The 286,171-nt window shown below is 52.8% G+C and overlaps 2 protein-coding genes across 4 annotated transcripts; both read right to left on the bottom strand.

Moving 5' to 3' along the window:
- Positions 1 to 124,692: 124,692 nt before the first annotated feature.
- OSBP2 (oxysterol binding protein 2) lies at positions 124,693 to 263,173 on the bottom strand. Of its 3 annotated transcripts, XM_054219224.1 has the most exons (15): positions 262,834 to 263,173; positions 255,208 to 255,285; positions 230,649 to 230,857; positions 162,766 to 163,016; positions 142,695 to 142,893; positions 140,173 to 140,290; positions 139,406 to 139,472; positions 138,851 to 139,018; positions 134,640 to 134,885; positions 131,364 to 131,484; positions 130,342 to 130,445; positions 129,849 to 129,944; positions 129,227 to 129,411; positions 128,158 to 128,378; positions 124,693 to 127,997 (listed from the first exon to the last, which is right to left on the bottom strand). In XM_054219224.1, exons 1-15 carry the CDS (start codon positions 263,112 to 263,114, stop codon positions 127,855 to 127,857), a joined length of 2,487 nt encoding a protein of 828 aa, XP_054075199.1. In that variant the 5' UTR covers positions 263,115 to 263,173; the 3' UTR covers positions 124,693 to 127,854. The 3 variants fall into 3 exon arrangements, with proteins under 3 accessions (XP_054075199.1, XP_054075200.1, XP_054075201.1); XM_054219225.1 differs by lacking the exon at positions 255,208 to 255,285 and having other exon boundaries at positions 262,834 to 263,172; XM_054219226.1 differs by lacking the exons at positions 230,649 to 230,857; positions 255,208 to 255,285; positions 262,834 to 263,173 and adding exons at positions 228,157 to 228,326; positions 228,558 to 228,684.
- Positions 263,174 to 266,224: 3,051 nt separating this feature from the next.
- IQCD (IQ motif containing D) lies at positions 266,225 to 271,801 on the bottom strand. Its single transcript, XM_054219899.1, has 4 exons — positions 271,029 to 271,801; positions 269,538 to 269,771; positions 267,759 to 267,830; positions 266,225 to 266,512 (listed from the first exon to the last, which is right to left on the bottom strand). The coding sequence occupies exons 1-4, from the start codon at positions 271,692 to 271,694 to the stop codon at positions 266,225 to 266,227; spliced, it is 1,260 nt and encodes a 419-aa protein (XP_054075874.1). The 5' UTR covers positions 271,695 to 271,801.
- Positions 271,802 to 286,171: the final 14,370 nt, after the last annotated feature.

The following is a 286,171-nucleotide window of genomic DNA, read 5'->3' as shown; positions in this document are numbered from 1 at the left end:
CCCGGCTCTCGGTTTGTATGAAAGATGCTGCCATCATGTAACCATCCTCTTGACCCTTCGCTGGGCTCCTGCTCCCATGACAGTCAACAGATGTGCAGGAGGAGCTGCAACCACGGGAGGGGAGGCAGAGGAGGCTGTGGCACTGAACACCTCCTGAGCCAGGGCAGATTTACTCCTCCTGGCAAGTGTTCTGAACCCAGTTTGGGGTCCTGAGGCATCAACTAAAACCTCAACGAGGCGCGGTAAGGAGTGGGAGCTCCCCTCTGCTGTCCCCAGTGCTTCCCCGTCCCCATCCCAGTTAGTGTCATTTGACCACGCTCAGCCACATGGTATTTTCTTTGCCTGGCCAGTGCTGCAGCAGCACAGCCAGGAGTTATCACTTGCACGGCCACCTCCAGCAGCTGTTAGAAGAAAATGGAAAAAAGGAGCCCTCCGTCATCCCCTGGGGACCCACTGAGACAGAAACTCCACGCATCCTTTGTGAAGATGGACAGTTTTAATATCATACAAGAGCCCACAGACACTCGCCCTGACTGCGGTGTGTTCGACAGTGCTTACTTTGCCGGCACGTGCCTGCTCTCCCCTCTTGATATTTTTATTATTTTGCTGTCAGTTTTTCTTTCCAGCTGTTTCATGAGCCAGACTTTTCATTTTGGTTAAAGCCCAGGAAGCGTCAAGCAGGGACAGGGTTAAAGGAGGCCAAAGGAGCAGGCAGGAATTGCAGTCTGCAGCTCGGATGCTTTATATTCTCCTTAGACCTGGCTGCCAGCTCCTCCTGCCATTGCCGTGTGACGGATTTCCTCTCGGCTCCTCACTGGACACCTTGCACAGCAAAAGCTTTGGGAGAGAGATGACGTCCGGATCTGGATGGGTAGTTTTAGCACAAACTGGCAACCGCTCGTAGCTCAGCAGCACCGATGGTGGGGGTGGAGCGGAGAAGGTGGGAGCACACACACCTTCTTGTGCTGCCGGCTGTGGTCGGGAGGCTCAGGCAGCTCCTTTGCTTGAACGTGAAGATGGTGGGACATCAGAACGGGAGACCCCTCCTTCACTAGCCTGCATAAGACAGAGCTGCGCTAGCCACCGATGACTCACTCTCCTTCTTAACTGAGTGGTGCATCGGTGATGTCCCTGTAGGAAGGTCATCCTGAGGTCAACAGGACCCACTGGAGCATGCCCACGCAGGCTAGCCTCCTGGACAGAGAGGAATGACACCAACCTTCCCCTTGGGCACAGGGGCTCTGCAGGATTCATCTGTGGATTCAGTGCCAGAGACAGCCTTCGGCAAAGATTCGGAGTCTCTGGCCTGTCTGTCTCTCACCCGTCTCTGTCTCTCACCCAGTTCTTCCTACTCCAGATCAGCATTGCATGAGGGGAAGGGGACCGAGGCATAGTCTTCTTCTGTCTTTCATGTGCCATACATCCAACAGGGAAGAAGACAGTGTGGAGGACACTCATCTACTACACACCATCTACCACCAGCACAGAAGTGGACCAGGAGCTCCCATGGAGTTTGGTGGTCCAGGTCACATGCTTGTTACAAAGCACCCAGAGGACAGCAGATAAGCTCCATCACTGTCAAGGTCGGGTCTCCTCTGGACCCTCCACACTTCCTATTTCCCATCGAGAGAAAAGAAGGAATGGGTGAGAATTATGCTTTTTTCCAGAGCTCTCCACTGCTGCTGTCCTCCAACGGTACTGTAGCAAAACCCACAACCGTGGCAGTGACATGACACAGGCAGAGTTTTAAGAGCAGATATTCACCTCCTGGACAGCCAAACGTTTAGCATCATGACAGCTGTGAAAAAAATGCCTGGATATTTCCACCACTGATGGTACACAAGAGAGACAGCAGAATTAGGAAACATGCAAAAAGGAGATTTCTTTCCAGCGGAGCTGTTTATTTGAAAATGTGCCATTGATGAAGTTGTTTTTCTGTTCGGTTTCTTATTATGACACAGCATTACAGTCATTAGCACTTCACATTTAGTGACAATCTCCTTCCTTTGGAGACCGTTATGATGTGAGATTATGAGGCAGAAACGATCTGAGTGCTTCTCAAAGGGACCTGGTTATCTTGTCCAAAGAAACTTGTGTTAATGTTAAAACGTAGACTAGAAAACCAACAACAGCAGCCATCAGGATCAAAACCAAGACCCTGTTTTGTTTTGCTGGCCAGACTGGCTCAGTAGACTGAGCCGTGGCACAACATCAAGGAAATGAAACACTTTGGGGTCTCTCCCTGCAGCCGTGGTTGGGTTTCAGTAGGCGAGATGGGAAGAGTCAGGTAAGGCAACGGAGCAGCCTGTTACCCCAGCATTCATTTTCTCAAATTGCTGAGCACCTGCTACTGAATAAAAACAACAGTTCCTGCTCCTAGACATGTGTTGGGAGTAAGGCTGGGTGAATAATTGATTTTTCAGTTCAACTACCAAGTTAAAAAGTGAAAAAAAAAATAAAAATCAATTTGATCCAAACTAAAGCAGATTTTTTTCAAGTTTCCTTGCCAAAAAGAAAAATGAAACAATTCCACTTCAGTGATTAAAAACAAAAAAAGTTTTATTCCAGTTTGGGCCATTTTGAGGAAAATGCACATGCAGTTTGGAAACCAAAGTTATAGAATGTTTTTACACTCAACAGCCCGTTACATCCAGCATCAGCATAGCCGGGAGCCGTGTCTCAGTGCTCAGCCTTCACACAGGGGACAATGTCCCCACGTTTCATGGTGAATCTGTTCCACTTGTGTTTTACTCGCTGCAACAAAAAAGGAAGGCAGGTGTCTCCTCTACTACCACATCCCTCTGAGATGTAGGGTCATCCTAGTCCCCAAACTAAGTATTTTGTCTTAAGTGGGACAGTCAGGGTATCATACCAAAATCGGCTGGGAGGTAGAGGACTTCAGCAGAGAGGTGGTCCACCCCAGCAACTTGGAGGTCAACTTTGAATTAAGCAGAAAGTGGGTTTCAATTGGAGAGTGCAATTTAACCTGGTAATTGAAGAAAATTGGTTTATCTTTTTTAAACTATTTGTTTGTTTGTTCCCTCTTAGCAGACTGGACATTTTACAAAATAGTTACTTTGAAATGCAGATCAGAGCATTTTAGATCGGTTCATTCCAACACTGAGGTTCACTTAGCTGAGTTGTCACTGATCCTCATGGAGACAGCCTATCAGGTCGCTTTGCCTTGTCCATTTAAAAACTTGCCCACATCCCAGAATTGTTGAGATTAAGTTTTAATTCAACGCCGGTAGCAGCAGATGCCACTAAGGGCGCTGTCAGGAAAGGCAAGGCTGTTTCATTGTCCACCTCGTACCAGAAGACAGGACTCAAGCATGCCTCTTGTTTCATCATAATGTAGATGAATTGTATTATCTACAAAGAAAGTCCTTCTTGAACATCTCTAAAAGAAAGGGATGTGGGGGACAGCAGGGACAGTCACGTGAAAATACATAATAGCAAGTGCTAACACTAACCAGCCTTTTATCTTAAATCAGAAACACTCATCCAGGCTGCAAGAAACATGGGTATTTATTTGCTCTTCTGCTTTCAGAATATCCCAAGGCACATCACCTCCTTCCCAGGGAAGGAACTCACTGCTTCTCAAGTGGCTACTCGGAAAAAGGTAGCTGGGAGGGAGGGAATAGGGACTTGCCTCCTACTTTGTGGAAGATGGCCCCCTAAAATAACTCAGAATTTAGACTGTGGGATGAAACTGAGTTTGCTTGTGTAGTTGAATGTTTGGGGTACATCCTTACTGCAGGAAGGTACTTTTGCGCAACTAATGGGCACTTCTTTATCTGAAGTATCTCAGGACATGGGGCCAGGACATCCCCATCCCACTGGGACTGAACTAACTGGAGTTACGCTCCAGCTTTTGGGCCACCAAATCTTGATAGTTCTTCAAAAGGACTGGTCTGGCAGTTGGGAAGATGCCCCGCAGTGAAGAACGGCTTCCAGTTATTAGCTGGGTCACCCTTCAGGGGTAATGGAAGAAAATATGGTTCAAGGAGATCTTTGAGCAAATAGAGAACTTCAAGGTAGAAAACAAACAAACAAAGCCAGCATATTTCAGGCAGATGAAAAGGATCAGAACACCGTTAAGATTTTTGCTATAAGTAGGGTTACAGATTTGGATTTTGCACCTACGTTTCATGTCTCTATCCAAGTCTTCAGGCAAAAAGATTCTCAAAACATCTGAGGCAGCAAATACACCTACACTGAGGTCTCTGGGATTGCAGCGCTGACATTACACGCATACTAACAGCAGGCAACAGCAGCTGGTGAAAATACTAACATTCTCCCAAGTGAGAAAGAGGTGCTTCTCCTTCCCCTCTGAGGGACCATGTTACAGAGTCACAGAAGCATCTGCTGGCTGTTACTTGACCCACCAGCCTTCCTCCCCCGTGACTTGTGGTCTCCTTGTCCATGACTCCTTCCTACCTCCATCCCAAATAAACCAAGGGAGAGATAGCTCAATCCATAGCACAACTGCCAAGTGACAGCAGACGGATGAGCAGTCGGGGGATTCTCACCAAACTGGTACAAGCACCAGTCAAAGCTCTTCTTCTCGCTAGAGCATGGGCCACCTGAGTATGTCCACACAAGTGGCCCAGAAGTGGGCCAGTGACAGTGTGGCAGGAGGTCTGCCTTCACGTGCACGAGCACGTACTCAGCAAGGCTTTGACTTCTTTGCTTGGCACCGTCTGTCTCAGGCTAATCCCATTCCCCACCTGAGCAATGCTCCGTTCAGTCCCACTGCCAGTTCTGTATTTAATTGTTGCCCAATTCTACTGATTAAGATCCTTGGAAAATTTTATACATGCCAAGTGCAGGGAAGGATGCCGGGCTCAAAGGGGATCGCTGTGGATCCATACAGACAGCCTGCTTTACAGAAGGTGGCGGAGGCAGAGCAGTAACACATGCAAAACTTCTGAAAACACAAAGAGCACTTATGGAGAAATGCACCGGGAGTGATTTTTTTTTCAGAATTAATGCTAAAGGAGACAGCCATCTCTACGTTTCCCTTACTGCTAAAATGGAGAAATTTTGCTTGCATTTCAGACCGTGCTTGACTGGGGACGCATTTTGCTCTTTTGAGTATGGGAGCTCTGGATCAAGCCTCTTAGAAATATCATATCGTTGTTCTCAGTGCAGCCCCTTTTCTGCCTCAGACTTTCTGGCCAGCAATACGTGCACATACATGTCTCAGTGCGGGCTCGGAAAAGCCAGGTGCTGTGGGAAGAGTCTCACTTCCCGTATCAAAAAAACCAACCCTAAATTCATAAATGGTACATCCAGTGCTTCTGGAAGGTGTGGGACCTCGGGCTTACGTGCTCTGCAATTGGTATGGGTCCATGCGGTGGATGCAGATGGGCTTTCTGCGTCCCAACAGTCCAGTTTGTGCTAGTTCAGAGAACCTACTCCTGGGCTGCTCTCAGCATGGGGGAAAGTTGTTTGGATGCAATTACTGGGTGGAATAGAGGGTATCTCCCAGCAAATCTGGCTAGACAGCAGCCTGGGCCTGGCAGGACCTTCGAGGAGGGCAGTTTGGAGAGCTTGTTCTTAGGGGAGGAGAAATCAAGCCCTGTGGCAGAGGGAAAATCACCTGGATGGGTAAAACGTCAGGACAGTGTGTGTGACGTGGAGTTTTCCCCCAGCCCAGCCAGCAGCAGGGCAGGGTAAAGCACAAGAAATTGGGGAGAGCTGGTCCTTGAAGGAAGGGCTGAGGTGCGTCACCGAGGCCACCTCTCACCAGGGTGGTTGCTCCCCGTGTCCCTGCATGCTGGTGAGCAGCCGGGCAGCTGCGTCTTGAAACGTGAGCGGGGGCTGGCGCAGAGGCTGCCTGTCTGCGCTCCCGCTCCGCATCTGCGGCGCAGCGAGAAGACGCTGCTTTCCAAGGCTGCCAGTCTATCACCTTTCATCAGCCCAAAGTATGTTTCGATAAAGAAACGAAATAGGCAAGCTGAGGATAATTGCAGGTTGTAGATGGCGATAATAGCTGTAATTTGGATTGTGGAAGCAATAAACCCAGGCTCAATCACTGGCTGCTTTATTTGGGAATGAGCCCAAGCTGCAAACACTGAAAATGAAATTTATGAAAAAATATATATTTCAAGAAAAGTAATTAGCATATGTCTGTTGCTGTGGTTGCAGGGGGCTGAGTGCTTCCAACTTTCTGCCGGCTAAGCCAAGATGTTTGCTTGAAGATAGGCAGGCTGGGAGGGAGACGGCTCATCCCAGGCTACCCTGGGTGGCCAGCGCAGGAGGGATGAATCACCTGTCAAGGGTGTGAATCCTTCCCTACCAATTAGTTTCGTAGCTTGGACATTGAATTTTTAGGCGGCTACAGGTAGGTGGGATAAACTTTACTGTCGTTTGATTGACATCGGGTCATCAAAGGGACGCCGTCAAAAAAAATAATCATCCCCACCGAAGTTGCCGTGTTGGTGCCTGTGGACTGTAAAACATTTCTAATTGTGCTGCGCTGCTGACGGCTGACTCATTTCATGCTGCTCCAGTTTATGACATGTGCTCAGCAGGTCATGCGATGTGAGGAAGATAAGGAAAATCCCATCTCGGCTTTCTGATTCTGTCTTCCTTTTTTCTTTTTTCTTTAGCAGTCTGGAGCTTTCCGTTACCTTCTCGGCGCCAGCGTGCCGCTCAGCTATGTCTAGGCTCGTTTTAAGCCCCTCAAGTAAAACAAGACCAAAAAAAGAGGATGCAATTAATAAGCAAACTGTTTCAAAAATGGGATGCAGAGTGAATGAAAACTACATATCATTGTTGAACAAATTCAGTTAGTGTTATGGACATAAAGAAATGGAGGAAATTGAAAATGCACAAGTGTTCCATCTAGACACTTTCAAACCAAAAATGCTGTGCTATGGAAATGCAAGAAGAGTTCAATTATTTTTTTTAAATTAAATTGCATCTTTTTGATGCAAAAGTGGCCGGTGTCAGAAGATCAAGACTTCCATAAATCAGGCAAATAGCCCAAAAGTAAAGTACGATATTTATCTGCCTCTCAATGGAAACACTCCAGACTGCCCCAAAATGTTTTATTTTTTTTTTAAATCCTGTGCTTTCAACGAGAACAACAAAGATTCCTTCCAAAACAAACTTCGCTGGATTTTTAAGCTTGGTCACCAACATGAAAACTCTATTATTTTCCTAGATCATGTCTGAAGAACTGAAGTTTCAATCATCTCCCTCCCAGAACTTCTTCCCCTGTAAAATTGATCTCCAGGGAGAGTTTTCCTGACAGTCAGCTTAACCATCCTTTCTCTCATTTTCATCCCATTACTCCTAGCAAATTATTTTGTTAGGGTTATTGCGATGAGCGATGGGTATTCATGAGACCATTCTTACTCTGATCTGTGTATTATGGGATGGGAATATGGTCGGGAAACTTCTTACTGCTGATGGAGCGATAATTGTTTTGCCTTTCAACATCTCTTCAGCAAAATATCTCAGGTCTGTCCATTTTATTTGTGGACAGGGGGCTGCACCCTCATGAAATGGAAACTGCACAATTAATGGCCTGTGTAGCTCGCTCTGGAGGTGGGAGGTCTGTCAAGGAACAGAAAAAGAACAGAAATTATAACTCCCGTAAGTGCCTATAGAACCCCATCAAAACAAAACAAACAAACAAAAGATTTTCATCTTATTTCCCTGTGGGAACAGGGGTCATCTCTTTGTTTCACAGGTGTTAAGCAGAACCTCCCCGTGGCTTCCAATCCAGACGTAGTTTATTTGAACATAAACTCGTGTTGATCCAAGTATGGCGTTTCCTGAAGAAAGTGCACAGACACAGAGACAGCTTCACACTCATCTTGAACACGTTAGAGCAGACCCAGCTGCAGTTTCACTCTCTGGACGCGAATGGGCCATGCTGGAAAACTAGTTGCCAACATTTGCTGTGGCCAGGCAGCCCATGACCCCTTGCAGACCGCTTCTGCTCCACCAGGAGATGGCCTCTCCTGTCAGCAGAGCAGCAGGCACACGCTGTGAGGAGCGGGCGTGCAGAGCATGGGCTTGCAGGGAGACTCCAGAGACCTTGCGCTGCCCTGCCGTGGGTTTTCCAGCTGCCGGAGCATTCAGAAAGCTCCTGCCTCGCATAAATGCTCTGTGCAGGGTCAACAGAGGATGCTTCTGCTCAGGCATTCTTTCATTCATTCATGGCGGCAGCGAATGTCCACTCCTGTCTCTTTCTGACACAGCCATCGTCTTTACCACGTGTGCCCATCACCTTGGCTCTCTAACATCAACATCAGGCACCAATACTACTTAAGACAAAAGCTGAAAATCATCTTTTTTTGGTTCTTAGGCAAACAGATCAGCAATCCCTTTTCACAGCTGTTCAAGTGGTCCCATCACCAGCTTCTCTCCTTGCATCAGATCAGGCTGAGAGAGTTGGAATTGTTCAGCCTGGAGAATAGAAGTCTCCAGGGAGGCCTTAGAGCCCCTTTCAGTCCCTGAAGGGGGCTACAGGAGAGATGGGGAGGGGCTGTTTGCAAGGGCATGTAGCCATAGGACAAGGGGCAATGGTTTAAACTAGAGCAGGGTGGGTTTAGATCAGACATTAGGAAGAAGTTCTTTACACTGAGGGTGGTGAGACACTGGCCCAGGTTGCCCAGAGAGGGGCTGGAGGCCCCATCCCTGGAGACATTCAAGGCCAGGCTGGATGAGACTCTGAGCAACCTGATCTAGTTGAAGATGTTCCTGCTCACTGCAGGGGGGTTGGACTAGATGGCCTTTAGAGGTCCCTTCCAACCCAACACATTCTGTGATTCTGTGATTCTATGATTCTGTGATTTTTCCATGTTCCCTGAAAGCCAGGGAATGGGAAGGGCGTCAAAGGCCCTGGCTGAGGGTCTGGCCCTGGCTTTACAAGAATGCTATGCACTAGGAGACAGAATGATGCCAAAGCCTGCCAGGTGAAGACACTCAGCACTGAAAGACGTTTGATCCAAGAAAGCCAAACTGAGGCAAAGTCTCACTCAGAGTCTCGGGCACCGTAACATTGGGTGTCTGGTCCATCAGCTCAGAGAGATATTGGTGCAAAGGTGCTGAAAGGACACAGCCCCAACTCCATTTTCAAGGGAACTGGGTGACGTCCTGAGACAGGAATCACAGGGATCAGCAAGAAAGGAGGAGTAAAGAAAAGGCTGAGGTCTCTAGGGTAGTTGTGGTGCACCTAGTGAACTCCAGCATGGTGTGTAATCCTTGATTTTCCGTAAAGTCTGCACAAAGTTACATCTGCCTGCAAATCTTCAGCCTGGGAAGTGCCTGCACCTGGGAAGTGATATAATGAGCTTATAAATACTTGTCTTTGCACATCACCAGGACACGATGTCCTTGGCTTCAGCGTACCAGCAAGTTGCAATGGCCTTTGGGGTCTCCAATTTACACAGCTTTAAGTGCCTGGATGTGTTGCTCTCCTCTAAACACTCTGACCACTTCTCAGCATTTTGGCCAAGAGACTTCTGACACCATCTGACACCAGCAAGCCTCTGTGCTCTTCATAAGTACTGTCCAACTGAGACCATTGCTTTCCAGAGGAGACAGGAAGATGTGTGATCTGGTGGGTCCGATTGACGTTTGCTCCGCTCAGTTGCCACCGATCACTTCCTCAGGTTTTATAGCAGATTTAGTCAGAGAGCACTGCAGGGAGCAACACAAACGCGATTTGTGACTGACTCAACAGAAGAGATGAGTGGTTTGGCAGCTATCAGAAAGTTGCCTTTGTCAAAATATCACAGGCTATTTTTGTCGTTCTCACCTTGCTAATTCCACAAAACCGTCCGTGCCTGGAGCACCTCACAGGGTCTCATTTGGCTCTAAGCCACCCCATTCTCATCGCAAGCTGAGTACCCTTCAGGCAGCAACACAAAGGCTCAACAGGAGAAGGGCAGAGCTGTCATGCAAAAGCAGATGCTCAGCCCCAAACTGTGCTGGGCTAAGACAGGGTATAGAGCTGTGAGATTCAGATTTTAGCTAAGTAATCACAAGATTTTTATTCACATCCATTTTCTGGCCACAGGCTCCCAGTCTGAACAAAATTTTATAGGTAAATCTCACAGGGGCACATAAAGTAGGAGCTAGTTAGATTTAGAAGCCCATGTCTGAAATTGTGGTATTCTTCAAGATCCTTTTTCAACTTCTGTCCAACCCTGGAAGTGCTGCTCCAGCTTTCAGTGTTCAGCCCCACCAACCTGGCTTCCAGCTTGGGCAGTTTTGACAGGGGCACCTCACAGATGATGACATCTACTCACCTCTGCAGACCCTGGTCACGTCATAACACAAAAACTAGCCAAAAACTCATGTCTCCCGGTCCATCTACCAGGTCGGGCTCTTCGTAAAATGCAGCTGTTTCTTTTCCTTTTAGAATACAGCTGAGGTAGGATGGACTTCGTGAGGAGAAGTCAGGGATACACAACTTCAAGAAAGGCCTGGGACCAAGGAGCTGCAAGGAAGGAGCCCCATCAGGAAGGTCTCCCATCAGACCCCAGTAAGTGCTCTTGGCCACAAAGCCAGACCTATAACCTGCAATACTGAGAGCACAGAGCCATTTTCCCCTTCTTCAGATCTGGAGAAGTGCAGCCCACAGCTCTCCAAAGCTTCTAGGGGAAGAGAGACAGAGGCTCCTGGGGGAAAGTTGGAGAAGGAAGGAGGCATGCAGAGTGGACCACATCCCCTGTGCATGTCAGCTAGGAGACAGCTTACATTGGAAAGAGCTTGGCATTTCTATTCCCTCTGGAAATATTTGGGTTTGTTGTGCTCAGCACAAGGGATACCTGGACATCTGCTGGAGCAAGACCGCAGAAAAGCAGCCAGGAAAGAGTAGGCATGAAAATTACATCCAGGAACAGATTTTCCTCGGTGGTAAAGACATTGGTATGGTCTTACAGGCCATGAATGCCAATCTGGAGGATGAAACACTGGAGGGTTAACTTGGGCAGCCAGAAGTGCTGTTCCTGCTGTCTGGAGCTGGCTGCTCAGGTTGGTTATCAGTGCCACTGGTGAAAATGAGAACCAGAAGGAGAAGGTGGCTGCCGCAGCAAGGGCAGACACAGAGGACTGCATGCGTTATTGCTTTTTACTTTGTTTAAACTCTTCAGGATTTTTGTTTGGATTCATGATTCAAAGGAGTGTTTATACTATCAGATTGATTTAGTTGCTGGAGTTTCTAGTTAGGAAAGCGCGGTCCTTTTATTAACCTGCATCCCCCAACGAAACAGCAAGGGCCAAACAACCCCATTTCCCCAGAGGAAACGCTGGGACGTGGTAACTCACTTCTGCATTCTAATCTGAATGATTCCTGAGGAGGGATGCAGCCCTTGGCCATGAGAGGGGGCTGCTCATCGCTGCCTTGGGGACAGTTGCCCCCACGGGGGAGGTTCTTCCACTGTGCATTGGTGTTCCCCATCCTGCTCTGCTCAATGCAGCAGAAAGGCAGCCACGCTGCTGCAGCCGCCTCTTCCTCTGCACTGCCCGCTGTGGCACTGCCTCTCCGGCACAAACGTAACAGGCATGTATGACCATTCCAGCTCAGTTCTCGATAGACCATTATACGGTGCTGTCCTCCACTGTCTGCACCGGGGAGGTCTTCTCTTGTACACCATGTAAGAGGAGATCGGTCCCTGGCAGTGCTCCACAGGAAGATCCGTTGATAGCCCTGGAGAAAAAGTTATGCTGGCGCTTACCTGAAATTTAAATTCCTACAGCCACAAGAGCAACCTCAGCCCATTCCAGTAGTAAATTGAAGTTTTTCCTGCCCACTCTCATGTTTGAGCTCTCAGACAAGGGGTACTTTTCACAGTTGTTGACAAAGCAATTCTCACCAGCAGAAGAAGCTGCGTGGGATGCTGTGTCACCAGTTCGTCACCTGCCAGCTCTTATCTGTGGACTCAGGAGCTGACAGGGAGCCACTGTGTGCCTCCGCACTGCAAAGCCCAATAAGAAATAAATATTTTCCTTCTGACGGTTGGGCTTTAGCTGCCCTAATGTATTTGCAGGGTCCACAGTCACACGGTACAGCAGGAGGGAGGACGTGGTGTATAAATCCCATGCAGATACCATCGTTTGTTGTTAATACTCGGACCCAGTGCTAATGCAGAGGGTCGTTGTCATTCATGCAACGTGCTGGATGTCTACAGTCGCACCCAGAATACCAAACAAACACGAAGCAAGTATAAGAAGCTAGCACACAGCCGAACACAAAAAGCAGCAAAAGAAGTATCCATCTTCCTTAAAAACCGCATTTGTTTTTCACCTTCCCTCGAAAAACAGAGTTGAAGAAGCAGGACGAAGAAAGAGAGAATAGGAGTTAATCAACAAAGAAGTTCTGGCAAGAAACCAAGTCACCTTTGGAGCTTCTTGTGTTGAACAAGAAACCATCAATGATAAGGTATAGCCGTAAATGATTTTCACAATGGACTGGCCCAAACACTGAAATTATTCTGCAGGGAACAGCACTTCACAGGCTAATTGGGCTTATTTGGTCTTGAACGCCAAGGATACACCAGGGGCTAGTTTCATTTATTGGGTTTAGAAGAAGTATTTACAAACCTAAACCCCTAAATCTCAGGCTTTGTAGCGTTAGCTAAAGAACAGGAATGGAGCTAAGACTGATGTCAGCCAGGACTTTGCCTTCATCCTTGAGCTTAAGTGATTGATTGAGTTACATGTAGATCATTAAAAAACATATATTAAAAGAAAACTCCTGACTTCTGGGGAGACCAACCCTGAATGCTTTAATGCTAGCGAAAAACAACCACCAGAACTCAGCAACAAAAACCTGTGGCAGCATAGCACCAAGCAGGTAGAAGTAGTTCCAGCCAGAAGCCAAAAATTCCACTCTGCCTCTTTTTGTTTCATGCTGGGCAGATGCCCTTTGCTTATGTGAACTCAGCATCACCACACCCAGACTATGGTGGACCAAGATAGTGACGGGTTCAATCATGAGCGAGGTGGATGTTGAAGAAGGCTGATGTCCAGATCAACAGCCCTTATAGGTCACAACAAACACCCTGTCTGCTGAGCTGCGGGGTTCCCCCCAGCCCAGGGACTAGCTAGACCAGGGCAAATATTCATTCATTCATAAACTCTCCCAAATGGCTGATCTCAGAGAGAGGAAGGTAAGTCACTAATGTCAGTGAAATTTGGCATATGGTTTCAGATGAAAAAAACAATTAGGAAAATTTCTGGAATCTGAAAAAGTCATCAAATAATTTAGGTTGGAAGGGACCTCAGGAGGTTTATAGTCCAACTTCTTGCTCAAAGCATGGTCAACTGTGAGGTGAGATGAGATGAGATGAGGTGAGATGAGATGAGATGAGATGATATATGAGCTTTGTCTAGGTTGTCTTAAAAACCTGCAAGTGTGGAGACTCCACATTCTCCATGGACAGCCTCTTCCAATACTTGGCTATACTGATGGTGAAAAAAAATGCATTTGGGCTTTTCATTTTTGAGTGGTCCTCTTCAAAAGAGCAGGAGAGAGGGAGAAGAAAAGATAAAGCGGACAGGCAAAGGAAAAATAAAACAATCTTATGTGAAGTAGTGGGTCAAGGAGAAGGAACAGAGCTCATTTCACCTGTTTTTTTACATCTCCATTTTGACCTGATCATTCCAAGTTCCTCATTGCCACCAGACAACTAACACACTCAGGATATTATTCAGTCCATCTTAAAGGAAACGTCCAATATGGCTTAGACCGATGCTCCTCAGGATCCTTCTCTCTGGTGACTGTGAGGAGACCATAGGCTACTCATGCAGAAAGACATCTCCGCTGGGATGTAAAAAGCTGGAGCTGATGCTTCCTGCCTTGCCTGCCTGCCTCTTTCACGCCATCCTCCAAACACACTTCTCTTGGTTTTGTTCTCCCCACCAAAAGCTGCAAACTTGCTGTCTGAGAGGAAGGTGGACCCACAATATCAGCTCAACCTGCAAGCAAAACTTTTGGCATCTTCCTCATAGGTGCACATTATAACAGACGAAGATGTGCTTGTAGAACAGCTTGGGGGAATGGATTTGCCCCCCAGTTATGAGCAAAAAAAGGGACTCTGGCCCCTCAGAGAGGGGCTGATCCATGCTCTTTTTCTTGCTTTCTCTCACCTTCCAGTTTCCTCCTTCAGAGGCAGGCCCAGGTCCAGCCTTGCGTGGGTCCCCAAGTCCCCCTGCGAGCTCTAAGTGAGCTTGGAAAGTCAACACATTTGCTTGCACATGCAAGATGCCGTTGGCATCCAAATCGCAGCTGCACAAGGCGGTCTGGCTTGCTCAGGGTACCACATCCGATGCCCTTGTATATCAGCCCAAGCACGTATGCGGAGCTGATTCACGGTGAGCTCGGTATGGACAATAAAATACGATTTGTCATCTAATTACTGCAGACCGTAGTGGCTTGTATACTTTAAAGGGCTCATTAATTTAAACTAGTCTCTTATTTAGCTGTTACTTTTATGCAGCCTCACTCATCTCTCAGTCAGGCCTCAGCATGCCCCGTTAGCACCGTGTCCTCCACCTCGCAGGTGCCAGGCAGCAGCACCCTTTCCAGCTCACATGGACCAGGGGCCAAGGCAGCAATGGCAGACGAGGACGGAACATTAGGTGTGAGCCAGTTGCAAATGTCACTCCACTGCTTTGGCTCCTGCAAGGACAGGCCGATCCAAGTAGCTCTGGGAGTGGTAAACCTGGTTTGCAAATGCAACTGCTCTGGTGACACCCTTTCTGCATTGTGCACAGAAATGATCAAAATGGTAAGAGCCTGAAACAGAAAAATCATTTGATGTAGTCCTCTTTATTTTCCGACTCGTCTGTAGGAGGGATTGTTTGGGCACAGAGCAGTAGAGAAATTAGCATTGTTAATTTGATGCAAGCCAGGGTAGCTATATGTGTTCAAGAAATGCAACACAATTAATTAGCCTCTAAAAAAAGCATTTGAAGTGTTTATTGCGGGATCAAGCTCCTGGTTTTATAAGCAGATGGGGAAATAAAGTGCTAGGAATGACATGGAGAAAACAGCTGCACTGGGACCAGAAGCCTAATTCATAATTCAACAGACTAATCAGTGAACATCTTCTGCAGTTCCTCAGCTGTAATGGAAGAACGTGAGGAGGCAAACGATTAGGCTGCTTTATTTCTTAAAGAAGCTGCTACCAATTAGCTTGCTTTCTCTGTTGCCCATGTACAAATCTAATGATGTGGCCCATGTTATTAAAGAGACAGAGAAAAGTAGGTCAGCCTAAAATAATTGTCTTAATGATAAACACTCTGAGGCACAATTTCAATACAGTTTGCTGAGAATTAATTAAAAGAGTAAAGACCTGTTCACACTCACTTTTCTGATCTTTCCCAATCGCCTGCATGAAGAGAAAGGGCTGATGTTTTGTTGCTGCTGCTGTTTACTCTGTAATTGCCTTTTAATAGTGACTGCAGAGTCAGCCATGGCGGTGGTTCATCTCCATGCGGATCCAACCGGTACAGCACAGCTTTGTGTTTGGGGTGTAGCTTTCTTCTGCCTTGGCTTTGCAGGCTGGATACCCAGAACTCATTGTAGGCACCCAGGAAGATTCATCTCCTCTCTAAAGGGGACAGCTTTGAGGCACCTACCTCTCCGCAGAGACAGAAGGGGAGGCAGCTGTGACCAGCCCAGATTGCGACAGCAACTAGACATCTATGGCTAGATGAATAGATGCTGTGGGGAGCTGACTGTTATCAAGAAAAAGTGAACCCTAGCTTGAATCTGTCCCTGAATCCAACACAAAAGCTTGTTCTAGGGAAGAACCTGCAGGAGGGTTGGAGTCCTACACTGTCTGACCTCCTGGGAATGTGGACTCTGCCTTGGCATAGTCTTAACTCTTGATCAAGAGCTTGGTTTGGAGCACACCTCACACGGTCTGTGCCCTAGGCAGAAACTTTACGCTTTTCTTTCAATTAAAAACCATTTGTCTGAGCTAGGATCCATCAGGATGACCCTGGCATCTGCATTTCAACTTCTTCCCTGGAATCTTTCTTTCTGGTCTAGCCTGGAGGTCATTTCACTGGTAGCCTTGTCACCTGCTGTCTCACTTTCGCTGCTTCAGCATCAGGGTGTTGAGTATTGACTAGTTTTCCATGTCACAGGAGAATGATGGCCTGGCCCTGGTTGCCTCTGAGCATCTCTGTGCAGGTCTGTGCAACTGGATGAGTCCAAGGTCCAAGATAAACTCAGCGGTCTTGGAGGCCCTGTCCTGGCAATAATCTCAGTTGAGATGTAATTTTTCCTTTTCATGGACCCCCTGACTAAAAACTTCAGGTACAATTGGTAGAGTCAACACACTGTAATGCCTCTGCTGCTCTCCCCAAGGTTGTGAGAGTCCAGGTACCATAAAAACGTGGCTGGAGGGCATCGGTCCAGCAGTTCTGGAAGAAATGTGCTTCCCTTGGTGTAGCGGCAAATCCTCTCAGCAGAGAGGAGCTTGCACATTTCTGTTTGCCTCCTGAAACCTTTTGCAAAACGAGACCAAATTGCAAAGATATCTTTAGCTGAGGTTTTAGTCAACTTTGAAAAGTGGAACATTTTCCAACAAAATGTTTTACTTAGTCCTTTCAAAACAATATCTTGTCAGCCTTTGCATTTTCAGATAACAAATGCACAAAATTCAGCAAGGCATCTTGTCAGTTCTTCCTTTTCACACCAAGCCCCAAAACATTCTCAAGTTCTTCCTGAATTATTTTTAAAGGTTTTTTAAAATTTAATTTGATGTAGAAGTCCAATCTTTTTTTCCCAAATCTGACTGGGATAAAAACTGATGTTCGGAGCCCATTGATTTTGTCAGGCTGCACCTGGCTGTTCTGACATTTGTCTAGAGACAAGCCAAAGCCGGAGCCACAGATCAGAGTCGGTGCCTGAAGAACAAACGGCTGAGTCCTCCCCGCTGGGCACTTTGAAAGGACCAAACCTCCTGCTTAGATCTCTCTGCCTCAGAGCATCCCCTGCCAGCTTCTCCCTCTAGACCCGCTCTTGTGACCTGTCTGAGCTGCCCTGGCTCTCACCCAGCTGCAGTTTGTCATCTCCGGCATCTCCAGAGCAATTTGGGGCACCAAAGGCGTTGCCTAGATGGGAGCTGCAAAGCTCCCTCAGTACTGACTTGCGTACAAAGCGTATGCTGCCACCTTCTATGGAGGCAAAACCAGCCCTTCTTAAAGCATCGCTTTCTAAAAAGCCCTCATGGAGCAGAAGGCTCTGATTAAAAGAAAGGGAAGTCATTTTCCACGTCTTCATTCAAGAACTGTATTACTGAGCTTTTCAATAATTACTGAGCTAATCTGACATTCATGATCCTCTCTAACGGATGGACTTGATTTCAGTCATTCATTCGGTGTCGTATAGAACCTGATTAATAAGATGTTACTTAGTGGAACGCAGTTTCTCTTATTCCCCAAGGACATTATATTTTTAGAAATAATTTAAATATTACAAAGGATGGCAGGTAATTGGCGGGAGCACTGATCATGCCGCTCAGTAATTCACGGGCTTCCTCATCACTTGGAGAGGTCTTTCCCAAAAGATCACTTGATATGGTAGTTGGGAGGGAGCAGCTGGGAAGGAGATGGAATTCCTCCATGGATTTCCAATTGCTCACCTTTGATCAAGGAGCCTGCACAGGATCATACCCTTTTAACAACCTATTTCTCCTGGGGTCTGCTTGACCCCATGGATGCTGTTGTGTGACAGGGCATCTCCGCTCTCTTCTGTCCACCCCAGTCCAATCCTATGCATTTTCCAAGATGTTACGTAAAATTTGAAGTGCCAAGCAAATCTGACAAGTAAAGCAACAGCAACATTAATTGTTTGTGGGGTTTTTTTATTTATTTTTTATTACACCCAACCCTAGAGCAGGTGATACAAGAAGGATGAAAATGTTGACAAGACCAACTTACCTCTTTGTTATAATTGTGCTGGGGCTGCCTGTCCTTGTGAAGTTCAGTCCCGTGTCTCAGTGCTGACAGCCTCGCAGTGTATTCCTCCTAAGCCTCAAGCCCCTGCTGTCTTTTACAAAGAGAATATTAACGTTCCTTCTGCCACGCCAGATCCAGGGCTATAGACCTCATGCAGTTCATTATAATTCTCCTAATAGATCTAGAATTAATTTGATACCTGCAAATCTGCTTTTTCTCATGGACATTATTGGGTTAATTAATATCTGGTTGACTTTCACAGAGTCCTTTGTGCAATACGTTTGAATAAAAGCATTAGAGGAAAAATGTCACATCACATAAAAGATGCATGTTAAGTGTACCACATATTACCCTACTTCTGAAAGCAGTTTAGACTACTCACACAGCTTGTGCGGAGCTCTTTGCCCAGCCTTACTCCTGTCTCCAAACAAAGCCCCAACTTTGCATTGCGTTTCTAATGTGAATCTATCAGAAACGGACTGCATCATCCCCCGCTGTTCCCCTGGTAGCTGTGTACAGCCAGTCTAGGGACACGAATTTGGACGTCTGGATATTTGCAGAACATGGTATGCAGAATAGACCTCACATGGGCCTCTCTGTGAAGCACCCAGCACGTCTTGGGCAGACCGATGAGCATTTGTGCTTACCCATAACACATTCTTGCCGTGTTTTGTGAGCATCACTGATGTCCCTGAAGATGAGGAGTTTATCAGCTCTCAGGGCTCAGAGGGGTCGGTATGTGTGCAGGGGTTCTCCCGCAGCTCCCCCTCAAAGGACCCTTTAAAGGTCCCTTCCAACCCAACACATTCTATGAATGATTGATTCTATGAAATGAAATTAAATTAAATGGTGCTTTGCCTCCCAAGCTCCCATAAAAAAGGTGGAGGTGGCAGCAAAGCCAGCCCAGGTCTGTCCAGGATGCTCCTGCCCAATCCCTTCTGCAGTTCAGTTCCCCTGGCGGAGTCTATATATAATTATGTGGAGATATTTGATATATGGTATATACATATATGGTACAAAGTGGATTAGTAAAAAAAGTCTATTTTAAAGGCAATTCACCTAAAACAGCGACAGGAAGATCTGCAGAGGATCCCACGGAATGACAGTATGACTGAATTCAGACCCCAGCCTTGACCCTGCTACCGCCTACGTGTGCTGGTACTTGGCTGGGAGATCACAAGAGGCTCTGGGTGTTTGCTGTCATCTCAGAGCCCGTGGCATCTTCCAGGAAAGGGATGGTGCTGACCTCCGCAGCCCTCCCTGCGCACCCCCTCGGCGGTCTCCTGCCTTCCCGATCTCCTCTGGAATGGGCTTTCCTTGCCTGCAACTTCTCATCCTAAGCCCCCTGTGGCTGAAATATTGCCGTCTACTGTCAAAAGGAGGAGGGAGGTTTAATTAAAGAAATTAAATCAAAACTCCAGAGATTTGGGGGGGTTAGAACCTGAGAACTTTGTTATAGAAAATACTTTTATTACTCAAAACAACAAAAAAGTGAAGAAAAAGCAAGGGAAATTAAGCTAATGGAAATCTAAATAACTTAACTGAGAAAAGAATTCTCAGTAAATGCTGTTTTTTAATTTCCTCTCAAATGTCAGACCTTTTCTCTCCTAAGCTTTCACCCACAGCTCTTGTTCCCTTTGCCACCCACTCCCCAAAGCTCGCCTCCCGCCTTGCTGCGCTGTTTGGAGTGATCCCTGTGCATCGCTTGGTTTAGTCCTCAGCTTATAAAGTCTGTTAAATATTTTTGGATGTCACTGATGTCGCCTGTCCTCTCAGTCGTCCTCCTTAAAAATGATTTCCAGAAACGAGCAAGCCAAATAGGCTGTCACAGACCTCTAGGTCAACCATCGACCTTCTTTGTTTCTTTGAACCCTAAAATGTTTTTTTTTTTCTTATTTACAGTGCAGTAGTGAGCCTGTGCTTCCCACAGTACCATCCTCAGTGACACGTGGTAAAGCTGAAGTGGGAGAAGTGGAATCGGTGAAGTGGAAGAAGGATTATTGTCACATCTTTCTTTTACTAGTGGAATTGAATTAGAGTGGTTAGGAAAAACCAATTCACCTCCATTCCGGAGACATCACAGGCCACCACAGCTTTAGAGGAGGATGAATTGCTTGTTTTCCCTCTGATTGAGCAGATTGACTCAGTACTTCCATAGGTTGTTTGGAACTTCTGCAGTTTGGAGGCTACCAATTCTTGCCATTTCAACACTATAAGGAATACTTTAATTAAAAAAAAAACAAAACAAACCACAACACAGACATTTCACAATTTTTTCAGTTTACTCTTATCTTTTTTTACTTACTTACTTACTTTTTACTTATCTTACTTACTTTTTTCAGTTAACGCTTATCCTTCTCATTATCAAGGAGGAAACATGACCTTCAAAGCCATAAAGCAAATACACAGAGGTCGTAGTTAAATCTCCGTGTGTTCAACCAGTCCCAGTGTTTAGGGGGACTCATCTGCTAGTTTGGGAATGTGCAGGATTGGCAACGGTCCTGTAATGCGTGGAGGATCCCACATCACTATTGATGAAAGCTTTGTGCCAAACGAGGACAAATCAGAGCAAGTTTTTGCAAGGGGTCCCGGACCAAGCAGTCCTCCAAACTGAAAGCAGGAGCTGTATGAGCCCTCCGTTACCATTACAAAATGTGACAGCACTCCCACAGTGACCGTGTGGGTTTTAGAAAGGTTGTGCATGCTTTGGTTTGTGCATGCTTTGGTTTGTGCATTTGGTCTAACTGGTGCCCATTCCTGCAGCATCTCGTGGTGCAATCCTGTCCACACACGCCGACTGTTCACATTAACAGGTCTAAGATACCCTCTGTGGTGCATCATTTAGGACATTGGTTTTAGGACATTGATTTAGGACATTGATGCTTTTCCAGTCTACCAGTGAATATCAGAGACTGAACGTGGTGGTCCTTCAGAAGACGTCATCCTCCATCATGGTTAGCATTCAGCAGCATGGACTGTGATGGCACCCCACTCCCTCCATCACTGCATTCACCAGTTCTTTGCTGAGCGCAAAGTTTTTTTGAGAAATGGAGCCATTTCACGCACATGCAATTTCATATGCTTTTCAGCTGGTTTAGATAAGAATGTCTAATTCTTATGTGTAACATGTAAATTTAGATGTGTAATTCCTTCTACAACAAATGGAAAGTGCTTCCTAGAGCGAGCGTACGCTACTTTGGAAAACCCGGCTGTGATCCCCTGCTGCTTCGTCTTTTGTGGGACAATACCAGGTTTTTTCAGTAGGCTTTCCCAGTTGGACTTTCAGAAAGGAAAGGAGCAGCAGAAGGACATGGATTCTGCTGTTAGCCAGCTTTGATCTGCATAGCAAATGTCGACGCAACATGTGTGGGACACTGTCCACACTGTCCTCATGCACAGTCTGGTGGTGGGGACACTGGGTAAGCCAGATTGGGGTGCACTGCTGTTTCCCCTGGCTGCCATGGACATAATTAGGGAGTGCTGGGCCATGGCTGAATTCAGGTGATGTTTGTCTGCTTTGCTCCAAAGAGTCTCCATTACTGTTATTTTTGCTATGGCCCAGCTGATGTTATAGCACTTGAACCTGCCAAAAGCCACTATGGATCTTGTTTGGTGGCAGAGACCTCTCTGACATTTGCAGATATATAGAAGTCTTTTCCATGGTGCCAATTACCTGCCCAGCTCAACATTTTTTTTCCGCTAGAACAGCAGGTGTTTTGCAGAATTTGCAGATGCTTAGAGTCTGGCAGGGGCTGTAAGAGGGATATTCCTGCCCTAGCCTGATGGTGGTACAGATATGTAGAGATCTGAACCAAAAAGGGAGGAAAGAGATTAAAATACTGACAAGTCACCTGGTATGTAAAACCATATATAATGACGAGTAGGGAAAGCTATCATTACTGTGTGATGTAAGCAACATCTTAATTAATGTGACAGATACTGACAGCCTTGGCATACTGGAGGTGGTACCTGTTTCATTCCTCACTAAGAAACATCCAACATAAGAAGCTGTTGGCTTAATAATTACTTTATATCATCATCAGCGTGCCCGGATAAGGGAAAAGGCACATCCCCTGTCAGGTTGTTAGCTCTCTCTGTCTTTCAGAACCAAATAAGGGCACAGTTTCAAGAAAATAAAGAGGAAGGCACATTTCACAGAATCACAGAATATTTGAGGGTGGAAGAGACCTCCGGAGATCATCGATCCTCCTGCTCAAGCAGGGCCAGCAGAGCAGGTGGTCCAGGGCTGTGTCCAGTTGGGTTGTGAATATCTCCAGTATTTCCTGTTAGTCAGTCCATGATGCTTTCTCCAGTTGCTCCAAGTCATCTTGTTGTGCTGGAAGCAGCAGAGCAGATCCAAAAAGATCGAAAGCGATTAGGGATTCCTGGGAATGATCTCACAGGAAGCCGCAACAAACTGTAGGTAATTATGTTGTTACAGTTTATTGTGTACGTATTAGTTTAAAACTAATTATTAAACCCCACAGAAGATACTTGAAATAATTATTCTCATTTGGAGAGACATGCTTGAAATAACGATTCTGATTTGCAGAATCACATTAGCTACTAGGCAAACGCTAACCGGCCCTGGGAGCAAAGGCACAGACATTCCTGTTACTCGAGCAGGGTTGTGGAGCCTGAACCCCAAAATCACAAGAAACTGGCCCCAGCAAAGGGACGATGAAGGCACCAGCCCGAGTCCAGCTCTCGGGCCGGCTGATGCATGTGACGGGGGGCTCTTCCCCGCGCATCCAGCAATCCCTCTCTTGGGATTTTCCGAGCATATGTAGAACAATTATTCAACACACACGTGGAAAAACAAACACACTTCTGGCCTGAATTTCAATGCAGGGAAGAATCATTTTTACTAGAAACGGTGAAGCGCTCAGAACAGAGACTCCGACAAAACCTTTCCCTCCGCTGCTTATTTATCTTCTTTTCGCACGTGCAGATAAAAATCCCGTACTCAGCCTTCCCTACAGTACTGGGTGCAGGCAGGATGGGGAAGAGGTCACACTGACTGCACCAAATTTGTTTATGTATCTTGCTAAATCAGATTACAGGCGCCAGACAGGAGATTTAAAATAAATTGAATATCAAAAATTTAAATACATTTTATGAATCCTCCAGCTTCTACAAGAGCACAGCATTCAAAATAATTAAGGGATGTAAAATATGCATCCTGGGGTGTTTCTGCTGGCTGTAACCTTTAACGGTGTTCCTCCGCTGTGTTGAGGAGCGGAACTCGTGCATATTCACTGAGCAGGTTCTTGCTATCCAAGCCGCTGCCCCGGCATCGGCTGCGAGCGCTGCTGGGTCGTGCTCAGCCGAGGGCCCCGTTTCTTCAGTTCTGGCTCCCAGCCTTTCACAGGGGGTTGTCCCCACTGGAAAGAGTTCAGCAGATCGCCACAGAAATGACTATAAAGGTTTGAAAATCTCCGCATAAGGATCTCCGAGCAGTCGGTGTTTCGCCGGGTGATGCGAGCTCCCAGGTGGCCGCTCTGGTCTGAGGCAGTGGTCACTCGGAGAAGGAGAGGAGATCGGGTAGCCCTCGCTGGAGGCAGACACCCGAGCTCAGCGGGGCACCCTGCCAAAAGCACTTCGGGCTGATCGTTTTGCTTCCACCTCAGTGCAACTCCCAAAGCTGTTTTGAACAAGGAAAGGCAAGTCGTGCAAGCACAGAAGAAAGAAAACCAGCTGGACTAAAAGCCCGACCTTCTCAAGAGAGTCCATGACTGCTTTGAGCGAGCAGGACGACAGAGGTGTCTGAGACGTATTCCTGAACAAGGTGCCAGGCTTCCCTAGATCACAGTTTGAGAATAAACAAGCTCAAGGGAAGAAAAATACAGATATTTCTTTTTTCTCACTTTGCAAGTCTTTATTCTGACTGTAGGGCTTTGATCATTCTACTAAAGAAGGTTGAGTTGCAGGAAGATTTTAGATCTTTAGCTTCAAATTCCTGAAAAGCATAGCGACAGATGCTCAGACTGAGTCGTATCCTTGACATAGCAGCAATGGACAGTAAGAAGAGGTTGCAGCCTAATGTCCAGCTGAAAACTGGGAAAAACACACTGTACCAGTCCGAGAAAAATTAAATCATGAGGCCTGGGGAGTCTCAGGATTTGGGGAGGTAGAAGAGTAAACTGCGTAACAATGTCACGGTCCTGCTGGGGACAGGCTGAAGGAACATAATTTAAAATACAGAGGAGAAAGCGAGACCACAAATTAATCTTGTATTTGCTTGCAGGGAAGATTTCCAACACTGAAGCGCTGAATCCAGTTGTCAAGAGCAGATCAGGAACCAGTGGCAAAATCCTGAAACCAGACTAATCCAGTTTAAAACTAAAATACCACAGTCAGGGTTGGTGGTTTACCTGCTTCTTGAAGCATGCAGTAAGTTGGATTTCTTCCCAAATTGCATACATCCACAAACGGTCAATGCCTCGGAGGAGTTATGTCCTCTGTCCTGTGGGATGTGGCAGAGGGGAAGATGACATGGGCTCCTTCTGGAGAAGCCACGAGACAAATCTCTGATGTTTTTATACACAGACCAAGAAGTATCAATTTGACTTTCAGGAAAACGTTGTATCAAAACTAAAAAGCACATCAAAAATGATGCTAAACAGTGAAGAAACTGGGTTTGGTGGACACAGGCAAAGCTTCAGAAAACAGCATCAGTACTGGTGTGACTAGTGTTTCAGGAATATCTGAGATAAGAAGTTCTTCACGTGTTCCTTGGTAATGCCATGATGTTAAGACCAAGATTAGGACAGAAACTGCTGGAAGTGGTCAGCGTGTCCCACTGCACGTTTGTCTGACCATCACAACCTAGCACAGAGCGATGGGGACACCAGAAGCAGCCACAGCTGGCTGCAGGTTGGAGACTGGAGTCCTTTCTTATCTCTTATCACTATTGCTGAAGGAAAGGGGTCCAGGTCTTGGCTGGCAGCTGCCTTCCCACAATGAAGTGTGACAATGAAGACCCAGCCCCTGACTGCTCTGACCAAGGGGAAGATGCTCCTTGGCTGGACGAGGACGTGGGTTGGCTTCAGGGAGCGGTGCTCAAAGCCACCCCTGTGCTCAAAGTCACCCCTGCCAGAGCAGGATCTGTCCCCTCCCAGCCTTTGGGAGCCCCCTCTGTGCACGGGTGGGATTCGGGTTGGTGGTGCCTGTGCTCAGTTTAGGAGGACGCTGGAGAAGGGAGATCGTGCATCTCTGCCCAGGTACCGCGGTGCTGCGCAGCGGAGTATGTAAATGTGACTGTCGTCGTAATTAGCCATTAAGCCCAACAACTAATGTTCCCACAAGCCTGTGAAAGGCTATTTCTAATGATATTGACATTATTCTATCCACATTTCAGTTTGCATGTTTTCTATTAAGATTATTTATACACCCCTTAAAGGAAGGCCTCGCGGCCTCTATTTGCCATTCCAAGACAGTTGCATTAACTTCATCTAATGGGACATTTCAGCTATTAAACATGGAACAATTCCAGTTTAAGTATACTTCAGAAAGTTAGACATTAATTACAACAACAAGCTTAAGAGAATTAAAGACAACTAATTAATGGGCTGCTTCATTGTTTGTCAGAAGTGATTTCTTTTGATAGGAAATGGAGCTTAAGACCAACTTTACAAATGTGAGGTAATCATGGATCTGAAAATATATCTCCTTCCAGAAAATGTGGCAATAATTTCTGCTGGGAATGAAAGCTAATCAGAAAGGCACCTCCAAGCCATGCTGAGCTCTGATCCCAATATCTAATTTTAACTCTTATTTTACATTGAACTTTTCCACTTTAGAAAGCAGATTTTTCTTTTTCTTTAACTTCACTATAACTACATTCGCAACATTCCTAACTCATAAGACAATTATTTTTTTTTCAATGAGATTTCTCTTCTTGGCTTTCATCTGTCACTTCCAACCTTTTCTCTTGGTTCCTGTTCTTGAGGGATGCATCTTGTGTATCATTTCAGTCAGCCGTTTATGCCATTAGATAAGACTTCACAAAAGTGATGTTACATTTTTCATCCCAGACTCTTTGCTATTTTGAAATTCTGGGGTTTGTTTTTGTTTTTGTTTTTGTTTTTAATTCTGGAATTTGGGCTTTTCCAATAGAAAATATGTTCATAAGAGAGGAAGAAAAAAAAAAGGAAAGGCATAGAATTTTTTTTTTTTAATGCTGAGATGATCTGTGCAATGCTCTTACCTAGGCAGTTCTGGCCTCGAAGCAAGAAAGGAGGTCCAGGATTCAAGAAGAAAGACCAACAGTGAGCAGACTCTTCCCTTTTGATCCAGCAGAGGCTCTTTTTCCTGCCTTGCTGTAAATATCCCTTCCACCTCTCCATCACCCTCCAATTTATCAACATCCAGTCCCATATGACAGTGAGCATGATACATAGCCCGGTTCCAGAGTCCATATTTCAGAAAGCATCAAAGCTGAAGAATTCAGGAAAGATCTGCAAAAGTTATTTGAGGATCAGAAAATGTGCCTTTTAGCAAAAGACCAAAGTGTTACATTTGTGGTTTTCAGACAGAGGAGAGTCACTGGACTGCCGTTAAAATTTTCTCTCTGTCCATCCAAGTAAGACAGGCATAGTCAAGAAGCTTAGATCTGCTGTGGGAGTTTTTCCATCTTTTCAGGAAAAAAAAAACCCACAGCGCTTTGCAAATCAAAAATGACTGACATGCTCTATGAAAATGTGAAACGAAGATATGATTGTAGTTCCTGGGGACTTACCAGCAAAGGGATTTCTGACCAGAGCCAGACTTCTCATCGCATCCAGCAGGCAAAGGCACCTACGAGCTAGAAGCTGCAGGTAGACACATCTGGGCTGGATACACAATGCAGCATCTAACAGGGCATTAACCACTGGGGTCCATCACTAGGAATAAGTTGAATTCCAGCACTTTTTCTATAAGGTTCACTCACACTCAGCCAGAGTCAATAGGCTCTTGTGCAGGAGGCACCAGGTGGGACTGTCTGGCCTGACCTGCATCTAGCCAGTCATGGGGATCTCATCTGCTTTCAAATCCAGGACCTTTCTATTGTCCCTCAGAATATGTGAGCGTGAGGGGAAAGTGTTGAGCAAATATTCAGGAACCTCCATGGTGACATTGACAGGATGGATTAACATGAGCTCTCTGCCACGTGGGCAAGAGTGTGTACTTCCATGGTATCCACATCCAAGGGAAATGAACAGGATCGGTACTGAAGGGCACAATGGACATCCCTGCAAAGCACAGGGGACTCTTTGATCCAACTCCTTTCCCGGCACATCCAAGAGGGGCTGGCACTGAGGCTGGTGGCGGCTGCACAGGCGTGCTGTGGCTGATGGACGGCTGTGCATTACAGATCTGAGCAGCTCTGGAGCCCTGGGTTACACAGAGATTATTCTAATCCTTTCATTAGCTTAAATCCTGCTTTTCTCCAGCATAGTTGATACTGTTACAAGGAGAAAGGAGTCAGCGGAGCAGGAGCACGCTTACCCTTTTCTGCCAAGGAGAAGAAGCTGGGAATAATCCCCTTTGTTGAACTCGGGTGAATGGTGCGTGATTGGCACCACTGGTCCCTCTGCTAATCACACCGGAGTGGATGGAGATGCTCCATGCACACGCAGTAGCTTGGGAAAGGAGAAGCAAAAGCCTCAGAAGACATTTCTTAATTAGGGAGATTTCATTTCTGCAGATTAACATATTTATTATAATCATTAATCATCCCTAATCATTAATCATCCCTTCCTGTGTCCTACCAGAGCACAGCTCAGCAGGATGCTGAGGATCAGGGTGCACCACCCTCCCTTGCCACGGTGGGATGGGAGCAGCCCGCCAAGGGGACGGTGTCTTCCAGGAGAGCCTCCCAGCAGAGAGCATCCTTCTGCTCCGGTGTCACTGGGAGTGAGCCAGGAATGTTCCCGTCGAAGTGATACCTGTTGTCACCACTGCCAAAGGGGACTGCATCAGAGACTCCTACCCTCTCTGGACGGGGCGAATTGAGAAAGGGAGGTGTGATCACATCTCCTTTTGAGACGTTCTGGCCGTGAATCCCCCAGGGAGGTGCAGACCCATCTCTGGGATCAATGGCAGATCTGACTCTTGCATTCAGTTTCCAAGGGGCTCCAGGGATTCCCTTGCTGGACACAGGCAATTCCCCACTTATCTCTCAGCCTCTCCAGAGTCCTCCAGGACATGCCCAGCTCCTGGCTGAGCCCAGAGACCCACCTCTCACGGCACTGTGATTGAGCAGCCAGAGACAAGTCCATTGTCACAGCAGGAGACTTAAAAGCAGCAAAGCCGGGGGATTTGGGTTGGTTGGTTGGTTGGTTGGTTGGTTGGTTGGTTGGTTTGCTTTGTTCTTCCAGCACTGAGTGACTCCTCTGGATTCAGGTCCCCTGCCAAGGTCCAAAGCCACAAACTCCTGTCCCACTCTATTGCCCTGTCGATAGGGTCATCCTGCTCTGCAGGGGTGGTGGATCTGAGCATACGTTGCGCACTCAGCAAAACCAGACGTACCTGACACTGGTATCCCATTCAGTAGGGCATACGGGATGAGGATTGCTCCAGGCTTGATTTCTAGGTCATTTCCATCTCCTACAAGCACCACATCCCTACCCAACAGGGGAAGACAGGCTCACCAAGCATCTCCCTCAGCTGGGCTGCAGATGGTGCTGGAGACTCTGAACAGCCCAGACCTGCCTGAACCCTTCAGCTCGCCATAGGGCCAGGAGGCTGCATTTGGCTGCTCTTAGGGCCTTTGTTCATAACTTAAATTGTATTTTAACTCAAATCCAAAATGCAAATGAAGTTAAAGGGACCACTTTGTACTACCGAGGTTTCTCCTGTACCAGATGGGGGGTACCTTCTCCTCTGCGGTGACCCTTCATCTGGGGCTCAGCGTGGGAGGAAGCCTGCCTGGTGCTGCCAGCTGTGCTGGGTGGAAGGGGCTGATGTGTGCTGGATGTGACAGCCTGCCTGCTGACCCTGGCCAGCCACGCTTGCCAGCACCGCATGGTGAAGCCTGTGCTCTCTACCCTCCATTCATGACTGTTTCTTTCATCTTTTCCCCTTGCTGGTGCTAAGCTGCAATCCCTCCAGGAGATTGTCTAAACTTTGAAGTCCATGGTGACCGTGAAGCGTTCAAATACAACCAACCTAATTATTGTCCTATTGTATTTTTCCTGCTAAACTGCATCTGCTCTGCTCCTGGAAGAGAAGCAGAAGGATGGCATTTGCTTTCCTCCCCGTAGCGCTGTGCACAGCCATCAGCATGAAAGGGAACCCGTTGATCTCTCACTTTCTGAGTCTGACCTACTTTCTGAGCCTGGGAAAGGGAGAGGAGCCGTTGTGGACTACAGCTCACAGCCTCCGAGGGCCACATGCTCCATGGAGAAGGGAGCACCTGGGCCCCTGGCGGAGGTTGTACCCCAATAGCAGCGATGGAGGCAGTTTTGGGGAGGACTGGGCAGAGCAGAGGGACCTGGAAGCAGAAAGGAATTAGGATTTCTTTAGAGCAATGTTTCCTCTGGGTACCGAAGGGGCAGATGATGGCTGTATTTGCAGTGATGTGCAGTACAGAGTCTGCCATCCATCACGCTGATGTCTCTACGAGGGATCCCCTTATCAGAGATCCCGTTTCAGAGCTTCGTGCCCATCCACTCTCTGACAGGGTATGAGCGTGGCCCTCCCTCTCCTTGACTCCACCCGAACACATGATTTTTCTTCATCTACTGCTCACAACTGGGTGTCCTTATTGGGAACCGTTGGCCACCAGAAGTGGCTGCATGTCAGTGGTCCATGAGGTAAGAGTTTTGCCAAGGATCTAAGGCCCGTGCAGGCTGGCGCATGGCACTGGCTCCCCCAGTGTATCCCAGTGTCTCCCAGTTCATCAGAACCAAGCTGGATTCAGTCTAGGGACCTTCTGGCAATGAGTCCAGCCTGCAGGCCTAGCACTAGCCAGCTGCAGATGGATATCACATGTCCGGCATTCATCTGTACCATGGATGTGTGCCAAAGCCGTCAATGCTGCCGGCAGCTTTTCTCCCATCCCACCCCCAGGGTCGGTGGGCGGCTGCCCTTCCTCCGAGCAGATGTTCACGGTTGTGTTGCCTTTGCCCCCAGAGCTATTGCCTGATATCAATCTGCATTACACAAGACTTCCATCCAATAAGTCGGCTAATTACATGATTGAATTGCTTCATGTCTTTTAGAAATATTGCACCGTGACCCAGCTGGAGTTAGGAAAGTAGCCAAAGACCCTGAACACACCACGTAGGAAGGCAAATGCTTGTTGAAGGGCCAGGCTGGCTCCTGCCTCACTGCCTAGTGTTTGCTGTGGCGTTGGTCACGTCGGTGTGTTCAGCCGCCGCAGTGGATGTCCTTGCTCTGTGCTACAAAGACCGAAGAGGGGCCGCAGCTGAGGTGCTGGAATCAGCGTGGCATAATTTCGAAGCCTGAGCCAGTCCTTGCAGATGCATTTCCAATCCATCTCATTGCTGAGGGCCATCTGCGGCTTAGAAAGAAGCCCGCTATTCTTCCTGAGTCCCAGGTGCCTCATGATTCATTTTTTTCCCAGAAATGTCATGTCCCCACTGCCAGTCACTCTGTCTTTGGCGAGAGAGACAGAGAGACGGCTATCTATGAGGAAAGAGCACTTTGTTCCCGTGGCTCAGATACAAGCCCTGGTTGTCCTTGGGCAGCCCGGCAGCAGAGATGTTCCTCCCACGGAGAAGAGGTGACCCAGTGGGCTGTGCCTGCAGCACCCAAAAGTGCTGGAGCAGCTCTGTGGTGGCAAGTTGGGGCTCCTGAAGCCTGGAAGAGAGGTGTCCCTTCAAAATTACAGCAAGCACTGACCAGAGCCAAGAGTTCCCCAAGGAACAGTGCAGTTCCTGGCGTTCATTAGCAGGAGGATGTATGGGCAGAGCTGCAGAAGCCAGGAGATTTATTTGGGGAATTCATTTTCTATGTCTGACTTTTCTTAAAACTTTTCTCTAAAGATTTGCTGGGGGTTACTGTCAGAGATACCAAGCTAGATGGACCTCTCGTGGCTATTTGCCTATTGAGCGCATGGAGTTGTGGAGTAAAATATTTGGGAACTTTTTAGGCACCCAGAGACAGACAACCCATTGGATGTTAACCCCATTTGCCCACTAAATAGGGAAGAGAGGGCACCAGATCTGTGGAGGGAATCTCTTCCTGTCTCCGCCATAACTCGGGTAATGATGATTTTGGGAGAGCAACTGTTCCGCAGAATCGAGTCCCAGCACAGAGCACGGGGCTGGCACGAGAACTGGCAGGACATAATCAAATTGTATTCGAGCAGATGCAGTAAGAGAGGAAGATAAATGGGTGGGAGTAGGGAGGGAAGCAGCAACAATGAATAGGGACTGTGAGGCCTGATAGATTAAACAAGATAAAAAGCGATGAATATGTACATTTCTAGTAAACAAGGATTAATGGGAAACAGCGGATGTTGCGAGGAGGGGTTTATTGGATCCAGAAGGAGGAGCAGAGGGTAACAGGACTAATGAGACACTATGAGGAAACAGAAACAGTGGCTGGTAAGCCTTACATGATCGCAGCAAAGAGGAAAAGCAAGGATCAGACTGGTGGGACCCCATTGCTCTGGTAAGTAAAGAGGACAGGAAGCCAACTGGACTATGGGGGACAACAAGAATGACCAAATGGACCTCCCCATGCTTTGGTCTCACCCCTGCCTGGCACGGAGGCAGGCTGTGATGGAGACAGTCATTCCTGTCGGAGCTCTAGTTCCCCCATGCCAGCTCCCTGCATGAAGGGGACTTGTTGCTGCTGGTTATCATGGGAACAAAGACTTTCTTCTCCTCTCCTAGGAAGGATGGTACCTGCAGTCACCCTGAGGATGCAGCCTCCCACAAGCAGCACCAGCTGTTCATTTTTATTGCCAACAGAGAAGCAGAGCTTGAAGCCATCTCTCTTTTACTTTACAGCAGGACCTCTAAGGGTCCGTCATGAGAAGCTTGCAGCCTTGAGCCTACTGCACAGACACTTTGCCAAACACCTTTAGCCAGAGGTTTGGTCACTACCTGCCTTCTGTGGATATTGCAGAGACCCAGAGCAAGGAGGGCAGGTGAAGGAGGATCATTTGGCAGCCTGAGCTTGCGCAGCCTGGGGGCACTTGCAGGGAAGACGAGCTCTGGAGCACGGCAGGCCAAGGACAGGGGTGTGAATGCCTTACCTTGCTAAACTGTCCACCAGGTGCTGAGAGATGGGAGCTATTCATTAAACATAATTTCCCTTTTCCCATCAGGCTGAAAATTCTGCAGTGATAAAATTAATTAACAATCGCAATTAAACCAAAACCTTCCCTGTTTTGTCAGGATGAGTTATCAGGAGCTGGATTTTATAACACCTCCACCATCCAGGGGAGGGCAAGGGGCTGAAGTGTTCGCAAGTTTTGATCTCCTGAGCTCTAAATCACTTTGTTCTCCTTTGGGGAAAATGTATTAGGAGGTTTGGGTCTACCTCTAGGAAGGCAGGGAGCCAAATCGCTTGAACATCCAGGGAGAGGTCCTGATGGCCAGGAGAGCTAGAAGATGGGCCCCAGCTCTGAGATTGCAGGGATCCTGGGTTCACGGCAGAAACCAGAGGATGACAAAGGTCCTGTGTGAAGACCTGGCCTTGTTTCTATAGCAGAAACTGTTTTCAGGATCCCTCCCAGCTCGCAAACAGGTGAAAACTGTCATCAGGCCGTGTGAGGTCATGGGTACATCCTGCACCTATGAGGCAATGTGTGGTGCTCCAGAGACCAGCCCCAGCCTGGGAAGATAATGGACCCAAGCTTTCAATGTGCTGGGCACCAAGGCGAGTGGCAGAGAAGGGATTCGTGTCCCAGTCCAGCATCATCTGAGCACGAGAGCCACAGGGGATGCTATTCCCCATCCTGACTGCCTCGCCAGAGATGGCGGCTCCTCTAAGACACTGTGGACAAAGCCGCAGTGCTTGGGCAGACAGAGGGTGAGTCTGTTCATGCCCCGTGGTGGTGCCAACAGCTTGTGGAAGTCCCTGGATAACAGTCAACTGGATGCTCTGTGGTGGTGCAACCATGCCCCTCTCTCCTGACCAAGAGCTGCTGCCCACAAACCTTGGGGAGAGCTTCAGCTCCTGATGTGCCCCTGAAGCATCTGGACGATCTGCATTGCCAGACACCCCCTGCAACGCGGACACCACTGCAGCCTGACCAGCACTGCTTTCTGTGGGATGGGTGGTGGGAAATTGCCCTTTGCCCAAAGCTGGGGTGAATAAGGAGAGCAAAGGGGTTTTGGGCTGAGCACCAGCAATGTTTCTGTGCTCTCAACAGGAAAACAACACGGACGGCTTGGTGCACTGCATCAGGACGCTGGGCAAGGACCACATAGGTGATTTCTGTTCTGGAGTTTCAGTTTCTCTCCCCTGACAATAAAAGGGGAGGCAGGGGAAGAAAGAAGTATTGACGCTGCGGATGCACAAATTTTCGGTGGTAGGAGTCCTAACTCCTACTTCTCAGAGCAATAATCCCATCTAGTCTGTGCTCTTAATTATCTCAGTTATATTAAGTAAATTGAATTAAGAGCCATTTATACAGAGCCTGGTTATTCTGGGTCTTTGTGGACCCTTTAAGAGAGCAAAGCTTTCAAGCAGGACCTGACTATACCCAGGGATATGTATAAACCTTGCCAGTACAAGACAGAGAGAAAAGCCCCAGCGAAAGCGTGCTGCATGGAGCCGAGAGTGGATTTTGGCTCCGCATTAAGACATCAACACTTACGTGTCCCCGTGCAAGGCAGATGTCTATGTCTGAGGTTGTGCAGTCTCCGACCCTGGAGGTTTCAAGCTCAGATTGAATAAAAGCCCTGAGCAGCCTTGTCTGACCTCAAGCTGATCCTGCTCTGAGCAGGAGGTTGGTCTAGAGACCTCCCGAGGACCCCTCAACCTGAATTCTGCTGTGAGCCCATTAGTCATTAACGGGACCTTGGCTCCCTTGTCTCTTCCACGGCTGCTAACTGTTCATTCTGCAGAAATATTAAGTATCTGTTGGGTGACTCTTGTTTGCTAACAGCACATCTCTCCAGACTTTTTTTTTTTCTTTTTTAAAGGGGTTTTGAATTCCGGGGGCTGGAGGAAGCACGGGGGCAGCAAACCCTGCAGCCGCAAGTAGCAACACCTTAATTACAGGCTCTCGCGACACCGAGGAAACATTTCAGAATGAATAAAATATTTGGGTCCCTTTACCAGAAGCACTTCAGGGTTTTTATATGCTTGGTTTTTAGATAAACGAAGCAGTATTTGCCATGAACAACAAATATACTGTCATTAAGGCAATAAAGGAAAGATTAGCACTTTGAGGGGAAATTTTCAATTTGCCTACAGGTGGCATTTAAAACCTCTTCATTGGGCCTTTCCCTTCCTCATTCTCTGGAACGGGCTGTGTGACTACCCAGCTGAGATAATGAAGGGGCATCAGTGCAGGAATAATAAAATAAAGCAGAATTAATCACGTTCAATTCACCTTAATTTTACAGGAAATAAGCAAAAGGGCTGAGTTCCTACAGACACCGAGCCTGGCTTGGAGCCTGACGGTCTTTCCTATTGAAATGCCTGGGAAAGAGAGAAGTCCTTCTATTTAAAAACTTTGCATTTATTTGCGCTCCCCAGAGACGTGCCTGGCACACCGCGGCCGGGGGAGGAAACCGAATCTCATTGTCTAGTTCCAAGGGCTGTGTTTTTCAACAGACTGATCGGGGCTTAATAACGGGGAGTTAATAGAAATACCGAACGTTTGCCTCACGCAAAATAGGGATCAAACTGAGCCAGAATACTTGAGAAAGGAAAAATCTTCCAGCCAGCCTGTCTCCAGCAAGGGGCTGAGAGATTAATGCTGGCTTGACCCTGTGGGATTATCCCTGCTTGTCTATTTTTAATGTACTCACTGTTATGGATAGGTGCTTTGAACATCTAAATAAATAAGTGATTCAATTGCATAAATTCTCCATCAGATTTAATTTTCACATATTAAAGAATTATCTTGTAATGCCATTTGTGCGCGTGTCATTAAATAGATCTGCAGAAGATTTTAATTCTTTTTTTTTTTTCTGGTTTTACATGTTAGTGACACAAAACGAGAAATCAAGCACTAATGAGAAGGAGAATCTTGTGGGAACCAAATCTCAAAAACAGGGTTCAGTGGGAATGCTTGGGACGAACCTTCGGCTGCGCTCCCCGCTCTGACAGAAACAGGTCTTAGTGCTCTCCCTCCCGGCCTCAGGAGCTCTCAGACCAGATGCCTGTGTCCTCCTTGCTTTTCTGCACCACCTAATGGTTCTTCACTGTCTCACAGATTAGGAGGGGAAAAAAAAAAAAAAAAAAGCCTTCCCAATGCTGTCTGGCGGCATCAAAAGCAGAGAATTGCCTTAAATCTCCCTTGACTCCTGAGACAGAGCAGTGGTCTGTGTGTCTGATGGCTGCGGACAGCCCTATCTGACTTCCTACCCTTTAGTTCAGACAAACGTTTCCTTTCCCAGCTCTGCTGGAAAGGAAAAACATGTCTAATAAGACCATAAATACAATCATAACTACTTTTCGGACTGTGCATGAAACAATTAGGTATAGAAGAAATCTCCTTATGGATCATTAGGGAAGCTGATCCACGTGAAAGAGATGCACAAAAGTGTCCAGGAAGATGTTTGGATTTTTAAGAACAATTGGCAAGTCTTTACCTTTGGAAAAAAATCATGTTCCTGTGGGAATGAGAGCATGGAGAGAGCAAGCACACCGTGGGGACCCTCTGTCAAGACAACTGGTCTCCCCAGTTATCTTCTTTCCAAACAAGCCATATCTGAGGAGCAATGTGGTTTAACGCACCATGTCAGGCTGCAGCGATGCACAGATGGATGGACGCTCAAGAAGGGGAGGGGGATCTTATCAACGCTTATAAATACTTCCAGGGTGGGTGTCAGGAGGATGGGGCCAGGCTCTTTTCAGTGGTGCCCGGGGACAGGACAAGGGGTAACGGGCACAAACTTGACCATGGGAAGTTCCATCCCAACATGAGGAGGAACTTCTTTGCTGTGAGGGTGGCAGAGCCCTGGCACAGGCTGCCCAGAGAGGTGGGGGAGTCTCCGTCTCTGGAGACATTCCAAACCCGCCTGGAGGCGTTCCTGTGCCACCTGCTGTGGGTGACCCTGCTCTGGCCAGGGGTTGGACTGGGTGATCTCCAGAGGGCCCTTCCAACCATTCTGTGATTCTGTGATCTGGACTAGGGACATGCTTCACGTCACAAGGGACATGCAGGGTGTCCCTTGGCACCAAGTCCTGGGACAGCAGCAGAGCCTTGTTTTGCTTCTGCCGTGTCTGATGATGCCAGAGAGAAAGGAAGCAGAGATGGTCCAAGCAGGGCATTTGTGTGGGGGTGGCAGCAGGAGGGCCTGAGCAGAGGCTGGCCAGGAGCCCCCAGACAGGACAGGACCCATGGTGGGACCAGGGAGCAGAAGGCTCTGGAGCACCTGTATCTCCTCGGAGGGTGGTGGTGGCCAGCACCCACCACAAACCCTTGTCCCTGAGTCAGTCTTCCAACACCGTGCTGTGCTGCAAGGGGTTCAGCAATGCAGGGGATAAGCGTGGTATACCCATCCCAGAGTCCCACAGCACCTCCCATGGTAGAATGCGATGTATTTGAATCACAGATTATGTCATGCTGAGATATTTATATTTATTTTATTTACTGTTTTTGTTTTACATCCCTGGGGTTGTTTGTCTCCACCAGCAGGGAAAGGGGACATTGCCTCTTCTTCCTTCCCCTGAAAACAAACATTGAACTCACGCTTACACCACTAACCACCCAGTCTTAAGCAACTCCCCGTCCCCTGGGAGGCATGTGAGATCATGGCAAACACCAACCGCTCTGCATGTAGCCCTGTTTTAAATTAATCCACCGAGCAACAAGCAAGAGAGTGTAGCACTAATTCTATGGCTTGGAGAGACCGTTTGTATCACCTACCCTCCTCTCTGAGAAAAAGCAACTGTCCCCGGGTGAAATAATAGGAAACAGTAGGATAAAGTCCTTTTCAATCCTACCTTGGTGGTCTACCACTGAGCTGTACGGGGTCTGCAGGGTGTACAGGCGCGTCATCTGCATGGCCTGCCCGACCCAGGTGTGCTGCTGAGACGCTCAGCATCAAGCCCAGACAAAGCCTCTCTGCCACTGGGATCAGGGCAGCGTGTCACCAAAGCATGCCCAGAGTCCTCCTGTGCCTGTGCCAGCTCCAGGCAGGACCTCGCGAGCCCTGCCAGTGCCTTGCTGTGATGGGAACGGGAGGAGGAGGAGGAGGATACGTGCAAGGATTTGTCTTTGACACAGAGAAATCATTTGGGTTTTGCTAATTGGATAACAAGGCAATTACAGCCTTGGATGTGTAATTCACTGGCTTGGAGTGTGCTTAGACCATATGATGCGGTTGTCTCAGTGTTGGTGGCGAGGTTTTGGTGCACACACTGCGAGGATCTGTTCAGACACGAGACGTTTTTCTCAGGCACAGGTAGAGACTCACGGCTCTGACCATCCCGGGCATGACCCAAGGCTTGGTGAGCCCTGATTCAGCCCCGTTGCCTGCAGCTTGCACTGCCCCGGCTGCGGGGCTGCCCAGGCGTTGCACGCTCCTGCGAGCACCGGGAGGCTCTCGAGGTGTTCACCCCACCTCAGACATCGGCGCTACCCGTGACCTGCCGCACCATGGATGGAGCTTGCTTCACTCCACGCCCGTGCCTGGGGGCACCCACTGCCCTCCTTTCCCCCGGACAAGCGAGAAAGGACCTTCTCTTTCTTGGCTCCTCCATCATTCTGAAAGACCACACTCCCCCTTTCCACAGCAAAGCACCCCACACTTCCTTTTCATTCACTGCCCTCCAACTGGACACCTTGCCAACATGCCGATTTGATTGCTTTTCTCCCTTTTGCCAGCAGCCAAATGTCTTTCAGACCCGTTTTTCTGCCCCATCCTGCAGTTCTCACCCGAGGTGTAGCAGAACACCAGGCAGCAATCTGCACTGCGCTCAGCGAGAGCTGTGACTCCGTGAGGTTTCAGAAGCCTTCCCACATCTCCTTGTTATTCTGTTTTTTACTCCATGATTAAGACACCCCCTTCCTCTGCACTAGCATCATCTCCATACTTAGCCCATGGAACTGCCTGCTGAGACCCCCGCGTGATGCGCTTCAACGTGTCCACACACTGGTTGTAAAGAGCCTTCCTGCGGTTGCGGTTTGGTCCTGGACTGCAAGGGCAGCCTCCATCGGTGTCCACACGATGCTTCAGCCGTTGCTTCAATTCTGGAAAGGGATTTGGGTAAAGTTTTGTAGCTGTCTCTGAAACTTCAGCCCAGCGCTTGAGCTCTTTCCTTCAGGTATATGGGATCAGGACTGGTAACTCCTCTTTTGGGATCTTCTCTGCAGATCCCCCTTTTCAGTCCTTTGGGTTTCCCAGCAGGGTCCTTAGGTGACTTGTGAATATCTAAGTAGAGCAAGAATTTGTGCCTTTAGCAACATGATTAGTCGGCCTTGCGCCCAGGGAGACCTCTAGGCATGCATTAAATCTTTACTCTCTTTGCTTTTTATTGAAGATATTTTAAAAGACTCTGAGTTTCAGAGTTAGTTATGATGTCTTAAAGAATTTTCTCTGGCCATATTCAGAAATCTTTTGTGTGTCTCAAACTTTGTGTTTTTGTTTTTTTTTTTAATTTTGTTTTGCGCTGGCACCAGGAATACTGTCACTGCTATGCGGATATGTCATGAAACTACATATCTATACTTTTTATGTCCCTGTTGTAAAATGACTTTGTGTTGCGTTTGCATTTCGAGTTTGCTGGTGGAACAATAATACTCCATTTGTGCCAGAATTAGGGTCCTTGTACTATGATAAAATTTTATGCTTAATAGGAATGATTTTGTTTGTTACGTGGGCACTGCAAGATTTATGACGCCCCTAACCATTCGCTTTGTTGCTTTTAAGTGGCCAGGTGTTTTGGATGCTGTGATAAGTACATTGTTGTCAGTCAGCCACCGTAATTGGCTTTTGAAACAAAGACTTCTTGCTTTTGGAATATTTACAAGCAAGTTGTGACATTTTCGACAGATCAGGCAAAGCTGCTGACTCGAAAAAGCTTATTTTTGTGACTATCAGCAACATGACCTCCCTGGTTTGAAAAGAAAAAGAAGTGATTGTTCTGCTTAGAGCTGACAACGAGGTTTCACATTCTTTCTCCTATTCACAGCATATTTCTAATACAACTTGGTAACAGAAACTGCACTTAAAGGGATATATTTCAGCACTGCGCATGCATTCAAACTCAGGTCAGGAAAAGTTTTGGCTTAGGAAATGTATTATTATGATTAGCTGCTGAATGCAGAAATACAGTAGCCCAGGCAGCATCAAAATTCCCACTTCTCCCCGTCACCAAAGGATACGGAGAAGGCTTATATGTCTGAACCGCTGCCACATTTGCAAATGGCATACCCCTTGTCGGAGCACGCATCATTGCTGGCTGCAAATAATTGGTCTTACTGCATTCAATACTAAAAAAGTTGTACTTCTGCTCACCTTGCTGACAGCGATTCCGGAGCCTGCAATTGGAGATAACCTAATTAAATGATTGTGAGTCTTTTTTGCCGTGGTCATGTCTAGAGCATCTTTGTGAGCTGCCACATGACACCACAATTTCTGGACATGAAACCTTTGATATTTTGTCTTTCTCTTGCTGAGAGGCTGCTCTGCATCGCTATCAAAGCTGTGACGGGCACTACAAAAATGGTGGCGTATTCACATCTAAGCTTTACACCTCCAGCTCTCCAGGAGTCTAAAAATCAGTACTAAAGTTCAGCACAGCTGAAAAACTAACTTGAATTTAGGTTCCAAGATGGAAATGACCTGATGTTGGCAAACTGATATTCTAGGAGGTAACCATAGAAACGTTCCCAGCGGCGTGTGTGGAAGATTAAAAGTTGCAAGAAGGCAGAAACATGCTCTGGATTAGTTTTCATTCATGCAAGGGCATCACCCTGGCAAGGGATTATTAATTACATGTTCTAATTCCGCGCTTCTCAGGAGCTGCCTCCATGCAACTGCAGGTGCTTCCTCGACAGATGGAGAGCCCCTCTTCCCCGAAGGAGAAGCCGATGGTGCGCGTGGGCGCATGCACATTTTGCAGCTCTTGCCGTTGCGTCTTTAGGAGTGCACACAGGCATTGTAGTGCCCTGTGCTGGCAGCTCCACCCCGGCACAGCGCGGTTGAGCTGGCACGGGCAGCCACTGAAAGTCAAGGTTGATGTTGGGGAAGGGGTTTCTGCTTTCAAATCCAGGAAGTGCCAAACTTTGGGAGAAGGATGGCTGTCAGAAATTTAAAGTTATTAGCAAGAGGAGGAGAGACTCAATGGAGGAAGGAGAGCTGAGATGTTATCACAAGTTGGGTTTAGTCCACCAAAGGGCTGGACTGGCCTGCCCAACCGCATAGGACTCTGTAGACCATCTGTTGCAGAAATATGGACATGCTAAAGGCTTGGACGTGGGTCTTTCACCGTCCCTGATGAGCTCAGGTGCCAGTGAAATGCAGAAACTACCAGAGCAAAACATGACTCAACGGAAGGACCAAGCTGTTCTGGACACAGTCCTGATGTGAAGGCAAGTGGCTGCCATCACCCTACATCCCCACCAGCACCCACAGCCCTCCTCCAGGCCTGGCAAAAAACTCACAGTCCCAAAATAGTAGGCTTGAATAATTCATTACGTATTGCATCTTTTTGCTTTTAGGATCCTCAGACCCCCTGTTTTCCCACAAAATCCATGCCACTTGTATAAGATGCAAAAACACCTGAGGACAGTGTCCTGGTTCCGGTGGGGATAGGGTTAACTTTTCCTGGTATTCCATGCCATGTGAGCCACGCCCACCCTGAGCTGCCGGGGGAGGGGGCAGGAAGTTGCTGCTTAAAAGCGGGCTGGGGCGGCCCGGGTCCGGCCGGCGAGCGGCGAGCGGCAGGGGGAGCGGCAGTTCCGTAATCGCGTTTGTATATTCCCCTATCCGTGTTGTTGTTGTTGTTGTTGTTGTTGTTGTTGTTGTTGTTGTTGTTGTTGTTTGCCTGTTCCCTTTGCTGTTTTATTAAACTGCCTTTGTCTCAACCCAAGAGTCTTGCCTTTTCTTACGATTCTTCCTGTGTTTGGAAGGCACGAGCGAGCGACACGTGGTTCTTTGTTGCCGTCTGAGGCTAAACCACGGCAGTCCTTTTTGGCGCCCAATGTGGGGCTCGAAGGGTTGAGATAACGACAGAATCCAACTAGAACGTGGAAAAAACGGTTTTGGGTTTTTTTTGTATGCATTTATTTTATTAGGTAAGTAGTCACTGGTCATCATGTTGCTTGGTTTGTTCTCATGGCTGTGTTACATAAATTCCTATATGGCTTATGTACTCCCTGCGATGCTGTTTACCATGTCTGGAACAGGGATGAGGATTATCATTCTGCTGTCCTGTGCGATATCTGTTTATGATATGATAACATCACTGTTCAGACGGCTATTTTGGGGTGTTTATGCGGTTTTGCTGTCCTGTCTGTACATTGGACACCGTCTCTCAGAATTTGTTAATAATTTCCCCAGCCCTTCTGCCTCCCTTTTCTCCTTCGGGTCAGGTATGACAGCTTTTGAGAATTTTGAATATCCTTGGGATACTCAAACTAGCGTGTTCGTAGTGCTATGTCTCCTGAATACGTTCCAGGTCTTGTTTAGGGTTAAGCGACTATTTAAGACTACCACCCGGAGATCTGCTCCGAGGCTGGATAGTCAGGGGTGGCATGGCATGTGGGAGAGCATGGGCAGGTACCTAGAGAACTACTCACCTCCAATGGTCTGGGACTTCACCCCTGAACAATTACAGGACCCTGATAAAGTGGTAGAATATTTGAAGGGAAAATGCTGTGGCTATTCTAGAGAGGCACAACTCACCGCGCTGTGCTGGGCCCTGGCCAGTATCTACCAGGCACTGCTCAGAATTATGCAGCACCCTCAAGGGGAAGAGATGGAAACCAGACCTGCGGCGGCCCCTGCGGCTGCTGCAGCCCCTGCTGCGGCCCCTGCGGCGGCCCCTGCGGCTGCTGCAGCCCCTGCTGCGGCCCCTGCGGCGGCCCCTGCGGCTGCTGCAGCCCCTGCGGCGGCCCCTGCGGCGGCCCCTGCGGCGGCCCCTGCAGCCCCTGCGGCGGCCCCTGCGGCGGCCCCTGCGGCTGCGGCGGCCCCTGCGGCGGCCCCTGCGGCTGCTGCAATCCTTGCGACAGACACTGCGGCTACTGCAACCCCCGTGGTAGCCACTGCCACTGAACCAGGGAACCAACCCATGCCAGTATCAGTTGCCCCCATACAGAAGAAGAAGTACACAAAGAAATCAGTTCGCTTAGTAAGAGATGATGATGAACCAGGGCCATCACGAGAGCAGGAGGAAGAGGCAGAACCAGAGATAATTACTCGATCCCTATCCTTGAGTGAGCTGCGGGATATGCGAAAAGATTTTAGCCGACTTTCAGGCGAGCACATTGTCACCTGGCTGCTCCGGTGCTGGGATAATGGGGCCAGTAGCCTGGAATTAGAGGGTAGGGAGGCCAGGCAGCTGGGATCCCTGTCTAGGGAAGGCGGCATTGACAAGGCGATCGGGAAAAAGACCCAAGCCCTCAGCCTCTGGAAACGACTCCTGTTAGGCGTGAGGGAGAGGTACCCCTTCAGCGAGGATGTTGTATGTCAGCCAAGCAAGTGGACTACCATGGAAAGAGGTATCCAGTACCTGAGAGAATTAGCCGTGCGGGAGATGATTTATTATGACTTGGACAATGCAGACTTACCCACAGACCCTGATGAGGTGCGATGCACAAGGCCCATGTGGCGGAAGTTTGTACGGAGCGCACCATCGTCATATGCCAACTCCCTGGCAGTAATGGAATGGAAAGGTGAAGAGGGACCAACGGTGGATGAGGTAGCTGGCCGGCTCCGGCGATATGAAGAAAGTCTCTCTTCCCCCCTTGTCTCAGCTGTGGAGAAACTGTCGCGGAAGGTCCAGCAACTTGAAGAGAATATGTCCTACTCCCCACCTGCACGGGCCAGCATCTCAGCTATTAGAAGCAGGCATTTCCCCACTCAAGAGAGAGAGTACAGAGGGTACACACCACGAGGCACCCTGTGGTTCTACCTGCGGGACCACGGAGAGGACATGAGGAAGTGGGACGGACAACCTACTTCGATCCTGCGGACACGGGTACAGGAGTTGCAAGGAAGGACAACCACAAAAGGGGATCCCTCCAGGAAAAGTGCCGCCCCAGTTTCCAGTGGGCCATTCCCCAGACAAAGCAGAAGGCTTGATCTTGCTTCTGATCCTCTTGAAGGAACTTCCAAGTCATTTATGCAAGAAGTGAGTAATGGATACTATGACCAGTATTAGGGGGGCCCTGCCTCCGGCCAGGTGGAGGAAAGGGATAACCGGGTTTATTGGACGGTGTGGATTCGATGGCCTGGCACATCAGACCCACAGGAGTATAAGGCTCTAGTGGACACGGGTGCGCAGTGTACTTTAATACCGTCAAGCTATAGAGGGGCAGAACCCATTTGTATTTCTGGGGTGACAGGGGGATCCCAAGAGTGGACTGTACTGGAGGCAGAAGTGAGCCTAACTGGGAATGAGTGGCAAAAGCATCCCATTGTGACTGGCCCAGAGGCTCCATGCATCCTTGGTATAGATTACCTCAGGAGAGGGTATTTTAAGGACCCAAAAGGGTACCGCTGGGCCTTTGGCATAGCTGCTTTGGAGACAGAGGAAGTTAAACAGTTGTCTGCCTTGCCTGGTCTCTCAGAGGATTCTTCTGTTGTGGGGTTGTTGAGGGTCAAAGAACAACAGGTGCCGATTGCTACCACAACGGTGCATCGGCGGCAGTATCGCACTAACCGAGACTCTCTGATTCCCATCCATGAGCTGATTCGTCAACTAGAGGTTCAAGGAGTGATCAGCAAGACTCGCTCACCCTTTAACAGTCCCATATGGCCGGTGCGAAAATCTAATGGAGAGTGGAGGCTAACTGTAGACTATCGTGGTCTGAATGAAGTCACGCCACCGCTGAGTGCTGCTGTGCCGGACATGCTAGAACTCCAGTACGAACTGGAGTCCAAGGCAGCCAAGTGGTATGCCACGATTGATATAGCGAATGCATTTTTCTCAATCCCTTTGGCAGCAGAGTGCAGGCCACAGTTTGCTTTCACTTGGAGGGGCATCCAATACACCTGGAATCGACTGCCCCAGGGGTGGAAACACAGCCCCACCATTTGCCATGGACTGATCCAGACTGCACTGGAACAGGGTGAAGCTCCAGAACATCTGCAGTACATTGATGACATCATTGTATGGGGAAACACAGCAGAAGAAGTTTTTGAGAAAGGGAGTAAAATAGTCCAAATCCTTCTGAACGCTGGTTTTGCTATAAAACGAAGTAAGGTCAAGGGACCTGCGCAGGAGATCCAGTTTTTAGGAATAAAATGGCAAGATGGACGCCGTCAGATTCCAATGGATGTGATCAACAAAATAGCAGCTATGTCTCCACCAACTAGTAAAAAGGAAACACAGGCTTTCTTAGGTATTGTGGGTTTTTGGAGAATGCATATCCCAGATTACAGTCAAATTGTAAGCCCTCTGTATCAAGTAACCCGGAAGAAGAATGATTTTAAATGGGGTCCTGAGCAACGACAAGCTTTTGAACAAATCAAACAGGAAATAGTCCATGCAGTGGCCCTGGGGCCAGTCCGGGCAGGACAAGATGTTAAAAATGTGCTCTACACCGCAGCCGGGGAGAACGGCCCTACCTGGAGCCTCTGGCAGAAAGCACCAGGGGAGACTCGAGGTCGACCCCTAGGGTTTTGGAGTCGTGGATACAGAGGATCCGAAGCTCGCTACACTCCAACAGAAAAAGAGATATTGGCAGCATATGAAGGGGTTCGAGCTGCTTCGGAAGTGGTTGGTACAGAAGCACAGCTCCTCTTAGCACCTCGACTGCCGGTGCTGGGTTGGATGTTCAAAGAAAGGGTCCCCACCACACATCATGCAACCGATGCTACATGGAGTAAGTGGATTGCACTGATCACGCAGCGAACTCGAATGGGAAACCCCAGTCGCCCGGGAATTCTGGAAGTGATCATGGACTGGCCAGAAGGCAAGGATTTCGGAATGTCACCAGAGGAGGAGGTGACGCGTGCAGAAGAGGCCCCACCATATAATAAACTGCCAGAAAATGAGAAGAAATATGCCCTGTTCACTGATGGGTCCTGCCGTATTGTGGGAAAGCATCGAAAGTGGAAGGCTGCTGTGTGGAGTCCTACACGACGGGTTGCAGAAGCCAGTGAGGGACAGGGTGAATCGAGCCAGTTTGCAGAGGTGAAGGCTATTCAGCTGGCTTTGGACATTGCTGAGCGAGAAAAATGGCCAGTACTTTATCTCTACACTGACTCATGGATGGTGGCAAATGCTCTGTGGGGATGGTTACAGCAGTGGAAGCAGGGCAACTGGCAGCGCAGAGGCAAACCCATCTGGGCTGCTGACCTATGGCAAGATATTGCTGCCCGGATAGAGAATCTGGTTGTGAAAGTACGCCATGTAGATGCCCACGTACCAAAGAATCGGGCCACGGAGGAACATCAGAACAACCAGCAGGTGGATCGGGCCGCTAGGATTGAAGTGGCTCAGGTGGATCTGGACTGGCAACATAAGGGTGAACTATTCATAGCTCGGTGGGCCCATGACTCCTCAGGCCATCAAGGGAGAGATGCGACATATAGATGGGCTCGTGACCGAGGGGTGGACTTGACCATGGACACTATTGCACAGGTCATCCATGAATGTGAGACATGCGCTGCGATCAAACAAGCCAAGCGTTTGAAGCCTCTTTGGTATGGAGGGCGATGGCTGAAATACAAATATGGGGAGGCCTGGCAGATTGATTATATCACGCTGCCACAAACCCGTCAAGGCAAGCGCTATGTGCTCACAATGGTGGAAGCAACCACTGGATGGCTGGAAACATACCCTGTGCCCCATGCCACTGCCCGGAACACTATCCTGGGCCTTGAAAAGCAAGTCCTGTGGCGACATGGTACCCCAGAGAGAATTGAGTCGGACAATGGGACTCATTTCCGAAACAGCCTCATAGACACCTGGGCCAAAGAGCATGGTATCGAGTGGGTGTATCACATCCCCTATCACGCCCCAGCCTCTGGGAAGATAGAACGATACAATGGACTGTTAAAAACTACACTGAGAGCAATGGGTGGTGGGACTTTCAAACACTGGGATACGCATTTAGCAAAAGCTACCTGGCTAGTTAACACCAGGGGATCTAACAATCGGGCTGGCCCTGCCCAATCAAAACTTCCACGTACTGTAGAAGGGGATAAAGTCCCCGTAGTGCACATGAAGAATATGCTAGGGAAGACAGTCTGGGTTAGTCCTGCCTCAGGCAAAGGCAAACCCATCCGTGGGATTGCTTTTGCCCAAGGACCTGGGTGCACTTGGTGGGTGATGCGGAAGGATGGGGAAGTCCGATGTGTACCTCATGGAGATCTGATTTTGGGCGAGAATAGCCAATGAATCAGATTGTGTGCTGTTAATTGCTAAGTAACACTGTCACTGTATGTCCTCATTGCTATCAGTTGTACTACAAGTAAGGCACAGGGGTGATGGGATAAGAACTGATCTCAGCAGCCGGCGCCCAGCAGTTTCCTCAAGATCTACATCTTCAGCCTACAGACTGCGTGCATGAGCCACACCAGGTGCACCAGTCACAAGCTCCGAAAAATACAGCATGCAACAGACCAGCACCACCCAGCATCTCACCTGCCCTGAGAGACTGTTCTAACAGATGGAGCCCAAAGCCGTGGATTAAAAGAACTCAACGGACACTTTGGAGGGATGACCCATAAACTAAGGGTATTATATGTGTGTATATATATATATATAACAGGGGAAAGTGGTGGCAATTCATTGGAACCTGCTGGGCATGGCATAGATGGTATGGAATAAGGGGTGGATAATGTCCTGGTTCCGGTGGGGATAGGGTTAACTTTTCCTGGTATTCCATGCCATGTGAGCCACGCCCACCCTGAGCTGCCGGGGGAGGGGGCAGGAAGTTGCTGCTTAAAAGCGGGCTGGGGCGGCCCGGGTCCGGCCGGCGAGCGGCGAGCGGCAGGGGGAGCGGCAGTTCCGTAATCGCGTTTGTATATTCCCCTATCCGTGTTGTTGTTGTTGTTGTTGTTGTTGTTGTTGTTTGCCTGTTCCCTTTGCTGTTCTATTAAACTGCCTTTGTCTCAACCCAAGAGTCTTGCCTTTTCTTACGATTCTTCCTGTGTTTGGAAGGCACGAGCGAGCGACACGTGGTTCTTTGTTGCCGTCTGAGGCTAAACCACGGCAGACAGTATTATTTTTTGTCCACTCTGCACAGGTGCAAGAAAAGGTACAAGATTTGGGGCACCCATGGGCCATCACCACAAGACCTACTTACAAGTCTCTCTATTGAGCAACCTCCATGTGCATGCAAAACCCGAATTAAAGCCATCAAAATCGATTTACTTTAGGAGTGTAGCCCTGTACTCACCTCACTTGTTTTGATAATAACTAATGAATCATTAGGTGTGAATCGGAAGAGCAATCATGGTTTAATTTGTTTCACAATACTCCTGTAAGATTCCATGTATAGTTTAATTATATTGAAAACCACAAATCATTCACGCAAACTTTCTATTAACTGTTGCTACTTTAATAAGAAAACAAAGAAAGAAAAGAAGGAAAAAAAAACCACCCTGCACTCAAAAGAACCCCCCAGTCATTAAAATTAGCTTCTGGCTCAGTTTTCAAAATGCTTATACTTACTAGAAATTGATCCATGTTTTCACCAGTGCCAGGGAAATTGTGACTTGTCCATGGGGACTGCACATGGAGCAGATGGCTCCCCTCTGGAGCAGCAAGTGGACCAGAAAATCTCTACACCTCATCCTCCATACCTACCGCTGGACCCACAGAGTAAGCAGTGTGCCATCTTTTTGGGATCTGGACCAGGGAACCAGATCTACGCAAGGACACAGTCATTATACTCCATGACTTGGCCATGCCCATGCCACCAACACACATGGGCAAGGTCCCTGGTCAGAAGTGACACCCCCGGATATGTCCTAGGCATGTCGTAGTGCCCTGAATCCTCGGGATTCTGGGAAGCGCTCAGAGCTTACACCATCAGATGGGTGGGAAGATGAGGGGACCAGGAAGGCAGATGGCAATGTGCGACACAACTCTGTTCCTTCATTGCCCATGGAAAATCCCGTTCATCTGAGAGCTGTTTCCTCCCAAAGGCAGGGTCAACTGTTGATGCTGGTGTATGCCACCCCTGGTCTAAAGCACTAGGTGTCTTTGCACCAGGACTGAACATGAAGACAACATTCACAGGCTCCAGTGGCTAACCCTGGGTCTTACTGTGGTTTAAGCTGCTCTGAGCAGAGGTAGCAGAGCCCAGAGCTCTGCAGTGCACTGAGGAGACACCTAGCATCCTTACCAGACCTTAGTTCTCACTTACAGAGCAATTAATGAGCCATACGTGGCAAACTCAAAGACGAGGTTTTGACGCACTTGCAGCTGTGCTTCTCTGAGACCGTACGGGCGCAAAGCCCAGGCAGAAGAGCACAGGACATGGTGCTCAGGAAGTGCTCTGCACAGAGATCTTGATACAGAAGTTTTCCAGAAGAAAGGATGGGGGTCCAAGGCTTGAACATTGTTCCTTATGGAACTTTATACTCTGTGGGAAGATCTTCCACCCTACATTACATCTTCAATAAAAAAATACTCTGTGTACGCCCAGAGACCACCAAACTTCTCAAAAAAAACCCTCTACAAACAATAGAAAGGAATAAGGCTTTCATGGCAAGATCCTGTCCCCAGGGGTATTTTTGTGCATTTACTTGTTTTTAATTCTACTTTTAATTTAATTCTTGCTTTTAATTCAAACCACCTACTTCTTGTATGCACCCTGTTGGACATCTGTGAGGAGACCCAATGGGTGAGGACCCCCGTTGGGTAATCACGCATGACCACACTCACTGAAGTCGGCCCGGCTCATTGCTGCAGGCTACAAACCTGACTGTCACCAGGAAAAAAAATTATCAGAGAAAAAAAATCTCATACTTCTAAAATAACAATAATATCATGCTAATGGCACAACACGCAGCAAGGCGTGGATGATCCACATCTCAGTTATTTGTCTTTTCCTTGTGTCAAAGACTGAAAGAAATACCTGGTGGAATGAAAAACCAGAGGAACCGACACTTCTCCCTTTGCAACATATGTTACTGATAATAATTTTTTGCTGATGATCTGTTTGTGGGGTTCATGCTCCCTCCCTTTCTTTGTAGTATCTGGACAGCTTCTATATAAAATTAATAACAAGAATTAAATCCCTGGTGAGCTTCAGGCAATATCTGATCCTTTTCCCTGCCAAGGACAAAGCTCTACTTCATGTGGGTTTAATAAGGCTCTGCTAACCAGAGTAGTGCAGAAGAGAGGAATTGTTTTTTAGCACGAAGATTTTTAAAGATTTTGAAATATAGTCCCAACAGGAATGAGAAACCAAACATTTATACATTCTTCATGGATAATTCTTGAGGGAAAAATTACAAGCAGCCAATGAAAGCATTTAATTTTGGCACAATGTAGTGTGATTTTGATTCTCAAATTGTATAATCAATTTCAATATTTTATATTATAAACCATGTTACATTCCCTGCAGTCTAGAAGACAACAGTTTAAAAATGAAAAGTGAAAACTTTCCATTGCAATATCCTGCAGGAATCAAAACCAATACTACCCTGAAGGACTGGAGGCCTGTGAGAGCAGGAGGCAGAGGGATATCTTGGAGGCTTTCGCAGCGAGTGCCTCCTGCAGAGCAGGATGTGTGTGTGGACGTGGGCAGGAGAGGGTGAATGGCACGGTGGAAGGAGCCCTGGCCAACTGAAATGTGTTGGGTCTTATGTAGCAATGGAAGACCCCTCCAAAAAGTAGGTGGTGGCACACGGCAGAGGGACTGGGCAGCTCTTTGGCCATGCTCATGGCCAAGGCACCCAAGTCATCTCCTCTATGTCAGATCTCAGCTCACTTATGCCACTGCGTCATGCTATGGAGACTTGATACAAAAGTCAACATAAAACATGTCAACCCAAAGGTCCATCTACTCATTACCTGTCTCTGGATGTGTCCAGTAAAAACCACTTGAGAACAGAGTGTAACAAAGGAAAAGATAGGTTTATTGCTTTACCTGGTGTATGTCCCAGTGACTACAGCTTAGGACTCACCTGCCTGAGGGCTTTTGGTGCATCTTTGTGCTTAATAACTCTTAGACTTCCTCCATGAAGTTCTTTAACCACAGATTGAATTCACTGATGCTTTCAGACACCAACTACATCATGGCCGAGAGCTGTGCAATTTAGTCATATTGTGCACAAAAAAAAAAAACAAAAACAAAAAATACATTTAGTCTGTTTTATATCTGCTCTCACACAGTCCTGTTTACTAGCTGCCCATTTTCAGATTGTAAGTGATAGTGGATAATCATTGTGATTCCTATTCCCATGCCATTCTTGCATTAATATACCCTTAATAGAGGCTCACTTATCTGTTCCAGGCTGAATGGGTACAGTCGATTTTTTACTAACGTGGAGGCCATTCCAGGTCTCGGTCACTCTTGTTGCCTTTCTCTGGATCTTTTCCAATCTGTTCCTGCTTTTCTGGGGCGCGGGTCAGAGCTGCACACGTACTCAAGGGGCAGGCACAAGCTGCACAAGCACGTCTTGCGTCCTCTTCATCTTAACACCACCCGAAGTCTCGGAGACATCAATGAACCCTGAGCGAGCGTTTGCAGAGGACTCCCCGGAGTCACTCCAAGATCTTTTTCCTGAGCGGTAATAGCTAGCTCGGAGTACACCTTTGTAAATGATTGTGCCTCGCTTTGCAGTTATTGACATTGCATTTCACCTGCCATTTTTTGACTTAGTCACTGAGGATCATGAGATCCTTCAGCAACTCTTTGCAATCAGCTGTCATTTCTGCCAAGGTGGAAATGTCAGAGGCTGGCAAACATAGAAACATCCCTTTTTGCTGAGCAGATTAGATTACACCTTACAACCGAACTGTGACGAGGTTGGAAGAGATTACTCATCCTAGGTAAAATAAGCTCATAGCAGAAAATGAAAAGTTCTAGAGAACAAATTTCCTAATTAACTTCAAGACTCTAAGCACTAAATCCGGTATATTTATTAATCCTATGATTCAGAAATGCATTTTTTTTATATGTGGGTCATCTGTCTTGTTCTTTAATTCCTGTGTGTCATTCTGTTGTCCATCTTCAAGAATACTTAGCTGAAAAATACTAGATCTATAAAATAAAACTATGTGTGACACCTACTACATTGAGAGAAACTGCTGGATTTTACTGTTTTCTCAAAATTTTTGTAACACTGGAGAATGAAATGAGCTTCCTAGCACAAGGAGGGTAAGAACACTGAGCATACTTAAACATGCTGTATAATAACCTGGAATATTAAAAGTAATTGCTTAGTTGAAATGAATAGGGTGAATACAGCCATAGAACCTCTGAAATGGAGAAAATATAAAAGGGCTCCGATAAGAAAAGGATCAAAGAAAGTTGTTATGTGCTGATGCCATCTCCTAGGTGTTGGGGGAAGGGTGTTATGGAAACAGAGCAGAGAAATCTGTGAGACCAGGAGGAATGAAGGAACCCCCCTCCAGCAGATACAGGACCATGGTGTGGGGAAACTGAGCGCACATAGACACCTTAGATTTAGTAGAGTCTCTGTCATCAGCTTCTTCCCTACTTGAATGTAATCAGTGAAGGGGAGTGAAAACACTCCCTATTCACTATTTGTGTCTTATTTTATATTTTTTACTACAGAAAACTGAAAGGCTCCATGCACACTCCAGATATATCATTCTATATATCCGTATAATTCTAACTTACTCTATCAAAGTGTGCTTATGCACCTGTGTGATACTTCCTGAATTAGTATACATATCCATTGTTCATGAGTTAGCAAATGTACCTGAACTGAAAAATGCTTTTGAGGGAAAGGTGGAACTGGAAGGCCCTAATGTTAAATTTATTGAGCTAAAGGTCCCAATAGAAAGACTTTTGCTTTTTCTATCCTATTCTAGTCTAGTCTAGTCTAGTCTATCCTATCCTATTCTATTTATTCTAGGCTGTAAGCTATGTAAACTAGCTCATCTACTTTTTTAAGACTTTAGCTTCCCCATCTGCCTGGGGATTGCACCTAAGCAATCTCAGAGCACTCAACCTCTTTCCCACTTCCACAAAGGACTCAGGCACCAGCCCCTTTCTCAGTTGCCTTTTAAAGGGCTCATCAGTCTCCCTTCTATGCTCCACTGTTGATGTGATTTCATTAATGAGAAATGAACTGAAACTTCAGAGCTCTCACTCATATGACCCCTGTGACCAAGATTTGGGGTCCATACAAGATGGCCCTTGAGATCCTAGGAGGGATGTTTCTTTTTTCTCAAGAACAAAAATATGATTCCACCACAAATAGCTGACAGACTAGTTTTCAGCAGCAGTATTTCAGCGTTGTGATTTTCTCAGCAATATTGAAGAAATTTGTAGATTACTGAATGAATCACATGGGCGAGCTCAAATGTTTGTTGCATCGTGTCATCTTGAGTATTCCCAGAGCTTCTCTAGGGAGCAGGGGGCAATGGGCCTCATCTATCAGTAGCTTTTGCAAAGCTGTATTCTGTGAGCACATGTGCTCTGGAGGGTTCTTGTCTCTTGTCACTCCAGCTGTCACCTACCCAGCTATGCTCTCTCATCCACCTGTGAGACTGTACTTCAAAATAAAATATATTCGCTATTTAATATGCTTGCTTACTCCATCCCGTAGTCACTAAATACCCTGCAGATGTTTGATGGTAAGAAATGTGCAGGCAAGAAAACTGTAAAGAATCTTAATGCCTAATTTTCTGGTTGAAATGTTAATTTGTTTGAACTTTTATCTCTCATTTCATATTTCTGTGCTGCACTCTTGAAAGAGCATTATTTTCATCTTTGAACTGTCAGACTACCTGTCCTCTTTGTGCACAGTGGACTTCAGGTCACATTTTGCTTGTAGGGACGTGATCTTTGGTTTGAGAGGTTTATTTTGATATCCTGAAACAGTGCACTCTTGTGGTCTCCCACGTAACATTATCACATAATTTAGTCCACTTTCTGGGCACTCTCTCTATATTACCTGGGTGGGAAGAGCAAGGTTAAATCACCCTTATTGAAGAAGCCTGAAAAGCTTCCAGATTTCATCATTATGCTCCTGCCCAAACTACACATGATGGTGAAAATCAGCTTCAACTTTCAGTCTTGAAAGTATTCCTTTTGCTCTCGTGAAAGCATTTGTTCAGAGTCACTGTTGCAGGAGCCAGAGGCTGACCTGGACTTTACAGCAGCATGACATCACACGTGACGTGCACATTACAAAAGAGCAAAAGTGGATGCCAGATACTGGTCCTCCAGTTCGGCAGTGAGAGGGCTGATGTGTGATTACTCCTCTGTCAGCCCCATGGTATTAGGGTGGAGGGGTGGAGGGTTTTGGGGGTTTAGGAGTTTCTTTTGTCAGCACACTTTTTTTTTTCCTCCTCTCTACATACCAATCCTGACAATCAGGGATGCTGCCTTCAGCCTCCGGATGTTGTTGCTCTGGGGGGAAGCTTTGAGAATAGTTTTCCTCCCTGTTTCATCAATGTCTGTGATTGCATTCAAAACAGTTTGTTCAACTAATTTTTGTGCTGTTCCTGGGTGGTTTCCTTATCCAGTTGGAAGCTAGGAAAGAATTTTTCCCTCTTTGGCAGGTGAGAGCTGGCAGCATGTCCCCAGATGCCACATGCCCGGGAGGCTGTGGTTTTTGGCTGCCCTGCCAGGTGGCAAACGCAGATCAGCACACATCATCTGGGTGGTGGGAACTGCCCAGAACCCATCTGTGGTTAAGCCCAACTGAGAGCCATGGACACAAGCACAATGCTTCTGGGTGACCTTTAACAGTAAAAAGTAATTTGCACGTAGAATTATCTTTATTTTATGGAGAGCAGAGCTGGGCTCGGTAGTTTCAGGCCAAGTGTTTGGACCAGAATAACACAATAGACAGTGCGGAAAGGCCACAAGCCCCACAGCTCTCTGTGTGCCAGCTCAAGTCAGCCACAGGGATGTGACATAACCCAGGGAGAACGAGTGAATGCACAAAAAAAAGCACCAGAAACACCCAAGCCTGCAAAATTCAAGTGCACCATGGTTCTCTGCACCCTGTTGAAGAAAATATAGTCCTCCCACCTAGACTGTAGTGTTGTGGCAGGGATCTTGTCACAAGAGTAGCAGTAGGTCAACACCCAACTGGTGTAGACTGTAGGGCAAAGCTCTGCCCAGAGAGAGGGAAGATTTTGGGGATTGTCAACTCCAACATCGCAGTCCCTCAACACCCGCCTGGCCGGAGCAGGGTGAATCAAAAATTGTTGATGGATTCAACGGAGGGATTAGCCAGAGTCTCCAAAGGACAGCTGGAGACAACCTCTAGTTCAGGAAGACCTTAAACCCCAGAGAAGTGGAAGCTGGGAGGGACGGGGGAAGCACACTATTTGCAAAAGGGGGTTCTCAGCAGAGCAGTGCCTTGGGGCGACAACCACGGGGGTGTCACCATGGGGTGACGCAATGATCACAGCAGACCAAGGGAAGGTGGTAAGAGCAGTGGCTGGAGGCAGCAAGCCGGGCAGCAGACCCATAGCCAAGGTGAGCTAGGCCACAGTGGACGGCACACCCCAGTCCCGTCCCTTTGCACTGTCCTGTGGATGGTCCATGGGAAGAAATTCAATGCACTCCTGAGCTATGCTGAAGGAACCTGCCGCAACTCGGCTTATTGTTACTCTATGGGGTTTCCATGCCAGGAGAAATCCCATGGTGGCTGATGAGCCTCCTGTTAGCCAGACTTACTGTGAGGCCATGGAGCCTGCTTTGAGGTTGTTGCTCCAGGCCTAATTTATGCAGGCACAGAGGTCTTTCTAGCAATTTCCTATGGGTTTTGCCTATATCCTTTTTGTGACAATCCTGCCACAGAAAACAGGACTACATCAACTGGGGATGTGGCAGGCTTTAAACACACAAACATACATTTTTATGTCTCTGCAAATAGCCTACTCATTTCAGACATATAAGCACAGAGTCAACAAAGATGTTCCTGGGTTGGACCTTCTGGCCTCCACAGGTGCAGCCCCATGATGGTCATAAAGGTCCACCCTACCTCAGACCTCTGTATGGTGATGGAAAAAAGAGATGCAGTGAACTGCCATGGGAAAAAGACTGAGCTTTGAAAATTTTTCTGCTCTCCCAGGCTCTGTAGGACACTTGAAATCCCTGGAAGAAGGTCCTGTTGAGAAGGGAGACCTGACCTTGTGATGCACGTGTGCAGGCAGGCCGGCCCTCATGCCTCCAGTTTGCCCGCAGCTATGTTCAGGCGCAGGTTAGAAGGCATCTGCAAAAAAAAAAAGAGCAACTCTGAGATCTTTTGCCCATCGTTCCTCGGTTACTCCAAGTTCAGCTTAATGCTCGTGGAGGGGAAGCACCAGACTGAGAAAAGCCTGCAGTTAATTAACTGCTGTGCAGGAGTGATTGGCAGCTTGGCCATTCAGCTCCTCAACTGTTTGCAGGGGCTTGGGTTGAATGCAAAAAAACTTAACATGTCTTTCCTGATTACCCTTTGGTAAGGACCAGTTACAAAGGGGAGCTGGAGGTTGGGTTTCACCCTGCTGTGAAACCTGGGGACCTCGTGCCTCCACCCTCTCCCCATCAACCCCTAGTGCCTTGTGTCCTCAGGTAAGAAGTGCCTCCTCTGCTTCTCTCACCTTAGGAGCACACTTGGCTCCAGCCTGGATAAAGCCTGGTGCCCTTAGAAGCAGTTATTCTTCATCACCAAATCTTTTTTGTGGGCCACATAGTGACTTTCATTGGGCCCTGAATCCTGCAGCTGTGAGTTTAATTCACCAGCCCCTGGTTGGTACATCCTCACCACCAGCCACTGCTCAGCCTCGAAACTACAGGTCTGACCATGAACTTACTCCAGCTTCAATATGGCCAGATCCCACTGACTTCAGCAGTTGAGTCCTGCTTCATTTCCAATTAATTGGAGCTCCAATTAATTCTGAGCTCAGAATCAAACTTTGGTGCTTTTTCCATTCAAGTCCACGTCATGGCAGATTTCCTTTAGGACAGCAAAATAACTCACTTCCCTGACTTTTGGAATAGAAGTTTTGGGTCATTACTATTTTTTTTTTTTTGGTCCACTGGGAGTACACAGCACAGAATCTGAAGTCCAGAGTTTCATAACAAACATGCAAGGAAATGTGTAATTATTGTCTAGAGAATTGCATGATTATGTTACAAAATGGAGATCTCCTTGTCATTAGCAAATCTCTCCATAGGCACTTTTTTACTGGGAAGCTTTGAAACTATTAGCATAATAAGCTGTTCCTCAAATCCTGATTGCTAATTAAAGCCATATATTATTGTCAGGTCCCCCATTGGTATGTGAGCTCGGTTTTACCTCATTATAGTATAATAAATGCTTCTTTTTTCCTAGTCTGTTCTTTCTGTTTCCTTTTTTTTCCTTCTTCTTTTCTTGCAAAAACAAACTTGCAGAAAACTTGCCACTACATAAAATTGGACTGTTTCTTTCCCTCTCTTCTGGAGAGAAACTATACAGTCTATTCAGCATATTTCCACAAATAAAGGAAGCCCAATAGCTGTATTGACTGCTTCCAAAGATATCACACAGCTTTGGAGCTAATTAAAAGTCAGTCTCTGTGCAATTGCCGTGGAATAGGCTAAGCACAACCGAAGTGAACAGCAAAACACTCAAAGATTTTCCTTTGAAACTCAACCCCAGAGCTACTCTGTGCAAATACTAAATGAGGAAGTTAGTTCAAAAAAAAGGCAAGAAAATGATGGTTGTTATCCTCAGCACAGAGGCTATTTAAATAACTTGGGAGTCCCAGAAGGGTTACATGACCCAAAATTACAGAGACAAAAGAAGATGTAAGATGTTAGACTACTACACAACTGGGACAGGCTGAGCGAGCGGAGCTGAGCAGCATCTCCCTGCAGTGACGCTGCAGCCCATTAAACATCACTGGAAGCAATCGCGAGATACCAGAGGAGTGAGAAAAGACAACAAGAAGCCATGAAGTGAAGGAGAGCGTAATAAATACATAGTGGAAAGGCTGGAAATATTCTCTATCACCTAAAGCTCTGTGCCCGGCCCATGGATGTATGCCAGAACACGCTCCCCTGATGGCTACAGGTCGTCTTTAAACAACAGCCTTGAGCTTCCCGGAGAGGGAATCACCCCTCTGTGGGTAAACACGTTATGTTGGGAATACAAATTCAACATAAAGGTAAATCATTGCAAAGGAGTCTGAGCCCCCTGTGAGACGGATGAGTTACAGAAGGGTAATAACAATGCCAAAGAGTAGAGAATTGGCTCCTCCGCTCCTGACAGCAATGCACCGCTCCTGTATTGGATGCTCACTTCTGTCGTGGCACTCTCCTACGTCTCACCACGGTGAGTGTGAGGAGTACTGGCACTATTAATTTATTCCCAGTCCTCATTCCTGACAAGCCCTGTCCTCTTTGTTGGAGACCCATGGCTCAGAGATCATTGCAGCTTGTGACGTGGGAGTATTTTCTGACAAAAAGTGAGAAATCCATAAGGACACCCCTGATTTTTATTTGCAGGAGTTCTTTTGGTGGTGGCTTTAGCTGGGGAGAGGTGAAGCTGGGAATCACCTTTAAGGTCATACAGGAAGAAGAAAGCTCTTCTCTTGTGCTATGCCTGTCATCATTAGACCCCAAACACAAGCAGATGGAAAACTGTGCCATTTGCAGAAAATTACACAATTTAACTCCAGAACAACCCCACGCTCATTGGATTTTGTACTCTCAGGCATGCAGATTTTTGTGTTTGAATGCAGATATTTTGTGTTCCTGCGTTACTCTATTAAATAACTTTGTCTGGAGGAGCAAAATGAAAATCCTGTTAAGATCCTTTCTCAAAAAAACAGACTGGAAGCCCCCTCCCAGGGGTGATGCCTCTTGGAGGAAGGAAAATTGGCTTTTGTAACTTGCAAATCCAGTACAAAATACACCCCTGACAAAATGAAACTCGCGTCAGATCTTAACTCATTTTGAAATCCCAGGTAAATGTCAATTTGAGAATAAAAAACTGACACGTGTTACATTTTATGCAGGAGGGAATGGCCATGCTTCTTGAGGGGACTAGGAGGGTTATGCATAAAGGAGAGAATGAAAATTAATTGAAACGATTTCCAACCTGGGGGCCTCCTCAGAAAGGCTCCATTCATCAGCGAAGCAGTAGAGAGACTCTTTGAAGTAATCCCTAAAGATTAAATGCTCAGGAGGAAGAATATAGATGCTATAATGAAAACTTATTCGACCCGAGCAAGGGAAATTCTACAGGAGAGGGCTGGTCATCAATGAAAGCTGGCCAGGGTCAACCCACCACACCCATCATCTCCAAGGCCTCCTGGGCTGTCCTCTGCTGCGATCCACGCTCCATCATCTGTAATGCCCCTTTGGCCAGTGTCCTGTAACACACCCTGGTGTGCTGAGCCTCAGCTCCCGCATCTCCACAATTCCTGACGTCAAGAGGCTCTTTCCATCTTGTACCAAATGAGCTCTCCAAGCACAGCTCCTCTTCTCCCTTGCCCCGTCTTACCAGTGCTTTACTCTCCTGCCAGGAGATGGCCAATATTACATAGGCAATTCATCGCTCCTAACTTGGGTGCCAGAAGTCAGAAATCTTGACTCAAGAAGGAATATGTTCGACTTGGGTATGGGGCTTTCAGTTATTTGTAGCTGGAGGAATACTTCACCGGGGATGTTGGGGACGTGTCCTTTAATAACATTCACAGAATTGCAGGGGTCACATCTGAACGTTTAAATATCTGAATCATAGAATAGTTTGTTTTGGAAGGGACCTTTAAAGGTCACTTAGCCCAACCCTCCTGTCATGAGCAGGGACATCCTTGGTGATTGGGAAGGGATGTCTCGTGGCCGAGCAGGAATCGGGGCAGACACTTTTCCTATCCTGAGACTAAATACTCATCCCATTCACAGCAGTGTTCCTCAGGCATTAACACAATTTTATCTGAAAGCTACGATCCCACTCAGAGCTTTCAGGCCATGAATCCCCCTCCTCCTGCCAGTCTGAACATGGTGCCTAAACCACAGGGAACTTTCAAGACAAATCTCCATCTCAGGGTCTCCTGTTAGGCAGATCAGGGCCGTTCCTAGCCAGGGCACCCTCTCTCCCATCCCCAGTTTGAGGTACCAGTATCCCATGCAGGGGACTGGCAGCTCCAGGGTAACAGTTCCTCTCCGGTGGGCTAAAAAGTGATGCTTAGCTCCATAACCGTGCTGTGGTACCCCAGAATAAGCTAAGGACAGCAGCAGTGCCCTGCCTTTCAAGGGGGCTATGGGGCTACATACATCTGCAAGTCTGGGACACGTCCAGTAGTGTGTGGAAAACCAGGAGTTGTGCACATGCCCTGCAACAAAAGCAGAAAAGTCCCCCCGAGAAATGCCAACAATGCAGTGTGTTTTTATTTCGCTTCCTCACCTCACCAAATTAAATTAATTAAAAAGCATTAACTGGAGTTATAAATCTCTGAGTAATTATTATCTCAATAATAATGAATTGATTAATGGCTGCATAAAGAATTATAATAATAATTATTAAAATTTATACCGTCCAGTAATTACTAATACTTATTAAATGCCTGCTAATAAGGGGAATAGAATCGTTGAGCCTTCCCTTTGAGGAGTCAGGAAAGTGATAGAAAAGACAAAGTTGTCGGGAGCCAGGGGAATGACTCCTGATGGGCGCCCTTCACTCCAAGCCTCTCCTGACCTCAGTGCTGTGGTTTGCTGCGGAGAAAGGTGGGGAGTGCACTTAGAGGGCCAAGATATCTGTGACATGAAAGATCAAAGACCCTTCTAATCGGTCATTAGAGAGGCCTGTCTTGGTGCAACTCCATGCTCTCGGGGTTTTAGCAAATTGCTTTGATTCAGTTTTGTTTCCCAGGAGGGCTTGGCTGACCTGGGAGGTGGTCTGGTGAAATGCAGAAGTCTTCCAGGCAATGCTCTAGGCATATTCAGAATTCCCCCAGATGGCAAAACCTCCCAGTTTGGAGTGTTTGGGGTGGGGAGGGTGTTTCTGGAGGTTTTGAGAAAATGAGAAATGCACCGGGATTGTTTCTTCAGCAAACAGTTAGAAATTGCCTTGAAGGCGGAGGAACCAGTGAAGTCCCATGGGCTTCTGCTTTTTGTCTCCTGTTCCCACCAAGGTCCCTCTTGCATGTCTGCACTGGGATGAAGGCAGCATTCCAGGCTCACCTGGAATGGTCTTTCAAGGATGAACCTCCTTGGGGTAGATTGTAGGGTTCCTCTTCTCCTCATGCCCATTGAAGCTTGTGCACTTCTTTGGGAGAGAGCCTCTTCTCAAGCAGAAGAGTTTTAAACCAGAGTGGAAGAGTTTTAAACCAGAGTGGTTTTTGAAAGGGAATGTCCCCAGCTGGATGGTCCCCAGCCATCCTTCTGCGTAACCCAAGTCAGACCTTCACCACGAAACTGCAGCTCTGGGTTTTAATCCTTCCTCTACAACTGTCTTGTTCTGTCACACATCAGGAACAAAGGTGTAAATCAACATTTCACTACAGCTTTCTACTGCTTCCTATATTGTAACAAACCACTGCACCCAAGGCATCAGTTGGAAATCGAGCTGTATCTCTTTAAGCGGACTTCTGCTGAAGACCTAGAAATCTGCCAACTTCTTAAGGCAATTAGCTCCAAACTAGGTAGTTAAGAATGTCTACAGTGAAAGGAATCCTGATACCATGATTTTATAGTTAATAATTTTCCTAAAAACACCTGAATGGCCCAGTGAAACAGCCTCATGCTGCAAGCCCCAAAAAGCTGTTAGACAAAAGTCCAAGGAGCTATTGTTTCCTTTTTAATAAATTGCAGGCGTCCCCTCAGTGTTTCTTACAGCCAGCTCTGGTGTCCATTTCACCCCCTTGCTGCAGTCATTCCCAGCATGCAAGGACTTCTTTACCTCACTTGCCCATGTTAGAAAAGCTGCATTGAAAATACATACGTGGAGCAGTTCAAACAATATTCAAAAAATGGTATTTGTATTATTGACATTGTAAAATACTGGTGAGTTGTCCGTTCCGCTCCCCGAATATTCCCTGCCCATGACAGCTGGAGAAGTTAAGGCCAAGTCCAGCAGGCCCAGTCGACTCTTCATGTTCCTAACTTTTGTTTGTGAATCAAATTACTCTTCCACCTCTCTTGATCCCTGCGGTTTCTGAGCAGGCTGAGATCTCCACCCTGTGCAGAAGGAGATGGAAAGCACAGACTTCACACCGCGAACTTTGAGACTTTCAACAATTGCCACTAAAAGGCCAGACACTGAGCACACTGGAGAGGGTCAAATAAGACTCCAGCTGCCTTGTAGTGAAAAGAAAAGAGCAGGTTTATCCACCCTGAAAGAAAAATGAAGCCCTGTTGGCATTGTAGAGGTATCGTTTTTCTTGCAGTGCAATATTTCATGGTATCATACTACCTTCATTACCCTTTTCTATTTTATCAGCATATGCCTGTCACTAAAGGGAAAACTGAGCCCTGGGAAATGTTACGGAAGAGTCACATTTGCCAGCCGATGTTATTTCAATAATAGTAGCAGATCCAGCAGCGTTCATAGTGCAGCCCTTGTTCACACTGATTTTGTTAACGTCCAGACTAACACCTTGGACCTGTGCCGGTTTTCCCTGGGACTTTCACCTCTGTCCAGGTAGGCAAGGAGATGGCCCGTCCTGACTGCTGCAGAAATGCACAGCAGCTGCAGATCTCTGCAGACTGAGGTTGATTGATTGATTGATTGATTGATTTTAAATAGATTGCCAAGTAACTCTCTGGTGACCTAATGTGTTAATATCCTAGCAGGTAGTCATGGCTGAGATCCTTACTGGAACTAGGGCCATCCCAGGACCAAAGAAAGGGGAGATATTGCTGACTCATGGAAACCTTCGCCAAGACCAAACAAGCTTGTTTCAGCGGCATTCTCTCATTTCCTCCTGAGAAGTTCAAGATAACTGTAAAGATTTAAGGCAACCATCCATCTGGCTTGTTGTAGGCACATCCCCAGAGCTGAGTCCTCCCCCATTCTTTCCATAAGCCAGCCCGTCACTGCTTTTTCTCATAAGCTGTCCTCAGGTTGAAGACACTCTCTAACATGGAACTACGGGGCAAATCCTTTCCTTTCTGGTGACACTGGGGAACCCACACTTCCACAAAACTTTAGAAGAGAGGAAAGATATGGACAACTTACTAAAACAGAAGAAAGAACAAAATGAATAAATGACAGATGAATCTAAACTCTACTTTCTCCTGGGGTGACATCAGCAGGACATGCCATCCACAAGGTTGAAGGTTTCCTACAGGGCTTGATAGACCACAGTGGGTAGGCCATCAAAAGAACATAGAATCAAAGAATGGTTTGGGTTGGAAGGGACCTTAAAGATCACCTAGTACCAACCCCCTGCCATGGTCAGGGAAACCTTCCACTAGATCAGATTGCTCAAGAAGAAGGGAGAAGTGGTCATCTAAGGTCAGCTGGAGGGTCTTCAGGGCTGCACAGGCTTCACAAAGAGACAACTGTTATGAGCATTTGTATTGATCTCCCAAGGCAACCCCATTCATTTTGGGCTCCAAAAGACAGTTAATCTTAGTTAAGAATAAATACGCTCAATTATTGGAAAGGAAAAAATAGCAGTGTATTTATTGTGAGGAAATCGAAAGTAATTACTCTGGAAAAGTTATGTTGGGGCCTGGAAGTGCAATACATTAGCTGTCGTGATTTTTAAAGCAGTTGGCAAAGGCCTTTCCAGCACGTCCCTCCCCATGACCCAGGAAAGACTGGAGGAGCAGCAAAAAGGCACAAAATGATCCTGCTTGGACCTGGCAGTCTTTTTTGTAGCTCAATCCCCCAATTCATCTTGACACTCATGGCAGGAGGATCAGTGCTGTTTCTGCAGCTCGCACCCGAGCTTTTTCTCCACCCTCTCCTCCACGTCCCTCTGTACCAGCTCCCCAGACCAGGGAGTCTCCTCTTCTTTCTCCTCCACCTTTCCACCTCACTCTCCCACTGAACAAACCACTGCCTCCTGTTTTCATGCCAGCCCTTTCCTCCCTCCCCAGGCTTTTATAAGAATTGTCTCACTTGCCATGGCAGCTCTTGGGGAGAGCTGCACTGCTTGGGAGGAAGAGCTTGAGGCCTCTGCTTGAGCAGAGGAAGCCCCCTGACTACCTGGGGCACTGAAGTGGGGAGCTGGACAGTGATGCCCCCTCCTAGGTGACCAGTTTTAGGGTCCATTAGGCACACAGTATGAGCCAGTTCCCTTAAAGCGACGCTGAGTTCAAACCACGATGAAGGAAAAGCCAAGAGGAATATTTGTTTGCCAGATTCAAAATATATGGCACAGTTATCTTGGATTATGAAGAGACAAAAGGCCATGGGTAGCTGGACTGAAGATAGTTTATGTTTATCTCCCACTTCAAGAGCTGCTCATGGGTGCACTCAAGAACGAAGTATTCACTGGGTGTCCTAGTTGGATTTGGGACTGTTATGTCCCCTGTCTGTCCTCACAGAAGGCATTTATATACTAGAGACTCTTCCATTTAATACCATAGGACCATCCCTGAGATTTATCCAAACTGGACCCTCTGACACTTCCACCACCCTCTGCACCTCCCACCATCCCAGTTACTTCACTGCAGTAAGGAAGATTTGCCTTTCCCCTGTCTGCAGCCTCGTCTGCTCTCGCTGGCTCTGAATGTGCCAGTGTCCCTCGAGCCTGAGCTGCTGCACTTCTTATTTGCTCTGAAAACAGCCGGTTAAGACTATGCCCATGTTTTAGTAAGCTCTCAGCAAACTGTCAAAGAAAAACACTCCTTCCAGTGATTGTAGCAACCTTTACACTGCTTTAATCTGCTTGCAACCACTTAAACCAGCTAGGAAATGGCAATGCTGATGTTTTAGCACCTATCATCTGCCACAGTGAGGGCTTCTGCTGCCATCCAATGGAACCAGCACTTCCCCAGTGTAGATTTACAACTCTGTTGTCGCCCTGTGGTGGAGTCCAGATTTGTTTCTACCAGAGAGTGTGAAAAGGTTGTTTGGAGGGCTGTGAACCCCTCGGTGACAGTCCCAAATGCACAACATTTGAGTCCGTGTGTGATCGTCCCTGCCTGCCACCAAGCTCTAGGTACCAACGTCCTGGGATGCCCCACTGTGTTCCTGGACAGTGGTTCCCTGACTGATTCCCAGTGCTGCCTGGAGATCCTATACCCATCTTCCTATGGGCAGATTCATAAAAACAGCCGAGAAGCATTTTCAACATAACCCCTCTTATCACTTGTCTGATGCAAGTCATTCTCAAATAAATGTATTCTCCTTTCTCATCAGGCCTCTTGGTAACACTTGTAAGATAAAGTCTTCTCAATGAACGCATCAGTCACTCAGGATAGCATTTGCAAATTAGGATTTCACACTTTGACCTCCTCTAGGTGTTCTCAAATTTCTCCTTCAGAACAGGACTTAATTACAGGAGGGACTGCCTTCATTCCCCACCCACTGTGGCACAGTCAGCATGTGCCACATCAAGTAAAAGAAACCCCACAGCTAGTAAGACCAGGAAGACCACCATGATCTTCCAGGGTGTTATCTGTGTTTGTTCCTCCTCAAGTCTACTACCTGTAGCAAAATCAGACCAGTCCTTTCAGAAAAAGAACAACGGCTAAACTGAAAAGTGCACAATCTCGGTGAACCCAAAACAGCCTTTGGTAAGGTATTGTGGTGATGAATCACACCACATTTATCTCAGCTCTTTCTCTTCAATACCTGTTTCTCATGTGAGGCACCTCTGCATTGATCCGAGTCCCTGCTGTGCATCCCATAAGGATGACGAGGGTGGACCCAAGTGCCGTCATCTCATCATCACCTGAGAAACACATTCAGTCCCTGTTGGCTGTCGTATCACAAGAGTGCAAATAGTCTTACCTGCCATCTGATGAATCAGCTCTCCTCTGAGGGTCATAGAATCACAGAACGACAGGGGTTGGACGGGACCTCTGGAGATCACCCAGTCCAACCCCCGGCCAGAGCAGGGTCACCCACAGCAGGTGGCACAGGAACGCGTCCAGGCGGGTTTGGAATGTCTCCAGAGTTGGAGACTCCACCACCTTGTCATATCCAACCCCTCTGCCCTCTAAAGGGGCAGAGGACCTCCAAAGCCCTGCCTTCGGAAGAGCCAGGCGCTCACTCCTGACCCCTGCGAGTGGGCGAGCAGCAGCCGAGGGGCCGCAGGGGATTCAGGCAGAGGCACCTGCAAAGCCCCCTCCCACCCACCTCCTCCTTGCTCCAGCCACCTCCTCCTGGCCATGGCCCCTGCTTGGCTCTCCAGGGTCTCTCCAGGAATGTAGGAGCCAGGCGCCACATCCTCTTTATCCTGTCTATGAGCCTTAATCAGTAGGACACAGACACATGCCGTCCATACTCGCTTCCCCTTCGGGGATGCAGGATTGCTGTGCATCATCCCAGAAAGCAAGAGGCAGGTGCTGTTGTCCTCAGCTCTAGCTTTCTTTGTCAGTGCACATAACTATTGCGGATGTCCTCTGTCCCATTGCTGGCGTGTGCTGGCCATGTCTGGGAAACTGGATCCCTCGAGGGATCCCTTTGCAGACCTTTGGGGTCTCTCCACCTGGTCACTACCCCTCTGTGGATCTAAGCAGGGAAAATGTTTCAGCCCCGGCACTTCTGCACTGTGGAGATGTTCAGACTCCCGGGGAGCTCTGCAGCCCTGAACTTGTCCAGCAAATGCATTTAACAGTATCTGCAGCTGCAATTTTCTGTATCGCAACATAGAAACCTCTGTCCTGACTAGTTATTCTGGTGGATCTCGCTTGCATTTCTCCTGAGAGACAATACTGTATGATAGCAGGTCAAGCACTGTCCGGAAGAGCGCTGTGTCTCAGCGTAGTACTATACGTCCCATCAAAAAGAAAAACTGTTGGTCACAAACCAATTTCAATAAACCAGAATCAGTCATCAATTATTATCAGTCTTCGTTTCACCCTGCATTACTCAGCTGCCCTACTGCTTATTGTGGTTTTCCCCGTGGCTGGAGTTACCTGTAACAGTCATTTACCCTTTCTCCCAGCTCTCTGGAGCTTCCCCATTGCTTCGTGTTTACTGGAAATCTCCATTAGGGTTTCAGAGAATTCCTTGGCCTGATCTTTTTAAAGCCTTTGATGCAATTATCTGGATACACTGATTTTAAAATAACCGCATTTAGCTATCGCTGTTAAACAACCCCTTTAAAATAATCCCTATTCAGACAGTGATTATCATCATCATTTCCTTTTTTCAAAATACAACTAGAGAAATGCCCTCTCTCCCCCAGCACTGGCTGAGTACAGCTGGTGCCCGCAGCAGAGCGATGCTGCAGGTGGGGTCCCCTGCTCCTCCTCCGCAGAGAAGATACCTGTGCTCGGCGAGGGACTGTCCTGCAGCATCTCACCCGGGGCCATCTTCTGTCCTGACAACCCAAAGACCGAAAATAAAGGCAAAAGCAGCCAGGATGTGGTCCTGCATGGACCAAACCTCAGGCACAGCGGGGCAGAGGAGACACTTCTCAGAGGAGATCAGAGCTCCGTCTCTGTCGCTCCGTTAACGCTTCCATCCGGGTGTTTGAGAGCACTATGCTAGCATTGGCGACAAAGGGCTCCTCGAGGACGGAAAGCGTTTGCTGCGTAGGTCGGGGCTGGGAGAAAGAGGGCCATGCACGCTCTGTGCTTCCCGACGGAAAGACAAATCTCAGCCGGCGCCTCTGCCTGTGATATCGTGTCTCTAATGACTGTGGCAGCTGAGCATGACAAAATTTCACTCGTGTTGAGAAAAAAAAACCAAAACAACAAACAAAACAACGGGCGGTTTTGTGGATACAACACTGTCCTGCTTTACGGGAGCTTCCAGGCTACCCACAGGTCGGGAAGCACGGCAAGAGAAATCATTTCAGAGCTAAACCATTACACGGCACCTCGCAGGGCATTTATTCACAGCTCGCATTGCAGACAGAAACGAGCACAACAGCAGCAGACACAAAACGATGCGGCGGCTATGGCCGGCGTTGAGTCATGCCGCTGCTACTGATGTGATTTAGAGCCCTGCCGCCGGAGAGCAGGAATAGCGCCTGGCTCCGTGCTTTGCACAGGCGCTGCGGGTAGCGCGGGGCTCTCTGAGGTGCATCATGTCATACAGTCCTGAGCAAGGGGAACATAAAACCAGGAACAATTCAGGTTGGAGGGGAGCTCAGGAGGTCTCTCAACCTGCTGCTTAAAGCAGGGTGAACGTCGAATTCAGACTAGGTTGAGCAGGGGTTTTGAAATTACCGTGCCTAATAATACAGCTTTGACGGTGCCAATGTCTGAAACATCACCTTCTGCACGTGGTGAGCTGTTAAGGTAGCAGAAAGTCCCTGTAAGGAAGATCCCGTTGGAATGGTCTTTCTGCAGGACAGGCAGGTTTGGGACAGGCCGAGCTGGAACAACGGCTGTGACCAGCACTTAGGAATGGTGCAAAACCAGGATAAAGCGATAAATTAGTAAACTGCCACGCGTGCTGCGAGGAGCTATTCCACTGCAAAGGCGCATTCATAAAGCGTGAAAGATAGTATCGCTGTGTGGTGTTAGTGTCGTTGGTGAGACAGTTATAGAAAGATGTGACTGGGAAATGCCAGAATATCTACGTAAGGCTTCTGTGAATGGAAGTGTACATAAAGGCTGTAATATAATTTTCTTTGGATTAGAGCTTAAAGCTGCATTCTCCCCTCAGTTAAGCAACACAATCGGCTCAATTGTCGTGCTAAGATAAACATGTCTTACCCTACAGTTAGTGTAAGTGTACATTTAAATCATGTTGCCGCAGGAGCTGGTCATCCCCCTTCAACGCGCTGTAGCGGTAACGCGCAGTCCAATATTCCCCTTAGTCACGAGGGGATCCTGGAGTATTGAATTAAAACTGCACGCCAACTCAGCAGCTCTCCGCTACCTGCGTGCATACACTTGCAACTCTTTAAATTGTGTCACTTATCGAACATAGATTATATTTAGTGAGTTGTCTGAAGAACGAGCTCCAGGGCTGCTAGCATTCAGGAGGATTGCATCTCTCCCGAACGCCGCTCCTGCCGTGCGGAGCCTCCGGACCGGTGGCCAAAGTCGGTCTGCTGGCCAAGCCCCTGCTGGGTGCAGAGGGTCAGTTGTGCTCACGCCGTTCCACCAGAGCCCCTGACACCTCCTCCGGGAACAGGACTGAGGAAAGAGCTGGCTGTATGGGTGAGTTCATCCACCAAACCAAAATTCAAATTAATTTGCAGCCCTAGTATAGAAATTATGCTGCCTGCTCCTTTCAATACAACATTAAAATCTGTTAGAGATTGATGCCTTTGAAGAAACTCAACTTATAGAATCACAGAATTGTTTGGGCTGGAAGAGACCTTTAGGATCATCAAGTCTAACAGTTAATCTGACTGTTGTTAGTGCCCAAACCATCACTACCCCGTGTCCCTCAGCACCACATCTGCCCGGCTTTTAAATACTTCCAGGGATGGCGACTCCACCACTGCCCTGGTCTAATGCTTGATAACCCTTTTGGTGAAGAAATTTTTCCTAATATCCATCCTAAACCTCCCCTGATGCAACTTGAGGCCATTTCCTCTTGTCCCATCGCCTGTTCCTTCAGAGAAGAGCCCGAACCCCCCGGCTACCCCCTCCTTTCAGGGAGCTGCAGAGAGCGAGAAGGTCTCCCCTCAGCCCCCTTTTCTCCAGGCTGAGCACCCCCAGCTCCCTCAGCCGCTCCTCACAAGACTTGTGCTCCAGACCCCTCACCAGCTCCGTTGCCCTTCTCTGGACATGCTCCAGTACCTCAAGGTCTTTCCTGTGGGAAAAACTGAAAAAAAACCAGACCAAAACTGAACTTCCTAGTCCTGCTGGCCACACTATTTCTAACACAAGCCAGTATGCTACTGGCCTTCTGCATGTATCTCCCTAAGAGTGGTGGCAGAGATAGGACTTCTCCTCAAATGGACTTCATGGTGCTTAGGAGGTCCATTGACCACCATGCCTTTGCACATACTGAAGCAGTATTTTTACAAGGGTGGCAGAGATCTTACTGCATTTATTGTATCATAGAATCACAGAATGGTTTAGGTTGGAAGGGACCTTTAAGACCATCTTCTTCCAACCCCCCTGCCCTGGGCAGGGACACCTCCCACCAGCCCAGGTTGCTCCAAGCCCCATCCAACCTGGCCTCGAACCCCTCCAGGGATGGGGCAGCCACAGCTTCTCTGGGCAACCTGGGCCAGGGGCTCACCCCCCTCACAGCAAAGAATTGCTTCCTCACATCTCATCTCAATCTCCCCTCTTCCAGTTTAAAACCCTTCCCCCTGGTCCCATGGTTCCCCTCCCTGATCCAGAGTCCCTCCCCAGCTTTCCTGGAGCCCCTTTAGGGACTGGAAGGGGCTCCAAGGTCTCCCCGGAGCCTTCTCTTCTCCAGGCTGAACCCCCCCAGCTCTCTCAGCCTGTCCTCCCAGCAGAGGGGCTCCAGCCCTCCCAGCAGCTCTGGGGCCTCCTCTGGCCCCGCTCCAACAGCTCCACGTCCTTCTTACGTTGGGGGCTCCAGAGCTGGATGCATATGCTACAGAGCTGTGCATCAGCACTCAATTCTGGGACCCAAGGTCTTCTGGAAAACATTTTTATGTTTTAAAAAAACTCACAGAGAGCTAGAAAATATCTTGCAGACTTTACTTAGGTGTGTCAGAAGAGTAGATTAGGAGTTCAACATGACCAGATTGTTTTTTAAGAGGAAAACTGTTGTCTCCTAGATGTAAACATTTCCATCAGAATGAAAAATTCATGTCTGTCAATGCATTTCCTGAGAATTTAAAATTTTCCTGGGGGAGAGATTTGTCAGTCCTCATCGCACCATCCTCCGACTGCCAGAGACAGCACATCAGAGCCCATTTCTCGAGTTGTGGGGGGAGCGTGGGGACCGGAGAGGAGCTGGCAGAGCTCCCCAGGGTCACGGACACAAACCTGGAGCTGGAATATGGTCACACACAGCAGTAGATGGCAGAGCTGGGGCTGTCTTTAAAACAAAATAGAAGACAGCGAGCAATCCTCACTGGTCGTAAATCACTGTGGGGTTTATTGTGGAGAAAGCAGCTGAAACAGAGCACCGTAACTGTGAGCAATGCACAGCCAGAGGAAACGATCCCGCCAGCATTGCTCTGTCGGACCGACGGCTTGTGCTCGCCTGGCTCGGATCCGAAATGGCACTCGGTGGTTCGGCACTCGCACGGAGGTGTGCAGTGGGGAAGAGGGGAGAAAGGAGAGGACCTCCCCCATTTTGCTCCCTTCTTGAGGAAAAGTGGAGGGGGACAACCCTCACCTCCTGGCAAGGGGCCACTAGCCCAAGTGACCACCAGACCAAGGGGTCACTAGCACATCCTGCCCTCAAATCAACTGCAAATAGCATTAATATTTAAGTGTGCAATTACTAATTATGTCACTGGAAGCAGTGAAAAATTATCATTAAAATTAGACATACCACAGGGGAATATCAACCACATGGACCGGATTAACTCTTATTTATTACTGTTTTCTATGTTTACGCAGTCTTTCTCCAACATTTCTTGTAATTTTAGCTCTTTACCCTTGTCTTGCCCTGCGTGCTGCCTTGCTTTTAGACGAGCGAGCAGTGTATCACAGAAAAGTTTCTCTACTTCAGCTCTCACTCGCCAAGGAAGCAAAGCCATTACAGAAATGTCAGTAAAATAGGAGAGTGTCAGTTTTTTAAAACAGACACAGATGCTGAGGAAGAAAGATTTTGAGGTATGGCCCTGAAGTCCCACAGAAAAGCTGTGGTGGAGCAGGAAGAGAGCCAAGGAGCCTCAGACCTTTGTCAGCATGTTCTCTCTCTTTTGGCCATGGTTGCAATACTCCCTTTACATCCTTTTCCAGTCTAGGGTTGGCTGTGCTTGCTGTGTTTGAGGAGGAAAGAAGGGGGGAAAATTCCACGGCCCTGGGAGGGACCTGCCTGGGACTGGCCAGCTCTTCCAGAAGGACTAAGGAGCCTTCAGTCCAGACACATCTGGGACTTTCACGCCTAAGTCTTGGCTGTTGCAGAGCAGTCTTTCCCCACGGTAGACTCCTCCTGGGTGGGCGACCTACGCCCTTCCTTGGAGAAGCTGAGCAGATGCACAGGGGAGATGATATTTGTCCTTTGAATGTGTCTGTGCTGGTGTTTGCTCCCCGTCCCGATGGCTGTCCTGCAGCTGGGGAACGCAGCCAGCACCCTCTCCCCGCGGATATGAAGCTGAACCCAGCTGATCAACTGCTTAATGGCTTCTTAAGTGATAAAGTGAGATCCTGTTTGGATGTCCAAGTACACATGACTCCTCCACATTTTCATCGAGAAGAAATTACTCTTCAGTCTGCTAGCTGTGACTTGATAAATCAGATTAACCTGTCCCAGGAATGATGGATTGGTCCTCCCATTCTTGTACAACACTCCAGAGCAGGTCTAGAATTTAGATGCCCCCAGACCCCTGCAATGAGGAGCCACCTGCCTGCACCTTGGCGCAGGAAAGCCACAGTCCTGCTTTGTACAGTGGCTGAAATGGAGCTTGAGAGCATCTCCACTACAGAATCACAGAATGGTGGGGCTTGGAAGGGCCCTCTGGAGTCCCCCAGTCCAACCCCCGGCCAGAGCAGGGTCACCCACAGCAGGTGGCACAGGAATGCCTCCAGGCGGGGTTGGAATGTCTCCAGAGACGGAGACTCCCCCACCTCTCTGGGCAGCCTGTGCCAGGGCTCTGCCACCCTCACAGCAAAGAAGTTCCTCCTCATGTTTCCTATGCTCAAGTTTGTGCCCGTTACCCCTTGTCCTGTCCCCAGGCACCACTGGCCCCATCCCCTTCCCCCCCGCCCTTTGGCTATTGCTGAGCATTGATGAGATCCCTTCTTAGTCTGCTCTTCTCCAGCTGAACAGCCCCAGGGCTCTCAGCCTTTCCTCAGCACAGAGATGCTCTGGTCCCCTCATCGTCTTGGTAGCCCTTTGCTGTCCCCTCTCCAGCAGTTCCCTGTCTTTCTTGAACCAGGGAGCCCAGAACTGGACCCAGCACTCCAGGTGTGGCCTCCCCAGGGCAGAGCAGAGGGGGAGCCTACTGGTAGGGCAGATCCCCAACAGATGGAAAAGGCACAGCTGAAGCCACTCCAGAATGCCTCACCCTTGGTTGAGCTTCAAATGATGGCATAACACTTAAGACAGCAGTGGTGTGACTGAGAGCATGTTAGAAGAAATGGAGAGCCTCTCCTGGGTTCCTGTGGACTCCGCTCTGTCAGGGTGTTCTTGCATCCCTGCTGCCCCAAGTCTCTCCACTGGAGGAACATCAACAGCAGCATTTCAACTTACAGTTGCATCCAGACATCCACCAGGCCCCGACCTGCCCAGCCCATCCACCATGACATGATTTCATCCAATGCTCAAAGGTGTTGGTCAAGTGCCTGGACACATCTGAAGGACTCTGGAGTTGGCAGGTCTGTCCTCAGAGGCAGCTGTAGGACTTTACACGGTCATGAATTTCTCCCAGATCCTGCCAAGAAGAGATACAACAACAAAATTGGTTAAGTTACCAATTTTAACGCGTTATAGCTCATCATGTGAGCCATTACAACTGACAGCATGCACACCCGGCTGTGACGCCACAGCACATATAGCGGCACAGCGAGCTCCAACCAGTGTAACGTTTGTGGGCTTTATCTCTCCCAAAGTGCCTATACAGGCTTTTGACAAATAAAGCTGGCTCACGGTGCATCACTAGAACGTGAAAGTCAAATGCTCAGTGTGCACACTTTGGGGAGGAAAAACTGATGTTTGTGAAATTATACCTTCCCCCAAATGCCACTCTCTGCCCCTTTCCCTGTGTCTGCCCGACGCTGGGGTTCAGAAAGAAGAGATTAACATCTTTTCAACTACCCAGTAATGGTTTTTATACTAATTAAAACAAATCAGCAGATTTAATGTACACATCTCAGCAGCTGGTTGTCTTTCTAATATTGCCAAGCATTAATCATCAGAGAGGGATGTTTAAATAAGTTACCAGCGAGCCAGTGGAGAACTGAAGTGATGTAAACATCTGCATTAGTAAGACTGAACTATGTATTCAAAAGATAAACATGTACCACCTGCCCTTTGAGAAATGGACCCACCTTGACCCTGAAATATTATAATCACCAGGTGCCGGAAGAAAACTCCTGTATGGGCTGCAATACCATTCCTGCAGGTTTTGGTAGTGAATTCAACGGTGCAGCAAACGGGATGGCCTGGAGTCTTAGCTTGTGTTTGAACAAGGGCGGTTGCAGCGCCTCTGGATTTTCATGCCTTAAATTGTCCCTCCTCTTGAGGATCCTCCCCGAACGCCACATATCCCACTGCGATGGAGGGTATTTTTCTCTTTGTTTGTGCTGAGGCTGTGGGCTCCCTTCCCTTTGGGAGTCTGAGCGGGTCAGGCAGCTCTCGGAGGGAGGGATGCTCCTGCCCCGGGAGCAGAGGGGCACCAGGGGTGGGAGAGCTAAGGGTTTGGGGCACCGGGCAGGAGGACAAGAGGCACATCAGGGAGTAGGGAGCCTGCGGCTCCGAGGGAGACCAAGCAACCACCAACAAGACCGAGGAGCAGAGAATAAAGCTGAGAAGTGGCAGAAAAAGCTCCCCTGGAGACAGGCTGAGCTGTGCAGAGTTCACTGCGAGCAGGAAAGCCCCAGCCCTATGTGAAGCCAAGCCTGGGAGCAGGCAACTACCCGCGGGAAAGATGAAGATATAGACATAAACCTATTTCTGTTCCACCTTTTTTCTCTAGCTCCTTGGAGCTGTCTTTTTTTATAAATTAAATATTATAGGCTTTATTCTAAAAGGCCTTGGGTTTTGGATGTGAAAACTTCTTCTGGCTTCTTTGGAGAGTTCTCTGTAAGAGAAGGTCTGCGCAGACCCACCACAGGGCTCTGTCAGATTCGAGACTTCATTGTGTCTGCACAGACTTTAATTTTTGGCCAGAAGGGCTGAGAAATTTTTCTTTTTCCTAAAACCAAGAGGCCGGTGTTCGAACTTCTGTCTCATTGTCCTAGCGGAGGCTTCCTGGAGCTGTGTTAGGAGGTCAGAGCACTAAACCCCACACTCAAAGCAGCAGCTGGGAAACACCCCGTGTCAAAGGAGAAATTGGCTGAGCGTGGGTGAGTTGGCACATGAGCCTCAGAAACAACCTCCTCCTCCTCCAACACATTGCCTCTGGACAACTCAACAAGAGTGGGAGACTGGAAACCACAAGCAGACTGAAAACTTAGCTCAATTAAATGTGATATGGCTTCCCATAGGAATATTTAGCTTTCGAGATTTTTTATTTATTTATTTATTTTAACTTTTAGGATAAAAGTGAGTCTTGGTGTGGTATAGCAGAGGCCAACAGCTCACCAGATCTGCAGGAGCCAAGGAAGAAATGACCATAAAAGAAAGTCAGCAGGTGGTTTTCAAGGCAGACGTTTTTCGTTATCAGTCTACCAATCTTTCTGATGCTGAATTTCAACCCATGCATTAACAAAATCCCTGCCCTCTACCCCTTGGCAAATTCAGCCAGCTGGTATTTTCCTGCCTCACAATCTTTTGTGTTTCTTTGATACCGAACTTACATGTCAAAAAGGCAGGAGAACTGGGGGTCGGATCTGCCCTCGTACGGTATTTACGCTCCATGGCAGTTTCAGGCTTACAACATTTTAGCAACTTGCTCTTCTTTACTGTAAATGTGTCTTCGGTAAACTAAAGCAATTAATATTGAAGGCAAACAATACTGCAGCCAATTCTTTTGTTTTTTTCAGTTTTCAGGCATTTTTGCAGTTTTCAGGCATTTTTGCAGTTTTCAGGCACTGCAATAGGTATTGTTCTGGTAGCACAGAGTTTATTGATACTGTAATACATCATCTAAAACCCACTATAGTCTTGGGGATAGTCTATGAAACAAGTAGCCCTTTCCTGAAAAGCATTTAAATGTAAGACATAGGATTAGATTTCCCTGCCATGGGTTTAGGGCTTTACCTTGGTGGAAAGCACACAGATTTTCCCACCACATAGTATTCCAGATACAAAGGGAAATCTAAAGTGATTTCATCAGCACATAAGGAATGAAAGAGCTTAAGTTACTGCCCCATGTTTCCTGAGAACAAAGTGTTAATTGTCATCACATCCCGTGGTGTGGAGGCTTTCCCTGGGTACAGAAGGCATTTAATGACAAAATGGCAGGGGATGGGGAGAACAGCAAACCTGGAATAAACACTCCTGGCACCAGAATGCACGTTGGTTCAGATTCGATATCAGCTCCAGCAAAATCAAAATATGTGATGAGGATACAGACGGCTGTAATTATTCAGCGAAACATTTCTTCTGGTCCCAAATTTCAGACTCGTGGAAAGAGTTTTCTATCATAAGGCAAGTCAAGGTCCCTAATGAAACCTCCTCTGGCACACTCTTCGTGGTAGCTTTTGAAATGACCTCTGGATATTTGGTTCTGGGGAATTTCAAGAAATATTGAAAAGTGATGAATTGAAAAGCACCTGAAACTCTGTCAGACTCCTTTTGGATTTTGCATGTAATTGAATTTTATCCTGCATTGTCCCAAAGTGTCACTGAGATATGATGTGTCTTTTATAGCTTCTGTGAAGTGTTATCTTCCTGGAACAACAGCAAGTGTAAAGAGCCGCCGAGATAGGCTGTGTGTAGACACGTTATTAAAAGCTCGCTGCACTTTCTGATCTATGTGCATTTCTACAAGTGGATGGGAGCACTGGTCCCACAGCCCCCTCCCGGCACCAAGACGACTGCCAGTCACAGAGGTTTAAAATGAGATAGAAATTTCGTTCAACTCGAAGGCAATACTCTCGGAGAGAAATGTGACATTTTTGTGTCCTCTGTGTGATCAGAATGAATACGTGGGTAATATCCTTCTGGGGCATTACAGCCCGGTCTTTGTGCTGAAGAGGGTTTGGATGACCAGGGAGGCAGCAGGCTGCTTTCGCATTCTGCGCCCTTTTCCCTTTCTTGGGTGTCTTGTGCAATGTTAATAGCTGCACATCAGGAGCGGAGCAAATGGATCATTTTCTATTGTGAAAAAGATCTATTCTATTCTATTCTACATCTCTTTCTATTTGGGGATGATTTTATTCAAGAGCTGTGTTACCGATACTCTGCTGGGCTGTTAGTCCTCCTTCCATAGCATAATAGGCAGTAGCCAGGAAAATAAATTCCTTTTCCTTTCCAAGGACCCCAGCATGATCTACCAACCATCCCTCACTCTGCGGTGTGTACCCACCACAGCCCACGGTGCGCAGTGTACCCCTTACTGGTGCACATCCCAGCGAAGGGACAAGGGTCTGAATAGCTGTCTGAGACCAGACCACGGCCGTAGCCTCTGAAGGGCATCCTGAGGAAGACCCAACTTCATTGTCCATGTTTCCAGCTTGCTCCATGTGAGGGGGGTGGCTGACACACCAGAAGGCCATGCTGCCATACAGAGAGACCTGGACAGGCTAGAGATTTGGGCAGAGAAGAACCTTATGAAATTCAACAAGAGCAAGCGGAGGGTGCTGCACTTGGGGAGGAATAACCCCCCGCACCAGGACAGGCTGGGGGTGACCTGCTGGAGAGCAGCTCTGTGGGAAGAAACCTGGGAGTCCTGGGGGACAACAGGATGCCCATGAGCCAGCAATGGGCCCTGGTGGCCAAGAAGCCAATGGCATCCTGCAGGGCATCAAGAAGAGCGTGGCCAGCAGGTGGAGGGAGGTCATCCTCCCCCTCTGCTCTGCCCTGGGGAGGCCGCACCTGGAGTGCTGGGTCCAGTTCTGGGCTCCCCGGTTCAAGAAGGACAGGGAACTGCTGGAGAGGGGACAGCAAAGGGCTACCAAGATGCTGAGGGGACGGGAACATCTCTCTTGTGAAGAAAGGCTGAGGGATTTGGGTCTTTTTAGTCTGGAAAAAAGATGACTGAGGGGGGACCTTATCAACGCTTATAAATACTTCCAGGGTGGGTGTCAGGAGGATGGGGCCAGGCTCTTCTCAGTGGTGCCTGGGGACAGGACAAGGGGTAACGGGCACAAACTTGACCACAGGAAGTTCCATCTCAACATGAGGAGGAACTTCTTTGCTGTGAGCGTGGCAGAGCCCTGGCACAGGCTGCCCAGAGAGGTGGTGGAGTCTCCGTCTCTGGAGACATTCCAAACCCGCCTGGACGCGTTCCTGTGCCACCTGCTGTGGGTGACCCTGCTCTGGCCGGGGGTTGGACTGGGTGATCTCCAGAGGGCCCTTCCAACCCTATGGTTCTATAGTTCTATGGTTCTATGTGAAGCTACTCGGGTCTCAGCCAGGTGAGAAGCCACCTCTGAGTCCAGCACTGGGGAGCTGCTTGCTGCGGGCAGCCCTGGGGACGGGTCGCTGGGGGAAGAGAGGGACAGGATGAGGCACAGGTTCGTTGGACAACCTGTGGAGCAACCAGCCGTGGCTGCAGAGGAGTGAAATAATAGCCACATCCCCAGTGGACCGGCTGACAAACCGTCCTTTCCAAAATGGGCCCCTGAGCTGCAGAAGTACAAACCTGCATCGGTCGTTCTGGGGGGGGCCCTGCTGCCAGGGAGGCAGTGGTGGCAACGCTCCCCTGACGCCGGTCATGGCAGCTCTGGCAGGGGGTGGCAGATGAGGGGCTCTGCCCCTCGAGCCAGGCACAGCAAGCCACAGCTCTCACGCCCGCAGCCAGCACGGTGCAAATGAGCACGCAGTACCCGTGGTGTCCCCTGGCTCCTGCCGACCCCCACTGGAGATGTGTGTCGGACACCCCGCTGGGTGTGTGAGCAGCAGGGGGAAGCTGGGGGCAGATGGGCAGACACTGCATGGGGGGCATCGCCTTTGTAGGCGCACGGATTGGGCAGGATGCTCAGGCAGGTAAGTCCTGGCTGGGAAGAAGGGGAGCAGCAGTCGGCAGTGCTGCCAAAGCAAACTCACAGCTCCCCTGAGGAAAGGACACCGTTTTGATGCTGGTCTCACATCCACAACAGTTAGAAAGGGTGAAACTCCTTAGCTGGGACACGACCACACCCTGGTGCCCTGTTCAATGCCTTCCCTGATATCCTTTGCCCTTTTCGAGCGTTGGCCTCAGAGCTGAGAGAGGAGATGGTGGTGCAGGCTGGGTCACCCCAAACTTGCCAACCCTTCCACTACACAGTAGGTCCCATTGGGGGTCACACTGGGCCAGGACAAAGCAACCCAACCACCGTGCATGTGGTCTCCCCTCTGCCTGGCTCGAGAATATGCTGTGGGGGGTGAGGAAAGTGAGACCTACAGATCTTGATATGGGGCGAAAAAATCCAAATCAGGGAAAGGTCTGAGACACATAGAGGGAAACAGGGGGAACAGCAGGGGATGAGGAGGAGATGGCAAGGTCTGGAGCCAGTTCTGCACTGATACGCCCGCGTGCTGAGGAGAGATAAGGAGCCAATGCCTGTCTGCGGGAGGTCAAAGCAGGGAGCCATGTACCCACTCCTCACCGTCCAGCATGGGATAGAAGATATCACAGATGCCCTTTTACTTGTGGTTTTAATTTATCGCTATTTAAATCGGCTGTTCTAGGACCAAGGGGACAGATCCAAGAGGCTGATGTGTCCCAAGCCCTCCCTCTCCTCCCACCCTTACCCTTACCTTCACTCACAGCACACCTTCACACGGCTGTAATGGGAAACATCTCGGCCAGCAGATGCTGGACTTGTGGTGCATCAAAGTGCAGGACAGGAGTCCCAAACCTGCAGCAGAAACTCTCTGGGTGAGGGAGGTGTCTCCAAGGTGGGCATCTCCACCCACGCGCAGCACCCGCTTCCCGTTGGAGATAGTGGAGGCCAAAAATGTGACCCGGGAAGGGCAGTGATGCAGAGCTCAGCACATCATCCTGCTTTGTCTTGGGTCAATCACGTCCTAAACTAAGCCATGTGCTTATATTTTATATATATATATTTTATATATATAATATAATATATAATATATATATTATATAATCACTATATGATTATAGTCACACAGCTGCCTGTAAGAAGGTCCCAGGGTGGTTACCTCAGATGTAGACACCTCCAAAACAGACACCTGATTTTTGTATTCTTGGAGCCAAGTCCCACTTCAAAGGACGTACAGTTCAACACCAAACCCCCCCCAGCTCTGCCCAGCTGTGGGGTGCTCACAAGAACCCAGTGTTTTAAGAGCAGAAGCCAGCGATGCCAGTGCTGCTCCGAGACTGTATCTTCCCTCTTCCCCGAGTTCAGCCCACATCCATCCCCCTGCTGCCACACGTTCCTGCCCTGCCCAGGAATGTAGCTTTGGTATCCATCTCAGTTCCTCTAAACAGGTAAATAACAATAAATCGGAGGGAAGCGTCTTCCAGAATATTATTTTAGTTTTAAACAAAGCCCCTGTTCTCAGAGACTTGACAGATATTTTCTCTTTCCCTACTTGCAGCCAGCCGTATCACAAAGGATTATCTTCCTGCTCTTGCACCCTATAAACAAATTGTTTTCTTAATTTGTCACATGCCAGTGCCTGCAATCGTCTTTGCATTATTCTCTTATCAGATGATTCTCTGCGGCTCGTGGGAAGGGTGTTCCCAGCCAGAAATTTATGTCTGCCTTTCCCTAAGAAAACGGTGGTTGGATGTTTTCCTGGTTGTCTGAGACAAGAAAGAGCCTCTCTCGTCACCCAAAGGGCCGATTCAGCCTGGACCGAGCACACAAAAGCATTTCCAGCTCAAGAATATTTTTAATTGGTTCTATTTCAAAAACTGGGCTGCACAGCTTTTGAAAGGGTCTTAATTCTTATTAATTTTCCCGATAGCAGACATGGCCTTCTTTTGATGTGCAAATTTGAAACTATTTTTTCTTTTTTTTCCCCCACTCAGCGTAGATAGGGATCTCTGGGAAATGAATATTATAGCAGCGCAGGGGGAAGGGAGGGCTGGGGAGGGAGGGACAGGCACAGTGTAAGTGTCAGGAGAAGAAAGCACGCAGCAGCCAGGCAGAAGATGACTGATGGCTGCTTTAGAAATAAAAAGGCGGCAGCTATAACCACCATGATTTTTGACATGTGCCGGGGGAGGAGGCGCGTGGCTGCACGGCTTCTCCCTGCGGTACCGGGGGGTGCTGCAGCCACCCATGTGCTGGACACAGCCGCACGTTGTTCACCAGACCCTGCAACACCTGCCAACACCAGCAGCTCCTGCACCCCCAGGTGTCTGCCTGGTCCATCATCGGCGTGTCATGCCCGGAGGCCGAATGGTGGTCGCTGCTTTTAACCGGAGCTGTGCACCCACTCCTCCCCATCCAGCGTGGGATAGAAGATATCACAGATGCCCTTTTACTTGTGGTTTTAATTTATCGCTATTTAAATCAGCAGTTCTAGGACCAAGGGGGCAGATCCAAGAGGCTGATGTGTCCCAAGCCCTCCCTCTCCTCCCACCCTTACCCTTACCTTCACAGACGCACAGGTCCCCAGCCCCAAAATACTCCTCAGATGGGGCATGTCTTCAGGCAATCCTCTCATCATCATCGCAGGGCTCTCGGGAACCGGAGGCCACCAGGCTCACCACAGTCCTACAAGCAAAACCGGTCTGCAGAAGGCAGCACCTCTCCATGATGCCAAGGTCACCTGGTGGTGGGGTGCTCAGGGAAAACCCGTTGTTGTGTAATTTGTCTCGGGCACTGAGAAGCATCCAGAAGCACCAGGGAGTTCAGACCAACACAACCTGAAGCAATGACAGCCCGGGTTCTGCCCGTGCCAAGCTCAGGTGGTCAGGCCAAGGTCTGAGCTTCTTCCTGATGTGCTTTGTGACCTGGTTTTGTGTATCCTTGGTGCTGCCTGGAGGACATCTGTAATTGAGCTGTGGCACCTCCCACTGCTCCATGAGCACCCAGCATGGCACAAACAGGTCATGGAGGAAGGGTGCTGCTTTCCTGGTCACAAGAAGGGAAACGGGTGGTGTTAAGGTGAGCCGTCTCTGCTACACGCTAACATGTGGGTGGTGGGTTCACACTTGCACGAGCCCTACCTTTCCTCTGTGCTCTGGGAGCCTCTGCGTGAAGACACACCTGAGCTTGTGTCTGCGCAACCTGGATGCGAGGCAGGTCTGAAATCCAGCAACAGCTTAAGCAGATGTTCAGGCAGGAGCACAGGCACAACCACGGAGGTGCCCCCAGCGCCATGAAGGGATAACAAGCTTCGGAGAGACGCGCCTGTGCACAAACCTTAGGGCTGCTGCAGCCTTTCCCCAAGGAAACGGGGAACAGAAACATTTTGGCTTTCAAAGGAAGCTCACCTGAAGCAATACCTCCAGCAGTTAAAGGATGATAGGAAATTCCAGTTTGGGTCACTTCTTTGGAAGCAAGAAAGGTCATCTTCTGGGAAGAAAGAAGCTGGAAAAAAATCATTTAGAGGTGCTATATCACCATTCCCAAATGTGAGAAAAGGAAAGAAAGAATGAACTTGTTAGACATGTCACTGTAAAGAATAAAAAAATTAAAAAAAAAAAAAAAAGAAAAAGAAGCAATGTAAAACTCTGGAGTGATCTTCCAAAGACTCATCAGCTATTTATTTCTCTCTCTTTTATTGGCTGAGCTGTTGCCAATAAATTAAAATAGCTGCAAAACATTCTGTATGGGACCACCGCTATTTTTCCCTCTGTCTCATTGTAACTGCTTATTACCAGCCTGCATCTCTGTGGGCCACATCGGCTCTGTGGTCACTGTATCGCACGTTCGGTTGGGTCTCACCAGCAGCCTCACGCCCAACACAGGGTTTATTCACGGCAGGGTACAGCCCCTCACTTCACGGGTACAAGCTGCTTTCCGTCTAGAAATATAACCTTGCATTTAGCAGTATTACGATACATATTCACTGCAGCCCCTATTGTCAAGTAATTCAGATCATTCTGTAAAAACTGACTTGTCCCTGTGCACCAATTTCTGTCACCTGCAAAATTCATGTGATGATTTAATATATGCTTGGCTCTGGATCATTGACAAGGATTAAGACTTTCACAGCACCCTCCCAGGAACTCGTACCAACTTTGCAGAAGTTTATGACCTTTGGGGGACATTATATCCCCAGCAAACTATTTCAGTGAGGGGACTCGAAGATATCAAAGGACTATATATCAAGTCAACCAGAAAAAAAGTGATACGCAATTTGGGAAAGGCATACCCAACCTGACTATGAAAATTACTTCTGTCAGTTCTGGCCTGTATGAATGAGGGACCCCAAATGGTACAGAAGCCATCCTCGGTGAAGCTCAGTCCTCACAGAGATATGTCGAAATATGCCACTTAAAATTTATACCATACAGTAAAATGATAAATCGAGAGCAATGCAATGGAGCTAACACAGAGAATTCAAGCTTGACCATAATATGGAACTCCTGTAGAAAATAAAGGGATGATAATAAATGTGAAACGGAAAGAATTAATTTTTTGGTTCAGAAGTTTTGCTTTAGAACAAAATACAGATGCCCAGCGTATCTCAAAAGAAACTTTACCTAATCCCACTCTGGAGTCAGCCTATTCCACCGTGCTGTCTCTATGGGCACATCCACGGCTCTGCAAGAGTTTTTCACGTATGCGAAGGGCATCCTGCAAACCCAGGCAGGTGATGGGCATTTCCCATGCATTTTCCCCAAACCAGGACCCAACCCAGCAGAGACAACTGGCTGGCCCCAGGGCTCAGAGAGAGGTTGCCAGCTGGTAGGGTGTAAATAAAAGGCAGCATGGAAAGGTTATAGCAGGAGAGACCAATGCTCAGGAGGGACTTGCCCTTCCCAGGACACTTGGAAGGGTTTTCCCCATCCGCTTTCCTCTCCCTCCCCTCCTGGATGCCAGCACAGCTGAGATCTGGCTGCATACTCACAGAAAGAAAAGCAAAGAGTGTTTCTAGCACACACTTTCCTCCATTGCATCTGACAGACCAAGCCCAAAAAGGATATTTCTAGCAAGCTACACTGATAACCTGCTGGTGGAAGTGAAAAAGAGTGGCAGAGGAGCCAGATGCTTCTGATGTTAGGAAGAAAATCCCATCCTTGCTGGAAGGCACGACCACCATCAAGCACCCTCCCCACCCAATCCCCAGTGGGTCATCTCGCAGTTCGAGGCAAAGAAAGCCACCAAGCATTGCCAATGCAGCCCAAGGAAGCCGAGGGGGGCCATGCTGGAGAAACTGGAGCCATGGCAGTCTGGATGTGCCCCCCGGTGCGGGGTCCCCAGGGCTAGAGAGAGCCACGGGCAGCGGCCAGGCTGCAGATGCTGAAGCTGGCCAAAGCAGGTCTTCTTGTCCAGACTCATGTGCTTGTTGTATTCCTCTGGCTGAAGGAGGAGGAAGGCTTGGGGTTCCCAAGGGGGAGGCAGCAGAATTTCCTGCCGAACCTGACATTGAGTTATTTCTTTGCTGGTGCTGATGTGGCAGCATCATCAGTGGGGGCTACCATGACAGCTGACAGGCAGGAAAACCCATCAGAGGGTCATCGTTAGTCCCTCACACTTTCCCTGCCTTCCCCTCTTGGGCGGGCCTGGAGTAGATTTTAATGTTCTACGTTTTAATGTTATAAACCAGATTTTACGCAGTGAAAATCCCCTGCATTTACTCGCTGTGAATGATGAAATGCAGGGGCTTTGTTTGCGTTTCGGCATCTCTCAGCGGCAGATTTCCCTAGCAACTTTGATGTGATGTCTGTGCAAGTTATTGGGGGTGGATTTTAGCACACAGAGAGGAGGTACAGTCATCTTTGGTCAAATGTCTTTAATCAGGGTTACTGAGAAAGATAACAGAATCAGATCAGTTTCCCCTGATAGCAACTCAGCCTGGGCTGTTGCAAGCACAGAAAGCGGAGGAGTGGCAAATTTATCAGAAAAGTTATACCCTAGGACAAGGCAGTGAAAGCAGCAATTGTTCAGCTATTGATCTCCCAAAATATGTGGGAGTAGACCAAACCTGGACCCAAACTCACTAAAATGGATTCATTTACAACTGGGACATGCAGGCAGTTCACACAAGGGTCCTGCGGACAGCATGGGTATGGATGGGGATGTGTCTGCAGGAAAAGGCCACCAATGTCCACAGCAGGTATTTTCACCCCAAAGTCACCGTCCCACCACCACCACAGCCCCACTGCTCTCCCCGTGGGTGGGGAAGTGGGATGCTGGTGGGGAAGGCTCCATCCTGAACTGGCTCAGTGGGGAAAACACAGCTCGGGCACACCCATGGGAAAGGATTTTCCATTTAAATATAAAAAATACAAAAACTATAACTCTGGACTTATGACTTTGTTGAGAACAGTGGGAAGAAAGGAAGGGAGGCTATCACTAATAAGCATTTTAAACCTTCCTATATCTTAACTGAAGATAGCAGCCTGAAAAATGTAACAGGAAAGTCCTGTTCCCAAACATTTAATTAGGCATTGGCATATAATATACATTAAAAGTTCATACATTTTAACCAGCGCACAGAAAACTCAATATGCCTGAAATATAACGTGCCTCTGTGAACAGCATACCCACGGCACATCTTCCATGGCACATCTTCCCCGTCCCTGGCACATCACCTTTAGCGGATGGGAGTGACTGGGGCTGCTGAGGGAAATCAATTGGCACGACCGACCTGTGACCAAAGGGGCTTGGGTGGCTCCGGGGACCTACAGCGCAGACAGGTCCTCCGAGAAACCACCAGCGAAGTACTCCAGAGAGATGCTTGGAGGCTTCCAAAGTGTAAATGTGTGACTTTCCATCAAGCTCGAGGGCACAAATTTTCTGAAGGCTATAAATACACATCAGCGTTTCAAAGAAAAACTACAATTTGTGAAATCAAAAATCCTCATCTGGAAAAATATTTCCTACCTGTCTGGTGCATTCACCACCCATGGTCAACATCCCAGACCATAGTGAACAACTTCAGGACAGCAAAAAACTGGGAGGAACAAGCCTATAACAAGCAAAAAATTAGCCTTGGAAGTATGAAACCCTGAAGCGAACACGCAAGGGGCTGAAAGGGGCAGAATTACTTTCTACCGCTTGGTTTGCTCTTTCACCACTATGTCCTAGCAGAGGAACTCTACCCAAGGGCTTTGGTTATTTCTTTTTAATTTCACAGACCCCTGCTTTTTGGGTGGCCGAGTCAAGAGGGAACTGATTTCCAGAAAGTGCCGAACCCTTACCCTTGAACTTTAATCCCATTTGAGTTATTAAAGCAGCCGGAGCACCTAGCGACTCGTAACAACCTTGGCATGAGGCCACATCTAAGGCCTGAGTGAATTTTTAAAAGACAAATCTTCCGGCAGAGGAGCAAGTGTGGAAAAGAAAAAAGAGACATATTGCTGGAGCCAGGCCACATTAGAAGACTTTTACAACAAAGCCTACAATGGAAGCGTGGGGGTCTTCCGTTTTTTTCTGGATATTTGCTTGCAGAAACTGTTTGCCGAGGCACCCACCCAGGGACTTGATGGGGCAGCCCCTGGCTCCCCCACAGACAAGGGGGACCATTCTTCAGGCACAGCCATAAAAATGCCTCTGCCATCCATCGCCACAGCGCGCTGGAGTTTATTCTCGTTTGCAGCGGTTAGCCCTTCTGTTCGGATGACACGCGTTTGACTAAAAACACGCCGGCATCCCTGGATTTCTCAAGCAGCCGCCGTGCAAACAGCCCTTCAGTCCAATGGAGCATGAATGTCCCTGGAAGCACAGCTCTGGGCACGCCGCGGCCACCACTGCCCTCCAGCCTGAAGCATATGGGGACCCTGGAGGTCCCAGCCACGTCTCCAGGTCTCGGGGTGAGATGAGGAAGGGGGAATCTGTACTGTGTTGCTTTCCTACAGGCGAAGTGGGTTTGGGATCTGCAGCATCCGATGGTGCCGTGCCCAGGCACAAGATGCGTCAGCGCAGCCCAGTGAGAGCAGGAGCTGGAGGGGCTGTGGGACCACGGCGGGGAACAATAAAACTTCAACCACCCTTTTCATTTCCTCGATGTGGAGAAGGCGCTTGTGTGCTCTTGACACCTGCACGCTTCTCTGGGGGATTCTCCCACAAAAAAAAAAAAAAAAAAAGGATTCGTTTAGAGAAGAAAATAACAAGTGAAAACAAACATACAGGGCTTAGATTTGAGTTGAAAGTGATACCGCAGGCTGAATGGATTGATGCTCCTGTAAAGTAACTGTGGAGTTTGACATCTGCTTGACTAATGGCAGCGCTGGGCAAATGCTGCACCGCGGTGGGGGTGCCACGGCTCACATGCCTCCCCCACCCCAGCAGCCAGGTTTAACAGAGATATTTTTGGTAGCGCAGATGCAGATTCCATGTCTTAAATCTTTAAGGCTTATCAAAGGTTTTTTTTTTTCCCATTTTCAGCCCTGTATATTCTTAACCACCGAGATCTTCTTATGTATAATAAACACAAAAATGCTTCTCTTTCCAGCTTTGCTGCTAAAGCCAAGATGATTATAAAGCTAAATCCTCAGCATATGGCATGGGTAGTGTTCTTGCAAACTTCTCGCTGTGTTTTGCACCGAAGGGCGAGTTAACCCTTGGTAGGCAAAGAGTGCTGTCCCCCCGCAGCTACCCGTGCCAGGAAGGCACCAGGGGAACCCGGCTGACCACAGCGTGGTGGGACCCACACACACACGGGGCAGGTGACGTCTTCTCCTGTGCAGGATTAATCACTTCAGCGAGCACTTCCCCAACATGGGATGGTCAATGTGAGGAAGGGAGGCAGAGGGACAGAGGCAGTGGAAAGGTACAGGTAATCCGAGCACCTGCGTTACCTCAAAATTTTGATCCTGCCTCTCTGAAGCTGGTACAGCCTTGGAGCCACACAAGGCTGGAGCACTGCCCACCAGGCTGCTGGGCTGAGACTCAGCTCAGGACGCTGCTGGCATCTTATAAATCCTGGGAAGAGATGGGCAAACGGGGCTGTCCAAGGAGAAGATAAATCCAGAGAAGGCCACTGCACAGACACCATCCCACAGAACAGGAGGCCACCACAGGGAGCTGGGCTCCTCCAAGCCCAGGTCAGGTGTGCCAGGCTATATCCCAAGGCACTTTGAAGATGCTCCTTACTGAGGCCAGCTTCTAAAACCAGACCTCCCCAAAAAATGCGTGGCTCAGTTGCCTCCTCTGTGGATGGGGATGGGCAGCAGGAGAACCTCTGCCACCGGCTGCACCCAAATGGGTAGCAGAGATGCGACCGGCTGGTGTCCGGAGGGGTCACCCACTCTGCAGATGGGGAAAGCCTGAGACACTGCAGTGCTGAACACCCCTCGAGGGGGTCAAAAAGAGCTGAAAATCAGGGATGGATTTGCCACGAAATGCAGCTGCAGGAAGGGCCGAGCCAGCCTCAGCTTTGGTTCACTGAGGCATCTTTCCATCGGGTGGGATAACAGCCCCACTGTGTGGCTCCTGCGAGATTAAGTGCATCTCATACGCTCTGCAGGAGCGCTGTCAGGAGACTGGGAGCCTTAGCAGAGAGCAAGAGACAAATGCGAGCCTCACAGGTGGAGGAAGGCAAGGCGGATATGTTGTAAACCCTGAGAAGTTTGTGGTTTTCTTTTGTGTGTTTGTGTTTGAATACACAGGTTTTTTTCCATGTGATTTCCAAGTTTTGCAAAGTTTTTGCATTTCTGAAATTATTTTTTTTCCAGTGAAGGGGAAATTTCATATTTTTTTAACATCATCTCTCACCCACTAGTTGGACGTGAGATGCCAGTACAAGTATTTATATCACCAGAAAGAGACAGGGCTCCACAGATCCTTCAAAAATAGCTGAAGTGCCTTCCCACTTTACCTTGCAAAGATAAAAAAATGTGATGCTGGTCCCTAAAGTTAGCTGTGATGGTGATGTGCTCTGTAGAAGGACAGCTCCAGCTGACAAGGAAGGACGTTGAGACACAAGTGGGCAAATGTTCACAGCTTCAACACGCAGTTCCCCCGTGTCTTCTGGTTCATGGGCTACAAGGAAAGAGCAGGAGGAGAAGGCTGCACTCCAGAGACAGCTCAGGAAGAGAACAGGGGGAAATTGTAACTAGAAGGGGGCCTGAGGGAGAAGAGGGGAGTGGGGTGCTTGTGGGTACAGCAGCAAATCATGGGTGCCAGACAAATTGAGGATAAGGACCATGAGTAATAGCACTACCTGAACTCGCCTGGTGGATGAATGGTGTTCAGCATCGCAGTCGGTGATGCCATCAGTTGCAAAACAGCAAAATGGACAGTTCAGCAAGTGCTCTGAAGCTGGGGAGAGGAGCTTTTCCATGATCTTGTAAATCTTTCGCAGGTCTCTGCTTAAGGGAAAGGCATCAGGGAGCCATCTAGAGAAGGCTTCTAGGTGCCCAGAGACAGAGGATGTTTCTCTAAGTAGCTCCCACAAATGAACGGTACCGTGAAGGGATGGGGCTGGAGATTGAGTTTGAATGTGTACCGCTGCAAATAAGCCGTGGTCAGACCCCAGCACTCCCTCTTTGTGTGTGACTTTCCGAGGAACAAAGCGGAGAACAAAGCTACAGCACGGAGCAGTGTCAGCGTCGGGCAGTTTACGTGCTTGATTTGCAAGGAGAAAGACTTCAGCCCAAAGTCGCTGTTAAGGCTCCGCCTATTGCAGTCATTGATGGTGAAACGGATGACTGCACGGGTTCAAACGTGCATTTTTGATCACATCTCAAAGAAAGGGTACGTGTGGTCAGCTGAAGTTGTTACCTGTCAGAAGCTCACACATGGCACCATAAATCAAGCAGTCCTGAAGGCAGTTCAGAGCCAGAGGACTTCGTTTGAAAGTATTCTTGAGTTTCAAAAGCAGGAGGTTGCATATCTAAAAAAAAAAAAAACCCTCTTTTGCCTCTGTTCCTTTGGGATCCTTTAGTACTCTGTTCACTGCACATGTTTTGTGCATATCATCAATATATCACCTAGACGAGTGCTTCACACAGCTCTTTGAACAGTGGACACATTTTGTTCCACAGGTTTCTTTCAAATATATTTTAAACACGGACAAGGAGTTAGATACTTAAAGAGTTCTCTCCCTTACTGGCACTCACCTCTCCACAGCTCTTGACCCCTGGGCCACCATAACAGAAAGGTTGTCAACAGTGAGCAATCCTGGTCCTGAGTGCAGGGGATTAACAGAATAATGTCAACCAAACTTCACGTTTTGCTTACCTTGCTGTCCATCTTCATGGACGAGATGCACTCCCTTGTTACCGGGTACTTGGAGTATCTCAAAGAACAAGGAGACCTGGAGAACCGCTGCCTTTGAGAAGATGGAGGAAGTGCTGAGATATCTAGAAATCAATTCTCTGACTCTGGGAGAAGCTTTGAGTAAGATCTTTTACAGGTAATTTGTCACTTGGTAAAGAAACATCCAGTTCAATGATTTCAAAGGAGCCATTAAATCTCAACAGATGGGAACAGAGGTCACTCAGGCATCCACTTTCTAACGGGCGACAGAGTGTTCAGTCCAAACAGAGTGCCTTTTATGTCTTGCAATATTAGGTATTAGAGGTTTATTCCTAATTGTGCTGGCAGCGCTCCTCCTGTTGAGCCGGCTGTCTGCGCAGGCAGCCTTGCTTCTCTTCAGAGCCAAGTGCTCAGCAGTAATCTCCTTTGACCTCCGGTGAGAGACCATATTCTACAGGAAAGGATGACTGAAATCTTATAAAGAGGCTGTGGTAACCCACCAGGCACCAGATAAAGCAGCTCAACCTGCAGCGTTATAGTGTCCCATGAAAGATGACCTGAGCCAGAACACAACTTCTGGGCATCGGTCTTTTTTATGGCGACTGTGACTATGATTTACTGCTTCACGATCACTCTTTAAAAATCCACTATATTAATAATGAAATCAGCTTGCCTCCCGAACAGGGAGCGAAACAACACAGTGGACAATCCTGCAAATTGGTTTTGGAAGAGGAATGTGAGCCCAAATGCTATAAAATTACAAGGCAAGGAGAGGAAGACAGTGCATTGCTCTTGGGATGTCAGGTAGGAACAGCAAAAGGACACCTGTAAATCACAGGGAGGTAATCACCGAGCAAATCTCGGAGAAGAGAGTGTTAGTGAGTCATTGTGACAAGAGGACTCCAAAACTAACTGAAGGTGGAGGCAGGTTATTTGTAAGAAAGCATCTTAAACGTCAAATGGGTCATCCGTGTTGGTAACACATCATGTGTTGCCTCTGTGAAAACCTCGGAGAAAATGGTAAATTATCTGATCAATAGAAAATGCAGACTCACCAGTGTATAAATCCATGGTTCGGCCATGCTTTGGTTTCCGCATCCAGTTTGGATCTCCTCGTCTCAGACTGGAGCTGTGGAAACATCAGAGGAGGACAAGAGGGTGATCAAAGATCTGGAATGGCTTTTGTATGAGGAAGACTGGAGGACAGGACTCTTCAGTAGGGAAAAGAGATTGCCATCATGGACATATGAAAGAAGTCAACAAAATCCCGAGAGTCCTGAGAGCATGTGTAGGGCTCAGCTTTTCATTTCTCTTCCTACAGAAGGACAAGGAGCATCAAATTAAACCAGCAGGAATCAAGCTCAAAGCAAACAAAAAATGAGCTTATTCTTCATGCAAAAGGCAATAGACTTGCTGACCTCCTTGCCAAGGAAAGCTGCAAGTGCTAAGACCTTGCACAGGCTCAAGGAAAAAGTGGAAAAGGATTTGGAGGAGAGATTCACCGGGGGCTAGTGAACAAGCAGTAGGGTCAGGAGTCTGCAAGATGCCTCTGAAGCAAGCAATTGGTCCCACCAAAGTCTTGTAGAGCATCTAAAATGCCATAAGAGAAGGTCCTCACCTGCCAAAAGGCAGGAAGCAAAGAACTGGAGTAAGTGCTCAGTTTCTGGAGTGCAAGGAGTTGGCTTTTTGAAGGGATCTCTGTTTAAGGCAGGACATTTACACATGATCTGCAAAGGAAATGAATGGAAACATAGCACAATTTGCTGAACTGAATTACTGAAGGTAGTAAAGGCTAGGGCTGACTGCAGAGAGTTTCAGGAGCAGCTCATAATATTGAGAGAGTGGATGACAAAATGGCAGATGAAATTCAATACAGATAAATGTAAAGTGATGCACACGGGAAAAACAAATCCTAACTTCAGATATACCATAATGGGCTCTGAAAAATTACCACTCAGGAACAAGAGCTGGAGTTATAATGTACAGTTCTGTGAAAATGTCAGTGCAGCTCTCTGCAGCGGTCAAAAAAAATAAGAAAATTGAATGTAGGGAACAAACAGAGAAAAAAAGAGACACCACCCTTGTAAAACACTGAGGTTCGCCTGCAAGCAGAAAGTTGTAGTATTCCCTGTCCCCATCCCAACTTCAAGGGGCATATGGCAAAGTCAGAGAATTTACTGAAAAGAGCAATAAGGAAAGAAAACCAAATGTTATTTGATCAAGAGCTACTAAAGAGAGGTCAAAGAGAGGCACAGGCTGTTAGACCCAAGGAAATCACATCTCCACAGGCTGATGCTGCTCTCAAAGGCTTCCCTGAGCACTGACCGCTGCGTTGGCTGCCGCTCTAGGTGAGAAGATCCAGGACAGGACTCTGCGGGGCTGATGCACGTGTCCAGCCCACAAAGCAGATGGTGGAGAGATTGGGGAGGTGCAAGCACCAACATGTGGATCCAGGTGGTCAGCAGGATCTCGTTTCAGGCTTCGTCCTCTCTCGCGTGCTTTGGCCTCATGTCTCTTGATTTCGTATTTTGTTAACGATGCCCCAGATGTATTTTTCACAGGCACTCACTAAGAAGTACATGGTCTGTCCCGACGTGGGACTGTAGGTCTCTGTTTGCATCTTTGCTTACATTTCATTTGTGGACCCAGCCTGGAGCCTGGGTTTTTTCAAACATTATGAAGGTCAAACCTTGTGTAGCTTATCACCATGAAGGATGAGCTCCTAACATCTGTTTTCTAGTCCCTCTGTTTCCTACTGTTGCACTGCTGGAAGGACCTTCCTTCTCATTTCCTAGTGACTTTGGGATCCCTTAAGATTTCTTACAGCTCCTTTGAATACAGAACTTGTTAAAAATCTTTAGGAAATCCAAGCAGATTATGTCAGCTGGATCTCTGGGCCACTTGATCCCTTGCCCTTGCTGACTCCTTCAGAAATTCCTAGGAGTTCCTAAGGTAGGGCTTCCATTCACAAAAGCCTTGTTCAATTTTGCCATAAATCATGTCTCACTTATACACTCCCTAATTCCCCTCCATACTACAGTTTTACCTCATTTGGGCATCAGTTTTAACAATCTGCTGTTCCTGGATCTGCTCAGAAGCAATTTTTAACATCAAGGTCTCACTGCTTTCTTTCCCTCTGATAGTGAGAAAATTTTAAGTGAGAGGTTTCACAGTAGAGTTAATACAGTTAATAGTTTAGCTATTTCACCCTTGAATTCCTTTAGAGCTCTTGACTGAATACCATCCGGTACTACCGAACTGTTACCGTTTATTTTGTCAAGTTGTTTTATAACTTCATCTACTGAAACATCACTTTGAGACACATTTTCTGACTCGTCCCCCATAAAGACGGGTTCCGGGCTGGAGAATCCTGTAAGCTCCTCCGCATGGACAGAAAACATTTGCTCGGCTTCTCTGGTGCAGGCTTATCCTCTTTGTTCAATGCTTTTGCGTCTAGATTATTAGCTGGCCCGAGAGCTGTTCTCACAGGCTTCCTGCTCAGATGTGTTTGAGAAAGAAAATACCATTGGCATGCGACGCCTGAGCTACCAGTGGGCACTGGAGGGATGAGAGAGGCCCTACAGGTGGTGTGGATGATGCTCATGGGAAGCCATCTCTCACCCCAAAGACAGTAAACCTTGTATTTTGAAAGACAAAGGTAAACATGTGCATGGCTGGTGGTGGCTCGCTGTGGGGCTGCTCACAGGGGTGTCCCCCAGCCTTCATGGGGCAGCTCTGCTCTTGGTAGAGGATCCAGAGACCTGAGATGGTGTAGCTACCAGCCACCGTCTTCTGCTGCTGGCCCTTTCTGCAGCCTGCCTTCCCCTCCTGCCATACTGACCATCACCTCAGGGTTAACATGGATCCTGCAGGTTAGGGTAGTCAAATCTTCATGTAGGTGCAACAGATGAGCGGTGCCAGGTGAATGGCAATCAGGCAACTATCAGAAAGGTCTTAGGGGACAGGCAACACGTGGCACAGACAAGGTGGGCACACAACAGCTTTGCATGCCTCAGCCAGGCTCTCCAGAACCAGAGGGGAGTAAAACCGTGTGGTCATTGGGTGGGTGGCTGTAATGTGTGTGCAGGCCACGAGGACTTGTCTGATCCCTTGCCTCAGGGAGGGATCGATCACGGATACCTTCCTCAAACAGGAACCTTCCTCCTCCTCCTTTCCCATCCCCCCAAAAAAGTGGTGTCCCCATCACCAGCCAGAACAACCTGCCTTGGGCCAAGGGGCTGATCTTGGAAAGACCTCACTAAACGCCAAGGCATCAAGCAACCTCCACTTTAGCTTTTTCCCTCACCCCATTCCTAAACCCAACCCAGACACATTAGGCAAAAAATCCTCATCAGGACTGCCAGCTCCCACCTTGTCACCGCCAGAAACAGGAGGCATCCCCTCCTCTAGCTCCAGGTTGGTGGTCACTTCTTCCCAGGGTCCATTTGGTGATGCCAGCATTGCTGTCTCCTGCCTCTGGCCATGCCTGGTGGGCAGCACACCACCTTGCTCTCCATCAGGCAGCTCCAGGTTCTCCCTCTGTCCTCTCCTTCTCCTGCAAGAGCCTCAGTTGTGCTCCCCAAATCTCCCCCCACCTGGCCCAAGGCTGCACATTCCTCCCCAGCTCTTCAGAGCTCTGAGCTGTAGCCTTTTTCCAACAGCTCTAATTCAATTACAGCCTCTTCAAATATTTCAGTTAGGCTTTGAACTGTTTGGTGGAATTTGCATCTAGCAAAAACTGGATTTGCTTCTCTATTACGGGCACTTCCTATGTATGAGAACGAGACCCCACTGCATTAGCATTCTGGTCACCATGTTCAAAAGGTGCCGCTGCTTTTTTAATGCTTTCCTCCCCCTGCTCTCAAGGAAGAAGCAGCCTCCAGTTTCTCCTTGGGGTGTGCTCTGTGCGGAGCCTCACAAGAAAACCTCGAGTGTTAATGATGATTATGATTCATAACCAGAGTATTTAATGCATGATTTTTCCAGCCCCATTTTTTTCTCTCGGATGCTGCAGTCCAGGTGCACAGGAGCCAGTAATGCCACGTGCTGCTGGAAGGCATTGGTCCTGCCACAGAGAAACATCTTCCATCTGCTTTACAGACGAGGACCATAAAGAGTTTTGTACAATAACTCCCTCTCCCAGCTGCTTGCTTTGACTCCGAGCATATGATTGAGTCAGGGAAAAACAGCCTCTGTCCGGGCAGGAGTGGTCCAAGAAGGCAGGGTGCCAACAAAGAGACAAGATGAACGTGAAGGAGAGGAACACGTTCTGCTGTAAAACTCCCTTGGCTCCACTGAGGTTGGATGTATAAATCTGCTGGTTTATAGAAGAGATTTGTCTTCAGGTTGCTTCGGCTGTGTAGGTAAAACCCGTGTGAAGTTTCACTGAGGAAGAGGATGCGCTTTGAGATAGATCTTGTGCTCTGCTCAAGCCCACTTGAGATGTTGGCCAAAGCTTCTCTGCTTGCAAGTGGTGAATGGCGTGCAAACGGCAACTGGGTAGAGAGACCTGCATGGGGAAAGAAGGCAAATATTAATGAAGAGGTGTAACCACGTCTTATCCCCCTTTTGTGGGGCTACATATAAGCCCAAGGCACAGGGATTGGCTTTTGGGTGCTGGCTCCAAGGTTTGGATCTTAGAGATGGCATGTGGGAAGGGTCCTGTGGAATCTGAACCCTGGCAGGTGCTGTTTCTCCATGCCACATCTTCATGGTCTTGCAGAGGTCAGTCTGCTCTCCATCATCAGGTGATGATGAAAACCAAAAGGCAGGGCTTTGGAAGCAGTAGTCTTCTAAGGAAAGGAAGGCTGGCACACTCGAGATGCACTCAGCCATGGCTTCGTGTTGAACCGTGCAGCCCGTTGTGCCAGAAGGAAGAGCTACGTCCCTCCTCGCTAACCTGCAGCCTGATGTGGCCGTCTAAAGCAAAGCCCAGCTGCACGTAGATTTGCCACTTTGGCTTATAGACCTGCTGTTGCTCCATCTCCTGTTGCTCTTGCAGGAGAAAAATCCTCTTAAGTCTCTGGGCAAACAGGACCTGCTGCCTTTGTATAACGCACTTGCCGTTCTCTGAGCTCTCTGCAGACGGGCAGCGCTGAGCAGGGGCCTGGCGTTGTGCAGAGCAAACTTGCCATCTAGTGGGTGAGAGCATCTCTGCAGAGGTGGCTCGCGTTTATTTGCCTGCAACCGTCACCAGAGTGGGATTTATCTCTAATGAGTATCATCTAAAAGGGAGAGCTTCCGCTTAACCTAGCCTTTGGGGTGAGAAGAGTACCTTCCCACACCGACTGGTGCAACTGGTCTACATCCACTAATTGCAAAGAGACGGGGTGCCCAGTTTTAACTCCAAGCTTACTTTTCGCCCACTAGTATTAGGCAAAATACCTGGGGATTTACTGTCTGACTGTGGCTTGCTTTTGGGCTCAGCGGCTGCAGCCAGAGCTCCAGCGCGGGGCTCAGTGACTGCAGAGATTTTCTTACTACTTGCCTGATTGCGGTATTTTTCATAGCTCTAATTAAAGCGAGGACTCTGCGTATTTCCAACACCCATTATATGCATCTCCTGCAGGTAATTGGATTGTTTTAAAAAAAAAAAAGAAAACAAACTGTTTTCTTCTGGCGGCGCCTACAAATTAGCGATGCACAAAGTGCGTTTCCCCGCAGCGTTACAGTGGGGCCCCTCCCTTAAACGCCCACAAATGCACTCAAACTGTAATGTCATGGAGTGGAGAAGTGTTGACTATCCCCAGTTTTGAGAGGAGTTGGCGGATGCTTCACTTTACTGTCCTTTGGTGCAGCAAGCACCAGAAATTCTCTGGGAAGAGTGAAAGCATCCTCTGAGTTCAGCAGCGGTACGTGGGAGCTCCCTCTTGCCATCCCTGGTCCTTTGGAGCAACCAGGGCGAGTTCTGGTTGCAGAAGTCCACGGGGCTGCAGCAAGAACAGGATTTTATCACCCAAGGAGTCGTGCACGATTGCCTTAGCAGTAACACTTACAGAAATGAGGAGTTACTGAGCAGAGAGAGGTTCGAATCTGCAAACTCAGGTGCCATTTGTGCTCCATAAAATGTAAAGGCAAGTTTGAAGTATGAGGTGGAGTGGGGTAAAAGAAGTCCTTCTCGCACTGCAAGCATGAAATATGTTGGGTGTCAGGTTATTACTGGCTTTCGCCGATCGTAAAAACAACTCTTGAAAATCATTTCAAAATTTTTATTGAAGTTGCTGAAAGAACGGGAAAACCAGTCAGTGCATTGGAATATTAAGCGGTAGGGCTCTTCATTTGATAGCAACCATTATTCTCATTCTCTTGAGCCCTAAAGAGCTTTTACGGCCAAGAACCTTCTGTTTGACAGTCTTTTAGACGTGAAACCATTAAACGTGAACTGGTTGCAAGCAGGGTTAAGAGAAATAAGAGAATTAGAAGTGTAAATAGCCAACCAGTGAGGGGGTTGTGAGAATGAAAGGTTCTTGGTCTTCTTGGGCATGGGGAGGAGAGCCTACAAACAGAGGAGGGTAGGAGATCCCAGCGTCTTTGCCTTCCTACACCAGTGCCCTACACATGTTTATTGATGGGCTGATCCATCTCTATGATTCTTTTCTTGTTTATATATTCTTCTTTCTCTCTTTACCATCTTTTTGGCCATTTTTTCCCTCAGGACTGACTTGTCATTAACTTCCTTTTATTTTTCCTCATTTTGTTTTTTTTGGTTGGTTTGTCTCACAGGGAGAAGGGCACGCACGTGCAGCTTTCATTATCTCACCCACTGGTGGGAAAGATGGAGTTTTTTGTCTGCATTTTTCTAGATCTCCTTTCTCCCTGGGAAGGCCAGGTAGCACCTCTTCATTTCTTTTTTTCTTCTCCATTTACTGACAGTTCCCTGTTTTGGTCAAAAGGATTTCATATTTGCTTCTATCCATCATCTTTTTTTCCCTTGAATCTGCTTGATTTTTTTCATACCTAATGAAAAAAATCCTTATTTCTTTTTCTTATATTACTCCATGTTCTTCTTCTGTACTAAAAGACAAACTTCCCTGAAATGTTCGGGTTTTTTTCATTTCCACAGTTTTTCTAATTGAGTATCTAATTTTTTTTCTTCACCTTCTTCATATTTTCTCACTTTTTTTCAATGAAGCACGGTGGAATTTTTTTTCCCAGATTTTCACCTTTTTTTTTTGCTTCACTTTTTCTTTGGGGTAGAGTGAGGGGATTTTTTCCCGATTTCTTCCCATTGGGGTCTGAAAGCAGAGCATTTTCCCTGCATTGCTACTCCCTGGGTGGCAAATTCCTTAAGCACAGCAGGGCAGCAACAGCCTTTATCTCATTTCTTATCATTTTTCCCCTGATGGGCAAAATGGTGGCAAATATTGTTTCTCATTTTTCTCATTTCTTTCCCATCATTTTTCACCTTTTTTTTTTTTTCACGTGATCACTCCAATGGAACAACATGGCAGTGGCTTCCTCTCGTTTTACTTTTCTTTTCTTTTTGTTCTTTAATTTCCTCTCCAGTTTCTCGTTTCACCCAAGTGGCATCAGGTTATCTTTGCTCCCCCTTGGGTGGGTGGTTTTTCTTTTCCTTTTTTCCCCCCTCTATTCTCTTTTCACAAGGCATGAAACAACAGCGTTCCTGATGGGGGTAAAGCCATAAACAGCCCCACACCCTTCACACAAGTCTCCTGGCAGGAGAGACCACATCTGGCATGGAGGGTCCCCATGTCCAGAGGCTCTTTTTTAAACCCCTGCATGCTGAAGGCCATCAGGACACATGAGAAAATGCAAGACATGCTCCAGGCAGACACACAGAAGACCTTCAAGTGTTTTGGCCTGTCTCATGGTGGGATGCCTGTCGAAGCGGTTGGGAACGGGCAAGGAAAGGACAGGGGTTGCTGCTCGTTTGGAAGTGGCTTTCAAAGGGCTCGTAAGACAGGTGTTTTGCTTTTCTCAAAATGTCTTGGGGGTTATTAAAGAAAATTACTCAGCATTTGCAACAATTAAATTAGTAAGGCAAATTTTGAGCAGGCTTCACTTCCCACGGCTCTCTAGGAAGGATAGGAGTTGCAGCCCATGACCAAAGGTTACTGATAACCCAGCCTTTTCCAGAAAAAATGGGAAAGAAATCAGTAGAAAGAATGAACATCTCTGAACACTCACCTTTTCCCAGATTCCTGAGGGACTGGCTGGGCAGGGATCTGCCAGGAAACCATCCATGGCTCTTCAGCTTTCTCCGGGGACGTGGGGAACCGCTAACGGATATCCCCATTTGTCCATCATAGAGTCATCACTCGCAGTTTCCTGGGTATAATGTGGTCAGGTCAGCACAATTGCTTCAAATTAACCAGCTTTTTCTAGAGGGTGTGGGGATTAATATATATATGAGAACATTCACTGCTGTCTTAACCACACTCCTGCAGGAACTGGGGTACATGAGCGACATGAGCAGAAAAGCTCTTGTTGGCTGGTGTTCTCCAACACCAGCAGGATTTAATTGCCATAAATCAAACGTGTTCAGTTAATTACTGTCACTTCCTCAGGGATGGTGTAAATTATTAGGAAAACACCTTTGATTAATCCCCATTACCTAGAATTGATGGGAAATCTTTGTTAAAACCCACCGACGCCTCTGCTCAGCCACTGCTACCCACAATGCACTAGGACAAGGGGTATGACCCTAGGAAGAAATGTCTTCAGTGAAATTCATTTAGAAAGCTGAGAAATTGCCACTACAAGGTAAGTGTGGCTCATCATCACTCTCATTGCTCAAAATTGCCAGGAATAAGGAGAGTGCCTTATCCAGAGTAAAAACAGATATCCTGAACCCCTATAGAGATGATGGCATTTATCAACATAAATTATATGTATTTCCACTGCCTTCAGCCACCTCAGAGTAATTCACACTTGCAGAAAGCCGCTGGTCCCTCCAGCACGCATTATCTTCATGGCAGTCAACCAGCGTCCAACGGAACTGGTTTCCAATCACAACTGTGTCCTGATGAATGAGTATATTAAGAGGCATTGGCTGGAGTTCCTAGGGATGCTGGGAATTAATCAGCTGATGACAAATCTGCTCCTGATCAACCATCATTAGCTCCCATTTCCCCCGGAAAGGGGGGAATTACTCACCATGTGCACAAATTTCCTCCAATTAGCTGACGTCGTCCATGGAGAAAGGGAACAAAGCTGCTTGGGACAAATACGCCGCCAATTGACTGCCAGTGCCTCAGTCATAAATAATAATGGGAATTGTTCACTATAAGTACAAAATGCATCCAATAAATCTAATTACCTAGAAATTAAGATAATTAATTAGCATAAGACAAGCCTAGTTCTGCTTAACAATACCCACCATTCCATGCAAATGACCGAATTATGCTTCATCAACAGAATGCGTACCTGATGAAGCAGCGCTCTTCAGGGATGGTGGGAACTGATCATGGCAGACAGAGGAACGGAAAGAAACACAAACAAAACCCAAGCTGTTGACCATGTGGGTTTCTCAAGGTCTACGGGAGTTTTTGTCACGAGACAAGGAAGTCTATTCGCCACCAAACCCAGAGCCTCCCTCCGGATGAAGTTACCCTCCATGAGCAAAATACTCTTTGCTACTTGCTGTTTTAAGGGGTGTTTAGTAACTAAATGCATTAAAGCAGGTGAACAGCTACAGCTCGCTCCGATCATCACAAACGCCCCAGAAATAGCGGGAGATAGTATAGGCAAAAAATGCTGCTGATTAAGTAGCATCCTATAGAAATTATTGGAATTAGATAGTAGACAGCAAATATGCTTTTAGTCAAGCGCTATTGCACATTGCATTACTGTATGACACTGATAACTAACCAGGAGAAAAAAATGTCTTTTACAGGCTGATATTGTCTCAGAATAGTAGAAATTAATCAGCAGATGGTAAATGTACTTCCATAAAATCACCACGGTCCACACTCCCCATTGATTGGCTGGAGTTAGTCATGCTAATCAAAGGAATAGCGCTGATTAACCAGTATTGCCCAGGAAGAGTGGGAATTAGTTAATTAACATAAGGCAGGTAGATTTTCATTTAGTCAACGCTGACTAGGAGCCGTGGGTATTTCTCATCATAAGCAGAAATTGTCTGCTTACCTGGCACTTCCCAGGAAACTGCTACAATCTAGTGTGACTAAAATTAACTGCCACCCCCGAAAACGGCGAGAGAAGCAGCCTATATCAGCATAAAGTAAATATATCTTCAATTAGCCACTACCTGTAATTCATACAAATGGTGGGAGTCTTTACCGCAGCCCCAAATGGCTCTGATTAACCAGCGTGGCTTAAGAATCAGGATAATTAATGAGCAGGAGGCAAATATGTGCAATATATACAATTAAGCACCTTATCCTCCATTCCGTGGGATGGCTGGTATTCCTGCTGTGCTCTTTTTCTCAGTACAGTTGCCCCGGAGGTGACCGCAGACCCACTGAGCCCCTTCCTCCCAGTCTCCTGGCCAGTCTGCAGGGATGCTCTGGCCCTTTGGGATTAAAGCTTCTGCTGAGGGATGCTGGATGAGACCATTAACGCTGGTCCATGACAGCAGCTTGCTCACTTGCGAGCCCCCATCCTGGGCAGGTTGGACTTGTTCCCATGGCTGGCTCTCCAGCCTTCAAGTCCAGCCTTGCCAATGGCTTTTCCCACCCCACTCAAAGCCTTGTAGCCCTTCTTTCATCTCTAGCCAGCCCTTGGACCAGCACCTCCACTCAGCCTGTGGTGCTGGTCCAGCCCCAGCCTTGGCCAAAAAGGACGTCAGCCTTTTGCTACCTGGGTGAAGCCATTCATGTTTGCAATCTGTTCCCGTCCAGCTACCTCCGGCTTCACAGCACATTTTTCTCGCTTGCAGTTAAGTCCTTTTCAGGTTGCCCTGGGGTCTCCACGCTGTTCTTTGCACATGCTTTGACTTGTAACCTTAACGCTTCTGCTCAGTGATGGTACCAGTGGCCCAGGTGTGTGTGTGTTAACACACACCTGCCCGCCGCTACGCAGGGGGATCCAAACGGTGTCCATCAAGCACCAGGAGAAAGCACAGAGCTCTGGCTAACAGGCTGCCAGGGATGCAGGCACGTGCAGGTGAGTAATGTCCCACATGCCTATGCAATAATTCTAGCTAATTAGCCTCACCTGCGGTTCCTGCAGAAGGATGGGGACGATGTTTTCCTTCTGACAAACTCCACCGATTACACAGACGGCTCTAAACGTGGCCGGGACATGATTACCCTGGTGCAACCGCTCTGCACTGCTCTGCCTGCCATCTCCCTTTCAGAAAAGATGAGAACTGCTCACGCAAAATGAGGATGCCACCAATTACTCTGCGTTTCTCAGAGGGGGGAATTTAATCAGCGCAAAGCAAATATATCAGCCATGATCCACAAGTATCCTCAATCCCCAGGCATTAGGAGATGCTCTCCATAAGTAAATATCTCTAATGGGTGAGTGCTCTCCATAAAAACATACAGAATTTCTCAACGAGAAGGCAAGTGATCTCCCAGCTAAGCAGCGCTGCTGCGGGTGGGTGGCTCTGTCAACAGTAGAAAACATTGAATTTCAAATACCAACCTGGCCTCAGTTCATTTCATCCAAGCATGAGGTGGGGACCATCTTTAGCTTCACCCTTGGAGGCCCAAAAGGCCACCGCAGGCAGTAGGACTGGGGAGCTCCCAGCGAAGGTCCTGAGTCTTTGTGGTTCAACGTGCCCATTTCACCCTCTCGGTTAAGATAGTCCTTTCTTTTTTTCCCTCGGCAAAGCACGCTCGGCATTCCTTATGATCACAGATAGCCAGTCCCAAGGACCTTCAGCCAACCTTCCCCGTCTGCCAGGCAGAAATCTCCTCCTTCTGCAAACATTCAGAGATATCGGAGCTGCTTCCCTGACCTATGCAGACCTGGATACGTATTACATTATTATAGTGGGTTATTTTATTATTGTTATATTATATTAGTGTATATGTACTAGTATACTGGATCCGTATTACATTACATTACACTACATTTATATATTATATTATATTATTGTATCAATATTGGATGAGAACAACCATTTCTATATTTCAGGCCATGCATCTTTTGCTTGGCATAAGCCTCCCAATAGCCCTTTATTGTTACCAAGAATATTCAGCCTCTCGGGCTGCTGTTTTTGTACATCTTTTCAAATTGTGTTCAGATACAAATCAGAGTTTGCTTCCAAATTGCGTGTCATACATCCCCATCTCCAGGAGTTTAGGAGTTTCTAGGACACTGCGTCTCACTGCCAGTCCCGAAAGCAGAGGCTTTGGGACTGGGAATCTCTGTGTTTTCTATCTCAGCTCTCTGGAGGTGTATTTCGGCGCTGACACCGATGCAGACAGGCGGAGGGGACCATACACCGTCCTTCTTTCCTGTTTTCCTCCATTTTCTTTTTCTGGCTGGCAGTGAGCTGACATGAAAATAGCTGGAGTTTCACAGCCAGATGGTGATTTAGAGACCCTAATTTCTAGGGTAACACACCTTTAAGTAGGATAACCTTGGCTGCTGAGGCAGATCGAGTTCAGCACAGTCCTGCAAAGAAAAACTCCAAAAACCTAAAGAAAACACAAGAATGAAAACCTTTAACTTGTTACACTCCCATACACGCACAGTTACCTAGCTGTTGGCTAACACACGGTAGCAACGTAGCAAAAGCTTGCAAGGTACTGATAACATCGAAAAATACTTAATGGTATTTGTCTGTGGAAATGGAGGATTTTTTTTTCTTTTCTGCTGCCTCTGTTTATTAGAGGGGAAAAAGGCTCATGAGAGACAACTTCAATTTGCAGCCCTTGCAAAGGCCATGTTGTTACAGAAGATTTTAAAATAGCCAGGCAAATTATAAACCTATATGGGCTACATTAGAGGAACCTGTTATAACCCCATAAGTTACTTCCTAGGCAATCTAACTGACAGGGGACGGTAGAGAAAACAATCACCCAGAGCCAACCGCAGCGTGCGCGCCCTCGCAGAACGTGAGCCCTACGGCAGACACGTGTGCCTCGCTGCAACACCCACCCGATAGGGATAACGGGGGGAGCCCGGTGCATCCTTAGACCACTGGAAAGATGAAGGAAGATCTGGATCCCAGTTAGCAGAAGCAATATAGTTGACCGGAAGATTCTGTACGTGTAAATATAGCTATAGGTTTGCTGCTGCCTGTTCAAAGGCTGTAGGAGTAAGAGCTATCCTGTCCCGGACAGGCTTTTCAGCGCAGAAGGGCCCAAAAGATGAAGCGTGCTGCTGGCCCTCACTGGTTAACCTGGGACTAACCATCGTCTGACCTGAACTGAGCCATCGTCTGACATGGCGAACCCTCGACCTGGGGGAAAGATACAGCTGTTCCCAAAAGCCCAGTAGGAGCACGCGGTTTAGGAGATCACATCCCTTCCAGGTATTTTTACTATGTGCAAATACAGAGGTGTTTTCTTTTTAAACCTCCTAATTTTATAAGCAAACAAAAACAAAAAAAAAGAATTAGATGGCTGAGATCTGGGGTTCTGCTGGGCTTCACTTAGCTCAGCTTTTCCCTGACACCATGCGAACTGGAAGCGTAATGTGTTTTATTTTTAAATAGAAAAATATTGACTCATACATAAGGATCAGTCCCAAGCATCCCTGGCAAGGGGAAAAGCCGGATCCACAGACACCCACGGACACCATTATCACAGTAAAAATAGTGACAGCTGACAACTGCTGGAATTAGCTTCCCCGATTACAAATACCAGTTTTCCTCGGGGATCTCCTTGTGCTACAGGGCTTCTCCCTCGTGCTTTCGTTTCCTCTTTATATATAAGGCAGAGGTGAACGTTGGTGGTTTGTGTTTTCATATATTATTCCTTTCATCTGACAGCAAGGTTTAAATTTTCGGCTCACCAGAGGACACGTGGAAACCCTGTGCTAGCCCTGGGCATCTCACCGGGGAGAGGCAGCCCAGACCCTTTCTTGGGTCACCATTAAAGGACTGGCAACAAAAAGAGCACAAAAGAAATCATCAGTTCAGATCTCCACTCCGATTAAAATGCGTTATGCCACAAAAAGGCAGATTTGATGTGATTCTGTGGCAGGTGCCAGGAGTGAGTGATGAGCAGCTTTCACCGAGGGATTTTTAAATAGAGGGCTTTCATTCCTTTTCTAGCAGCTTTTCTACAGCAATTTCTGTTAAACAACTTCTCCTCCTGAAGAAAAGGCTTTTTGTTACCCAGACCATTTTATTTCTGAAAGCTCCTCCCTACATCTTCCCCATAATCCAGAGCTCTTCACACCCTGCTAAGAATTCAGTGCCAGCGCCTTCCCGATGTGTGCTCTTTGCACTGAGCAGGTTTCAACAAGGGGCAGCTTTGGAAGCCTCTAACTGAAACTGTGTTTTCAAAAATGTCAGCCAGGCTCCTGCAGTGAAGGGTCCGATAGGGCCCACCTTTAACCCCCCTTTAACCTTTAATCCCCACCTTTAACCACGCAGCCTCACGGTGGTGATGATGTTTAATCACAGAATGATAGAATGGTTGGGGTTGGAAGGGACCTTAAAGCCCATCCAGGGACACCTCCCACCAGCCCAGGTTGCTCCAAGCCCCGTCCAACCTGGCCTTGAACCCCTCCAGGGATGGGGCAGCCACAGCTTCTCTGGGCAACCTGCGCCAGGGGCTCACCACTCTCAAAATGAAGAATTTCTTCCTGAGATCTAGTCTAAATCTGACCTTTCTCAGTGTAAAACCGTCCCCCCTCATCCTATGGCTCCCCTCCCTGATCCAGAGTCCCTCCCCAGCTTTCCTGGAGCCCCTTTAGGGACTGGAAGGGGCTGGAAGGTCTCCCCGGAGCCTTCTCTTCTCCAGGCTGAACCCCCCCAGCTCTCTCAGCCTGTCCTCCCAGCAGAGGGGCTCCAGCCCTCCCAGCAGCTCCGGGGCCTCCTCTGGCCCCGCTCCAACAGCTCCGTGTCCTTCTGCTGTTGGTGCCCCAGCGCTGGAGGCAGCACTGCAGGGGGGTCTCACAGAGGGCAGAGGGGCAGAATCCCCCCCTCGCCCTGCTGCCCACGCTGCTGGGGATGCAGCCCGGGCTGCGGGGGGTTTCTGGGCTGCCAGCGCACGTTGCCGGGGCATGTGGAGCTTCTCATCCACCAACACCCCCAGGTCCTTTTCCTCAGGGCTGCTCTCAAGCCATTTTCCACCCAGCCTGGACCCTGCACTTGGCGTGGTTGAACTTCATGAGGTTCACATGGGCCCACCTCTCCAGCCTGTCCAGGTCTCTCTGGACGGCATCCCTTCCCTCCAGCAGTTCAACCACTCCACACAGCTTGGTGTCATGAGCAAATTTGCTGAGGGTACACTCAATCCCACTGTCCATGTCACCGACAAAGATGTTAAACAGTGCAGGTCCCCGTGTTGATCCCTGAGGAACATGACTCATCACTTGTCATCACTTGGACATCAAGCTGTTGACCACAACTGTTTGAGAGAGACCATCCAGCCAATTCCTTATCCATCGTCAAATCCTTGGTTGAGATCCCTTAAATCCTCCATAGACAGTCCCTTGTTACAGGTGCACAAAATGCTATAAAACAGACATTGTCAGGTAATATTTTGTTATAGAGGACATTTTCTATAGCATTACGAATGACATGTTGCCTCATCAGAACTTTCTGGATTCTTTATAAACACATCGTTTTTTTTCTTTTTTTCCCTACACGGCAGTTCATCATTTGTGGCACAGAGCATTGGCTCTAGGTATTTCCTCCAGCTTTCATCAGGACTTTGGTTACACTAAATTAAAAATAATATCTGCTTTCAGATTCTTGCACATCCTTCACATTTTGCACCAGATGCTTTCAAGGTTGCATCGGTATCCCAAAGCTGTGCTGGCTGATAGACTTTCCAAGCAGAAATCAAGGCAGAAGCATCAAGTTTTATGGTTTCTAATGACACTGGTTGCAATCACACAGTCCGTTCCTCCTAGGATCCCCGTGCACCATGCAGTTCTCCTGCACACATCTCTGCCTGTTCCTTCCCGTTTGTCTCCTCAGCATTTTTCCTTTTCACCATTTTGTGCATTTCACAACGAACAGAAGCTGCTGCATCTCACTGAATTTTTTCACTCTACATTCCAACCAAAATCCTTGTTTCTGCAACGCATGCCATATCTCTATTTTAACAACCCATCACACACTCCCCGTTTTGCCTTTCATCACAGAGCTCAACATCGGCATCACGCCGATCTCACTCTGCTTCCATTTTCAGTCTCATTATGTCTTCTGCATTGCACATACATCAACATTTACATCTCAACCACACCAGGCTCAGCCGGCTCCCTTTTCTTGCACTGCAAGGAGCACATCTCATCCTCACTAGTAGATTTAGCCCCAAAAGCCAGGGAAAGAGCCTCATGGTTACTGTCAAGTGGGACCCCGGGCTGGGACACATCGCCTCTGCTCCCCACAGCTCCTTCCAGCTCAGGAGAGCTGCACATCTCCTCCAGCCCAGGAAAACCAGATACAAACATGAGCAGACATTTCAGACTCTTGGGGACATGAGCATCTGCTCTTCAAGCTGTGTCATGTCCTAACGAGTCCCTTGCAGGTGTTGGGCTCCCCAGGGCGGGGGGGTGTACCCTGCTGCTGTAACTCACATTTCCATGGTGTGCTCCAGTAAACAGGGGGAAAACTTTGCCCACCCGTGAGATGTGGGCTGTGGTTTGGGCCGGACTGGCCACTGAAACGAACAACAGATGCTCTCTTTTACTTCTCTCCCCTTCGGAGGAGGGAGGGCATCTTCCTTCAGGGAGAAAAGAGTGAGAGAGAAAAGAGACTTATGAGTTGAAAAAAGAAACTAAACTACTTTAATAAAAATATTAATAAAACAATTAAGAGAAAATAATGAAATATATACAGTATATACAACCTGCATTGAGCTCCCAGGATGACAATCACGTCACTGTCAGCACTACAAAAGTCCCAGATGGGATTCAGCAACAGACGGGAGCTGGATTCCAAGTCTGGATCCAGGACACACGGATCGGAATCAAAGGCAGACAAACAGACAGAGTCCTCCTTGGATGTCAGCCAGCGAAGAAAGAGGCTGACCCTTTGATCCCTCAGCTTTTATACTGAGTATGGGGCAGGTGGGATGGAACATCCCATTGGTCAGTTTTGGTCACCTCTCCTGTCCCCTCCTCCCCACAGCTGCGACTCCCCTACACTTTTCTGATTCCAACCCTCCAATGGGGCAAATAATGAAGTGAGCTGACCTGGGTTGTTAGAGCAATAAGTATAAGCAAGAGCCTCTATGCATACCATGCCTTGGCGTTAACTATAAACATAGGTCTTATCCCTCTGGGAGTGAACAGTGTCTGAACAATGTGCTGTTAATTGCAGAGTTCAGTTAATTAGAAGAGGTTTAACTGAATAGTAAAATTACAGAACAGAAAACTGGTTCCATTTTATCCCAAACCAAGACCATCAGCCATCTCAGCCTGGTGTCCCCGTAGCAAAGGCTGCGGAGAAGCTGCATCCGGAGCTCAGTCTTGGCCCCGGCATGGCAGCCACTGCTTCCTTCTGTGCAGGAAAACGCTGTGCAGGGGCAGGAGAGGTGTGGGACTGATGCAGATCTACCATCTCCAGTGCTTGTCTCTGCAGTGAAAATAGACCCCGACAGGCCCACAGGACAACCCTCTGCACAGTAAAATCTCCGTGATAAGTTACTCTCTTGCAGACTGAACAGCTCGGGTAACAAATGAGTGGACTGTGACCTGCAGTGTAGGAGTAAAGGGAATTACGGAGCACTTTAAGGAGATTCATCATTCCACTGAACATTGGTAGGTGTCGACTTTGACCTATTTTTTCCCCCTTTTGTAAATTATCTCTTTCCTGCAGAGTAAACTCTTTTGCCGGACAGCAGCACTGCTATTTACTGATGATGCTGGCGACAAACATAGACCAAAGCCACCTCCGCAGGAGCAGGGCTGTGCCTCTTAGCTGTCATTCTGGCTTCAGCCAAGCACCTACACCTCACTCTGGCTGCACAGGGAGGCAGCAAAGCATGAGCCTGCCTGTGGTTAACAAAAATCTTAATCAGCAGCCACGATGGCACTGGCCTGCAGGAATTGGCCAAGGCCCAGCACCTTTTAGATGAGTCGGGAAAGTACAAATGCATAGCACTATCTTCCAAAATTTCAGAAATTCCTTCTTTATTGTTTAGTTTTAAAGCCATTTTGCAACTCAGCTGGCAGGCAATGTTAATCTGGTGCATGGGAGCTGAATACAGCACCAGGACATTGCAGGCTTTCCCGGCTTTGCACCTGATGATGGTTATGGGAGTACGTTCCCAGACATCCATTTCCTACCACCTCATGCCTGCCGGTTCTCCTGGGTGAGGAATCTCTGGGCAAAGACCTTGAGGGGCTGGACCGTGTCCAGAGAAGGGGAACGGAGCTGGTGAGGGGTCTGGAGCACAAGTCCTGTGAGGAGCGGCTGAGGGAGCTGGGGGTGTTCAGCCTGGAGAAAAGGGGGCTGAGGGAAGACCTTCTCGCTCTCTACAGCTCCCTGAAAGGAGGTGGTAGCCGGGGTGGTGGTTTCTTCTCCCAGGGAACAGGCGATGGGACAAGAGGAAACAGCTTCAAGTTGCGTCAGGGGAGGTTTAGGATGGATATTAGGAAAAATTTCTTCATGGAAAGGATTATCAAGCATCGGACCAGGCTGCTCAGGGAAGTGGTGGAGTCACCATCCCTGGGGTTATTTAAAAGATGGGCAGACGTGGAGCTGAGGGACGTGGTTCAGTGGTGGGTTTGGCAGTGTTGGGTTGATGGTTGGACTCGATGACCGTAAAGGTCCTTTCCAACGAAATGTTACAGTTGCATGAAACAGAAACTAAGCACCCTGAGCATGCTGAACAGGATCAGCCAGGCTGTTTCTCATGCTCTAGGTCAGGGTTTGCCTCTGCAAGCCATGAAAACAAGGCAGACATCAGTATGGGGAGCTATCAGCATTGCATGAAATAAATAGCCCGGGTTCAGGGCTGCTTGGAAAGTGTGTGGTGACACACCAGCTCCCATCCTCAGCTATTCTTCCTGGTGTTTGACAGCAAAGCGTCTTCTCCCTGCCATCCTCTGGATGGCTCCAAAGCAAAGCAGTAGGACTTGCTGCAGCGCACAAGGCGGCAGAGGCAACGCCGACAGCATCAGCCAGAGCAGGAGCTGCAGGTGTCAGTGCTGAGCAGGGTCCCACCTGCACCCCAGCATTAAAGAAATGGTCAAAACTGGAGGGAAAAAAGTGAATATATGACTGTTTCAAGAGACAAAACTGCTGCAGTCTAACTCCGTCCACTGCCTCACACCATTCTTTAAAGGCTTCTCCCAGAGACATATTAAACTGTCCCCCAAATGCCAGCACTTCTATGGGACCATGAGTGCTAAGTCTTCATGTAAAACTCCATTGCAAGAGAACTCCCATCCCGGTTCTCATTTAAAAGGAGCACCCCACTCCAGAATCAAATATAATAAAGAGACACCAATTAGATCAGGTAGGTTTCTTTTTTTTTTCCTGTGAAATAATTGCAAGTTCTTGCTACAGGCAGCCTCCAACCCACTCAAAACCTTCCAGCAGGAGTGGGACCAGACTGGGAAACTCCCAGGCGAGGGCCATCCAAGCTGAGTCGTTGACATCTGTGTACTAAAACCAGAATAACAGCATTTGCACTTCATAGCAGCTGAGAAGGTGCTGCCTGGTTCTGCGGGGAGGGAAGGAATTCATGTTCAAGCCCAAGAGGCTCATCACCGAACACCCTCCTGAGCAGCCATCCTCCCCGGGGTATCGCCTGCGGCAGCATCACTCCTGCGCCCATAGGCAGGGAAGCACCTGATCCTTGCTGCAGCTGTGGCAGATTTCACACCTGGACACTGACAACTTAAAGTTACACCAGTTTAAGCTAAAGCAAAACCTTGGTGCTCTGCTTGCAAGACTCTCCCCGAGCCTTGCACCCAAACATGGAGGTCTCCCTGCCGCAGCTGTCTCCTGTCCCTCCTCTTCTGGGCAGGGGGGGACCCATCCTCCAGGCTCAGCTCCGTCGTACCTGCATCGTCTGCGGCACGGGTAGTGCCCCACGCACATGCAGCCCAGGGCTTTGCACCCAGCAGATTGCACCCAGAGCCTTGCATTCAACAGCCAGGACCCTGCTCCCGGACCCTGCACCCCACCACTCTGCACCCCAGCATCTGGGACCCCCCATATGGCAACCAGGACCCTGCACCCAGACCCTGCACTCAGGCACCAGCACCTGGGACCCTCCACCCTCCCACCTCAGACGGTGTACCCCAAAGGGAACACACCAGCGCCTGGGACCCTGCACCTGCACCCAGGGCCCTGCGCCCAGATCGCGCACCCCAACAAGGTGCACCACACTGCCATCCCCACTCCTCCAGGCACACACAGCCCGTGAGCCTTCCTCGTCCCCGTCCCCACAACTCTTAACCCCGCAGCATCCTCTTGCTTCCATTTACACATCCAATGGAGAGCCCAAAAGCAAAAAGGAGGAGGTTTGTCACCATTGGCTTAAAGAAGAGGATCTACCTGGGGTGCTTCGCCCCCACAGCACCTGGCAAACCCACACAGACGGGAATGTCATAGTGGTGACCACCTGCAACACCTCCAGAGGGAAGATGAAGATCAAGGAGGGTTTTTCTGAGGCCCCTCAATGAGAGCCACCTCACCCCTGAGCCTGAGCTCATAACCCATGGCCACCTCCAAAGCCAAAGGGAGAAAGAGGCCCCTCTACAGGACAAATTCTATGTGGAGACGTGTCCAAGAAAACCCCATTAAAGCTTTCTATGTGTTCTGCAGCCATAGGAACATCCTGCTTTGATGAAGTGGCTGCTCCCTAAACCCAGCAGACAGATGGGTCCCCACCAGGCCATGACCCACCTGATTCTTCAGGACTAGCCTTGAAAGTCTTCATTTGTCTGGAAGACAAGCAGAGCCAACAAAGAAAACATTTCACTTGTGCTACAAGGGAGAGCATCTCTGTACACCGAATTGGCAGTGTAGGAGTCCAGGTCCTTCTGTTACTAACAAACATGAAGTGTTCTTCTATGGAGACCTTCCTCTCTTAGCTTGGCTGATGCTGCCTCTGATCCAGCCAAAGCTGTTCTTTGGGTTTATTTCCCTGGTGAACGTGGTGGTGCTGGGGAACCTGAGGGGGGAATCCGCGGGGAACCTGAGTTGCAGGAGTTTGGGAATAAGATGGAGTTAAGCCATGCACGGAGGATCACTGTATAATTTCTATTATTCCTCAGTTACCAAAGGGAAACTGGTGAATGCAAAATTCTTTCCTTGTTTCTATCATAGCGTCCCTGCTCCAGCACCTGGAATAGGCTTTGTCGTGCATGAAACACCGCAGCAGCTTGACTTCGGACATGGAATATCGGACATGGAATAATTTAGAGATAAAAGCGTGAGTAAACAGTGTTTGAATCTCTGCTGTCCAGAGCTTTTCTTTACGCCAACAGGTCCTCCAAAGAGAGGACCAGAAGAATATCTGAGACCTGAATCTCCTCTGAGCATCCTGCAAATTCACAACCCCCTTCCAACAATTTTTACCATGCAAGCTCAAAGCCTCCTGGTCATCCGTCACCATTTCCATCCATCATCCCCAACTCCTCCCAGCCCTGGCTGGAGAAGCAGACGGTGACAAACCAACCCACTTGCTGAAGCCAGAGACCAGAGACGCTGGCAGGGCCGTCCACACCCTGGTCGCCCACCGGCTGGAGGCACGTCTCCAGCTCCAGGGTGACCTGCGGTGGGAGGACAGACACTGGCCCCGGGGCTTGCAAGTAAAAGCTGAGCCAACCTCAGCTCTCTGCTGCTTCAACCACCTGGTGTGACTGACTCCTGGTGGCGCCTTTTCTTCTGCATCAGTGTACTGCACTCTCTGGCGTTTGCGTGCTCCAACAGACACATGTTGGAGTGCTAAAGCCAAGAAGTCAATGAAGGAGAACAAATCTCTGCTGTTTAAGTCCCAACAAAACCTTGTAAAGACGCAGTGTTTTACATACACTTTAATTCGACATGTCATTACATTCCTTCTTCAAAAGAGCAAGACGTACTCTAGCTGTCTGTCAAACTGCCTTAAACCCAATATTTCCATGAATTGTTGAAGGACCAGCAAGTTTCCATCAGTAAAGAAAATTCACCACCGTCGATCTTCCACTTAATACTTCTTCAGCCTCCTCCAGAATCAAAACCTTCACGCACATAACGAGGAGGGAAGGACGGAGGCTCAGACAGGGAACCCCACAGGTGAAAGCGCCAGTGATGAAAACGTTGCTATGATCATTCAGAGATTTGGGAGCCGTTTCTGCCTCAAAAGGATCAGTTTTATCTTTCCTAGTAAGATTCATATGACCAGGAACCTCAGCCTGCTCTTTGCAAAGATGTTCGTGCAGCCTGGCAAGCATTTGGGTTTTAATTAAAAGCTCTTCAGGACAAAAAAAAACCACAACAACATAGCCTGCACCACGGTTCTCTTGTGAAACTTAAAGGGAAAAAAAATAATGCAATAACTTCAGCCAGGGAACGGCTGTACAGCGTAAGTAATTTCAGAAATCTCCTGATCCAACATTGCAGAAAAACATAATGAAAAACACTTCTCTTTTAATTGGAAAAATGCATACAGATATTTCGATTCTCATCCCCTCCCTCCCCCTGGAAGGAGGCGTAGTAATAAATTACTGCAAGAAATTCTCATTATCCCCTTTGCCCACGGAGCAACTCTCCTTGGACACACTCCTGCAAATTAAAAACAGCGTTCTCTCCAATGAGATGTCTAGGGACTGAGAAATAGGTTTCTCCTTTTCAAAATTAAATTAAGGCATCTGAACAGAAGAATTCCCCATTGTTTTTTTCATTACACATTGCTCCCTGCAGCCATCCCAGGGTCAGTGCTCCCAGCTTGGCTGTGCGGCCGGATCCTGCTTGCCTGGGGCCACTTGGCAGCTCCAAGATGCCGTCACAAACAAGCAGCCCTTTTTATTGAGGTCTTTGCAGGAGCTTTGCAATGGCATTCATTGCAGGTTCATGCAACCCTGTAGCTGCGACACCCGGGCTTCATCGCAGCCCCTGCAGAGGCCTTGGTGTCCCCGGGGACAAAAGGATGCAGGTGAGATCGCTCATAGGGAAGGGAGCGTTCCCATGAAACAGCCCAACGCTGCCCCAAACGCCGGTGTCCCAGCGGGGCTGCCGGCAGCCCCAGAGCTGCGTTTGTAAGGAATGGGGACGGCTTCCGCAAGAAGGGCTGAGCCAGCCCCCACCCGGCATCTCCCTGCGGTATCCCCGTCCTTCCCCTGCGCTCCTGCCCAACCCCTGGCACTTGCTCAGACACTTCGTAGAGCCAGCAAAAATCTGGGCTCGCCAGCTTTCTCCAATACCCTCATCCAGCAGAAATTGTCCCCAGGGTGGATAGGTGACGGTGGCGAGTATCAGAGAGAGAAGAGGAAGGGGAGAGCAGAGGAGCAGGACTTCTTCTTTCTCAGGGCAGCCATCTCCTAAGTCATCTTGAGCATCCCTATAGCATCGTGTCCTGACCTTGAGCTGGGCTGAGTCCTCTCGCTGTCCCCAAGAGCAGGCTTCTGCCAGGAGAGTGAGCTGATTCCCATCAGCTGCTCAGTGCCAAGGACAGGCGAGAGGGTGCCCAGAGTCCCCCCAGCAGCTCCACTGCCCGGCATAACTTCACCCTCAGAGGGAAAAATCCTGACCCAGTAAAGAAGTCAGTGACAAACAGCTCCCAAGCTTCCCCACGTCATTTTTGGGGTGAACCAAGCTGAACCCTTGGGCTGGGGCCCCACTACAGAGTGTGGCATGTAAAAAGTCCAGCCAGGAGCCCTGAGGATTAGCACCGTTCCCCTGTCAGAGGTCTGGACCATGGCATTCCTGGCTCCACTGCGACCCCGGGATGCAGTGAGGAGGCATGGCTTCCCCGCACTGGATTTACTCGGCCCACGCACACGTGTGCTCCCTGTTGCCCTCCCCTCCATCCTCACCCTTCCCTGTCCGCGGGATGCCCCAGCCAGCGCATCCCAGTGAGGACAGGCAGATGCTGATGCAGGATCCGGCAGGGACAAACGTGTCTGAGGATCTCACTGCTCCCAAACCTCTGTACAGACATGGAAGGGCAGCAACGCTCTCAACAGGTTGATTGTATTTCCTCTGTCCTGCTTAAGCTCTCTCCAAACAGACACGCGAGTGCCTGGGACTACAAAATTTGTCCTGCTAGGAGATATACCGTAAAGAGGCAATTTATTTCGACAAGCATCTCGTATGTTCTCCCTTCCAAGGGAGGAAGCTTTGCTCTGAGCACCCTGGCGCTGGTCTTAGAGCAAAAGGGGTCACTCTGGCAGCACGCACTCAACGTGCACACGGGGATCAGACGAGATCCATGTACAGAGTCAGGCTTGATGAGCCACAAACGTTTTCCCTTCTAATGGCATCCTGGCAATGGCTGAGTGCTGCCAAAAAGGGAGGCTGAGCTCCCCCTTCGTCTCCTCTCCTCGGCCAGGTGCTGCTCCTGCCCTGGTGCTTGTGACCATGGGCAGAGGGCCTCCGGAGGGAGATGGAGCAAGATTCCTCCTCGCTTGTCACATGGAGCTGCTAAGAGCATTCAGCTGCTCGCAGGACCATGCTCTGCAGAAAGTGCAGTTCTGCTGGAGACACCCAAACCAAAGCCCCAGACCCAGGGACCTGCAGCGAGCCCCTCCAGCTCCAGCGCTCCTCACCTCCCTGCCCGGTGCTCCTCCAGGCACTCGGTGTACGACACATCTCCCCGGCCCCCTTCCCTTCTGCCAAGCAGCCCTGCCTCATGCAGGCTTGTCATCTGAAGACATTTTTCCACCACAAACCCTGTCCTACTTGGAATTTGGAGGGCTCCAGTGACCTCCATGGTAAAGGCTTGTCAGCATTAACAGTGCCCTGTTTTGCGGGTTCTGGATTTACTGCTCTGACCCCGCATCCTAATTGCAAAGCACTTGCAACGTGCTTGGTCGCAGTCTCCACCTTGACCTGGGAAGAGGCAAGCCTTCTTCCAGCCCAGACTCCTCCATGCACCTGATCTCCTTCCCCCATCTCTTCCCAGCCCCAAAGCATAAGCCCCAACCCCTCTCTGCAGCCACCCCTGTGGCAGGGACCTCTCCACCCCACCTCTCCCTCTCCTTCATACCAAGCCCCTGATTGCATGTGAGGGAAGAGCTGCAAAGATGTTGGTAGGGCTTCCGTGTTCACCTGGTTGGACTTGGACAACAGCCCAGTGCCGGCGTGTGGCACAGACCCATACTGATCACACATGCATTGCGTGCTCCCAGCCACCACCTCTGCCAGGGGGGGCTGAAGGGAAATTTCCACTTGGGAAAGTCCGTGGAAAACGTGCAGCGAAGGAAAAATCCAGCAGCTTCCTGACTGGTCCTTCTGGGCATGCACAGGGAGATTGAGCAGCCAGGGACATCTCATCTGGGCATCTCCGTGCCCCACCCAAGTCCTGGTCACAAGATACAACTCTTCCTGCCATCGTGCTCGTACCTGCCGTTCGTGCTAGGGTGTGGGGGACCAGTGAGATCTGGCATCAGGAGCTTCTGCCACAGCAGAGAGAGAGACAGATCCCATGAAAATGTGTGTCCTCATGATGGAACAGAAAAGGGAATGCCACCTCCAACCTCCCTGTGAGATGTGACCCACGGCTACATCCCATGGTAGGGGACGGGAGACTGAGGAGAGCAGAGAAGCCACAGAGTAGGAAGAGGAGCACAGGGACCCTGTGCCTCACCCAGGCAAACTCAGGAGAGGACCTTCATGGCCTTCCCACCAGCAGGTCCCTCAGCCCTCAACAAATGATCCTGGTATCTCCAACCCCGTGACACAGATTAATGGTGGTGTTGGGATCTGCCCAAGGTCTCTAGGTTAGAAACTAAACCCTTGTGTCCCAACCCCGCTGCAGGGCTATTCCCACCAGGCATGCTCCGTCGTGGAGCTCTGCTTCTCTTGCTTGGGTGAGGCTGTGGCATATGGTGACTTCCTTGTCCCGTGCTGTCCCCATATCTCCTCTCTTGCTGTGGGGCCCAGCTCTCCTCTCAGGGCAGTCAGCTTCCCCAGGCTGCCCGTGTGGTGTGTCTTCTCCAGCTGCAGCTCCTGCATGCAGTGCTGGAGATGGTGCAGGATCCCCAGGGACCCACAGCCACACTGTCGGAGGCCAGGCACGGTGCTCATGGACAGGGAGGAGGTGGGATGGAGGTGTGGATGTTCACGCCGTCTCTGTGCACAAGAGAGGCAAGGGTCAACCCAGGTTTGGAAGGGGCAAGAGAGTCCCATACGCACATCCCTGCTTCCCCATGGCTGGTGTCCCCAGAACTTGCACCAGAGACCAGCCACAGACAGATGGGCGATTAGACCACGTCTGCTTTCCATGTCATCTGGGGAGAGGTGATGCACGCGTCACAGGACAGTGCTAGCCCATGCAGCTCCTGGGGGTGAGCGGGAGGTCCCCATGGGTCTCTGAGACCCCAACCAGATCAGCTCCTCCTGAAAACAGCCATCAGAAGCCCCTGAATCCCCCGCCCCAGTGGCCAGGAGGAGCTTTGCAGTGGAACTTGAAGCACTCACCTGGATCAGCTGCTCCCTCAGGGCTCCCAGAGCTGTTGCCTTCTCCATGCAAAGCTGCTCTCGCTGCTGCCTCTGCTCACGCTCCTGCATGTGGACAGAAACACGGGTGTCCCCTCTCGCCTGCAGAGGGGGGGAGGCGAGATGGGGTCTCGCCTTACAGGGTCTGTGCGTGGCTGGAGACTCTAGCAGACATCCCACCACCCCGCGCTCCAGGACATGGACTTCAAGGATGCGTAATTCAGATTCATCCAAGGGCTGATGCCTGACGCGGATCCCATCCAGGATCTTCACAGCTGCAGAGAGGGGCTGGGGGCTTTGCTGGTGGAGGCGAGGGGAGACCCTGCCCGGCTCCATCACTGCTCTGCCCCAAGGAGCAGGCAGAGGGTGCGAGACCACAGGATGGAGCCTGGCAGCTGCTGTCCCCTGCCCAACGCCTAGCCCTTGGCCACTGCGGGGTGTCTCTGTGGGGCTGCCAGCCCAGCTGTGCCCCAGCTGAGGTGATGGATGGGCACAGACAGGGCAAGAGTCGCCCAAAGCCTCCAGCCCTGAGCCCCCGGCTGTGCGGCACAGGCAGAAGGCACAGCCCAGGGAACCAGGGCTGCTCTCTGGGTCAGACACCATCGGTCCAAAGCCCACCCTGGCTCCACAGCTGTGCAGAAGGAGACCTTCCTCATCATCCCTGTCCTCAAATCACCTTCTTCCTCCAAACGGCAGGCCCCTGGGCTCCATCCTCCTTCCGCAGCTCCTCAAGGTGATGCTGGATTTGCTCTCGGAGGCCACGCAGGATGCGGAGCGCATGGCTGGGGGAGAGCAGAGATGAGCAGGAGGAGACGGTCCACGGTTGGAGAGGAAGAGCTGGTGTGCTCAAAGGCATTGAGCGGCTCCTCCGCAAAGGATGCCCCAGGGATGCTGGGTGCAGGAGCCCACGTATCCCATGCTGGGCGAGCAGCCTCCCCCCAAAGCATGGAGCACCCTGCGGTTATGGGACTCACCTGACCGCTGCCGGCGAAGGGCCCTGCCCCAGGGCATTGTCAGGGAGAGGGTTGTGCCGGCACTGGCACGCCGAGGTTGTCCCCGTGGCTGGGGAGCGCCCAGCCTGCCCTGGCACCACCGGCTGCCGTGGGTGGCTCAGGAGATGCTCCAGCCGCTGCAGCCGTGCCCACAGCCGGGCGCTCCTGCCAGCCCATTCCTGGGGGAGAAACCAACGGGAGAGAGACGGATCAGAGCAGCACCTGCACCCCCCACATCTGCCCCCCTGAGTCCGCTCAGCCTTGCATATAAAACCTGTTGGCCTTGCAGCAAGGTCAGAGCTTCTAGGAAAGACCTGGAGCCACCTTGTTCACCCCAGGGCTGAGCAGGGGAAGCTTGGCACGAGCAGGTCAAGCATGGAGGCACCAGGTGGGCATCTCCTCTGCCCTCCCAGGGCACCCCCAACTCCATGCACACCCCTAGCCCCTGAGAGGCAAGCTGCTGAGTTTGCTGCCCGCTGAGCCAGCAGACCACACCGTCCCTGCCCTGACCCTCTCGTGGGCAGGGCGAAACACCTGGGTGACCTCGGGGGAGCAGCACATCTGGGCTGCTGTGTTCCCCAGCACCGCTCCCCATCCCTGAGCAAGCCACAGCCCCCGGCCGGCCCAGCAGTTTGGCTGTGGTTGGACGTGACCCACCGTGGTGTTGCCCTGGCAGCTGCCCAGCCCTGAGCTGGAGTTATCCCGTATCCCAACCCATTCCCTTCTCCCTTCCCTGACCTTCTCCAGGGCCTCCTGGAGCTGCTGAAGGGCATCCACCTTCTCCTTCTGGAGCAGCACATGGAGCTGGTCCAGGGCTTGCTGCCTCTGCCGCAGGAGGGAGCGGGTACCATGCTCCAGCTCCCGGAGCCTCTGCAAGAGAAGCTGGGGTCACGTCACCCCTTTTGGCAACACCCTCCGGGTCCAGGAAGGCTGTTCCCAAGGACAGCCTCCATGCGGGGTGCCCGAGTCCCTCCTGGCCAGGGTGGCACCACCTCAGCCTGCTCGGGCTTGATGACCCCCGGCAAGAGCTGAGATTTGGTGGGGAAGTGTCCTCAGCGTGGGGGTGGCCCCCGGTCCCGCACCCCGGACCCAGCCATTGCCAGGGACCCTCTGTCCTGCAGACCAATAACCCCAGTGGGCATACAGCCACACGAGTGGTTTCCCCAACAAATTCTGCTCCTAAAAGCTCCAGGAAATAAAAAACTTCCCACAGATAAACTCGGTTTGGCTCCTTTAGGAATCTGGGCAGCACCGGACGCTTCCCATGGGACATGCACATCCTGGGCGAGGGCCTCGGCCCCTGACAAGGGACGTGCTCCCTCCCAGGGTCCCTCCGGCACGACCCTGGCGCCACAGGGAAGCCAGGGGGGCACTGACCTTCTGTAGCTCCAGTTTCTCTTCTTGCAAAGCCGATGTGTTCCTCCTCTCCTCCCCCAGCGCCTCCCGGCACTCCGCACAGCCTCTCTGCCCCTGCCGCCACTGGAAAAAAAATCCCCTTTTTCCACCTCCCACATCTTGGTCTCCTCCAGGAGCCAGCTCCGGCCCTCGCAGCGCGCACAGGAGCGGTGCTGCCCTTCCCTCCCAAAGCAGAGCCGGTGGCCGTGGCCAGCACAGCCCCCGCAGCCCGCTGTTTGCCCCGGCCACCGAGGGCACCTTGGGACCACAGGCCTGGAGCCCCCCCAGCCTGTCCCCGGCCACCTGCGGCCGTGCCTGGCCAGTCCCCGCTCTGCCCGTCTGGGGATCATCTCACCGTCGTCTCCAGGTCCGTCGGGTGCCGATGGCAGGAGTCCTGGGTGTGCGCCGGCAGTGCCAGGCCAGACCTGTGGCAGGGACACTGTCACCCACATCCCCATCTGCCCTCCCTGGCTCCGCAGACAGACACCCCGTGGGATGCCCACCCAGCACCCAGGGGCCCAGGACCTTCTTGGGCTTCCAGTGCCACCTTCTGCTGCCAGAGCACTGGCAGCCATCCGCGGGCATGCCTGGGCTGACCCTCAGCGCAGGCTCCGTCCCTGGAGCCCCTGCATACCTGGCTCTGTCCCCTTTGCTCCGAGTCCCCTTTGCAACAGATCCCAGCTCTTGTGTCACCCCCGGGCTCCTCTGCAGGGACCAATGCAGCGACACCGGGTGCCCTGCTGCAGGCTGGCAGCCAGGAGCGGGTTAACGAATGATAGAAGCATAGAATAGTTTGGGTTGGAAAGGACCCTAAAGCCCACCCAGTGCCACCCCCTGCCCTGGGCAGGGACACCTCCCACCAGCCCAGGTTGCCCCAAGCCCCGGCCAACCTGGCCTTGAACCCCTCCAGGGATGGGGCAGCCACAGCTTCTCTGGGCAACCTGGGCCAGGGGCTCACCCCCCTCACAGCCAAGAATTGCTTCCTCACATCTCATCTCAATCTCCCCTCTTCCAGTGTAAAACCATTCCCTGTGATCCTGTGGCTCCCCTCCCTGCTCCAGAGTCCCTCCCCACCTTTCCTGGAGCCCCTTTAGGGACTGGAAGGGGTTGGAAGGTCTCCCGGGAGCCTTCTCTTCTCCAGGCTGAACCCCCCCAGCTCTCTCAGCCTGTCCTCACAGCAGAGGGGCTCCAGCTCTCTGGTGGGTTACAGACCCATTTGTTCCTTTCCCTGTGCCTTTCCACGGCCACCACGTGGGACACAGGCACCAGGGCCAGGCTTTGTCTCCCAGCCACGTCCCCCCACCTCTGTGCCCCACAGCAGGGCACGGCCAGCCCAGGCTCGCACCTTGCAGGGCAGCACGGCTTTCTGCTTCCCACGCTGCCACCGGGACTCAGCCGCCACGGCTCCTGGCCGGGATGACACATCTGCCCCGGTTCCGCATCGCCCAGGGGATCCCGCTGCTCTGTCGGTACCTGCGGGAAAAGATGGTATTTACATGGGGGAGCCTAAACACCCCCGATAAACCCCGTGAGCAACTGGGGCTGGTCCCTGCCACTCTGCCCCGCACGCAGCTCTCTGGACCTGCGCAGAGAAAGAGTCCCTGGCCCAGGCATGCCCCTTCCCCCTGCTCGGTCCCATCCTCCTCCAGCATCACCCTGGCACCCCAGGGCCAGCCCAGACTCACGGTGAGCCGGGCAGGGAGCCCTCCTCTGCCTCCTGCCGGCTCCTTCCTTCTCCACATCATCCACGGCGAGGGTGACGACTGCTCCACACCGTCCCTGGAGAGCTGGTGGCTTCTGCCATCTCAGCCCCAGGGGTTTGCTGGCAGGATGTCCCCTGCTCCCGGCACCGCTGGGCCCTGGCAAACCACCGTCGGGAGAGCCCCTCCTCGCCCCGGCCCTGCTCCTGCCGGCAGAGATGCCGGGGGCTCTCCAGGGATGCCCAGCAGCCGGGTCCTCACTGCGCAAGGCGATGCTCAATGGGTCTTTCCTGGAGCGTGAACCCTGGTGGGGAGAGTCCTCCTGGCCCAGGGCCGGCTGTGTGGAGGGGTCTGGCCGGGGTCCCCCCCAGGCCATCCCCAGAGCACCGCGCTTGCTCAGTCTGGATATCCGCCCTCCCAGAGACTCCAGGCTCTCCCTCCTCATCAGAGGTGGAGACCTGCCCTGCAAGGGACGTCTGCCCGGTTCCACCGCCAACAGCCGCTGGACATCCCGTCTTCTCCCTGCGGACTCATCCCGCCCAAGATCACCTCCCTCAGCAGGGACATCCCCAGTCGGCTCCTCATCCTCCTCCTCGGAGAACAGCAGGGGCTCCACCATGCCCTCCCGAAACCTGGCAGCGAAGTCCTCGGTGCGGATCGAGCTGGAGCTGCTGCAGCCCCCGGGGCTGGGCTGGGAGCTGAGTGGCTGAGCCAGCCCCCGGCAGCGCTGCTCCCGTGGGACGGGGCTGGCGTCACCCCGGGGACACCCGGCACCGTGTCCTTCCAGCTCTGCGAGGGAGAGGGGTGGGAAGGAGCCACCCCATCCAGCTGGATCCGAACCAGCTCGGAGGTGCTTGTTCCCACTGGGTCTCACTCATTTGGTGTGTGCCCCGGCTCAAACGCTGAAGCTCAAAGGCATCCCACCCCCTCCCCCAAGATCCTCAACCTCACCTGCTTCCAAAAGTAAAGCTGCAATACCATCCCTTTTTTTTTTTCAAAAAAAAAAAAAACCCAAACAGGGTAATTTTCACCCTGTCGGATGCTCCCAGGCAGGGCGGGGTGGGCGCCGTGGGAAGCTGCCCGGGGCAGGCGGCACAGGGGTGGGAATGCCGTTCGCTCTTCTGTGGCGAAAAATGGGAAGCTGCTGCCTGGTGGGAGAGTCCTGCCCCCAAAACTGCCCTTTGCCTCTTTGCAAAAGCCCCTCCGACAACGTCTGTGTGGGCAGCCCCAGGTTCCCAGAGCACAGTTTTTCTCTCCTGCCACTTGCGGTTGTGGTCTCCGTGGTGCGCGGGTGTTTCATTTGGTAAAATCCTCTGCCCGAGCATCAGCGCATCTGCTGGCCCCCAGCCAGGCACGGCTCAGCGGGAGGGATTGGGGCTGAAGGGGGCTGCGGGGGGTGGGGGGCAAAGCAGAGCTGAGAAAGCACCGAAGTGCCCTGTCCCTACTCACCAGCCACCCAGGAGCCGGTGAGGAAGGTGCCGGGAGAGATGCCACCGCCGGCGCCCTGCGCACCCGCGCTGTGCCGCTGCGGAGGGGAGAGCGGGCGTGGGGCAGTGCCACTGACCGGTGGGACAGGGCAGGACCCCCTCTCCCCCCCCCGACCCCGTGCTGGTGCTGCATCGTCCCCCGGGTGGTCCCACTGCACCCCCATGCTGTGATCCCCCTTCCCGCGCCCCACACCTGGCTGAGCCGGGCATCAGCGGGATCCAGCCCAGGATCCCAACGTTCCCTCGCCCAGGATCCTGCAAACCCCGGCTGCTTCCTTGAGTCTGGGTCTGCAGAGAGGAGGAAAGAGGCGCTTCTTGCACCCTGGGCTTACAAACCACTCTGCTGTGGAGGGGATGGGACAAGCTGGTTCCCGGCAGCACGGGAGCAAAGGTCCGGGGCTGGGGGAAAGCCGGGCACCCCCACACCCTGGGTGCAGCGCCGAGCACCTGTGCGAGCCTTACTGCGTTCCTGGCCTCTGAAGACAGCCTCCTCCAGCTCCATGCCCGCACCCAGGCCTGCAACACAAGGCAAAGTGAGGGTAACGCGCTCTAGAAGCCCCCGTGAACTCATTAGGCTTCAGAGTGAACGCGCCGAGAATGACACAGCCCAGCCCACCCACCTCCCAGAGCCGCGGAGCCAGGCTGAGGGCCACACCGCAGGGCCGACGGCAGGGGGGGACTCGCTGCAGGGCACGGAGGTTTGCTCTTCATTAAAGCGGAGACGCCGGCAGGTTCGCTGCACCCCGGAGCTGCCGCGTGCCCGGCACCCGCTGCCTGCACCCAGGGCAGGCAGGGACGCTCCTCCCCAGCGCCGGGCAGGCTGCCAGCACGGGCCGAGTGGGGGCCGGGGTCCCCCATCCCACCCCGACCCGGGCTCACCTGGTTGAGTTGGGCTGGGGAAGGCAGGGCAGCGGGCAGGAGTGCGGGCAGGAGCGCAGGCAGGAGCGCAGGCAGTGCTGTGCGTGCATGTCGCCTGGCAACGCTGCAGCGACCGGCCGGTCTCAGCCTGCCCCGGGCTTCCCCCACCCGCCTCCGCAGCCCCTGCTCAGACCCTCCTCCAGCTCCCCTGCGCCTCCTCTCCTGGGCCACCTACTCTTGGCCACCTCCTGCCCCAGACAACATCCCCTGGGCCATCTCCTTCCCACCATCCCCACAGAAACTCCTTACCTGGGCACCTTCCCTTGGGCCACCTCTCCTCTTCCTCCTTCCCTACACCTCCTTCCCTGGGTAACCACCTTCTCCCTTGGCCAGACTCCACTGGGACATCTCTTCCCTGGATGATCTCCTCCCCTGACCCTTCTCCCTCCCTGGGCAACCCCTTCCTCAGTCCTTCTCCTCTAAGCTCTCTCCTAGATAACCCCCTTCCATGGGTACCTCCCCCTGGGCCACCTCTCACGTTTCTGCTCTCCTGGCCCTCCTCCCCTGCGCAATCTAACCTTGGACATCTCCTGCCTTGAACATCTCCTGCCTTGGACAACCTCTGCTGGGCCATTTCCTCTTCTGGCCCTTCTCCCCGCCCCGAGCCACCTTCTCTGGGCCATGTCCTCCCCTGGGCAACGTCCCCCCTAAGCCTTCCCCCTCCCTCAACCACCACCTCCCTGGACCTCTCTGTCGTCTGGGCCACCTCCCATAACCTTCCTCCCCTGGACAGCCTCCTCCTTTGAACAACCTTCCCCGGGCCGTCTCCTCTCCTGGCCCTCCTTCCTCCCTGAGCCACATTCCCTGGACCATCTTCTCCTCTGGGCCACCTCCCGTGGTCCCTTCCCCCTGGCCACCCCACCTGCCACCCACCAGGTGCCCGGGCCCCCACGCATGCCCAGAGCTCACCCACCTTGGGCCTCCTCCAGGACCCCCACCTGCAGCCTTGGGGAGCGAGTGACCATCTCAGCACTGCAGCTTTTAAAACTCCCGAATCCAAGTTTTATTACCGTGTAGGAGAAGAGGGATCACTCACAATATATTGTTCAGAAAGAAATACATTCAACGGCATTTACAGTGGAATGACATTAAAATCCTCTGGGGAGGGAATAGAAAGACCAGGAGATGGTGCTCTGATTAAGTGCTGCTGCTAGATGACCTCTGGAAGATAGAGCAATATTTAAAATTAGCCTAAAAAACGGTGGGTTTCTGTTGGGGGGGGGGGGTGTCTCCTCGCGCTCCCCCCCCGAGCTCCACTAAGCCGTGCGGGGTCTGCGACGGTGATTTCCAGGCAGCCGCAGCGACGGGGGGTACAGCAGAGAGGACCTCTGGGGGTCCCAGAGCCCGGCGGGACCCTCGGTGCCAGCACTTACTGAGCAACATCCGTCTGTCCCGCTCCCCTCCACCGCGGGAAGGCTCGGATCCGGCTGCGGGCGCAGCCTGTGCCGAGGTTTCTCACCTCTCCAGGTTCTCGGGTAACGCTCGCATTGACAAAGCAAACGAGGAAAATAAGGCATTTTGAAGAGCTCAATTTCTAGCCCGTTTTTCAAAACCGATTCAGGCCTCGAGTGGAATAAACACACCCCACACACACCCCCCGGCCCCGGCCCCGGCCCCGGGCAACTTTAGCTGCCGCCACAAAGCGGCATCAAGGTTTAGCGCGGAGCATCCTCCACTCTCCCAGGTGGGTGAAAGCCGGTCTCCAAAGGAGATCTGCACGCCCTGGGGCCGGGACACCCCACAGCTCTCCACGGGCTGCATCCAACAGCCAACAGGGCAGGCTGGATCACTTAAGAGCTGCATCGGCTTTACCGAGCCACGGGCAAACCTTTGGGAAGGGTCTGGGAGGAGCGGACACGTCGGACCGGCCGCTGGAACACCCAGAGAGCCGGGAAACATCTCGGAGCATCCCACTGCCAAACGCGAGGGATACCGAGCGCCGCCTTTCAAATCCCAAATGCATCATTTCTAGAGGGGAATGTCTTTGTAACACCTTCTGGACGCGATCGCATCCAGCTTTGGAGCAAAATGTTGCTTCTCTACGTGGGGAATTACTCCGTCACCATCACCCCTACGCCCTACCTCCGGGCCAAGCCTAAGGAAATCGTACTCGTGCTACAAAAACTCAGACAGACGCTTCTGTCTTCATTATTTTTCATCTATTGTGTACCATAGAAATTTAAGCAAAATAATTTTATATATATATATTTTTATATATATATATATATATATATAAATTAGAAGCAAATAAATAAGATTAAAGGGTACATCGAAATCAGTGGGTGTTGCCACCCCAATAGCCACTCACTACGGTTACGCCGTACAAGGCCTAGATACGCTGTACAGGTAGGTTTGCTGTGGGTAACGGGAATGGAGGGGCTGGAAGAGAAGCCGACCAGGAGGAGACCGACGGTTGAGGAACCTGATTGCATAAGAGTCCCATGTGCAGCCTGGATATTCCAGTTACCATTGCCTCAAAGTTCGTTATTGCTAATTATCTTCCAAGGTGGATGCGACAGTCCCGCTACGGGTGGCCTCCGCGCCCCGGGAGGCTGCAGTCAGTGTGATATGATGAAGACCCGGAGAAGAAGACACCAAAAATGAGATCCGATAGGGGTGTCCAGGTCTCCCGGATACTCTCTGGCCCAGCGGATCCCGTCTTCGGGGTCCTGCCGCCCCCCATCCTCCCCCCGTCGGCGCTGGGGACCGGCGGTTCCTGCCCGCGTGGCCGCTGCCGGAGCAGCGCCGGCTCCTGGTCCTCGCCGATCATGGGCAGGGCTTGCTCCGCTCCTCCCGGCGGCTCCAGGGCCGCAGCAGGGCGATGGCAGGCAGGAGGGGTGAGCGGGGGACGTGGGGTTCCCCGGCGTCGTGCTCAGGCTGCTCCAGTGATGACCCAAAACTGCTCCTGGGAGAGAGCGGCCACGAGGGAGGAGAAGGAAGGGAGCCGGGCGCCGGGTTGCGGGAGCCCTCCAGGCTCAGCCCGCGACCCACCCCGTGCCGGGGGACTGCGGACCAGACCCGTCTGGCTTCACAGGGAAGACGCAGGGACGGGAGAGCCAGGACCAAGGCTGCATCCCAGGGAGGCTCCATCCCAGCGGCACCTCGGCATCGCCTGGCTCGGCGGGGAGACGCCACCTGCCAGGCCCGCACCGAGGCGCCGGCTCCTGGGCTGCAGCCAGACGGAGCGGGAAGGAGCCGGAACGCGGACCCCGGAGCATCCCTGGTCTACAGACCTCTTTGCTCTGTGTCTGCCCGGCGTCCCCCACCTCGGCGAGGCCCTTTCCCCCCTTCAGACGCGGTTGCAGGAAAACCAAACCAAACCTCACTCCAATCACTCTCACAAAGCATCATGTTAAAGACAGTCCTAAGCCTTGACTCGCCACGGCAGACGGCGGGGAATCCGCTCAAACGCTTCTTTTTTTTTAAAAAAAAAAAAAAAAAAAAGGGTTAAAATAACAAAAATCACTGGTTGAAATATCCTAATTGGTGTTACTGGGATGACCGGGCACTGTGAGAACCACCAAGAGCCTCCAGGACCAAGCGCCACAGCCCCTGGCGACAGTTTTCTGAGCAGGACGCGGGGTCGTTCGTGGCCGTCTTTGAAAGAACCTGAACCAGGAGCGGTTTTGTTTTTTTGTTTTTTTTTTTTTTTTTTTTTTAAAAATAATTCCATGAAGTCCACACACCAACGGGGGAAAAAAAAAACCAAAATAACGTCCGAGAGAAGAGCTCACACAAATGCACGGCATCCCCACAATGCGAGCATCTTTGGAAGTCGACGTCTCAGCCGGTAAAGCCAAGGCGTTGAGAGATAATAGGCAGCAACTCCCGACAGCAATAAATACGGCAGGCTAAAAACCAATCAGATTCACGTGTCCTCGTTTCTAATTAGTCGCTGAAAAAGCCATCATTTAAAAAACAAAAAACAAAAAAAAAAAAAAAAAAAAAGATGCTATTTATTAGTGCGTAAAAAAATAGGTTTGGAATCCCTGTTTAGATTTTCTTTTCAAATCTCTGCAGGTATTGACTCCGTGCGTGTATTCGCACTGTCCGCTGCTGGCGGGACGCTGCCAGCGTGTCCTCGCTGTCCCTCTGTCCGTCCCGCTGAGTCAAGGCGCCGGGCCGGCCACCCCGGCACGGCTCAGAAGATGTCGGGGCACGAACTCCAGTCCTGCTTGTCCTTGGCCTCCCAGTAGCCACCCTTATAGACGCAGATCAGCTCCCCCGTCACGGCGTCCACCTTGCGCTCAAACCACAGCGGGATGTAGCCTTCGTAGTCCTTGCCTGTCCGGGGACAAACAGGGCGTAAGGGTGGCTTTTCCCGCCCGAATTGATGCAGGATCATTCCCTCATCCCCCAAACCCAGCGGGATTTCATCGCCGCATCCCCCTCCCGCACCAAGGGCCGGCCGGTCCCTGCCCGCCGGCATCCCGAAGCATCTCACCTTCCTCCAGGGCTTCCACGGCCTCGGCTTCCCTCCTGCGGCGCACGGCTCGCTGCTTCTCCTCCAGCCGCTGCTTCTCCACGTTGGCCTCGTCCCAGCGGCCGCTCTCCATCAGCCGCTGGTCGGGTCTCAGCCGACTGTCCGTGGGGGCCACCCGCTCCTCGGGCTCGTTCAGGGTGAGGGCCAGGTCGGAGAAGAAATACATGTTCTCGGCGTTCTCCCTGCGGCCGGAAAGATCAGGACGGTGGAGGTGGTGCCTACCTCGAGCAGAGCTCCCCAACCCTTTGCGTCCTGACGTCTCAGCCCAGCCCCACTGGTGCTGCTCCTGCTACCCCAAACCAGACGTGCAGAGGTCCTTCGGGGAGCCCTGCCTCCCACCCTCTGAGTGGAGATGCCGATGACAGTGGGCGTCTCAGAGGGGAGCCGACCCCTCCTCTGTTGGCTCCGCGTGGAGAAGCGAAAAGCCAAGCCTACGAACCCCGAGGGCCGCACTGCACCGCCGAGACACCAAACAGCTTCACCCAAGAGCTGCTGGATCCCCAGCGGCAGAACTGGGGGCACCAGGTGGAGGACGCTTTCCACCAGGGACCGTTCCAACAGAGCGTCTCCAAAACAGGGACCGGCCGTTGGTGCTACCAAGGGTGGGAGACTGGTTTGGTGTCTGAGAGCAGCCCCGTCGTGGACCAGTCTCCAGAGAGGGCTGGTCCCTGGAGAGCTAAAGTGGCCGCCGGGACGGGATGGCCAGGGACTCACCAGCAAGGCAAAGCAGCCAACGCATCTCCCTGCCGTGGCCAGCAGCCCGAAAAACCTACCCAGTAACCCCGGCTGCCCGAAACCTTCTTGAAAGAGTCCCCCAAAGCCACGCGCCCCTTGCAGGGACCTGCTCTCCCCTCCTGCTGGGTGCTCACACCCCGGAAAAAGCCACACGGCCACCCAAGTCCTGGTCCCCTTCCCGTGTCCTCGGGGCTGGGCCCAGGAGCCCCCTCCATCCCATGGGGCTGAGGGCAGCATCCTTACTCCCCACCCGGCTGTTGCACCCCCAGCACAGCACCCCGAGGAGGGGACTCACGGGAGGGGGTACTTCTTCCACAGAACCTTTGGAGACAGCGTCTGGTAGACAGTTTTCTGCTTGCCCTCCGTGCTGGTGCTGCCGTGGCTGCTGTGCACTATCTTGGAGCACTCCATCTTCTCGTCCCACGTGCCCGACATGACGTAGTGGGCTTTACCCTCAGCGTCGCTCACCACCCCTGTCACCTGGCAGGAGGAGACGGCTCCGGTGGCGTTTGGAAGCGCCCAGAGGACCAGGAGAGGCGCAGAGGGGGCAGAACACCCTCCTGGTGCCCCAACCGGAGCTGCTGGACCTGGCGCTGCGTGTCCTCAGACATCAGCACAGGGGGAGCGTGGACCCATCCTGACCGTGATGGGTCTCCAGCCCATCCAACCCCTTCCAGGTCTCAGCGCTGCAGCTCCAGCACGCAGAGAGCCAAATCATGGGCTCTGCTCAGACACGGCTGGTCCTCCCCCAGCCCTCCCTGCTGACCCACGTCAAGAGGTGCCAGCACCTTGGCCCCGTGCTGGGGCTTATCCCAGCTGCGGTACTGGGACCCCGTGAGCCCGGCTTAGAGGGAAGAGCCAGGTCTCACCCCCCGCGCGAGGCTGCCAGAAGAACAAGGAGATGGCTGGATACGTACCTTTCGGGGGACGTCCCTGGAGAAGTAGCTGTAGGGGGTAAATTTCAGCTGGCATTTATCTTTTGACTTATGGTTAACAATCTCTATTTCACCAGACTAGATGGAAGACACGGAACCACAGCGAGCGAGAGACGTTGCAAGGAGACAAATCAGGCGTTAGTCGTAGTGCAGGTAGAAATCAACACCAGCTGCAGCATCACTGCTGGCTGCAGCCACCGCACCGGCCGCCCCCGCCAGCCCCACGGCTCGCCGGCAGCGGGGTAAAACCCATCACACCCTGCCCCACGGAGCTGCTGGCCTTGAGAAGGGCCATTAGGAGCTCCAAGAAGCCTCCCCCCCATCCCTGCCAGGGAAGCGGTAGGAGTGTGGTGGGGACACCGGGCAGCGCTGGCATACACCCCAGGAGGGCAGCGCCCTTCTAGCCCCCCCTGCCCTTCCCCGGAGCCAGGCGAGGCCAGGCAGGACCCATCACCTCGGACCCGTAGCCACCGACCTGGTCAATCCAGAGCTTGCCCACGATGATGTTGTGAACGGTGGAGGTGACTTTCCTCCAGACATAGTGATTCCCGCTGGAGTGAAACTCGAGGTGGATGGCGCCTGCGGAGAGAGGGGTGCCCGGAGCTCAGCGAGGGCAGAGGGCCTGGCAGGGCTGCTGGGATGATCCCCTGGAGCACACCACCATCGGGCTCCTCCTCGGAGCCAACCTGGCCCCTCTGCCTGCATCTCCCATCACCAGCCCCCAACCAGGGCAGGGTCGGGATTCATCCCTCCCCTGGCTGCAGCTCTATCACACGGAGAGCCAAAGCATGGGCTCTCTTGGACGTGGCTGGTCCTCCCTGGTGACCCACGTCAAGAGGTGCCAGTGTGGCTCCTTGGCCCCATGCTGGGGCTTATCCCAGCTGCGGTACGGGGACCCCGTGAGCCCAGGTCTCGCTGCACGCTCCGTGTTCTGCAGAGTTGCAACACCGGCAAGGCTCTCTGCCCTCTTCCCACCCCCCCAAAAAAGGCTGATTTTAAAAGCAGGTGAGAAACGTGCTGCCTGGTTGATTCTCAGTGTCACGAGAGCAGCCAGGCACCAGCACAGCTCTGGGACCAGCCCCAGCCGTGCCGCCCAGCCCGGGGACGGGAGGAAGACAAATAAAACCTCGCAAGGAGGCAGCGTATTGCGTCTGGCTGCCAGGGAGAAGGTTAAAACAGGCAGCGACCTAACCTTTAAATATCATTTAAGGAGACATCAATTCATGGGCAAGTGGGATATTTCCAAAGCACACCCGCTACGGTGCTGGCGGCGAGCAAAGCAGTCTCCCTTTGCAGCTGGCATAATCGCCATTTCCAGGGCAGACGAGCTATCACCGGATCGTCTGTGACCAGGAGCACAAATCTGTGCTCCTAACGTTGCTTGGGATGGAATTCACTGAGCCCTGCGTGAGCCCAAGGGACGGGCGCGTTGCTTTAACCTCTTGGGTACTGCGGGAAGGAAAGCAAGCCCCGACCCTCTCAGCACAAGTCACCTACCCAGCGGCATGATGGAGAGGTATTTGCCCCTGAACTTGCTGGCGATGGTGATTTCCTGCCACAACGTCCACCCTCGCTTGGAATAGACGTGATGGGCGGCTGCCGGGGGGTGGTGGCTCACCTAGGGGAGAGGAGAAACAGGCCGTAAGGTCACGGCCATCGGCGTCGGCGAGCCCTGGCGAGCGCCCGCAGCGTGACTCGCGAGGAGAGGCGGCAGCTCCACGCCGGCTCTGGCGCTGAGGATGCTCCTTTGCGCCGACCCGAACCCCCCAGCCTTCTCCTGGGCACTGGGGTGACCTCCCCTGAGGTACCCCGGCAGCAGGCAGAGGTGCACAGAGCTCCTGCCAGGGTCTTTTAAGGCTCGTCAGCAAAGCGTTATCCATAAAATCTTAACGTCAGCAGCTATCGCTGTGTGACGATGCTGTACCATGACCCCAGGACACAGCCCCGCTTCTCCAGGGATCCCGGTTGAGAAACAGGGATGTGGTGACACCCAGCCCAGATCCCCAGTAATCCCAGTGTTATCAGCACCACTCCTACCAGCAGCGGCTCCCACTGCCCTGCCTGGGAACCCTCAGGGGACACAGGTCCCCAAGTCCTCTGAGACACGGGGACCTGCCCAGCCAAGACTCTGGCTTTGACCCTACAGACCCACGGGGCTGGAAAAGCAGATAAGATACCCTCCGTCCCGGGGACGACTGGTAAAAGGACGTTGCTCGTGCTCTCCTGCACTGGGAAAGCCGCTGGAGATCCCAGCCCAAGGGCTCTGCCCTCAGACGGGTCTCACCCGGCCGACCCACGGCGCTCCAGCACGGCACACACGGCCCATCACCGGGAACCAGCAAACCACCGGTGCCGACAGCCGCGCCACCGAGTTCAGAGACGATTTGCACCACTGTAATTACAGCTGAGCGCCCCGAGCTACTGGATTACAAACGTGAGCAGAGCAAAGACCTCTCCGTTAAATCCCACTGTCACCGGCAGGAGAAAATCCTATTTGGATAACTGGATTTCAGGCACGAGATTATCAACGCTCTGCTCGGCGCGGCGGCGGGCTGAGCAGCACTCGCAGCATCCAAGGAAAGTTCAGAGCAGTGGGAACAGCGTCCGTCTGTCCATCCCACGCTGCCCGCGCCAACCGCAGCGCCAGGGCGAGAGGCACCGGCAACGCTGCACCGGTGCAAAGCCCTCTGGCACCGAGCGTGGCCTTTGAGATGGCTCCAGGAGGGAGATGTAGAGGCTTCGCTCACGGACCGAAGACTCCAGAGTGCTGCGACAGAGCCCGTTTGCTTCTTGATTCCATAGAATGATAGAATGGTTTGGGTTGGAAAGAACCCTAAAGCCCACGCAGTGCCACCCCCTGCCCTGGGCAGGGACACCTCCCACCAGCCCAGGTTGCTCCAAGCCCTGTCCAACCTGGCCTTGAACCCCTCCAGGGATGGGGCAGCCACAGCTTCTCTGGGCAACCTGGGCCAGGGGCTCACCACTCTCAAAATGAAGAATTTCTTCCTGAGATCTAGTCTAAATCTGACCTTTCTCAGGGTAAAACCATTCCCTGTGATCCTGTGGCTCCCCTCCCTGATCCAGAGTCCCTCCCCAGCTTTCCCGGAGCCCCTTTAGGGACTGGAAGGGGCTCCAAGGTCTCCCCGGAGCCTTCTCTTCTCCAGGCTGAACCCCCCCAGCTCTCTCAGCCTGTCCTCACAGCAGAGGGGCTCCAGCCCTCCCAGCATCTCCGGGGCCTCCTCCGGCCCCGCTCCAACAGCTCCATGTCCTTCTGCTGTTGGTGCCCCAGCGCTGGAGGCAGCACTGCAGGGGGGTCTCCCAGAGCGGAGCAGAGGGGCAGAATCCCCCCCTCGCCCTGCTGCCCACGCTGCTGGGGATGCAGCCCGGGCTGCGGGGGGTTTCTGGGCTGCCAGCGCACGTTGCCGGGGCATGTGGAGCTTCTCACCCCCCAACACCCCCAAGTCCTCTTGGAGAATATCTACTGAAGAACCTTTCCTTTTGTCATGAGGAAGGGGTCACACTTCCAGGAGACTCCACGCAGCTCGTTCACCGTCACAGACCAGTGCAGCCGAGAGCCACGGGGTGAGGTGGGAGGTGCCGTCCTGCCTCGGGCACCTATTACCATGGAGGGGTGCTGTCTGCACCTCTGTGTCCTGCGAGCAGCTGATGGCAGAGCACGGCTCTTCATCTCGGGTATGAAGAGCCATGGCTCGGGGAAGATGATGACAATGGACAGAGAGAAGCTAAACCACGTCAGGGGGACGAGGGGACGCTGCCTGAGCCTCCTCACTGAGTATTCCCAGCGCGTCCCGGCCGCACGTCCGGCATCTGCTGCGAGCATCCCGTAGCAGAGCATGGCATGCCCACATGAGCAGCAAGACCCACACAACGGCCCCCCCAGAAAGCCCACGGGGCTCGGGGGGACAGTCTGCTGAATGCCTCTGCCGATCTTGGACCTGCGTCGGCCTCCGCAGAGCGACAGAGATTTGCGATTTTGTTTGGTGCTTCCAAACACTGAGAGAGGTGACGGTCGCTCCGCCCCCGAGATGGCACGGCCACCCCCTGGGAGAACACTGAGCCCCCACCAACGTGATGTCCCGCCTGCAAGGGGTGATAAATGGCCCCGTCCCTCCCCAGGAATCCAGGGTGGAGCAGCCAAGTGTGCTAAGTATTAAACAGTCAATTTTCTTCACAGGTCGCAACTCATTAAGCGCTCCAGGTTTTTAATTAAGACCTGCTGTTTTACCGATGCGTGCCAGATGCGCTCTGTGTGGGGCTGTCAGAGGTTCTCAGGTTGCCCCCAGGCTCCAAAATTAAAAATATTCAGTCCATCAAGAAAGAATGGAGACCCTGAGACACCCTCCAGCCCAAAGACACCCTGAAACAGGGAGGAACCACAACCAGAGCTCATGGGCATCACTGACACGGCGATGAGGGAGCTTGGGTGACGAGCTTCTCCCTCCCTGCTCAAGTGTTGAGATGTGACAGCAACCCCAGCCCCGGACAGGCTGCCCGGAGACCCAGCACGGTGATGGGACACCCTTCTCCTCCCCTTCTTCCCCACTTCCCGCTCTGGAATGCTGGCATGGGCACCATGTCCTCCTGCTTCCAAAGAATGGCTTGGGCTGTGCCCGCTTCTGCTTCTTCTGACGACACCAAGAGGAATTTGCTGGCCGTCTCAGCCAGGAGGAAGGCTTGGCGCGAGGAGACGCTGGGTCTCCTTCAGGGAAGGGCTGCTTTGGCCGGACGCGCAGAGCCCCTCCGCAGACTCACCTGCTCGCACAGGGAACGGAAGCCAAACTCCTCCAGCCGGTCGAGCTCATAGGTTTCCCCCAGCAGCGGGTTGAATGGCTTTGCGGTGCGGTGGACAGTCGTCGAGTAGGAAGACACGGAAAAGGCGGCGACGAAGCACATCTGCTCCGTGGAGCTCTCGCACTTGACCGCTTTGTCCAGTAGCTCGTGGTACTCCAGGTCCTCCGTCAGCCTCTGCAGCATGGAGAGCGGCTCGTTGAAGTTCACCTGGAGGGGAACGAGCAAGGGTTAGGAAAGCAGGAGAGGCATCTTTTACGTCTTTTTTATTTTTTTCTAAATATTTTAAAAAACTTTTTTTTTTCCGGAATTGATTCAGGATAAGGCACGGGAGGTTACGCCTCAGAACTCTGCGTGAAGGTTTAGGGGAGAAACACTTCAGTGAGGGGGGGCGGGGGGAAGGTTCATCTGTACATTCCAAAGTAGTTTTTCTCAAAAAGCCGCCTACAACTGCAAAATCATTCTTCCGGAAGCGGCTCACATCACAGCTCTGACGCTTCTCTCTCCGACAGGCTTTTACCTCTCAAAATCGCCTCCGTTCACGCGGCACAACGTAAATTCTCTTCGTTAAACCGCACCGTGATTCCACGAATTTGAACCAGCCCTCCCCCACCCGCACCCAAAACCCCCGTCTTCATTTTGAACCTTCTCAACAAAACCCTTAACCGCAAACACCCGAGCGTTTACTCCGACGATCCGACACCTTGAGAGCCAGACGTCACCTTTGCCGTTTCCCCAGCACCGTGCCCGGCTAACCACCGGCACCCCGCGCCTCCGGCTCCCCGGGCACGGTGCGACGCGTTCCAAGGGGCAGGGATGCAGGATGGAAACTGCTCCCAAGCGAAGCAGCCGCCCCTCGGGGCAGCTCACGCCGCCGGGCTGGATGCGCCGAGGCACGGAAACGTTAAATAAGGCAAGAAACATGCGCTCTGCCGCGCTCCCTGCACCGCACCATGAGAGCACGAAGCTCCCAGCTGAGAAGACGTGGGCCGGGGAGCCGAGCTACCCGGGTATCATCCCAGGTATCACCTTGCTCCGGTGACGGGGCACCGGCGACCCCCAAAACGAGCCTCAGCAGCGAGCCCACCTCCCTCCTGCCTCCCGGCCACGAGGAGCGGCAACGCGGGGCAGGGATGCGCTGCTCCCTCGGCTGCCCTCCATCGCCTCCGGGCAAAGGCGTCCCCACGCCGGGCTGCACTTGCTCAGAAACCCTTGAAAAGGCCCATTTCGGGGTGTCCCTGCTCCCGGGACTGCAGCCCCACGGCCGCAGCGATGCCCCCGGGGTCCCATTTCCAGCCCCAGGTCACCGCTTTGTCCATTAGAAAATCTTGCTGTCTGTTGCCAGGTCTGCAACCAGGCCTGGGAAAAAACCAAACGGTTTATTTTAGCAATGTCTTTCGTTCTGAAACGAATTGGGATTACAATAAAAACCGAAAGGAACACGGAGACAGTTTGTCTCAGGCGGCCTTCTGCCTCAAAACCATGTGAAATTCCCTTCTTACTTCCAGTTCAGAAGAAAGAAACGTATTTTAGAAGGAGCAGATGGTTGAAGGATGGGAGAACCACTGCTAAAAGCCAAGTTACGTATTTCCTACTAAAGCAAACAAACTCCAGACCGTTCCACTTGGGTTTTTAGCAGACGGGATCTTACAGCATCCGAGAGAGAAAGGGATGCAGGGAGGGCAGCATCACATCCGCACAAGAAAGCAAATCTCTGCCGGCTTGAGAGGCGAGCGGCACGAGCACAAAGCGGCAGCTGCCTCCTCTCCTCCGGCACCGACTGGGCAACGGCAAAGCAGGACATTCCCACAGAGGAAGGAAGACGAACCCACCCGAAACGCAAAAATCCCTAAAGGCGTTTTCTTCCTTTTCAACGCTGCACGTTTGTTGGTTCAGCGGAAAAATCAAGGAGCGGTTTTTCAGTCTATCACGTTCCCCGGGAAGGGGACGGGGCCTCAGAAACGCTCTGAATTTGTCAAGAATGGGGTGAAGAGTGTGGAAGGAGAACCCCCCATCACTCGGTGCGCCCAACAGGCGCTTTCTTCTATAATTAACCACGTTTCCCAAGAGCCGTCCCCGAGCCGGCTGCTCCCCTTCCTCCTCCTCCTCCTCCTCCTTCACTCCATTTACCCCCACGTCAGCTTGAAACCCCTCACTCGGCAGCTCCGTCTCGCCTCGCAGAGCTGCCGGCTTCTCGCACGGACTACGGAGAGAGAATTCAAATGGCCGCTGAAAGGAGACGGAATTGCCTCCCGCTGCCTTACCCCGGGCTGCTTGTTCCTGGGGTGAACCTCCCAAAGAACCGCCACGCGCGGCGGAGCTTGTGGGGTGTTCCAAGCGTCTCCCTGCTTCTGTATCCGTAGGGATACCCAGAGACAGGAGCTGACAGCGAGCGGCTCACGCCAGGCCAAGCCCCGTCTTTACAACCCATAGCTCTGCTGGTTTACGGAGACAGCGGTGCTGGGAAACCAGAGCCGCTCGCCCCGGGAGGGGAGGGAGTAATTACATCCCCCGAGCCGGCGTCGGGGGCTGCTGTGCGAGCAGAACATATTGCTCTCAGGTTTGGACTCGGCTTTTGCAGCTCCCGGAATGATGTGATTGATAGGGAAGGTATAAATTTCCTCTCTCCAGGCACCTGCAGCTGCTGGTATTTCACATCCCGAGCTTATTTCTGTACCCATCACGCTTTTATCCGATATTGATGTTGCTGCAGAAATGCTACCGGCCGGCGCTGGGCTATATATCTCAGCTGGAAATAGCACAAAGAAGAGACAGACTCATCTCTCTCACTTGCAGAGCGTCAGGCGCTGCCTTAGAAAGAGATGAAACACCATCAATTCAGCATCCAAGCCCCCGTAACACGCTCTTTCCTCTTTACCCAGCAAAGGATACAGCTCCGGGGCTGCAGTTCGTGCTTTGCTGGGCTACTTCCACTCCAGCCAGTGCCACAATAATCCCCAGGTACCCCCTGCTGTTCTGCAACTCTCCCCAGCTTTCCAGGCCTCATGGGTTTTGGGCAAACGGATTCCTTACGATGGCACCCAGTCCCATCCGTGCCGCCCACTGGGCCGGTGAAGATCCGCCGGAGAACCGGCAGCCTGGGAAGGGCCGGTTTGCTCTGGAAAAAAAAAGGGCTGGAGTTTTGGGAGAGCTTTGGTGTGGGCAGCGTTTCGGCTGGGTAAATGAAGCACAGGGTTATTTATTTGCAAGATTTAAAAAATGCGCCTCCCGCTTGCCCTCTGGGGCAGCCCACGCGAGGTGGGTTCCTCCAGACAGACCCCTGCCAGCAAACCCTCTCCTGGCCACCCGCAGGAAGCCTTCGCCCCAAGGAGCGAACCCAGCAGCACCCAGCCGTGCTGTAAATTGTCCCCACGGCACCTCCTCTGCTAAAAGGACGCTCTTTGCAAGGAAAATAAAGGTACTCCGGGTCTCCGGGGTGAAATACGGCCCTGCCGTGCTGTGGGTGGCAGGTGCAGCATCGTGTCCCCAAGGTGCACACTGGGGAAAGGGCCATCAGCAACAAGGGCTCTTCTTCTAGCCCCTGGGTGAAACGCTTGAATCCTCAGGGATTCCGGGTGTCCTGGTTCCCTCCTTGCCTCTGCATCGGCTGGATTTGCAGAGGACACTCAGGCAATGTCCCCTCCGCCGCAGCTCGCCCTGCTGCCAGGGGCGCGGGCACTCCAGGGCTCCCCAGAGCCAGCGCAGGAGAAGGGATCGGTCCCGAAGAAGGAGCCAACCTGATTCAAACAGGCCCTACGGTAACAGCCACGTCAAAGCCATTTGCCACAAAGCAATTAGCACTGAAGCTCCGTGCCGCTGCGGAAAGCCTCCTCCTACCAGGCTGGGGCAGCGTTCCGGCTGCGCTGGCTCCATGGCAGCAGGAGGGGGATTTCACGGGGCAAATAATTGCAGGGGAAAAACATAGGGCTTAGAGTCAGCAGAGCTGAGCAGCGAGGACACATCGGAGCTGCGGAGAAGAGTGAGATGGCTTCAGAGGGGGGCTGGCAGCTGGTGACACGCTCCTGTCCCCCGCTCAGGGCTGCTGTGCTACCACAGGACCACCTGGAGCCTCAACCCAAATCCTTTGCACAGCCAAGAGCTGTGCCCAACCTAAAGCCTTGGCGTCACGGCAGCACCCTCCGGCAGCCCTCGGCACCTGGGACGCGCTCACTTACGGGCATGGGGATCTTGGAGAGCTCTTTGCCGATGCAGTTCTTCATGATGCTCCAGAGGTTAAGGCTGTAGTTGGGTTTGTCGGGGATGCGAGTCCGTCTCCTTTTCTTCGGCAGGAGATCTTTGCAAGTGGACTCATTGTAGCTGCTCTGATTGGAGCTTTCAAAGACCTGCGGAAGCAACAGAAGAAACGCGGGTGTAAGCCAGACGCGTCCGGCACGACCCAACCAGACCCAGCAGCTCCCAGGAGAAGAAACCACCGCTCAGGAGACATGATGCGCTGGGGAGCAGCACTAGAAGTCTGTTCTCCAGGCCATGGGGCAAATAACAGTGCAATTGCCCCCCAACACTGTCCTGCTTCCCTCAGGAGGGTGGTTGGGGGGCTGCTGTATAACCGCTGACATCTTTCCCCCCACAGAAACCAACTCTGCTCCATCCTGGAGGCGCGGGAGGGACTAGATGGCACGTCCCTCCAAGAGCCTCCTCCTCTCCTGCTCCTCTCCCCTGGTTTCATCCCGCCGGGACCGTGTCCCTCCCACTCTGCCCGGCCAACTCACGCTGTCCTCCAGGTTCCAGTCCTCGGGGTGGCCCTCGCTGGCCCCACTCAGGTTGCTGCCCGAACGCCTGCAGGGAAGAAAGTACCGGCTGGTAAACACAAGGAAGAGCAGAGAAGGGGAGAGAAGAACCCAGGCTGGTGCAGCACAGCCACCACCGCATGGGACATCTCCCTGCACCAGCCCAGGCTGCTGCCAGGATGGCACCAGGGTGACGGAGGCCACACGTGGGCGTTGGCAGGGGACGCTCAGCGCGGGGTGTCCCGGCCTGGGCACCCAGAGCCTCTGCATTGCCAGCGAGCCCGGCAGTGTGACCGTGGTTCAGATCACGGGTGCCTCCAGCCCAGGGAGGTGCCCAGGGAGGTGTAAGAGCAGGTCAAGGCAGCCGAAGGCAAGGTACTCCCTGCTTCTGCCCAGTGCTCCAAGGGATCTCCCTCCAAGTCCCTGCTCCCCTCGAGCCCACAGCACCTCTGGGACAGAGGACTCAGCTTTACCGCAGCACAGGCTTGACGTCTGCCCTTCCTCGCCTGCTTCGCTAGAGCTGGGGCCATCCTCAGCCTCGCTGGCTGCAGGGATGCAGGAGCAGCCGGGGCGGAGGCAGCCTGTTTGCCGGCGGGACGCGTGTGCAGCAACCCCACAGCACAGGATGCTGCCCTCAAGCCCCAGCACAACACCGGGGAAACGGTCTCTCCCCTGCTCCTCCCGCACCCACGGCGGGTTCTCGCCAGGCTGCACCGTGCAACGCGTGGCCCTGGGGCGGGGGCTCGTACCTGTGGTGCTTGGGGTCTGCGGTTACAGTGATAAAGGCTGGTGCATCCTCCATGGCATCAAAATATTCCGTCTCTTCATCTTCATCACTGGCCTCCCCTTTGGCGGACGGCACACTCCCTGTCGGGGCAAAGGGTTTGAGGTGCTCAGGTGCTGCCTGTCCCCTTTCAAACCCCACCAGCCTGTCCCCAGAGCCCACCCTCCTCCCCCCGTGTCCCCTCTAACGCTGGCTCCCTTTACAGCTGTCCCCCTCCTCTCTAACCCACTCCACGACGAGAGGATGCCGTACAGATTTCCAGATTCCGAAAAAACAGAAGGTGCCCTGGCAACGCGCGTCTTGCTCCTGCTCCCCAGTCTGGGCACGCGAGGCTTCCCTGCCGTGCTGGGGAGCCCCTCCAAAAACGCCACCAGGCTGCCTGAGCCAGACACACGCGCGTGACTCGCACGCCCAACCGCCTCTAACGCGGCTGCCACTCCAGCACCACCCCGTCTGCCGGGAAATCCGGTCTGGATTAAAGCAGAAAAAAACATACCACATGTTTCAGGTGATGCTCGGAGACATTTCCCGGCTTTGGAGTTTTCCGGCCCTGCACTTACAATCATTTCTCTTCCCCGCTGCAGTGGGAGAGATCGCTACGAAGCCGGGAGTGGACATTAACTGCGGTGATTTTTGAGATGTGGTGTGACTCCCCTGCTCCTGCCCTTGCTGCGCTGCTCCCCGAGCGCAGCCTCGCCGCGGCCGTCACCGCTCTGCCACGGAACCCCCGCTCCAGCAGCCCGCAGGGCACACGGCAGGGCTGACCACCTCCCTCGGGATGAACCGCTGCTCCGGCAAGGGGGACACCGGGGGTGTCCGGCACATGGAGGGACCAGGACGGCCGCCCCGGCTCCAGCCAGCTCACCGCAGCCCATCTGGTTCAGCGGCTCGCTCGGCTTCTGGCAGGGCTCGGCAACCTCCTTCCCCGCACCATGGCCGCGCTCCTCCGCAGGAGCAGCATCACCCCTTGCGATGGGGTCGGGCCAGATTTGTGCCTGTCCCTGCACCTCCCCGCCCTCCCCAGTCGCGCCACGGAATCACTGAGGTTGGAAAAGAACTTTCAGATCATCGAGTCCAACCATCAACCCACCGCTAACCCGTGTCCCTCAGCACCGCGTCTGCCTGGCTTTTAAATACCCCCAGGGATGGCGACTCCACCACTGCCCTGGGCAGCCTGTTCCAGTGCTTGACAACCCTTTTGGGGAAGAAATTGCTCCTAATTTCCATCCTAAACCTCCCCCCGCACAACGTGAGGCCGTTTCCTCGAGGCCACGCAAGAACAAGGGCAGTGCCTGGCGCTGTCATCACCCCCCACAACAGCCGCCATTCTCTCCCTGGAGCCTATATATCATTTAAAAATAAGACAAGAGACTATTTGCAGTTTTTGGCTACCAGGCTGTAACTAATGCCTCCCGCAGGGAAGGAGATTTGGCATGAGTATGCAAAGCTGTTAAGATTTTATTGCCCAGTAACTTGCGAACAGCAAATGAGCCCTGGCCGTGCCACCAACCCCATGCGCAGCCACGACCTCGGCAGTGCCAGGGGACCCCGGGCTTCCTCCGAGCACCCTGGCTGCCCTCCAGCAGCCAGAGACATGCCCGCCGGTGAGCGCTACAGCTACCAAAACAGCCTGGAATAGCGTGAGGGAGCTGGGGACACAGCCCCCTCCTGCATCCGTACCTTGGGGATGTCCAAGTCCCCAAGCGAGGAGCAGCAGGACAATTAGGGACAGTTATGGTGTAACGAGAGCCATTAGAAATAAACCATGGGTATACGGGGCATTGCCTTGTGCATCCTTCCCGTCCCTGCCGACTCGCTGGGAGCAGCCCAGCAGAAAGCCCCCGTCCATCCTGGGGCTTCCCGCTGTTGCCAAAGCACATCCCTGAAATGTTATTAGTAACTGGCGTTGAAAGGCCCTACGCGTATTCGCACGAATAACGAGGATTCTATCCTTGAATTTATGACGCATTGAGCTAACGAAAGGGACTCCTCATCAAGGCAGGCGAGTATCGTGTCGTTTCTGAGGAAGCACATCGAGCGCAAGGACCGGGAGGATGGTACCGATCTACACGTCTTGGGAAGCTGAGCCAACTTGGCAGGAAAGTGAAAATCCGTAGTGTCCTCAGCTGAACTACCTTCATCGTAACAGTAAAAATCACGAAGGTCAAGAAGACCCTTGCCCAGGTGAAGACCCTTCCCTGGAGCACGCATGGGAGCTGTAACTCGGCAGTTGTCATCGTATGCAAATTAGTAGCCAATCGAATATAGGCAGGAGGTACTAATAATAGAACGATGTTGTAAAATGGGTATCAAAGTCACGCGGAGAGTTCTGATGGGTGTGCACACTAGGAGGAACGATCCCCCCCTGCACCCATCTAAAACCCAAAACCAGTCTCAGAGGGTCTCCCTTTAAGCGGGTTTTACGGTCACGCCGCGGGGCTCTGCCCCCTGCGGGCACCCAACCCCAGCCCCGGCCGCCGCACTCACCCTTGGCGGTGCTGGTGACGCCGGTGTTGCTGGAGGACAGGCCGGGGGCCCCGCGGCAGGCTCGCTCCAAGCTGTTGTGCTGCTTGGCTAACTGCTCGATGGTCTCCTCCAGCCGGATCCTCTGCTCCCGCTCATACTGCAGCGCCCGCTGCCATTTTCGGCTGTGAGTTTCGGCTAAGTCCAGGAAATCGCGGCAAGCCTGGAGGGGAGGAAGGGACACGTCAGCACCCGGCATGGCCCTCGCAGCTCGGCAGCTCGTCACGGAGCCAGCGCCAGCACATGGTGACTCCAGAGGTGAGTCCCCACCGCTCCCCCTCCTCCTCCTCTCCCAGCACCCTGGTTTGACAGAATGCAACCCCAGAGCTTTGCACCATCCCCTGCATCCACGGGGCTAAAACCGGTTCAATTCTGACTGTCCAAACCCAGATCATCTTGAGACATTGCTACAACACAGACAACCACTCTAAGTCCACGAAGCCTTCGTGACATCCCACCTCCCAGAGCAGCCCCGATGGTCATACCCCAGCCCCGCAGCCTGGCCCTGTCCCCAGCCCCATCGCCGGTCCCCGGGGACCCAGGGCTGGGCTCGCACAAACCTCAGCCAAGCCCAGCCCTTCGTGGGTGCCCCGAGATCCCCAGCAGCCACCTCCATCCCCAGTCCTGCAGACATGGAGAAGACGGACAGGACGACGGTCCCCAGGGTGACAGCCACAGACAGGAGAGGATGCCGAAGGCCAGGAGATGGCGAGCCCTTTGCTCCAAGGAGGCAGAGAGGGAGGATGCCCAGCTCGTCCCCAGAGCCGCCCAGCCCAGCGGGCAGCAGAGAGCCTGGCCTGGCCCCCATAACATGTTCACCATGGCCAAAAGCCGTCTCCTCTCCACGATGGGCCCTCGGCACCCACCAGCCATGGGGGCCCAACCAGCCACGCGGGGGGCACAAGGGCGGGAGGGCTCACGGGATGCACCGAGTGATGCCTTGCAGGATGCTCAGCGTCCCTGTCCCGTGCCAGCAGGGACACCCTGACCCAGGCTGACAGGAGAACCCCTCGGTGCCATTAACCGCCACGGCCGCGATGGCACGCATCACCCGTCCCCGGTGCGCGCCAAACGCCCTGCCGGAGATTTCCAGGCGCGGGACGTCCATTCGGGGACGGGACCCTGGCAGCCCCCGCGAGCTGCCTTTCTATTGCCTGAGGAGAGCGAGCCAGCCCTCACTGCTCTAGCTGTAGGTTATTTTTTTTTTATATTAAACACCGAGTTACATTAAACACCGCTCGGCTTTGCTGCTTCCTTGGCAATCGACCCCAGGCGAAGCCGAGCACAGAGGCAGGGCTGCTCCTCCTCCTCCTTCCCTCCCCTAAACCTCGGCGAGCTGGGACGCACTGAACAGCTTCTTAGGCTTAAAAGTAGGAAAATGTGATGTTTGTGGCAATTTTACAGGAGTTTGGAGGCAGGCTGGCAACTTGCAGGCAAATGAAGTCATCACCACACCAAGGGAAGTCCTCTTTACATAAACGCTGGCCTGAAAAAACTCAAAACTATTCAAAAAGGATTGAAATCACAGAGTTTTGAATGTCCAACAGACTTCTAACCATCCCCAGGCCTCGGTTATTTCCTATGTTTCCATCTACTTGGATTTCACGTGTGATTTATTCAGCTCTCGGCAGGTTACTCTAAATTTTGGCTGCAGGTGGCACCGGAATATCGAGGTATCTCCTGCTCAAGGAACAGGTTCAGGGCTTCAGCTTCCATGACCTGGCCTGATTTTACCAAGATTTGTCCAAGAAAAGCTCCGATACGTCAATTCCTCATCAAACCTCTCCTTTGGACAGGAGCAGGATTTGAGTCTCTCATCCAGGGGAAGCTCTTCCTTTCGTAATATCAGAAACAAATCACCAGGAAAGCGACACAAAGCAGCAGGTTTTCGTATTTCAGGTGAAGAAGCATGAGGAGAGGGAACGAATATCCCGTGATAAGAAAGGAAAACGCAGGGGGTGGGCACGTGTGCCTTCGGTGACCTCCTGAACACTGCCATGTCCCCGGGGCACGGAGCCCCCGGTCGCAGGAAGAGGCAGGAACCAAACTTGGATCAGACAAACGAAGGACAAACGCAACGAATTTGGGCCTGTCCTTTGGGAAAAAAAATAACTATCGGTGTAACCCACCGTATTTTAAAAGCTCTTTTGCTGTTACTCACCTCTGCTCCCTCCTGCTTCCCAGTGCACGGAAGGACCCGGCCCTGCCTTTGTGTCATCTCCATCCCCGCTTGCTCCCACCCCGCAGGGCTCGGCCCACGCGCCGCTTCCTGCAGGGTCCGTCCCCGCATCAAACTGGGACTGAATTTGAACCCGCAGACCCGGGGTGAGCTCGAACCCCCAGGCCGCGCTCCTGCAAACCCGCTGGTTTTTTCCAGCGCGACAGGTACACGCAAGTGTCCCAGGGGCGAGCCCCGACGTGCATCCGTCTTCAGCCATCGTTAAGGCTCTCTAACGAGACGCAACCACGTGCAGTTTTGCCAGGCAGAATTAATTCAGCTGAAAAGTGTCTGCAAGCTGCGAACGCGGGTTTGTCCTACGGCGTCAGCTTCTCAGCCTCTCCATTCCCCGTTGTGGCCATCAGCGACCCCAGGAGGCACCTCGGCGGTGCTGGCACGGCGACGGAGACACCCACCTGCCCGGGAAATATCCGCCGGGAGCACCACGCTGAGTGGAATTCAGGCTGTACCGTCAACTACGAGAGCGGCAAAACCCTCTGCGCATCCTCAGCACCGCAACGGGCAGCGTGGCTCCCGCGCGCGGCGAGACACCCCCCCCGCCTCGGAGCAACGTGGCAGGTCCCCCCGCTTTCCCCTTTCTCTGACTGCGGGCAGGGAGGTGTCGGGGTCCTGTCCCCCTAAATTCCGAGCCGTGCTCCCCATCCCACCCCAGCCCCCCCAGCCTGACGGGGACCACCCGGCTCCTCCTGACAGGAGCCACCGACGCCATGGGAGCCGCGGGTGGGCAGGGGGAGACACGAGGCCGCACCGCGGCTTGTCGGGGCGCTTCACGCTGCATCCTCACCTCCTCCTCTGGAAACAACTCGGCTCCTCTCCCCACCCCGAACTGTCCCATCGGAGCCACCCACGGCCACAAAGCCCAGGGGCTGACCCTGCCCTGATGCCTTCGTACCTTCAAGCTGAAGCTTCCCGCCCGTTAAAACTAACCCCTGCCCCAAGCTGGCGCACTGGCTTCTTTTATTACGCTGATGCTTTGCGATAAGAGGATGAAACCACAAGGGCGAGTAATGAGAGAGCGGCCATGACCTTCTCAGCCCGGCAAAGCTCATTATCCGCTCCGAAGGTCCCTCTCCGCAGGCAGTGGGCACAGAAATACCCGTTTCGGCACAGCTCACTGGCACCAAGGCTGGAAACTGCCGGCTCAGGGTGTTGAGCGCTTTAAAACGATGCCCTAGGAGATGACCTGTAATTACTCTGTTACAATTAAACACAGTTTGCAAGGAATAATGGTAAATTAGGGGAAAAGGAGGTAATTAGAGAGGAGCCATGGAAGGCAGCCCTCCGGTGTGTCACCAGGGAGCTAGGAGCCGCGGGATGCAGAGGAGAAATTGCTCCATCAGTCAACAGAAATCAACGTCCTATATAAAAATCAGAGCAGATAAAACCTCAGGCCGTCCCGTCCCAGGGCTGCCGAGCTTCGCCGAGGATCCACATCGTATCCCAAAGGGATGTCTGCACAAGGAGCTTCATTTACAGCCATATAAAAAATAAAAATCCATGTGATGGAGAGTCGGCTGTCGGTATCACACCTTCTCCAGAGCGTGGGCAGGTTTTGGGAAGACGACCGGGATGGTCCTGGCACGGCCCCAGACCCCACCGGAGACAGCGGTACCTCCACGCAGCCGGTTGGGATGATGCTTGTTCCTGGCAGCATCCCACAACTTGCATCCATGTGGATTTAGGGGCCGCCGGGGGTACGCACAGGGTTTATTCCCTGTTTTTGAAAGACCGTCAGGGCACGTTTCTGCAGCCCCTGCCTCTGTAATTCCGACGCTGGCACGAGCGCCCTGCCCGTGCTCTGATCCAAACCACCGCACCCACAAAGCACCCGGATCAACCTGGGCAAGCGTCACCTTCGCTCGCTGGAAGAGGAGCGATGCCGAGGGTGGTAACAGGAGAAGGTCCTGCAAGAAATGCCCCCCTGCCAAGCCCAGCTCCCCAGCTGCCAGCAGCAGCCAAGCAAATTAAAGTTATTAATTTGGTTTTGTATCTTCTACAGCCGGGCAGCGCGGAGTTTCACGGGGACGCTCGCCGGCGGGGAGAGTAGCACCGACCAGGGCTCGGGGTGTATTTTTCCGCTGCTGCCTCTATCGACAGAGCTCATTCCTCAGCCAAAACGTGCCCCAGCCCCGCAATGTGGAGCCGGGGCAGCACCAGCCCACGAGCCCCCCGGGGCTGCAGGGAGCCGGGGCCGAGTAGCTCGGACACGGGCATCTCCCCCGGGGAGGTCGATATGGACGGAAAATGAACCCCAGCCCTTATCTCGGGCTCAGCTGTCTGGTTTTCCTCCATCGCATGGTCCATGAGGAGCCAGGTCTCAGCCCGCGACGTCTCAGCCCTGTCTCGGCCCCATCCTGGCTCACCGCCGGTGGCTCAAACATCCCCCCCTGGCCCTGGCCAAGGCTGGTTTTGGCCGTCCCCACCGTCGCCGATGACAAACGAGCCACTGCGTTACGGTGTTGGCTTGCACGGCCCCAGCTCCAGCGAGGAGCCGCGCTGACCTTTCCCCCAGACTAAGGAACGCCGAACACGGCCGCAATCCCGCATCCTCCAAGGCTGTCAGCAGCAGTAATAAAATGCCACTGGCTGCTGCCTTCCACCGAAGGACATGACTCAACTTCCTTCTGGTTACGGCTGCAAAAGCCCGGAGAGCTGCTCCTTCCCCTCGGCCAGACCTTCCTCTTCCAGCCAAACCCCTCGTGACACGCTGTCCCCGTCCCCCCAAAGACACAGGATGGAGCCCCCGGACGCACTGGAGCCAGCACTGGGGGGGACACACACACCGGTGTGGTCAGCCCGGCGCTCCCAGGGGAAACAAATCCAGAAGGAAACCGTCCACGAGGCTCCTTGGGGACCAATCTGCCAGGCTGGGATGGCTTCGCCACCGCTCTCAGATGCTTTCTGCAGCTGGCTGAGCAGCGCCAGCTCCAGGGCCGTCTGCTGCCGAGCAAGGAAACGTGTCCGGGAAAATGGTCCTGGAGGAGAGGGGAGTGAAGGCAAGTGGGAGTCGGGGTGGGAAGGGGGATGTCCTGCCCGGTGTGGGTTTGGGGGATGGCGCTGAGACCCTGAGCGCATCTAGCTGCACGTGGAAGGGAGGAAAGAAGAGCGATGCTCACCGAGCCCGGCAGCCGTGGCAGGAGGCAGCATGACGGTGGGACGCTCTCTGCACCCAGAGCCGCAGCAGAACCTGGGACCGGTGGCAGGAGAAACCCCAAAGCTGCTGCTTCAAAGCCCAGATCCTCCCCCCAGCAATCCCAGTGCCATCCCCGGCGGCACCGCCCTGCTCCCAGCAGCACAAGAGGCACGCGAAACACCCGCCCGCCCTGGGACCTTCCGAAATTAAAACCGTTTTAGATATGACGACAAAACCCACAGTATAGGCATAAACACGCGTCAACGGAGCTTCTCCACCAGCTCAGCTCTCCCAAGGACGTAAGCCACGAAAAATGCTCTTCTGGCCACCTCTCTGCAGGGATGCTGACGCGGCAACGCCAGGCACCTGCGGGCAGTTCAGCGCGGCGCGGGGAACGCTGCCCAGACCACGGCAAGGAAGCAGGAGACCGGGAATGAAGTCCCCCAGCGCCACCCTTACGACGATGTGTCAAGTACGACAAAGGAAAGCTTGCGAACAAAGCAGAAGGCAGCCACCAACAAAGACGAAGTCTTGGATTAAAAAGCTTTCCGATGAAAGTTCCTAATCCTTTAATGAATTGAAGAGGCCACTTGATTTCAAATAGTTTTTGGTTTTCCTTTCACTCTGAAACAGTTACCTGTTCTTTTACGTTTTACGTGACTGCTCAGCACAGCGTACGCTCGCCGAGAACTCCAATTTCTTTTTGTTTCCGGCAATAACAGCTTTGGAGAATCCAGTCACAACTGGGAATCCAGAAAGCCAGCCCCAAGGCTGTTAGAGGAGCGGGCTGCGGTCCCTGGGACGGGGCTTTTGCCGGCGCGGCGCCCGGCACCCCCGTTCCTCACCGCTCCTCTGCCAAGGGGTGAAACAAGTCACCCACTGCTGTGCAGTCACAGCGCCCAGTTTGCACCAGCTGGCGGGTGGCTGGGGGTGCTGGGGTGCTCTGCAAAGCTCCCATGGAAGCGGCGGGGGCTGGCAGACGCCCGTGCACAGCCCAGGGCAGGATTTAACCCTCGGGCTCTTCAGTGCCAGCTGCCATGCACCGTGTCAGCTCAGCACCACGGGCATCCCGGCAAGGGAGAGCGAGCGGCTGCAAAGAGGGAACTCCCCACCGTCCTCCGACTGGTTTTCTTAGATGTTTGCAAGCGAAGATTGGCAAATCCACTCTCTCGGAGCGGCACGGGAGGCTCAGGCGCTGCTGAGGCCTGATGGCCAACAGCCCCTGGGGCCGCTCCGGCGCAGGGTGGGAGCAAAACGGGGAGCAGCTTCCCGTCTCTGCACGGCTCGCCCTCAATCTCAGCCGCTGCGACTGCAAAAGCTCTTTGAAACGCAGCCGCTGGGAAGTCCTGACACAGCACTGGCACCACAGGGGTCCGTCCTCAGCAATGGGGACCCCATGGAGGCACCAAGAGCTGGGAGACTCCCAGGGGACCCCAACCCCAAGGGTTTGTCTCTTCCCGGAGCAGACAGAAGAGGCAGAGGTGCAGCTCAACGCGTCTCTTCCTCGCAGGAGACGAGGGGTGGGAGATGCTCTCCCTGCCGTCACCGCCCCAACCACACCAGCGGTGCCCCGGGACCCCCGTCCGTGCTCCAGCCAAGAGCGATGCTGCAGCCCCTCGACCCACTGGGGCAGCCAAGGCTGCAGCAGCAGACGGCGTGACAAGGTCCCAGGACAAGCTCTGACCCAGGGGAGGAGATAAATCCCTTTGTGCCCCAGCTCCGCTGAGTCCTGACCTTGTAAAGGTTTGGCTCACTGCGCTGCACCACGCCGGGATGAATCCCGGCTCCGCTCCCCTCCTGTGGCACGACCCTGCTCAGCCGGCGCTTGGGATTTGGGCCGAAAGCCCCCCCACGCTGCTCACGGGCTGTGCTCTCCCTTGTCATCTCCTTGCCTTCCCCCGTTCTGGGAGAAGCCAGGGGCTGAAGGGCTGGGGAGCCGACCGCATCCCCCCCAGCTCCCACCTTACCTCAAACAGGGGCTGGGAGCTCCCGGGCAGAACCTGGACCTTCTGCTTCACTGCTCACGTGCATGGCATCGTCCCCAGCGGTCAAAGCTCTCGCAAACCACCCGGGATGAAGGTGGGCAGTGGTTTTCCACAGCAGTGATCCTCCCTCTGCCGAGCCGGCACCGCCAGAGGAGGCGGCCGAGGAGCAAAGCGATGGTCCCCACCGGTGACACCACAGGGACGTGAGCGGCTGCCACGCACCAGTCCTGGTGTGGATTAAGGTGATGGCAGGGGACACGAACCCAGCCGAAACTCCCAGCATCCCAGGTCATTGCTCATTCATTTCCGTAATCCCCCCGGCTCGGCCTTTCAAAGGTGAAAACAATTGCAGTCGCCGAGCAGGAGCAACGCCTCGAAATCCAGCTTACAAAACCCTTACGGAGCGGCGGCTAAATTTAGTCACAGCTGAACCTGATCTGGGTTGTAAGCAAGACACAGCCACAAATCCACGTTACGCTGGCGCGGGGACACGGGCCATCCTCCCAAAGGTCAGCGGGCAAGAGGCTCCTGGATGAAGGCACCGCAAAGGAGAGGGCAGCCCCCGGGATGCAGGATGAAAAGCAATTCCCCAGCGAGCTTTATGGCCGGGGTGCGGAGGCTAAGCGCATCTAAGGACGCAGCCTTCGTGCAGCTATCCTCATCCTCATCTGCAGAGTCCACCCACCCCACAGCCTCCCTGCAGCGTGGGGGAGACCACGTCACACCCCATACGCCCACCTCCCCCTGAGCCACGGCCGCCGCCACGCAGCTGCTGCGATTTAGCAGCGCCTGGATGCACGAGGGGCTGAGGCGGCGCCGAGGTTTGCTGCGGTCCCGCATACCGGGGCTGCTCCGGCCCCCAGCCCAGCCAGGCAGGGACGGCGCGCGGGGCCGCGGGGAGCCACCCGCTAACACCCCGGAGTGGGGTCCATCACGAGGGCAGTCGGCTGCTTTCCATGCCTCCTGGAGGAAAAAGGCAATTTCTCCCTCCCACCCTGCACAAACTTTATCCGTTGCCCTCCTCAAAGGTCTCTCCGTGACCAACCCTCCAGCGAGGAGGAGGAGGAGGAGAGGGACCAGCAGAGGATGCTGTGCCATCCCCACGCAGCATCCCACCTCGCTGGGAGACTTGGCTTTAACTCTCCAGCACCCACCCGCTGCCTCCCCGCGTACAGGGGGGACGGCGGGACACAGGAGGTGCCACAAGGTGTCCCAGGTTTTGCCGCGGGGCTGGAGCAGGGTTGGAGAGCAGCGGCCAAGATGCTCTCCTGCTCCACGAGCTCGTTTGAAAATAATTAAGGCGGCAGCAAGGCTCAGATGTACGGCTGCTCGGTCACCCCTGAACACCCCAGCTGGTGCTTACCCCTCGTTGTCTTGCGATCCTGGTGGATCACCAGCAACTAAAGATAAAAACTCCATCCATCTGCAGTACGGGCACACGGCCCCGGGGAAGCCCGGCGTTACCTGCGACCAGGTGGCAGGAGGGACAGAGGTGGCTTCTCCTCCTCCATGGCTGGAACAAGCTGCTGTAGCAGGTCCTAATCCAGCACTGGATGTAAATCACCGTCAAGACAAGGAGGCACAGCCAAAAGAGTGTGTTTTCGTGGAAAAGCACCACTGAGGCTCTTGCAAATTCCCATGGAGGAAGAGGCGAGGTGCCACCAAGACCCTGCCGGGGAGCAGGAGGCGAGATGTGGTGCCACCAGCTCCGTGGTCTGTCCCCGTGCCCAGCAGCCGCTGCCGCCATGGGCAAATTTAGCACCTTTTACACATTTGTCATGGCGAATATACCAGATTTCACAGCTTGTTGCAGCCTAATAGGAACGTCGTTAACAGCCCGCGGATTATTTATGCAGCTGAAAACGATCACCCGAGGTCACCCGTGTCCTGCCAAGGTGGTGGTGGTGTCACACGCCCACGGGCATCTCTGCAGAGCCACAGCTCCTGGTTCCTCAGTGGGAGTGAACAGTCAGTATCAGACACAGAGGACACAGAGATGAAGTTAATGAGCTTGAAAATGTAAACGATCACATCACGCTGTGCCAGCTTTTTGCCCCACAGTCTGAACCACGGGGGATGACAACCTCTTGGGAGTCACAGAATCATAGAATCACAGAACGGTTTGGGTTGAAAGGAACCTTAAAGCCCACCTCATTGCAACCCCCTGCCCTGGGCAGGGACACCTCCCACCAGCCCAGGTTGCTCCAAGCCCCGGCCAACCTGGCCTTGAACCCCTCCAGGGATGGGGCAGCCACAGCTTCTCTGGGCAACCTGGGCCAGGGGCTCACCCCCCTCACCGCAAAGAATTGCTTCCTCACAACTCATCTCAATCTCCCCTCTTCCAGTTTGGAGCCATCACCCCGCGCCCGATCACTACAAGCCTTAGCAAGGCTGAGCATTTCACCACCTCCAAGGGTGGTGGATGGATACTGAGGGAATGCACTCAAACCTGCAGCCCCGCCAGCCCCGAGCATCCCGGGGGAACAGCCCTGCCAATCTAACCTTTGGGGAGAAAAAAACCCACCAGGGAAGTGCCCGCTGGTCCGGGAGTGACGTCTCCTGCTCCTCAACCAGACCCTTCCTTTGCCTGCACGGGACAAGGACCACTTCATCGCTCAGGAGCGACACAAGAGAAGGCAACCGCCAGATGCGTTCAATCATCTCTCTTTCGATGGCGAATTATACAGCAAGAGCCGTCATTTCATTCATCGGGGGGAACGAGCGCCTCGCCGTTCTGCATGCGTCTGGTGCCTGGGAGATAAGTGCTCCCTTCCTTCCTTCCTGGAGTCATCAAATCCCTGGGACACATCTGCGCTGCTGCTTACTGCAAAAACAGCCCCCCAAGGGAAGGGCGATTGCCGCTCCTCTTTTTAGCTCTGAACACATTCATACCGTGTCAGCACTCCAGGCGCACGGCACGCCATAAAAATTAGCAGTTTGCATCCAGAGGGGCGAGACGCGCAGAGCGTTCGCACCGAGAGGGGCTTTAATTTGCCCTTTCCCCCACCCCCCGCCATCCCCGAAACACTCGGAAGCAGAAAGCCAAAGGGAAAATACAAGGATGGAGCCAGCCTGAATCCCCAATCATCTCGCACAAACAGTTGGATCGCAACGAGACGTGGGTTTGAGCGCAGTCATCTGCTGCGACAGCGATGGCACCCACAGCGTGCCGGTGGCCCGAGGCCAAGCTGACTGGACACCACCAGAAGCAGCAGCGCAGAGAAACGTCCAGATCGACACAGACCGCTTAAATAACAGCAAATCTGTCCCAAATCCTTGGAGTTACCCTCAGGCGGCTCAGGAGCATCCCTGCAGCAGGAGGATGCAGGCACACAGAGCTGCTTCTCCCTGGGGCAGGGCTGGTGGCAAGAGGAAAGCCTGAAAGACACCACGAAAAAATGAGGTGGCATTGCGTAAAAACCGGTGGGGACAGTAGGTATGGGTTCAACACCAAAAACCATCCTACTCCCTATTGCTTCTGTTTCCATACTTGTACGTGTTACATCGGAAGCAGCTCTACACCCAGGCAAAACGGGTGCCACAAAAGCACGGACATGGAAAAGCTCATTAATGCCCCAACGAGGAAGGGGAAGACACGAGAGCAGAGCGGCTCCAGCCCACCTCTCTGTGACCTGCAGATGGTGGCAGTGTGCCGTGCAAGAGGCCCAATGCTCACCCAAGGGGCTCCCAAAAGCCCCGATGGTCCCATTCCAGGTGGCACCGTGTGCCCCAGCAGTGCCCCGTTTCTCTATGGAGATCATGGACTCCCTGTGAGTCAGAGACGCCTACGAAGGAGACCACCTACGGTGGCGACCGCCTACACTTGGGCAGGAGTTGGATCTGGTCTCACGGTTGCTTCTCTGGGAGTTTTATTAACTTATCATGCTATTTTGGGCCATCTGCCTAAATGTCACCAAGACACCAGTGTCCCCCACCGCAAGGCAGGCTCAGCACTGCTTAACCAACCAAACCCACCCTGCCCAGGGCGTAGCTCCTCGAAAGGACCTCCCCCCGGCTCCAACGCAGCAGAGACCGTGACCAGCACTGACACGACGGCCAGGCTCTGCCTGCAACAAGTGCCTTTGCAGAGGAGTAATCTCCACCCCACGCAATAAAGAGAGGATTAGTGGGAAACAGTGGCAAATCCGCCAGCCCGGCTGTGTTAACAGGCTCTAATCCCGAACCCACGCAGCCTTTCGGTAGGCTAACGGATCCGTCACCATCGCGTACTCAGCACGGCACAAGGAAATTTTCTGAGAACGGAATAAGCCGACGCTGCCCACAGGTTTCGGACCGAAGCGATGCCAACTGGCTCCCGGGAAAGACGCGGGGTCTGGTTTCCAAAGCATCGCTCTCCAGCGGGAAAAAACCAATTAAAGGCAGTTGCTGGCAGCTCCTCACCCCACACCTCGCCGAGCGGCTTCGCCAGCCGTGCCGGAGGGTCTGGCGGGGCACCGTGGTGTGCCAAGGCTGAGCTGGGGCCGGTACAGGGAGAGCTGAAACCTCACGCAGGAACCTCCTGCTACAGAGCGGCTAGCCCCAAATCATTCCCTTGCCAGGTTTCACTGCTTTCCTTCGGCAATGCTCGTGTCTTCGGCTCCTTCTTCTGATGCTCTTACCTGCCCGGCCACCAGCGGGGCTCCTCTGCTGCCGCGTGTGCCAAAAATCACCTCCCCAGGAAGGTCTCGGCATCGGTTCTTCCCCCGTGGGGGAGATACCTCCTGGCGGCTGCTGCAGCTTCTTCCTTCCTCTTCGCTTGCCCGAACCACCGAAATCCACCGCAGCGGCGTGGGGACCCTCCAGGAGTTTGCAAAGCAGAAGAGCCGACCCCACGAGAGCGGCCGGTCACCGCTTTTAGCGCACCTGGAGGCCCGATCCCGGCCCTGGTGCGCTCAGAGAGATCCGTCCTGCAAACAGCTCTCACAAACAGATTTAACGAGGCTCTCGCCAAGTTCTTGTTTTCCCATCTGCCCGATGAAGCAGACTCCGGGCTGGAAGAGCATCTGTCCCCCACTGCGGGGCTGCGGTGGCAGCGAGCAGCTGGCATTGCCCACGGGCAGCTCCGACCCTGGGATCTGGAGGAAGCCGCTTCGGTGTGTCCCTCGGTCTCAGCCCCGTGCGATGCCTTTGCAAACGGCGGTGGCCGCCGTCAGCAGCTGGTTTAGCAGCAGCACCCCCTTATCCCGCTCCTCTCCCCGTGCCGTAACTCCTTCCTGAGTAAATCCGCGGGAGAGCGGTGCCGCCATTTCGGCGCCTTCTCCTTCGACAGACGCTGGAGGACAGAGCTGGGGAGAAGCGTCTCGGTGCGTCAGCCCGGGCGAGAGGTGAACACAACCCTTGCGACAGCAGGGGCAGAACCCCAGCAGGGATTAACCCGGCGAGGCTGTGCTATTTGCCCTCCCCACGTCCCCATCCTGCCCCAGGGGGCAATCGCCACCAGGCACAGACCCGTGGCAGCTGCCAGAGGACCACAGGAGGTCGGGGCAGGGCTCACCTGGTGCCAGCGCCGCGTTTACCAGCAGAGGCCATGCCCGCCTGGGCTGGCGCACGGTCCAGCAGAGCCGCCCATCGACACCAGGCATTGCTGACAGCGCAAGCCCCGTCTCCGACGCGCTAAGCCCCCCGAGTGCAGCCCCGCTGACCCAGCAGCTGCCGGGCAGAAACGCTCCAAACCCTCCTCTGAAGCTGCCATCGAACAGTTATCGCGCTCAGCCAAAAAACCAGGAGGGCAGAGCTGCGAGAGGCACCCGGGTGCTGGTGGCAATGTGTCCCCCATCTTCTTGCATGAGGCTCCAAAGGGAGCCCAAGGACAGAGAACGAAGCATCCCGGGGGCGAGACAAACACAGGAAGAGAAGGAGGTGGAGGAGGGCAAGGAGAAAGAGGAGGATGAGAGTGGGGAGGTGAAGGAAGATGCCCATGACTACAAAGTCATGGAGTGACAAGACGAGGGGTAACGGCTTCAAAGTAGAAGAGGGGAGATTTAGATGAGATCTCGGGAAGAAATTTTTCACTCTGAGGGTGGTGAGCCCCTGGCCCAGGTTGCCCAGAGAAGCTGTGGCTGCCCCATCCCTGGAGGGGTTCAAGGCCAGGTTGGACGGGGCTTGGAGCAACCTGGGCTGGTGGGAGGTGTCCCTGCCCAGGGCAGGGGGTGGCACTGGATGGGCTTTAAGGTCCCTTCCCACCCAAACCATTCCATGAGTCTAAGAAGGAGGAGGAGGAGGAGGAGGAGGAAGTGGTGGCGGAGGTGGTGGAGAAGAAGTGAGAAGCCCCAAGGCACAGAGAGGACAAAACTCCACAATCTGGCTGCAGGAGCACCAGCGGAGGGCCCCGGCTGGCAGAGAGACCCCACAGACAGGCGTGAGGTTGGAGCATGGTGCGTCTGGCTGGAAGGACTGGGCGACCACAGGGAATGATGATGATGATGGGAGCGGGAGGAAGGCGCCGCCTGTCTGGACAGAGCTGATCAGAGACACACGCTCACACCTGAAATTCAAAAAGCAGCGAAGGATGCTGCGGTGAAAGCGGCAGCAGCTCCGGGCGCAGGGGCTGGGCTCTGCATCTCCACTGCTCCGGCCACGCAGGCAGGGACGGACCCCAGGGTGACACCGTCACCCTCCACCGCGTCCCCCGGCTGACAGCAAAGCACCCACCAGGGTTATTTATTCACCAGCGTGGCACATCCAGAGAGAAAACACCCCGGCCACAGGGAGCCCTGGCTGCAGCACTCCCGTCCGACGAGGATTAGGGCTGGGTTAGAGATTTAATCCGAAGGCCGGGGGTTTTCTGGGTCGGTGACATGGTTTTCAATGCGCTGCTTAGTGCGCGTGTCATTAGCGCCGCGCAGATAATTAACACAGGCTGTGTTACAGCGCAGGCACGCAAAAACGGGCTCCTCCTGTGCCGTCACCGTTGCAATATCACAGGGGAGAGACACCCTGCCCTGCTGCGGGGTTTTGCTCTGATTTCAGGCAGCAGAGCATCTGCTGGGGGCCGCTGGGCACAGCTGGGGGCAATCCCTGCCACCACGAAGCAAATCCAGGGGCTGAAGCTGGCTGCGGTGCCCGAATTAACCCCTGCGGTATAAGGACGCACAGGGCGGAGGGCTCCTCCAGCCCCACTGGCTGTACTGGGTGGACTGGGAGCAGCCCAGGAGGCCGCCGTTCCCTCCCCGCTCAGCGTCTCTGCCCCGGCAGCGCGGTGCAGGCAGGGAGGAGGTGGGCTCCGTCCTCCTGCCCGTGTCATGAGGGTTTGGGGACCCCGAGGGATGGCATGGCACGCCCAGCCGCGCCGGCAGCTGGCTCTGCACCAGGACGCGGCCGGGTTTGCACCGGCAGCATCACCCCTACCACGCGGTCACCCCAGCGTCCGAGCCCCGGCAGGATGATCCCGGGGACTCTGCTTCCCATCAGCTTTAAGCGGTTTTTCAAGCGAAGGCAGACACCTACGGTGGTTAACCTATCGCTAAAATAAACCATTAGAAATTACGCACTGGGCCAGGGTCCGCTCTGGGGAACCTGACGCCGCTGGGAGCATGAGTCCACTTTAATACGGAACCAATTTTAGGAGTAGGGATTAATCACAGCAGCATCGCCAAGGGGCAGGGGAGGCTCAGAGCTCCAGGATAACAGCAGTGAAGCTGGGACACGGGAAGGCAGAGGAGCAGCTCCGGGGAAGCACATCTTTCGCCCGGGAGGTCTCCAAATAAACCAACTGAGCAGCTGTAACTCCCCGGGCTCCGGCGCTCGGAGCCTCTGCAAACCCACCCACGGTGCCCGCCAGCGGGTGCCTCCGCCGGGCAGACACCACTCGGAGTCCCCAGGAGCCGAGCGTGGCCACGGGCAGAGCTGGGCTGCTCCTGGAGCCAACTGCCACGTGGCACAGGGCCACCCCGTCACCGCTGCCGAGCCGGAGCACGGCCCTTCGAGGGCTCCGCGGAGAGAAACGCCGCCGGGGCTGGAGGATGAAGCTGGGCATCCCGGAGAGATTTAAACAAACAGCCCCGCGGCCACTTTCCCTGGGGGAAAAGCAGCACATATTGTTATCGATATCAATTCCGGCGCAAGCGCTGTGTCTCACACACTTAAAAACCCTCCCTGCAGGTTCAGAGGGGTGAAGGATGCTCTTTGCTGATGTCTTGGGGTGTGCTGCTGCTCCAGACAGGTCCATTCCTTTGGGAAAGGGAAACGCACATGGCGAAGCCTGCCTGCCTCGAAGCGGGTGCCGGCACCCTCTGTGTGACATGCCTGGGTGGCCACCAGCGCGGTGGCCTCTCGGAGGGGCAGGTGTGGAGTCCTTGGGGTCCCCCCGTCCGCCTGCTCCGCGCCAGCCCACACAGAGCCCCCTCCCCATGAAACATCGCCCGCTCAGCGTCACCCACCCAACACCGCACCCCTGCCCCTGCCCCAGCCCGGCAGAACCTTCCTCCACCTCTGCTCCTCGTCAGCCTCAAGGGAATACGCAAACTAACCCAGGAACGACACCTGGCCAAGCCCGAGCCCCGCCACTCTCCACGCTCTCCATGCTCACGTCCCTTAAGGAAGCACAGATCCGGCCAAAAGAAGAGCGCAGCTATCACACACTCGCACAGAGTTCGGCCGCCTCCAAGCTGCGCCGTAGCAAACCCCATTCCCGTTAAAACCTATTTCTAGCACCACCCACAGCCCTGGGAGCTCTTCCTGACGCCCAAACTGGCTTCCTCAGCACGTCCGCACGGCCCTCCTGCCTGCTGTCTGCTGCTGAGTTATCAGACAGGAGCTTTCCCCGCTCCTTGGGCGACTCGACGCCGTTCAGCACGGCGCTCTTCGTCTCCGTGCCTCTCATTACACCTTTTAATTTGGTGCTTCTTATTCTTACACACCTCCCACTCCTCCCCCACGGCAGATTGCGACTTGCTTTTCGGTGTCTCCTCCTCGTGGTTCCTCACAGCCCCGCTGACTCGGGGCGCCTTGGTCCCGGCGAGGCTGAGCTCTGCCCCGAGTCCCACCCGGCACGGTGCCACCTGCAACTTCCAACTTCAGATGGGAGCAGAGCAAAGGGTGGCTCACCGAGGCCTGGGATTAAACTGAGCCCTGCAACAGTCAGTCCCTCCACGTTTCACCTCCTCACCTGCAACGCAAAGGTCCGGCGCGTCCTGCTCTGCCTCTGCCCAAACCTTCCTCCGTCATCCCGAGATCACTCACCCAGGGGCAGCCCCAGCCGCTTTCTCCTCCCGATCTCCGGAACAGCGCCCGGAGTCAGCCCCGGCAGGCACCCAGACACGCAGCGAGGAGGTCACCTTTGCAGCGAAGCTCTTTCATTTACATATGTATTTATTTATTTCTACTTGCTTGCTGCTGCTCCCCGCGGCTCCGGGGACATTTACATAATCGGATCACAGGCAGCCGGACAGAAACCACAAGCGTCAGCCCCGGAGCATCCATCCCCTCCCACCCCGGAGCATCCGTCCCTTCCCGCCCCGGAGCATCCATCCCCTCCCACCCCACAGCATCCACCCCTTCCCATCCCAGAGCATCCGTCCCTTCCCACCCCGGAGCATCCATCCCCTCCCACCCAGGAGCATCCATCCCTTCCCATCCCAGAGCATCTCTCCCTTCCCATCCCAGAGCATCCATCCCTTCCAGCCCCAGAGTATCCGTCCCCTCCCGCCCCAGAGTGTCCACCCCTTCCCACTCCAGAGAGTCCATCCTTTCCCACCCCCGGAGCATTCGTCACTTCCCATCCTGGAGCATCCGTCCCTTCCCGCCCCGGAGCATCCGTGCCTTCCCACCCTGGAGCACCCGTCCCTTCCCACCCCGGAGCATCCACCCCTTCCCATCCTGGAGCATCCATCCCTTCCCGCCCTGGAGCATCCATCCCTTCCTGCCCCAGTGCATCCAGCCCTTCCTGCTCTGGAGCATCCATCCCTTCCCATCCTGGAGCATCCAGCCCTTCCCGCTGCAGGCAGCCAAGCCCAGCCCTGCCCTGTTCCCTGCCCGCTGGCCGGGGCATGCTGGCCGCGCAGGTCCCAGCCAGGAGTGGGAGCCGTGGGCAGAGCCCAGGGCTGCTCCCATGAGCTCAGGAACGCAGCAGGGGCAGACAACTCCCGGGTGTTTGGCGTAGCCGACGGGCCATGGTTCCAAACCCCCCCAAACTGCTCGGGGATGCAGCCAAACAAAGAAGTGAATGCGGCGCAATCTCGGCGATGAAGAAGCCGCGCTGCGTGCCACCACTGCCAGCCAGCCAAGGCGTGGACGCGAGCCACAGCGTCTCCTGCAAGAGCCAACCTCCGCTGCGCGGGCAGAGGCGATGCCCTGGGAGGCAGGGTGCGGGTGGGAGCGGATCAGCGAGGTTTGGGGTCAGGGCAGAGCAGGGAACGTGGAGCATCCACGCACCGGCACCAGCCCGTCGCTGCTGGCTGGAACCTCTCTGGGGAAAAGCCGGCAGGCATGGGATGCTTAGTTTCTCCTGCAAGGAAGTACCAGCCCATCGAAAGCTCCCTGTGCTCCCATGGGATGCGTGGCCCTGGGAAGCACCGCCAGGATGGAGGTGGGCAGGAGCAGGTACATTTTTACCCACGCCAGGGGATGGCTTGACTCCTTGTAGCTCCCTGTAGCCATGGCCGTGTTTCAATACAGAAGATTTCAGGAACTTTGCACTGCACGGAGCCACCCCCCAGCCCAGGAGTGACTCCCCAGGCAGGGTCCGCGCAGCAGCTCGCAGAAGGCATCACCCCGTGCTAAAAAGATAAATCAAGGCGCAAAAAGGGATCCGAGGGGGAAAAGGTGACAGCTTGGCTGGGAGCGCCAGCCCAGCATCACGGGGTGGCCAGGCTGTCGGTCCCTCTCCCTCCCGGCCCTCACGACCCTGCTCTGCTCCCCCGGCTCCTGCCTTTCTATTCCAGCCCCCCCAGAGCATCACTGCTTTGTGGGGGTCAGCGTCCTCCGCCTGTCCACAGCTCCGTCACCTCCCCTCGAAACAACGGGCTCATCAGGAAGCTGGGAGAGCTGCAACCAACCCCCTCATCCTGCTTCTTCCCCGTTACAGCCTTCCCCCTTCGGACACCTCCTGGAGACGCTCAGCCGCGAGCTGAAGTACAAAAGGACGCTGTTAAAAGCACATCTCTGACACCCACCTGAAAACACGTGCCTCGCTGCCTCCCTGGCCCCCCTCTTACCTGCTCGGTGCTTCGGACAAACCATGTTTCTACCTTTTTTTCCCCCCTGCACAAGAGTTTTTGTGCTTTTTCCCACCATCCAGACGGCCTGGCTCAAGCTTTTATCACGTCGCAACCATCTGCCACCTCCCGCTCTCTGGGCTGGACACAGCAAACACCGCTCTGCTCACCCCTTCCCAAAGGCTGCTGGAGAAATCCTCTCCCCAGCGATTCCCAGCCCGCGTCCCCCCCGGCCGGTCTGACGCCTAACAGCAAACCTCGGCAGCGCTGATGGCTCCGCCGTCCCCTCCCGCCGCTGGCCACCCGCGGCCATCCCCGCCCCAAAAACTTGGACAAACTCTCCGTGGGGAGAGCCCTGCACAGCCCCCCCCCCCCCCCCCCCCCCCGCAAAGCTGCTCCAAAACACACGACGCCGGCTCAGAAAGTCCTTTCCCCCCACCACCACCACCACCACCACGGCTACAAAATCCTGCGAGGGGGGACGGGGAGGAGGAGGATGCTGCGACCACAGGGCTCCTGAGTGCCCTCCTGCCCCTGAGTGCCCTCCGGCTCCTGCCCCGGATTATGGTTATTATTTTTTAAAAGCTCACATAAACCAACGCACGACCTCCTTTTGCTCAGGGCTGGGACGGCACGGCGACAGCGCCGCTCCATTCACAATTCCCCGAGCTCTGCCTTCATACATTATTCCAGGTCTGTCTCAGGCTTCCGGGATGGGTGGTTGGGGTTTTTTTTTGGTTTTTTTTTTTTTTGCTTTAAATATTTTATTTCGTTTTACTCTCTCTTCCCTTCCCTAAAGCTCCCCAGGGAAAATAAGACTCCCCAAGGTAAACGCGGCTCCCCGGGAAGGGCTGTCTCACTGCCGTGGAGGCAGATCCACACCCCAAACAGAAGCTGTCCAAAAAATAATCAGAAAGCACCGTCATGCTGCACAAGGCAGGGAGCAGCGCCGGAGCCGACACGCGCTTCCCGACCTCCGGCCTGGGAGAGAGCAGCCGGCATGAGGCAGCCTCGGTCCCCGAGGGGGTTAAATCCCCCGGCCGTGTAAAACAAGGGCAGCTTCATGGAAGTCGATGAAGACATGAGCGATGGGGGGATGCGGGTCTGAATCTGCAGCAGGCAATGGGCTCCCAACCGCCGCGCCGGCCAGAAAGGCACCCCAGGACAGGCCGAAAGCCCCTCTGCACCCCAAATCTCTGCTTCCCCCGGCCTGACATCCCAAATCGCCTGTTTTGGAGCAGGCTCCCCAGAAAGTGCGCTGTAAGGATGTGGCAGACTCGGGGGGTAACACGCACCCGTGCCCACTCCCCGGGCGGCACCTTCCCAATTCCCACCCCTCGCGCCGCGGCGCTGAGCCGGCACCGAGCCCCAGCCCCACGCCAACACCCAGCTCTCGCACAACGCGGTGCGCGGGGAGAAAACAGAGCCGTGCCGGAGGGAAGAAGGACGACGGAGGAAGAAGAGGAGGAAAACGCTTCTCCCTCCGCCTCCTCGCGACCGCGGGGGCTCGGCCGGCGGCACTTACGTTGATCATAGCATTGGAGGTGATGCGGAAGAGCGTGGCTCGTTCGTTCACCGCCTTGATCTTCTCGCCGCTCTCGGCCGGCAGCTTCAGGTTCTCCAGCTCGCTGAGCGAGCGCTGCAGGGCCGCCCCATGCTTCGCGATCAGGTCATTGCAAGTGCTCAGATCCTCCAGCTTACTCGAGAGGGTTTTCAACGTGCCGTGCAGCTCGCTCTTGTCTGACTGCGAGGCGGGCTCCTCGTCGCCCGAGTCATCTGCAAAGGGAGGGATGGAGGAAAAAAAAAAAAAAAAAACAGTTTCCATGGTTACCCCCGGACCGTACTAACCCGCAGCGCAGCGGGCAGGGACCTCCCGCCTCCTCCCGCACGCAGGCAGCTCTGCCCGGGCTGGGGGTCGTGGCCATCATGTCCCCCCCCGGAGCAGAGCGCGGTGTGGAGGAGAGATGCGGGATGTCACCCAGCGCCCCGAGGAGGCGTCCGGGGGGCTCTCCTGGGGCTGTCACCGGGATTTGGTTCAGGGCTGGGTGACGGGGGGTGGCACAGGGAGCGGTGTGTTGGTGTCACCGGGAAGGGCCCCGCGCCAAACCTCTCCTCTCCACGCACGGCCACCGGAGCCAGGCAGGGTGTCAACGTGCCCTGCGCCGGCACCGAACCTCGCGGGGGCTCTGCAAGGTCTGCCCGGGGCAGGACCAGCCACTTCAGCCAAGGGAGAGGTCGCAGAGACACAGCGGGGAGTAACAGCCTTTACCCAAAACCATCATCACGCCTTCAGAGGGCAGGAAACTCCACAATCGGCACCTCAGGTACAGCAGAAATGGTTATTCCTGCAACTCCAGAACACTTGTGTGACTTAAACCCAGAAAACCAACCCAAAACCAAGTAGCGCGTATAACACCGCATTTCTTCACATCATCCACTGGGACTGAAACTAGATGGTCTTTAAGGTCCCTTCCAAGCCAAACCATTCCATGATTCCATGCCATGATCCCACTGCTCCCCCGGGGAAGGCGGAGGAGGTGAGCGGCTCCGAGAGGCGGCATTGCCCAAAGGGAATACGAAAAGCGAGCGCAGAGCAGGTCCTGCACAAGGTCTGCGCCCCGTCCTCGTGTTCAAAGTTTAGCCAAGGTTTTTCCGGGTGCACCCAAAACCCACTAAGGCAGCAGAGCCCCTTCGTTCCCCCTTAATTAAAAAGAGATGGGAACGAGCAAAACCTGCCTGTGGCTTCTCTGCCAGGGCTGGGGGGGCCAGGAGGGATGAGGATGAGGATGTCCTCCAAGCCAGCCAGGCTGAGAGACGCCGTGATGCTGCAACGTACGGACCTCGGGGATGCCTCAGTCATAACGGGGGTGCAGCGCATCACCTTTCTGGGCTGCAAGGACAGGAGAAAAGCCCGTGCTTCGCTGGTAGGTGGGGGTGGGTGGTTTTTATTCCTGGCTCATTTTGACCTTGCGAAACGCTGTAGATATTGAGAGTGATGTTCAGCCATCGCTCAGATCGATTCCACCGCTGTTGGGCCAGCTCAGGAAAAGGAGAGAAAGAGCGCCCTGCATTTAACGGCAGGGAAGCGGTGTTTCCAAGGCAAGAGCCAGAGCAATCCGGGTAATCTAAAAGCACCGTCATCCCGGAGTGGAAGCAGCGGCGGAGCAGAGCGCGGTGCTGCACCACGTCCGTGGCTACGAAGCTCCCCAGGAAGGACGCGATGGGAGAAGGAAGTGCAGCCCGGGGACAAGGCTTATCCTACACAGCGGGATCTAACCCTGTTGCCCAAGGACGGCGGAAGAAGAAATTAAAGCTCTGCTGGGAAACAGGGCACAGAGCGAAATGCCAGCGGCTTGTGAAACACCAGGGCAGCATCTCCCAACGCAACCGTTTGGTTCATCTGCAACCCAGCCCCGAGCAGCCACAGCGCACAAACCTCCCATTTAAAAGGCAGGAGGCGAAGGGCGGCTTGTGGCCACCAAGGACGCTCAAGCAATAAATAATCCACCCGTGCCAGCAGTCGCAGCACCCACGGGAAGCCCACCGAGCCCTTCCCAAGGCAGGGAGCAGCCAGCCAAGGCGCCGGGAGCAGAGACGGCTCCCACCGACAGGCTGGGGGGAACAGCCCTGCTCCCAGGGACAGGACCAGCCTTTTGGAAAAACAGGCGGCACCAAGGAACGTCCTCGGCACAGGTGGAGGAGACGGGCAGGGGAAGGAGAACAGGAAAGGGAATACGCAGGATTTGAGAGGCTCCGTCCCAGGAGGGCGTACAGAGGTACCACGGCACGGGCTTACCCTGCAGGCACCCTGCCCGTGCCAACCACAAATGACCGAGCTGGAAAAATTAAGCCACTTTTCCACCAGGAAGGAAAGTAACCAAAGCCTCCGCTTTCTGTTTCAACTATTTCCACGCTGCCCTTCATCCCGGGGCACACCAAGGCGCTGCGGGTCACTGCCAGAGTACACACCTCCCCTGCGCTTTGAGTATCGCCTTTGTCCCTGTCCCCAGCTGGCGCATCTGGAGGACCGAGCACGCTGTACCCTGCAGCGGACGGACGCTCGCCGGGAGAGGTACCGTGCTGCTGCCGCTGCTCCAGCCGCCTCCTGAGGGCTTTCCAGAGCAGAGGCTTGCATCCATCTCCTTTCACAGTCTCCCACGCATCTCTCCTTCGCTACTGCCCAGCAACACAGTTTCCACCTCGCAAAGCTCTGTCTGCAGCCATCACCTCTCATCAGGTTGTCAACCTCCTCCTCCGGAGCTGCAAGGTCCACGCGCTGGTCCAGCAGGTCCACCAGATCCACCACCTCGTCCCACGACACCGCACACCCACAGGCACCGATCCGCAACACAGCCCAGATCTCAGGCCTGGAATGGGCACGCAGGGAGGGCACAGGATGGTGGTGGCATTTACGCAGCTCAGCCCGGGCACAGCCACCCACGGCCAGCGCCAGAGCTCCTGGCTCTCTCCAGGCAACGCACCCGCACTCCCCGCGAGCATCCCGGCCCCCTCTCCTGGGCTGGGCGGGCTGCGGGAGCTCCAGGGATGGGAACCACCTCTCCATGGCATCCAGGATTTGATCCCTAATAAGCTCAGTTAATGGGCAATTTAAAATACATCATAACGTTTTATAAAACTACCAGAAGCAGACGGCAACCACGCTAGCTTGGTTTTCATCACAGCCACCAGCCAGGCAACTCTCACCACTCATTGTCAAAAAACGGTGTTTCTGTGGGACTCAAGGGGACAAACTAATTTGGGATTGGGGTTGGAACAGGATGATCTTTAAGGTCCCTTCCAACCCAAACCATTCTGTGATTTTTCTGCTTGTAGAACATCAGTAGTACTCCCCAGAGATCATTTTGTCTCTTTATAAAGACTGCAAAAAACTGTGCCAAGCAGGAGGCAGCATCTCTCTGCCCGTCCCCGGGCAGCATTTAACCCCCAAATCCCACCTTCTCCCAGATCTCAGCCTGGGGATTTCGCCCATCGTTAGAACGCTCCGGCACGGGGACGGCACCGTACGGTGACGGGCTCCATCCTTGGCCAGGGCATTATTTCCTGCCCGTCGCTGCCCATTCACGGAGCCTGCGGTGACGCTCCCTGCCTGCGCTCTCCGCTCCAGGCGGGAGGCACGCAGGCAGCGCGGCCCATTTCTGTATCGTTGTGCAGAATTACATCAACGCCCCAAAACCCGGGATGAAAAGGGGGAAGGGACCAGAGTCAGACCACGCCGGTCGTGATGCTGCCCCGGCAGGCTGAGTTTGCTGGGCTGAGCAGCCCCCACCGGCCCCTCGCCTGCCCCCGCAGCCGGGACGCTGGTGGGGTGGGCAGCAGGATCCCACCCTCCTGTGCACGTGGAGGAAGAGGGTGCCAGACGCTCTGCTGAGGCTGCAGACTTCAAAAGGGATGTTCAGGCTAGAGGGGTCGCGGTGCAGCCGCGGGGGAGCGATGTGCAGCGCCGCCTCAGGAGCGAAAGCACGACCAATGCAGAGAACGGAAAACTCATTGCAGCCCCCGTCCCCGCATCCCTGGTAAGCACATCCCTGTAACCGGCACTGCCTCCGCACCCACAGCTCCCGCGCCCAGGACACCCGGAGAGACCTGGACCAACTCACGCTTCTGTGACTTGCGGTAAAATAAAAATACTTCCAAGCAACATAATTTGCTGTAATTATCTCGACTCAAAGCACCGGCAGAAGGAAACACAATGTCACGGCTACAGCGAAATCAGAGCAAGTTCAAGCAGAAACGATCACGCAAAGCACCCAAACAACCTCGCTGCCCCCGCTCCAGGGCAAAGCACGGACACCAGCTCTGCAAGATGGATTTCCAAGCCACCATCAATACCAAAACACCTCCCAGCGCTGAAATTCCCCGTTCCCCACCACCCTCGCAGCGCCAGCACGGGCCAAGCGGGATCGACTGAGTCCCTGGAGACTCCTGGGACCTCACTTCACTACCTGGAGGTTTTTGCCTGTAAAGATGGTTATTTGTGAAATCCTGGCTCCAGGAAAGCCAGGAGGTTGAACAAGGTCTCGGCTTCACCTACAGGCGCAGGAAAAGCATCCTAGAAGAGCCAGGAAAAAGCAAACCGCAGCCCCATGGGGACCACCATCACGAGCAGAAGAGCAGTGACTGTGCTCCTTATTATTTTTTTAAATCACCCCCATGTTTCCTCCGCTCTGTCCTTCTGGACTTGCTCCACACACAGCGCTCACCGGAGACATGGGCATCCTCCAGCAGGACGCTGCTCTCCAGGCCGAGGAAGGACCAGCCTGAGGACCAGCGCTGCCGTATCCCTTTCTCCTGGGAGCCTGAGGGAAAGCAGCCAAAATACCCAGAAACACAAATCCACCTCGTTCCTCAAGCGACCAGCAGCCTCTCAGATCTGCACCAGCTTCGGTCCAACCGTCCGTGGGTAAGAGCAGCCCCCCATGCGAGCGGAGGAGCGCCGCTTCCACCCCATCTCCACCCTGCTTTCCAGCTGGCTTCTTGGTGCCACCAGGACAACCAACGGGAACGCTCCCGCTTGTCCCTGCGGCACAGCCGGGAGGTGGGGACAGGGCTGTCCAGGGTCTGGACAACCCCTCGTTTGCCCGTCTTGGGGACGACGGTCCCAGAGAAGCCACTTGGCTGCAGAAGCACGAGACCCACCAACTCCTGCGGTTCCTGCGGTTCCTGCTGAAGACGATTTGTGAAGCGCTGGAGGAGCAGCACCGTTTACTCTTCTTGCTGAGGATCAAGGGTTCGCTCAGCCTGAAAGGTGAAAGAGCCGCAAGCCATCGCCTGGAGAGCTTCGCTTGGAGCACAGCCAAACGCGGTGGCGCTGGGGATCCTTCTTTGCATCAACTGGAAAAAAAACTGGATTTTGCTTTGCTAAGGCTGGTAAAAAAAAAAAACCCCGAAGGTCAAGAAATACCCACCGAGAGAGAGCGAGAGCCTACCCAGGGCTCCTCGTCCCAGGGCAGACTGCAGGTGTTCGCAGAAGCCAACGTGTGACCAGCCCGGCAAACTCAGACACTCCGGACTTCAGCAGCCTCCCCGCCGGGGTGGGGGGTTCCTCGTTGCTGTGAGTTAAGATCACAAACCCACGTGGAAACTGGAGAAACTTGTAGTCCTAAATACATGGGAGCTAGGGAGGGGGAAAGCGTAACTCCCAATTATTTTTTCTATCCCCAGCGATGGCCAATAGGTTCCAACTCGGAAAAGACCTCGCCGTGACCCAGCGCAGACAGAGCCCACGGGCACACCTGCGAGGCTTTGCTGTACAGGAGTTTTCACGATGGCTTTGAAGAGGATTTTCCAACGCAAGCCGGGGATGAGGAGGAACCAGAACCACGGCGGTGAGGACTTGCCGCGGTGGGGGATGCTCTGTGCTCGTTGCCTCTGGATGCTGCCCTCACACCTTTCACCAGTTTGGCCCTTTTGGATCCTCAGCTCCGAGCCCAAGATGGCCCACAGCATCTCCTAAAATCACAGCAAACCTCAAACCAAGGTCTGCTAGCTGGGCAGGGCCCGGGGGACTGGGGCCAGGGGGGCTGACACCAGGAAAACACTCAGAGGCTCTGCAGGAGCCAGGAAGCACAGGGTGCTGCACCTGGGGAGGAATAACCCCCCGCACCAGGACAGGCTGGGGGTGACCTGCTGGAGAGCAGCTCTGTGGAAAGAGACCTGGGAGTCCTGGGAGACAACGGGATGCCCATGAGCCAGCAATGGGCCCTGGTGGCCAAGAAGGCCAATGGCATCCTGGGGGGCATCAAGAAGAGCATGGCCAGCAGGTGGAGGGAGGTCATCCTACCCCTCTGCTCTGCCCTGGGGAGGCCGCACCTGGAGTGCTGGGTCCAGTTCTGGGCTCCCCAGTTCAAGAGGGACAGGGAACTGCTGGAGAGGGGACAGCAAAGGGCCACCAAGATGCTGAGGGGATGGGAACATCTCTCTTGTGAAGAAAGGCTGAGGGATTTGGGTCTGTTTAGTCTGGAAAAAAGACGCCTGAGGGGGGATCTTATCAACGCTTATAAATACTTCCAGGGTGGGTGTCAGGAGGATGGGGCCAGGCTCTTCTCAGTGGTGCCCGGGGACAGGACAAGGGGTAACGGGCACAAACTTGACCATGGGAAGTTCCATCTCAACGTGAGGAGGAACTTCTTTGCTGTGAGGGTGGCAGGGCCCTGGCACAGGCTGCCCAGAGAGGTGGTGGAGTCTCCGTCTCTGGAGACATTCCAACCCCGCCTGGAGGCGTTCCTGTGCCACCTGCTGTGGGTGACCCTGCTCTGGCCGGGGGTTGGACTGGGTGATCTCCAGAGGGCCCTTCCGACCCCTGTCAGTCTGGGATTCTGTGAAGGCATCCCTGCTCCCTTCACACGGGCAAGATCCTTCAAGGACACAAATACTATTTCGATACATGGCTTCCAGCCATGCCACCCTCCAAGGCCACCCCCAGCAGAGGGAAGGAGCTCTGCAATGTATCCCCCGGTCTGCGGAGGAGGGCAGCGGTGCTCCTACCTGACCCTCATCGCTCTCGGCGCCGGCGCCAGCCGGTGCTGCCACCAGCAGCTCTGACATCTGCTCTCCGCAAAGGGAAGATCCTCCCGAAAGCAGCAAACCCTCCGTGAGCTGGCAGGGGGCTGCCCAGCGCAGGACCCCCCCCCATGCTGGGATCGGGGTGCTCCTGGACCCCCTCGGGGAGCAGCACGTCTCTGGTTCATGAGCTTCACCTCGGCTCACCCTGCTCCTCAACACAAGGCAGGTTTCTAACGAGAGACAGCCATTTAGCAAGAATTGCTGTCACTCTGCTCCAGCGAACAAAAGCTGCCCAAGAAAATAGATACAAAAGGCTGGCGGCAAATATTTGACAACAAATCGCAAGGTGGTTCTCAATCCCGCGCCTCGGATGAATCAGCCCGGCATTCACCGCAACCTCAAGTTTTCCTGCCCTTCCCAAACCCGGTGTCCCCCGGAGACCTGCCCGTGCCCATCGGTGGCCACCAAGGATGTGAATCCGTCCCCTTCTCCCTCCGGCAGCCCAGCTCTGCACCGACTGCACGCTGCTCGGGGCAAAGACTGCTCGGTCCCAGCGTCTCCGGAGGCGATTCCAGGCGGGGCCCTGGGCTGGAGGTGGCCCCGCGGTGGAGGTTTGGGGCTGAGCCCGCGTGCAAGGTGCCATCAGCGACACAGGAACACGACCCGAGCCCAAAACACCGCTTCTCCCTCTACCTGCAGTGCCGGCTGGGCTGCAGGACACGCCAGCGGGGCAGAGCGGGACCGGCCCCAGGCACCGCCGTAACCCACGTTAACGGCTCTCGAGGTCTGCGAGACCCTCCTCTCCCTCCTCTCCCTCCAGCACCGGAAAGGTTTTACGAACACAGTTGCTGTTTTTACGATCCACATTTCTCGCCGCTCATGATGCGCACGGGAAACATCTGCAACCGCAGGCTCAAATACGACGTATCCTGCTGGTAACAGCAGCTTTTAATAAATCTCCTCTCCAGGAACACGCCAACGCTTGTATTTTGCACACACTACGTGCCCTAAAAGCATGAGTCCCCGCAAGCCGAGTGCCTTCGCTCCCCATCCCATACATTGTTGTGACTTGCGAAGCGACTTAAAGGCAATCTGTTGTGATTTTTATTTGTAGGGCACTGGCATGAAGCAGTTGCTATAGGAACGGCCAGCCTCACGGTAAGCTGGGAAGATTATTTTGGGAGCTGTGATGCTATTTAATCTATGTAAAATGGATCAGCAGCTATGGGCCGTAAGCCTCTTCGGGCTTGTTTCGCAGCCAGGAGAGCAACACGAAACCTCAGCACCCAGAGCAGCATCTCACCAGGAGGCCATTAAGGCAGAAGCTCCCTTTACACCCCCCATTTTCTGCCTCTAAAACTTCCCTCAGCTAAATATTTGCCGTTGCTCGCAATTTTTCCGGAGCTGGTGGAAAAGCTGCCGGCGGGAGGCGCAGGGCGGGCAGTTCCCCACGCCGGGGCTTTGCACCGCAGCCCATGGGGAAACCCAGTGCCAGGATGCCCCAGCACCGGAGGCATCGCCACGCAGAGCATCCCCCACCCCCAAAATCATCGGGGAGACCTGGAGCACCCCAGGGGGCTGCTGCTCACGGCCGGGATGTTTCGGTGCTGCCCGCGGAGGAGACGAGCTGGGAAAAGCCTTTTCAGGGGAAGGGGATAGAGCAAAAGGACTGAAGGGTTCAGCGTTAGACCTTTTATTCCGTATCTCCCAAACCGCACCTGAAGTCCGTCTGCGATGTCTCCAGCCCCAAGCACCAGCGCTACCGGGCACCGCACCATGGCCAGGGCAGCAATGAATCCCTGCTTACCTTCCCCTCCCGCTCCAGCACTGATGCTCTCTTCCTACACCCCGCACCTTCCTTCTCCACCCTGTGAGTGGAAATGTTTCCCTTCCCGAGTGTCCTCGCTTTAAGAAAAAGTCCTCGCCCTTCCCACACCGCCTTGAATTCCTCCCCGAGCCTCCCGCAACCCTGAGCCGCTCACCCACCGCTTCGCCGAAGCCCCTGGAGCCTCTCAAAGGCAGGGCTGTCCCCGCGCAAGCAATTAAGTCTGGCTTTCTGTTGGCAGGAGAAGGGAATGAGCAGACGCCGGGGCTGAAAGCGCGGGATCGATACTGCGGAGCGAAGCCGAGCCAGCCCAGCTCCCGCACCACGGAGGTACCCAGCTCTGCAAGCTGTCCTCTGCGTCCAACGGCTTCATCTACCTACAGGGAAAAGAGATCACGGACCGCTGTCCACAGGTAAAACCATCACGGAATAGAAGGAGCGGCGATGATTTTAATTCAGAGAGTACTCCTGGGTTCCCCCAAAGCCACCAACAACCACAGCGGTGAAGATGGGGCATCTTGGAAGCTGCCTTTTTGCCCATCAGAGGCAAGAACTGTGCATCTGCTGGTGGGGAGATAAGTTTTGAAGCATCCAAGTCACCAGCACGGCATCACCTGCCCCTAGGCCACCACGGTTGTTCCCAACATCCCTAGAAAAAGCTGGCTTAGGGCTGCCCAGATGGAAGGGGAGTTGGAACTAGATGATCTTTAAGGTCCCTTCCAACTCAAACCATTCTATGGCTAGTTCCTCCATCACTCACTCAGGAGGTAGAAGTGGCCGAGCCACACACGGATGAATTCAGCATCCATCGCTGGAAGAGAAAGGGGAAACAACAGGAACAGGGCCAGAGCCAATGACTGCCCCACACACCTCTCTGAACGCAAAGGTGGTTGCACTGAAAAAGGAGCTCAATGGACCTACGAGTGTCAGAGCAGTCCCGTGGAGGGGCAGAGGCTGCACAGGGTGAGGACAACGGGCCTGGAGCAGGACACAGGCGATGCTCAGTGACATCGGGCTGTCCGCAGTACTCCTGCTTTGTGCCTGCACCGCGTCTCACCCACTCCTGGAGACCATATCCCCAATGTACGAGACGTGTTAGCATCGCCAAGCCCCACTTCCAGAGCGCTTGGCCTCTGGACATGCGGCAGCACCGGCACAGCATCCCTCCCCTCCCAGCCGCATCCTGCTCCAGCCGTGTTAAGCTCAGGGACGTGGGTACTGTGGGAGCTGCAAGCCATCAGCAAGCAGAGCCACAGGAAAGCGGTCATCTCAAGTTCCCTCTCTCAGATACCATCCGAGGTCGCAGGCAGCACTGGAGGCCATCCATGGCACCGCGCTGCACCCGAGCATCTCCGCCGGCGATGCATCGTGCTGGGGTGGCACCGCAGGCATCACCGAGAGCCGAGGCTGCGGTGCTGAGCCGCAAACACACCGGGCGAGTCTCTCCTGTGTGGGGGAAATGACAGGGCAAAAGAAGATTCCATCATTTCTTCCAAATAAAACCCAAATCAGCTCATCAACGTGTTGCCTGCACGTCAAAGCCAGAGATCACAGAATCACAGACTGGTTTGGGTTGGAAGGGACCCTAAAGCCCACCCAGTGCCACCCCCTGCCTTGGGCAGGGACACCTCCCACCAGACCACGTTGCTCCAAGCCCCGGCCAACCTGGCCTTGAACCCCTCCAGGGATGGGGCAGCCACAGCTTCTCTGGGCAACCTGGGCCAGGGGCTCACCACTCTCAAAATGAAGAATTTCTTCCTCACATCTCACCTAAATCTGACCTTTCTCAGGGTAAAACCATTCTCCCTCATCCCATGGCTCCCCTCCCTGATCCAGAGTCCCTCCCCAGCTTTCATGGAGCCCCTTGAGGGACTGGAAGGGGCTCCAAGGTCTCCCCGGAGCCTTCTCTTCTCCAGGCTGAACCCCCCCAGCTCTCTCAGCCTGTCCTCCCAGCAGAGGGGCTCCAGCCCTCCCAGCAGCTCCAGGGCCTCCTCTGTAAAAGCCACAAAGTCCCGCTGCTGAAGCTGACACCAGCCGTGCTACAAGAGTTTTGGTGGCAAGAAATCCCACGACTCTCCTCACCGTATCAGCAAGGAGCTAAGCCGGATCAGCGGGAAAAAGCACTTTTCCCTGGCGGGCAGCAACCTGCTCACCCACCAGAGTCACCACCGACAACCTGGCGAGAAGCGCTGCCGACGCTGCCGTCAGGTACCAGGGAAACCACACCACTGCCCGTTTCTGCAATCCACAGCCCAAATTGCTCTCCCTTTCACACAACGGGAGAGCCCACAGCTGGTCTCCACCAACACACCCTCCTCCTCCTCCTCCTCCACCGCAGGGGATGCCGAAGCCGTGCATCAGCAATCCCCAACGTCAATCGGAGACGGGCTCCAGCACGACCGGGTGATGCGGACGCTCCTCAGAGCGGTGCCGGGAGGTTCAGTCAGACTTTGGGAAGGATCACGAGGCAAACCTGAAGCAAACGGCGGAGCAGCATCGGTGCTTTTAACGAACCCCAGGGCGCTAACGAGCTTCTCTCAAGGTTCAAGGCCAGGCTGGATGAGGCTTTGAGCAGCCTGGGCTGGTGGGAGGTGTCCCTGCCCAGGGCAGGGGGTGGAACTGGATGGTCTTTAAGGTCCCTTCCAACCCGAACCATTCTGTGATTCTGTGTGTGTGATTCTGGGAGAGCCATGCTCTCCCCGGGCAGCAGATTTCGGGGTCTTTCTCCCCATCGCTACGGAAGTGCCGCAGCGTGTGACATCCTTCCTTTCGCGCACTTCCATGCAGTGGCCGTGGGACACAATCTTGCCGGTCTGGGGACAGCAGGCTGCCCGGGCAGCGCGCGCAGGCGAGAACACGCACGTAAGGCAGTGGCAGAGCTCCGGGAGCCTCCCTGCACTGCAGCTTCCCGCCTCGGTCCAAGCCTTCTCTCCATAGCTGTCACCAGAGCTCTACTGGGAAGCCCTTCTGTCCTGGTTTGAGCGACACAGGACTAATTTCTCTTCTAATGCTTGGGAAAAATGCACTTTTAGAAGACTCTCGTGTCTGAATTGGTGAAAATATTTACTTTACAGCCAGCCCTGGGGTGCGGGTTTCAACGTCTCGGTGTTTTCCAGCTCGCCAGGTGCAGGGACGAGGAGGAGCGAGACCCGGGCACTCGACCCAAGCTGCCAACGGGGTTATTCCATACCATGAACGGCACATTCAATATCATTTAGGAAGTTTGCTGAGGAGTTCTCTCTCTCTTTCTCTCTCTCTCTCCCTTGCTGGCTGCCATCCCGAGAACTCCTTGCCCCGGTGCCGGAGCCCTGAGCCCTTCCCTTCCTCCCGAAGCCGCAGCGCTCGCAGGGTCCCACATTGGCTGTCCCTGCGGGGAGCGCACGGCTTCTGCTGATGGAACGGGCTGGGCAGAGTCCTTGGCTATTTTATATTGGTACTGGGATCAACAGTGGTTCTTTAGTGTTATTAATGTTAATTATCTCGTCTTATTCTGTTAAATCTGTTTATATTTCAACCCTTGGGGTTCCTTGTTTTTCTGATTCCCCTTCCCGGGTGGGGAGGGGTCATCGGGTGAGAGAATAATTGTCTAAACGACAATAAATTGTTGTGGGCTCCTCAAACCGTAACATCATGTCAAGCGTGTCCCCCGGAAAACTCCCCGGGTCCGGAGCTCCGAGGGTTACAGAAAGGGGCGACTCAAAGCTTTTCTTCCACCTCGTGCTCTTTAGGAGCGGATCCAAGCCCGCTTGTTCCTGCTGTTCCCAGGGCACCGGCCACCAGCGCAGGACCGTCGGCACAGCCAGCAGGGCTTCCTACTGAAAAAAGCAGAGTTTTATCTCTACCAAAAAAAATTCTAGGCTTGGTTCTCATAAATGTCAGTGTTTGTCACCACCTCAGGCCGCTGCAAGCACTCAGCACTCAAATTTCTCTGCAAGACTCGCAAAGGAGGACGCACCGGCCGCCTCCACCGAATTTTTGGGGCTGGATGGGGAGCTGCCAGGCGGGAGCAGCATCCGGAGCCGCTGCCCGTTCCTCTGACGACAGAGGCAGCCCCGCGTGACTCGCTCAGAGACATCTGACTTTTAGATGTCTGACGCAGGCTAAATTAATCTCTGCTAAAGTCTTACCTCCTCCTTCCCTCTCCCGGGGGAATAACAAAGCACTGGCTGCCAAATCCCGCTCCTGCCGCGGCCGGTGCCCCAGCGGCTGCCCGGGGGAAGGCCAGCGGGAGGAGGGGGAAGGATGGCGCGGGCATCAGGGTGATGCAGTGCCACAGCAGCCCCGGGACGAGCCGATGGAGCCGCTCCTACAAAAGGGGGCAGCCCCAGCACGGCCCCGGCGTGCCCACACCAACACCGACCCTCGCTGAGCTGCCTGAGACGGGCCGCAGGCTCGGCCTCCCCCTGCCTCAGTTTCCCTCCCACCACCATCCGGAGCCAGTGGCCGGGAATCACGGCACCTTCGCCGGGTTTGGGGAAGATGAAAGGAAACACGGGGATGGGACGGACAGGACACAGCCCAACTGCAAACGTAACGTGTGAAGAGCGATTTTTCACCCTCCACCTCCTTCTTCTCAGTTCCACCTCTTGTGCATTTTCTCCTGCCTTAGGTATCTAAACCTATGAAAAATACCATACTAATTCGGCAAAAAACATTTTTCCTCCCCAGGCAGAGCGGAGGAGGTCCATGAGGACAGGCAAGCACCGAAGCCAACCTCTGCTACAGCAATCCCAGACAAAACTCCTCCTCCCACGTGTTTCCGCAAGTAAATACCAGGGAAACCAATCCCACCTCCTTAGGATATTCCCTGTTCATCCCATCATCACCCCATCTCCCTGCTGACACCAGGGCTTTGATTCCGAAACGCCAGCCCTTCCTGCCTGGGATTATCTGGATCTCTTGCAAACGTTGATCGCCCGTCATCTCTCAACCGGAGCGATTTCCACGTTGGCTCCAGAAGACGCATCTGCTTTCATCACTTTTAATAGCTATGAATATTAAATGGAAACGGGTATCTATATTTAATAGTCTCGCCTGGCTGCCAAAAGATAGATGGATTTTCGCAGCATCTGCAGATGCAGGCACAGGCGGTACTTTTGTGGTTATAAAGAATTACGCTGGAAATTAATCATCAAAATAGTACAGCAAATAATCGTTCATAAATCATTCCAAATCTGGGTGATCACTTAGCAATTATCACCAACCTGGCAAGGCTATTTCTTCTCCCCGCGAATGCAAATGGAAAGCTGTTCAAGCAAAAGGAGGCCTAAAAATAGCCAACACTGGCTGCTCGTGACAAGCTGTGACATTCCCTGAAGTCACGCCGGGTGGACGCAGGTGGTGGGCGCCAGCCGAGGCAGGAGGACCCCAACCCGGCGATGCGGCTCCACAGAACAAACCCAGAGCTCAACGACCAGCGCTCCTCACCAGACATCCCCTCGGCTGTGCCCGAAATCCGTCAGCACTGCGGGGAGAAGCGAGGTGAGCAAGTTTTGTGGGAATTTAAGTCTAAGGGCTGGAGTGATGTGATCTACGTCGGGCCAAGGCTGAGCAGGGGGTTGGACGAGAGGCCTCCAGAGGTGCCTCCAGACCTCAGCTACTCCACGGCTCCACGCAAAGTGCAACTCTGTCACTTGTAGTGATTGCTTCTGGTTAACAAACGGGATGTGACGCTAAGTTGCACTAGCAAGGGAAATTCAACGTACAAATCTCGTTAAAAATTAATAGGTAAAATAAGCAGGATACAAAAATGAGCTTAAATATCTTTGGAGCCTTTCTTTGGACAATAGCTCGGACACCACAGCATGCTGCTTCTACCAGTCCACGTTCAAACAGAGAAGGTAAGCAACTTCTTCCGTTTTCTTTTTTAAAAATGTCACTGCCATCTTTTGATTTCTGTAACTGTGATTTCCTCAGTACTTTGGTGCAGCTGGTTGGAGCCAAACCTAAGGGCGGTTTGTGAATGCTTTAACGCGGCCATAGAGCGTTCACGTTTTTGGTAAGCAAACACCACAGCGACACAAGGACCGAAATGACTGTGAACGAGAGGCCAAAGGGATACGAGGCAGCTGGGTTCGTCTCTCTGCCTCCCATCCAGGACAAATCGCAGCTCGCACGGAAAGCAGCGCGGCAGACACACACCGTCACAGCAGGGAATGTGTCGGAGGGAGCCGGGACCCCAACACAGAGGTAACGAGGCTGATCCCCTGAAGGTGCCTCCTTGGAAGGGACGATGCTCCCGAGAGGAGGATGCCCAAGGAATTTCTTCCGAGACCTCATAATGTTGAGGCAAACAAGGAGGCCAAGCGAAACGGTCGACAGGTCTTGATCTGCTCTGGCACCAGCCCTTCTCCGTTCTCCTTGGGACTCTCCTGCGCTGATGAAGACCCGTTTCCACAGGGTGAGCGCTCAGCTCCATCCTGCCCGTCGCACGAACCCAGTGAAGCGACAGCAGGGATGAATTTTGACCCACCTTATGTTATCTGCTTCCTTTCCTACGAAATACATATTAAAATACGATCCTGAACGGAGAGGGGCCTGTAAAGGACTTCTCGTTTCTTGAAAGAGAAGCACAATGTATTTTTATTACGATCACCGCAGCATTCCCAGTCCAGCTATTGAACGTTTGATGGCTGCAATTAGAAAATGATGATGTTACCAGTCAATAAGGCTCAGCAGCAAATGCTGCACTTTATCGGGATCGCAGTCGTTCTTTCTTCCCGGCACATACGGGATTTTCCCATTACCCAATCACCTAAACAACCCCAACAAGCTCATCAGTTAGGCTACGAAGACACGCAGATGGGTTTAAAACACAGCAAAAGGCGGGGTTTAAAGTCAAAATAAGATAGACGCATTGGAGAAATGGAGGCTGAAACGCAGGACGCGATACACGCAAGATGCCACACTACATCCGCAGGGAGAACCCACCCAACAGATACCGGGCAACCACCTGGTTAGGAGCCAACAATCACGGCTTATTATAAATCTCATATAAATTACAACAGAACTTGTGAAAACAAGCTAAAAAAAGCAAATAAATTCAGGATTATAGGAACAGAGAAGTCATATCTGAGATGCACGATGCAATTTCCGATAAGGCGCCACTGGCCTACGCCCGGTTTGGGATACTGCACTCCTCAGACCGACACGCACCGTGAAAAGACAGCCCTGGGGGTGGCACCAGGGCTGGAAAACCCATCCTGCAGGGAGAGACTGAACGGAAGGACAGTGTTTAGCAGAAGTGGGAAAAACCCAACTGGAGGCACGCTAAGAGTCCACAAATAACAACTTTTATAAAGTACCGAAGGGACTGATCTGTTCTCCGTGTCCGTGACAGCCAAGACAAGCTTAAACGAGCTTAAAATCCAGTGACTCTGGGTACCTGGGACACCTGCCCCAGCCCGGGGGCCGGGATGCTGGTGAGGCTCCAGGCAGGGACCGGGCTGCTCCGGTGCCGGAGACATTCGGGGACACAAGAGCAACCGTCCGCGAGCATCGCTCCCATGGAGCCCATGCCGCTTTTGGGCAGACGGGGCGATTCCACAGGCTGCTTCCAGCTTCATTTGGCAAGATTTTATCATTTCAAAGAAAAAAAACAACAAAAAACCAAACAGATAGAGATCACTCAGGAAGCAAACCTGGAAAAAGGAGCAACTACAGAGGTCAGCTATGTCACGAGCCACATCTGAATCCTGCCGAGGTGGACAGGACTCTCCCCTTGCCTTCATATGTGTACATATACACACATACATATATATATATATAAAAATATATGGGATGAAACATAGACAGGCATCGGTGCTGTCTCCACAAGCCTTTCAAGTCGATTGCTTCTTTCCGAAACTCTTCTCAGGAGAAGCCAGGAGGACTTTCTTTCCAAGGAAATTTCGGTTTGACGGCTTTTGGAAGAGGTGAAGGGTTGGGTTTTTGGTTTTTTTTTGCTCTGTCCTTTGACTACGATATTCTGCTCTCCATTTCCACTGGAATAAAAGGTCTGGCAGCCGCCGGGAGACCAACGGAGCCAGGCCTCAAAGCTGCTAAACTGGAGTCCCAAGGGCCCGAAGAGCAGAGCTGGCTCGGGAATGCGAGAGGAGATAAAAACGAGCCCAGCTGATGCTTTTGTTGAAACGCCGGAGAGCCAAAGTTAGCCCCGCTGGCCACGGCCAAACGTTCCCTCCTGTCCCCTGCGGGCGGTTCTGAATAGCAATTTTAAAAAAAAATGGTGGTGAAGGTGTGATTATAGGGAAATGACTGCTCATTATCAGATAATTGGCAGCTCAACGCTGCATAGACCATCACCAGAAAAGAAAATATCTTTTTTTTTTTTAAAAAAAAAAAAAAGGCCTGATAAAAATAGAAACTTTTTCATTATACAGCTCAGAACAGCAACAACACGCAACGTACCAACCTCCCAGTAGCAGCTCGGGGTGCAAAGCTCTTCGCCGCCTCCAGGGACGTGGCCTCCATCCCCACCTGCAGGACAGCCGGGCTGCTCCCGCGCGAGGGGTCCTTGCGATAGAGGCCTGGACAAGCCCCACTGGCACCATCCACAGCCCCGGTGCCTGCAGCATCACTTCCCGGCTCCTCCTTCCCTGCACCAGCCCAGTAAGGGTCCAGGGAACCCCAGCTGGAGAGACCAGAGAGACCAGCGGGAGCCCAGCACACCTCCAAGGGGTGACACATTTCAGTGGATCAAACCTTTATGGAGCAACTAATGCCAGGGAAGGAAAAAAAACCTGTTTATGGCAACCCCGTCCCGGGCAAGGCTCAGTACCAAGACCCGTGATGGAGGCAGGCTCCACGGAGAGCCCACGCAGACATACGCCGCGCTGCTACAGACCACCTCGATGGACTCAGCCTGTCCATGAGGACCTCCAGTTCCCAGCGCATCCTTGAAGGCTTCCAGAGCTGCCTGGTGCTGCTGGGAGAAGCCTGAGGAGCACTTTGGGGTTGGGTCCCACCAGCACACACCCAGGCAACAACTCGCCTGTTTTTAAGAGCAGGTATTTCAGCCTGGTCGGAGTTGGAAGGGACCTCTGGGAATCATCTACTCCAACCCCCTGCCAGAGCAGGGTCACCCACGGCAGGTTGGACAGGAACGCATCCAGGCAGGTTTGGAGAAGGAGACTCTCCAGGCAGCCTTTGACAGTGCTCTGGCACCCTCAAAGTACACAAGTTTTCCCTCATATTCGGCAATAACAAAAGGGTTTCTGCCACCCAGAGTCCCATAACTCTCCTCCCTCCTTCCCCAGGGTTCAAACTGCAGAAGACATCCCCTTTTATAATCATAGAATGGTTTGGGCTGGAAGGGACCTTTAACGCCCACCTAGTCCAACCCCCTGCCATGAGCAGGGACGTCTTCAGCTAGACCAGGCTGCTCAAGAGCCCCTGACCTGGAATGTTTCCAGGGATGGGGCATCTCCCACCTCTCTGGGCAACCTGGGCCAGTGTCTCACCACCCTCGGCATGAAAAGTTTCCTCCTCACATGGAGTCTGAGGATGCCTCGTCCGCAGAGGGAACTCGTTCCCTCTTTGCAGCTTTAACAACCGCAGGTTTTCGTGCCAGAATTTCATTCGCAAATCACTTAAGGAGTTTTCTGAGCACAGGGAGACCTTCCAAGCTGCTAGAAGATCAAAACCTCACGCTGTGTGCCAGAATCCCTCTGCCGGCTCCCTGGGTACCGCTCCCTATTAAATTAAATTAAAGCAGACGTGGTAGGACACTGCCTGGAGAGAGGCTTCAGGCCTGCTAAGGAAGCCAGTCCCACATCAGCCCGCGTGTGCCACCCCACTGGTCCCCAAGCCCAGCTGCTCCTCTTCGGCAGATTTCACGGAAGAAGGACGGACGGCAACGCTGCCGAGCGAGTCCCCAGCCGACCTCTGGTACCCACTTCCCCCTTCAACACCACCTCCACCACGGGGCTTTGATGGTAGCCCTGGGATCCTCCCTTTGGGGTGTTCTTGGGTCATGAAACTACTCGGCAGACGGAAGGGAGATCAACAAACCCATAGTTCAGGCAGCCCTGATAATGCTTCCATTTAAAAATATCCCAAGTCAAATTCCTGCGGCAGCTATCAGGTTCAGCCTCCTCAGGCTGCCTCCTGAGCCTCCCCAGGTGTCACCTCCTGCGACGGAGCAGACCCACCCCGGGGGTGCCAGCTCCACGGCAGACTCTGTATTCTTTCATATTCCACTTTTCCATGGGGACCGCAGCCTCCCAGGCAGAGAACAGCGGGATAAGGAAGCCTCCAGTCAGCCATGCCCTGGGTGACGAGGGGCCCTGCTCCTCTGGGAGACGGTTGGGATGCTGAGCTCGCAGGAGGCCCCATCTCCTCCCCGCATCGCTCTGAAATTCCGCACAAAAAGGCTGGATATGGCGTTACTCCACCAAACCCCAGTAAAACTGCCTGCAAAGGTTTTTAACATCTTCAGCTGTGTTCATATCACCAACACAGGAGCAAAAACCTCCATGACCTATTCCCGGTCTCTGAGGACAACAAGATCCGCATCCAGATGAACATGACAAATTTGTACTTTACTAAACCGTCCCTTCTCTCGCTTCTACGTACACAACCCAGGACGACTCTGTCTGCAGGGAGGACTCGCGCCACCTTTGGCTTCGGGACCACCTCCAAGCAGACGGCCTTGGAGATTTAGCCCCACAGGCAGAAGTGCCGTCATAAATAATTAAACGTCATTTGCCCTCGTCTAACAGATGAAAAAAGCACATGAAAAACTACAGATTTTGTTATTTAATCGCGCCTGTCCGTTTACTCACTAAATCCTTCCATATCCAGCGGTCACTATGAATTTGCAGCGCTCCCCTGCGCTGAAATGGAGGAGCCACCACAGTTTGGTGACACCAGGAGCAAGGGAAGGAGAAGTCCCCGCGTCTCTGGCAGGGCTGCAGGCAGGGAGGGCTGAGCACCGGCAGCTCGCTTAGCCTGCACCAAGCCAGGAGAAACGCAGAAATGGCCCAAAACTGGAATGTCAAGGTATTTTGGAGGAAATGAGTTTCCTTCAGAGCAGAAACTCGCAGAAGCGACCGCCATCGCGGACACGGGGTGGGGTTGACGGCGTCTTCTCCCACGGACAACAGCGCCCGGGCACGCAGCTATTGAAAACCATCACAGGTCTTGGATGTCTTCCTAAGTGCGTCACTGAACATACATTTTTAATGATGCTTAAACATTTTCCAGCCGCTGCTCTATCTCCAGTTTCAGCAGTGCGAGGAGGGAGCTCACATACGGCTTGGCCTCTCTCCCCAACACCCCTCAGCGAAGGCACCGTCGGGACTTGGGAACCGGGCGGCGTTTGGGAGGCACGCAAGCCCCCATCCTTCGCAGGATAACGTCATCCTTGGTGTAACCGGGACCAAAGGCTCCCCACGGATGAACCTGGCCTGCGATTTATTTTTTTTTTATTTTTTTTTTAAACAATGGTGTCTTTTTTTTACTGGAAGTCTCCCATCAGCAAGGAACACATAACCTGCCCCTGGGTCCTCCTCATCCTCGCGGAAACCAGTGGGAGATGTACCAAGAACACTCCTACATTCCTGTCAGCTCTCTCTTTCCTCGCTAACGAGAACGAGATGACAAGGGACCTTGTTCCCGGGGAGGGGCAGCAGCGACACAAATAGAGGCAGGGAAGAGACTGCCGGGATCACACATATGACAGCAAAATTCAACGGCGCTGGGGGGTTGGGATGGTTTGCACCAGTGCGACCAGTGCTCTGCTGGGACAAGGGGGGGCTCACGTCCCACTGCCAGGCCAGGGCTGGGCAGCCCGTCCCCAAGTCTCTGCCGCAGCCTCCCTTCTCCCAGCCCTGCCACCCATGGCATCCCTCGCCCGTCAGACCCGGGGGGTTCCGCGCAGAAACGTCCCCACAGGCTCCGAAGCTCCCGCTCACCCGGGGCTCTGGAGAAACAGCCACCCACGCTGAGCTGGACGTGACACCCTCACATTAACCCCTGCCCTTATGTGCATTTAAATCCGCCCGAGCTCAGCTTACTCGGGTGTAAGAGGATCGGGGCGGGTGTAAGTTACGCACCTTCCTCCAGTTCCAGAGGTCAGGACACGGCAGCGCGAAGGGGGGGATGCTGCAGGACCTGGGGGTCTCCCTGCCCCTTTGCTCTGCTGCCCAGCAGGACACCAGGAGCCCCGGGCATGGAGGGGGTGAAAGCAGCTCACAAGCAGCCCCCAAAAAGCATCTGTCTTACACCCCTTTGGGTTTAAATCCTGCCCCATCCGTACTCCCACACCGGAGCACATCCCTCCACCACCCTCCCCTTGAGCACCCGCCATCGGGGGGGGGGACCCCGACAGGCTTGTTAAGGGCTTGAACTGGAAGGAAAGACAAAGATCCAGTCGGTCCCTTTGTAGGGGAGATTCTTCCAACATGGAGCAAGAGGGAAGCTTCAGTAAAACACAGATTTTTCACCTAAAAGCGCGAGACTCAAAGCGCGGAATTTAGCAAACCTGCAGCGAGCACATGGAGGGCGCCGCGTCGGGGACTCCCCCGCGGGCCAGAGGGCTCAGATACACGCGGTGAGAGACCCAAACCCGAGTTAACTGGATGCACGCCTTCACACGCTAACAACTGCTAACGAGGCTTCAGTAATTACCAGTAATCTTCTCCTGGGAAAGGCGGGATGAACGCCTGCACAACAAAACGTGTATTTGACTTGAGTACATGTTCGTTGATTAAAAGCCGCGGTTTATCAGCACGATCCAAGCCTTCTTCATTCACCAGGAGCAGCAAAGCCGCAGACACTAATTAGCAGGCTGCAGAGAATTACAGCCAGCCCGCTGCGAAGCTGGCAGCGCCAGTCCGGCTCCGCGCAAGATGCCCAAGAGCAGGAGGAGGAGGAGGAGGAGGAAGCACCCATTTTCCCCACTCCTGCAAAATACCGTTGAGAGGCTAAAACCCGGCGTGTCAAAGGATGCTGCGGGTTTTATGCCCGCACCAAGAGCGGGCTGGCACCGGGGCACCGGTCACAGTCACCTAAGGGGACACCTCTCTCTTCTCCTTGTCCCTCCTTCCTTCCAATCGCTGGGCAGCAAAGGCTTTCCAAACACTATTGCCCTGTGGAAAAGGACTTGGGGGTCCTGGTGGATGAAAAGCAGGACATGAGCCAACAATGTGCGCTTGCAGCCCAGAAGGCCAATCGCATCCTGGGCTGCTTCAAAAGAAGCGTGGCCAGCAGATCCAGAGAGGGGATTCTGCCCCTCTGCTCTGCTCTCCTGAGACCCCACCTGGAGTGCTGTGTCCAGCTCTGGAGCCCTCAGCACAAGAAGGACACGGAGCTGTTGGAGTGGGGCCAGAGGAGGGCTACGAAGATGGTCCAAGGGCTGGAGCACCTCTCCTCGGAAGACAGGCTGAGAGACTTGGGGGGGTTCAGCCTGGAGAAGAGAAGGCTCCGGGGAGACCTTCGAGCTCCTTCCAGTTCCTAAAGGAGCTCCAGGAAAGCTGGGGAGGGGCTGTTTGGAAGGGCATGTAGCCATAGGACAAGGGGCAATGGTTTAAACTAGAGCAGGGTGGGTTTAGATCAGACATTAGGAAGAAGTTCTTTACACTGAGGGTGGTGAGACACTGGCCCAGGTTGCCCAGAGAGGGGCTGGAGGCCCCATCCCTGGAGACATTCAAGGCCAGGCTGGATGAGGCTCTGAGCAACCTGATCTAGCTGAAAATGTCCCTGCTCACTGCAGGGGGTTGGACTAGATGGCCTTTAGAGGTCCCTTCTGACCCAACACATTCTGTGATTCTATTCTCCTTAAGGGGACAAAAGACAATCAATAACGGACAAACAGCCCTAACAACCCATTTCCTACAAATGGAAAGGTAATTTCATCAAGTCCCACTCGGTGAGAGATGGACCCACCATGGCCAGGCCTCCGCCAGACGCTCAGACAAAGTTGCAGCCCTAAGTAGTTACTCCAGCATCGCTGACGAGCCCTGTGGTGGGAGCCCTGCTGCCACACACCAGTGATGGATCATCATACCGGGCTCTGTGCCTGGCCCTGCCACCTTCACATCCCCATGGATCCCTTCAGCAACAGCAAGTTCATGCTCCAAAAGGTATTAGAAGAATAATCACTATCATCATCTACTCTTTGGCTTCCACTCGATCTCTGCAGCTCCCACAGAGTCCCCCACGGCTTGGTGGGACACCTCTCCTTAGGTGCTGCTCCGGCCAATGTGCCATGCTCTTTGGAGAGGGAGACTCTAGGAGATGCAGCAGCTCCCAATGTGCCTCTCTCACGTCCCCGTGTCTCTTTTTGTCCCTCTCTCCCACCCCACAAGGCAAGCCCAGCCACAGGCCCGGTGGTGGTGGAGCTGCAACATCTCTTGGGTCAACAAGAGCTGGCTGACCCAGAGCTGCTGGGGTGACCCAGCAGGACTGTGGAAGAAGAGAGAGGAGCAGGGACAACACGAACTTGAAGTTACTCAAGTTTCATCAAGTTCCGGGAAATCTGCAGTCTACCTGGGAGAAGCTCTGTATTTAATGAGAGAAACTGGAGGAGACGAGGGACGGGAGTCAGAAGAGGCAGGAGGCTGCACAGCGACGCGAGGAGGTTGGCAGAGAGGGACAGACTTTTGCTTCCTCCCTTCAAAAAGCAAAACAAAACGAAACAAAAAACCCCCAATCCCCTCTCCCCTCCCCACCCCACCCCCTACAGTTTGGACAACTTTTTCCGAAGCCTTCCCAAATCCCTGCGCCCGTCAGAAAATAACAACGCAGTGAAGAGGGCAGAAGTGTTTCTGTAGTCACCACTGATGACCCACCGCAAGGACAACGAGGGGGAACTGTGTCCCCCCCGGGGGCTTTGGGAGGCTGTGCCAGACCACACAGCAACACCTGGGGGGCGGGGAGGGGGGTGCAATACTACTTCCAGCCTGCATTTACTCCTAGCTCCTTTCCACCTCCTTGTGCCAGGTCTGTCCTCACGGCTCTGCTCCTTTCTATCATCTGTTCTATCCTGCTTTTCGATCCCAAGCTATCCAACGCAGGAGAGCATCCGCAGTCCCCCGCTGCGCTGCCTACGTGGGAAACACCTGCCAACACCCATCTTACCACGTCCCTTTCCAGGTTGCACACAGCATGAACAAGAATGGCCATCAGGGCGAGGGGGGGATTCTGCCCCTCTGCTCCGCCCTGTGAGACCTCACCTGGGGTACTGTGTCCAGCGCTGGAGTCCTCAGCACAGGACGCACGTGGACCTCTTGGAGCGGGGCCAGAGGAGGCCCTGGAGCTGCTGGGAGGGCTGGAGCCCCTCTGCTGGGGGGACAGGCTGAGAGAGCTGGGGGGGTTCAGCCTGCAGAAGAGAAGGCTCCGGGGAGACCTTGGAGCCCATTCCACTCCCTAAAGGGGCTCCGGGAAAGCTGGGGAGGGACTCTGGAGCAGGGAGGGGAGCCATAGGACGAGGGGGAAGGGTTTTACACTGGAAGAGGGGAGATTGAGATGAGATGTGAGGAAGCAATTCTTTGCTGTGAGGGGGGTGAGCCCCTGGCCCAGGTTGCCCAGAGAAGCTGTGGCTGCCCCATCCCTGGAGGGGTTCAAGGCCAGGTTGGACGGGGCTTGGAGCAACCTGGGCTGGTGGGAGGTGTCGCTGCCCAGGGCAAGGGGGGTGGAATGAGTTGACCTTTAAGGTCCCTTCCAACCCAAACCATTCTATGATTCTACAAAGAACAGGCACGAACAAAGAACACGTTCAACAAGAACATGATGGAGGGACCTTCCCAGCTCCGTGCTGCAGTGCTTTTTCCTGTTTTTATTTAGACGATGTCAGCCCCAGAGCCACTCGCTCCTTGTGGGAGGGATGACACCACTAATTGTAAGCAGCGGAGAGCAAAGCAAGCTGGCCCCTCCAGGCTGCTTTGGGGTGGGATGCTGATGCTCCCAGAGAAGACACCCGGCCATCTCAGCGGCTTGAGCAGTCCCCTCCTGCCCCAGGGGTAACACCGGAGCAGCTCTGCCCACCATGCTCCCCCCACGCCGGTCTGCCGGGGCACGTCGGCACAGCAGCCTGAGCCACAGCGACCCGGACAGATAGACACGGCAAGGCACGGTACTGGGACACAACGCCAGCCTTTGGTGACCATGTCCCATGGTTCCAGTAGTGGAGGAACACGGCACTTCCTTTGCCTGGTCGTTACACAACTGTTCCTGCAGCGTGCCAACGGAGCTGAATCCTTTTTAGCATCCAAATCCTGCCCTAAGGTGATGGAAGTGATGTCCATACCTGCCAACGTCACAGCCGGGCTGTGCGGGGCTCAGCGAAGACGAATTGCAAAGGGAAGCTCAGCAGGGCTTGGAGTATTTGGGGCATCTTTGTACTCTCAAAGACGACAGCTCCTTCCTGCAGACAGCGCCATGCCTGTGCTTTACTTTCCAAATTCAGGGATCACCTGGCCTGTTTTTTTCTTCGGGAGATCACAGAATCACAGACTGACAGGGGTTGGAAGGACCTTCAAAAGATCACCCGGTCCCAACCCCCGGCCAGAGCAGGGTCACCCACAGCAGGTGGCACAGGAACACCTCCAGGCGGGGTTGGAATGTCTCCAGAGACGGAGACTCCACCACCTCTCTGGGCAGCCTGTGCCAGGGCTCTGCCACCCTCACAGCAAAGAAGTTCCTCCTCACGTTGGGATGGAACTTCCTATGCTCAAGTTTGTGCCCGTTACCCCTTGTCCTGTCCCCAGGCACCACTGAAAATGTTGTAGATGACTGTTCTGGGACGGGGAAGACGTTTCAAGAACTGACCCCCTACGCCTTCCCCTAAGGGACAACAGGTGGAAGCCACCCCACCCAGTCCATGCCAGGACTGGGGCGATCAGGAAGCCTCAATGAGCACTTTGAGGCTCCTCGGTCTTCGGCCACCCCTCCAAAGAGCCAGTACATCTCTCCAAGCCCCACCATGCCATTCCTCCTCGCCGCCAGGCTGGTATTCCGCTGGATTAGCAGAGGTAAAGCCCGCTTTGATCCCCCAGGAGCCACAAGCACAGCAGCGACGACCACAGAGACATGTGCTTTGACAGCAGGACTACGGAGCAGGACAGACAGCGGCTCCGCTGTCTCCACAGCGGTTCCGATGGATGATCTACTGCAAAGAGATCCTCTAAATCAAGAGTTTACCCCTGGAATCGCCTCCCTGTCAAGCAGCCTCCCCTCAGGTTTGGCCGGGGAATGGCAGAGACAGGGAGAAGAGCAGTCACCCCAACGCAGCATCTCCTCCCCTGAAGCGCTGCGCTGGCTGCCAGTGCCGCCTCGTCAGTAAAAAAGGGAAAAAATAAATCAATTTCTGCTGTACGAAGGGCCTCTATTTTCAGACCCGTGCGGATGGAGCTGAGAGTTCATCTCCTTTCCAATTCTATAAATGCATTTCTGGTCTCTAATTACACCATCAGGCTGTCAAGATGGCCACTTCCTCCCCTTAATTACTCCGCTTTGTATTTAAGACACAGCTAATAAGCCCCCATTGTTAGTGATTGCTGACGATTAGCTCGGAGGAGGAGAGCATCTCCCGCCCTGCGCTGAGCCGCCCTGGCACCCATCCCGCACCGCCAGCGGCGCGTCCACTTCCATCCACTTCCACCGGCACCTGCGCGTCGTCGGGATGCGTCCTCTTCCCACCCAGCCAGGCGTGGGCCAGAACCCACCTCCGCGATTGCTAGAAACGGTGGGGAAAAGGGGCAGAGGGGGCATAATTCAGAAAGCAAATGAACGGTCCCTGCTGCCTCGCTTGAACTTTGAGGGCTCCTTGCTGCGAAGGAGGCGGCTTGGCCGGCTCAGGAGGCAGTGCCACATCCCATCGGACGCTCGCTGCCCGACAAGCGAGCCCTCGCGAGCCCCGTGGGGCTGCCAAACCGCTGCGGTGCCTCGCGGTGTGCACGCAGGTACCCGCACGTCCACCCCCACCGGCCGCGGGGGGCAGCTGGAAGGGTGGCTCCTTCCTCGCTTCTGCAAGCGAGCGTCCCAGCCGTTCCTCCCTTCAGCTCACGCTGGTTAAAATAAGAGATTTCCACAACATGAAGCATCTCTAAACATCCCCATGGACGTCCCCCATGTCGCTATTTCACCGCTGCGGTTGGTAAAACGACCTAGAGCGAAGGAACCCAGGTAGGGCACCCTGTAAATACACCCTACGTAAGACATCCGGGAGATGCGGAACATTCAGTCTTCATTTTAAAAATTACGAATCCAATAGCCCCGATCACAGATTTTAAGCGCTTTCACAGCAAGGAAACGGCAGCCACAGATGGCTGTTCAACCGCTAGAGTCACAACAAACCATCTACCCCTCAAACCGTCTCCAGCCCAAACCACCTCCAGCTCCAGCCAGGCACAACCCCAGCTCGAGCCACAGACATCTTCTAACCCTGACAGCAGCCACCCAGGAACAAAGCCATCAAGGGGCCAGTGGATTGAGCATCTCCGCGCGCTTTTACCTCTCAGCGAGATGCCTTTCTAGCTTGACTTGCTTTCCAGAGGAACTCCATCACACAGGAGAAACAGTACAGGACGGTGCCTGTGGGTTTCTCAGGACAGGTATTAGGTGTTACTTTCTATTTTGGGCTTCCTCTGCCCGTGGATGGCCATGCCAAGGAAGGAGATGTCCAAACTCTCAGGAGAGAGCCTCGCTGGGAGATTTCTACATAAATCAGGAAAAAGGCTGAGCGCGCGCTTCTGCACCAGAAGCCAGCTGCAGCACTGCCCATGGCCGACGCGCCAGTCGCCACGCGTGCCCCATCCCTCCTCCAGACGCCACTCCACAGCAGGCCTGATCTGCACAGCAACTTCAAACACTCATTTAAATGGGTTCTAGCTGGGCTATGAAATCACAGAATCACAGAACAACAGGGGTTGGAAGGGCCCTCTGGAGATCACCCAGTCCAACCCCCGGCCAGAGCAGGGTCACCCACAGCAGGTGGCACAGGAACGCCTCCAGGCGGGGTTGGAATGTCTCCAGAGACGGAGACTCCACCACCTCTCTGGGCAGCCTGTGCCAGGGCTCTGCCACCCTCACAGCAAAGAAGTTCCTCCTCACGTTGAGATGGAACTTCCCATGGTCAAGTTTGTGCCCGTTACCCCTTGTCCTGTCCCCGGGCACCACTGAGAAGAGCCTGGCCCCATCCTCCTGACACCCACCCGGGAAGTATTTGTAAGCGTTGATGAGATCCCCCCTCAGGCGTCTTTTTTCCAGACTAAAAAGACCCAAATCCCTCAGCCTTTCTTCATCAGAGAGATGCTCCAGTCCCCTCAGCATCTTGGTAGCCCTTTGCTGTCCCCTCTCCAGCAGTTCCCTGTCCTTCTGGAACCAGGGAGCCCAGAACTGGACCCAGCACTCCAGGTGTGGCCTCCCCAGGGCAGAGCAGAGGGGGAGGATGACCTCCCTCCACCTGCTGGCCACGCTCTTCTTGATGCCCCCCAGGATGCCATTGGCCTCCTTGGCCACCAGGGCCCACTGCTGGCTCGTGGGCATCCTGTTGTCCCCCAGGACTCCCAGGTCTCTTTCCACAGAGCTGCTCTCCAGCAGGTCACCCCCACCCTGTCCTGGTGCGGGGGGTTATTCCTCCCCAGGTGCAGCACCCTCCACTCGCCCTGGTTGAGTTTCCCAAGGTTTCTCTCCGCCCAACTCTCCAGCCTGGCCAGGTCTCTCTGGATGGTGGCGTGGCCTCCTGGGGTGTCAGCCACCCCCCCCCAGCTTTGTGTCATCAGCGAACCTGCTGGGGGTGCGCTCTGTCCCTTCATCCAGGTCACTGATGAATGTATTGAACAGGACCAGCCCAGTACTGACCCCCGAGGAACACCACTTGTGGTGCACGCTGCTACGTCTGTAGCTATAGAAATGTATTTCTTCACCTATTTTATGGCCCGGGTAGAAACTATTCCCACACGTGCGTACCTTGGTGCGGGTGCTCGTCACCCACGAGCCAGCCCAGGGAGTGCCAGGCGCCAGCCCCGGGATTTGCCTTTCATTAGCTGACGATCACCCACGGAATCATCAAATCTTAATGACATTTGCTGAGCAGGGGACACGTAGCAAACCCAGGCCCCGGCACCGAACACACCGCGTGGACCTGGCCAGGGATATTTCTGATGCAAATTTTCTCTGCGAGCAGGAGCATCATCGCTTCTGCTGGAAAGAGCTTTGAGATCCTCAAACTATAACTAAATATATGCTAATTATCTTTATCTGTCTGTTACCTACTGGCCTTTTAATGCAGAGTAAGTGTGGTCTGTGTGCTCCTGCCAGCCAGCGCTCCCACAGCATACGGCGGGCAGCTGCGACCTGTTATCGTAATGCAGAATAAAACCCTTATCGTAATGCGGAATAAAACTCTTCACTCTTTAGAGAAAGATTTCAACGTCCCGGTCCTTCCGCCTTAATTTGGCCGATGGCAATGAACCCACCAGACAGGATCCCATCAGCTCTAAGCGAACGGATCAGGCCTTTAACACACAAACACAGAAGAGGACAGAACATCTCCTTAATTCCATTTTCACCTCGTTTTCTCGCTGTCTAATCGCAAGGTCTGCGCTGGTTTTATCTCACCAGCGCAAAAGGAACGGTTCCAAGCGGCCTGAAGCCCCCCAGGGCTGAGCGCTTCCGTCTGCGAGGAATCCCCCCGCCGAGCAAAAAGTCGAGGCCGGCTTTTCCCTGGGCTGCTCGTTAGAAGTCATCAGCATTTTCAACACACCTCAAACGGCTCCTTTTTGGTGAGATAAGTGGATTTGAGGGCAAATTTTCTTTTGTAGAAAACAACTATTCCAGCAGGAGGATTTCTAAATGAAAAGCCAAGGCTCCTTGGGAAGTATTTTCACTTCGGCGTTTCCAATGGGGAACGTGTTTAACCAGAGAGACTTTTACCGCAGTTTGCACAACACATTTTTTACAATAAATTGATTTTAAAAGCCAACATTTTCCCAGCTTTAGGGTTCAGTTTGTTGCTAAAATATTTGCTTGTCACATCCCAGGGCCAAGAACCCCTCTGGGTTTGCTAAATATGCTCCACATGTGGCAGGCGGACGTGTCCCCGGCCACTCCGGGAAAAAGCTTTATACATGTCAATGCAAAGCTTCCCCAAAAGCATCATCTTCCCACCAGAAAATGAGGGAAGGATGATTTCGGGGGAGAAAAAGACCAGCCCAGCCAGGAAAACAACCCCCACCTCATCCTGCCGGTGTGAAGCACCATCAATCACAGAGCCGCTGGGAGCCCCTCCATCAGGAGTTGCCGAAAATGTGTTAAAAGGAGCCTGATAAACCCAATATTTACTAGAATGGAGGAAAAAATCAGGCTGTGATTTGGGGTGTTCACTCCAAGGCCTGTTTGCCTCCAGTCCCTGCCATGAGTCTCTCACTCTGCCCAGGGCTCTGGAGATCAGGTTCATCTTCATTCCTAGAATCATGGAATGGTTTGGGTTGGAAGGGACCTTAAAGCCCATCCAGTGTCACCCCGTGCCCTGGGCAGGGACACCTCCCACCAGACCAGGTTGCTCCAAGCCCCGGCCAACCTGGCCTTGAACCCCTCCAGGGATGGGGCAGCCACAGCTTCTCTGGGCAACCTGGGCCAGGGGCTCACCACCCTCATACCAAAGAATTGCTTCCTCACATCTCATCTCAATCTCCCCTCTAAATCCATAGGAACGTCTAATGAAGGACATCTGAAACGTTTAAAAACACATCTTTTTTGGTTTATAAAGTATATAAACCCACTGGTTTGGTTTGGTTTTGGTATATAAAACCACTATATTTTGCACACAGAATACAACGCGGGTTAAGTTCTACAGGCGCAGTCCCACCATGAATCCGTGCCCGCGTCCACGGTGGCTGCCAGCAGCCGCAGTCATTTTGCCGGCACCAGGCAGAACCGGGGATGGACGCTTCAACGGCAAGACTACGAGGGACGGCACGGGCAGGACTACAGAAAACCCCGAGAATATTTCAATTGGAAAGTTGCTAAATCGCGGGGAAAAAAGTGGTTTGCGCTCTCTATCACTCCCTGCTGCAAAGCCCCAGGGGCACCTCACGCCTTCCCACCCCCAAACCAGAAATCATCTGGCCCCCGACCCTCGGAAGGCACCTCCCTGGGCTCGTGCCTGGCGGGTACCACGGTCCCCGGGAAGCCCCGCTTGCCGTTTCTCCCGTGCTCGCCACTCACCACCTTCCCCTCAATTTTCACGCCACGGGAACCAGGCTGGTTTCAGCTTTTTGTGAGAATAATTCTGGTTTGGGGCATTTTATTCTGCACTGGTTACATAAACTGCTGGGCAGGCGCGTGCAGCCCTCCTGTCACACGCGTGACCTTACCTCACCCAGCCAGAAAAACGGCTCGCGAAGAAAACCAAAGGAAAGAGGACGAGCTGGATTTGATAAAAAAAAAAAGCTTTTTTTTTTTTTTTTTTTTTAATTATCATCCAAAGCTTGCTGTAAATCCTCAATTGCTTGAATTTTGATTTGACCTATTTGCATGTCTCCTTTCTCTGCCTTTTTCTGGGGGAAGGAAATTACATTTAGATAAAATAACTTATTGTGAAGTGATGCTTGAGAGCGGGATGGAGACGGGCGTCCTCATGGACGGCGCGGGGACGGCTCGAGCGGAGGCTGACGCTCAGGCACAGCTCTGCAGAGGCACCTTCCCACCACACACCAAGGAAAATAAAACAGGATCAGAGTGCGGAAGCGGTGAATTTAGACATTTGTACCCCAAAGATGGGATGTCTCATCTCACCTACCTTTGATAGCCAGGAACGGAAAGTCCAAACCTGAGCAGGTCCCCCCCCAGGCTTCCCTTAGGGTTGGAGACAACCTATTTTGGGAAGAAGCAAACAGCCGGAGGAGGTGCCCGGCTCTCTACTGACGGCAAAGACAACCCTGGATCAAGAGACCAGCTCCAGCTTTTAAACTGGCTATAACGTGATCTCACCCAGAGTGAGGTGAGACGAACCCCAACGCAGGAGAGAGCGACGCGATTCCTAACGAATTATTGTAGGAGGAGACAGTGACTTGATTCCCAATGAATTTTAGTAGGATTTGCCCCCCTTTTCCTTCCTTAAACCTATTAATTATCCCAAACTACACCAAAGGAGCAACAATGACGTGACCACCAAGGAAGCCCAGGTGTGCATCACCCAGTGCCACCAGCTCCCAGCCACGAACGGACACTCTGGGCACCGCAGCAATATAAATGAAGCGATATAAATAACGCACAATAAGCAACGCGTTGTCAGTGCCCAGGATGAGAGGAGCCCTCGGCGGGTCTGGATGGAAGGTTCTGAGCATCCTAGAAATCCGCATTTCTCCCCGTCACCCCTTTCCTTTGCTGTGGGAAGCCCGGCTGCGCTTGGTCCCTCTACCGATGAAGCAAGTCGCCCGAACTGGGAGATGGGACCCCCCCCTCGCAGAGCTGTTCTGCCACCCAGAAAAAAAACACACCAAAATTGCTCAGTATTGCTCACAAAACAGGGATTTCTGCCCCAAACCAGCACGGATTCGGGCTGAGCATCCCTTGCCCGGTAAGGGACACAGCACCTGCGTGCCCAGCGCCGAGCTCTCCTGGGACCGGAATGGGAAACACCTGGAATAACACCTGGAATAAGCGATGACAGATGGGATCATAGCGAAATTAGAGCTCCGCGCCCCTCGGCCGTCCTGGAGAGCATCTCGGCCTCTCACGATACGTCCGAGCAAAGCACGGGCAGGGTGGATTACAGTACAAACACAGGAACACTCTCATTTTGTCTTAATTGCAAAGTAATCTGGCTTATAACTAAAAAAACACATCCGATTTACTGAAAGCAAGTAACAGGTCCGAAAAGACTGTAGCAGGAACTAATTTACCCGTTACGAACAAACCAATTCTTCTTTTTGATGTTAAAAGCGCGCAAGAAGAACCAACTATCATAAAATTTAACCTTCTCGGCAGCAGAACTTAGTAAATCCGAACCGTGGGTGACCGCCTGCATTTTTTTTTTTTTTTTTAAACGCCTGATAAAGCAGAAAGAGCAAGCGCCGCACACTCGCGTGCGTCTCCAACCCAGCCGAGCAAGGCCGGAGCACGTGATGCCCGAGAGGCAAGCTGCCCTGCTGCCCCGCAAACGCCCCCGACGGACCCGCACGGAGACTTTTTTGGTTATTTCTCTGTCTCCCGGGGCGGTGGGGGGGAAGGTTCGACGTTCCCCCACCCCGGGAAGGGCCCTCGCTAGAGCAGCCCCTCCGTGGCTGCCCGCGGGGGAAGCAGCGCGCGGGTGCGGAGGCGGCGCACGCGGGGCCAGGGCGGTGCGTCGGCGGCGACAGCGACGCGAGGACGCCGGGAAGGCCACTAACCCTGGTGAAATTTATTGAGACAGCCGGCGTTGCAGAAGGAACGGAGGGATCCCGTCTCCCAGCAGCCCCTACCCTTCATCCCCACAGCGGGATCGCTCTCGCCGAGGCTGCACCGCACATGGCTGTCAGCTTTAGGATGGAAAAGAAGGAGAAAAAAAAAAAAAAAAAAAAAAAAGAAAGAAAGGAAAAAGAAAAAAAAAAAGAAAACGTCCTTATTCAGCAGTCAGCCAGGCGGCCGCGTCGCTGCACTTACAGTTCCATGTTTCACATAATAAATTCTCCCCACATGCTGTCAGCAGAGCACTACGGCACCCAGCCCAGCAACCACCAAACCACCCTCTTACCAGCATGCACCTCGGAGCAGCCCTTAACTCCATCTCTGCCAGGAACGGGCACCAGCCTGCCCAAAAACGGGGGAAAAAGAAAAAAAAAAAATGACAAAAGCGGGCACCGCCGAGGGGAGGCTTCGCCGGGGCTGACTCCGGAGCGATGCTGAACCAGCTGCCGGATAGTCACTCCGAAAACCAAAGGGATGCTCTTCTGGGAGAGGGGGGAGGATGATATTTGGAAGCTTGTCCCTTTAAATGCTGCTGGAGGTTATTTTTAGGACGCTTGCTTAAAATATGTATCAGAATTTCTTTATTTTTACCAGAAACTTCATTATACATTTTACTCGCGCGGCTGCGTTCCGCATCCCCCCAAACCAAAAAAAGCCCGGAGGTTCCACGGCCGCATCCCCTCCTGATGTGCATTTTCTCGCCCCTCCGCCGCGGGACGATTGGATTTTCCCAGCCTTTAATATTTTACCCGTCTCGGGGGAACGAGCAAGTCCGGCACAAAAAATGCGGCATAAATCACAATCCAACGTAAGACGAGGAGCTGCAGCCAAACGCTCCTGCGCGACGTGGATGAACGAACACGCAACCACGGCTCGGGGAACCGGAGACCGGACCGCTGTCAACTATTCACAAATATTAATAGTTTACACTTGATCATTTTCCCCCACTTTAGCTGGATTGCAAGGCGTTTATAGCAATGAAGGAAAGGTTTACATTCCATCTTTTAAACCGCTCTCTGTGTATACGTATTTTTTTTTAAAGAGAAGCAGGGACTTTGTAAGCATTCTGAGTGGAAAAAGGACAAATTCCAGAAAATCAAGCTACGGCCACACTACACATGCAAGGCAGGGAAAACTACTTCTGGCAACGCACATGCATGCAAAAAAAATTTTATTAACTTGTTTGCGCACATACTCATGCTTTGGGTAAGAAGCAGCAATTTTTCAAGGGGGAAAACCCAGAAATCCCACAAGAACAGCGATTTTTAATTGGAAGGGAAGGCCTTGGCAGGATTCAGCTCCAAATGAGCACTTCCATTTCTGTTATCGCGTCCAGGAACCAGATGGAGCCAGGATCTGTGTTTTGACACTAAGATCAGAGCCAATACGTATATACATCTATACATCAGTGTATGTATATACACACACCGAGAGAGACACACACGTACACGCGCACATGTAGATATACCTCATATACTCATCTTTCGCATCCAAATACCCAAAGCTCGTGTGCATGCCTATGATCTGCAGGGCTTTGATCTCCTACAATCGCTCCGCTTCCCTGAAAACCAGACCGTTTACAATCCCTTCAGGAGCAGGCTCCAATCCCGGCCCCTGTAGGTGACCCCAGACCGACACAACTGACACATTTTGGGCTGGCAGCCCAGAAACCCCCCGCAGCCCGGGCTGCATCCCCAGCAGCGTGGGCAGCAGGGCGAGGGGGGGATTCTGCCCCTCTGCTCCGCTCTGTGAGACCCCCCTGCAGTGCTGCCTCCAGCGCTGGGGCACCAACAGCAGAAGGACACGGAGCTGTTGGAGCGGGGCCAGAGGAGGCCCCGGAGCTGCTGGGAGGGCTGGAGCCCCTCTGCTGGGAGGACAGGCTGAGAGAGCTGGGGGGGTTCAGCCTGGAGAAGAGAAGGCTCCGGGGAGACCTTGGAGCCCCTTCCAGTCCCTAAAGGGGCTCCAGGAAAGCTGGGGAGGGACTCTGGAGCAGGGAGGGGAGCCAAAGGATCACAGGGAATGGTTTTACACTGGAAGAGGGGAGATTGATATGAGATGTGAGGAAGAAATTCTTCATTTTGAGAGTGGTGAGCCCCTGGCCCAGGTTGCCCAGAGAAGCTGTGGCTGCCCCATCCCTGGAGGGGTTCAAGGCCAGGTTGGCCGGGGCTTGGAGCAACCTGGGCTGGTGGGAGGTGTCCCTGCCCAGGGCAAGGGGGCTGGAATGAGTTGACCTTTAAGGTCCCTTCCAACCCAAACCATTCTATGACTCTATGATTTTTCCTCCTTAGGGCCAGCTTTGCCCCCCAGGCTTCAAGCCCAGCCCGCAGCCTGCTGAGGACTGGCAGCAGGAAAGAGTTAAATGGTGACCTGCAAAAACCCTCCACTTGGGTTTGGAAGGTAGGACAGCAAGAGGAGTGGGCCATGGAGACAACCACCTGAGCCTCGCAGAAGCTTGCTGTGGCCAGGAATGAAGGTGATGAAGCTCAACCAGGCAGGGGAAGCAGGGCTGAGCTACCAACCTGCCGGGTAGGAACGTTGATACAGGGTCCAGGTCAAATATAGCATCGTAGGGTACCTCAAGTTAGAAGGGACCCGTAAGGATCATCGAGTTCAGCTCCCTGCATCGTCCCTGGGGAGGTCTCCCCGCTCACCAGACAAACCCACGGCCTGTAACTCAGGGATCTCCCCTCAGTTTACCACAGGAAAACGCACTGGATGGCTGTGTAAGTCGCTAGGGAAAAGCTTTTTCCACCAACATACTCTTTGCTTTGCTCTTCTAAGCAACTTCCTCCTTCTAGCGGTGGCGTGAGCACCACTTAGCTTTACTCCTATTGCACTAACTGCCAGGAAGGGTCACGGAAAGCAAAGCAAAAATCCTCTCGATCACTCTAACATTCACAAACCGTTATAACCAGCTCCGCATCTCTTCCGCCAGCTGCCATGAACCTCCTCCTGCCAATATTTAAGTCACACCTGCAGTTACTCATCTAAACGCTTGGAGAATTAGTCCTAAAGTTCCCTATTTAAAAACAGATTGCAGATTTATCCCTGAATTTCATTCAATCCTCTCAAAAACAAGAGTTACCTTGGTCCCAGGATGAGCAAAAGGCACCCGGGAAGCGCTCCCTGCCGCGTCGCTCTAGGTCAAGGTGCTTTCTATGAGAAATACTCAAATCACGACGTTACTTCTTGCTGATCAACAGAAAATCCGTAGGTGAGTGAGTGGAGGGATGGGGGGGGTCACCCAGGGCTGCCGAGGGGGGGCCAGGAACAGGCCAGGATAACAATGCTGAATGAGGGGAGCCAGGAGGAGAAAATCCACCTCCCCGTGGCACAGCCAGCACCCCCACGGACAGGTGCCACCCCCCCCGGATCTCCGGCTCTACCGGCGCTATCAAACCATTCCGTTTCCAGAAAAATATATCGGATTTTAAAAATAACACCCTCCCTTGCAACTTCTCCCTTCCAAATACTTTGTGCGGAAGCAAAGGAAGCAGGACGGTTAGGACGATGAGTGTAGTTTGGGTTTAGTCTGACTCCGCCGTCCAAGTTTGGTGAAATTCTAAAATAAAGTGTAGACGCTTCAAGTGTTTTCTGTTTTCCCGTCCCCGAGTGCGAGCACTAACAGACGTACCCACCAGAAGCCCAAGGGCCGATCACTTTAGCGTGACATTTCCTTTTCTCATCATTACTACTCAACTAATCTTTAAAGCATCCCTAGTCCTTAATTTTCCAGCATCTTTATCGCTGTGCCACATCCATCTCCAAACGCGATGGATAAAAACACTAGATGAATTTTAAAAATCCGGAGATGAGAGCATTAGTGGTACTAAACCAACTCCAACCCCAGCTCAGCCATTGGAAATCGATGCGAAATGCTTTATTTGTGGCAGGGGCGATAACTCCTCCCTGGTTTAGCCGCAGAAAGCAGCGGCGTGCGTGCGGTGGGAGGGAGGAAGGGCTGCCCCAGGCAGGGACGCGCTGCGCCTCTGCAAGCTCTGAAGGAGCGCTCGCTCGCCAGGGCATTCACGGCTTCAGGGACTTCTTCGTTAGTTCAAGTGTCTTAATCAACTTCCAGGTCTCTCACAAACACTTGCGCGCCCTTTACACACCCCGAAAGGGGCGCAACAACACAAGCGACAAAACCCAGTGCTCGGGAAGCACCAAAATGTCGGGACCCGTGCTGAACTCAGCCCACCTTCTGCTTTTATTTATTATGTATTATATTATACTATACATAGTATAATAGTTATTATTATAATTAATTATACTATACATAGTATAACATACACACACATAACACCCATTCTATTACGTGTTTATAGAACTACGTACTGCGTTTCCCGCAGCACCTCTTCCTCATCCAGCGCTCAGGAGGGGCTCGGCTCCGCACAGGGGGGACACGCGGGGGGAGATCGCAGCCGTCACGCTCCGACCGAAGGCAGTGGTTCCCCCGGGATGCTCTCCGCAGGCTCCATATCCTCATTTCTTCCCTTCCCTTCCCCTCTCCACGCTCGGGAGATGCCTCCTCCTCCTCCTCCTCTCCCTGCCTCCAGCTGCCTGCCCTGCCCCGGCACACGGGGAGGCACGGAACGGGCTTGGAGAAAACAGCAGCTTTGAATCTATCAGCTGTTCGGGTTTTTAAAAGTTCCTAACGGAAAAGCCCAAACCCAGCCCGTTTTCAGTGGCCTTCTCCTGAGCCCATCAGGGCAGATCCGGGTTTCGGGAGCGACAGCCGCCGCACAAAGCCAGGCTCTTCGCCGAGCGCCAAGTCCTCGCTGAGTGCCAAGTCCTCGCTGCAAACCTCACGGGAGGCAGCGTGACAAAACCGCCTTAAAATAATCCCGGGGACTTCTGCCTGCATCGGAATACCGTACAATATACTAAGTATAACGTACTAATTATAATAACTATAATAATATACTGTATAATACAATACTGGAATGAAATACCCTTTTCATAAATGCCCAAATATTCCAGAACAAAGCAAAAAAAAAAAAAAAAAAAAACCCAAACCAAAAAACCAGCCACATGAATAGAGCCAAGCCCTAAAGAAACGGAACAAATAGGTAAAGTTTAATACAACTACAAGGAAACGGCAAAACCTACCAAGAAATGCCTTTCGGGAAGGTAACGGCACGAGGCGTCTGTAATACGTACAGCAGGGCTGGCGGGGACGGCGAGAACCACCCAGGCAACACCCAGGGCACCCCTGGCACCCACCCCTCAAACCCTCTTAGAAACGCTGCTCCCAGGCGCTGGAGCCCGAGGACCGGCGCGTTCTGGAAGCGGAAAGTATTCTCAACCCACGATATTTCCCTGCTCCCAGCTGCAGGGATTGTCTCTGCCCCCTGCAGCCACCAGGGAGAACCGGCCACCTTCCCTCGGCGCGAAACCCTTCCACCCATGGGGAACACCTGCCACATCTCCGTCACCCGCTTCCTTTTTTTTTTTTTTTTTTTTTGTTTGAAATAAAAATTGATTATTTCACGCTTCCTAGGCTGCTGGGTGTTGCTCGCAACCCTCCAAAATGCCTTCTGTCTTTTTAAAATATGATGCTTAAAAAAAAACCACAAAAAAACACACATATTCAGCTACGCAAGTGGGAAGTAAAATGTGTGTCAAATATAGTACCTGCCTTAAAAGAGCCAAAACCAATATTATTTCCCTCCCCGTCCCCCCCCCGCAGTACTTCACACCCGTCTCACTAAATTTCACCTTCTTGATTAGGGACACGGGTTAGCGGTGGGTTGGGCAGCGTTGGGTTGATGGTGGGACATGATGATCTGAAAGGTCCCTTCCAACCTCCACTATTCTATGACATCCGACCACTCACCGATTTCCAAACCTCTTCCGTTCCTCTCCTCCCTGGCAGGAAAAGCCGCTCGCACCGTGCCGACGCAGCAAGAAAACTCCCAAAACTTTGGAAAGGAAAACACAGTTGGCATTTTAATCCTGCCAACCAGGTATCACCTTCCCTCTTGTCGTGTGCAAAGGCAGGATTATGTCAGGGTTAACAAGTAAAGTAAAAAAAAAAGTAAAACATAACGACATCTTCGCATCTCTGGCTTTTAGACTTTCTCATTCCTCTTCTCTCTGCAAGGAACTAATTTTGCTACAAGTTTATTCTTAAAAGCCCTTCAATCGCAAGCAGTTCCTCAGCTCCGTCACCCGTTTCAGTGGGGACCTGGCCTGTACCTGCCTGGCGGACACCTCCCTGGAGCCAACCCCCCCAGCCCCACGGACCTGGTCTCCTACAGCCCATCCGTTCAGGAGCAGAATCGGAGAATCCAGAGCTGAAACTCGTCCCCCCAAACACAAAGTGCCACCTGGGACAAGACACGCTCACCGCTCCGTCTGACGCACCACCACCCGCCGCCGGCAGAATCCCAGCCCATTCTTACTGCGGGGATTCTTCTTTCCTAATTGAGAGGAATTTCAACCTCTGGATATGCCCAGGAAATCCACACATGTGAGTCCAGAGCAGTTTAACCACCACCTCACACACCCCCCTCCCGGCAAGGCTGCAAACCTGAAACCAGGGACACCCAGGAGCAAAATGGCGTAACTTGTCCAAGGTCACGCAGAAAAGGTCCCCTCCGGAGACACAGCTCCCCAACGGCTTTCCACCGGCTTTGCCCAACAATTGGCTTTTTCTTTACTTTTTGCTCGTGCAAAAGGAATTTTATTTTGTCCCACTCCCCAAAAGCGCTACTGGAGTGAGAGGAACCACCCACGGGCTCCACCTTGTTTACACCGAATCCCACGGTGGGTTCGGCATGCAACAAAAAGCTTAGATTAATGAAGACAATGCAATTCACCCTCGAGATGGAAATACATGGAATAATCAAAATAACCTTTTTCTAGATTAAATAGCTGAAAGAGCTAACACACACACGGGCCCGTCGTTAACAGGCTGAGGGTTCTGCTCACGGACAGCTCGGCCGAGGCTGCTCTTGGGCACTGTAGGTCCCAGCATCCTTCGTTAGGCACCATAAACTGTTAAAAAAAGCACATTTGATACACAACTTGTCTGTATTTCTCTTTGGTTGGCTGGATTTTGTTCTTTGCATTGCTCCCCTCAAGGGATGCAGCAACGAGTCACGCAGCGAGCGAGCGACAGAGGGGCTCACCGTGCAAGGAACGGCTACCCAAAAATCCACAGAAATGATAACAAAAGGACACCAAGTTTGAGCCCTGGCATTGCCATTTGTCCTCCACGCTGCGAAAACCTAACAAGAATTTGTCTGGTTGAACAAGTGGTGTTCCCTGGGGGTCAGTACTGGGCCCGGTCCTGTTCAATACATTCATCAGTGACCTGGATGAAGGGACAGAGCGCACCCCCAGCAGGTTTGCTGATGACACAAAGCTGGGGGGGGTGGCTGCACCCCAGGAGGCCGTGCCACCATCCAGAGAGACCTGGCCAGGCTGGAGAGTTGGGCGGAGAGAAACCTTGGGAAACTCAACCAGGGCAAGTGCAGGGTGCTGCACCTGGGGAGGAATAACCCCCCGCACCAGGACAGGCTGGGGGTGACCTGCTGGAGAGCAGCTCTGTGGGAAGAGACCTGGGAGTCCTGGGGGACAACGGGATGCCCATGAGCCAGCAATGGGCCCTGGTGGCCAGGAAGGCCAATGGCATCCTGGGGGGCATCAAGAAGAGTGTGGCCAGCAGGTGGAGGGAGGTCATCCTCCCCCTCTGCTCTGCCCTGGGGAGGCCACACCTGGAGTGCTGGGTCCAGTTCTGGGCTCCCCGGTTCCAGAAGGACAGGGAACTGCTGGAGAGGGGACAGCAAAGGGCTACCGAAGTGATGATGGGACTGGAACATCCCTCTTATGAAGAAAGGCTGAGGGATTTGGGTCTGTTTAGTCTGGAAAAAAGGCGACTGAGGGGGGATCTTATCAACGCTTATAAATACTTCCAGGGTGGGTGTCAGGAGGATGGGGCCAGGCTCTTCTCAGTGGTGCCCGGGGACAGGACAAGGGGTAACGGGCACAAACTTGACCATGGGAAGTTCCATCTCAACATGAGGAGGAACTTCTTTGCTGTGAGGGTGGCAGAGCCCTGGCACAGGCTGCCCAGAGAGGTGGGGGAGTCTCCGTCTCTGGAGACATTCCAAACCCGGCTGGAGGCGTTCCTGTGCCACCTGCTGTGGGTGACCCTGCTCTGGCCAGGGCTGGACTGAGTGATCTCCAGAGGGCCCTTCCCACCCTTGTCGTTCTGTGATTCTGGCTTGATACGATACATTTTCCAAAATCTGCAGGATTTTGGACGACACGCGGTTGCGCTGCCCCACACGCACCAGCACTCAGCAACAGCACATGAGATTAGTTACTAGGTTTTAGGAATATGTCAGAATATTTTTTTTTCCATAGTAATTTTAAATTTGACATCAAGAAGCAAGCCACTCCGGGAACACAGCAGTCACCCCCACCTTTCACTACAGCATCAAACTACCACCCACTCGCCGAGAAAAAAAACAAATCAAAATAAAACCATAATTTGTATTCAAAGCAGAGTTTTGCTTTTAAACAACTTGGCCCACACGTGATAGCGAAACCAAGAACATTCAGGTTTAATAGAACTCTGAAGGTTTGAGCAAACATTTATTGCTCTGTGCTCTTAAATCTCAGTTTCAGGAAAACACACGTTGCTACCAGCCAGAAAAAACACAGAATAAAACCCCTGTCATTGACCTTTTTTTTTTTTTTGCCTTCAGAAATCTGCCCCCTGCTCAATACAGACCTACACGTATCCTGTAATTTTTTAATGACGTAGCAGCGCAATGTCTCTTTTTACCTCATTTGCAATTATTTACCACAGCAGTGCATCGCCAAGCCTCAGGAACACTAAAATGAAGTCCCAAACAATGCTTGGAAAAAATGAAGACTAAGGGATGAGGCCGAGCGGGAGAATTCTGCAGCCGGCAGCTCCCCAGTTGTTCCAGCCAGCTCTTCGAAGCCAGAGCAACCAAAAAAAAACGGGAAAGCACATTTTCACTGAGTATCAGCCCTCCGACTCTTCTGGTTTAGTAAGGCTGCTTCAGGTAAAATCCTTTCCCCCGTTGCATCGGTTCCCACCAGCTGCATGGCGACGTCCCCCAGCTCCCTGCGCTGGAAACCGCTGAGGGGCAGGACGGGACATCGGCATCCCGGGGACCAGGCGAGCAGTGGAGAACCTGGGGCAACCCCCAGTCAAGGCCCGGGTTAAAGACGATGGCTCTCAGCCTTCGGCAACCCGGCTTCATTATCAAATGACCCTGTTGTCCTGGTTTGAGCGACACAGGACTAATTTCTCTTCTAATGCTTGGGAAAAATGCACTTTTAGAAGACCCTTGTGTCTGAATTGGTGAAAATATTTACTTTACAGCCAGCCCTGGGGTGCAGTTTCAACGTCTCGGTGTTTTCCAGCTCGCCAGGTGCAGGGACGAGGAGGAGCGAGACCCGGGCACTCGACCCAAGCTGCCAACGGGGTTATTCCATACCATGAACGGCACATTCAATATCATTTAGGAAGTTTGCTGAGGAGTTCTCTCTCTCTTTCTCTCTCTCTCTCCCTTGCTGGCTGCCATCCCGAGAACTCCTTGCCCCGGTGCCGGAGCCCTGAGCCCTTCCCTTCCTCCCGAAGCCGCAGCGCTCGCAGGGTCCCACATTGGCTGTCCCTGCGGGGAGCGCACGGCTTCTGCTGATGGAACGGGCTGGGCAGAGTCCTTGGCTATTTTATATCAGTACCAGAATCAATAGTGGTTCTTTAGTGTTATTAATGTTAATTATCTCGTCTTATTCTGTTAAATCTGTTTATATTTCAACCCTTGGGGTTCCTTGTTTTCTCGGATTCCCCTTCCCACACACAGGGGAAGCTGACGCATATAAACACACTGGATAAAAGTGGCACCATGAACACCAGCACCAACTCTGGTCAGGGGCCAAGACTGGCTGGAAAACCCTCTCCGCCACAGGTACTGCCATCTCTGGTCTCCTCTGAGCACTTCTCATCGATAACCTTGCGGTTGATGCTGTTCTTCCACTACATTTCCAACCCAAGACTTTTGAGGGGACCTGAATTTGTAGCAGTGGTGTAAAAAAAGCAAAAAAAAAATATTTCCCTCTTGCAGTTTGATGAATTGCTTTTACTTTTCTTTCTGTTTGCAAGGGCATGTAGCCATAGGACGAGGGGCAATGGTTTAAACTAGAGCAGGGTGGGTTTAGATCAGACATTAGGAAGAAGTTCTTTACACTGAGGGTGGTGAGACACTGGCCCAGGTTGCCCAGAGAGGGGCTGGAGGCCCCATCCCTGGAGACGTTCAAGGCCAGGCTGGATGAGGCTCTGAGCAACCTGATCTAGTGGAAGATGTCCCTGCTCACTGCAGGGGGGTTGGACTAGATGGCCTTTAGAGGTCCCTTCCAACCCAACACGTTCTGTGATTCTATGATTTTAATCACTTCCTTGATACTTATTCTGCAGGTTTCTCAGCGGCTTGTCAGAAACCATCAGAAGGTCCTTTCTGGCTCTGCTGCCAGGTCCCACCGTGCCTCTACTCAAGTGGAGACCTCAGTTCTCCACCTTCTCGCCCCCATGTCCATCAGAAGCAGCCACTGTACCACAACAGGAATTTTACCACGCAGTTCTAGGAAACAAAACCGACTTCACCTGTGACTCCAACAAAATACAAACTACTGGCGAAACTGAGGTTTAGCTGTCGATATTTAACTGCTAATGGGCACTAATTAGAAACAGTGACCGATTAGCAGCCAGGGGTTTGGACAGGTCTGGCCGAGGTGATGTTCCTCCTGACCACTGGCTCCGTACAGCCTGCACAGAGCCCAGCCAGACCCACTGAGAATGGACAAAGGATGGGACCTACCAGCCCTCCTTCAGGCAGCGGAAAGCAAGATGTTTAACCATGAACCAGCCACACACGGTCTCTTTACAGCTGGAAAAGTCAAGGACCATCCCAAGATGAACGGAGGCTCCTTCCATCACCTCTGGCAATGCCTATTTCTCTCTAGTGACCATAAAGTACGAGCCAAGATGCTGGCCCAGATCAGGAGCGCCCAAAGCCTCCTTGGAAGCGAGATGAAAGTCTTAGTGGGCAGCTGAGCCTGTTTCTGAGTGGTCACCAGCATCACAAGGGTTAACCCAGGAACACTGCATTAGTACAGGCACAATAAGGAGCAGGAAGGTCAGATGGGACTGGGAGTCACCGAACTGTGGAAATTAAACTCCCCAATGGCACGTTTATCCAGCCCATTTCCAGCGAGGACTTTGCCCCAAGGGGCCTGAACTGGAGACGGGCTGGTGCTGCCCCAGAGGCAGGTACGGGTGCCACAGGCAGCTCCCATCGTCGCACCACACCGTCACGCCTGGCTGTGCTGGGACGGCAGCGCGAGGGCTCCCAGCTGGGGCAGACCCTGCTTAATCCAGCACCGCCACAAAAACAAGGAGTGACAACAGCCCCACTGGAAGTCACGAGCCTCTCGGCTTAAACAACGCTTCCCACAGCCCCACGGCACATAGCCTGGCCTGTAAGCCCTCCACATGGACCGGGACCTGGAGTCCTGCCCCATCTTCCCCCAAAACTCCTTGAGGCATCGGCGAGGAAACACGTGCAGACAGTCCCAAGGGACCGCCGGGCTCAACCGTGTCCTGCCGGACCATCTGGATGTGCTGGGCCACCTCGCTCTCGTGGGAGAAGTCGGGAAGTCACCTCATCCGGGAGCGCATCCGTCCTGCAGCGAGTGCCGGAGAGCAGAGGCAGAGCAGGGGGGCGACTTGACTCTTAATTTTTTCCCCCCTTCCTTTTTTAAAGCAAGACTTTAATCCTCCAGCATTGTTTGTTTGCGCTGGTTACTGACAAGATGCGAAGCAGTGAAAACGGAACAGGAAAACGCTTCTCTGGGTCGAGGCTCCCCGAGTTCACGCAGCGCAGGCAGGGAAGGAAGCAGCCACTTGCTGAGCTGGCTTAAAATGAACGAGCTAGAGAAGGGAGAAGGAGAAGGGAGGTGGCTTCGCTGGGACCAGCTCAGGCAGACACAGCACCCCTGAAAACGAAAACCCCCTGGTTTTGCAGGGTCACGGGAGTCACACGCAATACCATCCAGCTTCGGGGCCACTCACACGTAGATAAACAGAGATAAAATATCCAGCTGCTCTCCACAGAGTCTACCATTCCCTCTGGTCTGCAAGAATTTGATTTAGGCAGGAGACCTCTTCCAGTCCTCCCCATGTAGCACCCGGGTAACTGGGTGCCCTGTGTCAAACGTGCCCCTGGACCGGCAGGATTGCCTGCTCCATCTCTCCCTCCACAGGAATCAGCTGTACTCCTCCGGGGGGAAAATCCTGCTGGTATCTGCCAGAGATGAAATACAACCTGCACCACTTCTGGGAAGAAGGAAGGACTGCCCGACGGCTGTGCTCTCTGACCGGCAAAGCCTGGCCGCAGGTAATAGCCCCGAACGTCGGCAGCAGCACGACCAGATGTGCCCGAGAGAATAACCAACCTCCAGCGCTCTTCGCAAAGGAGGACGATAAACCTACCACCCATGACTTGGAAACCTCCTCTTGCAGCACCGAGGAGCCTATTTAGAGAGTCTCCACAGCTCTTCCACCCCTTCCATCCTCTCCAAAGCCAGTGTCAGCATCTTACGTCCTTCTTTCCTCCACCTCGCTACTGCTGCTTGCGTCAAAGGGCTCTCTGCGCAGCCTTTCCGTCCTCGCTCCTGTCGGAAGCCGAGTGATTACCGGTGCCTGGTGCGCCAAGTCACCGCTGAGCGCCCATGCTGCTAAATGTAACACCTCCTGCTTCCCTCGATAAAGCTCTGTCAGCAATTCAAGCTCCTATCAGTACATCCAGGGGAGAATCATAAATTGGGTTTTTATCACCCTGTCACGCTTTCATTTCTCCTTGTTTTCCCGAAACAACTTGTCCAGCTTTAGCTGTAAATGAATATTTAAGTTTCTGGTGAATGGGTTACTGCCAGAGGGAGAGCTTCTCCCCGAGAGATTAGTTTAAAATTGTCAAGACTCCCTAAAGCTGAATTTTTGGTTGAAGCCACAAATCTAATAGCTGAGGTCAAAAACCACCAGTTTTTCATCTCCATGAACAGCATCCCCACCAATGCAGCGTTATTACAGTACCACGAGAAGTCATTTTACACGGAAAAAAGCAGGCTTCAGCGCCGCATTCATCTTCGGAGAAGTCGCCGTGCACCCCGCGCTAGTTCTGTGTCTCGGCACATGTCCCAGAGCACAGGACTCGCCTCCAGCTCTGCCTCCCGGGGATGGCTGGGGCCGGGTCCAGCGCTGAAATCGCTTCACGCTCATCCCAGGAGAGGGGTCCTACAGGAGAGGCTGGTGAGCCACTGGGAGGGTGCTCCCGGGGACCCCGGGGGGAGTCAGGCAGAGCTCCCTTCCCCGGAGAGGGGAACAGGGACACGCAGGGACGTCAGGCGTCGCAGGTTGCCACCTCCTTTCCCTCCGACATCCCCGTCAGTGAGGAAAACACTCACACATCACCGGATCCGTCACCTTACCTATACGCAGAAGGTCAGACATAGGCTTTGCTTCACACCCAAAGGATGTTCTTCCTCTCCTTCAAAGGCCAGCAGCGTAGAAGATGCGGATCCAGCGCCACACCACTGAGGCTGCGCTGCTCCAACGGGGATCGGGCTGCCCCCGTTTGGGATTGCGAGGGCTCCACAGGCAGCCAGAAGTGGCAGAAACCAGTGGCTCAGCGTCCCCGCTGGGTCCTGGCCACGGCCGAGGGACCTCACCGCACTGCTCACCTCCCTCCAGCCCTTCTCCATCGAGTCTGTCCACACCCTTGCTCTGTGCAATTATAAAACCGCTTGAGAAAAACTCAAATCAACGCAGACGTGGCGGAAAAGCCAGGGAGGGGTCCAGACGACAAGCTTCAGGAACACACATTCCACCCATTCCCAATGTGCTCCTGAAAATCCTACATACATTGGGAGCGTCTACTTCCACTGCTACAAAAAGATGTCGACGGCATCATCGAACCTCTATGATCGCAACCGCAAAGTGCTTTTTCTAAGCGCTATTAGTGCTGCTGCCCTCTTGAAAACCCGACAACCTCCTTCCATAAAACCCCTTGTCGTTTAATTTCGTATTTCTTTCTCGCTCCATCCGAAACTGCACTGAATGGTCTTGGAATATTCACGACAGCTGTAGTTCAGTGACCGGGGAAAACCCCTCCCGTGGCAGCCCGTAAGGGCCTTGAGAGTCTCTCCAGCACCAATCCCAAAATACTAATGTTTAACCAGGAATTTATAAAGGACGCAAACTCGTTAGAAGCCAGCAGGGACGGTGGTGTTTAGCAGAGGAACCACCCGCACACTGAAGAAACCCTTCCCTGTGACAGGGTCTGTGCAAGGCACCTCCTCGGCAGCTGCGGCAGGGGTTGGTTCCTCTAAGCCCGACTCTGCCCTGGTGACCCCGAAGGCTCTCTCAGACCTTTTAAAGACCATGTCAGAAAACAAAAGCAGCAAGTTGGGAGGCATTTGCAAGAAAACTCGAGAAGAACAGCTTAAGGAAGCCAATATCTGCTGCTCGCTTTAGTGCTGCTCGTGAGCCAGACACCTTTAGAGGTCCCCAGAATAAAGGCAATTCGTTATCTCACTGTTGCCTTTGGTGAACTTTATCAGACAGATGCGGGCGATCTCCTCCCATGGCCCGCACCCCGTCCCGACTCATGAAATCGGACCCTGCCAGGACACACGGAGCTCCCTTCCCCAGCCAAAACCAGTGCCATGGCTCCCCCCAGCAGCGGATCTTCCTGGCTCGGCTCAGCGCTGTGGCTCTTCCCTCCCCACGGCACGCTGCGGGGGTGTGCTCTCCCCTTTTCCCCCCCACCCCGGCTCCTGCTCAAGCCATAACCACCGGTGGGAGCTGCGATGAGTTGCACCCGGACTTTGGGGGATGGCTGGCAACACAGCCAAAACGCTGTCTGGAGCGGGGACACCTAGACATTTTGTTCCCATGGGAATACGACTATAGGTCAATTCTCTTATACTATAAAGAGTGGACAGCCCAGGAGCCCTCTGAGCTCTCCTGCACGGCAGCGGCTGCACGCCAGCATCTCCCCGTGAGCGGGGACACCTGCTTAAGGCTCTACTCCTCGAGGCTGAGAGATTCCTTGCCGTGACAGATCCTCGGTGAGTGGCCAATAGCGTGCTAAACTATGAAATCATAGGTAAGGGCTATAAAGGATTGATTGCGCATGTATAAATCCTTCAGACATAAAGCGTTGACCAAGTCTGGGACTGGGATTGGATCCAGCCGCACCCAGACTCCTCTCTGAGAAGGAGTTTAGAAAGCCAGGGGGCCTTTCTGAGCCTCGGGACTCAAGGGGAAGGTCTCCCCGACAGCTCTGTCTGACCCTGGCCTCCGTGCAGTAAATAACCACGTGTACCTTGCCATCCAGTCTCGTAAAACACTGTCCCCTTCACCGCTAACTTTGTTAGATCACTATTTTATGTTACTAAATATTTCACCACTACTCTCTTAACGAGTGAAGTTAATCACTCCACCCGCAACGTCACCGCCTGAGCTGACATCCCACCACCATGCTCGCTTCGGGAGTTTATATTTGAAACAGAACAAGCCACACGGGGTTTTTGCCCTGCTGCTGTCTCGTTTGTGGTCAGCCATCACCGAGACCAGTGAGGACGCGGCCCCAGCGCCAGCTGCCACCTCCTCCTATCCTCCGGCGGTAGAGACACGGTGCACCCCCGGGTGGGACGTTTTGGGTTGTCACAAATGTCACAAAGCCCCGCAGAGCACAGAGCCCCTCGCCACAGGAGGATGCCCGGCACCACAGCACCTGGCAAAGGGGCAGGGAAGGGGAGTTATGGACCGCAGCCACGCAGAGAAACGACTTGCAATCCATCAGAGGTATGCGAATCACAGAATCCCAGACTGACAGGGGTCGGAAGGGCCCTCTGGAGATCACCCAGTCCAACCCCCGGCCAGAGCAGGGTCACCCACAGCAGGTGGCACAGGAACGCCTCCAGGCGGGTTTGGAATGTCTCCAGAGACGGAGACTCCACCACCTCTCTGGGCAGCCTGTGCCAGGGCTCTGCCACCCTCACAGCAAAGAAGTTCCTCCTCATGTTGAGATGGAACTTCCTATGGTCAAGTTTGTGCCCGTTACCCCTTGTCCTGTCCCCGGGCACCACTGAGAAGAGCCTGGCCCCGTCCTCCTGACGCCCGCCCTGTAGATATTGCTGAGCACTGATGAGATCCCCTCTCAGCCTTGAAGCTGCTGGGATTTTTAATTGCAAATAAAACTTTTCCTGGGACTGGCTGTCCTCCAGAGGTGCCCCCCAAGAGTGCTCCCGTGCAGCTCTGTCCTCCCTGCCAGGCTGAAGCCACCCACGAAGGGCTGAGGGCCCTCCGAAGCTCCCGGGCAAATCACCCGGCCTCATGGCTGCCCCATCGCCTGCCCCGTCCTCAGGCCCTGCTACCACCCAGACACCCGGCACGCTGCTCTGCCAACATCCCCCCACACCGCACATGGCCGCTCCTTGGGCTCCAGAGCCCCCAGCACTTCTGAGCCATCCCCCGGCAGGGTCACCCCCCGACAACCTCGTCTAAAGCCCCAATTCCTGCCACCCCCCATCACTTGCCAACTAGGGGGGCCCTGGACCCTTCCCAAGGGGTGGGATGCAATGTGCTCAGCCCAGCAGGCCTGAGACCCCCACCAGGCATCCACCCCCTCCATGCACCCACCTCTCTGCCACGGAGTAACGGAGGCGGCTCTGAGTTACTACGCAAGAGAGATTTGCTTGAAATAAGATAAAAAGCTGAGCAGAACAAAAGTGGCATTAAATTCTCCTGAAGCTGACCTTCACTTCCTAGAATGACAATTTTAACTTCACGACTCCTAAACTCAGCAGAAAGTCAACCCAAAGGAGGGTCTGCCGGCGCCAGAGCCGGTTTCAGCGCGGGGAGGGGAGGCGGCGCTGCAGGAGCACAAAGCACCGCCAGATGCCAGCACAGGCCGCTGGGATGAGCTGGTTCCACCTCGGCATCTCGGTGTGGCAGATGTTTTGGGGTCCCCTGCGGGGTCCGCGCGCTGTGAGCGGCCTGAAGCACGCCCGGGGAAAGAGCTGAAACGCTGGGGAGAGGAGCAGCACCTCCGCCCCACCAGCCCCACCAGCAGAGCTGGCTCTCCTGCCCCACTGGAGAGCACTGGGGCAGGGTCTGGCTGCGAAACCCCTCTCTTCTAAGTCATCCTGGAAAGGCCAGTGGGAAAGGCAAGCAAATACTTTCATCGCCTTCGACGCTGGGCTCTCTGCAGGGACATCTACGGCAAGAGGTGGGGAGCCTCACAGCAAACCCCGCCGAGCGCCACGGGGAGCCAGGGCTTGTGGAAGATCGTGCCAGGAGAGGGCAACCTGCTCCTGCCGCATCGCCTGCTCCCAGCACCGAGCAAACCATCACCAACCCGCCGGTGAATGGGAATTGCGACAGCATAAGAGGTAACGGTTTAAACCAAAAGTGGGTAGATTTAGACTCGATATAAGGAAGAAACGGTTTATACTGAAGGCGGTGAGCCCCTGGCGCAGGTTGCCCACAGAAGCTGTGGCTGCCCCATCCCTGGAGGGCTTCAAGGTCAGGTTGGCCGGGGCTTGGAGCAACCTGGGCTGGTGGGAGGTGTCCCTGCCCAGGGCAGGGGGTGGAATGAAATGGGCTTTAAGGTCCCTTCCCACCCAAACCGTTCTGTGATTCTATGAATTGCAGCATCGCTGAGCTACAGCGATGGAGAATGCGATGCTCGGGAATAAAGCACCAGCAGAGCACTCCGCAGGGGGTTTAGGAAAGCCAGCCACAAGCAAACGTCCTTTCTGTGGAGCTTCTTTCCCCTTCGGGCCGAGCTGAGCAGTGACAAACCATTTGGCAGCGCTGGGTGAAACGCTCCGCAGGCTCCCAAATGACTACAGCACACTCACAGATATTCCCTTCACCTTGTCCCGAGGGACATCAGACAGCCCGCGGGAATGGGAGGCCACCCACACGGCTCTCCAGCTACGCCAACGCCATCGGCCCTACCCAGCTGTGAGTCCCACCAATTTACCAACCTCTGAATAACAAACAAAATTCTCGCATCCGACCTGAAAAAATACAAATTGATTTAGCCACAGGAGGAACCACGGAGGGACTCGCCACGTCCTGCGCGGGTGGCAAGGGGCCATTTGTGGGAACCCCACCTCAAGCTCAAATCCAACTCTCCATCCTGTGGATGGGGAGCAGCAGCTGATTTGCTTCGTTAGACACAAACCACACGCCAGAACGGTTTCCTCCCAGCCTTTCATTCCTTAGTGTAAAACACGCGACCAAAGGGATGCTTTCAGCTTTTCTGAAGGGATCAGCTTTCATCTAATGACTCGTTTCTCATTAGTAAGAATTGTTATTATTTTCAGAGTTCAAAATTGATTTTCCTCCAATGGCCTTTTCCCATACCAGCTTAAAGAAAAAAAAAAAAAAAAAAAAGCACTTGGGCATTTTAAATGCCTAAAAATAACACTGAAATACACCGAACGCAATTACTTGAGCTGGAAACGTTCCCCCTTGGTGCTCCCAACCATGCGAAATCCCTGTTACGCTACTCAAAACTACCTACAGGTGAAACTTGCTTAGCTTAAAAATTTAGGTAACAAGCATCTGTTTTCAGCGCTTAGGGAGAGTTCAAGGCACAAGGGGCAGGGAGAGCTGGGGTGTGCGAGGACCCGGCTGCAGGACATCGTCCTCCTTGGCTGCGGAGGGTCTCCAGCACCCACAGCTCTGCGTATCGGCATCCCCACCAGGAAACCGCACCATCTGACCACTCCGGAAAGCCCCCGGCGATGCGACTGTGGAGCAGAAAAGCCTAGGTGTCTCCAGATGTGAGATTTCAGCATCTCCAGCGGCGCCAGGGGAGCTGCGCTCCGACACTGAGCCAGCATGGGGCTTCCTGGGCGGTACCCGCGGCACCAGGCAGCATCGCCCCCCCGGCGGCGAGCCTGCTCCCCCATCCCAGAGCGGTTCTGCCTCCTCTGCCACCCTGCCCTGCTGTGACCCAGCCATCACGTGCTCCGGGGAATGCCAGCAGGGGCCATATCGGGTGGTACAGAGGGTCAGAAGTCAGGACCTGAGCAGATGTCCTCACTCCAGAGCCAGCTTGCTCTTTATCGGACGAGCGTCACGACCGGCGGGGGTGAGGGGTCCCCCTGCAGCCCAGCAGCCTGTCGATGGGCTCCTCGCTGCCTTCAGCAGGAGTTATCAGCCATTTGCTCTGTTTCTCACTACGGACACAGGCTCCCTCCTGTCTGCGTCGACTCTAAACGAGCACGCAGCTCGTTTGTCGCATCCTCACGTCCAAGATAGGCTGCGCTCAGCGAAATGCTGGTCTCAACCTTACACAGCTCCAGGTTCACAAACAAGCTGCTGTAGGTCACAGACATCTAGCCCGCAGACCTAGACGTACAACAAGCAAGTTAAAATTCAACCAAGGCAGAGCGTTAGAGTTCGCAATCCATCCCCAGTGGTCAGTAAGGGACCATCCGCGCTGACTTTCATCCCATCTCCAGTTATAACAGTTCCCAAAATGACAAGTCAAGCTAATATTAGCAAGCGCAGCGGAGAAGTAATGATACACATCATCCTTCCCGCTTCTGCCACCCACGCAGGAACGGGGATTTTTAAGATCACAGGGAATACGCACTGCACACTTGGGAAGAGCCAAGGAGAGACTCGCCCTCGGGGACAATCCGGGACTCTCCAGCTGTTTGACTACACCCGCCTTCCGAAGCCAAGCCCAGCGGCGGGATCACGGTGAGGATGGCTCACCAAGGCCAGCAAAGTCCTGAGCTTCTCCCATCCCACCTGCGCGGCTGCAGAGCTCACAGGCAGCCAGGCACAGCGGTGACCGAGTGACACGGCTGGCTGTTTGCTGAATGGGAGGGGGAAGGCAGGACCTGAACACCCGGTTGAACCGCTAACAGAGCGGCTCCCCACACTGGTTCGCAGCCGCTAACTGGAGAGTGGGGCTGGCTAAAGGAATAAGGCAGATCACACACTTAAGCTACATCTCGAGCACCAGCTGCTCCGGCCATGCTTTCCCCACGCTCCAACCACGGCTAAAGCCACCTGAAGAAGCTGTGGCAGAAGAAACGGAGCAGCTTGCCCCCGGCACCGCTGGTCTGGTGGTATTTTGGCTGCCCAGCCAAAGCCTTGGGTCACCCAAAGGTGCTCCTGGGCAGTGTGAGGCAGGGATACACCGACATTCCATCAGGCTATTCCCAATCAGAGCTCAACGGCTCCCGAAAGCTTCTTTGAAGGCAGAAAGCATCCTGCCTGCATGGTCCTGGCCCCACGGCTGGAAGGGTGGAGGGCTGGTGGCAGCCAGGGTTTGGCCAAGAGGAACACTGCAGACCAGGAAAACCCTGGAGGCTTTTGTCTCACTCCCTTGGAGTTTCCGAGTGCTGGGCCAAGCACACGGGAATGGGATATGCATTGGCCACTGCTGCATCCCAACCCATCACCAGAGCCTGCTCTGGACCTTACATCTTCTCTTTGCTTTTCTGAAGAACAGTTCTTCCCCCAAAAGCAGCCAGGATGATAAAGCTACAGAAAGTGACCCACACCATGAGCCAGCGGGCCGGAGCATGGCCAGGTCGGAATGGGAATTCCCCCAATGGGAAAGGCAGCTGGCTTCTGCTGCAGCAGCCCGAGGCCATCCCACCTCCACCACAACACGGTGGCTCCGCACACCAGACCAGCAGCACCGGGCCCAACCTGGAAACCCGAACGCCTGCGACAGCAGCCCCTCCGAAGTGTGTCTGAGCGAGGTGCCAGCCACAGGGCGAAGAGCCACCGACAGAGCCCAGATTCACCCCCCGCGTGACGGCTGCACGTGGCATGGTGCCACCCGTCCCTCGGTGACAGCTGCCAGGGGCTGGCTCGCTTCGTACTGAACGCAGCTTCGCTTGCAGACGATGGAAATCGGCCACCGAGGAGACGTTTTATTAAAACGAACCCAGAACTATTTCAAAACAGCCCGCAGGCATGCAAGTTATGAAGGCAAAGGAGCCCAGGTTGCCACCCTGTTCTCAGGACACACCACCACGGTCACACCACCCTGGAGGACACGAATGACAAGGCAAGAATTTACCATGAGTTTACCCATCAGGAGAAAAAGGCAGGGGAAAAAAAATAATCAAAGAATTACATACACAGGCAAATCCCTCCCCTGTCTGTCCAGTGCAGCCCCAAACCCTGGTATGCGCAAAAAGACACCGAACCCGGGTTGGGGACAGAAGATGGACGATGTCAGCTCGTTCCTGCAGCCCTTGAGGAAGGACGAGGAGGCGGCGAGGGGCAGGACAGGCTGTGTGCGACGGCGGCCTGCTTCCCTCCGCAGGGAGCAGGACCTTCGGCCGCGTCCCCAGCCCTGAGACAAGATCTGGGGGGGATCCAGGCGGGGGCCAAGCCCTCCTGTCCTTCGCTCGGGGCATTGGAGCTGGCGGAAAAGCAGCTTCTGAAGGCGCAGGATTTGCTTCTCCAGGTGGAAAAGGGATGAAGCTTCTGGACTGCAGCCACGGCAGGGGATGCGGGCTCGCTCCAGGGGTCACGGCGTGATCTCCCAGCGAAAGGGAATCAGGTTTAACACACGTTTCTCTTGTAAATGCACCTGCTACCGGCGGAAGGCATCAGTCTGTGTTTCTGCCACAGCACAGCAGCACTCTGCTTCCCGCGACCAACCTGGCCTGCTCCGAGCACCCTGGTGCACCCAGGTCTGCGAACCGGCCTCACATAAAAGGCTTAAAAAATCCCGACAAACCAATATTAATGCAAACTGAAGCTACTGCCTCTGCTCTTCCACAGTTACTGTTTAAAACCGGTCAACACCGTACGGACCCAAGGCGGAGGGATCGCAGAATCAGACTGGTTTGGGTTGGAAGGGACCTTAAAGAGCACCCAGTGCCACCCCCTGCCCTGGGCAGGGACACCTCCCACCAGCCCAGGTTGCTCCAAGCCCCGTCCAACCTGGCCTTGAACCCCTCCAGGGATGGGGCAGCCACAGCTTCTCTGGGCAACCTGCGCCAGGGGCTCACCCCCCTCACAGCAAAGAATTGCTTCCTCACATCTCGTCTAAATCTCCCCTTTTTCAGTTTAAAACCACTCCCCCTCGTCCTGTCACTCCATGCCCTTGTGAAAAGTCCCTCTCCAGCTTTCCTGTAGCCCCCTTCAGATACTGGAAAGCTGCTCTAAGGTCTCCCTGGAGACTCGATGTCTTGACAAGTGACCTCGATAAAATTTTCTGTCTAAAAAAAAACGTGTGATGAAATCAAATGGAAGCAACAAAAGAAAAAGATAATAATCCACCAAGTGCTAGGCAAAGGAAACATTTACTTACAAACGGCTGAAAACCATGAAATGATGGAAGTAACGCTTACTGAAGCCACGCACTCACACACAGCAAACCCTGGCATCTGTCAGAGAGCAGGGCAAGAGGTCAACAAATGAAGAAATGAGGAAAGACGACAGATTTTAAAGAACCAGAGAAGATGGGCGCAGGAGAAAAATAAACCAAGAACACATACACAGCACCTTTAAAAACAAGGCCAAATTTGTAGTAAATACAAACACGGCAAAATAGAAAGCGTTCTGTCACTGTTTTAACTTGGTATTTATCAGTTCAAGGAGAAGCACAATCCTCACAATGGATATTTCTCCCTCTCTCGTTCCCGCTGGTGCAGCATCGGCTCTTCAGCTCGCCGAGGGGAGAACAGAGCTGACCCCTCTTGCCACAACGGGCTACTTTAGCCCCCTAATTTTGCCCTACAGCCACAATACAGGACCGAGTAAGGACCAAGAAGGATTTTTCCTCCCCGTGTACTTGCACCCAACTCCTCCTACATCAGCTCAGCCCCAAAAAGAGCCTTTCCCTTCACCGCTGGCGTCCCAGGTCGCCCTTGCACAACCCCGCTGGCTTTGCAAGGGGAAGAAGGGGCCGGAACGGCTCCTGGCAGCCCAGATCCGGCAGCAGAATTCCATGGCTTGGAAGTATTTGCAAGGCAGCATCCCTCACCCCAACGCCAGCTGCAGGCAGAGGGCATTCTGCACAGGAGCCACAGCGCCATTAGCACATTTGTAGCCTAAAAAGGAATAAAGTGGCTTATAATTTAACAGCAACGCTTGTTCCATACTTTAAAAAAAAAAAAAAAAAAAAAGAATTAAAAAAAAAAATAAATCATAGAATCACAGAATGATAGCGGTTGGAAGGGGCCTCTGGAGATCACCCAGTCCAACCCCCAGCCAGAGCAGGGTCACCCACAGCAGGTGGCACAGGAACGCATCCAGGTGGGGTTGGAATGTCTCCAGAGACGGAGACTCCCCCACCTCTCTGGGCAGCCTGTGCCAGGGCTCTGCCACCCTCACAGCAAAGAAGTTCCTCCTCATGTTGGGATGGAACTTCCCATGGTCAAGTTTGTGCCCGTTACCCCTTGTCCTGTCCCCGGGCACCACTGAGAAGAGCCTGGCCCCATCCTCCTGACACCCACCCTGGAAGTATTTGTAAGCGTTGATGAGATCCCCCCTCAGTCGTCTTTTTTCCAGACTAAAAAGACCCAAATCCCTCAGCCTTTCTTCATCAGAGAGATGCTCCAGTCCCCTCAGCATCTTGGTGGCCCTTTGCTGTCCCCTCTCCAGCAGTTCCCTGTCCTTCTGGAACCGGGGAGCCCAGAACTGGACCCAGCACTCCAGGTGTGGCCTCCCCAGGGCAGAGCAGAGGGGGAGGATGACCTCCCTCCACCTGCTGGCCACACTCTTCTTGATGTCCCCCAGGATGCCATTGGCCTTCTTGGCCACCAGGGCCCATTGCTGGCTCATGGGCATCCTTTTGTCCCCCAGCACTCCCAGGTTTCTTCCCACAGAGCTGCTCTCCAGCAGGTCACCCCCAACCTGTCCTGGTGTGGGGGGTTAATCCTCCCCGGCTGCAGCACCCTGCACTTGCCCTTGTTGAATTTTGTAAGGTTCCTCTCCACCCAGCTCTCCAGCCGGTCCAGGTGGAAAGCTGGACAGGCTGGATCAAAGCTTTCCTATAAGATTACCTTGAAATCAACTTTTCACTCAAAAAATTCTGTCAGTCACAGCGCACTGACATCGCGCAGGCCCGAAGTTCACTGTGTTCCACACCCGGCATCTCAGGTCTTTGTCGCCAACAGTTACCCTCGTGCTGCACGCCCCGTCCCCCCTCCTCCAGCAGCAGCATCTTCAGCGTGGGAGCGGAGGCTCCTGCCCACCGCTGAGCAGCTGTTAACAAAGCCCTCGCCCCCTCCCCTCCTCTGCGCAGTCACATTGGATTATTTATTTTCAGGGGGTTTACGAATGCAGCCTCCCCTCTAACACTGAGCAACAGCAGCCCAAAGAGCTCCCTGAAGCAGCTGCGCTGAGACTGGCACTGGCTCGTGCGCAGCCATGGGGCACAGCTCACCGCTCGCACCGCGCCACCTCCTGCACCCAGGTTCTAGGAGCCCTGAAACGTCCTTGATGAGTTTGTCTGTGCTTCGCGAGACTTGTCTTTGGCAAGTCTGCCAGAGCGTAACAGCGCGGAGTGACTGCTCAGAGAGCAAAGCGCTGGGCTCCCCCCTTGCTCCCGCTCCCCGTCGGCGGCTGTCACCAGCGGAGGTGACAGGGACGTACCCACGCTGTCGGGCAGGTGCCAGAGCATGTCCTGCAGAGGCGGCGGGGAGCACCCTGAGCTGGGACATTGCTTTCCATCCTGCTTCTGAACCCCGCTTGTACACCATGCGGTAACAACGCTAACGTACTGCTTCCCCAATACAGCTCCACACCTCATTGGCAGGGGGGTGGTTAAATTATAAGACCATCTTGGAGCATTTTCACAGAATCCCAGACTGACAGGGGTTGGAAGGGCCCTCTGGAGATCACCCAGTCCAACCCCCTGCCAGAGCAGGGTCACCCACAGCAGGTGGCACAGGAACGCCTCCAGGTGGGGTTGGAATGTCTCCAGAGACGGAGACTCCCCCACCTCTCTGGGCAGCCTGCGCCAGGGCTCTGCCACCCTCACAGCAAAGAAGTTCCTCCTCATGTTGGGATGGAACTTCCCATGGTCAAGTTTGTGCCCGTTACCCCTTGTCCTGTCCCCGGGCACCACTGAGAAGAGCCTGGCCCCATCCTCCTGACACCCACCCTTTGGCTATTGCTGAGCACTGATGAGATCCCCTCTCAGCCTGCTCTTCTCCAGCTGAGCAGCCCCAGGGCTCTCAGCCTTTCCTCATCCACCATGCTCCAGTCCCCTGATCGTCTTCGTAACCTCTGCTGTCCCCTCTCCAGCAGTTCCCTGTCCTTTTGGAACCGGGGAGCCCAGAACTGGACCCAGCACTCCAGGTGCGGCCTCCCCAGGGCAGAGCAGAGGGGGAGGATGACCTCCCTCCACCTGCTGGCCACACTCTATTTTTTTTTGGCCTGTCTTTCCCTTCACTTTAGCCACTGCAGGTGCAGGACAAACCCTCTTCCATCCACACCAGGCCACCAGCCCCAAGGCACGAGCAGCACCAGCGCAGCTCCTTTGCCCACTCCGGAAGACAAGGCTGCAGCTGAGATGGCGCATATATATATATATATATGTGTATATATATACACACACACTGCAGTCCCCACCGAGCTCCCCGCTGTAATGTTTTATTTATGGTCTTACATAAGTACCATTTTCTGTGTTCCCTCGCCATAAATGATTATCCCCAATTAGACCTCCAACAGAATAACGTGCAACACAGTACTGCAGGTGGGAAACAAGGGAAAGCTCAGGACCCAACAGTGGAGGTAAGCGTTTGTCTTGGGTAACTCTGTCCTGACATGCAAGTGAAGTGGAAAACAGTAAGGGAGAATTAAAAACAGATTAGCAAGAAAAAAAAAAGAAAAAAAAAAAAACAGGGAGGGGGAGGATGGATTCCTGGCTTGTGAAATGCTGGAAAATCCTAAAGATCCCCTCGTCCCCCTCACGTTTGCTTTGCCAGGCAGCAGCCCGAAGGGAGCGGCTGGAGGTTGTGCAGATCTCAGGCTGTTTACAGCCATTTTCAGCTGAATTGTCCATCCATCAGGGTCTCATCAGCCGCAGATATTCAGACAACCTGATTAAATACTCGCCTCTTCTGGGCCTCCCACCTCAAGGCCTGCACGCTTCACGGGCTGAGAAAAATTCCCAGGCTGACCAGACACACTCTGAAAAGCAGTAAAAATGGGAAATCTTTCTTTTTTTCTTTTTTTTTCCCTCCCCTTCTCAACACTTGAATTTCCTAGAACATGTCAGATACATGCCGGAGCCCTGAGCCCTTCCCTTCCTCCCGAAGCCGCAGCGCTCGCAGGGTCCCACATTGGCTGTCCCTGCGGGGAGCGCACGGCTTCTGCTGATGGAACGGGCTGGGCAGAGTCCTTGGCTATTTTATATTGGGATCAATAGTGGTTCTTCAGTGTTATTAATGTTAATTATCTCGTCTTATTCTGTTAAATCTGTTTGTATTTCAACCCTTGGGTTTCCTTGTTTTCTCCAATTCCCCTTCCCGGGTGGGGAGGGGTCATCAGGTGAGAGAATAATTGTCTCAACGACAATAAATTGTTGTGGGTTCCTCAAACTGTAACACCAACGAATGGCGGGGTTGCAACATCAGCCAGATTACGGAGGGGCTGGAGAAGCCAGGATTGCTTGCACGGTCTCTTCCCCAAGGTCAGGTATTGAGAAGCACAGGGAAAAGGTTGGGAGATGAAAAGCAGCAGCCCGGAGAGGACAGGAGTCCACCAAACCCACCTGAGACGGCTCCGGAGCCTGCTGGCACCATTTCCATGGCCACCAACAGAAAGCTTCGTGCTCCGATATACCCCAAATGCAGCCTGCATCCAACCCTGGGCGTCAGGCCCGGCTGAGAACTAGCACGGTTATTCCTAAGTGAGCCTAACCGAACCTCACTGCACAGAGAAAAACGCTCAGAAATAAGATCAGTATCACACCTTGCGATGCCATTAGTGCCGTATCACAGCTAGCACAGGGCTACCCCCGAGAAAGGGCTGAAACAGCCCGCGGAACTACAGCCTTTTTCTGGATACCACTAAAAAAACCCAAAGGACCAAAAAGGACCTTTCAAAGCCTATAAAAAAATAGATATGGAAAAACCCACAGGCCAAGTACCACTGCGAAGCCCTCAAAGAAAACCCACTTACTGTTTTTAAAAGGGCTGACTGGCTGAAGTTCTCCAAAAGTTTGAAGAACTCCATTGGGACACAACAATAACCCCCTTCCGCGGTGTCTCGGAGCAGGCACGGCTCCGGCTCTCCCTCCTCCACGCCGCCACCGCTTACAGGGGGTCGGCTCACCCGGCACCCAGGGGGCATCACAGCATCCCCTTGGCTGTGCTCGGCCCACGGCTCAACGGTGGTGACTGAGACAGAGCAACCTGTCCTGATCGCAGCTGAGGAGGGGAACAGGAATCGTAGAATGGTCGAGGTTGGAAGGGACCGTTGAGATCATCAAGTCTAACCATCGACCCAACGCTGCCAAACCCACGTCCCTCAGCACCACGTCTGCCCGGCTTTTAAATACCTCCAGGGATGGCGACTCCACCCTGCAGAGCATCCCGCCAACTGCCGAAGGGAACACAAGTGAGCAGCAGAAGGCACTGAAAGGAGACAGGAATCATCAGGAGTGGGAAAACCCAAGCAAACGGCTCCAGCTCAGCAGCGCTGTCTACGTTTTCCACGGCAGCAACTCCTGGCACAGCTAACGGCTGCCCTGGGAAGATCCAGGCTCCAAGGACCAGAGAGACAATCAGAAGAGCAAGGTCAGGGAGCGCTGGCAGCCAGCGCCGCAGCAGGCATGGGCCTGACCGACGGAGGGGAGAACAGTTTGCGGCGGGGATGAAGAAACATCACAAGGAGGACGGGAAAAGGGAGCGCTTTTGTACGAAGAGCTGGAAATAGCAAGGACTCTCACAGCAAGCAATGAGCTGGCGGCGAGGGCGTACGGACAACAACGACGGGGATTGTCCAGTCCGGCCACAGCTAGAGCCGAAGCACAAGCCAAGGCCACCTGGCCAGGAGCTCACTGCAAGGAAAGGGGGGGAGCAACAACAGGACAATTCACAGAGCGGGGCAGGGAAGGTTGCAGATGCTTTGCAGTATCGCGTTCCCGAGTCAAAATGTCTTTTGCAAACAAACCCTCACTTGGAAAGAGGCAAAAAAACAGCCAAAATACATCGAGCAAAAAAACTGACATTATCACTAGAGCGATTAAAGGGAAAGCCAAAGCATAACTAGTTATGGATCCCTTTTAATGCTACGACTACGACTGGGTCTGGCGCGCTGAAGCGGAACCCCGTGCTGGCAGCCTGTCTGGGTGAGCTGCAGCCCCGAGAGCCCCATCCCGGCTCTCGTCCTCCAAACCGCACACCCAGCCGGCAGCGGGACCACCAGCCTCGGCAGCAGCCTTGGTTGCCCCCAGAGCTGTATCTTCTGCTGCAGCAGGAACTCACCCCAGGAGCCAGCACAGACGGCATCACCGGCACTAACCACCCTGCTCCCTCCCCTCTTTGCTCCAAGCTCCCGCTCTCCTACAGCCTGCAAACAACCCCTGTAAGGCTCAGAAGAAACCAACCCGTTAGGGCAGTAAGAATAACCAGACAAGCCAAGCAGTCAGCCCCCGTTATCCCAAATCCCAGACCCACACGGCCACGCCGGGCTGTTGGTCTCCAACCAAATCCTCCCCCAGGTAACGCAACCCCGAGAGGCTGGAAATGCCCCGCCAAGCCCGAAAAGCACAACCGAGAGATTTCTCTTCGCTCGCCAGCAAATTATAACCAGTATTTAGGAAAACGGATAAAGGGACAGGGCACACGCAGGAGTTTTTCTGGGCACAGCTGCTCAGCTTTTAGTGCTCTGCTGCTTAAGGACCTCCTGGGTTGCATTTTGTATACAGAAAGTTACAGCTCATAACCCGAGTGATGAAATTGTGCCTAAATCTGCTCAATCTCTCCAGATTTTCTGGCTTCCCGCAGCGAGTGCCACCATTTAATTTTGTGTTGTACAAAAATATTAATTATTCCTGCTTCGTTTAAGCCTACGACCTGATAATTTCCTCCTTGTTCTCATTATAAGCAATTGTCCCCATCCTTCCCGGCAGCATTTACCCTCTTCCACACGGCACCTTCACCTGCCATTCCTCCAGATGGAAAATTTACTTTCCCTCATGCGCCTTCCCTTGGCGAAGGAGGTTTTATTTGTCTGGTTAATCTTGTGCTTGTTTGCGTTTGGGGGTATTTTTTTTTTACTTAAGTTCTGCAGAAAACTTTGTGAGCGGGTGCGATGAGGGCCACGGCTCCCCCCCAGGAGACGAGCACCACAGCCGCCCGCCGAGCAAACCCACGCTCGCTCTCTCCTCAGCGGTTCCCAGTTCCGCTGCTGCGCCGTGCCCCCAGCCCCAAGCTTGGCGCCAGGCAGAGGATGCCCCCGGGGAAGGGGGGGGGGGTTGGCAGGTTGGTTGGTCTTGGCACGGGGACGGGAGCACTGACCTATCCAGGTTAACTCCTGGGTTTTTTAGTACCATGAACACCAACACCGCCTTCGGTCAGCATGAAATAATTCATAAATACGTCATATATATAAAAATAAATAATTTATAAATACATCACCATGCCAACAGCATCCTGGCTTGTATCAGGAATAGCGTGGCCAGCAGGAGCAGGGCAGTGATGGTGCCTCTGTACTCGGCCCTGGTGAGGCCTCACCTCGAGTGCTGTGTTCAGTTCTGGGCCCCTCTGGACAAGAGGGACATTGAGGTGCTGGAGGGTGTCCAGAGGAGAGCGACCAGGCTGGGGAGGGGTCTGGAGACCAGGGCATGTGAGGAGAGGCTGAGGGAGCTGGGCATGTTTAGCTTGGAGAAGAGGAGGCTGAGGGGAGACCTCATTGCCCTCTACAACTCCCTGAAAGGAGGGTGTAGAGAGGTGGGTGGTGGCCTCTTCTCCCAGGGGAATAATGACAGGACCAGAGGAAATGGTCTGAAGTTGCGGCAGGGGAGGTTTAGAGTAGATATTAGGAAGAATTCCTTTACTGAAAGAGTGGTCAGGCACTGGAACAGCCTGCCCAGGGAGGGGGTTGAGTCGCCATCCCTAGAGGTGTTTGAGAAACGTCTAGATGTGGCACTTCAGGGCATGCTCTGAAGGGCAGAGATTGTAGGTTGTTTTTTGTGTGTGTATGGTTGGACTCGATGATCTCAAAGGTCCTTTCCAACCATGAAGATTCTATGATTCTATGAAATCAGCACTGGTTCAGGCAATGACTTGAATTTCAACCTCTCCTCCCAGGAACCCCCGAGCAGGGGGACCAAAAGAAGTCACCAACTCCCTCACCTCTCTGATCAATCCCTAAAGTTCACTTTGGGGAGTTTTCCCACACAACACCCATCATTTAAAACACCACCGATAGGTTTCTACCCTCCCCTTGCAGACTTTTCCAGAGACACGCCCCCCCAACCACAGAGCCAAGAAAATAATTCTCATATATCCACCATTCACATCATTAATTCCTGTATTTCATGACACTGCCCTAAAAAGAAAGGATATTTTTACTGCCATAAAAAACAGGTATTAACCACAGTCATCAAATACTTGTAAGTCGGCATGCTCCAAGCCACGGTGGCAGGGAGAAGAGCGAGCGCAAGGAGCAGATAAAAGCGTTCCTTTGCCACCACCGCTCTGCGAAGTCGAAGTTGTCGAGAGGCCGATGCATGAGCTGACAAAAACCTGAGGGGTGATGTGGGTGCCACACGGTAAGCGGAGAAGGCTGGAATTATTCAAGAGCTTACAGTAATGTGAACAGAGGGCGATTACAGAAATCTGATTTTCAGGAGAGATAAAAGGCACAGCGCGGTGCCGACGCAAGCGTAGCCGGTGCCTGCTCTTTCCACGGGGTGACGGAGCTGCGTACCGCGTGGGAAAATGAACTTTACCACAACTTCACCGAGACTTTATAAACCCAACTAGAAACAGCAACGCCTGATCTGGCTGAGCAGAGGCTAGAGATGAGCCATCCAGCCGGGTCTGGGACCCTCCTGTCCTACCGTCACACTACACGTTTATTTTTGAGGAATTAAACACCACGTGGTAATTGAGGAGAGCGCTAAGACAGCAACTGAGCTCTGCTCTCGCTTTCTGCTGCTAATCCACCCCGCTATCACTCAGCAGGGTTCTCACCGGCAGAGCGAGATGAGGACAGCGAGCTTTCTCACCTGCCGTCTATCAGTAATTACTGACGTCCCAGCTCATGGCTCGTTACCAAAATAGTCCCAGCCACGCAGCGGGCAGAGGGAAACCAGAGCTCCTTCAGTTACGCACGAGAGGGAACAGCAAAGTCTCCCAACTCGTACTTGGTTTGGGTATAGGTTATGCTGTTCCTTAAAAATAGAAATGAAAATCAGTCCTGTGAAAATGGCATCTCCCAGCGCACAGCTCCAGCCAGCATATGGAAACACTTTCCTATCTGTTTATTTCAAGAGAACTACTGGGGGAAAAGACTCTTTCATCCACCCCAAAAGAGTCTCCCGGTAGTCAAGGTATTTGCAGAGTTAACGCCAGTTGCCAGCCCGATGCCCCCTCAACGCCCAAACAGCAGGAAAGCCGTGAGGGACCCCTGACTGCCGCAGGAGCACAAGCCAACGGAGAAGCCCAGCTTTCACTCGGGCATGTGTTATTTTCAGTTGCGACCGAAGCGTGTCTCATCTTTAAAACATTTCCAAAAAGAGGTCAGGGTTGTTGGTTTTCTTTTCCTTAAGTTAATTAATTCCACACTAACACATTGCTCCTTTTTGGAGGCAAGGAGAGGAGGACTCCAAAGAACCTCAGAGCTCCAGGAAGCAAGGACATCCCTTTCCCTCTCCTGGGTGATCCTCGCCTGGAGTCAAAGAGCTGCTCCACATGCGAGACTGTCCCATTGTTCATCAGCTGGAGAAACCTTGGAAGCAGCTGGAGCCCAGCCATCTCCCCCCCGCCCCCGACATGTGCCACCTCCACGTTCCCCAGCGCCAGCGGGGAATGCCGAGCCGTGAACGGAGATCGCCATGAGGATGCTCCTCGTGTCCTTCCCCATACCGGCAGGCAGCGTTAGACACAAACCTGCTTCTCTGTCCTCATCCGCCCGCTGCGATGCTCTCCCAGTCTTCCAGCCTCCTGGAGCCATCGATGCTCCCTCCTTGTGGGCACAAATCCACGCGGCTGCTCGCCAACCTTCGCGCCCGCCGGCCAAGACGGCCCCAAAGCATCGACGTGGGCTCTGCAGAGCAGCCCTGGGAAGCACACGGGGTCTGGGGGTCACTCGGGGTAAGAGGAATCAGCTCAGAAGAGCCCCCCCATGAGCACCGAGGGATTTCTTCAGGAAACCCAGAGCCTCGTCCCTCCACTCGTAAACACCCACCCCAGGGCCCTGCGCAACGCCCGGCACCCACAGGGACACAACGCCAGGGATTTCATTTCAATTCCAGCAAAACAGTCAAACCTAACGCACATTCATTCTTTACCTTAATTAAAAGGCCTCTAATCAGGTCCAAACACCGTCAGCCAGGTGAAAACTGAAGTGTAAAGTAATGTACCAAAGTCCTCAGCTCTAACACCACAGCACAAGGGTTCAGCGCCCACTTACGCTCCGTCTTATCCCCTCGGGCCACCCCAGAAAAGCCTGGAAAAGCAAGAGTTGGGTTTTCCTCCCCCATCCGCTCCCTGGCCGCGATCACGGCACCGCTCGGCGAAGGGCTGAGGCAGCGCGGGACCAGCACCCGCCGCCAGCGCCAGCACTGCCGCCGCACCGTCCTCACCCTGCGAGCACGGCCCGAGCTCGCTGGGGCCGGGAGGTCAGCACGTCCAGAGCCTTAAGACAGGAAGTCTCTGCGTTTGCAATTTTCGTGTAAAGACACAAACCAAAATAACCGTGCGTGACTCCAGCGTCGCCAGCGTCCTCCCGCAGCTGGGTGGGAGCTCAGCAGCGGCTGCATCACCCGCAGCACGGTGAAGGTAAAGGCACCAACCTCTCCCACCCGCGAAATCCTTTTCCAAACACCTAGCCAGCTACAGGACTCGCATCCCGCTATGGGATGAGTGATGTTCGCAGGACCACCGGCCGTCACAACCCAGCTCACTGCAGCCGTGACCTGGCACGAGGCCTCGCTCTGCCAGGCAAAACACGCATCCCTAGAAACTTCCATCTTCTCCCCAATCTCCTGCAGTCTCCGTCAGTACTGACGTACACTCCAGAGCTGCAGTATTAAGGGACAGAGGGCTCAGAATACTTTGTGTAATTAAATCCGTAGATGTTAGTGCCCCGGAACACAGCGCGCTTAAACAATTATGGGAAATGAGTAAGTGGCTCACACACTAATCAACTTCTGTATGACCTTGTGAGATAGCTAATTACACAGAAGTCAGACCACGTTAGTCCAGGAGCGGGGGCTTGTTCTCCTTAAGTCAAGCCACCGGCGCTCTGGCACTCTGCGGCTCTCCGCGAGACGCGACGTGAAGCACCGACTCCGCCGGGCAAACCTGGCCCAGGCCGGCCAGAGGCTACAGCAGCGCGGAGCAAAAGCAACCCCAGGCTGTGCATAAAAACACCTCACCACGCGCCTTCCCTGGTCTCACCTTCACGCACCCACTCCCAAAAATATATCCGGGGCATTTTATATGAAGTTAGGTTTTCGTTTTATGCGGAGCATTACAAAATCAAGCGATCATTACTTCTTTTCTCTTGTCTAAGGGTCTGATGTCCAACATTCAAGATAAGATCTGCGAGCGGGTTTATTTTAGGACAGAGGAGACGGACAGCTTTTTAATACATTCACGGGTTTTGTTTTCCGCAACTTGGAGCCATGCTTCTTTGTGGAAGAAAACCAAATGTTAATCCCAGAAGAATTATAAACATTGAAATATTTCTAAAATATTCTGTTTGTTAAGCAACTAACCGATCCATTACACAACAGAGCCGTAAAAATGACCCTCCTGGGAGGAGCTGCAGAACAGGCCGGGGGCTCCGATGGCTTTATATAAACCCAGTTATCCCAAAGGTACACGAATAAATACCGCAGCGCAGCGCTTTTAGCGGGGAGAAGGGGAAATACGCACAGAGGGAGACAGCTCAGCTAAATGTGTGTCATTCTTCTACCAAACTATCCTAAACTCCAGGTGAATAGGGAAGGCACGGCTCAGGCACTCCGTTGTGAACCAGCGTTCCCTGCAGCACCACTCACCGCTGCGCCCGCTGCCTCTTACGGCATTCCCTGTCCCCGCGGACCAGCCACAGTCCCCAGCAGAAAGGCACATACATCCCGCCGTCCACAAGAAGCATCATAAGATCGCTTTTACTGGCGCTCTGCAATTTACAGTCGTTACCAGGAGCTTTAAAGACCTGCTCAACGCCGCACCACCCGCTGAGATGGCGGCTGGTGCACACAGTATTGTTTAAAACCCTTTGTGTCTTGGTGAAACCGTCAGCTATTTTTAATTGCGTATGAAATAGTATCTGCCAGGGTTTCTGCACAATTGAGCAAGCACAGAAGAGCAGCTTTGCAAGGAGGTCTTAAAACGGAGCCAGTTGCGCGTTGGCACACCGAGACGCTCTCTACCTGACTGGTTGTTCCTCATGCGGATGGCTTTCGCTTTGGCCAGCTCCAGGGCCGTCACCCAGCGCTGCCTCTCCACTTCCGAGTTGGCCTTTAAGTGGTATGTCCTTCCCCCGTTGGAAAGCACGATGTTACAAGAGTCCTCCGTATCGATATGAGCCGTGGACAGGTTGATGGTCCCGCGACACGTGTGGGCCATTTCCGCCTGCGTCCTGCATGGGAACGGAGGGAAAAGGAAGCGTCAGTCCCCCTGCACCCAGCCTGCCCCCAAACCAGCACCCACGCACCCTCCCACGCAGCAGAGACCCGCGGAAACACCCCAAGCACGCAGCAAGCCCACCGAAACCTCCTCAAACAGAAAAATAAGAGGGCAGGGCTGCAGCATTTCGATCGAGCTTGTTCCCTTGTACGACCATCACCCCCATATTTAGGCTGCTGGTTTCGCACCCTGCTGCACCAATTGCTTCTGGTTGTCCTAGAAGTAAAATTACCAAGTGCACACCACTGGCTTGTCTCGTTTGCACTGCTGCTTTTCTGCCTTCTCCCCACTATCCCACCTCCAGCAGCTCGTACTTTATGGCTCTTTGTATCCTCTCCCTGCAATCGCTGTCTTTTGTCTAGATGTGAGAAGATCCTGCATGCAAAGATCCAACCCTAACCTTCTGTGATTCCGTGATCTCCATTTGTAAAGCACGTGAAAGCAGCACAATTCCTCTGCAGCTGTTAAGACACCTTTACTACGGGCAAAACTGCTTTTTAGGGAAGTCCCCAGGCTCACCCGGGTGAGCAGGAGGCTGACGTCCCCAAGAGCCAGCCCTCCTTCCATCCCAGCTGGGCACCTTGCCCCAAGACCATCCCACCGCTGACAGCCCCATCCCGGGGCTTCGTGTCCAAGGGTCAAAGTCTCCCCGCCCGGGGAAGGGCACAGCACACCCTGCCCCACACCGCCGTCCGGCTGGTCCCAGCCGAGGACAAGGCAGAGCAGTTGGTTCACAGCGATGACACCTCCAACATCCACAACAGCTGCTGCTCTCTCTATCATGAAAGCATTTCCATGTCTTCAGACGCTCTTAGCTCTCCATGGGCTTTTAGCTTTATCAAAGATGAAACGATCACTTAATTTCTTTATTTATTCGTTTTCCTCTCCCCTCGCCGTCTCTCACGGCCCAGGAGAGCGGCCGGTCCCACGCTGCCCGCTCGCATCACGCTGGCCGAGAGCTGCCTTCACACACAGGGAGAGACGCTTCGTCGTTCCAGAGCACCCAGGCTGTGGAAGAGCCTCACAGAAACCGACAGCCACTTCTTAAAACATGACTTAACACAGTGTTTTCAGAAGCAACTAAAGTCACTTTACCAAAAAAAAAAAAAAGTCACAAAGGCTGGGTTTTTATAGGCACTTGGGCATGAAGATAAATGCCTAAGTAGTTCCAAAACTGCCTCTACACCCGCTGCTGCATTGCAGCCGTCTAAAATAGCTCGACGAGCATGGAGCGAGTGACTCCTCAAGGTTTCCCACCAGCCCAGCAGACAGAATCACAGACTGACAGGGGTTGGAAGGGCCCTCTGGAGATCACCCGGTCCAACCCCCTGCCAGAGCAGGGTCACCCACAGCAGGTGGCACAGGAACGCCTCCAGGCGGGTTTTTTGACACGCTCAACCCAGCCAGCGCAGGCACAGCCGCGGCACCACCGACACCGTACAAACCCCCCCAACTCCGGGACACGCTCGGCAGCCACCGGCCTCCAAGCCCCACTCGCACCCAGGGGCTGCCTGTTCTCCAGCTGGGGGGCACAGAGGCTGTAACCCCCGTGTCCCTCCAGTCAGGAGGGGCTGAGCAGCACTTGGAAGCCAGGACCTTTGGACAGGATGAATCTGGAGCATTTTCCTTGATCCTCATTGTATTTTTCCATCTTTTACCACTCACCTTTTATTTTGTCCATACTGCTTCCCATCCCACTCAGCTCTGCGTGCACACCCACCCCTCAATCCTAGACCCATGGAATGGTTTGGGTTGGAAGGGACCTCAAAGCCCACCCAGCGCCACCCCCTGCCCTGGGCAGGGACACCTCCCACCAGCCCAGGTTGCTCCAAGCCCCGGCCAACCTGGCCTTGGACACCTCCAGGGATGGGGCAGCCACAGCTTCTCTGGGCAACCTGGGCCAAGGGCTCACCACCCTGGGAGTGAAAAATTTCTTCCTGAAAATCCTCATTCCTCACCCACCTTGACACCCTTCCTGCTGCCCAGCACTCTCTCCACACCGCCTATCCCTCCCCAGAAAGCGGGACTACAATAAAAACACTCATCATTGGGTCACTTCTGGGTCCACAAATGTTCCACTTCCCGCCCCCCCAGGCGCCCACGGACCACTTACCACCTTGAGTTTATGCTGCGCTGCAAGGTGGGATCCTGCCCAGCTGGTCTGTACTACCAACCTCCTTAAAGAGTTGACGTAGAACAGGCATCGCTAACACTTTGGAAATTCAGTTCCTCCCTGTTTTCCTCCCTTCTGCTGCCAGCTATCGCTTCCCATGGCACAGTTTAATCTTGTCCAGCATTTCACCATTTTCACCCCATAAATAGTCAAAGGTCCCTGGGAGAGTTTTAAAGACCCTAAATCCCCCTAGGTCCAGGTGACCACCCTGGGGGAAAGAGATGGGAGCAGGACGATTCTGTCATAGGATACACGAGCTTCATGTACTTTTAAATGCCTCTCGTCCGAGTCATTTCCAGAGTCCGACTCTTTTCCTGACATTAAGACATGCTGGAATTGGGCAGGTGTCAAAGAATCACTGGAAGGATTTTGCTGGTATTTCAGCAAAATACATTATTACGCAGTTGCTCATTGAGGAATCGCAGTCATTTGTAGGAATTACTGTCTCCATTCCTTCCTCCCCCCCAAGCCTAGCAGCACAGTCCTTACTCAGGAATGTCCCCCAAAGTCCATCATTCTTCAGCTCTTGTGGATGGACGCCTGTTTGAAACCCCCCTGGGGCACAGAGGGAACCAGCAGGTCCAGTGGCAGGACAGGCTCTCGCCACATTACCCCACATCGCCCCCAGCATCTTACAGAGCAGCTCCATCGGCCACAGGCACCGTGCGTGAGGACGAGCCTCTGGAACCATTCGCAAAGTAACTCTGAGCCCAAGGTCTAGTGAAGAACTGGTGCTCCTCAAGCACCAAACTGCTTTTTAAAAAAGTTCAACCTTGTTACTTGAAGTATTTTCCAAAGAGTGCATGAGAAGCGGGGAAAAAAAACGCATTTATTTCTGACTAGTTCTGAAGGCCTCAAGGCTATTTCTTGCATGATAGAGCCCCCAGCACTGAGAAGACCTCACCCCAGATGGGTGAGGCTGCTTTGGGCTCCAGGAGCAGAAAGCCACCCTTGCTCACAGCCTCGAATCACCAGTTATGTAGCTCTGCTTCAAGTCCCCTCTCTCTCTCCATCACTCTTTCACTCTTTTTCTCCACTTCTTCCTTGGTTCTTTACCCTAGGTGTCTTAACGCAGCTATTTGCTCCTAAAACTAGGGCACCCCCAGGCCAAGAAGATGATAGTTCACCCTCACCTGGATTTAAAGTGCTGGGCAGATGTCTTTGCTGAGACGCGGCAATGCCAAGCCTCTCCCTCTGACCCTGATCCCCGTCTATACTCAGAATCCTCCCCATCATCGTTCAGCTTCACATTTTATCAGGGCACTCCCAGTCAGTCCTTCTTTTTCCACCGCTAGCAGCCTCCCTCCACCCATCACCCTGCTGCACAGCTCCTCTCAACTCTCACGTCACTAATGACACCTCCATAAACGCACTGAAGTCCAAAAGCCATCGCTGGCCACAGCTTTTCCAAAATTTTAAAATCACAGAATCACAGACTGACAAGGGTCGGAAGGGCCCTCTGGAGATCACCCAGTCCAACCCCTGCCAGAGCAGGGTCACCCACAGCAGGTGGCACAGGAACGCGTCCAGGCGGGGTTGGAATGTCTCCAGAGACGGAGACTCCCCCACCTCTCTGGGCAGCCTGTGCCAGGGCTCTGCCACCCTCACAGCAAAGAAGTTCCTCCTCATGTTGGGATGGAACTTCCTATGCTCAAGTTTGTGCCCGTCACATCTTTAAAGCCAGGAGCCGAACAAGCCATAAGCTGCTGAGCGCTGGAAGCTTTCCCGAAGGCACACAATGCTGGCTTGGCAAGTCCAAGACCATTCCCACATGCCAGGAGTATCTCCTGCTATTCCTGAAAGGTTCACAGCAGTCTGCACGTTGTTGCCTTCTCCATGGCCTTCAGCACAGTGACAGCCCCACCATGTCACACAGGCAGGGTACAGCGAATCTCTGATTACCAACACCGTCCACATGTAGCACCTCTAAAAGCCACCGTGGGCTGGCGATGGGCTTCCTAAACCTTCTGGCCCTGCTCCACACACGGATGCAGCGGGAGAGCAAGGCCTCGGATCTTGCTCCCCAAGGAACGCATCGCCAAACAGGAGCATCTAGGTCTCTTCAACAAGGTTTTATATTCATAGCCTAGAGTTGTTTTCAGAAAGATGGAGTTCATTATGGGATGGAGAGATGGTCCCTACCAGGGGAGGGCGGGCAGCAATCCAGAGAGATGCTCACTTCCAGCCTTACTGCTGGGGTTGCGCATCAGGCAGAGGGAAGCCATTCTGGCTGAGTGTGAACTCCAATCCCCAAATCCCACAGCCCCAGCTACGGTATTCCAGGGACTTCTCTCACCTGCTCAGCCCCGACAGTTTTTTTGCAGAAGAGATTTAACCTGGAGCCACGGACACAGAGGCCGAGCAGAAGCGAAAGCCTCTGGGTACCTCCCGAGGACTCGTAGTTCAGGTCTCGCAGCACCACGGGTTAAGTTCAAACCTGGGGTGCTGCGTGGCGACGCTTGCAGGGGGGCGAATTTGGCTCCAAATGAAATCAAGCACTGCTTTTCATTTCCAAAGTCATCCTCCTCGTTACGCAGCCCGTACGGCCGTGTTCCCAGGAGAGATTGCTTCCCACCTTGAGAGCGCTGCGAAAATGATTTTCTCTTCTGCGCAAAACAAAGGTCTCCAGGGTGACTTCACTAAATCAATTTAAGTCATATTAAACAGCCTTGCTCTCCCACCCAAGAAAACTGTTTCGCTATGGGTTTTTGTTCCTTAAGCTACCTTGCCGTGCCGATCTGCATGGGAAATCAATTCCCATCAATCAGCACCCGCACACGAGGCAGGCGCCTGACCCAGCCCCGAGCCAACAAGCGATCTCCTCTCTCCGCAAAGAAAAAAAAAAAAAACCAACCACAAAAAAAACACCCTAAGAGGTGCCCTTCAGAAGCACCCGTGTCAGACGGATCTGCCTATTCACCGCTAGCAGCTCAACTATTGCATAACCTGATCCCGGCAGATTTTCCGATTCTCCACTTTCTGCAATAATCCGAGCGCTGCACATATGGGAGAGCACGTGGGCAGGCGGCAAAAAAAGCTGACGGGAGGTTAAACGTGGACATAGACCGCACGGAGGTGGACGCTGCTGCCTATCTGAGATATTTTTGCTGCTCCCTCAAAGCTAATCGATGGGATTTGCCTTCAGAGAGACAAAATTACAGCTTATGGTTTATTCCCAAATTACGGCTTATTCCCAAAGTCACTCTTGTGGCAGGAACGGTGCTGCTCACAGCTACGTTAGGATCATCAGAAAGGAGATTTCTTACTCCAAGAGCACAAAGAGACTTTACCACGATGCCAGCAGGTCCCGATTTCAGCTGTCAATCCTGCTCCGGATGCACGGGCCCCAACTCCCGCACAGATTTTGTCACAGCTATCAGAAGACGCTGCTCTGAACGCAGCTATATTCACTTTTTTTTTTATTTCAACAGCACATAGGACACAGTAACAGAATTTTCAGACTGGCACCATCACTCAGGGACCCTACCCACAAGCACAGCAGAGCTTCTATCACAGCAATCCGCAGAATGCCAGATTTTGACAGATCTTTCTCAAAGATCTTGTTGTTAAAAATATTATTTGCAGCATTTCTCTCTCTCTCTCTTTTTTTTTCCCCCCCCAACTGGAAAAGCTGCTTCAGCTACTTCAATACGACGATTCTAAACATACAGAGCTCCACAAGACAACTTATCGGCACCACTTACTTAAAAAGGCCTTCAGTATAAAACTCCCGTGGTCTAAATTTTAGCAGCTCCCGTCCTGCAGCCTGAGAGCTCAGCTCCACGCCGTAGCGCAGTAAAAGAACAGCGATTCACGATGCAAAGGCCTGCCTTCCAGGTCTGAAGGAATATCTGACCGACGTGAGGCCGCCCAGCGCACCAGCGCTACGCGAGAGAAAGACGCGCCCGCTTTTCACCAACTGTAAGAAATCTTACTATATATAAAACAATGAAATTCCCTTTGTAAGAGCTCAGAAGACAGATTTATCAACAGAGCAAACAGAAGGCGGTGAGCAAGTAGATAATTAAAACATTTTTCATCTACTAGCTGCACAGCTTTGGTTTGGGTGATATCCCAACGGCCAGAGATTTAGCTTCGGATGCTGGTAGGATGTTGCTCGTAGGGATTGTGTAACTGCAACTGTGCGGCTCTGCTGGAAGTTAATAGGATGCAGCAAGCGATAACCAGCCCCGGCTCACGCTCTGCCCCCAAGCACCGGTCACCTAAAGCAAGCACGCACGGCGGATGCTCGGGGAATTGCTCTACTAAGAGCTCCTTTCCGCCAGCAAGGCTCAACGCCGTTCCTGGGTAACCTCATCTCCCCTAAAACTCCACTTCTCTCACAGCTCGGATGGGATAAGGTGAAGAACCCCAGCAGGGAACGGAGACTGCTCTGCACGGCACCCGCCTTCCCAGCCGGCAGTGTGATCTCGGCGTGCCTTATAGCTCCAGCGCCAGCGAGGAGCACCGCGGCCCGGCGCTGAGACCGGAGCACACATCTGCAGCCCTGGCAGCTCAAGGGCTACTTCAGCTCAACCGAGCAGAGGGATACGACCTTCACATAATCACAGGATGGTCAGAGTCGGAAGGGACCTCTCAAAGCCCACCCAGTGCCACCCCCTGCCCTGGGCAGGGACACCTCCCACCAGACCACGTTGCTCCAAGCCCCGGCCAACCTGCCCTTGAACCCCTCCAGGGATGGGGCAGCCACAGCTTCTCTGGGCAACCTGCGCCAGGGGCTCACCGCCCTCACACCAAAGAATTGCTTCCTCACATCTCATCTCAATCTGACCTTTCTCAGGGTAAAACCATTCTCCCTCATCCCATGGCTCCCCTCCTTGCTCCAGAGTCCCTCCCCAGCTTTCATGGAGCCCCTTGAGGGACTGGAAGGGCCTCCAAGGTCTCCCCGGAGCCTTCTCTTCTCCAGGCTGAACCCCCCCAGCTCTCTCAGCCTGTCCTCCCAGCAGAGGGGCTCCAGCCCTCCCAGCATCTCCGAGGCCTCCTCTGGCCCCGCTCCAACAGCTCCGTGTCCTTCCTGTGCTGAGGACTCCAGCGCTGGACACAGTACCCCAGGTGGGGTCTCACCTTTTTACGTTATGTCCTGGCTCGGAGCATCCAGCTTCCCGAAGGTGCTAGAAAGGCTCAGGCTAGCGAGCATCCAGCTCTCCACACCAGCCTATCCACAAAAGCTCAGCAGGACGCTACGCGAACGCTGACCTGAGGCTTCTCTCCTAAGCTGGGAACCAACGCTGCCTGCTCATGGGCTCCCAGCGTCGCTCCGTAGCACTCAGCACCTTCACAGAAAAATCCAAACACACTTGAAGTTACAGCCAGGAAAACGACCTCCCGAAATACGCTCGCTCACTCCTTCTCCTATAGTCTCAAAACCCATTTGCCCGCTAGAAGCCTCGGTAACCAGCACAGCTGATTCTACATCATAAATGCTAAATTCCCATCTCATCCCTCTTCCGGCCGTTCTGCTTCCCCGTGTAAATGTAGGTCACTGCAGGGCTCAGACTCGTCCCCAGGCTCATGGCCGCAGCCACCTCCCCGTGACAGCCTCCGAGAAGCACACGGTGAGCAGCAGTGGAAGACTCACGCGTTCTTGCCTTTCCTGTTCCAGCGTATCCTTCACCTCGGGGGTTCGCTCACTGCAGTTACACCACAGCAAGTAAAACTGGGGCATTACATTAGAGGCTGCACCTGAGCCTCCAAGCCTGGGAGCACACACTTCAGAGAACTCAGCCCCAGCGCGGGCAGGACGCTAAAGCCGGCACAGTTCTCCGGCAGCCGTCTGACTCATCCCTCCTTTGGGAAAGCAGCACCGAGAGTTTAAACATAAATCTGCTGCAAGCCACAGCCCTGGCAACAGGCAGAAGGCATCAGCAGACACACCAGACCATTTGCCAGGTTATCACGCAGCTGCTTGGTCACCATTTACCAACCGGGAAATATTTTCTAATTTAAATAGCATTTACAGGAAAATCGGCGGCTGTTCCTGTGCAATCTTTGTTTGTTTTTTTTTTCCTCCTCCCCTCAATGCTTACTTGAGCTGTAACAGCTCACGATGGGCAGCTGGAGTTCTGCAAGGAAGTTTTACTTGCCCACGTTTGAGTTTTGAGTGTAGGGCCAGAAATGCCCCCCCCCCAGCATCGCCGTGACAGCCAGTTCCCACAGCTCAGGCACTTCGGCTGGGATGATCAACACGGCGCAGGGACAGAGTCCAGCAACTCACTGCCATCCGGGACGTTGCCAGCTTGTCCTCCGTTATAAAGGATTCAGGGAGAAAATACAAAACATATGAAGAGCTTGAGAAGGAAACAATCACTGTCCCAGGTTGCCCAGAGAAGCTGTGGCTGCCCCATCCCTGGAGGGGTTCAAGGCCAGGTTGGACGGGGCTTGGAGCAACCTGGGCTGGTGGGAGGTGTCCCTGCCCAGGGCAGGGGGTGGCACTGGATGGTCTTTAAGGTCCCTTCCCACCCAACCCATTCTGTGATCTAGAAGGGATGGGATTGATACACCTGTTGGTCTGGAGATGCCAGTACAGCTCTGGTGTCAAAGCAGCTCAAGGACCCGAACCACAACTCACAGCCCAAGAACTGAGGGGCGCTGCAGAAAGAGGACTGTCGCCAACCATCCCCGACCACCTCCCTCCCGGCAGCCCCGACCACCCTACCAAATCCAGCCAGCCCAGCACCCCCTTACAGCTCAGCACTTCCACACCCCCGGGGAGAACACCACCCTGTTTGTATCTGTCCCCCAGCCTCCTCAGCAAGGCGACGAGCATAAACGTTTCCATCCTGATCCATCGAGAAGAGAGCAAGGCAAGAGAAACCCGTAGCGTAGCAGATGGACTGCAAAGAACACATCCAGGAGGCACTTCCCCGATTGGCGAGAGGGAATCCTGTTCCTGCATCTGCTCGGGGTTCCCCTATTCCCTCCGCGGGGGGAAGGTGAATCCCCAGCATTAGCAACTCGGGAGCGGTGGTTGAGGACATCCCAGTCCCCAGGGGACGGGAGGGTCTCTCTGCGGGGGGCTGTGGAAGAGCATCACCCTCTGCAAAGGACAGCGGGCCAAGACACGGGTAGAGACCGCTGTGCTCCCACCTTGCATCACGTGGCCATGGATATACAGGTGAAACGGGGCAGGTATTGTTATAACTATCGGGGAAAAAAAAAAAAACCACAAATGCACATTGAAACTCATTTAAATGTGGGCGTACATCACCAGAAACAGGTAGGAAACCCAACTATAAACGGCTGCAAAGCACCCCCCTGGCTGAGTCTGCTAATTGCTGCTATTTCTACTAGTATTTCGAAACAACGGAGGCATTTAACACAGAAATCGTGCAGACCTCTCACGCTCGTGTTTGTGTAACAAGATTATTTCATTTCCGTTAACCTTGCGCACAACACAAAGACCATTCTCTGGTGGCCAAAGCGTAGGTGTTTGACCCCTCTTATCACTCCGTACCTGATAACGCCGGGACAAGTCTCGTCTCTGCCTTTGCGTTCCCCGCTATCCAGCGACCTGGATTCAGGGATTCGGCGATTCAGGAGCTCAGACAAAAACCACTTTTTTTAACTCCTGTCCCCCCAGCAAGAGGGAGAAACCGGAAAGCCTCGCAGACAACAGCCTCGCTGCTTCTAGCGCCACTGACCTCTCCTGATCCGGAGATGAAGACCTATTTTTCCTACTGTATTTTTCACGGGTTAAGTTGAAACCGGTTTATTCATTTCACTTTCCCATCACACTGGAAAATATCATACCGTTAACTAAGTCAAAGGCTCTGCAGCCGTGGAGAAATATTTATACCAGCTGCATAACTGGGAAATGCCCTTTCGAGTAAGCTGCAGAGACTGCTGCAGGCAGAGGCAAGAACAAGAAATCAAGGAGAGGGAAACAAAATAAGCAGAACTGCAACGCAATAGATGGGGACAGAAAAGAGGAGACACCGACCGGATTTACACTCCGCCTGGCCCACAGTGAGAGCAATGCATCGGAATACTTTCAGCACCATTGTTTTTGTGAAGACGATGCAGAAGAATCACTGCGGTCCGCAAGGGTAATCAGGCCGATCCTTTTCTTAATTAATTGAGGATGGAAATTTCTCTCGGGGGATTTTGTTTCATTACCGGGAGTGGGGGGGGAGCAGAAAGGACGACGGCCCGGAGCCCACATGGCGCAGGAAAGGCCATCCGTGCCCGTGCCCCGGGCAGCGAGGCTCGCTCTGCCCACGAAGCGCAAACCAACTCTGGGCGACGCACAAGGATTTCCACGCAGAATCCACAGTCTAACAAGACTTACCGGGATTAGGTCGAGCTCTCCGATCCTTCGGTGATGCTGGGGGCACAGCCAGCCCCCGGCGCAGGGACAGGAGCCGCGCTCCCGGACCGGCCCTGCCTACAAAGGGCTGTTGTGCCACCACCACCTCCCCGGCATCACCCGCGCCGGCCAGCGGCTCCCTCCCCACCTCGGCACCAGCCTCCAGCCCCGCTTCAGGCCCCTCTGAGCCCAAGCGGTTCATCCGCACTGAAATTCAGTGCTCGATTTCACAGTCACCGCCACCCCGTCCTCGGTACGGGAACATTAGAAATATTTCACGTGGAGCAGCCCCAGAGCTGGGCTACAGAAACCCGTCACGGCACGTTTCCCCATAAACGGCGATTTTGCACATCCTTTGTTCAGAACAATTGGGGGTATAAAGCCAGCGAAATCTCCGCGTTCGCTTTTATGCGTGAGAAATTCCAAAAAAGCACTTTAAAACTAGTTTTGCTTGGAAGCCAAAAGCTCACGTGCCTGCAGTGAGTGGAGCTAAGCATGGACACCAAACCTCTTGGGGTTATTACTCTCGCGTGGTTCAAGGAAGAAGGATTTCTACGATGACTCAATTCCAGGACACAAATGCCCCAGAGAAGGCAGGCGCGTGGCTCGGGAGGTGTTTTCCCAGCCCGTGCAGTTAGCAATATCCACGTTCAGCACATCACATGCTGGTTCAGCACAGCTCTCCCAAACCGCAAGCTCTGCCTGACAAACAGCTCCGATTTCTTTGTTTCCTTCCTCTTTTTCCTTTCACCCAACCTACCAAATCACAAACAAAACCCAAACAAGCATATGGCAAGTGTTATGCCGAGATTTCCGCAAAAAGATACCATTTACTTCTATTTAAAGGCCGATTAATCTGCAGCTGGCTGCAGTCGGGATGGGCACAGATTAGTAGCGATGAGATTTAAGGGGAAAATCCTGCAATCCAGGCTGCAATCCTCACCCGCCGGAGGGATGTCCGCAGCTTGGGCACCCACCACCTCCGCAGATCACGGGACAATTCCCCCCGGCAGCTTCTGGGACAAGCCACTACCTGCACGTGGGACCCAAGGCCGGTGAGCCTCAGGTAGCACGACCTATTACTACCGAGCAAGGATTTAGGGGTGGCATCACTGCAAAGCTCCCCCATAAATAGACGGATGCAGTAAGAGAAGCCATTTGGATTTCACGTGCCTTTCTCCAGCGCTTTGCCACTCCAGTTTGGCTGCAACGCCTTCCCCAGTGCAGGGCAAGCCTCTGCAAGGAAAAACCTGGCTGCACACCATTCACAGACCTTGTCTCCCCGCGTTTCACAAAGCGGGAAAGAAAAACCCTACAAAGGAGCTCGGGGAAGGTGATTTGTCAGACAGAGGTTCCCAGCCACGTACAAGGCACCGCGCTCCTCCCTGACGCCGCGTGCCATAAAGGTTTAATGCCAAATCTCACGAGCACGCTTTGCGTATGTCAGCGCTTTCGGGTCAGAGGCATCTTTAATATAACACCGAGCCTGAGAGCACTCACTGCTGGTGAAGCATACAGGTTTAATAGATGGTGAGGTCAAGAAAACCCACAACACGGCCAAGCTGAAACGTCTCTGAAAACAGCCAGGCTTCCCCCCTGCTTCTTTTCTTAAATAAAGGAGCGGCAGACCTGCTGGCTAGATGGCTCAACTCTGCCGCTAGCCCCACTTGGCTTGTCAACCGGCAATCTCCTCCAAACATATAATACATCCGAGCAGGGTGCCCAAGTATCGGGCCTCATTTCTGGAGAAAACAGCATGCAAAGCATATATAAATGCACACAGATTTATAGATGCTTTTACTGCTGACATCAGAACGGCACCGAAACGCACAGACGTGCCCCAGTTCCCTTCCCCTCGTTCCCCAAAGAGCTGTTCTGCTTCTGCAGGGCTCCCACCAAGTCTTCTACCCCAAATCCAAGGGTACCCTAAAAGCAATCTATTCGGATGCATATTCTTTGGGATTAGCTATTCGAACACATTTATGACTCCCGTGTACACCGGGCAGGTTTTCTGCCAGGAAAACTCAGCGGTGGCCAGCAGGAAAACGGAGCCATCACGCAGGTATCAGCAAGAGCAAGATACGGTCTCACAAAGGGACTTCATGGTGGGGTTTTTCAATGAAAAAAAGTTATAAAAAAAAAAACCCAAAACAGTTACCAGTAAGCAACCCCACTCCTCCCCCCCATGTCATGCTATCTCCTCTCCAGCTCTGGAGAGGCTGGTGGTGGCCCCAGCTGATAAGGTGGCTATCAGCCCTGTGAACACGGACACCCCGAAAGAGCTCCTGGCGCCACTGGTTCGGGTTAGCAGCTTCACCCGCCCCCCAGGTGAACCGCCACCATGCTCTGTACGGCGAGAGCCACTCTCCACGCTGGCGTGATGCTCTACAACCCCGGCTCTGCTCAACACACCACTCTCCTCCAGCCTCCCAAAAAGGGCTTTTACTCCTCCCCTTCCAACAGGAGCAGAATTAAAGGCTGTAAAGGAACCCGGCATGAGGAAAGCCAAACAAAGCACACCTGGCTGGGCAAATATCCTACTGCTTGTGCAGAAGGAAACCCCGTAAGAGCGTACCAGAGCTCTACGTGTCCCATTTACGGCCGTCAGCCCGCAGCCAACACAGCAGACCTCACACACAGCTGTCCAAAAAAATCCAAAACACGAGGTCAGCAGCTTCAGCAAAGCCACTGCCGTAGGGCCGGGCAGGGGGAAGGCTGCAGCGAGCCGGGATCTGCGCATGGAACTGCATCACCTCCAAGGACATCGCTGGTGACTGTAACAGCATTTGGCACAACGACAAAAGCTCCTGGGGAAACGGGAGAGAGTCGTCTTGAGCCCCAGGCCCAGCGGTACCTCCCACGGCGCTCCCTCGCCTCTGTTCCCAGGGCGCCGGGCTCCCTCCCGTTTAGACTCTTCTCTGCCCAGTCACCTCGATGTAGCTCCTGAAGATAAAACCTCAGTTCAGGAGTAAGTTCATACAAACACATATGAAAAAGTGCCAAACCGCAACCAGCAGACAGATTCAGGAGCGTCCAGCCCCGCAGGGATGCTGGCAGCTTCCCGGGAGGCAGGCTCAGCGCTCAGCAGAAAGAACCCTGTTAGAAAACCCCGTTCGCCTCTTCTAAACATCCCAGATTACTGATTTCGTTACTTTCCAAGGAAAAACACTAAAGATCCAAGGGGGAACCCCCCCCGCCAAGATTTGTGGGCAGTACCGCTGCCAAGTTTATCACACCAGTTTGAAGTTGATGGGAGGTCTGGTCCAGACCCCCGTCATCTCCACAGAAGTTAGTATAAACTAAGGCCCGGGCAACGCACGACTTGCGTGCGTGGTGGCTCATTTTTAAGCACGAACGAACAACAAATGACTATCCACAAGGTTAATTTGACAAATGCTCTCACTGCACCAGAACGCTGAAATAAATGCAATACAGCAGAATGAGAGCCTCGAGCAGTAATTTTTCTTATTACAGCCTCGGCTTTTAAGTTTTTGCTGGCCCTTCAGCCCTTGGGAATGATGTTAAATGATCAGAATAAAAACCAGCCATAGTCAGCTCATGTTTATATTTTCTCACCACCACGTCGAAGAACATAAAAGACACCGGGGCACAGCAAGGTCAACAGTAAGACCCAATTTTTATTCCTATACTAGCGATGTGTTTTCATACTTAGAACATTCACGTCGGTCAAAATAGCCTGTTTTCTCAGGCTATCGAGTTTTTGGGGGCATTTGTTTGGAGCACAAGCCTTGCCCAGTCTTTCTGAGATGACGTATGGAGAGAAGAGCTCGCTTCCAAGAATCCTCCACGGCTGTAAGCAGCTCTCTTATGCAAGTTACCGTCAATGTTAATGTTTTCAGTACCAAACAAATCTTCTTCAAAAACACTGCATGAATTACGGCCTGTGACCTCAGACGTCACTTTAAAGTCACCGTGCTTCAAACAGTGCCAGAATTATAGTGCAGAATTTCTTTCTGTATGAAATATTTCTTACTGATAGATATCTAGATGCAAAACCCACACGGCTGCATGGACGTATTTCTTTCTCTATATTTTTTTCTCTATTTTAAGGCCAGGGCACAAGAAGGCAAAGCCAAAACTTGACATTTAAAATGCAACCGCACAAAACCTCATCTAACTGTTGCTCCTCAGCCCTCGCCTGAGAGCTGCTCAGCTCAGCGGCTGCCTTGCGACAGGTCCGTGCATGGCGTGCAGGCTGGTTTCCAGGAGCACGCCCAGCACAGGGCTGGAGAACAGTTCATGGAGTTGAGTTTTCTCACCAAACACGATGAGCAGCTGCTTCTGCTAAGGCAAACACTCAACATCAGCAGACAGCAGCAACTTCCAAGGCCTCCTGCAACTTTATTCCATGACAAAACATATTCAGCTCTACAACCAGCGTATCCCACTTTTGGTAGCAATCACCCGTTCTCCGCAGCGATCAGCGCAGGCAGCTGCCTGCCTTTCAGAAGGGATTCCAGTCACTCGGTAGCAGGCATAAAATCGCTACCCGAGTCTGAGCAGGGCAAGGGAGCGTGAACTTGAAAACTGAAAGACACACTTCAGTACAAAAGGTACCTCCAGAGTCTCCATTATCTATGAAATGATCAGATTGTCCCTCCAGGAAGCACTCCCGAGGAGCGCGCAGGTCAGCCGTCCACTGAACAGCGATTTTTTCCAAAAGAACTGATGAAACAGAGAGAAGAAAATGTGAGCAGGAACTTAAAACATGCCTGAAATGTCAGTGCATGGGGCAGCATGACACTACGCAAGATCTTTCACATTCCTTATGACACTACCCAAAAAATAAAATTTTGGCAGCTGGCTTTTCAGCCGCTGGAGATGCCAAGAGCTTTTTTAAAATAGAACTGGAGAGTTAACTGCTTACTGGCCTGCGATTTGGACTGGCAGATCTCTTGCATCAAATCCTGCAGATGCCCAAGCGACCTTGGCCAACCACTTCTGGACAGACCTGACACATCTCAGCTCCTTCACCCGCCAGACAGAACGGCCCAGGCAGGTGTCTCGGCACCAGCGCCTCCAGAGCCCCTCCTGAACGCTTACATCTTCGTTACCGTCAGCCTGCGCAGACGAACACTGCTCGTCAGGGTCAACCAAGCCAATCAAGGATGAAGCATAGAAAAACAGATACAATGGTTAGAGCAAGGTATTGAACTTAGGGTTTATGCAGATATACACTTTATGTATATAAATATGATACAATTAATTTATATCATATATATATAGTATCATATATATTGTATTATCAGTAATATATTATATTATTAGATGTGATTTATATTGCATCATATCATTTGGGAGAAAACTCCAAAATAACAAGCCAAGTACAGGCTGAGATTGTGTTACTGCATTTACCTTCACCAATTAAACGCCAGACAGACAGCGAGACTGCTCCTGGCGTCAGGGACACCGCACTCCCTCCAGCCAGGAACACAGAGCCGTTCAAAGCACCCATGGGTGCTTTCAGACACTTATCTTGGGGATCTGAGCCACGCCAACACTCCGCGCTGGGATCAGTGTTCAGGGGCTCTATGCTTTCTGTAAAAATCCCATGGGTATCGACTGTGGGTCACCAGGAACAGAAGAGTTAAACGTACGGATGGCCAAGAGGGAAGGCAAAGTCAGTGACCTTCACAAGGGCCTGCTCTCGCGTGTAGACAAGGATGAGTTACAGCTTTAAGCAAATTTCCCAATTGCTCAAACCAGACTTTCAGTGTTATTTTAGTGTACTGTGTTGCAAGAATACTTGCGTGGCGCAATAAGATGCTTGGAGTTTTTCAAATGTAGAAATATTCGAGCTGCTTCAGCGCAGCCCAAGACCTGCCCTCCGCTCTCACCAGCTTCGTGCTCCTCTGGTTGCAGTCAAGCCTGGGTACCGGTGTCCCAGACAGCACTTCACAGCCGCCTGCTCACCTTCCCGAGAAGAACCCGCAGCCATCCCATCCCTCGCCTCCGCCCAGCAAAGGATCACATCCACAAAAGCAGCATCAGCACTTCGTCCAGTCACTACCTTTCATTTCGTCAGCCACTTTGGGAAGCCAAGGCACTTCCAAAGGAGCCTGTTGTACACATACCGTGAAGGCAAGCAAGGATGAATGAGCAAAACCCCATTTCGCACACGTGGGGACCTTGCTCGGGCAGGCGACCCGCTCCAGCCCACCCAGCTCAGGCTCTGGGGAAGCAGAAGGGTTTTGCTGGCAGGTGCCAAAGCCCCACTGACAGGTCCAGGCCCTGGTGCTTCATAAAGGGCATTGAAAAACCACCGTCCTCGAGCGCCTGAGAGCTCCTGTCCAGCAGTTCCCGTCAAAGGGACGGGGCTGGGAACAGCTTATTTTTAGACCTCAGCAACATTCATTTCCGTAAGAGACGCATCAAACTCTTACCTTCTCCAAACGGCTGCCTCCTCTGCCTCTCCAACAACTTCCAAATTAGACTGCTTGACACAGAATAACGAGATTTCTGTTTGCTAATTGGGACAATTTAAATAAAGCAAGCGAAGAGCTAACATACACGGGGGCCACAGCCCGTTACTTTGCCAGTGCAGAAAAAACAAAAGTGAAAACAGGAAAAGCAGAAAGATATTTGCTGTATGCCTGAACGGCCATCAGCGCGTTGATGCACATTCCCCCAGTACGGTACGAGATAGGGATAGTTACGCCGTTGAAAACAAAGACTGACACGTACAGCCCAGCACCCGAAGGAAACAAGTTCTCTGAAGCTTTTTCACGGCTTTACATTTTCTCCAGCCAACAGGAGAGAGAGGAATTCTGTTGCGTAGCTTTAAAGTATAATATATTGAAGACCAAACATGTATACTGAGGCGTTAAGGCAGGTCCTATACAACAAAGGCCAAACTTGGTCTAAAAGTCTGTCGACATAGGTGCCTCCCTCCGCTTCAGCGCACCCACGGAGGTGCTGGCAGGACAGGGACTCGTGTCCCATGTCATTCTAGCAGCCACAGGGAAGGACACTGAGCCCCGGTGGGGTTCAACTGATAGACGGCTTCCCCCAAAGGAGCCCAAAGCCCTGCGGGATGGATGGCGAGCAGCCCCAGGGAGGAGGAAGACCGCGGCAGAGGAAGGCAGCCCACCGCTTCGCTGGTTTGCGGAGCGTAACTTCATGCAGGTGAAAAACAACGCTGTGCTCATCCTCCTCCTTTCTTCCCAGGATACCCCCAAGTGCTTTTATGCATGAATATTCGCTATTTTTTTTCTTACCTTCTCTGCCCATTTTTATTTTTTTCTTCTTGTAAGGAGGCACAGGAAGAAAAGCAGGTTTAAACCTTCAATTTTTTTTTTTTTTTTTTTTTTTTAAACTGTTTTACCAAAGGTAAAAAGAAATGCTGTAACAGGGAACAGAAGGCAGGCTGCTGTAGGAAACATTTCCGCGACCTCACATCAACGATTAAGGAGCACACAACAGCGAAAAAGCAGCGAAATACTCTTTTCCCAAGTAAGCGAGGTACATCCCATCACATTCCTGCTTGGTTATAATACTAAACGAAGCTGTTCAGACGGCACCACCTGCACACGGGAGCAGATTCTTTTTATAGAGCTCTGCCGCAGCAGCAACGCCACCCTTGAGGTTACACTGAAGAGGGAAAAGGCGCGCTTTGCACCAAGCGGTACCACGTGCCTTCACCCGTCTCGATCACAGAAGCGCACTGAACCTGGGCACTGATTTCAGGCGCTGCTGCTAGGTTTACATCCCTAGGCTATAAGCTCGCCCTCGACACACCATACATTTCCACCGTGGTATTGCCTTTGTTTTCGTCCTGTACAAAGCCAACAAAGCTCCCGTTCGCAATTACAGCAAAAACATTTAGGGCAAACGGCAGCTTTGCGACACCAAGCAAACCCCACCCCCTAAAAGCCCCATCACGCCTCAAGTGGCGGGTACCACACCAGGCTGAGCTCTCGCATCTTGCACTGTTCTCCTCCTCCCGCTGATGAAGGTACACTCAGAGGAGAGGGGAAAAAAGGCAGCGGTCCCAGAAACACACTGCAAGCTAAATATCAATAATTCACATGCAACTCTTGTATATCCTCTAATGGCTCCTCAAGTTTCACCTTGGAAAGCCAAGAGGGTTTTCTGATGCAAGACTTGATGTCTTGCATCAAGCAGGAGGAGGGAGGTCATCCTCCCCCTCTGCTCTGCCCTGGGGAGGCCACACCTGGAGTGCTGGGTCCAGTTCTGGGCTCCCCGGTTCCAGAAGGACAGGGAACTGCTGGAGAGGGGACAGCAAAGGGCCACGAAGATGCCGAGGGGACTGGAACACCTCTCTTATGAAGAAAGGCTGAGGGATTTGGGTCTTTTTAGTCTGGAAAAAAGACGACTGAGGGGGGATCTTATCAACGCTTATAAATACTTCCAGGGTGGGTGTCAGGAGGATGGGGCCAGGCTCTTCTCAGTGGTGCCCAGGGACAGGACAAGGGGTAACGGGCACAAACTTGACCATGGGAAGTTCCATCCCAACATGAGGAGGAACTTCTTTGCTGTGAGGGTGGCAGAGCCCTGGCACAGGCTGCCCAGAGAGGTGGGGGAGTCTCCGTCTCTGGAGACATTCCAACCCCGCCTGGACGCGTTCCTGTGCCACCTGCTGTGGGTGACCCTGCTCTGGCAGGGGGCTGGACTGGGTGATCTCCAGAGGGCCCTTCCAACCCTATGATTCTGTGATTCTATGTGCTGTGGCTTATTTTCTGAAATTTCTTATTTTTTGTTTCTCAATTTTTCTTGTTTTCTACCAGGGAACCTCTGCTGATGCAGCAGCAGGAGGGAAGCATGAGCTCACCTAACACCGCTTTCTCCACCAAGTCCTGCACATCTTGGGCGCCAACCCCAGCAAGACGATGTGGGACCTGAAGCCACGTAGACCCCGCTGCAACGCAAGGTATCGATCCCAGGTTTGGGCAGCACAAAAGCCTGATAGACAAAACCTGATCCGATAGTCACGTCTGGGCAGGGAATATGTTTAAAGGCATTCCTGCTGGCAATACGTGGGCTTACTGTCACACACACACCCCGTGGGTTATTAACACTTCGTTCGTTGTATGTAAAAATCAACAGCAGTCCCATAAATAAACCCCAACTTGTAAATAAAAAATACACCTAATGGTAACAGTGGAGTTTAGTTAAGTGACACGAGACAAAGGGCTTGCTAGATTTACCTGATTTCCTTTACACGGCAAACAAAACCAGCAAAAATATTTAAAGAATGGTGCGTTGAATGCGAGACAAAAATCTAATTCCCTCCATACCTGAGACGATGCCCCGCTTCAGGGTAACGCCAGCTGTGCTTAGAAGCCAGCTTACTATTGGCACTTGAGCTAGTTACTTTACAAATTCTTCCTTCCTAAAACTACAGGAACTGTAAATCACGGAAACACCCTGGACACAGTTCACCCCACCATTAAAACCACATGACACTGAAAATTATGTGGCTCCTACTCCCCTCACAACCACCCAGCCTTTCCCGGCGAGACCCAGGGCACAGCAGTCATAGAATCACAGAATGTGTTGGGTCAGAAGGGACCTCTAAAGGCCATCTAGTCCAACCCCCTGCAGTGAGCAGGGACATCTTCAGCTAGATCAGGTTGCTCAGAGCCTCATCCAGCCTGGCCTTGAATGTCTCCAGGGATGGGGCCTCCAGCCCCTCTCTGGGCAACCTGGGCCAGTGTCTCACCACCCTCAGTGTAAAGAACTTCTTCCTAATGTCTGATCTAAACCCACCCTGCTCTAGTTTAAACCATTGCCCCTCGTCCTATGGCTACATGCCCTTGCAAACAGCCCCTCCCCAGCTTTCCTGTAGGCCCCCTTCAGGGACTGGAAGGGGCTCCAAGGTCTCCCCGGAGCCTTCTCTTCTCCAGGCTGAACCCCCCCAACTCTCCTAGCCTGTCCTCACAGGAGAGGTGCTCCAGCCCTCGGATCATCTTCATGGCCCTCCTCTGGCCCCACTCCAACAGTCAAGTCACAGAGGAAAGCTCTGCTGCCGCGCTCCCGGCGCTGCACTACAAATGCGTCACTGCCTCCCTGCAGCATCCGTAGGGATTCTTCCCTAAAGCTCTATGCTGACAGCAGAATTTTAACTCTCAGCGTCATTAAGCCTGTTACAGGTCTTGCGCACTTGGAAATCAAATGTTAAAATCCTGATGAAATCAGTCTCGTTCCCACGGCACGTGCTTTATGCTGTCTCTAAAGCAGGGGATGACAGGTAATACATTAACCTGTAATGTCCCCAAAATGGAGAATATCGGATGCCAGCAGCCAGAGAGACATTTCATTACTGCGCTGTAAAGGCAGTAATGGGCAGCTTAGGGCTGCAGATGTGAAGTAGAATTCAATCCAATCCAGTAATTATGGACCTTATCTGTGCTGCAATACAGTGCTGCATCGCCTAAAGGTACTTAGAAGCAACAGTTCAGGGCTTGATGCCTACGGGCTGTAAAGAGGAAAAAAATCAGCTTATTGCAGGGCAACGAAGGACGACTTGCTAGACCTCTGCAAGTCAACTTCCAAATTTAAAACTAAACTTCCAAGGAGATTGCATCCATAGGTTCTCCACTGAAAGCAGAAGTCTTCACTGATTTTCTTGTGGTGTAAGAGAAAGGGATGGAGAGGAAGAAGTAGATGCCTCACCCAGGGCATACTCAAAGTTTACCTACATAAAAATCCAGACTCCTCAGAAAAGAGTTCAAGGGCAGCATCACAGCTGGGACATCCCAGAGACTACACAGGCAAAAGCAAAGAGGTAAGAAAATACTAAAATTTCTTTCAGCTCCTAAGCAAATGCCACTCCTAAGGGGATGAGAAACCCAACCAGGTTTTTACCTCCCCAAGTGTCCCAGCTAAACACTATATTTATTACAAGCTTTAACTAATAAAACCATGATATACCAGTGAAACACAGTTTAATCACATCAAATCACGTTCATTTGTATAGCCTTGCCAATCCTCAGGCTGTCCCAGTGTCAGGCAGAAGTCCTTCCCACAATTTAGGGGCCAACTTGTAACCTCAGAGAATAATACCGTATCGCTTTTTTTTTTTTAAAAAAGGTAGTGCAGCCACAAGCAGCGCAGGAACGGCGAGCTGGAAGGGCTGGACGAGTAACGTCAGCTTCTTCAAAGCCAAACTCTTGGTGCTATTAAAAAATCAACTTCAGAACCAGCACAGAGCGCACGGGGAGACGGCACTGTTCGAGCCATGCTGAAAGCATCAGCGTCCCGATTCCTCACCAAAGCAGCTTTTCAGATTTATAAGTGGCCTACAAGAAAGCTGGGGAGGCAGTTTTTACAAGGGCATGGAGTGATCGGGCGAGGGGTGATGGCTCCAAACTGGAAGAGGGGAGATTTAGATGAGATATGAGGAAGCAACTCTTTGCTGTGAGGGGGGTGAGCCCCTGGCCCAGGTTGCCCAGAGAAGCTGTGGCTGCCCCATCCCTGGAGGGGTTCAAGGCCAGGTTGGACGGGGCTTGGAGCAACGTGGGCTGGTGGGAGGTGTCCCTGCCCAGGGCAGGGGGTGGAACGAGATGGTCTTCAAGTTCCTTTCCAACCTAAACTATTCTATAAGTGGATCCTGCTCGTTCCAAGGACAAGGCACAGAAGAGCCCCAGTCAGCAGGGGACATACCCTGCAGCCCTCCCCACCTCCCCCGGTTGTGATGAGATTCTCACCCATGGGGCGAGTGGAGCAGGTACAACGCGAGGTGAAGGACGGAGTAAACCACCGCTCTGCAAGCCTCCATCAGTTCTCCTCACTTCCCATTTGGAGACCTCCCCACACCGCTCTTTCCATCAGGCGCTCTGCACTCCCCAAAACCAGCCCCCAGCGATGGCTGCCCATCCCCAAATACTGCCACTGGAACATGAATCAGGGGGAAAAATGAGTAAATGAGGGTCTCGCGCTGCAAAACCCCTCTAGCAGGAACAATTCAGGGTCCCGCGGAAGCGGGAGAGTCTGAAACAGCCTGAAGTGTCCAGACAGAGGAATCACTGGTGCTCCCCCAGCACTGCCAGAGCAAGCCGTAGACTTCACATGGCTTTTCTTCATCCTCCATCATACCCAGAGAGCTGAAAACAAACTTACCAAGTTTTAAGTGTCAAAAACCAAATAATGAGAGAAAGGTACATTAACTGAGTCGGGAAGGCACCTCAGGAGGCCTCAGGTCCAACCTCCTGCTCTGAGCAGAGGCAATCGGGTCAGGCAGCACAGGACCTTGTCCAGCCACAGCCTGAATACAGACAAGAGCTTCTTCCACCTCTCCAGGCCCCTATCCCAGTATTTGGCCCCCACTCCCAATTAAAACATGTCTCCTCACGTCCATGTAGGATTTCCCATGCTCTGGTACCAGCCCACTGCCCCCTCCTGTCACAAGCAGAGCCAAGTCCCACCATCACGTAGCTGTGGGCAGCAGTAAGGTCTCCCCTGTTCCTCCTCCACTCCAGCCTGAGCGTGCCCCCATCCCTCCATCGCTCCAACCTCCTCCTGGGGAGCCCCAAACTGGTCCCAGAGCCCGCACAGCCCCCCTCGCCCAGTGCTGAGCACAGGGCACGGTCCCTTCCCTCCACACACTGGCTGCACTTCTATGACCAGCCGACCTCTGATGGCTCCTCCTCACTGTGTTGTCCACCCAGACCCCCCAGGGGCTTTTCTGCAAAGCTGCCTCCCAGCCAGCCACCCCAGGGCAAGGCTAGCGTTCGCCTCTGCTGAACGCCACGAGGTCCCCATCATCCCGTTTCTCCAGCCTGCCACAGTCCCTCTGAAATCCGGAGCTGCCTTCTGACATAGCAACCTCTCTGCGCCACCGGGGATCAGCCGCAGACTGGCTGCGAGTGCGCTCACCCATTAATAAAGACATTATAAAGCAAATACTGGGACTAATGTGGTCTAATCCTATCATGTCCACAAAAAAGAAAATAATCAAATTATACTTTCAAACACTACACACTAACAAACATCAAACGACACAGTACTGCTCATCGATCCTTGATGGGATGTATGGGTGCTGTGAGCATCGACACCACACCAGCTGCAGAACAGGGTCCTACACATTGTCACAAGACCATGAAAGTACGATACAATTCCGCAGCGCGAGCGGACGGCGTACTGTGCATGCTCAAGGCAAATCATACAGGATTAAGACGATCATCACCTTTTGTGCCATTGCAAAATGACTCTTGGTTTGAGCACTCTCTGCCTTCCTGCTTACAAAAACTACACCCCAGCAGAGATTCAAAGATGGGGAGCCTGCAGCAATCTCACCAACACAGACTGTGGAGACACGGCTGACAGGAAAGGAAAAACTGCTGGGATAAAATAAAGCCATGTATCAGTTTCACCTGACCACACACTATAAACCTGCAGTTTTTGCTCCACGAGCTCTGCTGGGGAACAGCCCAGTGGTAACTCGGGAATAATAAACAGCAGCTAAACAGCATCCAGCATCAGTCACAATGACACGCACTTGGAAACAGCAGAGCTTGAAGGTCTTGGTCTTTTAAAAATAAAGGATGGGGTTTCTGAAGCATACAGAATGCCTCCAAAAAGGACTTCAAACTAAAGGCTGGAACTCAACTTCATTAACTCCTAACAGGCTACAGGCATAGGTGGCACCCCCACCTGCTGCACATCATCTCCACATTTTTAAGACAAAAAGCTGCTTCTTGAATCACATAATGCCCACTCATGTGCAGTCCCTCTGGAGATAAGGGGCATGTCTCTGTCCTACTGGCATGAGCACATCTCAGTCACCCATGTCCATGCTGGAGCCAAATACACCCAAACTCACCCTGTCTTCTGAACTGGGACCGGTGCATTTTTCACCCGTTTCCAAGAAGAGCCATCACTCCTGACAGTTGCAGAAGACCTGAAAAAAAAAGTTTGTGGAACCACCCCTGTGCATTTCACAGAAGAAGAGAAACTTCAAAAATCGTGAAGATTTACAGAAGCGGCAAATTAGTTGCCATGGATACTTTCTGCTGTGACAAATACTCTAATTCTGTGCTCGGCTGAGTGACAGGCTCAAAGCGCCAAGTCAGCTGGGAAGCACACAACTCCTGAAAACGCGGCTGCACTTACAGCCATAAGTCACCAAACGCCGCAGGGAGCGTCCCTGGAGAAACAAAGCGAGTCACCTGAACGCACGTCCCGGCAGCAGGAGGCCAAGTGTCCTCCCAGAGGAGCACTGCTGCCGGGCCAGGGTTACTACTGCCAGCCCGTTATCACATCCGACAGCTATGCCATGGAAAGAAGCTGTTTGCTGTGCTTTAAAAGACCAGGCAGCTGCGGTGTCTGTACCAATCAACAAGCCTAAAGAAGGTCTTATGCACACAGCAGTAATATGCAAGCAGTAGGTGTAAGGGCCAAAATCTCCCTGCTCTGTTCCTTATAAAGTGCTTAGCAGAATCCAGCTCTAGCTATTAACAGGAGATTAAGAATCGCTGCTTTGTTTTAAAGACGGAAAAGAGAAAGGCTCCCACCACACCATATTTCTCTTCACATGCATTGCAGAGGCTGCTTTAAACTGCTGCGTGTGCCCAGACAGCACTCTTCATTTAGAGAGATTTGGAGAATTAAGACTATTTTTAGGGAATGAAGGACCTCCCCCTGAGTCACTGTAGGGACATACATCTATCCGGTAGCGATTTCAATGCAGAAATACCCTTGGAGAGTTAGCTAAAAGGTTAAGGGGGAAAAAAAAAGAAAAAAAAAAAACAGGAAAGCTGACAGAAATACAACTTGGCCCAAATGAGTGTGAAAGGAAGGACTGGTGGATGCAGGGCAGAGACATGCAACAGCTCACTGCTAACACGGGCACAAGCCAGTCGATACCGCTGACGCCGCAAAAATCCCACCGCTGCCCACGTAAGCACTGTGAACTGCGCGGCATAACCTGGGAGCAGTGACAAACCCACACTGCAGAGAGGTCGCACCGCTACAAGCAACATCAGCTGGTGACAGCAGGAGGCCGGGATGACCGAGGGCAACAAGCCACGTTCCAACCCCGTACTGCCAGGAGCCCCGGTACCCCCCCAGGAGCCCGTGCTTGCAAAGACGAAGCAAGTCGTGTAAGTAACGGGTCCCCTGTAACGGGACCAAGGAGGAGATCTGTTCTGCTGCCATCCCAGGGCTGCCGCTGCCAATCGAATCGTGCCACTGGCCCACAGTACCACGCTTTCAATTTGCATCTTTAATTCTGAGGCTGATCCGTAGGTAGCCTGAAGGCTCAGCGCTGGCATCCTCGCACACATGCCTGTGTGAGTCAGCAATCGCTGACCCAACAGTAACACGCACATCCAGCTTTGTTATCCTCCAGCTTTAACTCCGTCTGCCCAGCCTGCAGTTGTCAGACAGAGAAACATTAGGTAATTAATTATTCAACAAGCTTTTTGATTGAAACCAAACACAGGCTGATGTAAGATGTAGAAAGATCCCTTCCGAAGTGCCATAGGAACGATTGAAATAATTGAATGGCATAACGAAGATCTGAAGGGAAGTTTAACACCCGCAGCCAGCTCGAGTTTTGAAGCGCTATCCTTTTGAGGGGACAGATCTGGAAGATGCTACAGCTCGGCGCGCTGCCTGCCCTCCAGCCAGCAGGCTGGGACAACTCACATTGCAGGGTGACAACCTGAGCTGTCGGCCATCAGCGCTACAGCTGAAGAGACCCACAAGACAAGAGGGCTCTGATATTACTGCATACTTAGGTTACCTAAAATTACCCGTGTAAGTTACCTAGCTACAACACAATTTATACGTAAGCATGAAACAACACAGAAAATAAATTCCACAGTCTGACGTGCTGCAACATAAAAATCACCCCACAGACAATGAAGCGAGTTACAGTGCTCTAAACACTGCACGTTGCACTGACTGAAAACTCCCCTTCGGGAGGAAATCGGGTAAGCGAAAAGGGATACTGCAAGCAAAAACACAGCAGGTTTCTCACATTACTTCTGACAAGGAAGATCAGTTCCTTCGCCACTGACTCACTGTGGGTACAGAGGATGACAGACCGTGCAAGCACAAATTTAAACCTGTAATTGGAGCAAAATAAGTCAGAACTGAACGCATATTACCCTGGAAAGAGACAGGCACGGGAGTTACAGCCAAAAGGCAGGTGACGCCAGTCACCTCAGACAGCTGTATCGCTCCTCCAGCGGCACGCACCGATGGAGGGCCAGCCTGAAGGCTGCCAGCAACTCCTCAGGGGTGAAGAAAGCCACTGCTGTCACAAAGCAGCAGCCAGCCCACACAAGCCCTCGGCTGCAAAAGGCAGAGCTGAGCAGCAGCCACCAGCAACGTGTGGGAGAAACGCTGGGCCGGAGCAGCGCCCTTGCCCTGCTCTCACAGGGGACAACGGAGGAAGCTACAGCAAAGGCGTAACGACACCTACATGCTCTCCATTAACAAAAGCTGGAACGATTAAGAGCAGAAATGGGCGACAGGCATCCTACTCTCCCAAAGTATGGGAGCAGCTGAGCCCATAAATATGCTCCATACCTGCAAACAGCTCCAGGAATTGGAACTGTGGTGTGAGCGACACCACCTGAAGTTCACCATCGACCTTGAGACAGCAACGCAGGCTGCAGGCGGACCGCACAAAACCAGAATGCATTGTCCTTCTCAAAACGCAGCTCCGCACAAGGCAACAGAGTTCCCTCTACTACAATTTCATCGAATGAAGCATTTGGGCCAGCATACTCGATTTAAGATTATATGGGTAGAAATAAAAGCATGAAGATAGCTCATAGCTCTTGTTGGCGGTTTGCAACCAGCAAGAAGAATACTACAACCGAAGGAACAGCTATAAATATCCTGATACAGTGCTAATAATCAGGCTGTGAGGAAAGCACCCGTTAGGAATAAGATCCACGTCTCACGCTCTCCCACAGCATCAGCAGCAGTTGCTGTTTGGAGTCAAGCGAGCCCAGCTCCCCCACCGCAGCACTAACCCAGGAGCGGAGCAGTCAACGCCTCACAGGAGCAGCCCAGCAAAGAGCATCGCTCACCACGGCCCCACGGCAGCACTCCAGCCCTGCTCGGACTCGCTGCATCCCAACGGAGCCACACGAGCACCGCATCCCCGGTTACAAAGCACAGGAAGATGAGTTTCCTCGAAAACGGGCAAACAATGATCAACAGCAAAGCACCATATGGATAAAGCGAGTACCGTGTGAAAACAAGATGACTGGGAACATGAGTTATTAAAATGCTGTTTAAAAACAAGTAGCTCCAAGTCTCCACGCAGCTACAAGGCTGTCCTTGAAACCTGCGTGCTCCAGCACACCGAGGATGACAGTCAAGGACATTCACCTGCTTCCATGTCTGCAGAGGGACAAGCTGTTATTAAAATCATTCTAGGAGAGTGTAACTCTCTCCTCAGATACAAACTAAATATAAGGAAACATTCTTCCACCAGGTTTGGTCCAACGCTGGAAGAGGGGCCCAGAGGGGCCATGTAATCTCACACCTCGGAGACATTCAAACCTCAGTAGCTCAAGGCCCTGAGCAACTTCATGGGGCGGCCCCATGTTGAGCAGGGTTGGACCAGAGGCTCCCAGGGGGCTCTCCTGGAAGCCCTTAACTCCTCCACGACTCGAGAAGCTCCTGCCTGCACTCACCGCCTCAGCTTTCAGCTGGAGTCTCAGTACAAGAAGCAGGGGAAAAACCCCTCTGGGTGGTACTCAAGACCGTACAACGCCAACCAAGGACTAACTGCTGGATAAACCAAGCTAGTGAAGAACGCTGCCCTGGGAAACACAGCTTTTCCAGGGAACCGAGCTGCCCATGCCCTCCACCTTGGCAGGAGAACAACGACAAAGCAGCTAAACCGCCCCGGGCACCCATCACTCCTCTAAGAGCAGACGAGGCACGGGGAGCTAAGGCTGCTTTCTGGTGAGAAGCCTGTCACTGCACAGCAACGGCCAAACCACACCCCGCATGAAATGGTTTTTCCTTCTCCACCTGGGTTTGGTTTCCACAGAAAGTACTGCTGAAGGCTCTTCAGACACCTAACCCACGAGTAACGGGCTATGGACCAAACCCCCAGAGGAGACAACATGGAACTCAAGCTCTTCGAAATATGAGAAAGCTGCTCAGAGAAGACCGCTCATCTGCAGCATCGATCACAAGCCAGTCTTTGATGCATTAATACTTACCTGAAGATCCTCTCTAAGCTCCTTGAAAACACTTATCTGTTCAAGGTGATTAGATTCTCCTGTAGAGGCGTGCTAAGTATAGATAATGATAAACCCGTAAGTGGCAGCTTGCCAGAGAGTTTTGATCATTAGCGAGTCAAACAGACTAGTTGTGCCACGCTTAAACTGCCTCCCAACACTGGCATCACCTTTGTGCTGGAGATTTCCAAGTCAGCCAGAAAACTTAGTCAAAAACCAGAGGGACAATCAGGGGTAATGAAAATAGTCCAGCTATCTCTTGCTGTGCGACTCCTGAAAGCTGCTAATTCCACACGCCTCACTCCAGAGGAGGGTACCGCAGAAGAAATCTTCAAAAATTGCTCAGCTGTTATCATTTTCCACAGGTTCAGAGCAGGGAATATGAACCAAAGGCACACGTCCTGCAGGGAAGCTTCGCTGGCAGCAAGACTTGATGTCTTCATAGATTTAGCAAAGATACGGGAGGCTTTAAATACTCCGTTTGGAAAGAACACTCGGATTAGAAGCTTTAATTCAGCAAACTGTCCCTGTGAAACCAACTGGTCAGAAAACAGACCTTGCACCTGGCTGCCCGAGAAAACCCCACCGAGCAGCTCACAAGCCCACCCACCCACCCGGGCAAGAGAGCTTCCAGGGCACCACCAAGGTTTTAACAGCTCTACTCTACCAACAAAAAACTGACCAGTAATCACCACCCAGCAACGTGATGGGATTTTTTTATTTTTTTTTTTTAAACTAAGCGGAACAGCGAGCAGCAGGAAATTCAAGTGAAACTAAAAGCTTCAATCTGGAACTAAATCAATACACACAAGGAGGCCACTTGGGCATCACGGGGCAGTTTGTCCAAGTAAGATGACTTTGAGTGCACAAGCAAAATCAAGCTTCTCCTGAATCATGCCCTGATGGACAACTCGCCTTCCAAACTCGAGTTACAGAGGTAACAAAAGTCACGGAGACAAGGAGAGCGCAGCAATTCACCTGCAACGGCACCATTTAACCTACAGAGCCTTGAGCAGCAAGGGCAGAAGAAGAAAAATCTGGCAGGCGCCTTCAGAGCCGGGATGAGCACAAAGACCCAGCAGAACAAAAGACACGTGGCTCACAGAATAGCAAGAGACCTTTACAGAAGTTATTTCTTAAATTCTCTGCACAAAAGCCAAACGAGCAGCAGCCCAGGCGCTGCCCAGCGGCCTGCTCACATAGAAGAGGTCAAGGAAAATGCGCAGCCTGGCACCTGGGGCTTCCCTTGCTCCTGTCAGTCAGCCAGGTGTCGTATTAAAATCAAAACGCCAGTTTACCCCGGATTGTCTCAGAGCAGCGCCCTGCGGTCAGCAGTTTGAGCTGACACTCGATGGGGCGGCATGGCCGCTCTGTAAGAGCGTTGGTTTCGAAGAGTATCATGGAGGCGTTTCTCCATTTAAGAAAAACTTCACCACGTGGTTCTGTACTGTATTTTCGTACTCCTGACTCACAACCAAATTAACTCTGTTCTCATCGAGCCCAACGATGAAAAGGCTGCACAAAAACCTTCGCGTCACTTTTCCCAGGCAGCTTCTGCGTATCTGCACTGGCTGAAAGCTCCACAAAGTAACAACGCGTCAACTCCTTCTCATGCTGCTCAGAATAATTTCCTTGGGTGTTTCTGTTTGTTGTTTCAGCCTAAAACAGATCAAATTGTCTTAAAATAAACCCAGTTGTTCCGATCTAAAATAATTGTTGAAGAAAACCGCTTGTTTGCTCATGACAGACTTGGCAGCAATACAGAAAAAAAAAAATAATCTGACATGGGTACAAGTGGAGCCTTAAACTTCCAACAACCTTTTCAAGCCGCACAGCTCTGCTGGTGCGGATCTGGACTAGAGTTAAAGAGAATTAGCATACCAAAAAGGATTAAAAGTAAATTAGCTGAATTACTAAGAGGTAACTACATTCTTGATGGGGGTGTTCGTTATGGAGCATTTTTGTTTGGCTCGAATGTTGGGGGAGTGGGTTTAAAGAACTCCAAGTAGATAAACATAGGACTGAACGTCTGACCTCTTACCTGCCGTGATGGGACCCCAGGACACAGGTTCCAGCTCTCTCTTTAGAGTTTATATTAACTCGCTATATAACTTTATATATTAGAGCACTCTTCAGAGTTTGTATTAACACCTGACAGCCAGCTGAAGCTCAGGGATCTGCGTCAGGCTACGGGCCATCAGCTGTAGCGGAGAGGAAACCAGAAGGTGAACTTTTTCTCAGAAGGAAAAACAGCTTTTGCATAGCCTTTGCAGAGAAGTCCTCACTCACAGGGTTTGGTACTTTACAGATGTATTCTTTTATAAAGCTCTAACCATCTATAATACCCGGGATCATTTCCATGTTCTGAAATACAGCCAACATATAATCCACAATACCAAAGGTGACAGGGCACTTGCCTTCCAACTGACAAGAACAAACACCATCCTTCCGAAAGGCTAAAAACACCGAAATCCTACAACACCCATATGCTGATATTTTTACCACTCAACAAGAAACACAAGAGAACCTACACTAAGCAGACACCACTTTGGACCAAAGCTCGCGGTCCCCGTCTCCGATACCCTCCTCGCTAAGCCTACAGCCCCTCCGCATGAAGCCATGGTTGTCGGCGAGCAGAGAAAGCCAGGGGCAATTCCGAGTCCCTGCTAATGCCCCCAGTACCTTCTCCTCCCTGCCCCCAGTAAGGCAGCCTGCGGCCGGGGCAGCCTCCCCGAGCACCACGGCCCAGGCCACCCTCGGACACGGCCACGCTCCTGCTTCCAGGCACGGCTATCCGCGAGATTCCCAACCTCTGGAAAACAGCATCAGGAGCAGGTCACCAAAAGAAATCCGCGTGAGGCGAGCGGGGGTGGGTTTCCCTTCGGCAGGGCTGCGGCTGGAGCACCGCAGATGCTGCAGGAGGCGACGGACGGAGACCCGCACCGGACACCCCCCCACACACACACACCCCCCCCACCGGCTCCTCTCCGCCGCCCCGAAAAATCAAAACCCCGAGTTTTGCTTTAAAAAAGGAAAAATGAAAAAAAAAACCCAAACTCAGTAAAATCAAGAGGTTTTCGTTCTGCAAAAGCTCGTCCCCCGCCACCGGAGGCATCTGCCCCGGGCCCGGCCGACCCCGGGGGCGATACCGCACCTCGCAGCCGCCGCGGCAGGGCCAGGCCGGGCCGAGCGGCCGCCGGTACCGGCCCGCTCCCCCCCACCGCCGTCTCCGGTACCTGTAGTAGCTGAGGAGCCCGTTGCTGAGCACGAACCAACGGCGCTGGTAGCCCTTCAGATAGTTGGTCCATTTGAAGAGCCAGCCCTTGTAGGTGTCGGAGCCCGGGGCGACGGCAGTGGCGGGCGGCCCCCCCGCCGGTCCCCCGCCGCCCCGGCCCCCCGGCTCGGCGCTCATGGCCGGCAGCTCCTGGCAGGCCAAGCAGGGGACGGCGCTGAGGAGAGAGACCAGCCCGCGAGTGCCGGTGCCGCCGCCGCCGCAGAGCGCGGCCGCCTTCCCCATAGACCCCGCGGCGCGGCGCGGCCCGGCGGCTCCGCTCCCACCGCCCCGCTCCGCTCCGCCGGGACCCGCGGGGGGGCGGTGCCGCCGCCACGTGACGCGGGGCGGGGCGCGGGGGGTGTGGGAGGGGGCACGTGAGGCGGCGGCGCGGCGCGGGCGCCCCCTGGCGGCGGGGCGGGAAGAGCCAGCGCCCCCTCTCCCCCTCGCCCCCCGCCATTTTGACCCCCGCCGCCATTTCGCGGCCCCGTCGATACCGGGGGGGGTAGCGGGGCTTCGCTGCGCCGAACCCTCCTTTAAAGCCGGGCGGCGGCGGGCAGCGAGCGGTCGGTGCCTCGGCGGAGGGTCGGAGAGAGCTCCGGAGAGCGTGGGGGGTTTTGTAGGGCCCAGCTGCAGAGCTGTGGCCTGAGGAGCCCCGAAGCCCACCATGGTTATGCCATTGCTCCAACGCCACTCTCTAAAAACACTGAAAACCCCACTCGTAAAGCTGTTTTAGGGAGAGGATGACGTGGGGAAGAATGCAAACCAGCAAGCAAACATGGAAAACCTTTGAGATCGCTACGTGAGCACGCGTGGGGCAGAGGGCCAGCATTAGGGACAGCAGTGCCAGGCCAGGGGTCACAGCCCAGCCGGCAGGAAAAGCCCTGTCCCCCTCCCCTGCTCCCCTCCCAGCCCGTGGTCCTGGGTTTTATGGTCATGTCTGAGGGCGATCCCTCCCTCTCCGCAGTGGCAGGGCGCCATGGGGATCCATGGCAGATGCTGCCTTGGCAGGCATCCCCCGCGTCCACCGAGGTCCCTTCCCGCCGCGCCCCCACCCTCCCCGAGCCGGGGGATCGCCTGTCTCTGATCTCTCTAATCTGCTCTGATCCCCCCTGATCGCATTACTGCTCGCCCATCACCTGCGCCTCTGCCTGCTCGATCATGACAGCCCCAACCCGCAGCTCCCGCCAGCCTCGCCGGGGTCATGCCAGGCTGAGGTGTGGGTGAAGGACCCCCCCCAGCCCCTGACACCGGCCCTGGAGACATCTCCAATGAGCCCACTTGGCTCCAAGCCTGAGGATCTGGACTAGGCAGCTCCTGAGGTGAAGACTGGGAAGAAGTGGGCAAACTCCATTCACTGCTCTGGACAGTTTCTTCTGCTCCCCAAAGCTGGTTGAGAGTTTCCTCCTATTCTAAAGAGATGCCCCCGAGAGTCCTTCGGCCACAAGCACCAGCGCCTCTGGCACTAGCAGGCACTGAGGCAGCTCTACAGGCAAGTCCTATGTCTGGAAACAATCTGAGAGTACTTTGGACTCCGCAGGCTGGTATTCTCCCATCAGAAGGTGTCCTCAGTCTGTCAGCCAGCTGAACGCCTCTCCAGATAGGCTTTGACATCTGGAGGCAACATCTGGAGGTCTTAGACGAACTCTGAGACAGGGAAGCATCAAAATCAGTGTCCAACAGCCCTTACAACACCCCAACATCCTCTAAAAGCGTGTCCAGACCTTCTGCCAAGAGCTGAAGGGTGGTGGGTGTCTGTGAACTGAAGAGCATCCCTCCTGGTGCAAACACACCCCGAACTACCCACATGGGAACCAACACCTGAAAGTCTCCACGGATCCTGGCATCCCTTGTGGCCGCAAACAAGGAAAGAAGCTTCCCCCAGCCATGTCTAAGGAGAGAAGGGCCTCTTTTGATCCTGCTTGTCCCGTCTTTGTGATTCCTCCATGATTCCAGCACCCACTTGGGATCAAGCCCTGCACTGGATTGGACATAGGAGGGCAAAAATCCCATGATGTGTATTGACCATGTTACGGACACGTGACGCTGACCCTATGACTTTTAACCAAATAAAGAGTAAAGGACAAATCTGTCAGGTCCTTGTGTTCCGTATTCAGTGCGCTGCTGTGGGATCTCCCCCTCACTGCGAGCTCAGCCCTTCAACATCTCCAGTGACTCTTTGTCCTTAGCAAAATGGGGTTTTGCTCTGCGCTTTGGTTTGCACTAGGTGGTAAAAAGCACCTCAGCCCTTTTGCTATTTAGGAGCTGAGGTAGAGGGACAGGCGAGGGCCGGAGCCTGGTGGCTATTTGGGCTTTGCAGCCATCGTCACTGCCCTCTCCTGGGAAGAGAGGCTGCAAGGAAGGGCCACAGCAATCAGGGGGTGTAGAAATGTCACTGGGAGCCTGGATCCAAAATGCTGTTTGCTCCCAGCCTTGTTAAATCCAAAGAATATGTGAGAGGAGGTGCCCGGGCCTTTGGGGTAACACGTAACAACCTAGTTTCCCTAGAAAATGAAATAAATAAGACACTCTGTGCATGACAGTACCCATGCCCAATTTCAGCTCTCGTGAGCAGGATGGTGAGGAGCTCTGTGGTATGAAGTTGCTACGTGGCTAGTGAAAATGGGAGACCAGGGGAGCGTAAACACCTGACTCACGGCCCCGTGAAAGAGAAAGGCTGCAGTGTGCTCCTGGGGCACTGGACACTGGAGAATCCAGAGGAGAGCGTGCTGTGCTGTCAAACCAGGGATCTGCATTAAATGGGGCACAGTTTGCTGCTTGGCTCAGGGAGCAGGACGTGGGGTTGGGAGCAGGGCAGGAGCTGGGCTGTGCCGCAGCCCACCCTTCAGATGGCCCCATCCCAAAAATACAAGCTGCCTGGTCAGGATTTGTGTCGCTTCTCTCACCAATTAGCACTGGTGCTGCGGCTTCCTCCTGTAGAAAGGGACATGGTCTCTCAAATCCACACGAGGAGAAACCCTGTCAGATGAAGGGCCTCATCCTGCCCCCAGGAATGAATTTATTGCCACCTTCAGTAAGAACAGCATGGAGCCCTGACACACAAGCAAGGAGACTAACGCCAAGGAGACAAGCCAGGAACCTGCACTCCTGGCCCAGTCCATTCATCAGGAGACAGACACCCTCCTCCTTGCAGAGGTAGCAAAGCCAAACCTGAAATGGTGAGACGTCTTCATGCCAGTGTTCTCATACAATCCAACTATGAGAGGCAGCCCCAGCCCTGCAGAGCTTGGGCCTTGATGCAAATGCCCTCTCAAATCTAACGCTTTTATCTGGAAGAGCTCAGTCCCACTGGAGTCACCAGCTTTGCCAGGAGGAGAGAGAATAGATTTTGTGCTTTATTTCTTTGTCTTCTTGCCCTTGCCCTTGCCCTTCTTCTTCTTCTTCTTTATTTTTGACTTGTAGAGGGACCGGATCAAGTAGCCTCTCCAGAAGGCCTGGATGCGGGTGGCAGCAAGGGTCAAAGTGTTTAATTCCTTCAATGCCTGCTCCTTCTTCTCCTCCTGTATCCTGCGCTCCTCCTCAATCTGGGAATACTCCTGGAGAAGCACAGCACGTTTCTCCATCAGCAGGGACAACTGGTTCTTCTCCTCGGTGTAGTCAGCATGAACCTTCTCATACTCAGCCTAGCAAGACAGCAGATACCAGGTACAGACATTCTGAGTTACAGCAATTTTTGGGTTCTTAAACCCATCCTGAATCCAGGCAGAACCACAACTGGGAGCTGAGCTGAGCCTTTCCAAAGGGACTCAGAAAGGAGGCATGTTCCCAGTAACCAGGGAATTTCATGAGATGCCAGGTATTAGTATCTTATGCTCCTCTGAAAAATACTCCCATAATTCTCCCTGGGTTGCAAAGAGCGTCCACCCTCGGCTGGGAACTCTCGCCAGGTAACACACACGCAGGTCAGAGCCCCTCCTGCAGATGCTCTGAGCAAAAGGACGTATCGCTGCAGTTTGGGTAAGGCAGAGCCTGCGCTAACAGCTGTGCTAAGAACGGCACTGAAGCCCAGCTAATATTCTGTGCACGGTTGATAGCATGAGAAGAGCCAGACCATGTCAGCCTGGAAAAGGCCAAGGACAGGTCGCTTTAATGGTGTCACTGCACTTCCAAGCTCAGCAGCAGTTTGTGCCTTTCCTACGGCCTTTGAGGAAGCCACGTGGAGGTGGAAGATTTGGGGAACCAGCAGTGTGGAGGTGTGTCTGCCTCTGCAAGTTCTGCCCCTAACCTGCCGTGACGCGGTGCTGCAGCCACCCAGCAGACAGCAAACCCCACTAACCACCCTGTTAAACACCTGACAAGGGGGCATCGTTTCTTACAATAAGCAGCCAGCTTTTATCCATCTCCATAAATATGGCAGGAACAGGAAAGCAACTGGGGCTTTCTCAGAAGCAAGGCTGGGGGTGTGCTGATGTGGTTCGCAGCCTGTTGGGGTTGAGTTGGATGCCAAGGCAGCGGTATGCAGGCTGTTCAGTTTCTTATCACGCGGGAGACATCTCTCAAGGGGGTCAGCAGAAACAGGAGTGTGATTCGGACACCAGATAGGGCCAACAGGATTGTGGATTGGAGCAAAAGTGAAAGCCCTGTTCCCTAGCATCAGGTGGATATGTTCAACAGAATATAGCAACCCATCTGCTCCCAAATACTGTGGGATTTAGTAATGGATGTCACTTTTTCTAAAGTCAAAGTAGCGGAGAACTGAACACACAGGCAGGACAAAGATAACTTTCCTTGTAAAAGCTGTACTTCTCCTGGATGGAGAGCTGCCCTTCACTTCTGTGGCCTCCTGTGTAAGAGCCACGTGTCCATTTGGACAGGAACCTACGTGAACACATCACCACATGGGAGAACAAAGCACTTTAAAGAGGATACCTGTTTTTCTTCCATGTCTGCGTCATATTTCTGGATCCAGTTCACAATTTCCATCTCCATTCTGCACTTCCTCTGAAACACAAAACAAGACAGGTTCCTTGCGGGCACCTGAAACCTTGTAAAAAGTAGCCTGAGTTAGAAAACAGTGTAGCTTTGAGCTCCAGCATCACTATATTTGAGTAGAACACCTCCTCCTTGTGGCAAGCTTCCTTCAGCAGACACATTTTGTTTGCCCTGGTTTGGGGAATCTCATGGGAGTTTCCTTGAGGCCGAAAGGGCCTCATTGGGTTTACAAGGTGGGGCTGGGTGAGGGCTGAGGATAGAAATGCATCTGAAAGGTGCTTTCTGCAGGAGGAAATGAATACGTCTGATGGAATGTGGGAAGTCATCGACAAACTGGAGCAACCACCCTAAAAATGAAGCAATAAAGAACTGCTAAACATGAAAGCGGGACAGAAAGTATTCAAAAGATGGTGCCTTTTAAATAAAGAGCTGTTTCTAGCTGTAGAACAGTTTAACAGGGGCTATACTGCAGGATAACCAGGTATGGGCAGTTTACCCCAAGCTGCTGTGTCTGTGCTCCGTGGAATCATCGAGAGAAAGATCAGCTAGAGCCCATCGCAAGTGCCACACGATTTCCTGTGTGACACTGACCCAGGATGTCACAAGGGCTCCCAGGCCATCATGAGGTCAGACCTCAGCTATTTAGACCACAAGCACAATCTTGGGCCCCCCAAGTCTAGGACACGTGCTAAGGAGAGGGAGAGGAGACCTCTGTGGTCAGTAAATCTGTCTGCCTGAGCACTAGAACGAGCTGAGCAACTCAACAACAAATAACTGCAGGGGCCTGCAGCCTCACGAGGAACTGCCTGGAAAAGCCACTCCATTAAAGGAGGTGTAAATGGGTAGATTTTGGATTTTGTACTGCGGCTCTAACTTGCGTTTGCTGCTTTGTCAGTGCCCAGCCCCACTGCCCACATCGTCCAGTGCAAGAGTGAAAGATGCCCCATTACCGGCGTGTGCTCTCCTGCCCGCGGGAGGCCAGTGCTTGTTTGGAGTAAGTAGTAAATAGGAGCGAAATGAGGGGGGGAAATGCTCTTTTTCCAGTTCTAGATTCTCTGTGCCCTGTGTCACCAGCACGCTCTGCCCAGGGCAGCGCTGTTGACGCAGAGGCCTGAGCCTGCCTGCTGCTGCTGTCTCCTCCTCCTGTATCTGCTCAGCGCTGCGATAAATCGCATTTCCCCCTCATTCAGCCCAACCCCGCTCCTTGGCTCATGTTTTCAGCAAAGTGCCAGACGGAGTAGAACTGCTTAGCTCCCAAGATCAGACTCACTCATCCTTGACTCAACCTACAATCAACTCTAAAAGACGGCTTTATATAAAGCCAGTATTATGTTTGCTGTGCTTACCCTACACCAAATCCCTTCTTTCTTAACATTTGCCTTGCCTATCTTGCTGCAGCCTCACTGCTCTGCACTCTGACTCGACCACAACCTCTCTAGCGTGCAGTATCCCAGCGCTGTGTAGAGGTGTTTTCAGAGCTAAGCAGGCAGGAGGAGGACCTGTGAGCAGGCTACTTCCCTGCTGTCGCTGCAGGCTTGCTTTCCACTGGAATCAGCAGAGCATGAGGACAGAGCAGGTTATATTCTGACAAAGAGCATGTGCATCCTGCCAGGAACTAGCAGGAACCAAGTCATTACTTGCAGCAGCCAGCAGCCAGACCTGACAGCACTACAAAAGGTTTTAAATGTCCTGTTCTGAAGCTCTCCCCCGGTTTACCTTTCGGAGAGCCAGCTCTGGCATTCGATGCTCCACTACAAGTGTGTTGAGTTGTGCTCCTAGCTGCTGGATGTCCTGCTGTAGCCTGGCACACCTGCCCTGGGAGGCTTGCAGATCCTCTTCACGCTGTTTTTCTGCTTCCTGCTTGATATGCTGGATGCCGGCCTGGTAATCTTTGGTCAGATGTTGCATGCTGGTTTTGAGGTCTTCAATCACATTGTCCTTCTTGTGAATCTAGACCCAGAAATACCATCGAGAAAAGCCGGTGAGACATAAGGTGGGCAGGAGAAGTAAGGCACCCTTGCAAAGGTGGAGGAGATCTAAGAAGACACCCTGCTGATCTGGCAGCAACAGGGGCCTGCCGCTGCTGGCTGAGGGGACAGAGATTTACACAGGGTGCTTTGGAAACCTTCCCCCGCCGCTCGTCTGTGAGCCTGTGAATAAAGGTAGAGAATGAACAAACCATATTAAGACCCGCTGGCACTGCCATCGGAGGAACAGTCAAAACCAGAGCCACCGGAGCGAGCCCTGAGGCTCCCTTGAGCTTTGGAATAGGCTCAGAGCGGCTGTCTGGGGGACACAGCTCAGTGCGCTGCCTGCGAGAGAAATCCTCAGCTGGGAGCAGTGGAACAGATTTATTCATGATGCCCTGGACAAGCTGCCAAATCGCACATAAAAATCTCAAGTGTCTCGATTCACAGATCTCCAAGGAGCGGAGGGAATGGGGAAAGCAGGCCCTTGTCTCCGTTAGCACCATTCAGTGCAGCAAGCACATGACAAAGCCTTCCCCTCTGACCCCTCTTGCAGGAAGGAGAAAGAAAAGCACATGTATAAAACAAAGGATTGGTTGTCAGGAATTCAGGGGCTCGGATGCTGGCACAGCCATGGACTCACAGAAAAAGCCTGGGAAATGCCCGTTGGTTTATCCGTACCTCAGCTGCCTTCAATGAAAAAATGAAGAATTTGTATAATCACATACTAATCACAAATGCTGTAAGGCAGCTAGGATTACAGAGTTGGAAGTCACAGAAATGTTGATTTTAAGCAAGAGTGAAGACAGAGTAGATATTAAAAATGGATTTTAATCAGAGCAATCTCTCCCTGGAATGACTTTTCATCATTTCATCAGCAATGAATGAAGTCTCACGCTGGCAGCTGACATTGTAGCCCTGCCAAAACACTACCGCAGCAATTTGTGCCTGTCCTGCAGCTCCTTTTTAAACTCAGTGACTTGTATTATTTAGGTTGGCTGGTGAGAACAGGTTCAAAACATGCCAAGTTCAAGTTGAAAAAAAAAAAAAATCAGGCATGGAATAAGCATTTTTTGTTATATATTACAAAGAAAATAGTATCTTCAAATTTAGGATCTGGTTTAGACATCATTTCCGTAACTTCCTCTTTAAGAACTGCAAGAAAGGGTTTGGTTTTTAGCTTACCAAAGTTTTGCCTCAGTAACGCTTTGTTGGAAAACACATTCCCACAATATCATACCTCCTCCTCTTGAGTCCGGATTGCTGCTGCCAGTTCTGCCTGTAAAGCTGTGATTACTTCAGTGTTTTTCTTAATCTGGAGGGACATGTCTTCCATGAACCGAATCTTTTCTTCCTCTTCCATGGGACTAGTCAGGAGTCTCTCAAGCATGAAATTCCTGAACTCCCCAAAGGCTTTGATAAACTCTTCAGCTGGTGACTCTGTCTCCCAGACTTTGTGTTTCAGAGCCTGGCAAAGCAAAGGGTTGGCCAGTAAGAGTCTCAGGACATTCCTAACAGAACATTTCAGACGTTGCTCTAGCAAGCAGAGACAGCCCTGTTGTTCCTCAGCTCTCATGGTGTCATCTTCTTCAGAGCTGGAAAGCAGGCGCTCCATTTCCTTTGAGAGCTTTTGGTGCTCGATCAGGTTGTTGGTGATCTCGGGTCCCAGCATATCAGTAAACCTGTCCAGAGAGTCGATAATACGTGGGATCAAACTGCTCAGCTCCAGCTTGGCAATCGTCTCATCCAAGACAGTTATGATTCTTTCCGTCTCGATGGTATCAGGTTTTAACCGACGTGTGATCGTTGCCTTCTCTGGAGTTTCCATGCCCTTTACCAGGGGCTTGTCTCTTTGCTTCACATCCTGAGATGATATTTGGAGCACAGCTGGATCCCCTGTTGCCATGGCTTCAGTTAAACACTTGTGAGTTGAGCGCACTGAGGTCTAGAAAGGACACAACATCTCCTACACAGGGCGGGACTCAGTCAGAGAACATCTCTGCTGCTTCTGTCACATAGTCTTCTTTCTCGGATTTTATCTCTAAAAGGAAAATGTGATGACATTGTTAGAGAAACCACGTAGTTTGTGAAAACGTGGGAGTTTCAGATTACACCGGAGTTCTCCCTGAGTCTGGGCACAGGGTCAGGACATGGGGTCGTGCAGCAGAAATAGTCTCTATCCCAGAGAGGCTGATGAACACCCATGGGAAGGGAGGAGAGTAATGGACTCCTGGCTTTGCAGGGTGGTGGGGAGAAAGCTCCCAGCTCCTTCTGAGGTGGAAGGTTTAGCTGTATTGCAGCTCTGCAGTCCTTAGAGGTGTCTGCAGTGGGACTTGCAGGTCCCTGGGGCCACCTTGGAGGGAAGGGCAGGACTCCCAGTGTGAAACACGCACCTCCATCCTTCCAGGCCTGGCACTGCCAGAGCAACGAGGTGGGAGAAGGGGTCTTGGTGCCCAGAGGAAAGAGGAGGGGGCAGTGAGGGGGCAGAGGGCAGCTGACAGGGAGAGAAGTGTCCCCTCCGTGCGGGTTTGGGGGCAGTGGCGTGCCAGGGGAACCCAGGGCTGTGGGAGAGTCAGGGTTCGTGGGGGGTTCCCTGGGTGGGAACCCCCGGGTGAGGGTCAGGAGGCTCGGGGGGGTCCGTGGGAGGAGGATCCGAGGGGGCGTCTGAGGGGAGGCCCGAGGCCCGGGGGGACAGCAGCCCAGGGGGGATCCCGGCGGGTCGGGGATATCTCAGGGGTCGGCTGCCGGGGGGTGTCGGTCCCGGGGGGTGTCGGTCTCGGTCTCTCGGTCTCGGCCCCGGCCCCGGCCCCGGCCCCTGTCCTGTTCCCACCGCCCCGGCCCACCCGGCCGCCGCCGGAGTCCGCCGGTTGCTAGGCAACGTAAACGGAGGGGCGGGGCCTCTCCCGACAGCCTATGGGGATTGGCGCCTGCCCCGCCCCGTGCGGCGCCCACACCTCCGCGTCGCCCCTCGCTTGATGGGCAGCGCCGCTGTCCAATGAGGAGCCCCGCGGCGGCGAGCGGCAGTGAGGGGGGAGAGCCGCCATCTTGGCGGCGGGGGCTGCGGGCTCGGAGAGGAGAGCGGCGGGGAGCGGAGACCCGGGAGGAAGGAACGTGCGCCTGTGGAGAGAGGAGGCTCCTGCTTTGCTTTTCTAACACCTGTGTAGTAGAGAAGAGGCATCCCGAGCGGTGTTTGCTCACAGCAGCGTTCTCTCCGGGCCCGCTGGCAGTGCATTCCTAAGAGTCCTAAAAATAAGATGGAAAATAAACTTTATACCCCCCGAGATCAAGTCTCGCAGGCCCGGGTCAGTCATAAAAGAGCAAAAATGAAGTAGGGGCAGTGTGTCAATGAGTCAGTGCCCAGGAGCACTGAGGGGTCTGGCGGTGGCACTGAGCACGGGGAAAGGCCTGCCAGTGGCCCACGGACAGACAGACGGAGGTGACGGGAGGACGAGGGAACTGGTGGCCGAGCCATCCACGGCACCCACTGGCTGTGACACGGAGCCTTTGCCGCAGGGCCCGCCTGAGGAGAGACTGAGCGTGCCACGGTGAAATACCCTCAGAGGACACAGCGTGTTCACACGCCTCAGGCAGGCTGGGGGTACGGAGGTCGAGACCATGTTGCAATATTAAATCAGGCAGAATATAGAGTCTGAGGGGGGTTTGAAACATGGGAACACCAGCAACCAAGAAATTACCCCAACTGGACTATTAAAGAAGACTGATTTTGTAGGGCTCTGCACTCAGGGCCATAAAGGTACTCATACACTCCAGCTGATGAAAATGCTGACGCCGCGCATACCCAATTAGTTGGTTGCTCGTGATTTAGCAACGTGTGAATAGAACACGCTGGCCCTTGAAGGCTGAGCACAAGCCCTGCCCTCGTCCTGCTGCGCCGTCAGCATTTGGGGAAGGGAGGGCTTTGGTTTCCAGGAGGAACCTTGGCAAAATGCGGAGCGCCAGCCCGGGCTCCCGGTGGTGCCAGCTCTGTCCTCGGGGGCAGGAGCAGGCATGAAGCAGTGGCCTGGGGCTGTGGCACCCCCACGCAGCCTTGTCCCAGGTCTCAGCCAGCCCAGAACTGTGCACTCTTTCCCTGCATGAGCAGTCCCCTTTATTTCTGTGCATAGTGTGTCCGAGGCCGTGAATAAACCTCCAGCACTGGGGACTGTGCCCACTGGTCCAGCACGTCACTGGTTATTAATTATAGCCCTACACAAAGCAAACTAGGGTCTGGTGATGGGAGATACAATGGGACTACCAGGGCCAGACTTTTAAGGCCTGGCACCGGAGAGGGTGAATGAGAGGACACCCATGGAGGGGCCAGACTTGCCCAGGTCTGCTGCCACCCCGTACAGAGCGGGGCCGCGGGTCTGGCAGAGATGCAGGAGGAGGGCAGAGTTGTGGAGAGCAAGGCCGGAGCAGGCTTATGTCGGTTCTGGGGTGTCAGAGGAGGCCATGAAGATGGTCAGAGGGCTGGAGCCCCTCTGCTGGGAGGACAGGCTGAGAGAGCTGGGGGCGTTCAGCCTGGAGAAGAGAAGGCTCCGGGGAGACCTTGGAGCCCCTTCCAGTCCCTAAAGGGGCTCCAGGAAAGCTGGGGAGGGACTCTGGAGCAGGGAGGGGAGCCACAGGATCACAGGGAATGGTTTTACACTGGAAGAGGGGAGATTGAGATGAGATGTGAGGAAGCAATTCTTTGGTGTGAGGGTGGTGAGCCCCTGGCCCAGGTTGCCCAGAGAAGCTGTGGCTGCCCCATCCCTGGAGGGGTTCAAGGGCAGGTTGGATGGGGCTTGGAGCAACGTGGTCTGGTGGGAGGTGTCCCTGCCCAGGGCAGGGGGTGGCACTGGGTGGCCTTTAAGGTCCCTTCCAACCCAAACCATTCTGTGATTCCATGATTACTTGGCTGGGAAAGCAGTGCCTTACACATGAGCCACTTCCCACCCTCACCAATCCATCCAATGGACCGATTCAAAGGTAACACCAGGATTCGGTGTGAAGATGAGTCTGGGTTTGGGTCAAAAGTGCTGCAGCCACTGGCACAAACCCTAAGCTGGTAGATATCCAGCCTGCTGTGGGTTAGAGCCTGCTCGCTCTGACTGCAGGTCTGGGATGGGCTGTCCCTCAGCCTCCAGCAAAAGCTCAGAGTTGTCCAGAAACACCTTCTCATGCTTTAATTTGGCAGATGGGATCTTGTGATCACACTGGATCCAGATCCAGCAGATACGTGATTTCCTGGCTGCAGGGTGATCAGGAGACATGGGATTTAAGCCAAACGGGGCTGTAAGATTCCGAAGGCGATGCGCCCTCAGTGGGATGTTTCCCAGATGGCAGCCAGCGCAGCACAGAGAGGCGGCCCTTGAGGCGTGGAGAGCTGCTGCTTTTCCTTACGGGGACTTCAGGGTGAACCCTCACCCCCGGGAAAAGCTGCCACTTGCCCTACACACTTTTTGGCAATTTAATCTGTCCTGAAAAGAATGTCCTTTTCTTTCCAAAAGCTGAGGATTGTCTTCATTCCTTCATTTGAAATGGGCCACCACGCTCCAAGAAATGCAGACTTGGGCTTCCTTATGGCCATGACCTGGAGATGGGATCAACTGCCCAGTAAGTGTCACCAGAATCCCCTGTGTGCACGGGAAGAGACAGAAGGGTCCTTGGGATGTACAGGGAGAGAGGATGGAACGGGTGGAGTGGTGGATCGCATCCAAAACCTCCTCTCTGGTAGGGAAGACCCGTGGAGCACTGCAGCTCCCTCCTGGATGTGGGTGGTTAGAGACATCCCAGACTCGCAGGCGGGGATGGGGTGGTGACATGTCCCCAGAGCAGCCTGACTTGTCCTGCAGCTTCACGTACTGCTTCGGGCCAGCAGCAGCTCTTCTGACAGCAGGAAAACCAGGTCAATTTGGGAGCTGGATGAAACATCACTGAACCTGCGTCAATCCCACCTCATCCAGGATGTAGGAAAACCTCAGATCCATCCTGAAACAATTCACTGCATCCAAACCCACCAGTCTGCACCATTACCCTGAGCTGGAGGTGCCCAAGAATCCAAACTATGTGGGCAGGGGAGCAGGGCGGGTTTCCTGGTTTGGGCGACACAGGACTAATTTCTCTTCTAATGCTTGGGAAAAATGCACTTTTAGAAAACTCTCATGTCTGAATTGGTGAAAATATTTACTTTACAGCCAGCCCTGGGGTGCAGTTTCAACGTCTCGGTGTTTTCGAGCTCGCCAGGTGCAGGGACGAGGAGAAGCGAGACCCGGGCACTCGACCCAAGCTGCCAACGGGGTTATTCCATACCATGAACGGCACATTCAGTATCGTTTAGGAAGTTTGCTGAGGAGTTCTCTCTCTCTTTCTCTCTCTCTCCCTTGCTGGCTGCCATCCCGAGAACTCCTTGCCCCGGTGCCGGAGCCCTGAGCCCTTCCCTTCCTCCCGAAGCCGCAGCGCTCACAGGGTCCCACATTGGCTGTCCCTGCGGGGAGCGCACGGCTTCTGCTGATGGAACGGGCTGGGCAGAGTCCTTGGCTATTTTATATTGGTATTGGGATCAGTAGTGGTTCTTCAGTGTTACTAATGTTAATTATCTCGTCTTATCCTGTTAAATCTGTTTATATTTCAACCCTCGTGTTTCCTTGTTTTTATCCCGAGTCGTCTTCCTGGGTGGGGAGGGGCCCTTGGGTGAGAGAATAATTGTCTAAACGACATTTTTCTAACCATAACAGCGGGGTAGGTCCGAGCAGGGAAGGGAGAGACAAGAGACCCCGTGTGCGGGTACAGCCCAGGCGCACTGTCCCCCGCTGTTCGGGTCCAGCTGTGTTGAGACACAAAGGCCTTTTGACTAAATAGCTGAACATCAAAGACCTTCCTGGCCCCAGGGGCTTTCACCCCCTATCGGAACCACTCTCCAGATGCTGAACCGCTCGCTGCTGTGGCCAAGAGAAGGGATGTGGGAGCGTGTGGGAGCAGGCAGGCTGGGACAATCAGCTTGGAAGGCCATGGGTTTGTCCAACTTGGGTTTGTCCAAACCATTTCTCCATTCCTGCTGCCACCCACCCCTGCAGGGGACAAGGGAAGGGACAGCAGGGAGGGGGATGGATTATGCCAGTTAAAACTGATTGTGAAATGAAGGTGAAAGAGCAGAAGCGCACAACAATTCCTTGCTGCAGGCTACAGTACCGCAACCTGGTAGGGACAGTCCCTCCTGCCACCGTCCTTGCTCTGGTTGCAGCCAAAGTGCAGCCCCAGGGTGGGCAGAAACTGGTTCGCTGATGCGATGAAAAGCATCTTCTCCTGCTCTTCTGCACACCAGGAGCTATGAATTCCTGCGGTGCCCTCAGCACTGGGCTCCGGCAGCGTCTGGAGGCACATGAGGACCTCGCAGGCTGCCACCACGCTGGCACAGAGCTCAGCGTGAGGAGCTGCATCCTCGGGAGACCCTCGCGGGAGCCAGTTGTGCTGGTTGCTGTGCCGTGCCAAGCCTTGCATCGCGCTCTGCTGGGAACGTGGAGCTCTGGCACCACACCAAGCCCCCGGGCAACCTGCGGGCCTGACTGATCCCTGACCGTGGCCCGGCTGCAGCTCTGGCTTGTGTCCGCTCATTCCCATGCCTTGCCATCGGTGGGATGACGTGTTCCTCGTCCGTATCGTGGGCAGGTGGGAAGGAGTCGGCATTTCCCCTGGCCCCCAGAGCCCGTCAGAAAGGCTCAAGTGGTGCTCTGGAACATCATTAAAAATAACAACGTCACGTCCTTTTCTCAGTGCTTATTTCCTGGCAGAAGGAGAATATCATCGCTCTTGCTACGTGCAAGGATCAGCTATGACCTGCGTCCCCTGGTTGGGCTGATGTGGTGGAGCTGCTGGACCAGGCACAGCAGCACACCAAAACCGGCTGAGCTGGAGGAGGGCCCTGTCCAGCCGCCGGGGGGAATTTAAACAAAAAGCAAATTGTGAAGAGTGGCAATTTCATAGCCATCGGTCAGAGGGGACGGCTGGAGGGCACTGGGGACAGCAGGAGAGGACAGGGAGGTATCGCTGGCCCTGCGGCTGCGTGCTTTGCCCACTGCTCTCCAGAGCCAGGCTGGATGGAGCCGATCCTGCCGGCCCGCGGTCGGCAAAGACCACGGATGTGTATCCTGGGGTTTGCTGACTGCCCTGCACCTTCTCACCCTACATGAGAGGGCTGGTTCCACGAGGGATCCTGGGGCTTTCCAGCCGTTCCACCCTACCTGTCACAGGGTTCTCCTTCAGGAGGGGTGCTCGTCTGCCTGCACAGCTCCGGCGCTGCCCGCTCCCGCACCGCCAGCATCTGCTCCAGGCCACGGTCCCGCTGACTCTGCCTCTCTGCCTCTCTCCAGGAGAAAACAGGACACCCAGGGGTGTCCAGGGGAGATGCTGGGGAACGGGCCATGTGCTGCTACCCGCAGAACAAGAAACTCTGACCCTTTTTCTTTCTCCATGGCTTCAGGCAGGAGGACAACTCTGGTGCAGAAGACAACTGAAAGGAGCAGCAGTATCTGCTGCTGCTGGGAAACCATGCAGACGGCAGGCAGCAGCTAACATTTTGCTTCTCGAGCTGTCTCCTACCAGCTGTGGAGGATAATAACGATGCAGCACGCACATAAAACCAGCCCAGTGAAGCTGTGCTGCTGGTCTCAGGAGAGGCACGCAGGAGCTGCTGTTTCTTTTCAACTGCACATTCATCCCGGCGGTTTACAAAGCTGTTCCAGGTCAGCGCCGGCTCCTGTGATTTAGCGTTCAGTGAACGTACACTGTTAACATTATATTTGTGGTCCAAGCTTGAGCACGTGGGCAGGCGAGGGAGCTGCCTGCTAAGCCGAACGCCGGCAGTGCTGCCCTGGGATGAGGCTGAGCCAAATCGCTCCCACCCACCCATCACACTGTCTGTACAGGGTTTTGTCTGCATGGGGCTACAGACAAGTGACCTGCCTGTTCCAACACCTGTGAGCACTCTGTACAGTGTGCCGAGCCTGGGATGTGTCAGCTCATTCTCTCCCTGGAGCCTCTGGGGTGAGGAAAGGCCCCAGGTCTCTGCCCAGATCCCGTCTGCTTCCTTCTACACCCCGAGGTCAGAGCTGCAAGGAGGGGAAACATGGGTTATAAGTCAGTGCTGGTGCCCTGGGCTGCTTGGGTAACTCGTCCAGTCCTGGATGGCACCTGCCCTACGGCGCCGGCTTCAGCTGCTGCCCTGGGGAAGGTGCAGGCAGCCGCTAATACCCGCTCTGCTCCAAGAATTGCCTGTGCAGGATGATGAGTGTTCTGCTGACGCAGCTCCGGCTTTGGCTGAAAACACAGACCTCACCAGTCTGTGCCAGTCCTCGCCCTCTTGAAGGTGTGTGGCAACCAGTGGAAGGCAAGAGGTGCCCCTCGGTGGTCCCCACGCTGGAGCTGCGGAGCCTTTCCTGATCAGACCACCATTGCCTTCACCTCCACTCTACCTGAACAGAGGAACCAGTGAGTCCCTCCGGTAAGGGGTTTGCTGACGAGACAAGTGCAGCGGGCTCGTTGTAAGCTCTGACCTAACTGACTTTTAAAAGGGGGAAGACAGGGGAGGGAGGGCAGGAGGTGCGGAGCGGAGCTGTGCGAGGCAGGGAGCCTGAGGGCAGCAGGCTGGGAGCTGGGTGGCAGAGGCATGGGTGAGGAGGGACAGTGGCTCAGCCAGCAGCACCCTCTGCAGTCGGCCATGGGCAGCGATAAGACCAGCTCTGAGAGGAAAACGTCCCTGGGGGTGTCGGGGAGATCAGTGTGTGATTTTGATCAACATCTTATGAGGAGCGGCTGAGGGAACCGGGCTTGTTTAGTCTGGAGAAAGGAGGCTGAGGGGAGACCTTCTCGCTCTCTACAGCTCCCTGAAAGGAGGGTGTAGCCAGGGGGGGTCAGTCTCTTCTCCCAAGGAACAAGAGATATGGCAAGAGGAAACGGCCTCAAGTTGCACCAGGGAAGGTTTAGATTGGATATTATGAAAAAATTCTTCGCTGAAAGGGTTGTCAAGCATTGGAACAGGCTGCCCAGGGATGTGGTGGAGTCGCCATCCCTGGAAGTATTTAAAAGCCGGGCAGACGTGGTGCTGAGGGACATGGTATAATGGTGGGCTTGGCAGTGTTGGGTTGATGGTTGGACTCAATGATCTTTCCAACCTCAATGACTCTATGATTCTATCTGCCTGCTGAGTCAGCAGCAAGCCACAACCTGCGTTCTCCGAGGCACACGTCAGCCTGCGTGGGCCTGGCCTGCCTGGGGCTTGATCACACGGGCACCCAGCCCCTGCAGAGCCAGGTCCGGGAATGCCCACAGCCCACCATGGCAAACAGTGCGGCTCCAACAGCTCCACTGGTTTGAAGGACACAGGGCTGAGGAGGGAAGCGAGGGCAAACGCAGCCAGACATTGCCCCTCGCCTGGTGCTCTTCATACCGGGGATGGCTGCTGCGCCCAAGGGCTGACACCTGCCGTGGGGACGCTGGGATCATAGAATCATAGAATCACAGAATGATAGGGGTTGGAAGGGCCCTCTGGAGATCACCCAGTCCAACCCCCGGCCAGAGCAGGGTCACCCACAGCAGGTGGCACAGGAACGCCTCCAGGTGGGGTTGGAATGTCTCCAGAGACGGAGACTCCACCACCTCTCTGGGCAGCCTGTGCCAGGGCTCTGCCACCCTCACAGCAAAGAAGTTCCTCCTCATGTTGGGATGGAACTTCCTATGCTCAAGTTTGTGCCCGTTACCCCTTGTCCTGTCCCCGGGCACCACTGAGAAGAGCCTGGCCCCATCCTCCTGACACCCACCCTGGAAGTATTTGTAAGCGTTGATGAGATCCCCCCTCAGTCGCCTTTTTTCCAGACTAAACAGACCCAAATCCCTCAGTCTTTCTTCATCAGAGAGATGTTCCAGTCCCCTCAGCATCTTGGTAGCCCTTTGCTGTCCCCTCTCCAGCAGTTCCCTGTCCTTCTGGAACCGGGGAGCCCAGAACTGGACCCAGCGCTCCAGGTGCGGCCTCCCCAGGGCAGAGCAGAGGGGGAGGATGACCTCCCTCCACCTGCTGGACACGCTCTTCTTGATGCCCCCCAGGATGCCATTGGCCTTCTTGGCCACCAGGGCCCATTGCTGGCTCATGGGCATCCTGTTGGATGAAGGACAGCACCGAGCCGGTGGACTGGAGAAACTGGTGACTGGCTTCTCCCAGCACAGGGAGGTCGGGGAGGTGCTCGGAGGGGCTGAGCTCTGGCCCCGTAACCTCTGCACAGAGGAGCGCTGTCAGACAGAGCCCCACAGCCCCTCTGCTTCCACGGCAAGAGAGGGGGGACATCCTCTGCTCCCCGCGGGGTGCCAGACACCGCCTGGGGACCCCCAGCGCACAGGGTGGGTGCCGTTTGGGAGATGGATGGATGCAGGTATTACCGTAGCAACGGGGATGAACTGCTCCTGGGCTGGCTGCAGAGCAGAGCCGAGCTGAAAGCGCCCCATGGTGGAGGGGAGGCTGATGGAGGGGGACAAAGCCGAGGGCTCTGAGATCAGAAAATGGGGAGGCAGGGAATGAGCCATCATTCACTGCTGCTCGTAACACAAGAACTCAGGGCTCCCAGTGAATTTGCCCAGAGAGTAGGTTTATACAACAAACTACGGGGTCTGTTTTTTCACATTCATAGAATCACAGAATGGTTCGGGTTGGAAGGGACCTTAAAGATCATCTCGTTCCACCCCCCTGCCCTGGGCAGGGACACCTCCCACCAGCCCAGGTTGCTCCAAGCCCCGTCCAACCTGGCCTTGAACCCCTCCAGGGATGGGGCAGCCACAGCTTCTCTGGGCAACCTGGGCCAGGGGCTCACCACCCTCACAGCAAAGAATTGCTTCCTCACAACTCATCTAAATCTCCCCTCTTACAGTTTGAAGCCCTCACCCCTCGTCCTATCACTCCATGCTGTTGTAAAAAGTCCCTCTCCAACTTTCTTGTAGGCCCCATTCAGATATTGGAAGGCTGCTATAAGGTCTCCCCAAAGCCTTCCCCAGGTATTATTAAACACTGCGACTTGCTGCCCTGGGCTGCTGCGGAGCCCAGACAGGTACAGGAGCATCTAAAGGCCATGGAGGACAGGCCTGCCGCAGCCCCGACTGCTGAGAGCTGGAACAGGTGGGCTGCGGGAGCCTGGGTGCGCTTTTGGCCGGGTGGCCCATTTCACAGCTGACAGAGCCAAGAGCTCCAGGCAGGATTCAAACAATAGCTGAAGTGTTGTGCGGTAACACATGAATGTCTGGGCCAAATCCAGCAGCTCTCGGTTGGTTTTAAACCAGTCCTTTTCTCACAGCATCTTCCCACAAGGAAAACCCCGGGGGTGGCCAGCACAGGTCACCCCTGGGTAACAACCTCCAGGCTCCTCTCTAAAAACATACCGCACTATTTATTTGTTGGCGTTTCCCTGCTTTTCACCTCAACGCATCTCTTCTTGGCTTTCAGTGCTGCCGAAGCCAACCGATGTAGGTAGACACCAGTCTGTCACCGCTGCCAGCTTGACCAAGGGCATTTACCCTCAGTCCTATCCGGCATCTGTCGCGGTGAACAACAGACCCGTGTTTTCCTGGACAAACACAGCAGGCAAAAGCCGTGGGGCTGCTAGGCAGTTAACTCTGCTGGTGATTTCTTTTTCCAGCTGGATGTCATCACTAAGGTCTGGTGCAGGATCCGGGCAGCAGCATGGTGGAGACAGGCTTTCCACGAGCGAGGTCAAGAAGGAAGGATCCACACATGGAGAGGACAGGATGCAGGGCATATATATACAGGTATAAGAAGGAAATACAAGAAGATGCCTTAAATACTCTCTGAAAAACTTCATAGATCTGTGGTTTGAAGCCAATTCAGGTGCCAAACACTGATTTTCTGTTCAGTGTCTGTAGAGCGTTTCTGCACCTGGATCGTGTCTATGAAGCACCCTCTGGAGACAGGTTGAGAGGGTGCCTTCAGCTACCTGCAAGCCCTCGTAGGGCAGGGCTATAGCAGTGGCCTACTATCGCCAAGATGTCCCAAAGATGGAAAACACTGTCCCTAAAGCCAGGCCTGCCAGGCACCTTTGTGGGAAAGCAATGGAAGATCGTCGAGGAGGATTGTAAATATGCTCAAGTGACTTGCACCTGGGGTGCTGGGAAACACATGTGTCACACTAATTGTTATTCAGTCTCGGGTGCTTGCAAGTAAAACACTTGCACTTAGACAACAGAAGTCTGTGATGGACTCAGGGACACCTTATCCAGCCGCTTGAGAACCCTGCCCTGTTGTTGAAGAAGATCAAAGCACAGTGGGAAAACTATGCCTGTTTGAGCCCTTTAAATACGAGCGAGAACAGGGAGTCCGCGCGCGCTCTTGCTACCAAGAGCTCTCGTGCGCGCTGCGGTGCCCGCGTCCCCTGCTTGAGTGCCTCTGCCCGGGTGTTGCTTCAGAGATTCCCCGGTCTGTCAGATATCGAGATTAAATTTGTTCTTTGCTTTCCATCCGTGGTTTGTGGTTGTTCCCCCGTCCTGCCTGCGTCGGCTCACACAACCTTCCAATCTAAGATTTTTAGTTATCATCATGTGTAACGTTGCGAGGTGTCCGAGCCTGGCTGAATTATTAGGAAAGCTCTAGGGAAGAAGAAACAAAAAGATTTCACTGTTTTCAAGAGCAAGAGATTTTGGGAAAAGTTTGTTGTTTCATTAAAAAAATGGTCTTACCGCAAACTGAGAAGCAGCGTTTTGTCATCAAGGCCTGGTGCCTCCAGGTTTTTGAGCACAGGAGTGTAACCTGCCAGGCGTCCTGTGTTCTGTCCTGATGTCTGAGGTACATCTTTCACATGAGTCATGAAAATTCTCTTTAGAAATCCCAACTTGAGGGGGACAGCTTGGAGGTACTGAGCATTTTTTTAATCCAGTGAAGAAAAAAAACGAGTGAGGACCTGACAGCGATCTTCCGACATCCAATTGTTCCCTTAAGGCCACTGGGAAACATAACGGGGACTCAGCTGTTACTCTGAACGTCTCTGCTTTGGGGAAAGGGCAGAGGAAAGGGAAGAGGAAAGGGAAGAGGAAAGGGAAGAGGAAAGCTGATCAGTTCCACTTGCCTAGAACCACCTTCTCCATCTGCTGCTGATACTTACCCACTTCTTCAGTGCCTCGTGGCGCTCTCCTTCAACATTCCAACCTTTATTTTTTCTCTCCTAAGCTTCTTTAAGTCACCAATCCTTCTTCTTTTTCCACAACAATGGATTCATTTACCCTCCCTGATCCTCTGATAACATTTCTGCAAATCCAACTAGCCCTGAAACGTGTTTGAATCCTGTCTAAAGGCATAAGCCAAGAAAAAACTCTATCCTTTTCACATCACTTTTCTATTTCCTCAAAGGAAACCCGTCGTTTGAAGAGGTTTTTTTACCCCTGCGGCTGCCACGCTGTCCCCTGAGTTGTCTCCAGCCCATGGCCCTAACCACAGCAACCCCATCGATGTAAAGGGTAAAGGGGCAGCAATACGAGAGCGAGCGAGGGACCGTGCTGGTTTATTGCTGTAATGGGACCCAGCCTCAGCTTCCTAAAAGGAGAAACTGGAAATTTGAGTAGGTTGGCAAGAGCTGGGCTGGAGCCCCAGGAGAGCCTGCAGGAGGAGCTCTCTAGACGTGTCTCTTCGTCCCTTCTGGGGCAGCAGCAACTGCGTCTTCCAAGGGTGTTGCTTCACTGGCAGACAAACCGCGGGCGGAAGGGACGGCCGACTTCCCACTTCTGCGGCTGAACACTTCCAGGGATTTTTCAAACCTTTCAGATGCCTTCTTCCTCCGCGCCGTCTTTCTCTCCTCTTCTTTCAAAAACTGCTGCTGTAATTGTTTGTGGAAACGTTCGGTCTTCTTTTTGGCTTCTTCAAAGTGTTTTACCTTTACGAAAGCAAACATAAGACCTTATAGCCACTATCCTTATAGCCACTATCCTTATAGCCACTATCCTAACCATGAAATAAAGAATTCCAAAGTGGTGCTTGTCTTTGGGAAGAGAAACATCCTGCCACATCCCTCACCCTTGGAGGTCAAGGTGACCTTGGTCAAGGTGACCTCCAAGCAAAAAAGCTCCAAAATTCGTAAGTATGACTCTAAACATCATTCTGAAAAAGATTACTCATCCTGCTTCCTTGACTGTAATTCGTTTTATACTACTGTAAGAAGCAGGTCTGGAGGACAGTAGTCACACCCTCTTGCATGTGAGACCCAATCCATCACACCGATGACAAAAAGCCCACATTCTAGAACCAACCAACGACAACGTGGTCACCCGGTTTGAGCGGGCTCTCAACCAGAATTCACTGGGCAAGCTAACGAGCTTGGTGTCACCCATGCACCACGGGTGTAGCACGGGCTTCCGTGTCTCTCCAGCCATGAGGCGTTTGCACCCCCTGGGACTGTTGACAAAAACCTGTCCGTGTGTGTGACGCAAACCCACAGGGACCAAACTGGGCATCATGACACAGCCTGGGGCCTGGTTGTAGCCTAGGGCTAATTCACTCACAGCGCCCGCGCTGCCCCGAGGACTTGAAACTCGCCCATCGTAGATGTTTGCAGGCCAGGAGGATCTCCTCGACACGCACCTGCCTAGAGGTTACCGTCGGCCCGCTGAGCTAAGGGATTAGGGAACGCCAAACGGAGGAAAAGACACCTCAGCTCTGCCTCGTGAGGCTGTCGGCCCCGTGACAGCAGAAAGAAACCGTCCGTCGGGACCTGTTAGTGTCACTCGCTCATGTCTCAAGTACAGATTTTAGCAAGGCACGCTGGGAGTTGAAACCATCAGACATTAATTTCTGTATTAGACTTTCTTATTTGAGCAAACGTCACCTGAGAGGTGAAGCCAGGTAAGCTTTTTCCCCCGTTCTCACTAATCATGGAATCACGGAATCACGGAATCTTCAGAGTTGGAAGGGACCTCTAGAGATCATCTAGTCCAACTCCCCTGCTAGAGCAGGATTGCCTAAAGCACATAATGACTGCTCCGTTGCCTAAATACGCAGAGCCAGACCCCGGCAGGACCCTGCAGCTCTGCCAGGAGCAGTCGAGAGGGTGGACTTCGCAGCCCCGTGTTATAAAACTTGGATTTAAACTGAAAAACTGCTGAAATCATGACGCTTGGGGTTTCTGCCCAAAGTGAGATAGCAAAGTTCTTTGGGATATATGCAGTGCGGGGAGGGGAGAGGGTTCAGGTGGTGCTGGCTGGGTGCTGAGGACAAAAAGTCTGGCTGCCCTGGAGCAGGGAGACGAGCTGAAGGGAACTACTCAGTGTGTGAAGGTCCAGATACGTCTAATGCCACCCTAAATCCCAATTCTGAGTTTATAGACTCAACCTGGCATCCCGCGCATTTCCACAGGAGAGGCTATCTCA

The sequence above is a fragment of the Rissa tridactyla genome, chromosome 13 (genome assembly GCF_028500815.1).
Source record: "Rissa tridactyla isolate bRisTri1 chromosome 13, bRisTri1.patW.cur.20221130, whole genome shotgun sequence".
NCBI classification, from domain to species: Eukaryota; Metazoa; Chordata; class Aves; order Charadriiformes; family Laridae; genus Rissa; species Rissa tridactyla.
This window is presented reverse-complemented; position numbering and strand designations above follow the sequence as displayed.

Excerpts from the sequence above, each read along its gene's own strand:
- IQCD (XM_054219899.1), bottom strand. The coding sequence starts at position 271,694 with ATGGCAACAGGGGATCCAGCTGTGCTCCAAATATCATCTCAGGATGTG. Across the intron at positions 269,772-271,028 it reads TCCGGACTCAAGAGGAGGAG|ATTCACAAGAAGGACAATGT; the intron begins GTATGATATTGT and ends TTCTGGGTCTAG. Across the intron at positions 267,831-269,537 it reads CAGAGCTGGCTCTCCGAAAG|AGGAAGTGCAGAATGGAGAT; the intron begins GTAAACCGGGGG and ends TTTGTGTTTCAG.
- OSBP2 (XM_054219224.1), bottom strand. The coding sequence starts at position 263,114 with ATGGGGAAGGCGGCCGCGCTCTGCGGCGGCGGCGGCACCGGCACTCGC. Across the intron at positions 139,473-140,172 it reads GCAGACCCCAAGCACCACAG|GCGTTCGGGCAGCAACCTGA; the intron begins GTACGAGCCCCC and ends TCTTCCCTGCAG. Across the intron at positions 129,945-130,341 it reads GCAAGCTCTGGATTGACCAG|TCTGGTGAAATAGAGATTGT; the intron begins GTCGGTGGCTAC and ends TCTTCCATCTAG.